Raw genomic sequence first — 288,358 nt, forward strand, 5'->3', positions numbered from 1 at the left:
ATAAAAAGTTTATTACATAAGAGCTGTTTTGTTTACAATATATTATATTGCTTCAAGCTGATGCAGAAAGTTCATACATTTTAGTTCTACTTTGTTTACAATATATTAGGCTGCTTAAATGCCACCACCACAGTGTATTGTTAATACGCAGTACTTTGCAAAACTGTAAGGCCAAAAATAACATTGAATTGAGTTATTCTGTTTTTAAATTAGGCAACTTATCTATTTTATTTATTTTTCTCAGGGAAAAGTCTAAATGCACAATAGCAAAAATGTAAAAGGCACCTTTCCTTTGTCTTAGGCAAATGAAATCTGTAGTCATTGAAATGATTCAGGTTAGCATCTATGAGGTTTTCTGCTTGAATATTGTTACTTAATTTTTGGAAAATATTTGCAGCTATATAATCAAAAAAGGAAGTTTAAAAATAACTGAATTATAGTACAAAACACCATCCAAAGCACTGAAAGAAGAAGCCTATATAGTCATGCTATAGAAGTATTTCTAAAACTTGACAGGAAGAGTAAATATCAGCTCAGTGGTTTATAATGAAGCTAATAAAATTCCAGCTGGTAATCCTAACTGTAATGAACAGCATTTTAACATTCAATCCATGAGAGGTTAATGAAGGCTATGAACTTTGTGTAACATGACCCGTTTCAGATGTTGGAGTTCACCAGATATAATTGGATTCGGGTGGAACATGCCTCTCCTCGGCCTTTTTCGGTGAAGGCGTGTGCTGCCTGTGCTTGCTGCCTGCTGGCCTCAGGGCGCCCAGACTGCTGGCTCCGTACCCTGGAAAATTAGCCAATTCAAGAGAAAAGAAACCATAGAAGCAGGCTCACGATCCACTGCTAATATTTCAAGGCGAAACAGTCCCCCCCCATTTGAACAAAGGATTTTGCTATGCCTTATGCAAGCTCTCATCCCTCTCTGTGCCCCCAGGATGGACGAGGTGCTGCCAGACGGAAAGATGCTCTCGTCTCGCCAGGGAGCCCAGGGGACCATCAGTGTGCCCAGGCTGTCACTCAGCCCTGGGTTCACGTGTGCACAGCCCACACCGGATGGGTGAGAGTCATGCCAATCTACCAGTGATGGTGTCTAAAGAGGGGCATAAGCATCCCTGCAGGGAGAATCTGCGTCAGCTACCTGAGCTTGGCTTTGGCTTATGGCTGAATGCAAAGAGAAAGAACAGCAGCAACAATAAACACCTAGGGGGATAAAAAAGCAGTCTGAAACAGGCTTAGCAATGCTGCTTTGTTGTGGAAACTGAAAACGAACAATAAAAATGGAATTCAAAGTATTATGTTGTAATTATTTATAGTTCCATTTACCCATCTCATTACTTAAACCCCATAGAAATGACTTTGAAAAACCGAGTCTCCCATTCAATTTTTTTAACCACTTCTTTTTATGAAAACAGCTTTACCAAGGAGCCATTCATTTGATGGAGTATGAAGCAAGTCTCACAAATTAACCATAAATCTCCTCTCAAGATCAGGAGATGTCCGGTTTTAGTTGAAAAGAGTGAATTGCAGTGCATGCACTTGTATTTGCAGTTTAAGCCCTACATGGGCACTTAAAATGGGGGTGAATTTAACCCAAATGGGCTATTCTCAGATTCTTTGCTGAACACAAAGAGAGTTTTGCAGTGCTAAACACAGCAGGACTGTACCCAAACTCCAAGTAATGAAAGCTGGAAAACCTTGGAGCTGACAATAACGTGTGACTATTGATTCCTCAAAACAAGGCAGTTAGGAGTTTTGGTTTTGTTGTACAGGTAACTACTTCTTTGGGGATGGTCACCCATAGTACTTTTTTTTTTTTTCACTTGCTATCTGAGTTATTTATAAGAACAGTATGACAGGAAGAAAAAGTTCATATTGAACTTATGAATTGAAGTTCATATTGGTTCATTTTCATGTACCTTTTTTCTAACCATAACTTATATTAATGGTATTTCTCCTTCAGTGAATGGCACGAATATTTAAACACAGGCCCACTAACTAACAGCAGAAAAGTGGACTCCCCAAACCTAATTTTCACAGCAAAATCCATTTTTATTAGATAATACTCATTTTTAATGAAACAACTATATTTATTCTGATATATTTTAATGTGATACAAATCACAGACATCAACAGCATTTAATAAAAACGAACATTCAGTTCATGATGCAATGTAAGGTTTACGTTTCTTATGGCTAATTGCTGGGGTTTATAGCTGCAAAATTTTTCAATTTTTTTATTACTGACACTTAAAACACTAAATGTGAATTGTTAGTGACAAACATTAATACCTCATGGGAGGATGTACAGAATGGGTCTTGAAGATCTGCTGCTATAGCACTGTTGCACATGGAATATAAAATTAAATCTGAAGTTCTTACTGGATATAACCAATTGTATCTCAAATAATTTTATAGTGCTATTTTAAACCCAGTGAAATGATCAATTGCTTCAATAGGTGTCAACTGGACCAATAAGCACAACAGAAATTCATTCTGAGGGCTTTAACTTTGCTTTGGGACAATATATTTTGTAGTCTGTAGAGCACGGTGGGAAAAGGAGGAAAAACTCTGAAGTTGGTAAGCATAGATCTTGCATAACTCTTCAAGTTTTCCCCGAAGTTTCTAAAGGACATTTCATTTTTTATGCTTTAATCAGCTTTAAAATCTGCCAGAGTTTTATTTCTAAAAATGCCTAGCCAACATTTTAAAGCTAGCTGACATTACTGAGGAGTACTGATGAAGTTTAGATCCCTTCCATACTACGGGTGGAAGACAAGCAAGGTCATCTAGAAATCTGGTTGGCACCAGATTCTGGAATTTCTAATACAAGGGTGATCTTGGCAAAACACTTTCAAACAATTCTGAGGTTTTTTTAAGTAGTTAAAATTATGGAGTACTGAGAATCTTCATTTTGTTGTTTAGATTAAAGATTAGAAAAAATGAAGTGTGGTATCATTAATGATGCTGGAAAGGTTCTTGAAGCAGTCATTTCTGTATAGCATCGGATGTGTAAGACCACCGATATGGACTCTCGGGGTTTGTTTCTCACTTACTTTTATTGCAGTGTCTTCCGTGCCAGCCTTCTTTGCACTGGCATTTGTTGGGCTCAGCACAGGTGCCGTACAGGCCACAGCCGGGTTCACACACAGCTGTAAGAAAGCGAGCGCATACACCTGACCTCGTGACATTTCATCCAGAGACAGAGTTGCATATTTGCTTTTCCTACTGTTCCTCATGATGGGTTGGCCCTGGTACAGGCTGGGGCTCTCACAGTAAATCTGTGCCTTTGCACTGAGTGCGTGCAGAGCCCCGAAACATTTCACCCCCCATTCCCTTTCAGGGACTGGCTCAGTCTCTGGCAGAGAGAAGCAGATGGAATAGCAGAGCTGAGCATCCACCAGAACCAGCAGGAGAGGAGGGTAGCCCCCAGCACCCCTCTCACAAAGCGCTCCCGTTGGATTTTAACGTTGCAATGTATTGACTTTTTATTAAGCATTTCCCTATTACTAAACTGCTATTACTAAGCTGACACATTGCTGTTTTATAGAAACTCGGAGCACAGAAGAAACTGTGGGGAGGCTTTTGTAAAAAACATTTCCGGTTTCATAATTCCCTTAAGTCTGGTGTACGCTGTATGTCCAGGAAATAAATTAACCTGAAATACTTTGACAACAAACAATCAGTGCTGACATTGTGTAAAAAGATATTGTACAGCCAGCTTGATGTTGTCAGACACTGGAACGGGCTGCCCAGGGAGGTGGTTGAGTCACCATCCCTGGAGGTATTGAAAAGACGTGTGGATGAGACGCTTAGAGACATGGTTTAGTGGTGGACTGGGCAGTGTTAGGTGGTGATCTTAAAAGTCTTTCCCAACCTAAACGATTCTATGATTCTACAACAAGGACTGATGGAGTGGCTTTGGTACTTACGCTTTGAACACAGGTCTCCCTGGTAGCCTTTGGAGCACTTGCATTTATTCTTACCAGTACATTTGCCTCCATTTCGACAGGGCTGATGGCATTTACCTAGAAATTGAAAACATGAAAACAATGGTCTTAGTCCCCTGCACCTACCGGAGACAAATGTCTGGTAAGCCCGCCTTGTACCCAAAAACTCACTGGATGCTGGTGTAAGAGTGTCCACTAAGGATCCATCAGGAGGACTCTGCTGCAAGTCTGTGCTTCCATTTTATATGCATTCTCCTGCTTCGAAAATACGGCAATAATTTGGCACGGCCAAAGCCTGTCCATGCAGATTTTGCCGAGATTTGTGCCACTTGGACTCCACAGAGTGCCCTGTGCCGCCGGTCAGTATTGCCTGCTGCTCTCCTCGCCCTTCGTGGGGGAGGCACCAGTGTCCAGACTTCGTGTTTGCAGAGAGTGGATCCATACCCAGGGGGCACAAGCAGAAGAAAATCTGGTGGTGTCCCAGAGAGATTTTAAGCACTAGGAAGCTCAGGAACTGACAGGTATGGCTGCTACTTGCAAACAATAAACAGACTGGCCGGGCCTGCCAGCTTGTGGCTGTGGAGCACCACCATGCTGTGGATGGTGCCATGAGGACTGTTCCACACCACAGCCCAGAAACTAAAGGCGCATTAAAAAAGCATGGCCTTCTTTCCTGTTTGCAAAGAACAGAGCATCTTTGGTAACAGTAACTAGAACTGGCAGACATTTTTCAAGGCTTTTGGTCTGGAAATTACTTCCCCTCGCATTCACGCTTCGGCAGAGGAAGAGGCTGGGCCTGACGGCGCTGTTCGGCCCTGACTCGCCCGGGAGGGAGGAGGTCCGTGTTGGTGGAGGAAATCCCCACTAAGTTCCTGCTGGGCCTGACTCACACCAAGGGCCTTCCTCAGACTTAACATCAAGTCTCCCATCACCAGACTGTTAGAATTTGTCTGCATTATCGAACTAATGAAATCTTCACTTGTCTCTAGGAAGGGCGAGCACAGGGCCCAGGAGCTCGGTCACCCGCAGGCCGAGGGAGGCTCACTGCCACGTCCCCGGGCACTCTCGGGCCATCAGGAGCTATACCCTCAACCTCTTGGCGGCCATATCTACCAGTGCAGCTTTTCTCACCGTCGTACATTTTTTCTCTTCATCTTTTCTAATCCCACAACATTTTCTGGATTCTTCAGAAAAAAGACCCTTCCTAGACTTAGCACTAATATTTACCTGAATCCGTGAGCAAACAAAACCTGGAACCTGGGGCAGCAAACTGCTTCCTTCCCTTTCCTTTTTTTTAAAAAAGATGTTAACTGAGACCTGCACAGGATAATTTAAACATCAACACTCATCCTTTCCACTGCTCGCTTGCTGTGCTGAAAACCTCAGCAAATGCACTCATCTCATGATCACAGATTGCACCCTTGGGACCTCAATACCCCAGGTAGCGCTTGCTCAGTTCTCAACCCCATCAGGTTTCTGCGATGTGTGTCAGTATGGTCAATATAAAAGAAACATTTGTTCCTAATGTGCACAATTATTTTAATAGCCCTGAAACAAGCTTCTTAACCAGCCAACGGAACAAACCATGCTAAGGAGAGTTTCTGCAAAAGCACAATTTCCCTGCAGAAGCCTCTGGAGAGGGAACCTGTAGGTATTTTAATTTGCAAGCATTTGGATCCGAAGTAATTAATGAGTGAAAGGAGCAATGCTAAGGAAATTCAGGGATTCTCCTAGTTCTTGAAGTAAATCTGGAGAATATGGGTCAAGGGGTGTGACACCAACTTCCACAGAGTTTTCTTAGGCAAATATTTGGCTCAGCACAGCTCAATTAACTTTGGACTAAGATATTTTCACAGAATGAAGGAAAGACTAATAACTCTCTCTGTTATTGACTGAGAAATGGAAAAAGCAACAAAACAGTTGGTGACAAATAGGGGAGGAATCCAAAACAAAATAAAACTCTCTGGACTCAAACTGAATCACTAATTAGAGACAATACATAACTATAGCTAGAAAAAGCCTGGAAGACTGTGAATGCTTGTTAGTATTGTAGACTGGGTCCAGTACATTTCCCAGGAGTCTTAGAGAGTGATTCAACTATTAGACAAGCACTCAAAATCTTTAAACACTATTAAAAAAAAAAAAGAACTTAGCAGTTTTCAGAAGATGGCTTTCTGCCTGTTGAAAGGTTTTCTCCCCTTGTTATTTCAAAACCCCCATGACTGAATGTAGCTGGCCCTGGATCTAAGAAAAGAGACTGAGTTGTGTTTGTCCTCTGGTGCTTCTAAGCCTTGTCTAGCATTTCTTGTAGTCTTCCACTGGTGCAGTGCCCAGAGGTGGTAGCAGCCATCAATCACAGTCTAACAATTGCCATCCCAGCTTTACAAAAGCCAAGGCAAGTGCGTAGCTTTCCTTGCGCTCATCAACATGATCCCAGTTTAGCTTTTAGCATACTGTGATCCTGAATTTTTTTTTCTTTCTTTTGTACAGAAACTAGTTTACTGCCTGTATTTTAATTAATTTAATCTGAGTCGCACAGGTAAGCCTTTGCAAGAAGCCAAAGTCAGTTGCACCCATCTTAAGCAGCAGTAGACAACAATGATCTTGAGCCCCTTGGACAGATCAATTAAATGGATTACCCTTAATTATACATGCTGTAATACCAGTTCTAAGAGTTCTCCTCAAAAAGCACCACTGACATAAATTACATGCTTCTCAAACCTTGAACCAAACCTTATTCATCATCTGAGAAGTATCAACAAAGTTGACTTCTTGGGTATTGAAGAAAGAAATGGGTTCTGTCAGAGTGTCAAATTTGAACTTGATGTAAGCAAAGGTAAATTCAGTGGAAACCCACACTATCGTTCTGCTGACATCTATTATGAATTTATATCAAAGGGCAATCTTTATTAATTTAATAACAATAAAGCTTTACTGCTTCTGTTTGGCTCCAGTTTTGATTATGTAAAAAGGAGTTGCAAAATACCTTGTAATGTATAGAGATATGGTGAAACATTTATATACGTCTACTGTTTATCTACACATCAGTACTGAGCAAAGTGTAGGTCTTATGGTATCTGTGCTCTTTCTTCACACAGTAATTCATTTATTGTCCTGTATTGGCTGACAGCACATTAGAGCTTATTTCCATGCGTTTCCAAAGTATTTGATGATACAAATTCCGTAACTGTGAGAAGAGCCTGCCTCTACTGATGCATATTAAGAAATCAGCTCTTACATATCCCAAGCCAAACGCTGCTCTCTGCGCTTCTGTGAAGGCACTGGGGAACATCAGTGAGATTATTTACAGGAGGGGAAGCTCCTCACACAGCGTCCTGCTAGAAGCTTTAAGCCCAGAAAGAATGACCCAGGTGTACGTTCTCAAAACTGAAATGCTCATACTCTATTCAAGTGTGGGGAACGATAGAATTAATCCAATTTAACAGAGCTGCGAGAAAACTCTTCTCTTAGTGAGATCAAGTATTTGACAGCTGACTTCCCAGGTCTGTTCCAGCATGGCCATATCTCCACCCCCAGCTTTACACAGCACACTTAGATCAACCATGAGCTAAAGTATTTTGAATTGCTTTGATGCTAAACTTCTGAAAATAGCAAGCCTTTTGATGTTTGTGACATGGATTTTCAAGTTGCCATGTGAATGCAACTTAATACCTTACATAAAAGCTCTCAGTTCTTACGGTTCAGTCCTCCCTTTTCCCCAAACCCTTCCATTCCCAGCTTATAGTAGGCCTTTCAGAGGTGCAGGCTCAAACCTAATCTGCTGTGCCCAAGTGCAAATTGCCATAACCTTTGAAAATAGCTGCTCCACATGGGCTTGGCACAGCAGCACATCTGTCTGGCACAGAGTATTGCTTGCATACTTACGGCTTGAGGGTTATTACCAAGCCCAGTTACTAGTAAAAACAAAACAAAAGTAGGGGATGAGATGGTCTAGCAATGTGTCAAACTTATCAGTAAGAAATGCATTTGGAGTCATGCGGCATCTGACTCTCTGAGGACCCCAACCTGCTGTGTGAGACCCTTGCTGTGAGCCCAGCAAAGGCAGGTAGCACGTCATCATTCAGACACCAACACTAGAAGAAGTTGATGTAAGTGAAAGCAAGCACATGGAGATGCTACTCACTAATTTCACATTGGTCTCCTTCATAGCCTGAAGGACAAATGCATTTTCCCAGATAGAAACACGTTCCTCCATTGAAACAGGTTGTTGTACAGTTTGCTGAAACAAATAAAACAGGAATGAACTAAGTCACTAACATGAACTCAGTCTGACTTGGCCTTAATGTTTTCTGCTGCTTATCGTGAATAAACATTGAGTAGGTTTAAAGAAGTTGCATTAACATCTTTTCATCTGGTTTACACAGGAAGACTGAAATGCATTTTTTCATACATAATGCTTTACACAGGTACACACACAAGTCAATATAGAAAGAGACAAGTGAACAATACAGCAATGAGATCCCTGAGGACAGACTGTCTTACATCTTTATCAATCCTCCCACGTAAAGCTTGTTGAAGGATTAAGTCGCTATTGCTATTGAAACTGTCAGTGTCTGATAAAAGGAGCACAGCTTAGGACTGGAAGTTATTTCTGCAAGAGGATACTTCACTACAGTTCTTAATTAATGCCTTGACTAGAAAGAAACCTGTCTAAGTTTTTGCTGTCTGGTGACATAGATGCAAATGCTGTGTCTCTCACCTGCCAAATTACTTACATTGTGTTAGACATGACTTTTCACCAAACAGCTGGGATTCATATTAATCCTTCAAGACATTGGGAGCATTTCATTACAGTGCGCTTTTGAAACATTTTTTAAATGCGGTAGAAGTCTCATCAAGGACTAAATACAAGTCAGAAGGACTTTGACAACAACAGTTTGTGCAAGCATACCTAAAGGCCTAGAAAGGTTCCCATTATTTTGCTGGAATGACCACTAGGACCTTTTGCTTTTAGTCTCTACTTCATATAGTTCTGCAACAATAAATGCAACGTGATGTTCTGTAATCTTTTCTACCATAAGCAGGTCAGTTATATGTCTGCAGGAAACTACCTGATTTTCTTCTAAGTGGTAGCTTGGACTGTTCCAAATTACTGAACAACTGATTGTTCCTTTTTATCCTTCCTGAGCCACAATGCAGCAACAAAAAATGAATAGCCTGCTTATTTTTTCATGTGTCCAGATGCAGCAAATTAATGTACTAAATGATTAGTAAAACTAATTTTACTCCAGGACACTAGAGTTCAAATAGAAATAATTTTTCTTCCTAGGCCAGAAATATAAGTGAATTTTGTGGTAGGTCCCACAGCTTTCAGTGGATCAACTAAAGTGATCATCTAAATTAACCTTCACAGAGGTGGCATATATGGATGCCTGCACATTCAGCTGCAAAAGCACTTCCAACAACTCCCAGGTGGTGCTAGAGCATCTATTTGAAGAATGACAAAACTTCTAAAACTTACTTACTTCATCACTTGCCTGACTTTCCAAAATCCACTCCTAGAAGGAAACTAACACAGGGATATAAAGACAGGCTGCTGGATATGGAGCCCAGAGGGTTTTAGCCGGCAGTTACCTTTGTCGCAGTTGATGCCATAGAACCCTGGGGGGCAGATGCAGAGGCCGGGTGTAATGCAGAGTCCCCCGTTCATGCAACGAGGAGCACACAGTGCTGAGGAGCAAGAAAAACAGAAAAAACATCGCTGGTGTGATAGCAACTGTCTATTTGAATACACAGCACGTTGTCTCCTTAAGCTACTTTTCCTTCTGCTGAATGTAACGCCACCTTTGTAAAGCATCTTTGTAAGTGGGTTAAATCAATTACATCTCTGGTTTGTATCTGGCAACTTGTATACAGCATTACTAAAAAAGTGAAGATTAAATTATGTTCAAATCTGGTTCTGTAAGCAGAAATTGCCTCTTGTACAGTTTAATTCCAAACTGGGGAGAGCAAAGTGCCCACCTACACCCTCTATAACTGGACTCTGGTCCTGCAGCTGGTGCCTCAGCTCTGCAGACAGGACTGTGTCTTTAGGTGCTGTGCTCAGAGGTGTCAGTGATTCAGTGGGGTTCCCAGGCAGGCTTTACAATGAACCCTTCCTTCTCCCTCTGCATACCCGAGCATTAGCGTGGATACCCAATTTAGGCTAGGGGAGCCTGTCGCATGGCCTGGTTCAGTGGCCAAACTGTCCTGCATGTTCCCCGTGAACCTTCTCCAGAGCCCCTGTGCTCTCCCAAGCCTTCTCTGCAGTTGTAGCCACCCCACAAGGCTCTTCCAAGGAGACATGTCAGGTGACAATGCTTCATTTCATGGTTGCCCGTAACTGGTACATGGAGCGAGACTGGGTTCATACCAGTGAGTTAAACAGCACCCAGGCATGGGGCCAAGTGGGGGCGCAGGATCATCCATCTTGTGAAATTGTTCGTGCCATTCCTGGCACGGCTTTGTCCTTGGCCAACTGGCAAACCCTTGTGGGCATGGCCCTGGGGTGACCAGTGGCCATGGGCTCCTCCCAGCAGGGAGTTTGGAGGGCATTTTTTGGGGGTGTAAGAGAGTTTATTAAACATAAAAATGCAAACTGCACCATCCCAGTTGGCCTCCAGGCCAGAGAACTCATCCTTTGTACTTAATATTTTGGATGTAGCCAGAGCATCTGGGAGCTCAGTGAAGGATGCCATTAGAAAAGGATGCCCACGGGGATGGTTTGCTCCTTCTCAAGTCACCCCAGGGAGGGTCTGCCACTGGGGGAGGTGAAGGAAGAGATAGGAAAGACCTAGTTTCCTCGCCAAGTCACTCACTTTCTTGGTTCCCCCACTCCTGGAAATGTTGTTTGGGGCTATTCATCACTGATAGATAGGAAAAGGAGACTCTTTCCTTCATCTTCCCATCTTCATTGCCAGCCTGCCTCCAAATTAGATGTTATCTCCAAATTAGAGATTATCTCCAAATAAACAAATGCTGAACAACAAAAGTCCTGTGCTTTGTTTCCCAGCTAGTCCTCATTAGCAGAAGAATTTTATTGAATCTTTTTACCAGAAGGATTCCCTGCTATTAAGGATCACTTAACTATTGTGTCAATTTTTGTTAAAAGCAATCTCTTAGAGAGAAAACGTCTTTCTTGTAAGCAATTAATGTTTCCATTAGACCATGGATGATGATAGTAATTCTCTTACATGTATGGAGTCAAAATACATGAAACCTTCAGAATAGGCCATTCTTTTAGGAGAGGCTACAGTGGAGTAGCTACAGTTTTGTTGAGATTATGGTAAAGATGACAGTTGAGAATATTTTTTTAAAATTACCTTTCTCACAGTGAGGCCCATAAAATCCATCTGGACATTCACAGACGTGTCTTTCATTGCAAAACCCTCCATTTCTGCATCCTCCTGGACACTCCGCTTCATAAAATATAACGACAAACTTAATTGGATATTACATACTTCAGCTGTCAGCCAACTTTCAGTAGGATCAATATAGTCCTTTGACACACTAGTAAAAACATTTGCTGGCAGAGAGGTGGATGCTGGCAGAAATAGAAGTTCAGCTAAGACCTCCTCAAGAGAAATTAGTTTCTTTTTTGTTAGTCTACAAATAGAGGTTTCATCACGTGTTCAGACAAACGCACCATGTGCTTGTTGACAGACTATGCATTTCTATTGCTCTGCTGTTCTGTAAGTGCATGAGTAATGTGGATGCTCTGCTCAATACAGCACTTTCTCCTCCATGCAGAAATGAGAAGGCAGTCCAGGACTTGCATTGCTGGTTAGACCTGCCCTCAGTATGCAGGACCAGTTTCAATTTCTGCAGCCTTAAGCAGACTGCGCTGCAACTTGCATTGTATTAATTGCTACATCTGTTACTACTGAGGTGACAAAGTGATGAAATCTGTGTTCAAATGAAAGAGTCAGCTCCAAGGCTAGAGGAAAGAAGACGAGAAAGGAAGATGAAAGCATTCCTGCACAGTGGTCCTCTATCATCATCCAACTCATTCACATCTCAACTATCGATCAAACACTGGTTAAAGCATTGGGCAACACTGCCTGCATTATGCAAGGATGAGAAATACCTCTGGGTACCATCACCATCCTCAAAACACCAGAGTCCATCGAACAAGAGGCAAAACAAATTGAACCCTATGGAATCCCATGAAAACATGACTGCTGGGTAGAAAAACAATTGCTCAAAAATACCTTCCTAGATCTCTCACAGAGAAGAAGGTAGGCAGGAGAGGCTGCTTACTCCCATTAGAAAAAGTGAGCATCACGTGTGATCAGTGGTACCAGCGCTACAAGGCAGCTTTAGCAGAGTGGGCATGACCTGTTCATCTTGATGCCATGCTGCGTGACACTCTGAGTGAGAAGATTCAAAAAACTCTGAGGCAGACCGAGAGCAATCTTATTGCAACTATCTCAACCCAAACTTGAAGGTCATCTACTAGACAGCAATTGGCTGGAATGTTGGCATCATGTCTTTTTTTTTTTCTTTTTCCTTTAATGCAACAGTGCTGTAAACATCGTGACTGACAACACTTGCCAACAGCATCCTTACTTCTCCATTGCCTTGTCACCTGATTTCATCAGGAAGTACTGGCACCTACTATCCATAGGCTATAAAGATGTACCATTGATTCACACTGATTCTCAACTGAATAATACCTGAGTTCAAATTCAAGCAGTTACAGCTTTTAAAGTGCACTTGTTTAAAGTGGCAAGGAATAGCAGGATGTCTATAAATTCAGGAGGACCAGGTTGCCTGAGACATTTTTGCAGCCCACTGAGATTCTTTAAACTGTAAGTCCTATTAATACAGAGGAAAACATAACCCTGGACTTAAAAAAACTTTGAATGATTCTTCCTTCTAATATTTGAATCAGGTGACGTATCTGTCAGACTCATACACAAATAAACCTTTGTTTTTGAAAATTTATCTAGTAGATGATTAGAGCCACAGGAAATGATGGCTGCTATAACTAAAAGCAGCATCCTGCTGCACTCGCGTTATAGCTCTCTATTTAGCGGGATGGCGAAAGGTAACTCTGAGACTAAGCAAAAGGAAAGAAAATCTGATGTACCGGTCAGGTGGCTGGATGATGTATACAACTGCCAAATAAACCAGAAAGAGAGAGGAGGAAAGGTATAATTTCAAAAAGCTCTTCCATCCAAGGCCATTGGTACATAAAGCAAAAAGTGTTGCTTTAAAAGTAAAGCTGTTTGCAGCAGTAGTAATAGTGGAAAGGCTTTTTTGTCTTATTGTGTTCCAACTCCAGACTAGGAGTCTTTCTGGAAATGCTTCTCTCTTTGTACCCAAATGCAGAGCTGCTATTCATTACAGAAAATGCATGCTTAAATACATAACATTTCAAACAGAAAAATAGGAAAACGTAATTTTAGTGTGGCGATCTCTTAGCCACAGCAAAGCCTCTCCTCTCCCAGAAAATTGCTCCCTTGCTCCCCTCACTTCCTCTGGCGCGGGCCCTTCTGGATGGCCAAGAATGACTGGAAACAGCGACCAGGGCCCCAGCCCGAGTAACTGAAGCTCCTCACCACGAACGACATCTTTCAGAGGAAGGAAACTCACCCCTACTCTAACACCAACCAGTAAGGACATTCTCATCCTTCTCAGCATCTGTCCCAAAACACTGCGGTGTCCACCTCACAGGATAGAGGGCAGGAGTGGGGATTACCCCAGTACATGTTGGAAGAGACCAGGCGAGAAAACTCCTCCTCTGCCCACCTCTAGAGTTTGGGAAATCATCCTTGCATCTCTCAGCTGGCTCTGGGAACAAAGGAGGCCATAGGATGCAATACTGCTAAATTGTTTAATATTACATCTCATATCAAAATAGTAACAACAACAACAAATAGCACAGAAGTGATAACTTGGATGAATGCTACTACTAAACTGAGTTTGGAGCCCTCTCTGTTTAAGCCACATTTTTCCACAATGGACCCATAACTCTGCTTTCCCTATTAGATTACCCCAACACTATTTCCAAAGTTTATTAAGTTCAGTATCATTGAACTGTACTGAAAAATAAAAAGCAAATATTTTGTGTTGTATTTACATCAAACACCCAACTTCATACACAAGATCTGATTGATTTTACTTCCATTAAGCCCCCGTTTTCCTTCCTGTTTCTCTGCCCACTTCTCCTCCCCCTCCTCCACTTTCCCTGGGCTAACTGGCAGCAGCAAGACTTCAAAGGAGACAAGCAGCTTTGCTATTTAGGTGTAGTGAGGTTTCAAAGAATAAACAACTCCTGCTCCTGCTGCTCACTCTTTGAAGCCATGCTACAGCTGATTAGCTCAGAGAAAAGAATGCAGAGAAGTGTGGGACTGGGAATGAAAATTTAATAGGAGAAGAATAAAAATCTCACTCTTTGTACATCAGCCCTGTCATGGGTTAATTTGATACAATTGCACATGACATGGGATAACTGCCTTATCTTAGATACTGTTTTTTCAATTTCCACAGCCTCAGTTGAAAGTGATAATTATAGTTGTTTGTAGTGTATCAAATTAATCCAGAGTGTCTTATTACATAGTGTTTATGGTTCATAGATAGGTTGATTAAACAGGTTCACTTCTTTCCAAGTAAACACTGCAATAATTTCATGGTGCCCTTCTCCTACCAGTGCAGCCTGTGTGTTTACTGCTTGGTGACTGCAAGTACTGAGGACCAGCTTCCACCACCTCACCTGTATCCAAAACCAAGAGGTTGCCATCTGAGCTCCAGAGAAGGTAAAGCCAAATTTTGCAGAAATGTTCTGATTAAGGATTTTTGCATTCGGTTTGTATGTGCAAGTCGAGATTTAAGGAACTGTTGAACTAAGGCACCAAACAGTATTTATTGAAGTCAGTGTCCCCACTACAGATCCCAGAAATTCCGTTCTCCAAATTATGCACCACTTCTGGAAATGTTAGACTCGGCTTGTTTTCATAGGACTAGCTCTCCTCCAAGCACCTCAAATCATTTGCTAACAGGTGCTTCTCACATGATACACTTCTATCAACGTCTTTAACGTGACGAGCTGTGAACAGGAGAAGAAATGCCTCCAACCCAGTCTGCTAAGGGAGACAGGGTTGACAGGGTTAGTAAACATGTGGTAAATGAACAGCAAATCCACAGAGCCAGAACAGCCTGGCATTCACCACCATTGCCACACATTGTGTGAGCACTTTATTTCCATCTTCTCTAGACATTCTCCTGAATGAAACATAAGAAAGTTAGGTGACCAGGTCTAACGGTATTTCAGCATGTCCTCTTTAGCATTACCTTGCTGACAGGTTTTAAAGAAGATGGCGTTCTGAGGGGTCTGGAGAATAATATTGCCTTCTGAATTCATTATGATCACATTCACTTCAAATGCAGCAACGCCATCTTGTTTTCCAAGGCAAGGAAATCCAACCTGAACAACTTAAAGGAGAATGATAACAATGAATGATTTATATTTACATGCACATATATCTATATACATCTAAAAGCATACATCAAAATACTAAAAAATATAAATAATATTTACATTTAAGCTTTAGAGTAAAGCCATTGATGAAAACCTGTAACACAGAGATACACAGATCACCTTATTCATAGGCGGCTCAGGACTGGAAGTACAGCAGCACAGGAGATGAAGGGCGACGAAGCTGGTGAGGGGTCTGGAGCACAAGTCTTATGAGGAGTGGCTGAGGGAGCTGGGGTTGTTTAGCCTGGAGAAGAGGAGGCTGAGGGGAGACCTTATCGCTCTCTACAACTACCTGAAGGGAGGTTGCAGAGAGGTGGGTGTTGGTCTCTTTGCCCAAGTGACGAGTGACAGGACAAGAGGAAATGGCCTCAAGTTGCACCAGGGGAGGTTCAGGCTGGATATTAGGAAAAAGTTCTTTACTGAGAGAGTAGTGAAACATTGGAATAGGCTGCCCAGGGAGGTGGTAGAGTCACCCTCCCTGGAGGTATTCAAGGAGCGTGTGGATGTGGCATTGTGGGATGTGGCTTGATGGGCATGGTGCTGTGTGGGGTTGGGTGGGTTGGTTTTTTTTTTGTTGTATTTTTTTTTTTTTTTTAGGTTGGACTTGATGATCTTACAGGTCTTTTCCAACCTTAGTGATTCTGTGATTCTGTGATTCTGTGAGATGAGCCTGTGCTCATTTACTGACATAACCTCAACAGTTTGCAGCACAGACAGGGGTCTTAACACAAACATACTTTTGCTTGCAGGTAAGGCAATTACTCACGTGGAGGTATCTAAGGATACACCAAAACAAGCTGGAAGCCTATATTTAGTTTTCTAAGCCTAGTTGATCACTTCTGAGTCTAAACTTTGCAGGCTTTCACACAACTTCTGCAAAAACATCTCACACATTTTGGAAAAAAAGTTACTTTAGACACATTTTGCTGTTTTGGATATTGCAATTAATACTTAAATAAAATACTGATTTAATCAAAACTTACTCCAAAAAGTGCTGGCAAGATGGTACACTTGATAAATAAGATCATGAGTGCAAATATTTAAAAAGAAGACAGAGACACATCACTCTGACAGAACTTGTTAAGTATAGTGATATTTGGAGATTGCCTTTCCAGGAAAATAATTCAAACACTTTTTGAACTACAAAGAGTTTAAGTAAACAATTAAGGCCAGTAAATCTGGAGCATTTTAATGAGGAAGCAAGCCCGATACATCAGAGCTATGGAATGCTCCTCTGTGATTGTCACAACTGATCTTAAATAATCTTCAGATGAAACGATTTTAACTCTTTTCTTCAAAATTGGCTCTTCCTAGCTGCTTTATAAGTTAGATCCAGCTAATAGAAATTGTTTATTCATTTCTTCTGAAGCTGGCCTGAGATTTCAGAACCAAATACTAAGCTAACAGCCTTACATTTGGTTTGTTTTAAATTGCTTGTTATAAAAAATTTTGCAAGTCATAATTGGGTCATTTTTGTTATTTGTTGCCTTGGTGTAATATAGAATAATTTATTGCTGAAACACATTCTGCTTCTGGTAAGTCCTACAGACTGAAAGGTCTGTTGCCGTTTTCATTATAAAGCAATTTCATTGTTGAAGAGCTTTTACACCGATCTTTTGAAAGACTGTTACAAAAAGCATGTAACCATGTGGTAAGAAGGAAACTCTTACAGTGTATTAAATATAGTTTAAATGCAGTGAACTTCTTAAACTGTAGTAACTTTCTCACAGCACAAAATGCAGGAAATCAGTGCTTGTATTGGGATATGTGTGACTTAGCTGAGCAAATTGTTATGGGGAGGAAGATATGGCAGAAGTTTAATGATGGCACTACAATCATATCTAGACTTCATTGAATTGGTAGCAAACCCCTGATCTTCCCTGAGATTTGGCTGTGGGTTTAAATGCCTAGGGCAAAGACCAGGCATGCATCTCTTAGGGCTAAAGTCCGAGGGGACAGGTCAGAAACCCCTTATTCCAGCACTCCCCACCCTGGAAGCATCTGTATTTTTGGACTTCCCATGTGTCTGAACTCCCAGGCACACGGAAATGCAGTAAAGGACCCTCCTGTGAGCAATAAGCACACAGATTCTGGCTGAGCTCTGTGGTGGTTCAGAGCCAAAATAAAGTCCCTAAACTCTGCCTGAATCCCTGTCTTTTTATGCCCGTTTGAATAATGCTAAGCATGGAGCAACAGCGCTACAGTCAAAACAAAGCACAGAGAAAAAGTCCCTTCCATCCAGAACCACGGCCATGAGCTCCCGTGGGCTAACGAAGTGCTGAGCAGGGCTATGGCAGGGCAAACCTCAGGTCTGGTCCCTGCTTCCCAAATTCAGGATGCAGTTTACATTTGCCCATCACTGGCTAAGAACAAGGAGAGGGAATCACAGCTTAGGACTTCTCTCTGCCAGCCATCTATCTAATTTAATTTTAGCTGGTAATTAGAATGCTCTCCTGGAGGATGCCATCACCAAAAGCCACCTACAGTCTCAGGGGTGGGATTGCTGAAGGGACATCTCTGAATCTGAATTACCAATCCCAGTAAAAGTGAGCGTGCGGGGTCTGAAGAAGAGTGGGAGTCCATGCACAGCCCTGCCTCCCACTGTCCCTGTCAGCATGGCAGAGTGAGCACAGATGCTGCTGCACCCAGAGAAGGCACCGGTTTCTCCCACTGAGCCTGGAGAGAGTTTCAGCACCATTGGTTGCTCAGCATATACATTTTAACGTGTCAACCTCAACAGTGGGCAGGGAGAGGAGGAGTCCTGTGCCTGACCAGCAGGCTGGGGGGGCTGTGTGACCCGCACGAGGCAGTGCTGTGGCAGCAGCCCAGGCACGTCAGCTTGCACCGGTGGCACCAGCATGGCACTGCACTGGCTGGTGCAGACTGGGACAGGAGGGGCCGGCTCACGTCACTTACGGGGCCAGCTCCTTCTCAGTCACAGGCCACTACATTTCTTCTGGGCACAGACCAATAGCTGGTTTGACCTTCCTCAATTCAAGTCGTTAATCACCGCCACTACCAAAAACGCCTGACTTCGTTTTGAACCTGCTGACCTCAGTTTGAACCACTGGATCTTCACAGGCTTTCCCCTATGAAATGAGAAGCCAGCCTCCTCATTGGACAGGTACCCATACTCCACTCAGAGATCTTCTTTTGGACAAGCTGAGTAGTCTTAGCTCTTTAAGCTCTCACTAAAAGGCATCTTCTCCAGCCGTCTCACCATACATTAACATCTTACCATGTGCCTAGGTGCAACAATACCTGTGTTGTGAGCATTGAATTGGGTAGCAATCCTGGGATTTGCAGATGGAATTTTCAAATTAGTCTAAGGAACCTAAGTGATTTAAATCTAATTTAAATTTGAGAAGAATTTGATACTTCATCTCATTACAGCTCTACTGGATTAGATAAAGTTGAGAGAAGGACAACAAGGCTGCATCTGATGAGGAGCAACTGAGTAGGCTGTGACTCTTCAGCCTGGCAAAGAGAAGAATTAGAGGGGACATAACAGACATCTACAAAATCATGACTGGTATGGACAGGACCAACACTATGGATTGACTGCTGTGTCTACCAGTACAAGGACTAGTACCCATCAGACGAAGCTGTTGCAGCCAGACTCAAAACAACAGGAGGGGCACCTTCATGCAATGGGAGGCAGTGAACTCCTTGCCAAAGTCATTTGAGATACCAGAAGATTATATGGACTCAAGCAGAGCCTGTATAAGTACTAGAATGAGAGATTTGTAACCCATGTGGGGTTATAAAAAACACAAATCACTTAAGACTCAGGAAATCATCTGACCTGAAGCTAGTCAGAGCTGAGACGGTAAACAGGAGTATCACTTATGCTTGCCCTCCCCTTGCTCTTCCACAGGTCTTCTTACGGCCACCATTGGCCATAAGACAAAATGCAGGCTAGGCAGGCCTTAAAGCACTAAAGCCATCCTTATTTAGCTTTATTGGTGGTAAGCAAATATCCTCAAAGAAGTTTTAAAAGTCCCCTGATTTTGACAAAACCACTGGGTTCAATTACCTCTGAGTAAGATATCTAACTGTTAATCCTCATTCTTGTTTCCCACTCTCAAGTCTAATACAGCTGTCTTTCCTCTTTTATTCCTCCTTAATTGTCTTTAATGTTATCTTTTGGGCTAAAATGCTTTTTCAAGAAATACTACTCTTGATTTGCTATTAAATACAAGCTTGTGACTGAATTTCTTCTGACATGCATACGTGTAGAAAAAATATTTGGTAATGCAATAGATTCAGCCAAACTAGACTAGATTTGTCAGAACAGTTTTGTGAACATATTAATTCTAGAAATAACTACAGAGTAGCCACCATTCACTATTTTTATAGCATGTATTTATTTAAGGCTATGCAGTTAATTTCAGCCAGCTAGCAGGCAGCGTAAAAAAAACACCATCATGCTAGTGGATCACTGTTAAATAGCATACATGCTTCAAATATTGTATATGTACTGATTATCAATGGCTGTTAAACACTAGACTCACTATAATGCCAAACAGAACTTAAATACAGCTTATATATACTAAATGGAGTGGTGCAATGCACATGCTCCATGTAAGGGAACACCGTGGACATGCCCACATTAGCTCTGGAACTGCAGTACCAGTGCTGCAAACAGGGTAAGTCCTTTTTGGTTTTAATCAGACCTCCTATCATGACGGTTAACAGACCTTCTTCTGGAACTGTGAGATCTCATCTCTGGCCTCCTTTCACTTGTAGATTATATGTTTTCCTAGACACAATCAGAAGAGGCTCACTTTGGTCTAGTCTTTCTAGATAGTTTAAAATTGAAGGAGAAAGTAGCTTATATTAGAGGATGCTGAGTGCAGAGCTTCCCACATATCTCACTTGCTTTATATGGAGGTGGAAATAATCTCAATGTTTAACAAGAACTTTGCCTTTGTGACCTTTTTAGTTACATTTAGAGTAAACGTCTTTACTTGCCAATTTATTGGGCTTGCAATCAATTAAATTGCAGCAATTATGGTGTAAATGTTATAGCACTCTTCATCCAAATCCATTTTCAATACCACTCACTCAATCCAGTGAATGGAGACACCACTCATTAATGTGAAATTCCAGGTCCCACAGTAAAAAGCTGTGCTGCAACATTACTTCAATGCTGTTCTACTACAAGCCGAAAATTGAAGATATCAAACACAAATTTTCAGAATTCATATATTTAAAAAAGATAAAAGAAAAGAAGACCAGCCTAAGATGTAAACCCATGTATCAGTGCTACACTTGGATCTGCATGCAGCCCCACCCTCACATTCCTTTTCTCACTTCTTTCTCATATTTGCCACACGGTTCTTAGGCTGGCTAAGGCTGATCATGAAACCATGATCACTAAGACACTTCTGCCACCCAGATGTACATTTCTGCCTTTCTGCCAGAGACTACCACATATTAGCCCTTGAACAGATCATGTAGACTGTTACTCATCCACTTCAGAGCAAAATGGGTTCGATAACGTTTCATGGAAAGCTGTTTTACCCCACCTGGCTCACTGTGCACCACGGTGCTTCTGGAGCACTCACATTGGTTTGGGCTCAGCCTCTGCTGTGGAGCTGTAAGGTCCACTGAAGGACTGAGAATACACAAGTAAGGGAACAGTGGTGAATGATAATATCCTAAACCAGAACTTGTATCTTTGAGCTGAATGTCCGGTGACAACAGCTGACCCCAACTGAAAGTAAAACGTCCACAAACTGCAACCTCTCAGAAACAGACAAATTTGATAACTATTCCTTACAGTGATCAAAGATTTTGTTTTCCAAAAGTTGCACAACTTAAGTAATAATATTCATGCACATGAATTTTATGCAACAATCTTGCACAAGTTTCAGCTGATTTACCTATGCATAAAAGCTTCATTTGACTTGGCTCAGATAAAATATGCTGCTGTAGTCAAGCAAGGCACTCACAAGCTGTTCGGTGTCAAGCACTGTGGCAAGCATTTCTTCAGCAATAAACTTCAGAACTGCAATTCTTAATACACATTTAGACTTTACTGGCTGTGGAATATTATTTACAGGAACACAATTTATAATATCTACAGCACAAACCTGATGCTTTATGAGGAACTGTTCCAAGCTGAGGGATATTTATAGTTGGATCTGCCATTATGCCTTTATCCAAAGAGCGCAAAGACAGGAACTCGTAGAAGTACTCAGCCTATGACAAAATAAATAAAAAATGGATATATATTATAATTGCATTCAAGGAAGCAAACTACTTAGCATATAAACTACAGCAGAAAATACCACACTTTTCATTATGCCATTCATTGGATTTGTTTCTATTATTTCCTTGAGTGCTTCTTTACCTAAGCATAGTTTTCAGACAATTTCCTCTTATTTCAGAGATTGCAAGTGACCACAGAGTAATCAGGATGCAGCATAACAGCATGAAAACAGCATGCATACAGTGAACGAATGTTATAAAGAGAAGACATTTTTTACAACCCACACCTTTTATTTGGCAGACCACAAAAAATGTATGAACAGTAAGCTAATTCTTAAGGCTGTTTTTTGGGCAGAATCCTTCTGGAACTGACTGGTGAGCCTGGATGACCTGCCTGCACCACAAGCGCAGCCTGAAGGACATACTCACACGCATGATGCAACTGTGGCGTGAGAATATCCGAGCTTGCTCTTGGTTGACCTGCACAGCACGGCACATTGCCTGGGGGAAAAAGTGCTGGGCAATGAATAGCCCTGTTACTGGAGTGCCATGCTAGGACACATATCTTGCTTACAGCTCTGACACTGTTCAACCTCAGTTCATTAGATTGTTCCAAGGTGGAGCTGAGAGCTTTCCTACAGACTTTGCTTTATGTCATTCATTATTAACTGCAACATAAATCATTTCTTTTGGTGATCCCAAAAAGGTGTTGGCATGATTTAAAAACTACTTTCCACTACCTTCATCCTACTCCTGATACGCACCTGCATTGTGGCACAGATTGTAGGCTTTGGTACTTTCTTGCATGGGACCCTGGCCTCTCTGTTGAGTCATCTGTTTGATATTTCTTCGTATTTGATGCAAAGTGACATCATGCGCCTGCAGCGTAGCTGTACACAACATGTACACCTGAGATGTATGCATCTTAGCAAGTCATTGGAGACTTCCACTACTGTCAATGGCACAGCTGCAGGTATACAAAGCAAGTGGAAATGAACCTTTTCCCTAAAGTCTGGCTTCTCATCTACCCTGAAGCATATGAGGGATCACAGGTAATTGTATCTGCTGCTTTCAGAAAAGCACTTGAAACCTTAGCACAGGCACTGGCAAAAATGTGCCTTCATCCAGCAACCCATTGATAGTAGACAGTGTTGTTATGTCTGTTTTTTAGCTAAAATGGTGAAATAAACAGAGATTAAAGCCAACATTTTATGAGAACTTTGGGCTGATAAATGGTAGTTAATTTATGTGTACAACATGGCAGTCAATGCCCTTAGCCAGAAGACTGCCCTTTTTCTCCCCTAATATCCTGGCTCCCTAGTACAAGGAAGACGTTGACTTACTGGAGTGAGACCAGTGAAGGGCCACAAAGATGATCAAGGGACTGGAGCATCTGACATACAGAGAGAGGCTGAGACATCTGGGACCATTCAGCCTGGAGAAGGCTAAGAGTGGATCTAATCAATGTGTATAAATAGCTGATGGGGGGTGTAAAGAAGATGGAGACAGGCGCTGCTCGGCAGTGCCCAGTGACAGGACAGGAGGCAATGGGCACAATAGAGAAAACTCCGTCTGAACCTGAGAAAGCGCCTTTTTACTGTGTGGGTGACTGAGCACTGGCACATGTTGCCCGAAGAGGTTGTGGAGCCTCCATCTGTGAAGATATTCAAAACACAACTCAACACAGTCCTGGGCAAGCGGCTCTAGGTGACCCTGCTTGAGCAGTGGGGTGGACTAGATCATCTCGAGATCAGACTGGCAGGTCTCAGATCAGCCTCAGCCCTTCTGTGATGCTGTGCTCTGCTAACTTGAGCAGAAGCCCTGGCACCATGTGAGAGACCATCTCCCTTTAGCTCCTGGTGACACCAGCAAAGCGCTCGTGAGCTGGGTAGACAGGTCATTATGAAACTCCTGATCAACCCTGGCAGCATATCCACTCGCTCTGTGAGGACAGCAAGGAGATCCCAAACAGCATGGGACTACACTCTGCACGGACAGCCTTCAGAGGGTGTTGTGTAGGCACAGAGACCTCAGAGGAGGACTCGCAAAACAACAGGGCAGGAAGCCGTGAAAGTTTTTAAGGGTGGGTTAAACACATGGAGTATATGTGGGAGGGAGAGGGGACATGGAGAGAAGCAGTAAAACAGGAGATGAAAATTGAAGTCTGGGGTAATGTTCAAAAGGCTGCTTTTAATTAAAGACATTTTTTCCAATACAATATACCATGCCAAAATATGAAAACAAGCCATAAAGTCAGATTGTGAACATTTTTGTTTTCAAATAAAACTTTGGTTCCGAAAAATAATTATATGTCTCCACACATCTATAGAACAGTACAGCGAGTGAGTCAATGCTGTAGTGTCTGTTTCTCATTGGCAAGCTTTCATGTTTGGTTATATCTAAACCAGGTCATAATGGGCTGGGATATTAAAACATTATGTTCTTACTATTCTAGTAAACAACAACTGGTAACTAGACCAAATAGCTCCACTCCCATATTTCCATTCCAGCCACGCTGTTGTAGCAGGTCAGCTCATGAGCCAGAGCCCTGATTTGTAGGAAAGGAACTGGAATCCCATTTTCTAGAGTCGAAACGATGCTTAAGGACAAAGACAAAAAGAAAGTTCGATGTGGGAAAGGGAATGGATTGCTGCATGAGCCACAATAATCACTGCCTTTCAAGGAAGGAATTCCTCCAACCAGAGCAGAGGCATAGCAGTGATTAGTGCCTGAGGCAGGAGTACGTTCTGCTCACACGTTAAAAAGATGGGAAGAGACATTGCACAAGCAACAGGCTGCTCAGGAGGAAAGCCATGCACTGCACTGGGGGGAGATACCTGCTCTCACCATTTCTGTACGAAGGTTTGTACATCTGCTGAGTTGACAAAAACTGAACTTCTTGAAATGTTAGTATCTAAGACGACCTGAAACACCTCAAGTAGATCCAGCTAGCATGACTTCAAGGTTATGAAGCCATGTGCTGCAGAGTATGTTTGCAAATCACATGTGCTGGACTGAGTTGGTTAAATTTTAATATATAAATTATATACAAAAATCACAGTCTAGAGAAGCTGCACAGTAGAGCAGAGTAGTTTAACTCCTCAAACCTGTGAATCTGAAACAAGATTTGGCTACCATAAATCGTATCTATCTGGAAAAAATCTATCTTGACACAATCCCTACACCCAGTCTCCAGTATTGTCCTGCTGTAATTTGAGTTGCTTGCCAATTAACTTACATTAATCATCATGACTGAAAAGCAAACAACACACTCTCAGCAAATGTCTACCATGCTCCAGCCTAGTATGAAATTTAGTCATGATAGTTAATTGAAGAGATAGATCCATGCAATTAAAATACTGTCTAGTGAGTACCATAACTTGTGCTTGTAAGTCGTCATTGTGAGTGACCTGGTAGTGAGAACAAATTTCCTTGGACATTGTTGAGAGATAAAGGGGAAACCCCCATAATTTATAATCCCTTTTCCATTATAAAAACATTCTTGTGACTTTTCTTTTTTTTAAAGCCAGCCTATGAACTGTCTGGTATGTGAGGGGCAAAATTTGGTACTGAAGCTAAATCTTAGAGGAATGGTGTTATCAGAGGTGATGGAGGAAACAGGGTTTGAGATAAATTGTTGATCTTTGGCAGCTGCACACTCTGCATGCATGGAAGGCTTTTTGGTTTTGGCTTGACTTCAGGAAGCACCCAAGGAAGAATATGCTTTACTTTTGTGTAAAGACTTTGTTTGAGACCCTCAGAAACTGAGGCAAGGGCCCCTGCAGACGTTGTGTGAACAGTCTGGGGACTCGATGCCTTCAGGCAGCAGGTAGCCCCACGCAGCTGCCCTTTAACAGTTCCCCATGTGGGCAAAGCCCTCAGCAAAGGGAGGAAATTTCATTTTAGGCAAATAATTCCACGGTCGGGATTAACTTTTATGGACTTTAAATGGCCATTTTCTATAAATCAGAGGAATTTAAAAGGTTATAAAAATAACGAAGCCCTCTAACAAGTATTGTAGCAAACATCTGTCGGCAGTTTGGTTTTAAATTACATACCCTTAAAATTCCTACAGAACTCCTCCACTCCTCAGTATAAGATCTACTGCGATTGAGTTTTCTTATCACTCAGATGCCATGTTGTGCCTACCTTGGCTTTGTTTCGTATTTAATCAAAGCATTCACAAGAATGTGCTTTATGTTTTCTTCATTTTATATGAAAGATGTAGGATTAGAAGTAATGGTAATACCTGAAGCGAAGCAGAGTAGCTTAAACTGTTGTATGTCACAGCTCAATAAGCTAATGAAATCTGCAGCTCTTCTAACAAAGAAAAGAGAATGTGTGTTAGCTTTGCAAGTAGATGTAAGAAATTAACTGTATTTTCTTCTCATTATTTTAAAGAGTTCAGTGCTGAATGTTCTATTCTGTTATCAATTAAATTACAAATATACCCTAATGCCAATTTTCTACATTTAAAGAAAGAAACTCATCAAAAAAGTTCCTTTTTATCCCAGATCCATGGATATTTCTGGCTATGCACACACTAGAAGATTCTAGCATGTATTATCCATAGCAGATGCTCACAGCTGCATATGCCATAAATAAAATCACAAAGTGAGGCAATGTATGTGTTTGTTAGGTGTTTACAGCATGGACCATTGCTTCTCCCAGATATTAACCGCATTAGGTCACAGAAGTTGGTCTGTCTATGTTCCAAGATGAAGCATAAAGCAAAATGAGATTAATTTCAACAAAGAGGGGAGGCCATAGCCATACTGCGTGTACCAGGCTATTGAAGGAGTCTGGCCAGAGTGTGAGTATGTATGTCAGCAGCACATTTTATTACTGTGCTGCAGTCTAGACACTGCTGTAATGAACAACATAATGCTGCCTCCTTAGTTCTGTCACAGAGTGGGTAAACCATTTTTTGCACCTCAGTGTGACACTCAAAGAGACTTGCCATCAGCCTCACAAGGTAGTGTCAAAGTGGGAGGCATGCTTAACAATATGAAGTGATATAGAAACACACTCTGAGAAAACAAGTTTACACAGAAGACAGGATAACCGGCCCGTTTTCTACTACTGGCTGCTAAGGGTATGGGAATAAGCTGAAGCAGCAGGATTAACAAAACCAGAGATGCACAAAAAAGGAAAAAATAGACATATTTTGGCGTTTCTAAAAAAGAAGGACCCAAATTATAATTCAGCGAAATGGGCAATCTCAAAGAAAAATACATTATGTGACAGTGTTAATTACACAATGCTGTGGTGACATGCACACAACTCTGCAGAGCCTGTTTTATGCCTGCTTTCTTCACGTTAAGAAAACTGTGGCAGACTGAAGACAATCCATGTACGAGGAGGAAGACTTTTTTAACAACGGAGTGAATCCCTGCATGCAACTTTCAACAATAACCGCTTGTGGTTTTAATGGTTTTAGAAGAAGAATGGTACAAAAACTCTCTGATTTTGTCAATGGAAGACGACTAACTGGTGCTTAATGTCTCCTACGGCATGCGACTGTGGATGGCAGATGAGATCCTCCAACAGAATGATTTAGAAAGCTGGAAAAGAGAAAAGGAGCCCCAAATTTGGAATGGTGACACTGCAGGCTTCCAAGTATGCTTTACACAGGAGAGATGGACAGAAATTTCTGCAGAATACATTAGCCTTTCCTCCCAGTAATGAGAAAAAAATTTCTGTAAACGTAAGTAATGCGAAGAAATCACTGTCAAGAGGCTTGGTGAGGCCACAAAGTAATAGATTTAGATTGCATTTAGCAACTGAGTTTCTGTCAGTTGTCTGCTCTTTGGGAGACACTGGAAACAGGGTGGCTACTTGGTCATTTTGAGCTGGTATTTCCTCTCACCAGACCTTGAGCTCTGGAAGCGCTCTAGCATTTGAAGAGGTCATTTGAGACCAACCTGAGACTGGAAGCTGAAGGGCTTGGCAGAAAGAGTGGGGTTCGAGAGGGACACCAGTGAAAAAGAAAAAAACAACTACACCAGCAGAGCGTTAACCTTGAAACTCATCCTCACGTGCAGGAAAAGCAGGCTACCTGAAACAGAGGGGCAAATAAATGCCTATTGCACATTCCTGTCCATCATTAGCCTGCTAATGAAAATACGATTTTGGTTTCGATCAGAGTCAATCCCTTGACGCAGTAGGTAACTGCATGGGCATGGTAGGGCTGTTCCACAAGGCTAAAGCCTTGGAAAGCAGCATATGGGCAAACAGATCCACAGCAATTTCCAGGTAATTACAAGTACACTGATACAAAGGCATGTGGCATGCAGGATTTCTTGAAAAACAGTCACAACAAATTTACAGCTCATTGAGGAAAGTCTTGGAGTTTCTCACTCCTTCTCTACCTTGCTTTATTTGGAAACAAAAGAGAAAGAAACAGAGCACAGCTCCCCATATTTAGACATTTTCTTGTTGAACAGATTTTCTGTAACGTATTTTATTACTGCTTCACAAGAGTTACTTTTGAGAAAATTAAGCTAGAAGGAGACAAAATCATTAGGGTTTTGGTAAATATGCACAGTTAGTTACATCGTGAAAACCTCTAGGAAGGAATGATATTTCTCAGCATGAACCAGGCTGGAATGTGTATGTGGTGCACAAGTTTCCTTTAAATTGTTTTCTCCTTTGTCTTACAGATGCAAATTAGATAACTCTGCTTTGGGGAAGGAGAGAGAAGCAAGCAATACACCAAAAAGAGAAATAACATTAAGAGTTCAGATTAAAAAAAGTAAAAGACACACAAGCCTTCATTATCTTCAAATATTTAATGAAACATACTGTTTTGATATCCTGAGAATTGGTAAAACCTATTCTCCTGAAAAGTTATTACTTGTTCTGGCACAGCAAGAGCTAATTCATTCTTTTGTCACTCGGCAAAAGATCAGTGCTCTCTCCAGTGGAGATTTCATGATCAGGGATGTCCAAAATGCCAATTTCCTAAAGCATAAAAAAGGGGGAAATTACCACTGCTCCTTAGAGAAAAAAATGAAAGTACTGTCTCATCAGGTTAGTTCCTACCAAAATAATGCTGTACAGGTCTGCTACTGGCACCTGCAACACATCTATGCAGCTCTATCTACATTGAAAATAAACTGTGAGGTTATTTTCTTCCCCTCACAGCTTGAAAAATAAGTGAAAACCTGGGCTGGCTGGTACTGGAGTGCAACTTTACATAGATTACAGACTGTTTGCAGTTTCAGGCTCTGGATAGATTTATTTATAATTAAAAAATTAGCCTGAAAATTGTTTTCAGAGAATGTCAAATAATTTCAACAAAACCTTTATAATTAGGGAAATGATTGCACGAATAAGTATTTAGACTAATTATGATGGAGATCTGAGCAGACACTACATTTAATTAAACAGAGTATTTTTAAAAGCACAAATGTAAACCTTAGAGACGGTGGCTCATCTGACGTAACGAGAGAAAGTTCACGGCTGAAGAATAAGCTAATCCACCTCCTGCGCGGTGGTAAACAGGGATAATGCACACAGATTCATTTTGGCTGTGCTTCAAACTTCCAACCCTTTTTTCTTAAGCCTCGCAGGACAGCTTTGAAGTTGAGGATAAAGCTCCTCTAGCACACCATTACCAAAGAACAACCTTCTGATTATGATCTCATGAAAGTGTAATCAATAACTTACACAAGTTAAAAGCGTGGCAAACAGCAAAGGTCACGTAATTGGGCCTTTATTGAGTCCATGTGTTTCACTCTTGGCTTTAACTGGCACTCCTGTATAATAAATATCTCTCCCTGAAATGTAAGCAATGAACTTTCTCAAAAGTTATGAAATCTCTGTCAGACTGGAGTCCTTCTAGGATCTCAAAGGGGTATGCTTCCCCTGTAGTATACCCAAGTGACAGAAAGTTTGCAGCACCTCTGAGTGAGAGTTTCTTTATTTACTGCTCAGTAGATAATGGTCTTTAGCCTTGTATTCCAAGCAAACAAATGTTTAAAAGTTATGGTGAAAAAGTTTTGAAAAAAATTCAACTCCTTCCTGACTAGTTGTTAGAAAGACTTCCTTAACACTGCTCTCTTTTAACATCTGCTGCATGGATTTTAAATGCCTTTTTTTGTGAATATCCAGAGTAATTTTGTTCTTCTTTATGGGCTGCCATTGACCAAAGCAAATTATAGATACTACCATGAAAGAAGAACTAAATTCATTATTTAAACAGAATGTTTGATCAGTGTATCTGAAAAGGAACTTGTGTGTTTGCTGTTGTACCTGAAATCACACTGATTTGTCTACCGAGACAAGACCTGAGTATGTGGATATATATTACTGTAATAGTTCCATGTACCACACAGGCCTCCATATAGTTATGTCCTCCATAACTATACTTTGATTTTATCAAGGCAAGATGGACTTATCTTCATAATAAAGCAGGGAAGTATTACCTTATCCCCAGTTTCTGAACAGTTTCTACAAACAACTTTTCTGTCTTTCAGGCTGTTTCCATAGGCAGGGTCTGCACAGCTTCATCCCTGGGTTACAGTACCAGTCACACAGGGTCCAGTCTTTTGAGTTAAGGTCCAGAATGGTCCCATATGTTTTCCAGCATTTAAATGAAGTATATTCTTCAAAGCCAGTTCATCCTTGACTCCCTGTACACTCAGAGGAGAGAGACCAGCACTTGCAGAAGAAAATTCAGCCCCGCCAGAGTCTGATTCGCCTGCTGTCTTCAACTGCCTTTCTCTCTCTCCCTGGGTGTAGATGGAGTCTATTCACGGTGTAGGCATCTTCACCCGGCCTCACTCTGCTGGCTTTCTCTGTGCTGGTTTGCTAGCAAAGTCATACCCCAGAGAGGCAGCGAGTCCTGAATTTCCATGCGGCACATGGGCTGCGCTGCTGAACGCAGACAGTTCTCTGCACTTGGTATCATTTCACTGAGTTTTAGCAACAGTTATTTGGAGAAATCCTCTCATCAAAAATGTCTTCCTTCTGCCCCTCGCCACTGCTCATGTAAAAATCCTCTCCTACTCTTCAAGGCCAGTCCTTTTTGCCTTCTTCTTGTCACAATCTTTCTTTAGAGAGGATTCAGATGATGAACATGGCAGAGTCATGCTGGTTTTCCTTTTTTCTTCTTCTGCTACAGTCCCTTTCTTCAATGGGATTAAAAAAGGTTAAAAGTTTTGTGCAGGTGACCTTGATGAAAGACAAAAGTAGTGTTCTGATACAAGCAGTGCTGGCATGACCAGGGCAATCCTCCATTTTAGGAAGATGAAAGAAGTTAGGAAGAGTTATGACAGTCAGCTTCCAGACAAACCCTTTGCACACACTTGCAGGAATGAGTCCTACTCAGAAAGGTATGAAGTTTATTTTGTGAAAGCTATGTCCTTCCTGTTTTTTTTTCACTCTGGATAACGTCACCTATCATTTGTTGGTATAAATCCTGACTGGGAGGGCCAGCAGCTGGCAGTTCAGCGGAAGAACATTTTGCAGAGACCCTAACCTCATTTGTATTAGAGAAAATGCCAATGGGGCAGTTCAGCTCCAGACATGACTGTGGGGATCTCCACAAGACCAAATGTACCACTGATGAAAAACCAGTGGGAGTCTGATGACAGCAGAAGTCGATACTCCGCTCTGAGATAATTCCCCCCATTTGGGATTACAGACTTTTGCTGAGATCAAGAGCTGTAATTTATTCCTTGATGCACAGCTACGGTGAATCTGGTCTGCTCTTGCAGACCAAGGCCAAATTGTCCTTTTTGTCCCTCAATACGTCCCAGATGTGCTGAAAATCCATAACTTCTGCTGGAGTCAGTAACTTCTGCTTGAGTCAAAGGCTGCTGGAGGTTCTCCAAATCCCCCAAACCAGCCTTTATTGACTAAATGAAGCGAGAAGCTCTGGGCTGAGTGTGGTCCACGGTACTTCCAGAAAGAAAGAAAGACTGGAGTAGAACAACACGGCGCACTGCAAACCACGCTGAGCTGTCAGGTCTGCTCCCTGCATCACTGCAGGGCACAGAGATGCAGCGCTTGGCACAGCAGCCTGTGGATCAAACCCTGCCTGTCATCGGTAGTGGGACTCGCTTTGATACCAGTCAGCTGAGTCAGGGTCAGTTATGTTTGGTCCTGCTTGAATTTCTGCCGGTTAGAAGAGGCTTAGGGCTTGGGAATTGTTTCTCTGTTTTGATTTGATTTGCCACATTTTCTGTAGCTCACAGTAGTGGGGCTGCACCAGGGCAGCTCAAGGCAGCCTAAGACTGGGCTGTGACAGTCCTACCCTCTTCAGACGTGGCTGTGTGATGAGCTAACCAAGACAGCAGATCAAGTTAAAAATTAATCACTTCTTTCTGTAGGGCTAGTTTTCAGCCAGAGCGGCTTCCTGAGCCGCCACACAGCACTGGCACAAGAGAATGGAAATGTGTGACCAGGGATGGGAAAGAAGATGGGATGGTGTCAGCTGCTAGCCTGGCTGAAGCTGTTGTGGCACTGGAAGCGAGGCGAATTGTTCCCATGCCGTTGGCAGACGTCAACTTTTCTCACCACACTCTCAAATTTCATTATCCTGGAGTGAGGAAGAAACTAAGCTGAGACTCATCAGTGAGATGATGGTTCCTCCAATGCACTACTGAATGCAACAGAACCTGCCTCCAAGTAGGGCACATGCATTTCTGATGGCACTGCCAGAGCCGTCATGTGGACACAAGGCTTTTTACCTCTGAGAAAAATGAAAAGTCCAAACACATGATTCCACCCTCATAAATACGATCTTGCAATTGTTCATTAAGGTTACACACCAGCAATAATTCAAGTTGACTCATGTTTTTCATGTTTTTAAGCTTGGGGCAGTTTGTGTTAACAGGTTTCTTTGGAGCAAAACCGGATTACAAACACGTTTCTGAAATGTGACCAGGGAGCTGTACTCTTTAAATGGAATATGACATACCGCTCAGGAAAGTGAGACTCACGCCAAGTGCTACCTTTCTGACTGTGGCATGCCACTTAGGTGTGCTGTATAGCTGAATTGAGGATAGGTTGCATGTCTGTTTTCAAGTGGCTGTCTTGCCACATCTGAGGAAAGTGTTGTACAGAGTGTTACAGAAGAGAGTGGACGAGGATGCTGCACCAGGAAGCTTTTGCGATCATATCAACTGTATGTATAGTAGGTGCTTAGCATTGAGGAAATCCACTGGTCAGGGTTTGACCTGTCTCGGCTAAGGACGATGCTGTTGTGGTGCAAAGGTGAGGCCCATGCTCTGCGGCTTTTGCGCATGAGGTGCTCAGGCAAACCAGGCTGGAACGTGTGCGCTCCTGAACCAAGAGAGCCTGACACTCCTCCCACAGCCTTTGCCGTTACCGCGGTGCACACAGCATATGGGCTCCCTCCTGTGGATCTCCTATGATGTACCCGAGAGGGACCGTGCAAGTACAGCTGGGGAGTGCTGCAGCTGAGGAAGACGCCACACAACCTGCTCTCTTCAGCTCTGCTCAGAAGAGGGACTCCCCACACCCTCCTCAGTGTGCGGGGAAGGAGATCCCGTCTCTGCTCCGCTCAGAGAGAAGAGACACACTGCTGTCTAGACAATGGGATTAAGTTTATGCAACATGTAAACTATTTTCAAATTATTAGATCTCTGAGGAACAAAGTGGGTTTTTTTCCTAAATCTTCCTACTTTTCAATCTTTTTTTTTTTTACGGAAACAGAGGAAATGCTATACAAAACCCACTTGTGTTAATCAAAAAAAGTTTCAAGAAGTCTTATGGTATCCAGCTAAACAGTCAAAAATCAGGAAATACCAGTGAATAATGCTGTATGTACAGACTTCACTCTGTCTCTGTTTTTACAGGACATTAAAACCTCATTAAGTACATGAGCTCCTACTAACTCTCATCTATGAGACATAGTATCACGCAGCTTCGTCTGTAACTGTGACTCTTACACAACCAAAGAACTGGTGCTGAAGTCCTGCAGGTTTCCTCAGAGTGAATGCTGTTACAAACACTGAGTAGCCTTTGAAAATCTGGCCCATTAAGTCAACTGGACACATTAATATGCAGATACACAATAAACTGCACAGATGCAAGCCGTGCAGTACAAGACATGCAGAGGTCTAGGGAAAATATGCTTGCACATGAAGGCCAACTACCTTACAGTAATAGTTTGTTGCTGTAACCTTTCAATTGTATTTAACAAACTGAGATGCATATGAATTAGGGGTGGCAGAAACTGGAATGCCACAACTTGCTGACCACAAGATTCATTAGAAATGTTTTTTTGGGAAATGTGTATGGCAAAAACTCTAAAGCCCAAACCATGCTGGTCATATGCAAATATCCACATAAGTTTTCAAATACAGATTTTTAAAGTAGTAGAAATCTCTTTTCAGAAAAATTATGATCTAGTTGTAGGCTGTTAACATATTCCTGAAGGACAAAAGGTGAAAAACGCACCTCAGTCAGAAGGTCCATTTTCCATGATATACTGAAAGGTATGTTTACTTAATGGTTGAGTTTTCAACATGCAGGTTGTACAAATTTTATTCCAAGGCTTTTTGATTTTTCAAAGAAATGTCTTCAAATATTTTCTATGCATTTTCTATGCATCTTGTGCTTGCCAGAAATGTAACTTAGACTTTACCACAGGAACTAATTCAAGTATACCATTACTAAATCTGGCTTCTCTGGAAGTCTGTAATCACAGATAAAAAGCAAGCTTCACCTAAACATCTCTGCTGCTTGATTATCATCAGAGTAGATGCTTATGCATTTAAAGTAAACTGTCCTGTGAATGTGGCTGGGGTAGCAAAACCAGATTTGTTGTCAAGGCATAATAACAATGTGTGAAAGAGTGTTGCAAACTCTCATAATTGAGTATCAGTTCAAGAAATTCTGCTCAGGTTAGAAGAAAAAGCTCCAGGCCTCCTTTCTATGTCTCACCATGCTTAGGGAAGCCCCTGTGGACTGGCTGCTTCCTCCACCTTCCCCTCTCATGGGTGGAATAATCAGACACAGCCGAGTAGGAGACTGGCACAACTGTCTCCTCAGAGCAGAGAGGGTTAGTTTGGGGATCCTCTTTTGTTTTGATGGGGAGTGGTTATAAAGGAATCAGAGAGGGAAGAATCTCACCACTTTCACAGAAGGGCAATGGCCATCCCTTTCTTTCCATCTCTCACAAAACTTCCTTTCTGCTTCCCACTCTTCATGAGATCTCTGGCCTGGGGAAGGGAAGAAATCCTGAAAAACCTGGGTATGTGCCATCACCTGCTCTAAACCAAGAAGGGGGGAAAGACCTTACTGCAGTTACCTCAATCTTTACAGACAGGGACAAGAAACATATATAAACCTAGAGACAGATGTTTCTGTTGAAGTTGTTGGGGTTGGGGAGAGGTGGAGAAACAGAGATTTCATGAGAACTTGCAGAGGCTGTGAGCTCTATACCTCCAGGTAACCATTCCTCTTGCCAGCAAACTTTCAGATCCCTTATCCTTTTAAATATTTCCCCATTAATTTAATTGAATGAACTTATACTGCTTGATTGTATTTTACAGGATGAGAAAATCTTACTTTTGGATGAATAAAGGTCTTATTTATAAAAGTTAAATACTTAGGAATGTTTTAAATCTTGTAATTCTACTGTTAGGTTTCAGTTAATTGCTGTCTAACCGAATCACAGTAACAGTGGCATCATGGCATCAGCTATATAAATTATGAAGTTTACTTGACTGCAAGTGTTTGGCAGGACAATTAAAAAGGATATTCACACTGACACAATTCAAATGTGAACTCCATTAGTGGGCAGGATAAGGTGCAGACTGTCTCATGAAAGGAAAGCTACTGTTAGGTCAAGTGAGAACGTGAAACCCAAGTGGTTCTTCATGTGATGAAGGCCTCTAATTTCTGTCTGTAAGGGACAGTATAAGCTTCTCCACCCTGTACCTAATACCAACAAGTCACAGCTCTGACTGGAGGGGAGCAACATGTTGTGTCATAAGCTTTCAGCTACACTTCTTTGTCAATACAGAAATCTGATCATGCTTATGCAATCTGAATAGATGTTCCTGTGCAAAACTGGAAGGAAGGAGACAAAAAAAACCCAGCACAAACCAAAAAAATAAACCAACCAAGGTAACAGTCAACACGCCCTGCTAGCAAATTATTTCCCAATTCTTAATATGGCTATGCATTTCATCTGTTGCTTGTGATTACAGACCCAGGTAACTCTATTTTGCTTCTCCTCTCTCTCTGGCAGATGCCGGTGTGCTCTGCTGTGCAACCTGCCTGTTCTCCCTGAAGGTCCCTGTGTGAAATACTGCAGGCACGTAGCTGCTTGCAGCTTTTTGATATATCTGCGGCTTCGCATGGAAAAAATAAATTTGTTTCAATCTGATCACTCAAATGGACTCTCTTTCAACAGTTCAATTTATTCCTCAGAAACTCTGCAAGAAACAGAACTGGCTAGGGCTCAAACTTGGAAAAATGAAAGCAGTGTTTACTGCAGTTTAAAAGGAACAGGCTGAAGTTGGTACTTGTACTCCTTACTGACGGTGTTCAGTGGACTTGATTATTTGCCTATGCAGTTTGGAGTCTCAGATTCCCATTGACTCTATCAATATTCACACATTTGCAAATTGACAGTGCGTAGAAAACACTGCAGGGAGAGCCTGTCTTCTCCTGCTCATGAACAAGTTGTGACCTCTCCATGTCTTCCTTATGTTCTCAGAAAAAATAGGTTCATAATCGCAGTACTGAAAGCTCTGAACTCATTCTCTGATGGTCAGGATGGTCCAAGTGCCTGCCCTCTCCAACCATCATTGCGAGGGCTGGCTCTGCTGCTCTTGCTACTGGTTTCTGTGCTTCAGCGCTCAGAGCTGGTGACAGGTCTTCTCATTAGTGGACTGCTGTTTGGGGAGTTTGTTTTCCCTGGTGATGGGCCAAAACCTGAGGCTGGGAGATTGCCAGGTTTGATGTCAGGCATATTTATTTCCTTTAGGATCGGTTGGGTTTAGCTAGCTGTTTATACAGGCTAAGGGGCAACTTCAGAGGATTTGTGGGACCAGCTCTGAAAGCGGTGTTTCGTCTCTAAGTTATTTATTGAAGTATTTGGCAGTGATGGCAGCAAGTGCTGAAGCAGCTGGAAGGTAATTACCCACTTTTCCTTGTATGGCCAAACAAGCTGGATTCCACCAGTTGGTTGCAAAACAAAGCAAACTTTCATACTAGATGCAAAATATCCAGCAGTTTTCTTGTTGTTTGGCTGAAAAAAAAATCAACCCCAAATCTTTGTAAGCCTTTACTAAGGCATTTCTATTCTACATGTGCCTCTTCTCCAAGTTAGACAGACTTGTCAAGTAACTCCTCCTCAGCATTTTTGCACAACTAAGTGGTCTTCTATGAATGGACTTTGAATCCCCATCCTATGCTGGATTTCAGGTATCATAGCTGGATAAAGTCTTCTCAGTACCTCTGTATAACAGTATCACTGTCTTTCCTTTATTTATATTACTTTTTCTGAGGCAGATTTCAGTTTGCTGCTTCGCTGTGATTGTACAAGCCAGTCTCAGTTTTGTGTTCATGGCTGGCTTGCGGGATGAGAGGAGAGCAGTGGATTTTGTTTACCTCAACTTTAGTAAGGCTTTCATCACTATTTCCCGCAACGTCCCCACAGAAGAAGTTACGAAGTAGAATTTACATAAGTGAGGTGGACTGTTGCGCTGCCAGGCTCAGCGGGTTATGATCAGCAGCACCAAGTCCAGCTGGAGGCCAGTCACTAGTGGTGTACCTCAGGAGTCGATACTGGGTCTCATACCGTTTAACATCTTCATTAACGACCTGGAGGTTGTGACAGAGTGCACCCCCAGCAAGTCTGCAGATGATACAAGAGTGGGAGGAGTGGCTGGTACACCAGAAGGTCGTGCTGCCATCCAGAGGGACCTCAACAGGCTGAAAGAATGGGCTGACAGGAGCCTCATGAAGTTCAACAAGGGGAAACGCTAAGTCCTGCACCTGGGGAGGAACAAGCCCATGCACCAGTACATGCTGGGGGGCAAGCAGCTGCAAAACAACTTGGCAGAAAAGTACCTGGGGGTCCTGGTGGACACCAAGTTGACCACGAGGCAGCAATGTGCCCTTGTGGCAAAGATGACCAACAGCCTCCTGGGCTGCATCAGGCAGAGCACTGCCAGCAGGTCAGGGGAGGTGATCCTTCCCCTCTGCTCAGCACTGGTGAGGCACACCTGGAGTGCTGGGTCCAGTCCTGGGCTCCCCAGTGCAAGAGAGACATGGACATACTGGAAGGGGCATGAAGGGATGGGAACATGCCTCACAGAAGTTCAAGGACACGCCTTTTTCTCTCTATTTATCTCTTTCTTCTATGAAGTAAGTGTAAAGAAAGAGACAAATCTTCTGCAGGTTCTTCTGCAGGCTGACTGATCTCATTAGAGATTGGGAGGACCAGTGACATAGGCAGAGGCCCTGCAGGACCGTCAGCTCACACACATCATCTGCCAGGGTGCCACCCAAGGGGAAAACACATCTGATCTTAGTGCATGCATACTCATTGAGCACGACTTCTGTGAGCTGAGCTAATTGTATAAAGTAAAAGTCTCACAGATAGCCCAGGTGCTTTTTGTACATGGATCTCAACTTTATTTTGCATAAGAACAGCTAGTCTTTCACTACATATATTTTATTACAATCACAGTTTATTACAATTAAGATTTCAAAATGCCAGTCTCCACAAACCAAACAGAAGGGAAAAAATGCACTTAACTTTGCATTCAACAACCTGTCCAAAACCTGATTGATTTTGTGTTTCTTCCGTTTACAATTTTCAAAAAAGCCATTTACATAACAGAAAATACCAATAAAGCTATCTTCTACTGAAACATACACCTGCAGCAACAGACATCAACTACATTTTATACATATAATTCACCGCAAAGAACACTGTGTGTTTTGTTATGGAAAGACTAAGTATTGCAATGCAACTGTCCGTTCTTTGCTGTGCGTTTAGGGTGACTGCACTTCCCACCATGTCTGGGCTCCAGTTTCCAAATAAGAGTTTGGCCACAAATAAACAGTTAAAAAGCAAACAAGCAAACAAAAAAACCCCAGTAAAACAAAAAATCCAACATGGTTGAACAGCAGAATAAAAAGAGACTAATGGAAGTAAAGTAGCATCTTTCAAAAGGTGGTATTTGTACACAACAAGGAAAATAAAAGCAGCACAAACCCTGGCAAGCCAAGCGTAAAGCCACAAGAAGGCAAAACAAAAGTTTTGAGATGCATTTTCTTGAAAGCTTTAAAAATACTAATCAGGAACTCAGCCTTCTGAGCTAATGTATACAATACTTCAAATTCTGTTCAACATGATGCAAGTACCTACTAAATATCACTGTTTTGAAAGCTCTGGGTCACACCATATTCCTTACATATGTGCATGCCCTAGGAAGTGTGTGGTTTCTTACATTTGCCATATATGAACATAATTCACTTGGCTAGAAGCAAGTCATTCATACTCGTAGCTACCCAAAAAAACCTCTTTGGAAAGCGTGATACCAACAGAAGAAGTTAAACACATTAAAAATTCTTCCAGTTAGTTCTTGTTATGGTTAGTTCTTACTTTGCACCCCGTGGCATTACTTGTAATGGCATTAACTTTAGACCACTAAGAACATCCTTGGGAAGCTGTCTGTAAAAAAGAGGTGATGTTGACAGAAAACTTTTTCACTTCCACAAAGAAAAGGAAAGCAACACAGCCCAGATTTTATATTTCAGATAAACTGTTAGTAACATGGGGAGAGAAGTCTGTACATTTTTACAAAACATAGTCTTGAAGCTTGAGGTGTCCTGTTAGTTCCAAAGCTTTTCAACAGTTATATTGTACAATGCAGCTACTACTGTAAAAGCAGTGAAAATATTTTATTACTTAAGCTTTTTTGTTAAAAATGTATTAGAATATTTATAGAAAGGATAAACAACGAAAATGTGGAAGAATAGTTTATTTAACGCAGCTTTACACTGCTGTGTAAAAAAGAATAATTGTGTAGTTTACACATATACCATGTAAATGACTATGGAAACCAGATGTAGCTTACACTACAAGGTGCCTTGTAACTCATCTCTGCTGAGCAATAAATCCCCCCCTTTTCTTCTTGGCAAAACTTTGAGAAACTTTACTGCTGTTTTCTATCAGCAGATACAACAGATGGCTGGCACATGCCTGCTTTACTAAGAAAGTGGGATCTCTACAGCATTACTTTGATCGCTGGTGGCATGTCTACAACACTGAGACGCAAAATACCACAGCTAAGCAGAATCTAAATATTAAAGGTTTGGAGCTGTGCTCTTGATACGAGAGCCCCCTGTCTAAAAATCATGCTCACAGTATGTAAACATCTTCACATTCCACATGGAAATTTTGGTACAGAAGTCAGAAAACAAAGTATTTGCTCTGTTTGGTGATGTGAAACCACAGTGAAGGTACTACTGTAAATCCCAAGGGTGCAAGTTTATGCGATTGCCTTGACCAAACTTCCAGAACAGCCACTTTTATTGGGAAAAAAACCCAAAACTGTGCATATGAGACATTTTTTTAAGCTGAAAAGCATCACTAATCACTGGGCATGAACAACATATTTACAAAAAGTTCAGCAGTTTCTTTGAAGAGAAGTTTCCTTTGAAGTATTACATGTTTTGAAATTCACTGTTTTTTATTTTCTTTCAGTTTATCAGGGAAATAGTGATGTTTGAATGAAGCACCCTATTGCCTTAAAATTGGTAGTCTGTTAGCATTCCTCTGGGCAAGGGAACAAAAATTCTCCTGCCATAGCTGGTATTCCATTTTATCTTCACGGTCAGACTATGTCTCAGCAATACAAGGTAATTCCAGAGAAATCAATTCGGGGTTGATGGTCACAGTGCTGAGATCAGAACTAGCCTCCAGGAGCTGTAATGATATACCGTTCCTAAGCTCCACTTCACAATACAGAAACGATACTAGAAAATGCAGAGACGACATATATCCTCTCTTCTTAAGAGGTGGGCATTTTTTTTGCTTTACTCAAGGTTATCAATAACTCCTTCATCAGGAGTAACCCAGCCTTTCCAGTAGGGACAGGTCCAACTGCCTCTTTTAAGGGCCCCTAGGACTACATGCCGGGATGCCCCCTTATTGCCTGACACTTGTGCTCTTGTGACCAGAAGCACTCCCAGACCAAAGACCTCTCCTCAGCGCTTGATCCCCTTGTACACACATGCACATGCCCTGTCACAGGGCAGAACCACCACTGCCATATCACAAAACGGCACGCATCCTGCAGCACAAGGCTGTAATATACCTGCAATATCCATGCACCGTGAGATATATACATGCATCCTCCAGTCACATGGGCCACATCCCATTCATGGACCAGCACAGGACTGAGTATTCAGATGTCACATCATGGGCATGCATTCAACCGTGCAACAGGAGAGGAGCCGTGGGGCATGCATGACAGTTGGGAGTAGGAAGCAAGCTGCTACAATAATTCATCTCACCCCAAATACTTCTCCCACATCTGCAAGGAAGAAAGCAGCCTGGCAGGTTGTGGCCCAGACTGATTGTTTCTGTGGATCAGACCAGAGACTGCTACATAACAAGAATTCCAACTTGCTTTTTGGTTTCTTTTTTCATCTCCCATCTATTAAATCAACCTGGCTGCTGCTCTGTCACTGAGCACTTGCTTCCTGTGCACTAATCAACTTTTTTTTTTTATATAGTTCTCACCCACCAGTACTCACTCACATGTGAACTTAATTTTATTGCTGTCAGAAGTCCCATTGAAAGTTAAGCATACATATTGGTTTTTGTGGCTTTGGAGCTTAAATACCTGTCATAAGTTCCTAAACGCTGTAGAGACGATGCTGTCACCGCAACCTTTGGTACCTCCCACTGGTGGACATAGTGAAACAGACCGCAGCACTACTTAGCACAACAGGGTCTATTCCTCTCTCATTGGGAAGTCTTCAAGTGCAATCTTCCCCAGAGGACAAGACCCACAAAAGTCATTATTCTTTCTTTTGCAAAAAACGTACACAGTAAGAGCAAGATGCACACCAGTGAGCTCTAGTGGTTACACAGATGCCTACTGTTTGCCACATATTACCACTGATTTTTGCTTTTTTAAAACTTTCAAATCAAGGCGCAACTTTGTAACTACCAATTTACCCAGATTACATTTTTTGTGAAGAGAACATAACATCTGTAATCTTCCATTAAAATTCATAGGTAAAAACATAAAGTGCATAAAACCATAACAATCCCATTCCGCAGTACTCTGGACTTCTCGTAGCCCCCGGCTCGTCCTGACTTCACCAGAAAAAGTAGGTATTCAGCACCTTCAGACCCTTAAATTTTGGGTTTCCCCTAATATTTCCTAATAATTAATTAGAACTAATGGACTAAGGACTAAAAGCAACTAAGGATTTTCTTTAGTTAATGTTTTCTAGCGAAAATGGCTGTTTGTTTACCATGCAAAATCTTTTCCACATAAAACAGATCCAGGGCACAAAGGCCACTGTATTAGAAATGTAACATCTAAATGTAGTGGGTTTTTACCACTTCAGTTTACATAGAACACAGGTATAATCTAGTCCTTAAAATGTTCCTTTCAACAGACATTTTTGAACTAGAATATGGACATACACAGCAGTGCAGGACTGAGAAGTATTGCCACTCCCTGGGTGGGATTATTTACTCACCTACAACTTGGATCATTATTTATCCCAGGAGCAGGTAGATGGGATCTACCCACAGGATATTTATACCCACTTTCCACAGGTGTAAACAGGGATGAAAGGTGCATGTCAGGAGAGACTTAGCCCCACCCTGTTGGAGATCCCAGGTGTGGTGGGTTGACCTTGGCTGTCTGCCCGGCACCCACCCAGCCGCTCTCTCACTCCCCTGTCTTGTTGGTATCAGGGCTAGGAACCAGGTAATGACACAGACAGGATCTCCTGTACCTACTCAGGAGAAGTCTGGTATCTATAGACACAAAAAGGGTCTAGCGACTACTGCTAGAGGCTGTGGCATATACTACCGACAGCCCCCAAAACTTTGGAGCCATAGACAAACATCTTCCAGTCTCAAGTGGGATACAAGGTTAAGAAGTCTATGAGGCACAAGATACAAGGCTCACAGAAGAAATAATTTCAGTTTTACCAAACAGGAGACAACTGTATGCTAGTTAACAGTTGTTTTACAGAAAGCAGTCTAGTACTTCCAGTATCTTGAATGCCTTTCTTCTTTCAGAGAGTACTAGCCTCCATTTCTTTTCCTTCTTCCTTTCCTTTCCTTCTTCCTTTCCTTTCCTTCTTCCTTTCCTTTCCTTCTTCCTTTCCTTTCCTTCTTCCTTTCCTTTCCTTCTTCCTTTCCTTCTTCCTTTCCTTTCCTTCTTCCTTTCCTTCTTCCTTTCCTTTCCTTCTTCCTTTCCTCTCCTTTCCTTTCCTCTCCTTTCCTTTCCTCTCCTCTCCTTTCCCTGACTTAGGAAATTCCCAGAAAAAAGTATTCTGCCAGAATAAAGGTAGCAAGTATTTAGTACTTTCCTGGACGTGTCAATGAAAACTTCTAAGAACATGTATGCTTAAAACCAAAACAGAATACTGAAAAAAACCCTGTTAAAATTTACTCATTTCTTCCCCTCATAAATACTGGAAATTCTGGAGAAACTCTATTCTTTTGCCACAGACAACTTTTATCCTACTTGCCTTTGCAACACTACTGTGGGCAATGATGATGTTGCCCTATGGGCTACAGAAGAAATACTCATGTTTTTTCCTGCCCCTTCTCATCATGTAAAGGGCTGGGTGGCACAGGGACAGTAAGTGCCCTAGTTTCCACAGAGGATGACAAGAACTGTGAGTAACAGGCAGCTGTACTCAAACACCTCTAAGGGATACAAAACGCAACAGGACTGTTTGTGATACCAAAAAGTAGACATTTTCTCTAGGATGCTAAGTACGTCCATTTTTTCCCCAACTCCTAAAACAATAGGGGGTTGAAACTCCTTCCTTAGCTTAGGCTGCTGGCTGAAATCCTGCTCTTCATCTGCAGGCCTGCATAAGTATCTAAATACCCCCAGCCGTAAGACTGGAGTGCCAATGTTTATATTGACTATACACCCAGATGAACTTGTAAGAGGTAGATAGATGGGATTATAAAATCTCCAAATGCAGAGTTTCTCAGTTTTAACACTTGTTTGACCCATAAATATCTGAAAGTTGACACACTGTTCTAGGAACAGAGTAGTGCAATGATGTTACTTAAACCATTTAGGTATTTCACTTACTAATTATGTTTTGTCTAACAGGAATTCAGCAAAGAGGAGGAGGAATAATGGGCTAAACAGCTTCGCTGCTGCTCAGAAGGGATTTCATCCTGCAAATTGCATCAAGAGGAACACTTGTCTACGCTGTCTTTAGGCCTGTGACTCTTCTCACTGCAACCAGTGTTACAATCACCTTTTCCTAATGAGCTACCTGTAGGCAGCAAAGGAGGGAGAGGAGAGCACAAGAAAGGAGGACAAGAGAAAGAGGACAGGGTTCCATCTAACATCTCAATCCTCCTTTCCAAAAAGAGGTAGTTTTTTCATGGACAGCAACTGAAGGTGGCAGAGAAATGGAGCAGGAAATATAGTCCCAAACCACACTAATTATTTCTAGGTATTTAAACGCCAACCCTTGGCGTACAAAGTTGTTTTCTCTGTAAAGCCGGACTGGAATGCCAAAGACCTTGAGCAAGTCACTTAGCCTTTGTGACTAACTTTTGTCTCTCCACATTCCCCTCCCTCTCCAAAAGGGGAGGTGAAACGCTTCCTAAAGTCAAAGGCTTTGTGAGGATAGCAAAAATTACAAGGGCCTCAGACAAGACCTCAAAGACAAACAAGTCCTGTAGTTAGAAAGAGTGTTTTAAAACAACCCAAACCACAACCAAATTTCTGAAGCTGCAATTAGCAGAATTACACAACCAATTTTCACTGAATATTTGAAGGTAAATATTGCTTCATCTCTACCGAGCTCTTTATTGTATAAAACCAATGTTCAGCATTGTAAAAGTGAGTTAATTTCATCCATCGTTTTTACGTTACAATGAGTTTTTTCTGTATCCATGACAATGTATGCTAACATGTTTCAGCTTCATGCAAATTTAACATATGCTGTCAGTGTGTCAAATCATGCATGTTTCTTCATGAAAATGTCATGCATTCTTATCTTTTCAAGAAAAGACTCCAAAGGCATTCAATACACTGCAGATTTACATGGTTTTGCAATTAAACTTGGTAAAATTAGAGAATTATTATCTATGAGAACTACACATTAAGCGTGCACACTTAGTAAATCGAGATCAATGAATAAGCTGTAGTGCAAGTCCATAAGCTAAAGAAAGTTGAAAGAAAATTGCATCCATATAACTGCTGTCAGGTAAAATTTTATTAGAAGTAAAGGCAACGGGTGTCTTCCTCGCGAACTCTGCCTGCCTGCCCTGGCCTCACCGGCCTGCCGGCTTCTCCAGCGCCCGAGACACCCGGCTCTCCCGTGCGCTCCGCAGACCCGCCTTCAAACACGCTTTCCCAGCGATCCGGCCGCGTTTCTCGCTGCGCCCCGAGCCCTCCCCACCGCCCTCTGCCTCCCGCGTTCCCCGCTGCCCGAACCTGCCCGCGCCGCGGGACGCCGCGGGACGCCGCGGTCCAAGGCGCTGCCCGCGCGGGTCCGGCGAGGGGCACGACGGCAGGCGACCCACAGCCGGGGCCGCCCTGGCACGCCTCGGAGAGGGTTTCCTCGCCTGTTCCAAAGCCAAGCCACCTGCCTGGGTTTAACGAGCCGCCCCCGCCCCTCGCCGCGGCCCCCTCTCGGCACCTACCCGTCCCGTTGCCTGCCAGGTGAAGTTCATGGCGTGGATGCCGACGGGGATGGCGGGCATCCTCTGCTGGGCTTTCCTGAAGTCGTGGGTGAACGGGGCCATCTTCCCCTCGGACACGATCAGAATATCCTCCTCGAAGCCTGCGAAAGGCAAAGGCGCGCGATGGGCGGCAGCCCCGCCGAGCCCGGCTCCGCGCAGGGCTCCCGCCCGCCGCTCGGCCGCCCCCGCGGCGGCAGCCGGCTGGGGGAGCGGCCCCGCTTACCGATGAGGACCCGCGCTTGCTGGGCGTCGATCCACATGTAGAGCGTGTCGGGCTGCCGCGGCGCGGCCCGCAGGCTGCAGAGGCTGAGGGCGCCGCAGAGCAGCGCGGCGCACAGCCGCCCCGCCGGGGCCATGCTCCGCGCACCGCCCGCCCGCCCGCCGCGCCCGGGGCTCGCCGCCTGCCGCTCCGGCCGCCGCTCCGGCCGCGCCTGCCCTCTGCCGCTGCGCGCCCACAGGCGCGGGGCGGCCCCGGCGGCGGCGGCGGCGGGAGGGGGGCGCGGGGCGGGGCGGGCACGGGGAGGGCGGCGGGCGCCGTCGCGGCCGCGCACGGCTTCCTGCCGGCGGCAAGGAGCTCGGTGCGTGCGAACGGCTTCAGGCGTGCTCCTTCCCCCGCGGCGGAGGGCGGCTGCGCGGCGGTGCAACGTGTAGCGACGGCGCGGTCAGGCAGTCCGCCCTCCGCTCCCCCGGGCTTCAGGTGGCCGCCCGCTGCTGCACGGGCACAGCCGAGTGCCGGGACGCGGTGCGTGACCGGCGCCTCCTCTGTCACGGGGGACGTGCCACCGCGCCCGGCACATGCTGTGCACGAGGTGCCGCCTGTCCCGCCCTTCTCCCCATGTTCCCCCGCAGGGGCGCCGTCGGCACCCTGGCCATCGAGGTGGCACCACCGCAGGCACAGAAGCATCGCTGACGAAACTCACGCCTGCGTTTAGAAACGACGTTTGTACGTAGCGGTCACCTGCCATGCGCCGTGTTTGGGGGGGGTCGGGAAGCATCACCGAGATGGTGTGCGGGTGCAGCCGGGCAGGGGCTGCCAGTGGGGTCCGGCAAAGCTGGGCAAGGCGCCCACCCGCGCTGGCAGGTCAGGCCGCAGAGCGAGCCATCGGCAGGACGGTGCAGCAGGGATGGCTCTTCCAGCTCTAGGGAACCGCGCGGCGAGTGGGGCAATGTGCTGAGGAGAGAAAAGGCTTTCACCTTGCGTTTGTCTGAAGGTCTCGGGAAGAGTGGAGACTCTGAAAAACACTGAAGTGTTGCCATTTACACAGAAACTGGAACTGGCTCAGCGTAGAGATTTGGTAAAGCTGAAAGAATTTTCTGTTCAAAAAGTTATTCAAACAGAATCATGCCTTTTAAAGGAATAAAAAAATTTTTTGGATTCTTTCATAAGAAAAAAGCAAGCCTTTTTTAAAAAGCTAAAACTAACCAGGATAGATAAAGTTTGAGTAGAACTCCCAAGTTTCTGTCTGTAATATTCTGGAAGGAGCTGGAGGGTATTTTCTGCCCATCAACGCTGCCTTGGATGCTGCCATGCTGGTAGCGTGACTGCAAAAGTTACCTCTGGATTAACTGCCTGAAACGGAATTCTTCAGGTCACGGGAAACAACATGAAGTTGGTCTTGCTTTTCCAGAGAGATCTGTTTGAGTGGAGTTTGCCAAGTCAGCTTACACACGGGGAAAAGGTACCGAGCTCTGTCATTGTTTTTCCTTTTCATGTCAGAGGGCATAGCCGAAGTGGTAATGGTGGGGTTTTTTTAAGCAAAAGGTTTATGGTTCAACACATGAAATAACCTCGCCCTCCTAGTGACACACTGTACTGTGAGTTTTCCCGCGTCTCCTTCTGCGGAAACTCCTGCCGCTGTCGATGGATCACTTCACTAATCCCGTGTGGCTGTTCCTGTCCTGGAGTAGGTACCTCTCCCTCATTTCCGTCGTTCTGTCCGCTCAGCATTTTATTGTCAGATTTCCCAGAACAGCACACGTGTGCCAGAAAGAAACACACATATTTACGTATTGTGTGTATGAGTATATATCTAGGTGTACATTCATAAATCCCGTGTAATTACGAAGCACAACATTAAAACAACGTCTCTACATTTTCCTACTCTACAAGTACGCGTAAGGCACCTGTGCACCTCCCAACACTTTCACACACGTTTCCTCCCGGCTTCACTGCGTTTCACAGGTGAGGAGCTGGGACACGGGGAGAGAGTGACTTGCGCAAGTTTTCCAACCTTAATGATTCTGTGACGTGTACCCGAGGAACACATTTGCGGGCAAATGTAGGCTGGAATACAGTTCTCCTAAATCCTCGGGTGGTTCCCTAGTGACTTGCCCAGCCGGAAAAGCTTAGGCTCCAAAACCTGGAGTCAGCGTGTGTACTCTAAGAGAAATGCCCCATCTCTAGATGCTTATTGGATAAGGGTGAATTATTTACTCCTTTTTATTATTTGTTATTATTTACTCTGTGCAAAACGCGTTTTACCTTACGCACTCGCCTGCGCTTACCCCTAACTGACTCTATATACGGTTAGAAGGATAACACCCGTGGGTGAGGTTGCTCTCGAATTCCGGCTTCCCGCCTGCCGAAAGCGCTTGGCCGGTGTGTCGCCTCCTCCTGCCCGCTGCGGGAACGCTGCCCCCCCCCGCCCCCCCCCGCCCCGCCGCGGGCGGGGACCCCGCGAGGCCCGGTGCGAGGCCGCCCTCTGCCGGCCGCAGCCGTCCCCTGCGAGCCCCGGGGGCGGGAGCTGCGGTGGGGGTCTTATCCCGCAGGCTGGGCTGTCAGGGACCCTTCTGAATAATCTGACAAGCAGGTGGAGAGAATGGCTTTCAACGGATGTTCAGAAAAGCCCCGTGCCAAATGAAGCTGTACCATGTGGAGATTTGAGATCGCTATAAGAGAACAGCTATTAATTGCTTTGGAAATTTACTGCTAATGGATTTGATTTTAGAAAGCAGAAAAATATTCTGGTTTTAAGAATGAAATACGATTAATTTTTCTTAGCTTCAAAGTATACAAGCCATTTTACATTTGGGACTAAAGAGACATGCAGTGGGGAAAAAATAGCCGAACTACAAAGCTTTTAGAAAGAGGTTAAAATGGGACCTTAATATAGGTAAGAATTTTGTATATTCTAACACAATGATTTACATTGTTAGTTATCGCTCAACGGGGCTTTCTTAAGATGTAGCAAAGGAAGGGAATTTAACTGCCAAGTGATAACCCTGGAACATCATTTCTGGTGGTACAATATAAACACTCCTGAGTAAAAAATGCAGTAGCCATCAGCTTACTTTCTGCAGAAGTAAGTAGTAAGTGATTGAGATACTCCTCAGTGGGTATGTGTTTGTATCTACAGACTATCCTAGCCCGTACACACCTCGATACATGTTTGCACTGTGTTGTCTTTTCTCCAGCTACACCTACCAGGGCTTCGGTGAGCCCTGCGTTCATGCTGAGGCTGGCCTGCTGCACTGCAGTGCCTGTTCTCCCCAGTTTCTCTCCACTGTAGTATTGTACCACAATGAGATTCATTGATAATATGGTTTGCAAAGCTTGTGGTCATACTGCCTGCTTGCATTCAACGTGAAGATCTAGGTAAAAGCTTGTTACGTTTCTTCTAGATCCCTTATTTAAATGTCTCTTTCTCCTAATTCACATGACATATTTCCTCACCTAATAGTCACTTTTTAAGTGAGTTGAGAGCACTGGGGAGAGTGGATTGGAATATACTTGGGAAAGCAAACGTGTCATGGTTCTTTGTTTAATGAAAGGGAAAATATACATGAAAACAGAACTACGTTGTGAATGTGGCTTCAAGATCCACTAACTTTCATAGGAATGCATCTGTAGTGGATTTGTGGCCTGCTCTGACATTCATTGCAACTGACAGCATCCCCCCGATGACAGCCTTGGAAGGAATTAATGAATGGATGGTTTGAATGATGATATATCCAGGGAGGGATATGGAAGTCAGTGCCTGATGCCCTTTGATCGTCAGTTATAAGTAATATAAAAAGAGGGAGAAAAAGGCATAAATAACAACAGTAATGGGCATAAATATGGCCTGAGGTGATAATTTTCATCCCAAAGGTTACAGATGCTGCTTCCCCTCAGGTGTACAGAAATAGTAAATATATTTTTTATTTAGTTGTTTCTTTGTGGTGAACATTTGTAGATAATAACTAACACCTGCATAATTTAAATAAGGGAAAAGATGCCAAATTGCAGCAGGATTTTCAGAAGTACTCAGTCTTCACCGGGTTTACTTCACTGAAGTGAATCACAAAATTCCTGCCAGTTTCAGCAGAAACAAAGTTTATTCGGACTTGATGATCTTACAGGTCTTTTCCAACCTTAGTGATTCTGTGATTTTGTGAATTAGATCCCTGTAAATTCTTGCTGGTTAGGCCAAAACAACCGGCATTAAGAGCTGGCAGGAAAAAAAAAATCATAGAACTATTCTTATTAGAAAAGTAAGTTTTGCTGGAATTGGAATATGTTGAAGTTTCTGAAATTTCGAATGGGAAATCAAAGACTCCACCTTCAATTCTTCTGAATATAACATTCCAGTTATTTATTTTAGAACATAGTCTATATTGTAGTATTAAAAACTATCTTAAAGCAACACTCTGAAGGTTGTAAGGTTGCACACTCTAGAGGCAGGAGAGGTCTCCTATTTTATATCATTTATGATACAGTCCATTATCTGTTCCATTTCTTTTCCTACAATAGTCCTGGCTCATCCATTGGAGAGCATGGAATTAATCTGGCTTTGAACCAGGCTGGGTACTGAAGAAGACTTCATCAACTTATTTGTTGCTGAAGTTGAAAAGTGTACAGCAAATGAGACAGGAGTTTGCAGAAGTAAAAATGATCACATCACTAAAGAAGTTAGAGAGAGACGTCCTTGTCCTTGTTTCTGTCACGTTCCTATGCGGCAATAGACAAGTTACTTCATTCTTTTTCCCGGGTGGTCACCAGTTCTTGTTCTTCATTCCTGGGTGCCTGACATCAGATCTTCGGTCTTGTCTACAGAATCCCAGAATCCAGGCAGGTAATCACAGAGGTGGTGCAAAAATGTATAATGCTGTCTTTGAAAAGGATGGTATAGCAGGGAAGATCAGGGCCAGAAGAAGAGTGTGGAGAAAACTGAGTATCAAGTAAGCATTGTTTGTTTTCTGCAATTGTATTATTAGCTACCATCTTATGATGCATGAACACGTGTTAGATGCACGCTCTTCATTCTGGGAGTTTTAAAAGTTTTGAATCATTGAATTTGCAATGTTTTAAATGCTGGGTGGGTTATAACTTGTGTGCCATTTCTCAGCTTTTAAAAAAAGCCAACCTAACCTTTTAAACTGCAGTAGCAAATATGCACTGCTTTAATTTCATTAATTTTAATTGTAATTTTCATTATTTTAATAGACTGTAGTAAATTTAGACTTTAATGATTTAATTTTTAAAAGAAACAGTGTCCACTATTTTCCCAATTAATCCCAAAATTGACCATTGCTATTAGCCTGAAAGCATCAGTTCCCAGCTCTTTCTCCTGATGACATGACTTCTAACTTTGCTTCAAGTTGCAAGTTCCGTTTCTGAAACTGATTTTGTGTTTGACTGAGATGTGAATACTTGTTTCGAAACTGTCAGACCAAAGTAATTTTAAACAAAGAAAAGTAGACCTTTTTTTTGTTTTATTGCATTTTTATAAATAACTTCCATGCAAGTATATTTTCAATTGTTTCAATTTTCTCAAATCTTGATTGTCAATTTTTTCATTGAAAAATAATTATATGATGAAAATTGTATGACTTTAAAACAACTGAAAAACATACTAAACAGTTACATTCATTTAGTATTAACATAATTCATTGTACCTTTCCTATTTATAAGATTGGCAATTGGACTTAAAAATTAAATTAATCTATCCAAGTTGCATTGAAGTATTTAGTTGTGAAATATTATCAGAAATAATTAAAAGGAAAACTTTATATTTAAATACATATATATAAAACTATTTCTATGAGTTTCCTGTTATTCCTTGCATTTATGAAACTTCTGTAGTACTTTCTAGAGAATGAGGAGAACATGACCTCCTCAACAAGGTGTTTTGTCCTGCACTGTTTGAGAGAGGACAGAACATTGCCTAGAAATGGCAGCCTTCGCTTAGGCAGATGGTCCAGGTTCTGGTGGCCCACACCAGTTCTTCTGCAGAAGAAGGAAAAATCCTGTTTAATTGTGTCACTCTGTTTACCAGGGTGGACTTCTGGGGTGATACAAAGGGCAGCTGTTTGCCCTACTTTCATGGGAACAGAGCTCGCCGAGGGGATGCTCCGGCTCAGGACTTGAGCTCGGCACTTCTTGCAGGCAGGAGTAGGTGGAGGGCCAGGACGCCGGCTGGCAGCACGGACCTGGACCATTGCAGAGTCTCAGCTTTGGGAAGCGTGGGAGGCTGCCAGGAGGCTGCCAGGCTGTTTCGGGCACTGGTTTTAGCTGTTCTCAGACACAATGAACTCCGGAGTCTAACTGGCCATTCTGGGGGTGAAGGGGAAATCTGCTCCCAGTTTTGAATTGCCTTATTTTATTTTCCACGAGCATTCCCTTGTTTTGCAGACTTCTGCTTACTTATCCTTCTGCTCTCCGCTACTTAATGCTCTAAATATTATCATGACTCAAGCTGCTTGTCTCTTCCCTACAGTGCACATCCTTGCTTTCTCTTTATATCAGATCTCTTCCATGTTCTTGGCCATTCTTTTTCCCCTTCTCTCGATACCTGCTACCTTTGCAATACTCTTTTTAGAGATACGTTGGCAAGTGCTGTTGGCAGGATTCCAGCTGAGGCCACACCACTGATTTTTCTTGAGAGCATTGTTTTGGTTTTTAGCTTGGTTTCCTATGGAAACAACATCTATGCAACTACAGTGTCTGTGAACTTAGTAGTTGATTTCTACCAATTTTGACAGACAAATATAGGTTTCAAAGCGTATTTAATATCTTACTGCAAGTAGTTAGTAGTAGAGCAGAAAAAAAGAGACATCCTCTAAATGTCCTGTCTATGACAGAAGTGCCATCTCTCCTTATGCGTTATTACATATAAGAGAATGACATGGAAAAGAGACCTTTTCCCCAGATGTCCTCAAATGCAGGGCAAACTTCAGTCGAAGATTACACCTTCTCAGAGAGAAAATCAATCAGTCACAAGATGCAAACTGTAGTAATCCAGGCTATGTTAGATTCAGGACCCTCTGAGGTTGCCAGTATTGTTCATTATCCCATTTCTGCATAAACTAACTCTCTTTTAGCTCTTTTTCAACAATCTCAGTTGCTTATGTCTGTTTGGGACAAATCTTCTTAGATCTTATGAAGCGGTACTGGGATTTACGTTTTCCAATCTAGTGGACATTGTTTTATGCTAAGCAACACTGAATTTAGTGGGGTTTTAGAGAGAAAGCTACAAGATCTTAGCAAAGTAAAAAATAAAAGGGAAGAAGGATAGAAGAGCGGATACAATTAAGTTTCTGCCTTAGAAATGACAGAGAACATAATAACAGCTGACAGAAACTAATCCTTTACAAAATTATTCTTGTATTGTAGCAAAAGAAGCAATCTCTCATGAAAGTTACTTACCTGCAACATCAGCTTCAGAGGGTTTAACATCTACATCTATTGGAGGAGATAATGGGTAGATTGGATAAATATTGCTCGCTGAAAAGGAATTAAATGTATAAGAGCTGTATCATTTGTTGCTGAATGTGGCTGCCCACAAAGCCTTTGATGCATATGTCATACACGGGAGATTAAAAGCTCTAATTCTGTGACTATGGGATCATGCAAGCTTCTTTGATAACTGATCAAGTGGTCTGTGACTTGCCAGGCAAGAAAGCTTTAAGCGCCCACAGAATCAAAGTTAAAACTAAAGGTATCGTTACAATTTCTCAGGGGAATAATCAAAAAGTACATAAAAATCTTTTAGCATCATTCTTGGAAAACTATAGCCAACTCTGAAAAGACCATCAAAGTGACAGTGCCTTAGGAGCAGAAAGATAAAATTTATATTGTCTACCCTGTGGTAGGGAAGAATAGACGTGGGAGGGATTATAGATGCCATAGCATGAAATAATGCCTCGCATATGGTAAAGAATATGTGAATTGTAAAGTGGGAAAAAATCACTTTGGGCCATATGTTCCCCTCTGGCATCAAAGTGCATGGGAGAACAAAATAATCCAAAAATCATGTGATTTTTGAAGCGCAGCCATTCAACTGCGTTCTCCTGCTGCCTTTGAACACTATGCAGAGCTGGATCCAGACATGCTGTATGAGAAGCTACACAATACTTTGAACAGCTCTAAAGAAAGGGGAGCACGGCCCCATTCATCTCCCAGTTCAGACCTTCCCCATGCTGGAACTGGCAAGGAGACAGGCGAGCCAGGGTGGGCAGGGATCCTGATACTCAGTTCAGAGTTCCGGTACAATATGTGTCAGGCCCATGGGATGCCATCCTAGCCTAAATAAAGGCAGTGGTAAAACTGCCGTTGACCTAATGCGGCCAGAATTTCTGTCTCATGATATATCTTTGGTGGCCCCCTCTTACTGGAATGACTGTGTAGCTGCTGCTGCGGCATTGCCTCGGGCCGCCGTGCCGCCACGCCGCACAGCTCTCCCGACAGCATCAGGAGATACAACAGAACATCAAGTGGTTCATGTTCGGAGTGGGACCGCCTGGACCCCGCGTTTCATGTGTGTGGATTTTAGGTGGTGTCAGGAGTATGACACTGTGGGGAGCTGCTCATTTGTCAGCTCTTCCTTTCCTGACACTTTTTTAAAAAAACACAGCCTATTGGCCATGTCTTTACAGAAAAGGGAATACAGTTACTTTTCTCCTTGGAGCAAAATCCCTTGGATTCCTTAGTTTTGTTGCTTTCCTTACCATGCAGCCAGCGATATGGGAGCATACACGTGAGAAACCCGGAAGAAGTGATTTTTAGGAGCCCCACTCAAAATCCACGTGTTAGCAGAAGGTAGGACATGCGGCAGTTCTGCTTACATGGCAAGTAGGCAAAGGTATACCGACATGTCTCAATACAAGGGAAACTGTGTAACATAACATCACTTAGAAATAAGTGAAGTATGTTGAACTGTAGATAAAGCTAGATGGAGGAAAAAAATCACCACTCTGGGGTAATCTGAAACAACAGAGAACTATAACATGAAAATCATAAACTTCTAATTAGGGCCTCTTACATTCTCTAATTGTGGAATATTCCTTCCCCAGCAAATTATTTTCTGCCACAGAAGTTTTGACTTCTCTGTTCCCTGGACCATTCATGTGCCACTTCTTGTTTTCTAACTGATAATGGTTATTACACTTGCTAAGCTTAATTTCTTGCACATGAGGGAATAAAATCTTTGTGGACTTTCCGCTGCCTCGGCATGGGGCAGACTAAGAGGTGGGTTTTGTGAGGGAGTGGGTGCAGAGAATCAAAACATCTGGAATGAGGGCAAAGGCTTTTCAGTCCCTTTGGTAATGAAGGGTAAAGGAGCTGAGGAACTGAATGCCAAGGGTTGTAATCCTCGACCGGCAGGGAAGAAAGCTGAGAGAAGAAATGCAGTAACATATGTAGAAGGACAGGGTGTTGGCAAATTCAAAAAATATGAGAGGATCCAATCAGCAAGAGAATATGACATGCCTGGCATTAAACACAATAATTACAAACCTTTTTAATTGCATTAAATTTCTTCTATATTTACTCAGTGACACATCTGAAAATTATCTAATTAAAATAGGGTACTCTGAGAAAATAAAAGAATTCAGAATCTCCGTAGAAGGCTGTTGCTGCTTTTTTACTGAAAGCAGTAGGCATTCCAGAGGACTTTGGGGTTTGTGTCTATGGCAGGTAGTGACAGCGGGTGCCTGAACAAGATACAAAAGGACTGCCGGAAAGCTGCCCTGCAGAAAAGGACCTGGGGGTGTTGATCAACAGCCGGCTGAAGATGAGCCAGCAGTGTGCCCAGGTGGCCAAGAAGGCCAACGGCATCCTGGCCTGTATCAGAAACAGTGTGGCCAGCAGGAGTAGGGAGGTGATCGTGCCCCTGTACTCGGTGCTGGTGAGGCCGCATCTCAACTACTGTGTTCAGTTTTGGGCCCCTCACTACAAGAAGGACATTGAGGTGCTGGAGCGTGTCCAGAGAAGGGCAACGAAGCTGGTGAGGGGTCTGGAGCACAAGTCTTACGAGGAGCGGTTGAGGGAACTGGGGTTGTTCAGTCTGGAGAAGAGGAGGCTGAGGGGAGACCTCATCACTCTTTTCCATTTCCTCTCGTTCTATCACTGGTCACTTGGGAGAAGAGACCAGCCTCAAGTGCCTCAAGTTGCACCAGGGGAGGTTTAGGCTGGATATTAGGAAAAAATTCTTTACTGAGAGAGCGGTGAAACACTGGAACAGGCTGCCCAGGGAAGCGGTGGAGTCACCATCACTGGAGGTGTTCAAGGAGCGTGTGGACATGGCATTGTGGGACATGGTTTAATGGGCATGGTGGTGTTGGGTTGATGGTTGGACTTGATCTTACAGGTGTTTTCCAAACTTTGTGATTCTGTGATTCTGTGACTACACTGCTTACAAAGCTCAACGCTGGGATTTCTCTTTGACATATTCGTTCCTGGAGATGGAGGTTTGCTCAATAGGCAGGACCCAGAAATACTTTTACACATGTGGCAGATTGTAGAGAATGAACAAGAGCCTTTTTGGTTCCAAACTACAGAGGCAGCACCTGAAGCAGACTGAGAACAGCAACCTCGTAGCATGTTTGTCAATAGATTACTGTTCTCCTTTACACACAGCATGTTCTTGAATTGCATAGTTCATGTAGTACTGAGTACCCCACAGTGAGTACCAAACAGGCGAGGCAGTGTGGGTATGGTAAGACAAATAAATCCAATACAGAAACCCATACAAGGAAGAGATGTGGTGAAGGGAGTGACACAGTATCTGGAATTTGTATGTATACTCAGCAATCCATTCATTACATAAGTTACAGCACTACAGCATTACCAGATGTCAAAAGGAGAAGAAATAATGTGAGATTATGGAAAAGTTGAAAGTAAAACATGAATTCTGAGAGCAACAGATGGATAACGAGAGTGTTAAAATGTATACGTTGTCTACAACATGTATTTAGAGTCTTTTGCCTGGCGTGAGTTCTTCAGAAAATCCTAATGACAACTGCAGATAGATTTAAAAGGGCCCAGACTTCCACAGTTAATGGAATGAATGAGGGAACTTGTACAGCCAACACAGTGTCAATATGAATGATGTCAAATGATATAAAAATGCTGAACTGTGCATAGGAAAATGTTTCCTAGGGGAAGGAGCAAGGAGTAATAGGTCCTAAAGTATGGCTTCAGTAAATGATAATTTAAATAGGAAATGCTCCAGAGAGTCAGTGAAAAAGCCATGGAAAGCAAAGATATGTTAGAAAAGAAAGCTAAAACCAAATCACAAGGCAGTGATATAAAATAAATGTCATAACATAATGCAAAATATATGGAAGCAATTGAAGCAACTACTGTTTTCATGGAACAATTCAGCTTCATACATATATTTATATTCTTTCAGATGACTAAAATAGGTCCGGATGTATCTAAGAATGGGCATGGAGTTGTCCTTGAGCTTAGGGTAAAGGAGCATGGAAAACTTGCTTGGGTAAGAGCAAAAACAAAATTAGGTTTAAGACCTATTGGATATTGTTTTTACTGAGATTGCACAATATTCTCAATGCCAGAGGGTTTAAAACATTTTATAAATGAAGTTGAAACATCATTTCTAAATTATGTATGTTCAGTTGCATATGTAAAATGTAGATTTAAGCATTAATTTGAAGGTACCGTCCTGGTCAATATGAGATACAGCTGGCTAATTGGCTGTTTGTAGATTTTCATATGGTTATAACAAATAGCAGGTGTACACTAGGTTGCAAATGGTGCATGTACAATATTGAAAACTTTCATTCAAGTAATTAATAAGAGCTGTTATAGATCTTAGTTGGAAAAAATTTCCCTCCTATATTTTTCTAGACGGTTTTCCAATTAATTTCATTTAGATTTGTGAATGATTAGCATTTCTAGAAACTGGTCTTATGTACATCTGAACTTGGACACTTGGAAGATAAGGAATACATTACAAAAGGCTCATTTGAAAACTTTGGTTTGCCCCATTTTACTTTTTGAGTAGGTTGTTGACTTTATAATCTTCCTTTTATGATCTAACATGTTCATTCAGTTCTTCTATCTGTGCCTGTTTCAGCACACCTCTAAGGGTCTAATAATACATGCCAACCCTGTTTCTGCTTGTATTATGACAACTTTTAAAATTACTTAGTCACATACTACTTTTTCCTCCAGATTGAGTAGTGAACTGGCATTTCATTTTTTGCCTGACTGACTCTGCAACATAGATAATTTTCTTTTACCACACCTTCTGTTTGTTTATAGCATATAATAGAAGTCATCCAGCATTTAATTCATTAATATGCTTTTGCTATACAATTTGCAGCTTTATCATCTCTAACAAGAAAACCATTCATAGTAACAAAGACATCATTCTCCAAAAAATCCAGTAAGAAGAGGACAAGGGATGGGCTGGGGAGAGCACTGGAATGGAATCCCTACTTCACTCTTCTATAACATTTTCCATCTTCATTCTTAAAGGACTTCTACAAAGATGAATCATTATTTCCATTTGCCTATGGAAGAAACTGAGTCACCTGAAGAGGAAGTGATTTGCCACACAGCAAGTCAGTGGCAGAGCCAAGAGCAAAGAACAAGGCTCTTCATTTCCCGACTGGTGCCTTCATGACATTAACTCAGTTTACAGCTCTGCCACAGTCTTCTTTATGACCTTAGGTGAGTCATTTGGGTCTTTTATTCTGCTAACACTGAAGTGCATGTTTAATTTAAGCTTTTTTTTCAGATCGCAACTGGCTGAAAACCCTCCAGTAGTACATCGACCACATACATGGATGGTTCATTCTTTCTCACAGGTTCTTCGCAGGGGAAAGTTTTTTTGTTCAGCACACTGTTATATTAGGTAATATTTTATTTTTCTTGCTGTGTTTATTTTTTCCCAGAAAGTTTTCACAAGGAGTAATTTTAGCCAGGGGAAAACTGTGTCTGTAGATGTTAGAAAGTGGTAAGTTAGAGGAGCCTCTATTCTGTTGCTCAGAGGGTACATTACCTCTGCGCTATGGGCCCCCAATTCTTCAGCTTTGCAAATACTATTTTCCTTTTCCATAGACATCTGGAGCACAACTGTCTGCACTCCAGATGAAGTCATGGTGTGGATGAGAAGAGAGTTCACTCCTCCACCTACTGCTCCCTATGCAGTGGGGATGAATAGCAGAATAACACCTTTCCCCTGCCCTACCTCATCCCATATGCACATACAGCTCCTCCAAACATTTCCTCTAGGATTCCTCATAAGAGCACCTCTGCACTGTCCTACCAAGCCTCATGTGGTACAAAGCAGTCTTTTCAGTATTTGGCTTTTAATTTGTTGTGTATTTTGCTATTACTATTTTCTGCTGTTCCCTCTGCTTTCTTCTATTCCTTTTACCTTTCTTACTTCTTTTTTATACCCTTTCTCACTTCTTTTTTATACCCTTTCTCCTATTTATACTCTGTCTCCCTGTTTCATTGCTATGTGTTTTTTCCCCTTTTATGCTTCTTTTCCAGAAGAGAAGGGAGGTGTTCACTCTAGCCCAACTCATCATAGAGGCATGGAGAGCTGGTGAGCTGGAGAGCTGGCAGAGCTGGCATGGTGAGCTGGAGAGCTGGCAGAAAGCATTGCTCTTCTTTTCTGGCTATGCAGGGAGAGGACTAGGGTTTTGCTGCTGTGAGGATTTCCCAGAAGTGATACTGGAGCTGGTCCAACAGTTTACAGTAAAAGGACTACAGTTCTAATGCATGTTCAGCAAGGTGAAGGCCATCTTTTTTCAGGTCAGGTACAATAACCAAGAGTAGCTTGTCAGATGTGTCTCTGGTCTGAGAAATTAAACAACACCTTTGGACAGGATGCTACATGGTACACCCTGGACTTGAAGGATCCAGCCTTCATATGAAGTCTGACATAGAAGAGGAGAGGCAGATCTCTGGCCTGTAATGATCATGCAGAGTTAAGAAGAAAAAGCCCCCTACCTGGAGGACATTGTGGGGCCAGGGCATCAGTTTCTTGGCATCCCTCCCTCCGTTCTCCAACCAAGATGCTCAGCAGTGTTGTCAAAGTAGCCTGGCTCTGAAGAACACTTTACTTTGCTTACATTTGGGTCAACCTTAGAGGAGTAGTAGGGGGATAATGTGTATTGGGGTTATAGCCACCTTTTCCCGAGCAGAAGGCAGATGCCTTACACACCTTTCAAAATGGTGCAATCTGGTCCTCTCTGCCATGCACTGCCCATGTTCCCTGCTGAGTGACCAGGCGTGTTGAGTTCAGCACCTTTGAAGGATGAATGTGGCGCACTGTTGGGCTTGCTGCCATGTCATACCCCACAGAACGGCAGCTGAAGCAATGGGGCAGAAGCCATTAGCAGCATAGTTTGGGGAGGACAGCTAAGCAGTGGTGAAGGACAATTTTCAGTGCATCATTCTCACGGAGGGGAACTGAGTGCAATGATAACATCTACATGTGTTAGACAGCCGGAGTGTGTGGTGCATGCTAGAGACTCCCATGATGTGTGACACAGAAGCTGTGGTTCAGGTAGGACCAAGCTGCTTTTAGATAGAGATTTGGATAACTTACCTGTAGGCCAAAAATTGGTGGTTGTTAACACTCTCTAAAGGTACTTGATTTTTACAAGAGAAAACAAGGTTCTAGAAATGCAGCATGTACTTTGAGTAGGAAATGGTGGTCCTTACGGGCGGTGTGACTTTGTTCCCATTGTCTGTGAGTGGTTCTTACGGAAGTCCTTCCCTCCTCTATGGGAGAAATTTTCTATGTGAGTGGGGTTATTGACAGTGGAAACTATACAGCTGAAGGAAATATTTTAAATATGTCAGGTCCACACCACTGAGCATTAGCAACAAAAGGATTGATTCAATACTCCATAAGAAGCTGAGAGCGGGAGAGACTGAGATGCTTGCGGCAGTCTGCGCTGCTGAGATGTACAAGTGCTTTCCGTAGCAACATGGCGTTTTCTAAGGGCTGCTGGCTTCCTGCTTATGTATCTTGCCTCCAGTTCAGATGGGAGGTAATGGAGGCAACTGCGTACGCAAATAGGTAATACCTTCTCTTATGTTTGCACAGTGCCAGGTACCAGAAAGCAATGAAACTGGGTCAGATTTCCAAGTGCTAATCAAGCATAGGTAGTAATACCAATAATTGTTTGGAACACGCTGAATTTAGTGCTTTGCAGCAGCCAAATGACATGGATGGAAAGCAGAATGGTGGGCCTATTCTGAACTTCTTTGATCTGATTACTTTTGTCTGTTGTATGTATTTATACTCTGCTTATTCATTGAATAAACTGAAATTAGAGCTTTGTGGCACAAGAAATGCATTACACAATTAGCCTTAAATGAAAATGTAAAATGTAAACTTCATTTTTTTATTCAATGAATGATGGCTCTTCTTTTAAATGTTATTAGATGAATGAAATAAATGTATGTTTTCAAGACAATAGCCTTGGATCAAAGTCAGGGATGTAATTGTAAGCAGTGAGCTCTTTGTGGCTACATCTACACTGCTCTTCATGTTGCCACCAAACACTATTAAGGTCCCAAGCTAGAGTGCCATGTCTACACCCATATTAAAGGTTGTTTAGGACATCACAAAAAAATCTCATCAGGTATATTCAACATGTCTGCATCCTGCATGGCGCTCACTGGTATTTCCTTAAGTAAGAAAGGTACAGGAAAGCAGGAAATGAGGCCTCTCCATGTTTTCAGGGTTCTGTGGATTTCAGACAGATGGGATCCCTTCCCAGTATTCTCCTGCGATTAAGGATGCATCTCTACTTTTTATCATTTCTCAGACCTTGAAAATATTTGCAAGGGATACCTAATAATAAGAAAGTAGGTACTCAAAAGCCAGAATAGTGTATTGACACGACTTTTGGCCACAACTGTGCTGGTAGGATATTATACATGTGTAGAAGCATCTCCGCCAGTTCTGGGTGGCAAATGTGTGTTTTACCTAGCCAGAGTTTCTGTATGTTGAGAATTCTGAACCAATATGAAAAATACTCTGCCTGACTACCAAGCTCAGCTACACTTCTACCTTTTCAAATTTGTACAAAAAACTCTGGCTGTAATCTACTGCAATGCTTTAAAGAATGAATTACACAACTGATTTGTCACCCACTTAGAACTGTCTATTACAGCATGCAGTAGTCTTCTAGCAACAATTACTCTGAGACATAAGATAACAGGGCAAGAAGGTTTTAGGGACCAACAGCTGAGTGACATTTTGATACTGTCCTACTTATGAGATTTATCCATTCTCTCTGAATAACTTCAGGATGGGCCGCTCAACCATTCATCTGCATTCATGATTTCATACATCTGCCTCTCTGTAACTACAATATTTCTGCTAGCTTCCCAAAAAAAAGAGGCTGGAAGGTAAAAATTGACTACCATAATAAACATCAGCTTTTAGCCTCTATTATTTCTCTGTTTTATTCCTAAAGCCCTTGTCTCTATTATTTTTTTTTTCCTATTAGTTTTTTTTTCTTATTATTTCTTTGTCACACTTTGTCATGAAATCTCTTGTCTTCCAATAGCTGGCATTCTTCTTTAAGCTCAGTTCCTGGGGAGTTGGACAGCTCGGGTTCAGGTTTTAAAATAAATATACATAGCCATTCTGGTTCCTGAGAAAAGAACTGAACACATAAAGCAAATTTTAGTGAAAGGCTCATTCGTAAATAAACTGTCCTTTTTAAATAAATACATTTTTTTAGCCAGTCTTAAGGATTTGGAGTTCTGCTTTGTGGATTTATTTTCAACATACAGAGTCAACAGTAATGCCTCCAACAGTCCCATTAAAATGGCTAGTGCCCAGGAATACAGACATAATGAAGTGAGCCAGGAATTACATGACCTGATCAAGGATGAACACCCAGTTGAGGACACGCTATTCTATGGATCAATATAGGTTATATAAAAGGCAAAGTATTAACTGCAGGAGGGGATTCTGTTGCCTTATGAAGTCTCAGACTTACAAACTAAGATGGTTCACTTTTAGTGACAAGAACTGCACGGTCATAGCAGGCCATCACACACTTTGTGGGAGTGGAACTACTGTGGGACATTTAGGCAAGAACCGTAATCTGGAAATACATGGCCTTTTGTCGCGTTAAAGGGCAAGGCAATTTGGCAGAAAATAAACCCCCTTGCGTTCCAGCTTGTCCTCAGATATCAGAGGGGCTGGGGGCGGCTAGGCTTAGATTCTGAGTGATGCCCAATTTTTCTGTTACAAGTCTGGTCACGTTCAATGTATTGAACTCTCACGATTACGGATACACTCGTAACACCGTCAGGATGTTACAAGCCCGGTCGCGTTCAATGTATTGAACTCTCACGATTACAGATACACTCGTAACACTGTACGCTTTCAGTCTAGTCGCGTTCCATGAACTAGCACGGCCACACTTAAGGGATTTGGTGGCATTCAATGAGAACTCTCACGGCTAGATTACTGAATAGTGCAGTTTATTGAAGCAACAGATACACAAGTTCTTTTGGATTGCCGGTGATAAAATTACTGCTTGCAAAGCATGTGCAAATACCAAGAATATGAGTAATATAGCCTGGCTAAAAATGCGTTAAGTTATAAAGCAACTCTATAGAGATTTCTAAGTTTCCCGAGGAAGCACTCGGTATAACCAAGTGTTTGAATCTTACCCAAAAGCGTCCCTGTGGGGGGGAAGAGAGGCTCAGCCCGTCGACTGATCCCAGGTGTCAGAGGTGGTCTGTGATGGTATCTTCCCTGGCATCCTTCCTCTCTTAAGCCATTTTTATATTATTTGTCCTTACAGGTGGAGCTTGAGTGACTCTAGTCATACATACCTCTATTGTAATTGGTGTAAAAGTTTCTCGTTTACTTTTAAAGGTATAGACTAAGAAAAATTCAGAGCGCAAGCTCAGTGAGGGGTGGTCGCACCTTGGAGGTGGGTAGCTTTGGGACGGAGGTGTGTTTTCTGGTATTATAATGAGATTATAATGAGCAAAGTTCACCCAAAGGATAGCATTTTGTCAAAAAATGACAGACTGTTGGCTCAGGGTGGTAAATATGCAGCTCAGGGTAGTAAATATGCAGCTTGTCAGTTCCATAGTACCTTCCAGTTCCCGTCTTATCACAGAGCCTGGCCGCGATGTCTTCACTCCGCTCCACCCTCCGTGTAGTTTCTCTTAGAGTCAGCGCACCAAGCTCCCCTGGTGTTGCCAACATCTAAGGTTGCCTAGGGAACTTCTGTGGGATGGATTCCTTGCATATTCACCACACTTCACCCTGAAGATTTCTTCAATGCTGTACCTTTAATATAAATTTAATTCCTAAATTACCTCCAGCAATTATTCCACACCTTTTTGCGGGACGTAGGGTTATCTAGCACACTGTGCTCACACTGTTGCAATATTCAAACAGTCCAGCACCAAATGGGAAGTGTGAGCATTACCTACCTTGTGGGTGCCCACATCTTAGCCACAAATAAGCAGCAATGCAAAGGCAAGAGATGGCATAAGCCTTTTGGATATTAATGGGATGCCCTCAGGAAAGAAAAGCGTATCAGCAAAAGATGTATCAGCAAAACACACAGGCTTGCATGCAGAACGGCATGGTCAATACATAAACAAATGGTATGTGTTATTACCACTACACCACTGTTAATTTTAACAAAGATGGATTCGCTCTATTACAAAAACTCGCACGGAATTTGTAAGGGGGAGAAATAAGAACTTAAAAGAGGGACATGCCAAGTGAGTCTGTTCACATAGAACTAGCATAGTGGCAGCAACTGTAATATTTAAAAATTAGTTTTCTCAGTAAAAAGCCCGTTCAGTTTTATAAGCAGAAAGTTATTTCACGTTTATCATGTAGTATTTGAAAAAACTGTATAAAACATGTATAAATATGTTTAAAAATAGATTAATACAGTTTGTTTTCATAGCAAAGAGTTATTTCTTCCTATGCATACTGTCTTAAGAGTAACTGTACTAGTTCCTGCACTTCTGCGATTGTGTGACAATCTCCACTTTTATTAAAAAAGAAAGGAAAAGCACATTCCTACTCTTCACTAACATTCATATTCATTACCATCACATTCCTAAGAGAATGTGATTTGAGCATACTTTAAGGCTCAAAAATCAAAAGGTAAATAGAAAGACATCAGCATTTACAGTATTTCGAGTTTTACAAGAGGATCATATTTCTTTTAGATGTGATTCATGATTTCTAAATGCTTCAGGTATGCAACAGTGAGTTGACCGGGTTGCATTAGTTGCTAGAGGAAGTTGCAGTAAGAGAGGTGCTAACCCTAGAAAGGCAACTGTTATTCATAGATTCTAAGTACTTACAAAAATGCATAAACATCACACAAACTTAGAATCAGGAAAGAAAGGTAAAAGAGGTGTTAAGATACAACTTCAAATCCCAGTCCAACAAGGTCAATAGAAATGTGGTTGCTAACTTCCAGAACACCATTTCACCCAAGGGAAGAACTCACAGTTTCCTGAGAACACCAGTCCTTTAAGGATGAGAGGGAAAATATAAACCAGAATGTCTATTCAAGAACCAACAGCCAATTTTTTCCTGATGAAGAAGTCTCCACAGTCCCTGCAGTCAACATTTACCTTTAAAAAAGTATCTACTTTAAGTATCTACTTAAAAATTTACTCCGTGGAGGTACTGATACTAATGAGGTATTTATATTATTGATACTAATGTATACTATTAAAGAAACGTGGAGATTTTTGGATTGGTAGTGGAAGTATCCTTACTTCAGTATCAACCAGAAGACATATTTTTGAAACATTTCAAAATATTTTGGCACACGGATTTTAAAGCATGACTTGGAATATACAGACTTTTCAGTCACCTGTTCTGCCTATCTACGTGCTATAGTTCTACAGGAGATCATAGAATCATAGAATCATTTAGGTTGGAAAAGACCTTTAAGATCAAGTCCAACTGTTAACCTAATACTGCCAAGTCCACTAAACCATGTCCCTAAGCGCCTCATCTACACATCTTTTCAATACCTCCAGATATGGTGACTCAACCACCTCCCCGGGCAGCCCATTCCAATGTCCGACAACCCTTTCAGTGAAGAAGTTTTTTCTAATATCCAATCTAAACCTCCCCTGGCGCAACTTGAGGCCATTTCCTCTTGTCCTATCACTTGTCATTTGGGAGAAGAGACCAGCACCCACCTCTCTGCAACCTCCTTTCAGGTAATTGTAGAGAGCGATAAGGTCTCCCCTCAGCCTCCTCTTCTCCAGACTGAACAACCCCAGTTCCCTCAGCCGCTCCTCATAAGACTTGTGCTCCAGACCCCTCACCAGCTTTGTTGCCTTTCTCTGGACATGCTCCAGCACCTCAGTGTCCTTCTTGTAGTGAGGGGCCCAAAACTGAACACAGGATTCGAGGGGTGGCCTCACCAGCGCCGAGTACAGGGGCACGATCACCTCCCTACTCCTGCTGGCCACACTGTTTCTGATACAGGCCAGGGTGCCGTTGGCCTTCTTGGCCACCTGGGCACACTGCTGGCTCATCTTCAGCCAGCTGTCAATCAACACCCCCAGGTCCTTTTCTGTGGGGCAGCTTTCCAGCCACTCGTCCCCAAGCCTGTAGCGTTGCATGGGGTTGTTGTGACCCAAGTGCAGGACCCGGCACTTGGCCTTGTTGAACCTCATACAATTGGCCTGGGCCCATCCATCCAGCCTGTCCAGATCCCTCTGCAGAGCCTTCCTACCCTCAAGCGGATCAACACACCAGATGTTTCAATTGTTAACAATTCATAGTGTTTATTGCCCTCCTGCTGCTAAGTAAACAGGTTTATAAACTAACTCATGCTCTTGCTGTAATAAACAGACAGAACATATGAGTTGCATTGGTAACATCACAAGATCTTCACCTCTTGTAGGACAGCATACATTCTTCTGATACAAAGAAGATACCCAAGTGGGAATTAGCCAGAAGTGTGCTTGTCAGAATTGTATCTGGTCTGGGACTGGCTGCTCTTGGTTTGGCCAGTGTCAAAGGTAGCTGGAGGTAAGCACTGAACATGGGGAGGCATATTCAAACACACATCCCAAATAGCTGGTGGAAGATGTGGGTTGCTTCTCACTGAGGAGGAGTAGTGGAATGTCAGAAGCATTTCTCATGGCATTTGGGATATCAATTAGCTACTATAGATTGGGAGATAGTCAGAGCAGGTGCATTTACTTTAGCAGTTTAATGTGCGATGCAGTTCACATTGAGTGTAATCTTCCTTACAGCTGGAGTTCTGTGCATTGCTCCAATGCACAATAGTGCTGTATGTGAAATGGTTCCTCTGCCAGGCAAACAAGGAGGCGGCTGTGCATAGTGGTGCCATGTAGAGCACACCAGTAATACAGACCCTTGCCTAGGGCTTCTCAGCCTCAGAAGAGTTGTGTTACAGGAGGCTCAGATGAACAGGACGGGTTCTATGTTCCCAGGTGTGGCCAGTCAGAAATGGAGGGTGGGGTACAGGAGTTAATCATCACCATTCATCATCATCGTCACCATGAAAGATGGCTTCAAGCCACTCTTGTAGCTCTGTAACTTGGCTTGATCTTCAGCGTGTAGCTGCCTCACAGGTACCTTAGCTCCTGCTCTGCAAATGTTCCTCAATAACAAGATTAGCAACTTCAGTTTTGACATTAGCAGGGCGCATCCACACTATCCTCACTGCAGCAGACTGTGAGAGGGAATGTACAACTGTTCCCGCAGTTGGATCTTGTTTCTGGACCGCTTCTGCACATGGTGTTATAAGGCCAGTCAGAGTTAGGTCGAAGTGGAAACTCAGCCTCCTGCATTTATGATGTGATAAGCAGTAGGTAAGCCCAGGGTTTTGTCACTTGGGGTGGATAGATAAAGACAGAGGTCAGAAGGAGGCTTTGAAGCCTCCACATGAGGTTCTGTGGCCAAAGGGCCAATCCAGAAGGGCCAGCGCACACCCTATGGTCTGAGAAATGCCAGTATGACATCTCTTTATATTGGCACAATCACTTCTACATGTACACGTTTCTGTACCTAGTTAAGACAGATAGTTTCAACTGTAATGTATTTGAAAGACTGTGTTTTCCCAAAGAAAAGGGCAAAATACATCCAGGCAATTGCAAACTTAATGAGGGTGGTGCTCAGCCACTGGCAGTGAGGATGCAGCTTCCCAGAGCCATTACGCTTCATCTGTTTCCTTGCAGCCGTGACGTTCTGATGTTGGACTTTGAAGGAGGGAGGTTCACCCAGCGCATCGGCAGAAGTGGGCACACTGCCTGCCGCCTTGGGGAAGGGCCCACGAAGGGTGCGCGCCTGGGCTCTTTGGATTTCTTCAGCCAGTTAGGCTAAATTTGTAACCTGGAAATGGTGTTAAAAGGCGTTTGACGGTGGGTCTGACACTTCTTACTGCAGTTTATCCCCCAGACATTCAGCTAGCAATCCCGTCCTAACATCTAATCACAGGCGTGCATAAAATGGCGCGTTTCTGGCTAGATCTGCCCTTCCAGCGCCGAAAGCGAGCGCCGACCACCCTGGCCGCCTCCCGCTCTCGCACCTCCGCCTTCGCCGTCCCCAGGCCCGTGGGGGTACGCACGGCGCGATCCCCCGGCCCCGGCGAAAACGCCTCCCACAGGCTCCGCGCGCAGCTGCGAGGTCCCGCCCGTTCGGGGGTGCCCTCCTCGCCTCCAACCGCCGCCTGCCGCGGCGCGGTCCCGCCTCAAAGCCCCCGCCCCAAACCCGGCGGCGGAGAGAGATCCGCTGGGCCGCCCCCGCCGCCGCAGCGCGAGGCCCTGCGCGGGTGGCGGGGCGGGAGCGACGTCTCTCGCAGGGGCGGCTCGAGGCGGCGCGCGCGCCGGCGCCAGCCCCCGGCGCGCCAGCCGTTGCTGAGCGGCGGGGTGGGGGAGGGGCCGCCGGCGCCGCGCGGCCCCGCCCCCCCTTTCCCCGTCTGGCCCCGGCCCCGGCGGGCGGCGCCCGCGGGGTGACAGGCAGGTCTAGGCCACAGCCGAGTGCGCACGCGTCAGTTCCGGCGGGGAGCGCGGCGCGGCGCGTGGGTAGGAAACGCCGCGGCGGCGGGGGAGCGGAAAATGGCGACGGCCGCGCAGCTCACGGACGAGGAGCTCTTCTCGGAGCTGAGGCGCTTCGGCTTCTCCCCGGGGCCGGTCACCGAGAGCACCCGGCCCGTCTACCTGAAGAAGCTGAAGAAGCTGCGCGAGGATGAGCGGGCTGGGGCCCGCAGCGGCGCCAACAAGACCCGGAACAGCAACAACAATAACACGGGGACCGGAGCGGCGCCGGGCGGAGGCGGCGGCGGCGGCGGCCCCGGGCGAGCGGCCCCGGCCCCGGGCGTGGGCGCGCGGCTGGTCGGCGCCGAGCACCCCTACCTCCCCGGGGCTGCCGCCGGGAGCAGCCGGGGCCGCGCAGCACCCCCTGCCGGGGGCGGCAAAGTGCTGCTGGGCTTCAGCTCGGACGAGTCGGATGTGGAAACCAGTCCCCGGAGCCAGGCCGGCGCCGGCAGCAGGAGGGAGCGGGCTTCACCCCTCTTCCGCGGCCTGAGGCCCGCCGCCCCCCACGGCGCCTGCGGCGTGAGTAACAGCTCGCCCCCGGAGGAGGCGGCCAGGCGGAAGCCCAGCGCCTGGTGGGGGGCGGCGGCCCGGAGACCGGCGGCGGCTCAGGGTGCGAGGGAGCCCGGGGACGGCGAGGAGGAAGGAGGGGAGGAGGACGACGAAGAGGAGGAGGAGAGCGAGCAGCAGCGGTGGAAGAACCGGACCGTGAATGGTAACCGGCTCCTCTCCTTCGGCGGCAGCAGCAGGGACAAGTACTCTGACTCGGAGGAGGAGGAGGCGGCGAGGGCCAAGCAGCAGGTACCGAAGGAGGAGTCTGCAGTTCGCCGGCCCAGACGGGGCCTCAGCAAGTCTCCTGCTCCATTCATAACAAGTAAATGCGCTGCAGCCGGCGCTGGCGTGATGGAGACGGGCCAAGAAAGGGCTGGCGGAGGCTGTGGAGCTGGTGTAGTCGTAACGAATGACAGGGCGGCGGAGGCGGCTGCTGCTGGGAGTCTAGACAGGGGCAGAAATCAGGAGGAGGCGGCGGGGGGAGGAGGAGGAGGAGGATGTGAAAATCTGGATTCTCTCCCTCCCAGCCCGAGGTACCGTATTGGCCTACCTAAGAAATCCCCTACAGTATTGTTGCTGCCACCACCGCTCACGGACGTGGAGGGCAGTAAAATCACTGACCCTCCCGGCACCATTAGGAAAGCGACCAATAATCATGTTGTCAGCGGTGCTGCTGGTAGCTATAATGTCGAATCCAGGATCTATTCAGCTACTAATAGCCTTCCCCCGGGTGGAACCACCTCATCCCTTAGACTCAACCACTCCAATCATACGGGTTCAAATCATACCTACCTGAAAAACACCTACAAGAAGAGTCTCTCAGAGCCCGAGGAGGAGCTTCTCCAGCAGTTCAAAAGAGAGGAGGTATCCACCACTGGAGGCTTCAGTGCACATTACCTGTCCATGTTCCTCTTAACTGCTGCATGCTTGTTCTTTCTGATACTGGGATTCACATACCTGAGAATGAGAGGTTCTGGAGTAGCTGAGGATGTGGGAACCAACAGTAAGTATTAGGTGAAGGGTAAGAGGAGTTTCTTTCTGCAACTGGATATACAAGTGTTAACTCACCTTTGTGTTCCCGGACATGCCTTACTGAGCAGTTCTGGTTCCCCCTTGGTGTAATCTTTCTGTAGAGGATGGGGCGCAGAGAAGTTGTCATTCCTTAAGTATATACCTTGCAAGCTGGTATAATAAGCTTGCAAGACATTTAAGGATCAACTCAAATCCTGGCATTCCCTGCTGCAATCTGTTGATACCTTGTTTTCTAGCATATTTTCTTCACAAAGCAATTTTAGGTGTTTTGTTCCATATAGCAGATCTATGATTAATAGAGAACTGACAAGATAAGGCTTTATGCTAATCTCACAGAAGTAATCATGCACATCTAGATACCTGGGACTCCTGCAGGGCTAAGATTTGACTGTAGTTGTTTGTAATAAAGCAGGTTGTTTTCATTTATGTGTACTGAGCCTTGAAAAGGATGCTAGGTTGAGATGATGTTATACACTACAACAAACTTTGCGCAGTGAATGCTGGACCTATTGTGTATTGTTTTCTAATAAGTACTTTTTCCTAAATTTAGTTGAAAGTATGTTTATACATGAAATACTGCTGTGCTTTAGTATGAATTTCAGAGCATTCTTTTTTTAATCCTGAGTTACTTGAGAGCTGCTTTAATATGTTAAAGTAACTTCTTGGAATGGATTTAGAAACTACCATTTTCTATTCACAAAGCATACAAAAATGGAAACGTACCACCTAAGGGTCGTGATTCATGCTCATTCAATTCTTGGCTGCTCTGAAATGGACTGTGGGAATTCTAACATCAGAAAGAAAAATTGTGCCAATCTTGTCTTAATTTCTCATCAGGAGCAATGAAAAATTATGCAAAAAGCTAGTTTTGGGACATGAGAGCATTAGAAGGTCCTTGGGGACTTGCATTTTTCTTGAAATGATTGAGGAAGGCGTGTGGGGTGTATACATGTGCATGTATTTCTTTGTATAGATGGTGGAGGATTTATATACTCGTGTGTGGGCATGTATACAGTGCCTTGTAAGGAGTGATCCCACTGTTAGATTGGGATCTGCTAGATGTTACAAGGCAGAAATAGCAGTGTGGGCTGTGTGTTTTTTTTTCTGCCTTTTGAATGGTATTCATTACATTGTGGTAGCAGAATAGTTCTTAATTCTGTTTTGCGCTCTTGGGGAGGGGAAGTAAATTTAGTGTTTAGAAGGACAGTAGCAGCAAGGACTTAAGCATTTGCAGTGGTTTCATTGCTGTCCATGTGGCTCTTAACTACTGTTCAGTGTTGTTTTTTGGGAAGGCAGTGAACATACGCAGGTGGGCTAAAATTAGATACAGTATAGTGTGACTGTTGGGACTACTCATATTCTGTGGTTAATTTCTGGCCATTAACTGCTAGAGACATACATAAATTTTCTTATGTACTGATAAGCTGTGTAATTCTGCTAACATGTATTAGATTTTTTTTTCCTAGTCTTGAAATCTGATGATTTTTAATACAGGAGAAGGTCTGTCAGCTTACTGAGGTAAACTTTCTGACTGTCAAATTCAGTGGTTGAGTTAAAACTCGCCTGCCATGCTATTGATAAATACTGTGAAAAGAAATCCACTCTGAACTTTTTGTCTTGGAAGAAAACTTCCTTTTGAATGTGTGAACTTTCCTATAGAGCATGTGGGATCACTGTGTTGAGTATATTGCTCTTAAAAAGTGAAACCAGCTGGAACTGATAGACAGGGAAAATTGTTCTCTTCTGCCCTTTTGCTTTGGTTAGGCTGCCCAGCCGAAGGTCTGGTAGCCCAGTGTTGCTTCATAGTTCAATTTAGCCAGTTCTTGGCCTGTTCCTATTTGTTCTCTTTCAGTGGAACTCCTGAAATTGGATTTCCTGAAGAATTGTTCTGGCAGTGGCACTCACATTTCATCTGTCCTCCTCACAGTCCCGGGGTTTGCAATGTAACAAACAGGAACAGGGGGAATAGGGCCTACTGGAAGAAGCGAACAGCAGGTTTTGTGGCTAGCTCCTTTGATAGGAAGAGGAGCTGGCTACTTCTTTTAAGTGATGTAGGAATGAGCAGGGGATTACCTTGCCCGTATGCTCAGCACGTGCTCACTAAATTCTTACTTCTCAAATGGGCATATGCAACAAAAATATGGTAGGTCTGTAGAACAGGCAAGAATAGACATGACAGGCCAATTAAGACTGACTGCTACTGGTAGGGCAAAGAAACCTGTCATCTGTTAGATGCTTCCCTAAGCTTAAACATCATTGGAGTGAGTCCTTTGGCTCTTATGCTTGTGTGGGCGTATTGTCTGTTTTCTTTATAGAAACAGAACTGATTCATACATTTTTATTAAAAAATAATAGTGTATCTCAAGGAACAACCTTTCAGTTAGGTGATTGAATACTGAGGTTTTTTCTGTCTTTTAGATGGCTGTAGGTAAGATTCTGTTTGCTGAGAGTGATTTGATTGTGAAAAACTCAGTTATTTTCAACTTCAAACTATTGTCATGAAAGGTTTTAGGATTCAGTGGAGGTGCACTGTACCCCTCTCCATAATTATCATAGTTACTGTGAGAAAAGAAAAAAGGCAGTTATTTGTATATTTGGGTGGTTTCTTATTTTAACTTTGCAGGGAATGATGCACAATGAGCTTAATGTTGGTTGTCCTAATTGTTCATTACCTAAAATGAAATTCAAAGTGATATTACGTGTGTGACACTGAAAAATATTTAACACCAAGTACACCCAATATCAGCACTTACGCTATTTGTCAGGCTGTAATTGGAGAACAGAGGAGGTGTGTGTAATGGGGGAGGCTTAAAACTAGGTGTTGGGATTGAATTTAGGCCAGGTAAAATAATATAGGTGAGAACTGGTAAGCAGAAAACTTCAGATGAGGATTGTCGCTTACATTATGCTTAATGTTCAAATGATTTCTTATTCAGAGCTCTAAAACAGCTATGAAGTGCTTTAGTTTTTCTGCACATGTGGCATAGAACATTCAAAGAGAAATCGGAATTGGGCTAATTCTTCTGTATCTGACCTTCATGTGGTCACTTGAGGTAAGGTGTTTATGCATTTAACTGCCTAAAATGCCCATAAATATCTATGGGGCTTTACCTAAAGCATCTTAAACCATTGAAATTAAACTATTCTTTAAGCTTACATAAAAGACCAAGTAAGCGAATGCAATATGCGCTTATGCATGTCTCTGCCAGTGTTGTATGTGAAAAGAAAGATCAGTTTGGGCTTGGTGCTGGTAACCTCTTTCATCCGTCTCTTGCTGTAAAGCATGTTTTGCACCAGCCTTTGAAATACCATGGAATTGTATCAGCTTCTTGCCAAGCCAGCCTAGTATTTTGTCAGGAGAATGGTAGAATTTACTTTTGTCTACTTCCTAGGGTTCTTACCCAACTCTTCAGGGTTTTATCTCTTCGAACTTCTTTGGTTTTGTTTTGTGATGTTACTCTGAGCATCTCAAGTGTCTGCTCCTGGGAGTTAGTTCTAAAGTTATTTTTCATGGAAAGCTGATTGGTAACTGTATCAGATCACTAGATGTTGCTTTCAGGTCTGGTTTACTTTCTGAAAGATGAGGGCACTAGTACAGGTGCTGTTTAAGGTTGTAATCTGAAATAGGTTGCATTTAAGTTACTCTCACTGTTTCTGCTCCAGTACCTTGCCTGGGGAGTGGCTGATGTAGCGAAAAACCAACCATAAAAGGTAATCTTGAAACTTGCAGGTAGGTCTTGTTTAGTATCTTATGTTTTTATTAGGAGAGGGTTTTGAAAGCGACATCTCTTGCTAGTGATTTTGGTCTTTCTGTGATACTTGATACAAAACAACTGCTAGGAGGATAATCCTTACTATATTTGCTACACCTTGTGTTTTTGAAATGTTAATTCAGGGAGACTTAGCAGTTGTGTATATTGCAAGTGGAAGCTTATGCAAATCGCAATTCTAAGAGTTTAATTCTATTCCATTGATGTTCCTTTGTTCTCGACTTCTAAATCTCTCAGGCGTTAAAACTTCTGCGGAATTTTATGCAGGGAATTTCATTGTTAAGAAGTTAAACTTGCTGTATGAAAGGCAAGAAGATGACTGTTATGTTCACAGGCCTGCAAATTACTATTAAAGTGCTGTGGTATTTCACAGATAACTGTTACAAATCTACTTGCCTTCTAAGATCACCTTCTCAGAAGAGTCTTATCTTCTTGACAGTGTTGGCTTCAATGGAAGAAAATGATCTTTGGATAAGAAATATTTATAGAAGAGAAGATAGTAAAGGGAGGAAGCAAAATTAAAAGATTCTGAGAGTTCCGGTGTTGTGTGGCTTTGCAAGTGATAGTCTGACTTGTATTTGACAATATAACAATTTCTATTGACATAATAGCATATAGCTCTTTCACTTTCTGTATATTGCTCTAAACTCTAGTTAGCAAGGTGATACAAAAGAAAATCCTGATGTGCATCTTAAACACGTAATTTCTCTGGTAGCTGATCTCACTTCTATGGTTTGGTGAGTTTTGGATTAAGATCAATAGATCAAAAAAAGCCTAGGCTGCCTTCATAAGATAAAGCCAGGCAGAATAGTTAAATTTCCTTAGTATTCTTGACATTTTAAAATTCTAGTCTTCCTTATGGTATAACAGAAATAACTCTTAAAAATGAGGAACAGATTTGGCCAAGACTTGTACCCAGGGAAGTCCAAATACTTGTTACATAGTGCAGAATAGTTCATCTTAGCTGACGACTTCAAATCCTTCCTAAAGGATAATAAACAGTCTATTTACCTTTGCAGCACACCTGTAGTATAAAGTATAAATATGAAAATTGTTCATCAGTATTTGAAACAAATTATGCAACTTCAGAATGTTTTTTGAGGAGATAGCTGTCTTTGATACTTTGTTCAGAATACTTAGAACTAATTTATTTGGCATTCATACCTTAAATGTGCTGCTGTTTGCAGACGCGCACAGAACTTTTTTTATGCCATGGCTTTAGATATTCTTACAATGACATTTTTTCAGTGTTACCATCATAGGCTGTGCTTTTTTGTGAAGTAAGTCATGAGAAATTGGAACTAAAATTACTTGCCTGGGGAGCAGGGATGCAGAAGAACTCTGGCAGAATCTGTTTTCACTAGGTATCAAAAACTAATCAAAAGTTTGCACTCCACAGTGCATGGTATTTTTCTGAAATGAAAATTTGGTTTCTGATGTAAGAAAATTAAGGGTGATCTAGGATCTGAAAGCAGATCTGGTTGCAACTTTTCCATGTTTATAAAGCATTGCAGACTAGAAAGGAGTGGGAAAGCAAGAAGTAAACTTGTGTTTCTTCTGTTAAGAACCTCTGCCAACTCTAATAGTGTTCTTCAAGTGCAATGTAGATTTCTTTCTGCTTAGGACAGATGCATACAGCAATAATGGATGCAATGGAAATATTTTAAGGAAGAGCCTATGATACCCAAGGACTTAAATCTAGCACTCTAGGAGCCCCACTTTGCACTGTTCCATAATCTTTAAGTATCCCAGTATGAGAGGAGAATCAGGCCTGCAGTCTTTCTGTTCCTGGGGACCAATTATGTTTCTAAAAAATCACATATGTTTAACTGCTGTTGACATCTGTGTTTCATCTGGGAGTAGTAGATCCCAAAACTTTGGCTTGATTGCTTACCCAGCTAAGCTGGCAGGAGTGCTAGAGTCGTACTGAACTGATCCTTGTCATGCTTCTAGACTTGTGCTTCAGAAATAGTATGAACATGTGAACAGGCCAGCGCAGCTGTTTGAGAAAGTTGTTTGGTCACAACAAAAAAGCTTAGGCAAGTAAATTAAGCAAGTACATCAGTTTTTGTTCATGAAAGTGCTGTTCCAGTGCTGTGGAGAAGCACAGAGTCCATTGTAATCATGAGGCATATATCCCTCACACCTTTAAAGTTCTTGTGGGTATTTGTATTCCCTGGTAATATTAGTTGTCTGTTGTGGTTTGTGGTAGGTTGAGGGGAGTAACTTGACTGGTTAAGGGATTGTGAAATGAAGGTATATTAAGAAGAAAAAGTGATTTTCAAGGGACTCAGATGTTTGCTAAGAACTTCAGTAGTAGTATCTTTGTTCTTACTCTTCCTTTCTTGGCTGGTAGGTCTAGAGTTGTGGGCAAAGGTGGCAACACCTTTGCTGTGATTATAATAAATGAGGACATGTAACTGCCACTGATCAAAGTAACCTTGATGGCCTCTGTCCACTGAGGAATTCTGATTTAGAAAAACTTGGAAAAGGGGCAAAGTTATTTATGGAAAGAAGTATACTGATGTATGCAAGGGTAGATCGAAGAACCACTGCAGAACTTAAAGCCGATCTCATATAGGTTCCTCCTGTGTAGAAGGTTTGCTTCAGTTTATAACATCTTATGTTGAGTCCTGTTGTAAATATGTAAAAAACCCCATCAGCTCCTTGAATGAAACTGATGACACAAAGGCTTTGCAGTTGATATCAGTGTGCTGTCCCTAGAAAATGGGGGATAGCAAAACAAACTTGATGCTTTGACTCCATGCAGGTATGGCCTTTTTGTACAGCTGACTGCTCAGATGAGAGACTGCTTTGATGTTGTCTCAATATTTCTATGGTTTTTCGATCCAGGCAAATCAAGGTTTTGGGTTCATGCATCTCTAGTCTGGTCTCAGCTGGAGGAGTTGAAGACAAATGTAGGTAATGGAAGACTGAATTGAGTATATTTAGATTACTTGAACATACCATGGCATGAGTAAGAAATCTGTCTTCACCAAGAGGTCCTGTTTGTAATTAGGAAAAACAGTATGTCCCCAAACTCCTGTACTTTGGTTTTGATGGCTCCTTTTCTCCAGTATCCTTATCATTGTTGCTTTTTTCCCTGCTACTGTGCTGTACTTCCCACAATGCTATTTAGTGCCATTTCTCTGTTCTGCTGTGTGTTTACAGTCTGCTGTGGAGGGTGAGAGGGTAAGGAGCAAGTGAGTGTGGATGCGTACTAAATATGAAACAGGCAAACATGCTGTGCCTGTTGGGCCTAGTTTGTTGGAGATGTGCTGTTATGTCTGGTGTTTTGCAGAGATGAATTCTTCTTTTTGCACAGGAAAGGATAAAATTTTCTGCTTACTGAGGGTCATATTGTAACAGGTATCTTGAATAAAGCTGCCTTTTTAGAGTCTTAAATTCCTTTAGCTGCTTTAAATGAACTCTGAGCAACAGACTGAATTGATATAGAAGGCTCTTTAATGTGAGGGGGGAGGAGAGGTAGGGGCTTAAAAAGAGAGGTCTAACATTTAATTAAGTGACACTAAAACTTACTAAGTAGTCTATAAGATCCACTGAATTCTAGCGATGCTGCGCTAGATAAGTAAGAAATAGGTCTGTTCATAAATGAAGCCTTGTAGACCAATTCCTAGGCCAGTTTTTCTCTGTCTTAGAGGAGGCCGTTTACTTAATTAAAAATTGGAAGATGGCTTGTTAGAAGATAATTGTTTTACATACATACTAAGACTTCCTTCATACTGCCTTTATTCACTTAAGTCTTAATACAGGGTTTTATATACAGGTCACATCCCCTTAACCTTTTCTTTATTGAAAAAGTACAAGAAACTTTTATACTTGGACTTGCTGCATCTTGGGTAAATGCAGCATCAGCCTGTCCTTGCTAGGCAGTCGACTGAACAAAAGCTTATCGTGAGAGGACTGCTGGGATGAGTTGGATAAATGTAGTGTTATTCCAGACTAGATTTTAAGGCCACATCTAGATCTTAATTTTCCTTTTCTCCACAGAAAAGAAGTGTTTCTCTGAAGGTCAGTTAAATCTCTGAATTGCTTATTGGAGAAGCCTCAGACTGTCCTTTGACTTCATAACTGCTTATGTTAGCTTTTGGGTATTTTCAACAGGCTGCGTATCAAGGCCACTCACCTTAACCATGTGTCCCCTCAATACTCATCATCTCACTATGTAGTTACACAATAAACATTTCACAGCACACTAATTCAGTAATACTTATCCCTGTGTCCGTTCAGTATCATCAAGCTGCACAACACAAGCCCCTCATGTACAGTATTCCCATATCTTACAGCACAACTTCTTCAAACAAATTTTTATCTAAATGTGTAGATATTGTTGGTCATAGGGAACAGAAGTCTAGCTAGAACTAATCTGAAACCTGTCAATAAATACTGAGCAATGGACCATTTGCTGTGAATGAAGGGTTTCAAATATCAGAAGGTAGATGTGTGAGATTTTTGTTTGTTTTGTTTTTTTTTTTTGCTTGTGTTGCCTGAAATAGCTCTTGGTTGTGGTGTGTGGTGGTTTGTTTTTTTTAATTCCCAGGATATTTTCTGGGAAATGGTAAAACATTCGTCGTGAAATTTCCTGTTCCTCTCTGGCACTTGACCTATATCTGAAAGTTTAATGGGCTGTTTGTTCTTTTTCAGGTGTCATGCATCAGACAACCAAAGAGGGTATTTGTTAATTTTGTTGAGTGACAGACTGTGTGGTGCATGTGTGACAAACCTGTGAGAGGCCTCTTCCAGGCTGTGGAAATCCACAGTCAAACCGAATTACTGGGGAAGGGCCAGTCTGGTAGTCTTGCTTGTGCTGTTTCTCATTCTTGCAAATTTATTGGAATTACTTTGTAAATAAGAGAGAATGATTTATGAAATTCCTTGGTGGGATCTTGAAAAGGAGAGTATGAGGTCAGGTTCATCCTAGTCTGTTTCTGTATTGGTTTGCACCTGATGTATGGTGCAAGGAAGCTTCTGGAGGTGAGAGGTATAGTGTATTTCAAGGAAAAAGCCGAAAAGGCACTCTTTTTTTTTTTTCTTCTTTTTTTGTCAAAGGAACTTTATGCTGTCCTGGGGAGACTTTGCCTAGCTGAGAAAATGAGGTTAGAGATACAGATTTCCTTCTGGAGAAGGAACTAGTTTCACTACTTATTTTTTGGGTTTTGTTGCTCTTATCTGTAAGCATGTGAAGTACTGCTTATGCAAAAGCAGCTTTGGGTAAAGGTGTTCCTAAATTGCTGTGGGAAATGGGGGATCTGAGCTGTATCTAAAGGATATATTCATGTTTGGGTACTTTATATTTTGCATATAGTAGCAAACACATACTCATTTTGATATAAACTCAGAAAAAAATCAGATGTTCTCAGCACTCCATTTTAAAGAGCCATACTGTTGTACTGTCTGTACAGTGTCCTTTGAGCTAGTAGTTTTTCATTTCTCATTGAAACCCTGAAATACCAGCCTTTTAAGTACTCTTGAAGCTCATTCATTCAGAATGGGCAGGTGTATATGCACAGTCTGACTTTGTGATCCTAGGTGTATTACGAGCAGTGTCTGTTAAGTTTGACTTCCATCAGAGGTGGTAGTCCCTGCAGAAATGCTGTAGACATTTTTTTGGCTTGTTTGAGCACGTGTGTGTGTGTGTACTTTGGAATTGGACAATGCAGTGGCTAATGCATTTTTTGATTATAAGTTTAAATACTGTTTTTTCTCTTGACCTTCAGCTAAAGGTGCTGCTTATGAACTAAAAACAAAAATGTGCAGAATGTGTACAAGCGCACATGAAGTGGGGGAAAAAAACAATGGGGTGTCAAATCCAGACTTGTTTTATTCTGCTTCATTCCTTTGGAGGGAGAGCAAACTGTGGAGGGAAATCACATGAAAGTAGCAGCCCTGGGAAGGAGCTGTCCTGGTGATGTGAGGACCAAAGGCTAAACTAAACAGGGTCTGCCTATCCCTTCTGTAAGGGAATGAATTAGCACGTGGTGTTCTTTACCATTCAGGAGATGGGAATGTACTGAGGTTCTTGCACAAACCTTGGCATCAGACTACTAGCTGTACGGCCAGCTATGCTTCCTTAAGTGTGAGATAAATGGTTTGAGGAAGGAGAGTTAAGATCTTGTTTTGTAAACTTTGTTTTATAGTTTAAGCACCTAGCTTTGTACTACTATGTAGTGACTTGCACACTACAGAGATCTCATGTATCTACAAATAGCCAGTGGTGTGGTAAGGTTTTATTGTCCCTAGTGTTTGAGATCTCAGTAAGACTCACTTGTTCTTCATTTCCATCTTCTTTTTTTGCTGTTTCTGTATGGCAGATTAGTTTCTTGCCAAGACAGGTTCTTTCTCCTCTCTAGATCCACCTGGCTCAGGAGAAGTGCACACAGTACTGCTAGAAGATTCATCAGCTTAGTCCACGAACTGATGACTTAACCCTTTAACTAATAGGTGTAATCTGTTTAATTAATAAACAATTACGATAACAATATTGGAAGTCTTAGTTCAAGCAGACTCTTCAGCTGCATATAGGAACCAATGGCAAGGCATATATATAATAATGGTGATGTATGGCTGTGTGGTAGTCCAGTTGTTCCCTTCAGATAATTACTTGAACCAGCCAGTTTATGCTATCAAACAAATGCAGCTGGTATGGTAGACAGCCTGGAAGGTTAACCAACTCTTTAGAGTCTTAGTCCAGCTGAGTAAAAATGGAAGTTACTGAATATTGTCTACTTTTATTCATTTCCAGTCAAGTGGTGTTATGTCTTGAATTACTGCTGAGCTCATCCTGGTTTTGAGCTCTGCAAACTTCTGCTATACATGGTGGGCAGTTTTCCTTTTTCTATTTCGCTAATATGGATACTTCTGGTAAGCTGGCTGCTGCTTCCTTTGTGAAAACTCACCTTTGTCATGACAAGAGACCTGCTATCAGCTACCTCTATGTCCTGTGTAAGTAAGCTCTTTTTTCTCCCTGGGATACGCTAGGGCACCTATTTTTGGAGTTTTACGTCTGTGTTCAGGCTTTGTATAGATCATTGTTCAGCAGTTCTGCTGCTCTTAGTGCAGCAAGCAGTGATAGACCAAGGTGTGCTGAATGGTTGGAAGGACAGAGACACAGGAGAACCCCAGTTTTAAATAGGAAAAATCCCTATGTGAGCTTTATCTTGACTTTGTTAATGTCTTCGCTGTCATGATTGAGGGTCTCTTAAGAGTTCTTCTGTCAGTGCTCTCCATTTGAATATTATCTTTGGATGCTGTAAACTGTTTATACTATTATAATATATTACTAATACTTTGTTTATACTATTATAATATATTACTAATACTTTTAAGTCTGTCTGGAAGAACAGGGTATAACTGAGTATTTTTACATTGGAAGCTCTTCAAGACAGGAATTCTTCCTGCTTGTATGAGATCACAAGGGTGTTTCTATCTGGGCTGGGCCCTTTGGCACAGTGACAGTAGATTTAATATTTAATTGCAGATTCCCACTGATTCATGACACTTGCTTTATGACTTTGCTTTCCATCTTGAACTTTGGAGTTTGAGGAAAGCAGACCATTTCCTAATTTAACATTGAGCTGCTTGTGCTGCCATGTTTTCAAGGTGGAGTTTCCCCTGCTTCTGAATATCTTTGGGTTTTTTCATTTGTGTTCGTTTATTGAAGTCATGGGTGTTTTTTGACCTTATAAAATATAAGGAGCTAAAATATTTGGGAGGGAGCACAGAAGAAGGGAGAAGAGCTATTACAGAAGCGTATTTCAATTCTGTTGTAAGTGAAGGTGTTCTCTACCCATTGTGAAATGCTGGGAGGTATCTGAAGTCTAACATTTCTCCTGGTAATCTTTTTCAACTGCTGATAAAAGTCTTAGTGTGGTTTTTTCTTCTTTTTCCTACATATAAATAATAGCTTATAATGGAGACTGTGTGTATGCGTGTGCAAGGAATGTAATATTACCTAATTTTTACAATGCATGGCGAATCAGTTCTCCTGAGCCATTTTTCCTAACAGAACACAGACAGCTGTTGCTTCATTGAAATATAGTATGTTTTGTAATATAATGTAAAAGAGTGTGTGTGCAAATTCTGTTGCTATAAAACATTTCCTTACACTGGTAGAAGTAAAACTGGAGGCCAGGATACTTTATTGTATCGTTTTAGCTTTCCAGAAATACAGATAATGAAAAAATTATTTTGTAAGTAACCTAGCAGCTTAGTGTGCTCTTGCTTAAGTCTGCTCTTGTACTGAGTATGCTTCATTAAGATTAGTGTAGGCATAGAGGAGAGAGAACTTGAGGTGAGACCAGTTCCTGGGTGGGTGTAGCAGCTGGAGGTATTGTCTGGAGTGTTTGGTGACTGGCACTTACTACTTCTGATTACACCCCCCTCCTCGAGTTAGGGGTGTGAAACACTGCCCGAATCTTTTCTGTCCAAATTTCTCATCTGTCTGTGGAACTGGGGAATTAAAATGCAATATTATTTTCTTGCTAATAGTGGTGTTCTAAGCTTGTTCTGTTTCTTGGTGTGACTGCATTGCTTCTTGTTTGGGCTTATTTACTTGTTCCTTTATCTGTTGCATACAGTTATTTTCACAGGGTCTTCTATTAGAAAAAGTTAACTTCCATGCTTTTTTCATACACACAGGCAGGTTGCACATTCCTCCTTTTGAAACAAGCAGTGTTTGTACTATAGCTCTGTAGTTTTTTTCTTCCCTGAGTCTTGCTATGGTTGATGGTGATATTTAGGAAACAGGACACCGGAAAGAAGGAAAGGCAGTCTCTCTGTTAATATTTGCAGGGGTTGTTCTGAACTATCAGCTCTGTTTGAAATGGGCACTTCAGTACAGTAGATTCTAGCTGGCAGTAGTATTCCTGGAGTGAATGTGGCAATAATATAGTGAAAACTTCCTCTAAAGACAGCTCTGATGTCTCGACAACTGTTTCAGTTCTGGATTTATTTTATAAGGCTTTTTGCTTAAAAAAGGTCACATCCTTAAGAACTGATGTACAGCAAACTACTGTTTCAGTTTCGCAGTACTGGGATACCTACAGGCACTACATAGATTAAAATATTTTACTTTAATCTTTTAAGCATAAAACTTATGATTTCTAGGTTTTTAGACATTTATGCAAGTACTAGAATGAAACTAGTATTTGTATTCTAGTGAAACTGAATAATCTGATGAGAATCTCTCCCACAATGCTAGTGGGACCAAATTGACATGACTCTCTTAAGAGCATCTTTCAATATTCAGGTCTATTCTAACCAGTATTTAAATAAGCCGTAGTAGATTTGAGCATTTTTAGAAAGAGTGATACAGCTAATATATGGAGAGGGTTTTTTAAGAAGCAGGGAAGAACTCCGAAGAGAAATTCTGGTATTTCCCACCCTTTTACCTAAAATAATGAAGACTGCTATTTTCAGGGCTGAGAGTATGTTAGTTTTCATTATTTTAGAGGAGGGTTTTGTAAAAAAAAAAAAGTGATTGTGAAATAGTTTGGTTATATCATCAACCGTTATATCACCTGTTCACAAACAGAACGAATTCAAATGATATTGGGGGAAAAATTATCAATAAAAGCTCTCTACACTGAGGCAGTTGAAAAACTGACTTGATATCAAGGAAAGATTCAGCTGGTTTTAGAATGCTCTAATCCTCGTGGCAGATTGTGCTGCCATTCAAAATTGGCATGGCCAAGGACTGTTCAAAATGTAATGGTGTACTTATTTAGAAATAGAAAAACTTTTTCCAAAGCACACAAAGATGATCTGTAGTGAAGGAACTGCTCAGCTTGATGTATGACTTGGTGTCTTAATATCAAAGCACAGAGATTTAGCCTGCTGATTCAAAGAGGTTTCTACATGAATTAGCACAATCTGGAGATGGAGGTCATGCAAAACTGCTCATTTGCTTTGAGTGTTTAGCAGAGAGGAAGTAAAGGCAGGATTATTTTATTTAAGCTGTTTGAAAGATGGAGCTTTGGAGTAACGTATTTCCTGTAATAACTTGTTTGTTCAGTTCAATTTCTGGCATTTTAAAGTTTTAAGAGCTTTAAGAGACAATGTTTTAAATTGTCCTTGACACATACACAGTATGTCACTGGATGGAAATAGTACTTGACCCCAAACTTACCAAAATAAAGTTATAGACCTGTTAGTTGATGTTGAAAGTACTTAGACTGTAAAATTATTGAGAACTTGTTTCCAAGGTCATGTAGAAAAAGGCTGGGCTTAAGGCCCATTTCGGAGAGCAGTGCTTCCAGTATTGTTCCTTCCTCTGTTAACAACACATTATCCAGCTAATGTGTTTTTTAATGAAGAAAAAATTCTAATGGAAAGCATTAGGTTATCCCCTTACTGAACACACCTTTACAGGACAAATTTTGGAAAAAACACTGCTTCTGATTAGGCTGCTTGTGACATGGTGGGTGGGGAGGAGAAAAGTACTATTCTATTTGCAGGGAGGAACATTTTTGCCTCTGCAGAAGTTGCTAGCTTGGATGCGTGTGTTGCAGTGTGCAGCCTCAGAATCCTTCTGTGGATGGTATTTAGCACTTTCGGTATCATCACATCAAGAAATTAAGTGCTTATAGGTTAATTGGGTTCATTCTTGTTTCTGCAGTTGTGGCTTTACAGCTCTTTAAAGTTGCATTGGAAATTTGCTTTTTTGTTTATAAAACCAAATTATCTGTATGTTCAGAAACAGATTATGACATTACAATGATTCTGTTAAAAATTTTAACTTAATATTCAGTACTGGTTAAGAAGGAAACACAATGGTAGAATTTTCTGTGTTTTAGGAAGAGAATTGAGAACAAAGTATATTTGAGAGGATATATTTGAGAATATCAGTATGGCATTTTATTTTTGCTAGTGTCCAAATCTGGTCCCCAACCTCAGAAAGGACACAGCAGAGCTGCAAAAAGATTCAGAGAGCAGTAATATGATCAAAAGCATAGTATGGCTTTCATGGCAAGGAGGGCTAGGGCTCTTGAGTGTGGAAGAGTGAAGACCGAGGGGGTGAGTAGGGTCTGATGACTCACTGTCTCCTCTAGTACAAGGAGGAGTTTCTCAAGTTAACAAGTGGCAAGTTCAGAGTAAGCAGAGAAACTGGTTTTTCTCACATGCACATTTAAGTTGTGGAACTCTTTGTGACCGTGTGTTGCTGAAGCTAAAAGCTTGCTTGGGGTTAATGTGGGACTAGACGAATGGGTAGGGAAAAATACATTGGAGTTAATAATTTAGGAAAAAAAAAAATAGCCAGCCACTTCTGTCTGTCTTAGGAAGCTTCTGAAGTACAAATTTTTTTATGACTGGGGGAACATTCTGTTGAAGTATCAGCATATACTTTGTATTCTTATGCCCTGATGCTGGTTTTTGCCACTGTGCTGTTGATTTCCCCCCTCCAGTTAGGAACAGGTGTCTCTGAAAAGGGTAAACCTTGCTACTGCTGGAGGCAGGATTCTGGGCTAGTTGAATCCTTGGCTTGTCCCAGTGTGACTGTTCCTTCATACTTCAGTTTTGATGTTATCTGTTAATGTGTATTGAATACTGAAACTCCAAGAATGGTAATGCTGTTCAGGGCAAGGTACCACAGCGTCTAGGAGACAGCTGTAGTGGAAGGGTTAGCTACTTTTTGGCATCCTAATAAGGTGACCAGAAGGTAATGGAATCCCTAATTTTGATACCCTGTTAGTGATACCGTTCTTGCTTATGTCCTAAGCAAAGGTATTTTTATTTGTACGTGTCTTCTTTCTAGGTATGACTGCCTGTGAAGCTATGTCAGTCTTTGGAATTTGTACCATTAAGACTCTATAAAAGCTGACTTGTGTGTTCATGAATGTCTGCAATTAGGCTGCAACTTCATGTCTGTTAAGCCATGCTTTGAAAAAGAGGAAAAAAAATCCCACTTTATGCTCCATGTTTGTCTTACTGAAGAAAATGAAACCCTTGTAAATACTGTGCCTGTCTGCAATTGTTACCAATGTATTAGGGAGGAAAATGGGTGGTGAGTGGTTTTATTGTTGCTTTAAAGATGAAAGCTTCTGTATTCTAGCAAAAATTAACCTCATGTTGACACTGACTGCACTTGTATTCCTAAAATTGAGCATCTCTGTGAGATGGCTTGGTATGTGCATTTGTGTTGACAGCTTGGGCTGGAATGCTTTGGAACTGTGCTGTGACCCTTAGCTTTGTGTTGGTGACTTTTTGTTATTTGAGACTGACCAGTTCTGCCATTCTGAGGAATTTTAGTAGGCTGTAAGTTATCATTTACAGCTTCTCCCAACACTAATATGTATAAATTAGTTACTTCTAAGGGTCATTAGTAGTCTTTTCAGTTAACCAGGACAATATTTGTATGCAGCTTTGATTTCTTTCACAGGCTTTTCAGTAATCTTACTGTCTTGTTCTTGATTAACTAGCATTTAAATAAGATCACTTCTTAAAAATGGAATTTAAATAGCATATCCCTTCCTGTTCTGAAATAAAGTTTCATGTGAAGATCATGTCCCTTAGTGTGCTTACTTTTTGTTTCTTTCCATGTCTGGCCAAAGAATCCTATTATCGTTACACCTTGCCAGGAATAAAGCTCTTCTCCCAATGCACCAAACTTTCAAGCAGAACGTTTAGCTATTACAGTGTTTTGGGTGAGTTGGTATGGTTCCCTTTGTCAAGCTTTTGAGGTTTTTCTTCCATGAAAATACTCTTTTTTTTATCTTGCAGCTAGTATTCATGTGTGGCCAGGTAAAACTGGCATGCTTCTCGCAATTTTGCTGCTGTTTGGGGAGTTCTAATGGATAATGAGATTGCCATGTCCAGGTAGTTTGTTGCATCCCTCCTTTTTTTGAGGGCAGTGGATATGGTTGTTGGTTAGTTCACTAACCTGGAGAGAAGACCCCCTGGGACAACAGTCAGGGGATTCCTGTTTTAGAAAATGATCTCTGTAGTTTTTAGCTTTGTAATATAAATAGATGAGAGTATGTTCTTTGAAGTTCATAAAAGCATGAGTTTGATAAACTGCTTTAAGGTTGGTAATCACTGCTGTATGGTAGAGCTCTTGAACCCTTTTTGCGGAGGGGCCTTGGAAGTATGATATATTCACGTAAGAAACTCTTCTATTAGTAATTAGTTATTAAATGAATGCTTAGTTTGGTAGAACAAGAGTTTGCTACTCTTAAAACTGTACTTATATTTTAAGAATGGTTCAAAAGATTTCTTGACAAATAATGTTGATGTAATATACTGAATATACTGAAGTATCTTAAGCGTATTGGAGTAGATGAAAACTTTACATCTGGCTGGAGCAAGTGGGAGGATTTGGTAAGAGCTTAGATCCTGGGCAAAAGAAGGAAGGGTGGATTCAGAACAGAGGAATTACTGGAGTAGTTAAGGAGTGGCCTTACTAACTCAAGTTAATCAAGGTTGTGTGGTAAATAGATGCAGATTGATTGATAGTTGTTAATTGCATATGCAGCTGATAAATTGCTGCAGTTGCATTTAGCATACTTGCCTCTTAAGGCATCAGGCATCCTAAACTATATTAACATCTTACATTTTATGTTAATATATCTCACTTATTGGTTAACTTGCCAAAAAAACACTAACACTAACTTCAGAGGGATTTCATGGCAGTCATATAGAGTAAGTTAAGATAATGAATTACAAGGATTGTTGAATTTTTGTGACAATTTTGGAGGAGAGTCTTTTTTTTGGTCACTTTAACCACTGTGTCTTTGAAGGAGAGGCAAACATTGACATCTCATGCTTCATAAATTCAGTGTTTTAATTTATCAAAATACAAAATTGCTCACATGTGAGATTGACTTTGCACTGGGATTGTGATGCTGGGAAAGTCTAACACCACCATTGCCTTCACTTAATTGCTGTACTGTCCTAACGTATGTAGAATTGCAGCTGACAGTTTCCAGTTTGCATCTTTGCAGGCATGGAAGTATTGCATTTGTGTTTGTTCCATGGCTTTCATCAGTGCTAAAATGTATGTTTGTCAGGTATACTGAAATCTACACTGTTGTCTCATGCCCCGCCCCCCCTTCCCTGCCTCCTCTGATCTAAAACCATATAATCAAGATTTCATGTATGCTCAATAAGATTGACCTTGTGAAGAGACCATAATTACATAATTACCCTGTCTGGATAACTAACAATCAAACTGGGAGGTTGGCAGTCATCTAGAGCCTTGGCTGTGTTTCTCTAATCCTATTTTAGGCTATTTAGATTAAAAGTTTAATGTACTGGGAATGTTCTGCTGAGTTAATGAATGAAATACATAGAAGCTTTGTAAAGTTGATAGCTTGATAATCTAGTAGGCAATGTCTGAGAATTTGCTCTTACAGAATGAAATCATGAAGTGGTATAAGGCCTTGGTTTACAAGAGTGCTTGAACATCTTCTGCTTCTATCAGTTTTGATTAATCTGATATCTGAATCAAGTATTCAGATGTCTGTGAAAACCAGTCCCTGTGTTTGCCTAGTTTTGTGTATTTTTTTTTCCATTTGCTTTGTCAGAGGAAGCTGAAGAGCTTATTGCTGCTGGGTAAGTAGAATGCTTAATTTTCTTCTGAGCTCAGGTGCATGGACAAACTGTGATTTGCAAAGTTTCAGAGAGTCAAGCTTTCTTCACTCAGAAAGCATTTTCATTGCCCCACTATTTTATACATAATTTCTTGGTTGTAATTGTAGAAATGCGTTCCTTACCATTGCTACATGTAGGAACAATGAATTGGTAATCATTCCCACTTCAAACTTGCCTTTCAAAAATAAGGTGAAGTGGGTCAGCATCTGGCTGTTGCCAACAGTGCTACGGAAGTTTGTGCGGGTAATAAAAATCACATTTTTTTACAAATAATTCATTTTTTTTCTTACTTACCCAGATGCAACTACACTTGGCAAAGGTTAGGGGCCCCCTGGTTTATAAGTTGGTCCTTAGTTTCTTTTGTGTCCTCCATTTCTCCTAAATGAGAAATCTTGCCATGAATTTGATCTAGTATGTCCACCTTTATTTTTTCCATTTATAACTAAATTAACTGATCAGCTTAATAATCATGGTTATGGTTCAGGAGTCAAGATATTGTCAATCAACTGACTGTTGGGGGGGCAACACTTGATATTTTGTGAATATCTTTTCGCATGGGAGTGCCTTCTAAGAAGTCAAATTGGTTAGCACTATCAGAGGCTGTTGCTGAGTTACCTTCAGATGCAAGCAGAAATGCTGTGTAAACAACTGCAGTATCTGGGGGGGGTGGTGGTGGGTGTAGTTACACCATGTGAATGGAATTATGTATTTTGGACACTATTTAAGATTGTACTTGTCTTTTACTATGCCTTGGTATAGAAAGTTGAACTGCAGGATTTCAAAATGCACAAAATTCTTCTCAGACTGAGGTTTCTTTCAGATTCTCTATGCAAGTGCCTCAGACCTAAAAGTAGTAGAAAGTACTGTTTCCTTTTGGAAGAATTCTACTTTTTGTAGAACTATATATGGAGCAGTGTGCCCCTTCAAGTGCCACCTGTTCTCAGTGTGCTTTCAACATACCTAGACCTCCAATTTTGTCAGGTTTCCCAGGATGCTTTTTTTCTTTTGTTTTTGTGCTTGGTGAACTGTGGTCAGTAGAAGCTTCATTTTCTGTTTGAATAGCATGTAGAACTGGTAATTTCTGTATAAGCTCAAACTGGGTGAAACAAGAGTTTGTGGCTTAGAAAGGCAAGACAATATTCTTTAATGGTGATTGCTCCCTGCCTTGGTAACTTTGCAGTTACCAGCTGGTCGGTCTTAAGTGGAAGCATAGCACAAATTACTTGTCTGATTTCAACTTCTCTTCCTTGAAGAACACATTTTTGTAGCCAAGAGGAATATAATAGAGTTACGCTTTCAAGAGCTGTGGAGACTGTTTTATTTAGAAAGGAAGGAATGGTCATTTAGTCATGCTGCACTTTTCACCTGAGCTCTCAGTGTGTCATCTCTTACTTCTGTCAAAACAGAAAATGCTGATGAGTTGTACAGCTTTGTGTTGTATGGATTATTGCTTAGTAAAGTAGTTTTACTTTAAACTAGACCCTGAAAAATGTAAAACCTCCGAATTATTATTTCAATGCAATTGAGTCATTAAAGCAAGAGTTTGGCAAATGATAAGCATGGTTTTGTTTGCATTGAAATAGCTGTGAAATTAGCAGATATAGAAGATGCTGGTTTAACCTAAATGCTAGTATAGTGCAATATCAAATACAGAGTTAAGTCAAAGGTTAATAGCTATCTAATTGGCTTTTGTCATATTATGGACTTGTTTTATCTAAAGATTACAGTGTTGTCATAAAGCTACAGTGTTGGTATACCTTTTTAGTATTTTCAGACTCTAGAATGACTTAATTTTTTTCTTTTTTCTTGACAGTCAAGAATCCCTTCAGTGAAGAACTACAAAAAATAAAAGTAAGTAAAACCACTTAATATCGAGATTTTAGTTTGTCAAATGATTGTATAAAACCAATATAGATCTGTTCAGAAGAATGCCGTTTCAGAATGCTTTGCATGAGATGAACGCACCTGCAAGTCTAATCTTTTAATTTTTTGTTTGTTATCTCAGGCAATATAACTAGGATTACAAGATTTGGCTGTGGCATGCTGGTTGCTTTATATAATAAGAAAATGTTACATAATTTGTATTGTAGAGCTATGAGGGAAAATTGTGTTGTAAGTTTTGAGAATAAATTTATCAGTTTGTCTCTTACTGTTACCATTTGGCTTCTCAACCTTGAAAGGACAGCTGGTAAGAGATGATGATGTGAAACTCCAGGATCTTATTTAGTGCCTTAGAAGAGCAAGGGTTAGCCTCCTTTAGAAAATGGATTGAAAATTTTATATTTTTCATTTTGATTCTGTTCTGTAACTTGTTCCTATATTCGTTCTTTCAACTGGAATATTGGGATAACCATTTTTGAGATGTCACCATTGAAGGTATCTGTATTACTCTTAGTTCTGCAGCATGTGTTTTGGTGGTTCTCTCTTCTGGCCTTCAGTCTTTCTGCCTGGACTGTAAACATAGTGATCTGCTTTTGCTAGGCATATATAAGCAAGTATTGCAATATAATTGTGTGGGTTTTTTTCTGTTTTTTGTCTAGCTTGAGCTCTCCAAAAGTGAAAAATTGCATATTTTAAGTAGGTAGCCGTGTCTAGTTTCTTGGGTAGAAAATGTTTCTGAATCTTTTTGAACAAATTGAATTTTGTGGGGTAAATTCTGAGGATTCTTTCAGAATGACTTTAGTAGTGCAGAGAGAATGCATCTTGTGCACTGGACTTGACAGCTTGAAAACCTGTTCTTTGTATGTTACTTTCTTCTGCGTTTCTTGTGTTCTTGTTCATAATAATCCTGCTCCATGCTTGATTGTTCATTAGCTACGAAAGTTGTATTGTTCAGTTGCTTACTTTATGTGGTCCAACAATTAATTTACTAAAAAAGAATTTGGTCCCAAAAATGTTTCAGGTGTCTGTCTCAGTGTAGCTATTAGTGAAGTCATGGGTGTACCTGCTGGCGAATAAATGGAACTTGGAGTACTGCTGGTGGTGTGTGCATGTGGTAGAGGACTGATTTTCCTCTTCTGCCATGCCTAGTATTTTCCAGCCAGGAAATGGGTTAATAAGGTTGGTTAGTTTCCTGGAAAGTACCAACTATATCAATTTAATCTTAGTGATGGTTTTGTAGGACCAGAATAGGGACAGGTGATGCTGGTAGTTGTTTATATAGTCTGTGGGAGTTAATTTGTCAAATATTTGATCAATGAAAGAAGTATTCTGCTTTTTGATAGCAGTTTTCTTATGGGGGAAAAAAATTGAGCATTCAAATTTTAAAATTATGTCACAGTGCTGTGCATCAGGGAATTAAAATTTATTTAGTTTTTTCAATGTGAGTGTAATCAGCAGGTGCACAAACTGGAAAATTACTTTCTTTGCATATCTTCTGAATAAAGGCTCTAGTCTTATTTCAGCCATTTGACTTTGCCCCAGGAGTCAGAGCCAACTTAAAAAAAAAAAACAACAAAAAACCCCACCCAAAAAACCTCAAGGTTTTAGAATGGCCTTTAGTACTCAGTGTATGTAATTGCATGTTCCTCATCTTCATATTTTGAGTAATTCCTTCTAATATAAAATGTTTCTGGATATATTTCAATGAAATTCCTCAATATCTTGGTAAGTTTAACTCCCCTGTAAATAACAATTATATGACAACTCATAATCATGCTTGTTTGGGGGATTAGGCCTTTTTACACTAGTGGCATATGCAGGAGGTGTCAACAAGACTGTATAGTCCACAGCTTTCTGGGTTTTTGTTTGTTTGTTTTCTGTTTTTTAACTAAGTTACTGTAGTTTGAAGGTAGACACAAATCTTACTTTGCTATGAATTTTATGCGGGAATATGACCAGATGGTAATTTAGTGTGGCTTGTATGAAGTATCACTGCACATTCATTAAGAATAAAACTTTTATTTTTACATAGTAGCAAAAAAAAAAACCCACCCAAAAAACAAACCACCAAACTTCTTTTGTGTCATTGCACTGTTCTCTCAGTAGTATTAAAATAACCTTTTGAGCTGTCAGTTTGAATTGGCAGATCCATCAGAGTCTGGGCTGCAATCTAGTTTAGTTTCAGTCAAGATCTGAAAAATCAATATTGTGAATACTTTGATTCAAAATCTATTGCTTGCATCGTTGTTGATGTGTGAAACACTACAGCTTTCCACCTGTATGTGTAAAACCTTTTTTTTCTCATGGTATATAAATACTTTTGGGGTAAATAGAAGAAAATACAACTCTAATAATATTTGTTTTAACATTAATGTGTTTTTCTAATTCTAGGAAAATGAAATAAGTCTCATGATGAACAGCTTATATGCACTTCATGATAAATTGGCACAAGTAGCAGGTAACACTTTAAAAATATAGTGACTAAGAGTGTTATGGCAACAGCTATGAAGTCGTCTATGCTGAGATAGTGATTTGCAACAACTGGAATATGCTGGGGTCCTGATAGCTTTTTAGAGTTCTGTTTTTGGAAACTAGAAATCCCATTTCTAGTTCGCTTACACTGCCTTTTTCACCAGTGTAGTGCCTTTTGTTGCAGTGTTTTTTAGTTAACAGGATAGGTTGTTGAATATTGTGATCCTGTATGGTTTTTGATCTAATGTCTTAAACCTTTATTAATCTGGTTTCATTAAAAAGTTTAAATATGCTATATGTGGAGAGGAATATGTATTTCTTTTAAAGGTAGTTATTTCACTGTGGTGGAAAAAAGTCTGAAAAACAAATTTTTTCACAACAATCAGAAAATGGTTACTAATACAATGAACAGTAGTGGTTGAACAAGATTGCCTTGTTAGGCAAAATAGTCCAACTTAACCATACTAATTATATAGTAATTAAAAGTGCAGTATATAGTAATGTGTCAGGGATGGTGTTTAGAATTAGTATTAATTATTGAATATTCAACGTAAAAAATACAGTGCGCTTGCCTAGAGTCATAATTAACACAGCTTTAAACTGCATAGGTATTTACACATCACAATCAGGAAATGGTAAATTTAAGACTGTGTTTACAACTTTGGCATCTGGTGAGTTTGAGTTACAGTAGAATCTATTTCATAACTATTAAGCCATTTATTTATCATCCTTGCTTATTTAATCCATAATGTGCTTATTTAATCCATAATGCATTCAGGAGGCAGTGGTTCAGGTTTTTTGGTTTTTAAGTCTTACTGTTCTTTGTGCCAACTGTTTGTTTTGCAACAGCCAAGTTTCACCAAGAAGGCTTTTCCACTATTATAGGTGCTACAGACATTTCTCAAACATTAAAAAATGTGGAAGCAACTCTGACAGATACGAGGCTGACAATTTAATATGTCAGGCCTATATTGGAATTCTGTGAGAAACTTGAGCAGCTCTGTAATACCTTTAAATTGTAAGAGTAATCTTCCTGCAGAAGCTTTTTGTTTCCAGAGCATTCACAGTATCTGCAGTGAATAAAATAGATGTTTGGACAAACCCCACAAATGTTGTCTTGTTTACATTAGTCTTTAACCCAAAATGGTGAAAGAATGGTGTTTAACCTGAGTGCATGCAAAATAATACTGCTTTAGTCTTCATTTTGTTGCTTTCTGACTGTGAATGTGTTACATTGTTGATCTTTCACAGGTCAATTGCATCTTGATACATTTTTGTCTGTTTCAAACTATTTCATACTTAATAGATGGTGGTAGATAATTCTGCGATTATAAATCATTGGGGCCAAAACATTTTTTTTTTTCGTGCGGGGTAGCCAGCCTGTGGTGTGTAGGAATGTCTTACAAGACCCACAGCTGTGTGCAGTAGAGCACTGACTTGTGTGAACTGGAAGTAATGGGTTATGCTACTTCTCTCCCTCTTTTGTAAAGAAAATGTAACAGCTTGCTGTTCTCTCAGCGTGTCATCCGGCCCTCCAGTGGCCATACAGTAACCAATGTACTTACCTGGATAAAAAGGTTTGGCACCTTATTTCTACATCGGTGAAAGAAAGGGAGTTTTCTTCATTAGCTGGGGCTTACTTATGTGCATGTACACTTACAAAAATGTTTACCTGTCTGCCTTAAGAGAGGAATTTGTATGCTCCAAATGACTGCTTTTTTCCCCAGGTCTCAAAGGTGCATTAATCTCCTATTAGTCTATTCCTGGCCAGGAGAATCTTCAGTACTTAATTTCAAAAAATATAGCTATACTTTCTGGTTAGATGATCCCCCAAACTGAAGCTGTATTGCAAGATTACCTGGTTGCTCAGCAGTGCAGCTCTCATACAGTCTGAAGAATGACCTAATTCATCTGTACTTACAGAAGTTATCGTCAATGCCAAGTTTCTTAAGGTATGAGAGGAAGAAGTCTGCCGTCCATTCTTGAATACTATATTGATGTAGACCTAGCAAAATATCTGGAAGCTGTTTAAAAATCATAGAACAGAAAGCTGCTAGAGAGATGCAGGGTTTAAAAGTACACAGTGCACCACTTCAAAAGAGAGAGAAGTAAAGGAATATAGTTTTAGTAAAAGTGGTGCTTTTCAGGTCTCTCTGTCACATATTTGGAAAAGTTTCTCTCATTTCATACTTGGCTATGAATCATTTGTTCATGTTATAACTATTAATATTAAAAAGGCAGGCTGGAAACTTGCAGTAGTCTGTTCTGTTAAGCTTTATTCAACATCTTGACAACCATGAAGACAGTCACTTCAGAATTTGGTTTCTAGCCCTCTTTGTTTTATTAGACTTCTTATATTTTTACTGAGCTAGTTTCTTGCCTTGTCAACTTCAATTGGAGAGCAAGTGATGGGGCTTTTATTTTAGAAGGTAAAACACAAAGTTGTTTGAAGGAAGAAAAAGTCAGGGTAACAGTTTGTTAGTTTTATTTGACTTAATATATTATGTTCCAACTGTAGATGCCTATTCTGTACTGTGATGCTCTGATATGATGTAAAATGATTTAATTATCCTATATAAAAATAGATTGCCTTTAATGCATCACTGTTCTCAGAATTACTAGTCTGCCAAACCTATGGTGAGTAATGCCTACCTCACAAGAAACTAGAGGGAGAAGCAGTATCTATTCGTCCAGTTCTGAGTTGAAGTTTGTGTTCCTGTGTTCTTGTCTAATGGTTCAGCCTTTCTTCAAAGCAGCAACTCTTTATAGACAGAACATGTTTCAGTGCCTAACACTCTCCTAAACCAAAATATGTGCTTTATTTAAATTAGACTTCCTTCAGGGATATGTTAATTACTGACTGTCTTGGTCTTTCATAGAGAGACTTCAGTAGATCACATCCGTTTCAGTCAGGCTTGCAAAATGAATAAATGTAACCACATATCCACAAGAAGCAGCCAGCTACCCATGGGTATGACCCTACTTTCTTGTACATAAAGATTTTTTTATTTAGTTAGAAATTTCTTTTGCTTGGCATTCTCCACAGAGTGATGATCTGTCAGATTTAGACTGTTTCCTTCTGAGCTAATGGACAGCACAGGTCCTTGAGATGCAGGGGTGAATTAGATTTCCATATGTTAAAAAGGCTTACTGATAAATCCATGGCTGGATGAAAATCCTGGCAAAACACTAGATATTACTTAATATTAATTTCAAGTGTCAGCTACTGTATCTGATTGCTGTCACAGGCTCTCTGTTCTGTCACTCTCCTTAATCTTTAGTTCTTGAGGTAATTGATATTGCGCTGTTTCCAACCAGTGATTTAAAGACTATTTAGCAAGTTCTGGTTTTTCAATGATATTAAACTGTTGAATTGGCTTCGGGAGATCAGGCATTCTTACTTGCTCTCACACTTGTTCTGCTCCTGCTTTTCTTCAGCTACCCACTTTAGTGTCCTGCTGCAAGTAACGTGTAAGCATGAGACCTGCTAAACAAATATTTTATACACTATTTGCTTTTTGTATTGGTTGACTGTATCGTATCAAGGTATAAGCTAGAGATCTGTGCTAAATCTCTGTGTTCCTTAAAGTATTAGATTTTTCACTGGGTTTTGGTTCTGGTACTTTAAGAGAATGATTTACGTTGTAAAGCAAATATTTTAAAATTCTGAATATTTCTGTTAACTGTATATGCTTCAGCTCATAAATTAAGCTAAATGCCCAAATGAAAGTCAGTTTCAAATATTCTAGTCTGCATGGAAAAGCACATCTGACTTATTTTCTGTATTGAAAGCAATTGTGAGAACAGACTTAAATGTTTTTTAGAACTGAGGCTTTAGTTGATTTTTGTTAGTATTTCTAGGACTCAACTTCTTATGTAGCTTGCCCGAGTACACTAACATAAGCTAAAAGGTAATTTTGTGATCGTTGCTGAGATGTATTACTTCTCACCTCCCTACAAAGGCAACTAGAATGGTACTCTGATTGCACTTGAAATTGAAGTGCTCTGTGCTGAAGAAAAGTTTGAGCGCAAAGATCCATGCTTTCTCTAAGTTTGCAATAGACATTGTAACGGAGGGGCAGTTTTTACAAAGAGCTCAGACATATCTTTCACAGCAGATCTGTGTAAAATTTTTTTTTGCCTCTGCTTCAGTTTTATTCCTGGATATAGGGCCTCAAATGGAACAGTTGGGAAGTATTTTTGGCTCTGACTGTGGAAAGTGGGTTTCTAAGCCAAGTGGTTAATGATTGCACCGAAGTTATTCAAAGTGAGCCTTCATTTGCAGAACTATTAGCTAAATCGGTGACTGAAATGGCATATAGGAATATCCTGCTGTTTGCAGTAAAACAGAAGGTTGTCTGACTTGTGAAATGCCTAACTTTCTGTAGGCTTTCAAATTCATGAGTTTCTCAGAAGAAAGCTGTTAAATGGTTCTCAGCAGTAGATGGGTTGGAATGAGAAACTGCATCTCCAACAGCTTTTTGTCCAGGACTGAAACGCTGTAACTCTGATTAGCTTATTCACGTAACTCTGATTAGCTTACTCATTTCAAGAGTGGGAGGCAAGATGAAAGTGACTTTTATCCCCCCCAGCATTGCATGAGGGTAATCTGAACTGGTGGGCCATAGACGTTGTCAGAACCTAGGCTTTCGGAAAGGCGTTTTTAACTGTTAAACTGTTTAAACTGTTAAACTTGTTCAGAGAGAATATAGTCTGAAAAAATCAGGACTGCGAGGAAGCTGTCTGCTCGTTTTTTAAAGATGAGACCAGAAGCTGTGAAGTCAGTGTGTTGGCTGCATACTGTATAAATGTAATTCCTGGAAGAAGGCAAAATAGATTAGAATTTAAAACTACTAAAGTAATCCAGTAGTCCCCCACCTAAGGGAGCTTTTGTCCTCTTTTAAGAACTGTGTTTGCGTAAGATTGAAAATCCAAAATGAATCCTGAAACTTGTTTTTAAGAATTCATTTTTCACAATCTGGTCTCCTGCTTGTCTGTTTTGTTTGTTTTCTTTTCTGTGTATTAACCTCATCCTTTCTAGTCTTTCTTATTTCATAAATGGGCTTTCCTGCTTATCTAGATAATTAAAAAACAAAACCCAATGAAACATAAAGCTCCTAAGCAGAAGGGTCTCATCGCCCTGCTCTCACAAGCTGTTTTGTTCAGTCAAATTATGACTGACATGCTTTTTCTGTATTAGAAAGACCCCAGGAAGACTTCAGGTCTTACCAAACAACAAAAAAAGCTTAAATGGATGCATACCTATCAGACTTGCTCATGTCATACAACTTAATACCTGATTGAGATTGTACATATGGCTTCTACAGAGATACATTTTGGTTTTATTGTTTTTATTCCATCAGTTCTAGATTTAAAACAGTATGTTTACACCGGAGACTGTATGAGAGAGAGTTATCCCAAGTCTGCTAATCTTGAAACATGAAATCACTGATTACATACGTAAACTTACAGGTTGTAGAGTTTATGCAGCACAAAAAGAATGTCTGCCTAAATTACATACAAGAATAGCCCATAACTCCAATTCTGGTGCTGACTTCTAAATTCAGAGTGGGTTTTTTGGCAAAGGTGGTGTCAGTTTTCACCAGTGATCTCTGTAGTTTTGCTATTACAGTAGACTCAGGCACTTTGAAAGTCTAAGATGTTGCATGTTAATTATCAAGTGAAACAGCTTTTAAAGTAGTGTCTTTTCTGCTCAGTGCTTGATTGAAAATACACACGTGCACACAGGCCTAGTTCCAGCAGCACTTCAGGGCCAGATAGCATATGAGCACTCTTAAAAACAGTGTTCCTGTTTCTCTATAACCCAACAGTAAGAGAAGAGCCTCTCTGTTATGCTCATGTGCTTGCAAGGCCAAATTCACTTAAATCTGTTAGTGTATCAAACAAAATGTTAGCAATCTGAGAAGGACTTTTGCTTCATAGAAACACTTACTTCTTTGGAACTCCCTACTGTGAATGAGACATGAAGATGCTTCTCCATAACTTGCTAGTGTTTCGTAATTTTTGCTCAGATTGCCTCGAATGTTCTTGTTTGTGTAGGGAATTAATACTTGAAGTGACTCCATTTAAAGGGTATTGCAGTGCGGATATTTTGTATATGCATGAGTATCTTAAACTTTCCTAGCCTTGCTATGGCTTTGGGAATAATACAGCTTGGCATAGATTCAGGAAGGTAAGGCAGGCGTAACCCTGAGCCAGTGAAAGACTGGACTTGTTGTTTCCTATTTTATTGTTTTGGCACAGTAAAATCATGGTTAGAGATGGTAAGATTTTTTTAAGAAAGATAAGGAAAAAAGTGATTTGCCATTCCCTGACAGTTCTTCAGAAATGATGGCCTAGTGATAGATAAAACTGGTGTTAGACCTTTTCCTTTTCTGTGTGACTTTGTGCTGGTATGACTGTCATTACATATTTTTTTGCATGAATCAGGTACCTTCAGTTTAGCAAAGAAAATCAGGAAGATGATGGCATGTGGCTGTGAGGACTGACTGTGCATATAATACCTTATTTCCCGACTACTTCTGCATACTTTCCAGAAGAATTAGGAGGATGCTAAAACCACCAGTTTTGGGCCATACTTTGGGTTTTTGTGCTTGTTCAGGAAGGTGATGAGTTCTTGTGATAACTTGGACCAATCTAAAATGTAGTAACTTCATAGTGCCTGAAATACTATTATGGATATGTTGCAACTGGAACTAGGTCTATATAAAAGATAATACATATTTGAGAGTAAATGGAAATTATTTGAAAGAAGTTGAATCAGGGTACAGCAACTGTTTTATGGTAATGTCCTTTTGACAGTTCTTCATACTACCTTTTGTTCTACTTTCAATGTAAATACCAAAATATACTTTCTGAGCAGTACATCAAGTTGTGTTGATGTGATTTGTACATATTATTAGCTTTGACAATCTTCAGGTGTTTTAACTTTTTTTGAAGGAGAAATTTGTCCAGAGATTTTTCTGAAATTTTTAGTGCAACTTGAGAGAAGTATTGAGCTACTGTTAACTGTGCTTAGGTGATTTTATTTAATACAATGCAGTAATAAGTAGATCAAAATAAACAAAAGTTTAATTTTACCAGGGGAACATGAATGTGGCAGCTCTATTCAAAGAAATCTTACCGTCCAGGAGGCAGCTGCATATTTAAAAGTAAGCAAATGAGGTATTTTTCATTGGTTGTATATAAGATTTGTATAAGTGACAATTTGTAACACCTGTTTTCATATCTAGTGTATTGACTAAAATTTGACTTAGTATTGAATGTTACTTGGAAATGTTTGGAATTGATGTCTTTAACACATGCTTACGATTTTTATTTGGGCATGTAGCGAGGTCTTGGGGGAGAGGGAAGGTGATAAAAACTGGCTTATTTGCCAGAAAGTGTAGACAGTAGTGCTTCAATGGCATGCAGGCATTTTCCCTTTAGTTAAAATGCCAGGGCATAATTTAAATTGATGCAGATAGCTGACAACACAAAAAAGCATAAATTTATGAAATTCAAATCTCTAGAAGCTTCTGCAGAAATAAGTATATGATGTTTTGAGACTTAGTGGAAAAGGATACTGTCTTCCTTTCTTTGGGAGGAGAGGTGGTTGTGTGAATCTGTGCAGCGGGCCTGACAGGCAGCAGCTGTATGAAGACACTATTCATTAATGCTTTAAACAGAAATGGTCAAAAAAGGCCTTTTTGTTAATTTGATAGGTGTGCAGTATTATGAAATCCCACTCTCTGCTGTCATTCCCCTGCCTCACTCCCCAAATAAAAGATGACTCTTGCCTTGTCTTGACAGCTGTAGGGTTTATTTTAGCCCACGTTGGTGTACCTTTCAGTGGAAAACTACTTGAAGCTTTTAAAAGGCTGAGAGTATAAGATTTCTTTTATTGGATGGGGGGGGAGTTAAGCTGATGTGACTTCTAATATACAAATGTATAGAAATTTTACATTTTGGCAAGTGTTTACGTAGTAGACAAAATGGGGCAACATTACGAGCATCCTGAAGAAGCTGCTAACACTGGTTTATGGTTTGGCTGTATCTGTTAAAACCAGTGCATTGTGGGAATATATTGGAAAAAATTAAGTTGATGCTGCATAACTAACTGATGGTCTTACCTATCTGTTGTGCTGAAAGAATGACAGTTGTTATCAAAACAACTGTTTTAGCTCTGATAAGAAGCTGAAATTTCATTTGAAAATTTGTCACTTTGTATGAAGTCTCATTTAACCCTACAGTTCCTCATTTTGGGAGTATAAATATAACTCCTTTGCAGAATTTCAGTAAAAGTTTAAAGTTTAAAATTTCAGTGGTAAAAGTTTAATATTTTAGTCTCAAAGTGAAAACAAAATAGTTACTGGTTTTTTAAGTGCTTATCCTTTAATTCCAGGCCAGTTACATTATGTGAGGTTCAAAGGAAAGATGGAGATAAATCTTTTTGAAGTGTATAATTTCAAATACAATAGTAATTCCCATTTTTGCTTTTCTTTTTCTGCAAAAGAACATGCAAGGTGAACTATGGAGACAGCCTTAGCTCAGATAGCAGTGAATGTTCTCCTATGATAGTTGATACCACCTAATGACAAAAAAGTCAATTTCTATATAGTAATATCAGTTCTTGAACTACAGACACTGGACTGTTTGCGAAGTATCAGTTAAAACTGATTTTCCTCAAGCTTCTTTAAAAAAAAAAAAAATCTGAACTGCTTTTATAGGACCCATTTTCAGCTGGGTTTTACCTGGTTTGAGTTTTTATTCTTGAAGTAGATTTTCAATGAGCACCACCTAGTGGCTGAATAATTTTTTCTTCCCGTAGGTTAGAATTGTTAATAGAACAGTGAATGTGGCTTGACTTTTCAAACAGTCCTTAATTTGAGGAATGCTAGTAAGTCTCATAGCTGCTCATAGCATGTATAGATTCACTTCGTGTAGTGAACACTTAAGCAAAAATCTGAAAAATCAAGAACAAAACCACATAGTTTTGGCTACTAATCTGTGCAGTACCTGAATTTTATTGTGGCATGATAACTTTCTGGTTATTTATGAAATAACTCATTAATATTTGTCTTTTGACAGAATTTAGATCCAGAATATGAAAGTGTACTTAACACAGCGTTACAGTGGATCTTGAATAGCGGGGAAGATGTTGGCATAAAGTAAGTGGTCTTTATTTCTTAACTTAATATATTCTGACAGAACGTATCCTTTTTCATAAATACTGTATATTCTTGAATAGGTGTCTCAGCAATGACCCTAATGAGATGGATGTCACTAATGTGACAGATGTGAAGTATCTGGAATCCACTAGTCCAAAGATGTCTTTCAGGTGTCGTTTTCGCCGTGCGTTTGTTAATGTAACTCACAGATTATCAATATTGCTTTTGGGTAAGTTAACAAAAAATCAAACTTTTTTGTTATAACTTGCGTTTATATAAGTGCACGGGGAAAAGTAAACAGCATGTTTAGACAAAGTTTTTATTCAACCATAAAACTTGAGTTCCTATCCGTATCTTGACTACAATGCAGTTTGCTTTGCACTTCTGTTGCACCACTGTATTTTCAAAGTGGGTGCTATCATCTGCTGCTGTAGTCAGCTGAACATACTCATTCTTTGGGAACCGTCTTTTTCCCTGCCAAAGCAGTACCTTGTGGCTTTCAAAAATTCCAGGTTGAACTCATTTGAAAAAGCAAAATGCTCAGTAAAAAGACATGATAGCCTTAATTTTGAGGATATTTCACTGTTGTTCCAGGAACTTTGGAAACATAACTACAGTTTCAGGAAAAGTTGAATACCCAAGGTGGTTGTCACCAAGAATTCTTACCTCTAAGACTGTGTTGTAAAAATGTATCTAATCCTTCAGTAAGACTAATTCATTTAGTCTTTGACAGTGTTCTAGTTAAGTTTCAAATTCTTTTAAGTTTGTTTAATTCTTAACCATATGGAAAACTACGCAGCATAAAAATATGGTACAGCTGAGTGCAGGCACTTCACTCCTTTCCATGTGACCGGTTAGAAATATTGAAGATGCAGAGTTCATCTCATGCACCTATTGAATATTTAATAAATTATTTATCCTAATATCTTAACAATCTCATGCTCATGAGTGGAAGACTTGAGACGTCCTTCACTAGCCTTTTGACGAACCAAAAGAATCAAAGGCAAACTGTCCCAGATTGTTGTCTTTCTGATATAGTTGATAGGAGGGTTGGATTGGGATGTGGAGATGAAACTCAATATCCAAGTCAACCGCTGGTCTCATCAGTCCTGCTGAGCAAATTGCTCTGTGTTTCTTATCTGTAATTAAGGTTAATATGAAGCACCTTTTCAAAAATAAACCACTGTATAAATGTTAGAAGTGTTGTCACTAACTAACACCCATTTTGACCTAAAGTGATGTCCTTTAGTCTCTTTGATGTATCAGTTAATTCTGCCTTGTGATCAGTGGTAAACAAAACAAACTATGTAACTATAATTTGTGTATGTGTGTTTTTGGTTTTGTTTTGTTTTTTTTCATATTGTTAAGAGATCACTAGTGTAGTGGTGCCCTCAGCCCCAGACAGAAGAAGGAATAAGATATTTATTTTCAGCTTATTCTGATGGCCTTCCTAACTAGATTGTTGTTTTGGGGAATAATCTTTAAAGTAATAGAAAAATAGCATGCAGTACTTTGTTGCAAGAAATACAAATCTGTAGCTGAACTGAAGCAGTCCAAGTTAATTAGTATTGACCAGTATATCTAAAGCGTGTGACTTGTCTATGAATTAGTGAATATTGTGCATTTTTACGTCTTAACATGTTCTGAATTGTCAGTTTGTGACTTTTGATACGACTTTGAATTTTTCCAATACAGCTGTTTCGCTGTTGTTCTTCACAAGTGGGTAAAATTCTAAACCACAGTCATGGGATACTAGGCTATTGTTAAAACAATGAAATGTTTTCCTAAAGGTAACTGCTCTTCAAAATTTAAGAGTTTGTGTTGCTGTGTTAGTAAAATATTGACAGTGAGTACAGTGTATTTCACTAGCTTTGACATTTAAAGTAACTCACAATATTAGCTAGTTCAACCAAATGTGCTGTAAACTTTATTAAATAACCACTGTTTAAAGATTATTGTACATCTGTACATCTTAATGCAGGTATAGCAATGGTTTGGGGAGTCTTGCACTACATGAAATACCGTTGGGCAAAAGAGGAAGAAGAAACGAGGCAGATGTATGATATGGTGGTAAAAATCATAGGTATGGTTTCTTGAGTCACATCTGATGTATCTGTATTGGGTCTGTATAAGCTTTCAAAGTACTGGTGTTACTTCAGTTATGTTTTCTGCCTGTTTAGCTGTCAGTCATCATGCTATTAGAGTTATTGGTCAAATGTGTGGTTCCTATGTTTGTTTCTCTTCAAAAAAAAAAAAAAAAAAATCATCCTTTATACCAAAAGCTTTGATTTAGGTTTAAAGATTGTAATTTATAAATTACATCAACATGGCTATAATAAATTCCCATTGACTTGGTGGTATTCTTACTGTTGAAAACAAATATAAATGCAATGTTTGTTGACTGGAAGTATGGTGACATGTTGCTTTCTGTATCTGGTTTTTCAGCTATCTTTAGCTAAAATAACCACTCCTAAAAAGTGTGTTAGCTCTCAATTCCATCCTTACTGGCTTTTCATAGACAAAGCAGCTTTTTAATTAGTCACTTTGAGCAGAGATTGTTACTAAAATAGAATGCATAATTGAGTTTTGAAATTCTGCCTTTCTACTTGAAGCCACAATGTTTTCAGTAGCTTATGTTTGTAGTTTTTAAGCTTTGTTATGGGCTGCATTTTTGCTTACTTTGTCTTATTACTGTCACCTGAGCTGTTTTCCTGTTTTTACCATTTTCCTACCTTTTTTGTTTGCAAATCAAGTTTTGTTGGGGTGGGAGGAAAGTACTTTATTTTCAAAGGTGGCTGTTTTTGCTAACAGGTAAAAGTACCAATCAAAAGAGTTCTTGCAGTTATTCTTCCTTTATGCCAAAATTATTTGGGGTACTTGGAGGCATGTGTGTGGTTAGTTTCTTGATTTGCCTTCAGCATGGTTAGGAAGAAAAATGCTTCAAAATGCCAAAACCACCTTAATTTTAAATACTGAGATTGGGAGGGGTCTTCAGAGTAGCTGTTCATTGTCAGTATAGATATTTTTCTTAATGTTTGCATGAACTACATAGTTACCAGGCTTTTCTTATGGTGTCCTCAGATGTTCTAAGAAGTCACAGCGAGGCATGTTCTGAAAATAAAGACTTGCAGCCTTACATGCCTATTTTACATGTGCGTGATTCTCTAATACCACCTCAAGACAGGTATGTTCTCACTAGAAGTACTGAATTTCCTTATGTGTAAGCAAGGAAAAAATAGTAAAAATAAATTGAACAATTAACTAAGTTAATTTCAATAGGTTGCATAGTGTAGTATTTTGGAGATTCTTATTGATACAGGTGGGGGGAAAGAAACATTGGATTTCTCTTACATGCTGCATGTCAGCTATGCAGGTTGTTACAATGCAAACTTCTTGCTTCAATTTTTAAGGAGGAAAATGAGGAAAGTCTGGAATAGAGCAGTTGACTTTCTTGCAGCAAATGAATCTAGAGTTCGCACAGAGACACGAAGAATAGGTGGTGCCGAGTTCTTGGTTTGGAAATGGATGCAACCTTCTGCAGCATGTGACAAAATTTTGGTAATACCGTCGAAAGTGTGGCAAGGCCAAGGTATTGAAGTTCAATTACATTTTGCAAATATAATTGTTTTAATTTTCTGCATCTAACTTCTAAGTGGTATTTTGTTGCTTGAACATGAATGACTTGTTTTCTCTCACCCCTTTAAGTATTGTCAGTGCTATTTCTCTGTTATCTTGTTGTTCAACAGACTTACTTTTTCTGTGTAATCAGTGTCTGCCTTGTTTTTAAGCAAAATGAGCTTTTCTGTTACAGCTACTGCAGAAATAGAGCAGAGGGCATGTAGCCAAAATGAGTTACTTGTCCCTTTTCACGAATTTAAAAAAATAATACTCTTTAGTTGGTCAAATTCTGACATGCCTTATACTTAACTGGAAGTAATGTAATTGGTTATATCTGACAGCAGGTAAATAGGAGCTTGTAGACTTGAGTTTTCCTATTGTTGAGTTACCAGTCAGGGATGTAAAGACAGAGTTCAGAGGAAGAGGTGTTTGTTTATTTTGAAAGGGAAACTGCTGGGACAAAAGACTCCTCAATCAGCAGAACATGGATTTTGAGCATCTCCCTAGGAGTGCTTCCTTTCTATCATAAATGTTTTTCTGCACTGTGCATTTGTATTTCAAGCTCTGTGGTGTGTGGCAAAGCATTTGCTTTAATAGAGGAGGCTGTCATACATGGATTTTGCAGTGGTCTGTCACTATTCAGCTTTATCATGGAGCCAAGTGGCAAGAATCCAGTGGGTTTGCAATTGTCTGTCTGCAGTGGTCATCCTTTCCTAGTTATTTTTCTTTCTGCCTTTCTTCATGTTAAGCTTCAGTTTTTGGGGTGGGTTTTTTGTCAGTGAAAAATTGAAGCTATAAGACTGGAATTCTGGGTTGCAGTAAAAAAGAATGTCTGTGAAGGTAAACGTTTAAAGTGAAATCTTAATTGCCAGTTGTTTAAATGTTGTGACTCTTTTGCCTTATGTTCTTCTGTAATGCTGTATTACCTCTCCAGTGGGACTGAAATAAACTCTGTGCAGAACCCTAGTTTATAAACTCATCTGCTTATTTTGATGGTGAGGGAGGAGGGATTGGTTGCTTCTCCAGTTTTTAGTTCAACTTTTTAATTGTGTGTTATCAAGGTTGTATCATGTGTTACTTCTATGGCATTGAACTAGATGCTGAAAAAAGCCTAGTTAAAAAACCAGACAGACTTTCTGCCCTTCCTAGTCTCACTTAAAATAAAAATTCCCCCAGGCAAGCAACTGCACTCTCATCTATGTTCTTCTGGAGTTTGCTAATTTTGGACTTAGTTTAACTAATGCAAGTAGTAATAGGTGTCCTTCTTTTGCTTGTTACTGGTATACGTTTTAATTTGTAAGAACAATGTTTTTATTGTTTCCTATAAAAGAGGGTACAGTTAAAAGTAGCTCCTTCCAATGTGATTATTTCCTTTCCAAAGACAGAAAGAGCTTCTTTGCAGCCTGGAACATTTATGCTGTAGCAAGCTTGATTGCCTGAGTAAAAGTACTGCTAATATTCTGGTTTTGTCCCAGGTCACTTGCATGTTTTCATAAGTTCTATGTATGCTTTCAGCCCTTGGGTCTTAAATTTTGCTTTTCTGTAAGTTCAAAGCAAAACCAAACAATTCTCTCTGTCAACTTGGAAAGCCAAATATTTTGAGACATTTGCAGATACTTGGCATGCTATCTGATGAGAGTCTTAGTAGTCTTGGGGCCCATTTCTTGCTTGTCTATGCAAAATTTTGTGTTGGGATATCATTATATACTTCTAGGTTATGCTACTGGTTTTAGCATTACGTTTCTCATTTAAATCATTCATTGTAAATGAGGGCTGCTTTTTTAAATACTTTGTGACTATTACTGGAGGCTTGAGGTTCTGCAGTCGTCTTGCAGTAGTAGTAACATGGCATTCTGCTGTGACAGCTGTATTACATGATTTCAGTTTCTCAATTTTAGTAAAATATGAATAGTAACTTTATTACGAGAATTGCAGAGCCTTTTCTTTCTAGGACATTGTCGGTTAGGGATGTCTAAGTGCTTTAGGTGCAGGGCAGAAATGGTGGTCTCGTCAACAGCTGTCTCTGTTCTAGCTCTGTAATACTGTCACGATCGATTTTCAAACACTCAAATTGAACATAGCTTCTGCGAGCTATGTATATTATAAGGCTGAATCTTCTACATAATTTATTGTTCAGTACGGGCTGTGAAACATGACACTCCAGTTCTGGAATTTCTCATTTACTACTCATTTGCTCTCAGTTTTTCTTCTCCTGTTTGATTGTAATATAAATCACTCCATAACATTCTGTGCTGTATTAGAAATCTGACTGGATTTTCCTTCATCCGGAAGACTTCAGTGTGTAATAGCTCAGGTGCTGCTTTGCTACATGGAATATACATTCAAGACTCTCAACAGTAGTTTCCAAAACTTCCTAGAAGACAGCTACTGTAGTAGCTACTGTTAGGTACCATCTGAATTTGAGCATCTGATACCTACTTCAGCATATTGTGAATGTGGACAGAATAACTTTCTCTCAGCTGTGGCTTTTAGCTGTATGTTGCCTATAGTATGTACTTAAGACTTTATGCTTTCTATTCAATAGAATATATTAAGATCTATTCTGTTTCGGTTCTTCTAATAGCAGTTTTCTTGTTATGTTTGTAGTTCAGCAAAGATCTTTGAAGAATTGAAATTGCATACTTTGGCTCGAACAGAAGGGCATGGAAATAGGGGTGGCTAAAATGACATAGGTCATTTGGGCTCTGTATATCTTGGCAATCAGCAAGCAAAAGCAATTTTCACATGCAAAGGCTCTTTCTATTTTGCATTCCTTGTTTTTGTATGACCTTTGAAAATATTCCATTACATAAGTCTCATACTTTTTGCACACAGTTTCTTTCCTGATGTTAGGAATTCTGTATGTATGTGTTGCTTTCTTCATTTTTGGAAATATAAATCAACTGGAATTAAGTTCATCCTCCAGTTTTGATGTTTGACTCTAGAAGTTCATAAATCTAAATACTGTTCAAGACTGCTAGGTCCTGAACAAACTCAGTACATTTAAAATCAGAATGTATTACTGGTTTTGAATCTTGTGAATAAATTTCAAGGCCACAATTTTTTTAAGCTTCTGAGGTCTGGTAATGCTCTGTAGTAGAGCACAATACCTAGAGCATGTGCAATTGAAGAAGAAAGCATCTTGACCTGTCAGTGTGTAGTAGGATATTGGTAGATGATAGCATGCATTTTAAATACGGGACCTGTAGTGTGCATGAAGATCTAGGTTCTACTGTCAGGTAGCATCTATAGTTCAAGCATCACTGTGGCATTTCTTCCAGTCCTTCAGGATGCGGCCTGTGTTTTGACAGACAGTTTGGGATTTTTTTTTTACTGGGTCACAATAAAGTCTGGTGTACTTCCTTTGAAATATTTTCTACTGGATACAGTAGCTGTATCTGTCAAAAAGAAAAAGAATGCATAGGTAAGCTCATTCTAGGATGATGGGCAAATGTAAGTGATGTTTTTAAAACAGTTGACAAGAGAATTGTCAATTGAAAAACAATCTTGGTCACGCCAAAGTAATTTAATTAAAGGGGGGAAAAATACATTTCTAGCGTGTTCAGTTTGCTTTTGAAAGAACAGATACTATTGTCCTATCATGCCTTTGATAACTGGAGCTCTAAAGAAAAATAGGTAGGCAGAGCTCTAATGTTATTAAGCTAACAGCAATAGCTGAAGTTCCTTGGCAGCTTTGGAGATGAGATAAAGAGGTTCTCTGAAGTACCACATCTAGGGTGATATTTCATCCTGCAGCATGGAAGATAGCCCGTTACCTTGTGTGAATGACACCCCTCCTCCCCAGCTTGTGTGAATATAATCCTTTCTCCACGTTAAAAAAAGAAAAAAAAAAAAAAAAAAGCTCTGTTCTTAACTATTGAAAGAAAAACGTGGATTTTATGGTTGTTGTAAAATGCTGTATTCATCCCATGCTGGTCTTCTATAGCTGAACTTAACTGTATTAAACCCCAAGTCAACCACACTCTATTAATAACATTTAATAGTGTTTTGATTTCAGTATCTTTCCTATTTACTGAAGAACCTTGTGTTTTGTGAAAGTGTGTAACTTCAACATTTTCAACTACATATTTTATCTTTTTGTTCTTGCCTTTGATAAGAAGGGTTAGTACTTAAATTACTGATCTGTGGCTTAACATGAATAAATCTGTTCTTCAGAAACGTGGTTACATATATTTCATACAAGTCTTCAGCCTTATCAGGTGCATCAAATCCACATCTGAAAGTCTGTTGGGCTGTCTTATAACCCATGGTGGTGATACTGGGGAATCCCTTTAGCAATAATACAGTAGTAATTCAAGAGGGTATAGAAAGCTGTATTACAATTTCTTAAGGTGTTCATTTTGAAGTCTGTGCAAGAGCCACTTGTTCCGTCATAAACATATTCCAGTCACAGTGATAAAGAGGTTGGTGAAAGCACATGCTTTTAGCTGCTGCTGTTCTTTGAATCTGGAATGATACAGTCATATTGAGTTTAAGGTAATAAAACAAAGTACGTTATGATTGAAATACAAAGTGGCTTCCCCTTTTTTGAAGGTGCTCAGTAGTCCCCAAGGGGAATTTATGGAAGTCCTAAAAATTTTCTTGTCAGTGACTTACTGCACAAAGTTGTGCTTCTGCTTCCCTATTTCATCTCTACCTTTTTACCCTCATCTTGTAACTCTTACTGTTGAGACCTATTTCGGAAAAGAAATGACATGTGAGGTGCTTAGTTAATTATGGTAGCTTAGACTGTTGTCCCGCAAGAACATCTGCTTATGCCCTTATTGTGAGGATAATATTTTGAACGTTCCACACCACTGTAAATTTTCAAATAACCAGTACTGTAATCTGAATAGGTTTGTCACTTAAACTTGCTCTTTTGGGGGGCGGGGGGGGAGAATTAATTGTTATAGATGTGTAATGAAGTTCGACAGACATCTGTTAACTACGCTATTTTGAATTTTGCTGTGTAGGTACAGCATTATTTTTAACTTGCCTGTGTCTGCCCTAGCCTCCCCTTTTGGTCCTATTTCTGGTATACATTTTAATCCTTATTACTGTGCTAGCATTAATTTTGTACCTCACCGATTTCTGAGGCAAATTTTTCCTTACGCATAAAATGCTCCATCTAAGTTGCAAAATTTTCTTGTAGTTTACCATGACTTCGAAACGTTTTTGAGAAAAAGCAGAATTCATCTTTATTTTCACATGCTGCACTGCCCTGGTCACACTTGCTCTACTAATATGATGTTACATTAAGTTGGTAACAGATTAGTTTTATGCTGGTGGTGTGCTTTGGCTGAAGTCATCTCTGCAAGTACTTGAGATCTTCCAATCAAAAGGGCATCAAGATTATTCAACATTGAAGCAGGCAAAGCTTGGGTTTTATAGGCATCTACACTAAAGTGTGAATTCCCCATTTAGTTACTTCTGCATAGCTCAGTGGTGTAGCTGCTTCCGTAAAAAACAGTATGGTTTTTTTGGAGTTCATAAACAGCTTGCAGAAACATTGATCCTTTGGGCCTAGGGTCTCTGCAAATAACCTCGCCATTCTTTATCCTTGGATTAAAACCATGTGCTGAATAAACCTAGCTATTAACAATCAGCACATAATTTCCTCAACCCCACGCCTTTTCAGGTCCAGGTCCATGACTAGGCCACCCCAGATCACCTTCTCCAGTATGGTGTGGTGCCCCCAGTGTACAATATGCTGGTGACATTTCACCCCCTCCTTGATCTGCTGGAGCCAACCTACATGAGTAAGGTAAGTCCATTTATTTTTCAATGTTGCTTAGTTCTGTAAAGTTTTTATTGTATACCCTATGTATAATTTTTCATCAAGGGCAAAAAACTTTACAAAACCATGTGCTATTGAAAAAGGACTTGTCCTTAAACTATAGGCAGCTCAGAGATAGATGCAGTGTCACCAGCATATTTAGAAATTTATTCCCAAGAAAAAACAGACAGTTGTTACAGGTGTTGGTGACTTCGACTCTGTGCGTGTATCTGGTAATAAGAACACTTTTAGTTATTTGGGGAACTTACGGTAAGTTCCATATTAGAATTGTAGGCCACGTTTTCTAGTTAGCAATTGTATTTTTTTGCCTCAAATTTACATAAGGAGCAAGTTTGTCTATGCCTTTTTTTTGTAATGATTGGACTTGATGATCTTACAGGTCTTTTCCAACCTTAGTGATTCTGTGATACCTGTAGGCAGTGAATTTTCTCTTGGTTAGTGCTTGTCTTTCACATGCAGTGTCTTCCACATGACTGAATTTCTTCTGTGTGACATGGTTTTTGTTTTGGTGACATACAGAAGAGGAACAGTGTTCATATATTTTTGATATACTTGCAAGATTTTATTTTAAAAGGTTAGCAGTAGGAAGCACAGACCTGTAATGTCATCTGCCCAAAACTGAGATTTCTAACACCTGGAACGTAACATCTTGAACCTGTCAAACTTCTCCAAAGTAGGGACTGCAAAGGAGAAGCATTAGCATCAGTTTGGAACATCATTTTGTCTTGTTAAGATTCTTAATCTTATGTTTAAACTCTTGAATCTAATAATCTCAAGTCTTCAAAGTAAAACTTCCTTCAAGCCTTGGAAGTTGTTTTACCAAGTTATCCCATTCCATTTCTGTTGCTGCTTTGCTGGCGCTTCTCAAGGCATGGAACTACCTTATCTGAATCTGAAGGGCTCCTTTATTCCTTTTCTCGTGGCGCAGTCTTCTGTTGCGACTCCCACAAGTAGAACTTGTGAACTTCAGAGAAGTTAATGTTTGTTTTATAACTTCAGAATGTATTTCATGGGATTGTTCAGCTTTGAAAGAGTTAATCTGTTATTTTTAATTTCCATTTTTCTTCTTACATCTGTTTTAACCTCTGGTGTGTTTCATTTCAGATTTTTGCAAGTTTCTGATCATGTGTGTAGTGCATTTAGAGTTACAAAAGCTCCATCCTTGTAGAGTGCTCCTTGACAGTTGTTACTGCAATACAGATGCAACACAACATCCATCTAAGCGTCTCCTTATTTCTTAGTCAGGTGGGCAGTAAATTGTCCCAGAAGTAGAAGAAATGAAAATTCATCAGGCAGTTAAAACTGAATGGTTAACCTGCAGCTCCAGAAATTTGCTCCAGATGTTAAGAATATCTGTCTTTTCATGGAGATGTAATGCAAACACTTTCTCTTCAACTATATGGTATTTTTTTAAATATCCTGAATTCCTCCGATGTACTGTGGCCTGGATATAAGAGTGCATTATTTTTTTAAATGTAGAAGTTATAAATCTAAAAAATTCAGTTAAGTATGGTACATTTTCTTCAGTGCAGTAGAAGACTGTGGGGAACTTAATTTGCTTGAAGCTTTTTCATGTATGAAGGAAAGTATTCTTTTGAGTAAAATCAGAAAGGTGTTAATGTATAAAGTTGACACTTGTTAACTAGATGGTATTATGTTATGCCTGTAAATAAATACTATTATTTTTTTTGCAGCATTTCATCTGGATAGAAGAAATTCACCACCAAACAGCCTGACACCATGTCTAAAGATTCGTAATATGTTTGATCCAGTTATGTAAGTAAATACAGTTATCTATCTGTATTTCTGTATTCCTTTGGAACGATCTATTTCTTTCCTTTGAGAGGGATTTGGAAGAAGTGAGTAAACATGAATACCTTAAAAGAAACAAATGGGTTGTACAAAAAAAAAAAATCTTCCTCTTAACATCTATGAGAAGACAGAAATAATCTTACTGTCTTCTGTCCTTCATTGTCTTGCTTTGTGTCTTTGGGTCGCTTCTTGAAGAGGAATGTGGCATTTAGTCAAACTACCTGGAGCAATGACTGATCTTTCTCCATTAATTAATTTTATAAATGTTCAATTATATTAGCTGACAGGGGAGATTCATGTGGCCTAACAGCAGACTGTAGGTTTCTGAACTATTTTTAAGTATTCTGGAGGATTTCAACTGTTACAGAGCTTGCCCAGTTTGCATTTAAAAGGCTGAATTTAAATAATTTATTACTTTATGGCAGCGTGACTGCCTAGTTTTGAAGCAAATGGATTTTTGTAGTGGGAAGGTTTTAAACAAATTAGTGCAGAGTACTGGCTTCTAATGCTCAGATACAATTCTAAAGTATGTACCATGTATGAGTAAGTAACAAGCCTTGTTTCACGTGCCAAGAGTTAAGGAAGAATAAAGTTTTTCGTAGTCTTCTAAAGCTTCATCCACTATCCTGTTATATCCTCATCGGCTGTGGACTAGATCATGTTAGGAGTTGGGGACTAACACGTGGGTTATGCCAGCTAATCTCTTCTAATCTTTGTAGCCTGGTTTGTCCAGTGCAAAGAGATACAGGGACTCTAGTAACTCCACATCAGGGAATAAATTACTTCAGAGATTATATAAGGGGAAGAATGAAGATGCTATCCTGTCTTACAGAGTAAAAGTGAGATGCTAATTGGGACTGAAGAATATGAGAAGTTGAGTGGAAAATAAAAGCTATTGATTAGAATAGGGAATAACAGGAAGTAGGAGGGGACATCGGAGTACGGACACAAGTGATTGCAAAGTTTGGGTATATTTCTTCAGCTGTGTTTCTAGCCATACTTAATTGCTTTAGTTCATTGCCTTATTAATTGGAAAGCTGTTAGCTAATTTAGCTGAGGACAGTGTTATCCATAGCATAGAGAAGTACTCTAAAAACTGTTTTTCTCAATGGCTTTAAGACTTAATGACCATTGTGGGCAGAGACCCCAACTGTGGCTTCTTTCATAACTTTCAGGTTGCAGTAGGGTAAGCAAGACTGAGATTTTAGGCATTGTTCTTGAGGCAAATTGATACTCCTGTAGGAGAATGAAATAAAAGATGAGATTTGCTGAGGATTTTGGGTGAGGTCAATGTTCTTATTGTCCTTGCTACAAAGGAGAGACTTCATGAGCTGTATTGGTTAGTCTGGGTAATACTGAAACAAATCAATTTCTGAAGCTTCACTGTAATATTTACTGGTATGCTGTATTGGCTACTTTCTTGTTTCAAAATGTTAGCGGTTCAAAATATCTGCTGTTAATGGAGTAAAGGAGATGTTATTTTTGTCAGAACAATCTCCCTTTAAAGGCTGCATTTTTGCTGTAAACATCTGGGTTTTTTTCAGTACTGACCCAGTCTGTGCCCAGCCAGTGCATTAAAAATGTTCTTGGTTTTTTAGACTAGTTGTTCTCTTTTGACAGTTCTTTTCAGTGTCTGTGTCTAGTCAGCTATTTTGAACAGTGCAACTTCTAATACATTCACTTCTTGTAGACCTTTTCTTTTGGAAGTTGACCTAGCTCCCTTACTGGACTGCTGGATTATAGTCATAGTGGGATACTTCATCCAATTCCGTATTGCATGCCCCAGCCCATTCCTCTTCCATGAGCTGTCTTGCAGAGGACTGCTGCTTAAGGAAGTACTTTTTATCAGACCCTTGGAGTAATCTTAAAAACCCCCAAAACCGAAAACCTTCAGTGCAAGACAAACTATTTTATTCAACTGCTTGTGTCAAAAGAGAAAGGAGGTTTATGTTCTTGTCCCAGATCTGAAAGGGATGAATGCCTTCACTGACCACCTGAAACACATAATGTACCAGTGTATGTGATTAGATTGGCAAATAGTGTTTTGACATTTGCCGTGGGTGCAAGGTATATTTAACAAAATTAGTTTTTTAGCTGCTCTTTAAGTTAAGCTATTGTATACTAACAATAAATGACTAAGTACTTTTCAACAATATGCCAGTAGCTGGTAAAAGCAGCCATCCATAATAGAGATCTTGTCTCTTGAATGACCTGGGGAATATACCAGTTAATTTGTATTTATCATGCTAACAGAGTAAATAATCATCTTTACTGTCAAAAGTCAGAAAACTTACCTGGACGTTGTGAACCCTCAGACCGCAGCAGTAGACTTAAACTTGGGTGAATGTTCTAGGCATTTACTATGCCAGACACAAACCTGGTTTTTAAAATATCAGTCTAAGCATCATTTGGATAAGCCCATTTTAGTGTTTCTGCATCTACCACTAAGTAAAAAGAATGGTTCATAAAGCATGGGTAGCATTCCAGCAAGACTCATATTGACAGCTAATGGAACATACATGTGCAGAATCTGGGAAGGGCAAGTCATTCCTGTTGGAAGCCTATTTTATTATGGGAAATCCAAGTTAGTTGATAACTTGTGCTGATTCATGTCCCAGGTCTGCAAAACACTAGACTGAGAATGCACTACTGCTTGATTTGCAAACAGGAAATGAGCGCTTGGGAGTAATGCGGTGACTTCAGTATTTGGCAAGAATACACAGCAGAAAAGATGATTGCCTACTCTTAACAATATGATCTCTTCCTATGGTAGCTGGCTTTCTGCTGATGACAGCATGCTTCTCAAGAAAACCTGGACATGAGTCCTGGGCTGGGAGGGAATGCACCGAAGTCAAGATCTCATAGAATTATAGAATAGTTTGGGTTGGAGGAGACCTTTAAAGGTCCTGGCTTTTGCAACTTGGAATTACTTTATTTGCCTAACATCCTGAGCACAGCATGTTAAGAAAATAGTTGTTTAGACTGTTAGAGAAGGGGAAGGAGACTTGTATATTCCCTTCATGTTGAGCTATCTAGTAAAAAGAAAACACTTTTTCTTCCAACCTGAGTAGGGTACATTTTCTCTTAACTTTTGCAGGGTTTTAAATTGTAGATGTTTTCCACTGGCAAGTCTTTCTCGCAGTAGGACCTTCATTTGGATCTTCTTTGCACCCTTGTGTCCCTCTCCCACTTCTGTTTGCTTGTTTATATATGATCTGCCTGTGTAAGGGGCATCAACTGGAAAGTCGGATCCTCTAACCAATCAAGGTCAAATGTCAGAAACAAATCTGACATTCCATGTTGCCTAGAGTCTGTCAAGTGTTGTGTTAGTGTCCTGCATGACAGATTTAAGTAACATCCCTGACCAGTTAACTTCCCTATGTACATTCCATCCCCCGCCATGTTTTTTCATGAATAAGGAGGAAGGTAGACGAAATATTTCAAGAATTTTGGCCTTTTGTAGAGAAAACTCTTTACCCAAAGCTCTTGATAGTATTATTGAAAGAGTAAGTTCATTATTTTTTGTGTAAAGACTATTCAGGCAGGCTTAAAGGTTTATTAAGGCTGTTGAAATTGTTTTCTCTCTGCTTAGGTTTATTTTATTAGGACCAGATAGTTCTTGCAGAACCTTCACAAAAATCCATAGACTTGCATCTTCTCTAATGATGTACCTAAAGATCGATTAGTCTTGACAATAAAACTTTTTTTGTGAAAAGCTCCCAAAATTGGAATCTGATTTTAATAACTTCTGTTTCTGGATCTAGATTGGCATATTCTATCAGTACCTTATGGGACAAATGCAATTTGATGCTTTGTTTGGGACAGTGAATAGCTATTTCGGTGATGAACAGTGTACAAACAGCTAAAAAGCTCCTTTGGCCTGCTGAAGCCTGCTGTGTAATGTTACTTCTGTGACTGCTGGTAGAGGGTTGCAGAAAAAGGGGCAGAGGCCTTTACACTGTTGTCTTCCCCAGTTCTTCTTCCACTGCAGTAGGGACAGCCTAGGAGTGGCCGCCTTCTTGGAACAATGACCAGCCCAGGTCAATGACCTAAGCAGGTCTGGGAAGACAAGTTTATGACTGCTTGCAGTTTCAGACAGGAAGGTGATGGCAGGCTGCTGGAAGGGGTGGACACCCCCCCCCCAAATACAGATTATTCCTTTTGATTCTTAGGGTTGAATTTTCTAAAGTGGACCGTAGGACCCAATTTACTGAATATTCAATAGCTAAAGTACTAAATCTGTCCCAAAAGCATTTAACAGAAAAAGATCTCAAGTTACAGAGAGACCCAGCACAGTGAGGAAGTACGGGATTGTTGTGAATGTTTAAAAAATGATGTGCTTAATTAAATCTTTCATTGTTTGCATAGGGAAATAGGTGATCACTGGCATCTAGCAATTCAAGAAGCAATCTTGGAGAAATGCAGTGATAATGATGGAATTGTTCATATTGCTGTTGACAAAAATTCACGTGAGGTGAGTGTCTTTCCAGTAACATCTTAATGCTTTGTTTATCCTTGTCTGTTGGACTTCAAAATACCCAAAAACCTCTCTTTCTTAATGCAGGGTTGTGTATATGTCAAGTGTCTCTCTCCAGAGTATGCTGGAAAGGCTTTCAAGGCATTACATGGCTCTTGGTTTGATGGTAAGGAATGGGGGTTTATAACAAAACATGGGTAGAAATGACAGAAGATGGGTGCAGTTGGAGTTCTTCTAAAGGGTGATATGTTTTATATCTAAAGTATTGAGCTGTAACAAAAACTAGATCTTTTTAGTAGTCATCACCTGGTAAACTAATTTCAGTCTAATGACGTGTTTGTGTGTATTACATCCTCAAGCAAAATGTAATAATACTGAACTAGAAGGTTTCTCTTTTCCTATTTCTTTGCCTCATAGGAAAGCTGGTAACGGTAAAATACCTGCGACTAGATCGGTATCATCATCGTTTTCCCCAGGCTCTTACTTGTAACACTCCGCTGAAGCCAACAAACAAACATATGAACTCTATGTCACATCTACGTCTTCGGACAGGCACAACTAATTCTCAGGGAAGTTCCTGAGAAGACTTTCTGCAACTGCTAGGACTGTTACTTGCAACAGGAATTTTCCTGTTTGGCTGCCGTCTTCCTTTTTTAGTGCTTTTTGTATGTAATACTTTAATGAATTAAATAAAAGTTTGAACGTTCCAGAACTCTTGTTTCCAAAGGGACTTAGCAATGAGGCAGTAATACTGAGCTGACAAAAAAGAAAAAGAAAAAAATTGCTTCAGGAAGTTTTCCGGGGCTTATAGTAAACCAATGCATTTAAGTTTTGCATGAGGAAAACAGAATTCATTATACATTTGCAGATGTGGTGACTGTATTTTTTGCACCAAGAAGTGTTTTTGATAATACAAAAGCATGGACAAAAGAAGACTTCCTCTATTTCCATAGTTTCCTGTGAAATAATCTTGTGGGTATTTTGTAACAACCAACCTACAGTTCCTGATGGTGAATAAGTTAAAAAAAAAAATTCTTTTTCAGTCAATATTAGTTTTTTGTTGCTGTATAAGAATCTTTTTCTGCAGCTAGGGTATGGGGAAAGTTAATCTGGCATTAGTGGTTGCATATAAGTGTGAGGGAAAACGAAATGAATGCGGATGTACTAGGTTTTGTATATAAATGTAAATGCTGGTGGTGGCAAAAATGGTTGTGTTCTGTGAGGATGTCTGCATTGAAGCAGTGAATAAGCTTCCTATTTTATTCAAAACCTAACCTTTTACATGGTTTTGGCTGTACCATGACAAGAGGCCAAATACCTTAAAGTGTTAGATACAGGTTAAATATCTTTTATAGGTTTTATATTAAAATACCTGACTATGATTTTGTGTGAAAGGTCTGATACCAATTGTAATGAATTCAAATTTGTGAGCAATAAAGAAGCAATTGGCAGATACTAGAAAAATATTTTGTGAAAAGCTGTATTTATTATTACAGTTGCCAGGGCTGTGACAAAATACCATTGGGATTAAGTGACTTTCCCAATACATAACTTAATGAACCAGTTACCTGTTAAAATTTTAAAAGGTACATACTTCCTTGCAACAATTTTGGTTGATGCAAACTAAAGTACAGCTGACAGTAAATCTTGTGATTCCAAGCTTGTAAATTTACTAACATTTACCTAGAAGTACAAAATTGTTGCTAAGAAGTTTAGTTGCAAACCTGAGATTATTGGCCTTACTCATCCCCACTCCTACAACAATTTTATCTAATTATCCAGCTGAATATCATGTAGGAGCTGAGACTGGAAGCACACCAGTCCCACAAATTTTACTGAAACTCACTTTACATTGTAGATATGATGGATTTGCAGCATGAACTTGCACAAATAATGCACGTTTTTCTTATGGTTAAGTAAACATGATGCACACTATTCTGCAACAGAAAATCCTATTGTGCCTTACCTTTGTGCTTTTGTGGGCACCATGTTTATTATTGGACAGTTTGTTAACCGAAAAATTTTAAATCCTCAGTTTTATGTCTCAGATGCTAATGAATGAGTGTATATATAATATATAATCAGCCATGGAGAATTCTACTTACCAAGGACAAGTACATATTTTTGATGGGTAAGTAGATTGTGCCAGGTCTGGTAGATTTTGATGAGTTTTACTATATACATATATGTATAATATACATGTATATGTATTATATATATGTATATAAACTAATTTTGTTGTATTTGATGTGCATCATAGTGATTTGTTAACCTGACCTTAGTGACCCCATCTTGTGACCCGTTGCAAGAGTGAATGTAAAAATAGTTGTGGCATTTTAAAAGGTCGCCTGGATGCAAATGCATCTATCTTGCTTCTAAAATATATTTCTTGTAAACACTGTACATTTTATTATTGTATTATGTACTATTATGCAGCTTATTTTACCTTAAACTGTTAAGTTGACCAATGTCCCTTCCTGCAAGACAGATGGGAATGTGTATAATACCTGAACATTTGAGAAAAATCAGCTGTTTGTTGTAATTTGTCACTCTGTCCTGTAAAAACAAACAAAAAACCAAAACAAACTCGGATTAAAGGTTTATTAGGGGTTTTTATATGTGTATCCCCTTGTAGATACTTGGCTGTCTTTGTTCATCTGGGGGGTGAGGGGGAAGATTAATTCATCATAGCCACTTTTAATGTTTGTTAGGATTTGAAGCTGAAGAGGTGCTAGCTTCACTTAAATGTCCGTCACTTGGCATTGGTCTGGATTTTGTACACCGGGAGTAGAGAGGCATTACCTTGACTTCTAAGTCCAGGCGAGGCCATGTTGTCTGACCTGTTACGTGACAGAGGTGAAGAGTCTTAGCTTTGTGTGTTTAGTTTATTTCTTGTACTGAGATAGAAAAAGTCCTCAAAGAGATTTTGATAGACAAAACACAGGCTTTCTTTCTGTCATTACATCTATACTACGCTGTTTTAAAATCGTTTTAGTGACGAGTTGTAGTGGAGGGTTGTGGGGTAGGAGGACCGAAGAAGGCTGCGCAAGTCCATTATTTACATGCATTTGCCCAGCTCACTTTTAGCTCTTCCCTGTGGCAGGGGAGCAGGAGGAGGAAGATTTTCGCCGCGCTTCTGTTCCCTCCTTTTTATCAAGATATGCAAGCTGGGCATTAAGTGCTGTCTTACTTTCGCTGCCTCTGATGAAGTCAGATCAGTCACTCGGCTTCTGGCCGCAAGTGGGAGCCGTGGGCCGGAGGCATCGCACCCCGCTGAGCGGCGGCGGCTGCCGCCCGCCCGACACCCCCCCCCGCTGCCCCGGCGGGCGCCGCGCAGGTAGGTCGGGGCTGCCTGCTGGCGGCAAGGGGGGCCCGGGGCCGTGCGCCCCGCTCCCCCCCGCCCCCTCCGGAACAGCAGGAAGAGTATTTTCAACAAGGCGAAAAGCCGCTCGCTTGGCCTTTCCCAAGCGCACCCTTGAGATTAAAGGACAGCGAGCTCCGGGCGTGCTGCAGCGGCAGGACGAGACGGGGGTCCCGGCCCTCCCTGCCGGCTGCCCGCGCGCAGGCCGCCCCCCTGCAGCGGCGCCGGGGGCGGCCGCCTCCCCGCTCTGCCGTGCCGGGCGGGCGGCGGGTGCCTCCCCGGCTCTATGTTCATATTTGGCGTTGGCCGCCGGTGCCCAGGAATTTCCCGTCATGCTCCCCGGGCGGCGGGCCCGTCACTGCGATCCCGGGGGGGGGGCCGGGGCCGCTCGCTCCCTTGGGCCTCTCCTCATGCGCGCTGCGCCGCCGCCGCCGCCGCTCCTCTCCGCGCTCTGCCTGGCGCTGGCGGCCGCCGCAGGAGCCGCAGGTAGGGGCCGCGCGGCCGCGGCGGGCAGCTGGCCCTCCGCCGGCCCCCTGGGGCCGCGCCGCGGGGAGGGCGGGCCGGGGGCTGCGGCGGGGGGCGAAGGGAGGAGCGGCCCCGGCCAGCGCGGGGGGCCGGGCCGCACCTGCCGGGGCGGGCCAGGAGCGGGTCCCCGCTGAGGGGACACCCCCCCCACACACACCCAGGCCCTGCCGGCAGCGGAGAGCGGGGCGCTGGGGTCGGTGCTCGGGTTGGTCCCCGTTTCGCGGAGCGAGCCCCTGGTAGGGTTTGACCTCCCTTCATCCCGGCCGTGCCGCTGGGGCGTCCCTGCGGCCGCCGCAGCGCCGGAACCCCCGGGCACGGCGCGCAGACCCCAGGCTCCGGGTGTCCTCTGCTGTAGCTGCTGCTTCGGACCCAGAAACGAGGTGAATAGTTTCTGGGATGTACAGCAAAATAGTTGGCTTGCTGAAGCAGCGCTTGACGGAGCGCGTAATTAGTTCTGTTCTGCTGCGGTCACCTGCCCGGTAAATTGTGCTTCGTTGGTCAAAAAAGCGGCTTGAACTTTACGTGTGCTTTCAGAATTTTAAGGGAGCTCAGCGTGCTCGCTCACTGCGTTTGTTTTGTGTTCACGCTACTGAGAAATGTAGTCAATGCAAAGAATAAAGTATAATTTATTTCTTACTGTCCCATTTCCAAGTTAACGTAGCTGTGCTTGGTGCATCTTAATATTCCTGGAAATAGAAATGAGACTCAATTGAGCTTCCTGTAATATTTGACATTTACTATAAATGATGGCTTTTCTGCTTGAGCTGAAATTCCAGTCATCGTCCCCTTAGTGTAAAGACTGTCTGAAGGCACAGTGATCTTAAATAGGGATAACCGTGCATTAAAAACACCAAACTCTAACGATGGATATCTACAGATAAGGCTAGGTGTCTACCGTTATCTAGCGGTGAACGTCAGAGCTCTGTAAGAGTTCTGACCTTAAACACAGCTTTTAGGAAAGTACAGAGCCTTACGTTACATAGGTCATGCTTTTAGTTACTTGTCTTTTAAGCTTCCTGTTGTTACTATTAAAACGGTTCTGAAACTGTACTCTCTTGAAAGATAGATGTCAGAATAAGAAATCTGCAATGGGCAGGTACTTTGCTTTACTGATACGGCTTGTTTATGGCAAGCGGTCCGTAAATGGAAGAGCCAGCTCTACTCCCATTATGGCACAGTGCCATTCATCAGAATCCAGCATTTAATGCTTAGAATTAGTCCTGTTTATATTCTTGCCCTTGCTGAATTGACATAAGTGCTTGCCGTCTTATTTGCTGATGATTCCCAACTTTTTATTGCACTGCTGCATGCCTTTGCGGTTCGTCATGATTCCTTGTCTGCCAAATTTGGTTGGTAACAGTGCCCTTTTAAGTCTGATTCTGGAAGTAGTTTCCATGTGGCTTGTCATCTTAATCAGATGTTTGCTCATAGTCGCTAAAAGACTCGCCTGCCTTGCTGTAGACATGGCTTATTTTAGAACAGTGTTTCTTAATTGTCTTTTGAAATTTATGTAGGGAATTAAATATGGTGAATGGCTTAAGCAGAGTTACTAAATAATCCTAGAATTCTGAGATGAAAGAAGATACTTTTATTTAAAAAAAACTTCTGCATTAATTTCTCAAAACCACTAAAGTTAGTGGAGTTAAGCCACATACAGTTCAGTCCAGAATGTGGTTGGTTGGTCCTTTTCCTGTCTGATGTTCCTTGGACCTTTATAATACGCGTTTGAAAGGAACTTCTAGGAGGAAAAAAGAATTCTGTTTTTCCCCCAAAAGCACAATCTTTAAAAATAGTGCTTTTGCATATAGGGTCACGTATCTATATTCGGTAGCAAAGCCATATAAAGCAGTTGATCCTAGACAAAAATAAAATCTTTTGACTGAATGACCTTGCTTATTTTTCCAAGTAGTGGTGGTTATACGCTCTCACAGGGATTTGGTTAATACAGATTTTTATGTTTGTACGTGCCATAAGAATTCCTTACAGCTATTCGATAAGAGAAATTTGCACAAGAGGAAGATATTTGGTCCTTTGCCCTGATGTTTATGAAGGTATGGGAGGATCTTGTTTACCTACTCGCGTTTCGTCAGCCTTGTAAGATAGTACTGGTTTGTATATTATTGGAGGTCTAGCCTATTTATTACATTAGAAATGCTAGAAAATGAAATTTCCCTTTTAGATGGATTGTTAAAGGTTCCTTTGTTATTTATTATAAAGGACGAGGGAATAGGAGGGAGAAGGGGGAGAGAAGAGATCACTCTATTAAGGATTTAATCTTCTCAGACAGAAGGTTAAGAAGTCTGCCTGTCTGCATCTGACTGGCATCGCTACAAGCCGGCAATGCAGTAAAGCCATCCAATTTTGAGATAGCTCTGTTGAGCTGCATAATTCAAGTGAGTGTGTCCTCATTACAGAGCAACTCTTAAGCTACGTGCAACATTTTATCAGTCATAGGTAGGGAGTGTGACCCTCTTTTCCCCTTTCTATTCTTTTTCATTAAAAGCTGCAGTTTCAGCAGCACCCAGGCTATGAACTTAAGCTGTGGAGGCTTTAGCTGATGGGAAAGTGGGATAAACTATCAGCCTAATTATAGCTTGGTCTAGCCCTGATTTGTTTAAGGGTTCCTTTAGCCAAAAGACCCCCAGAAAGACGGACCCTCAAATTCCTGGTGTGTTTATGATGGTGTGCTTAGGAATCACTGTAGAATAAAGTCGCGTGTGGATTTATCTTTCCCTGAGTAACTCTGAAGTTGGTATGCTTACTTTGGAACGGAGTCCAAGGCTACATGGAAATAGGGTGTTTCTTGCTCTGTAATAATCGTGTCCATACTTGGAGTTATTTAGAGGTTACTTTCTCTACACAAGCCAGAGGTCTTTAAAACGTAACAACAAAAAACCTGCCAGCTTTTGGGGCATTTTTTTTTTAGCGTCTCATAGAGTAAGAAGTGGCTACAGGTTAACTTTCCCTTCCCTCACTCTTGTCGCTTCTGTGGGATTGTATTATTAGCTTTTTGGATACTTCATTTGCCTCAGAAGGATCTTAGGTTCTCAGTAAACTATTAATAGGTACTAGCTAAAAAAAAAGTACAAAACTGAAGATTTAAGTCCTCCTCTGTGGAAGTTTGTGAATGTATGACCAAGTAGCAGTGTTTTAAAAGTAATTTCCAACCAACCACTTAAGGAAGGGAGCATGTATTGCATCATTAACTTCTACTAGGAGATGAAGAATGTAATTCTGGGTTTTAACGGGGATTTTTGTGCCCTTCATCTGTGAAGACGGTGATCCTTATGTTTTGTCTAAAATAGGGTAGAAGAATTCTTTGGGAACCCCATTTATGGTGAGGTAATTGGAAATTATAATTTATCTGTTTAGCTCCAGCCTTCTGGTTCTCATTTAACAGCCTCAATTCCAATAGCATTATCTGAAAACCGCACAATCTAGCAACTGGTACTGGGTATAAAGAAGCTTTTCTCAGTCAGGACTTTAAGACCTGAGGAATTGAACGATCCTAGCCCAAAACAGGCAAGAACAATGCTTAAACTTAAAAGGTGCTAGCACGGTTTTGCTGTCTTCACAGACTTAAGCTATAGTTTAGCATTGTTTTGTAATATGATTAATAGCACAAGTACTTCTTTTTTTAGGCTGAGCAGTGGAAATGATCTTTCCAGTGTTTTGCATTTGAACATGATTCAGCTTTTGAGTGTTTCATACACAGAGTCTAAGAATGGGACTTCTACAGAGCTCCCCAGTTTGCTCTTTCCTTTCAGTAGCATCTGAATATTGGGATTAATGATTTCTTTGAAATGTGGGCAGCAGCTTAGCAAAACGTACATAGTGTGCTAACGCATTGTTTTGTTGGGAAGTGTTACCACATCCAAGAAACCTTAAGCGTAGTGCCATGCATGGTGTTTGAAGTATTTCCCCAGGGGTCTCTTTAACTCTGTGTTCTTCCAAAGAGGGACAACGCCTTTGCGTTTCACCTGATGGAAAACAAATCCCTACTGCCAGGGAATAACAATAGCACTGATGGGAAGTAGCTGCCAAATGCCATCGCTTTCCCTCCGACCACACAATGAAAATGGAAAAAAAAAAATCAACACAGGGAACCTTAGCAGTTTCCTGGGGAAGTGATCTGTGCCAGTCGTCGCCAACAGAAAACAGCCCAGAAAGTGTCAGTCTGGCTGAGGGATTGCCCTGTTCTTGTTCCTCTCTGTTCCCCGATGTGTGGTTCTCGGGGAAATCCGCAGGCGAGGCTGTGCCTCCAGCTGCACGCAGGGAGAGTGTAGGTGATTTTAACCACTTCGAGGACCTGTGTGGTGGGTTGGCTGAGGTGGCAGCCACATGGATGTCCCTTTCAGTTCATGCAGCTGGTGTTTGACGGCATACTGAGTCTGGCCTTGGGTTTCCTGCAGCTGGTTCAAGAGCAAGCGTTGGTTTGATGTGAAGTTACTGTACTTGCTCAAATCAGCTAAGAAAAATGGTTCACTTTGTACAAGTAGGCTTTGCCACCTGGGTCAGATTGTCACCATCCTGCTGCTGGGAGGAAGCTTGATATTAAACATAAAACCAATGCAGATCCCTCCTTATGTGTCCTGATAACAAGTAGTCACGGCTTACACCCAGTTCAAGTTGAATTTGCACTAGTGAGTGATCCAGCAGTGCATTGATTGAGTCTTAATGATGCTGAAACCAAGGCTTGCAGGTCAGATTGGTTAGGCTTCCACCACTTCACGCCAACGGCACTGTCAGTAGCCACAGCATGCGTTTGAGGGAGAGAAGGGATGCATAGGCTGCCAGCTCAGGGAAAGGCAGAAAACTTGAGGTGGATCAGCCAACTGTGTGAAGTTAAAGCCCTGAGCTGCAAATTCAGAAACCCCACAAATAACGTGATTTGGGTTTTTTATAGCTTTATCATCTCTACTTTAGAATGGCTGCAGAAAATCAGCCCTGTTCGTCAAAGCCCTAGTATTTAACTGCTTGCTGTGGGAACTGTACTTTTAGACTATATCCTCATTTTTTCCTATTGTTTTTTCAGGATTAAAATCAGTTTCTTTCGCATATACAGTGGAAAAATACTCTGTGCTGACAGCACACCTTTTAACATCTCTTTTAATAAGAGAAACCAAATTGTCTGTGTACATACTTGTTCTGTGTGCTCTTGCTTTTACTTCCAGCACATGTAAGGGTCAAGATCTCCACTGACTTGTGTAGCAAGTTAGTGGCTCACTTGGGAAGGGACCCACCGGATGCCACTTGTTTTTAATCTTCTACAGAACCTGGCATCCCTCATCCAAAACCACAAGGCAGCTTTGCCTCTGAACGTGAAAGAGGTGCCTGATTGTACCAAACTATTATAGCGGTTGTTGAACCATGCTGGGAAGGATTACAACAGATACTTTGCAAGACCCTGGGACTCTGCCTGTGAAGTACTTTAAAATGTGAAGTACAGTAGCTGTCTGGGGGAAAACAAGCCTTTTTTTGTTGCTCTGTTACATATGAATTGCAGAGTAGTACAATTTTATCTAACGACAGTCAAGTAATAACTATGACAGTAATATATTACACTAATAGCTGAGTGATGTAATGCTATTTAAGACAAGATGCAGGTTTTCAGAGCATTATCCCATCTCCACAGACACTTTTGTAGACTAAATAAACCAAGTTCTTAAAAAATTTTTGTGGAGATATGGTTTTCTGAACCACTCTTTTTTTTTATTTCTCCTCTGGACTTTCCTCTATTGCTTCCGTCCTACGCCCTAAACCAGCAGGCTATTCCAGCTGATACCTCACTGCTGCTGAGGAGAGCAGATTTCTTCCCCATCCCCTGCTATTATGTATTATGCTTCTCTTTTTAATAAACTATAGATTGTCATTTGCCTTTTTTTTTTTAATAGTTTCACACTGTTGGCTCAATTTATTGTCACTGTAACCTTGACATCCTTTTTTGCAGTACTGCTGCTGGTCTGGTATTCTTCCTTTTGGTTTTGTGCATGTGAGGATTTCTTTTAAAGTCCAAATGTGGTTCTTTGTATGTGACTGTATTGAATTTAATCTTACTGCTTTTTGACCATTTCTCCAATTGATTAAGACCATCTCGAGTTCTGCTCAGCTCTTTAGAGTGCTTCATGCTCCTTGCAGGTTGGTGTGTCTGCAGTTTTAGTGTAAGACTCCTTGCTGGGTTTTGACCCTAGTCAGTAGGAGAACTGCTGAACGAGTGTGTTTTTTCAAGCAGCTCTGCACCTGTGCTGTAGGACCTTGATCCAGAAGGAAAGTGCTTTTCCAGTTTGCTCTGTCAAAAAGTATTTTATATTTGAGATCTGTTGGATTTACTGCTTTCCTCTTGCCTGTAGAATAGAAGGAAAGAAGGGAACTATGATGGTTGATGGGGTTAGATTTTGATAAGTCCATCTTGGTGGCTTATTACTTTCTAATTTTCTGTTGCCTATTTATGGATTGTTCAGTAATTTGTTTCAAAAGCTTTCTCGGTGTTGGAGGTAGACTTATGGCCATGTAGTTCACCAATCGCTCTTTTTTCCCTTTTTAAAAATGGGCATTGTCAGCTTACTCCTGAGTTTTTGGAAAGGCAAAAGCCTTTCCAAAATCCCCCAAGGTGCTTGCTCTTTTCTGGATGATTGCCCCAGCTTGTTTCCCAAACACTGTAGGATAACTTTCCTAACCTGTCAGAGGAGGAAGAGCAACCTCAGGCAAAGGTTGCAGACACACAGGATAGCTCCATCATCTGGGAATATAGTGATTCAACATTAGTGCTGGTAATTTCTGACAGTCTTATATCTATCCAGCTAAAGAACCTGAAGTGAGTTCCTCAGAGTGAGAAGGAACGCTTGATAGATTTTCATAAAGCACTCTCTCAAAAAAAATGCAGCTTCAGCAGGTTCATTGACAAGATAGTTCATCACAGATCTAAGTGACTGTCGTGTTCCACTGACAATTTGTCTGCAGAGGAAGGTCTGTGCAACAGATTTCAACAGTTTCAAATTAGTTACTGCAACTACTTCAGATGATTACCTGTGTTGTTTCTTAAAAAAATCCTGCAAGTATACTGCTATGGAAGATCATCTGGGCAGTCAACATATTCCAACCTGATAATCCACTGTGTGTGTTGCTTTCTTTGTATTGGGTTACAATTAGCGAGATTTGCAGATGGGCTTAACTGATCATAGCTTATGGTTTATTAGTTTTCTTATTCATTTTGCCTAGCAACTACATAAAATTTCCAAACATCTAGATAAGTTCTACCTGTGAATATCTATTTAAGTACACATATAAATACAAGAGAATGAGAGTCTTTCTGTACATATATACCAATGCTATAAAAATAACATACCGAACAAACGTATCAGATTTCTAACCAGTAATCATTGTGTCAAAAAACCTTAAGGTGGACATAGAGCTGGTACGTCTTTTGTCATTTTATTTTGATAGGGGGTGGTGAAGGCTTGCACGCTCAGCACTGAGATGTGCTGAAGTGAACCATGGGAGGGGAGTAGTCCTGTGCTGGGGACGGAGGATGCTGTGGGGGCATGGCTGAGTCACTGAGGAACTTCTAATGTGTTTGTGAGAGGGGTGTGAAATGTCAGGAGCAAGAGGGGAAGGAGGCACTCCCAATGTTTTAATGGTAGGATTTCCTTTTTTGGAGCGGGAGTCCAAGTAGGACAGAAACAAACTGCATTTTGGGGCAAGGCTTAATGAAGTTCCTGCCAGCAGGATTCAGCAGGAGGGGCTGCCTGGGGGTGCCGTGCTGCTGCCTCTGCTGAAGGAAGTGGAGCAGATGTCACTTTTAAGAACAGATTATGCAAAGAAAACATCCAAACTGATCTTAGAATAGTGATCCAGATTGGAAGCTGAACCACAAAGTCTTGAGAACAGCAAAAGGCTGAGGGAAGAGGGGAATGAACTTGGCCCCTGCATTGTTCTCCCCGTGACCCTCCAAAGAAGACAAGCTGAACTGAGCGGTGTGCCTACCCCATCAGCCAGCGGCGCTGGCACAGGCAGGCCTGGCCTGTGCGGCTCGGGCTCCACGCAGGACTGCGGGGCTGCTGCCAGCCCTGGCGTCAGCAGGCAGGCGGCATCGCCCCTGCCTGGAGGTGGCTCATGGCTGGGGCCACATGAGCTGACCCTGGAGATAACTCCAGTATTAGGCCTGTCGTATGCTCGCTCTGACTGAGCAGGAGAAAGTATTTCTGGGTTTTTTCCCAAAGGTAAGTACTTTTTGCTGTGCAGAAGGGTTTTGCATGGCTACTGTTGGCTGCAAGTCCAGCTGGTGGGTATAGGATGAGTTATTTTCATCTTTCGAATGCATTTAGGGCTGGGAAATGTGGATTGAAAAAAATGTAAGGTTTAATAAATATTTTCAGTCAATTAAAAAAGGTGGAGAGACACCTTCACATTCTGGACACTTGAGAGAGTATTAAAGAGAAGAGAAAAAATCAAAGCAGGTTTTAAAGTAATGTATTTAGCTAGAATTAATACTTCTTTTGTTCATGAATTGAAAAATAGCTTCAGGATGCCTAGAGGTGCAGATCCTTGTGCCGCACATCCAATGTAAATATATTTATCTATTTAAAAAAAATAAAATGCTATGTTTGTGCATTTTTAAACTGCACTGGAATGCAAATAGGAATTCAGCTCACACAGATTCCAAGTAATTCTTTTCATTGGAAAAAAGTTTGTCTTTGGACATTTTCTCTTGTAAGAAGGAAAAATAGTCCTGAGTAAATGTTTTTATCCCTGTAATTATGTAAATACAGGGACATGTATATATACAACTGATTACTAAATAGTGGCAGAAAATTTTGTGTGAAGTTATATATTTTTTGCTACTCAACATAGTTAATGATAGCCTAACCAAGTGAAGATTTGTTTTAAGAAAATGGTGTTACAGAAATTTAAATAGAAGTATTTGTTAAATTAATCCACCTTGGGCAGTGGTTTAAAATCAAATAATCTTTATATTTGAATCAAATATATTGCTGTTAAGACAGAGATACTTTTCTTTGCTCTCTCACTTTTCAGTCATTGACATTCAGTATTATCTGATGGTACTGTAAGTTTAAAGAAGATTTAAAGTATAAAGATAAATACTCCTTCCTTATTTGCTGTAGTGTCTTCTCACTGCTGTTCATAAAAAGAAAAGTATATCTCTGACTAGGGTAGACTTATGAATTTCTGTTTTACTTGATGGAATTTTGTTTTGGTATAGATTAGATGTTCTTTTAAATTTTTTTTTCAACTGCATAAAGGGTCTTTGGTTTTAGGATGGTTAATGTTACTATTACAGTGTCCGAGCCATTCTTTTATGTTTTTTTGTGTAGTATCAGAACTGCTTGATGCTATAATTTTTTAAAACTATTTTTGGATAAAAGGCTGAGGTTTTCTTGTATATTCATAAGGCTGCTCTACGTAACACCATGACACAATCTGTGTGATCAAAGGTACATTTTTAAAGAGTGCTTTTATTCTGTTGACATGTGCATAGACTTCTGTGTGCTGAGGATGTTATTTGAAGGATGTTGCTTGAAGGATAATTCATGAGACTGTGTAATAACTAATTTTATGAAAGGGAGATGGCTCCTCTCTGTGGTGATGAGGGGTATTGGTTTTTAGAGAAAGCCACATAGAAAATTTCCATGTAAGGGAGACTGCTGGGGAGAGATTGGCAGCTATGATGTCTTTAACTCGAAATGCTTTTCTAGTAGCTGGGACGATAAAAAAAAAGAAACAACCAACCTGAATTGGTCTGAGATGCGGTTATGCTAGCTAACGGAGAGATCATAACTAAATTTTACAAACCCTATGCTTTACTTACAAACTTTTTTACAAATTATGCGACAACACTCAGGTCTGGTTCACAGCCTGACCTAAAAATTATATTTTGTCATGTAGTAAATTATAAAAACACAGGGATATATTTCAGCTTTCAAATGGTTTGTGCTGAAGAATTGAATGCTGAATGAAATGATGCAGGCTGATGTCTGGGTAGGATGTGAGTCTATGTGTGTCTTTTGCACTAGAAGTTTTATTTTTCTAGTGGGGTGTGTGGCGTTTATAGGCACATTATGTAGATAGATATTAGCACCAACCTTTTTTTCAATTGAAAGAGTTTTAAATATCTTAAAAATCTGCTGGCCGTAGACTTACTGATTATTTGTTGGGAAGTTTCTATATACACTGTAATAACCCTGTGGCATCTGATCCTGCATTGAGGATGCTTTAGTTTGCTACTGTGGCAGGGCGCATTGTTTCTTCGTGTTTTTTTATTCCCTGATACAACAGATTTTACTCTGAGAGCTCATTAAATTGGAGACCAAAACCGTGGTTGAAATCACAACTGTTTTTTAGCTCTTCTGTGTTCGGGGACCTTGTCTCCTTCGGTGGACTAATAAGTGTAATTTCTACATTTTCTTACAGTGCCTCACAAAACAGGGTCATCAAATTAAACTCATCTGCGATGTTTCAGAATTCAGCTTCTCTGTGCCGCAGAAGTAGCAGCTTCCTTCACACCTCCTGCACTGCAGCTTGTCTGTGCTGCACGGCACAGGAGTGCACACTCAGCAAACGGCTGCAGGGCTGGTTTTCACTCATCTCATTTTAGGAATGAGTGAGACGGTGCTCTTTTCAAAAGTGTGTACTTTTTTGATGTTTAAGGTTGGAAGTCCTGTTAAGTCAGCTGGAGGCTTTATTTTATGAGATATTCTACCTAGGAGAGATGGCTCGTATCACATATCTATTGTGTATCGTTACCCAGGCAAATAAGCTTTGTAAGCTGAGGAAGAGGTTCGCTGAGTTACGGAGCACTATGTCTGTAACACGGTTTAAAAGAACTCCAATTCCAAATGATGTATTTGTTTAACCTTCAAAATTAGTGTGGTTTTTTTTTTTTTCCTGTGAGAAGTTAAAACTATTATGAAGTTGTTTCGGAAAAGCAGAATAGAAATTCTCGTTGAATGGCTTCTGTTCACCGCTAAAAAAGAAAGTTGTGTTTCACCTCCTGGTAAATGATGCATGGGATTTGTCCTGAATTAGAAATAGAGAGAATAGAAAGCTTGTTAGCTCTGCTGTGTTGGTAAGCTTGACAAGGCAAATATTGGTGGAGAGGGAGAGCATACCTACTCAAATTGACCTGATAGTAAAAATAGGTATCATGTACTCTTGGATAGCTCCATCCACAGCAGTAACCCAGAAGTTTTTAAACTTTTTCTTTCAGCACTGAAAATGAATTCTTTATTGGTGAGCAACGCAAAAAGCTTTCGGGCTTGCCAGTAGGAATTGTTGAATTAAAAGGTTATTTCCAGAACACTTGTATCTCATCATCTGAGCACCAGAAGCAATTAAATCTTTACCACTGCACTGGAGAGGACTGCCTGGAATGGAAAAGATTAGATATTTTTCAAGATGTTGAAAGGATTGTAATTCTCAGAAAAGACCCATTTAAGAATAGTTTATGACTGTTGTAGTTAGAAACTCACTGCCGTAAAAGGAATGGGCTGTATGTTGGCAGGCTACCAAGTCAGGGAAAACGAAAGTGCAGCTCAGCGCTATTTTAGTGCATCAGATCTGGGAGGAGCAGGAATGGATGGGGGGAAAATCCCAGTTGACCTATATTTACTCTCCTTGGGGAAGTATTGTCAGTCATAACTGTTGGGAAACAATCTGCAAATGACAGATGTGTGAGCGCTTGCAAGGCTCAGAGTCTTGCTGCCTTCTGCCCTTAGCCAGGGATCCTCTTTTGTCTCAGGCTTTTGGGACTCCTTACTTGACTAATCTCTTCCTCTCATCGGGGTCTCTCAGCTTTTTCTTGTCTCTTTGCAATTCCACTTTTCTCTTCGCATTTAATCTGTTGCCCACAGGGCTTGCAGTGTCTTGTCTCTACACTAATGAGATCTGCTTTCATTTTACACCCCTCCCTAAAGACCAAGCCAGAGTCCCTTGAGCAAGGACCCTCTTAACTTTTGTATTACTTAAAGGAGAATTAATTATCTCCCTCCTCCCCGTGTACTCAGCGTAGCACAAATGTCCTCTTCATCCCCACTGTATGAGGCCATGTCCTTTGGCTGTTCAGAGGGGACCAGTACCACTGCCCTGCTGTGTGCAAATGTGAAATAGTAAAATAAGAAGAATTTAGCCTCGCAGTTCTCTCCTTCAGGGGAGCAGTTGCAGAACAGGGAGGCATTAATGCGCTTTTCCCCTTCTCGCTTTTCGGGACACTACAACCTTCAAAAACCCCTTTGTTTTGATTATCCTCTCCCATCTCAGGCCTTTTTTATTTGGCCCCTGAACACACCTCTGGGCTTTAGTTACACCAGCACACCAGCCTCTTTGTTGCCAAACTGGTTTTTCGCTAGCTGGAGAGGGGAGCAATGCAGTGGCCAGCTCAGCATACAAGAAGGGGTATTCCTGTAAGGGACTGCGAGCTTCCCATCTTTGGCAGCTGATGCTAGAGAGAATGTTAGCTCAATTTGGTAATTAAATGAAAATTAAACATAGCTCTGTGTTCTCTGCTCAGATGTAGTGTTTTCCTTTTATAAGCATAAATCGCTTTTCTATTCTGGGATAACCATTCTAATATAAATGCAAACTCACAGGCACGTGGAGTCCTACCTCCTAACTTAGCATATTATTTTCTCAGTAACTGAAATCAGTAAAATTATCCTGAATTGTGCACAAAGGTTTCAGAATCTGGTTTATTTTCCAAGATTTTAATGGTTATTTTATTGGAAAGATAATCATTTTAGCTTGCACGATAATCTGAAGTCTATTGTGGGAATCTTATCTCTGTTAGATGGAGGAACAAAGTCTGGATAATAAAGCTCGGACTAAAGGCTGCACTCCTAAAAAGAACTCTCATTCACCTCAGTGGGAAACTTAGAGGCAGCCTAAGGATGGAACATGGAGGGTGGTTAGTCCATAAGGCTTTGCTTGTCACAGTGTATGACAGAGTGGGAGTGGGGGTGAGCAGGTGAGAATGTAAGTTCCCTCTCTAGGGACAGCAGTGCTTCCATGCTGTCTGATCATTCCTCATCTTCTTTTCCTGCTTTTTTCTATTTCTTTGTCTGATACCAACCTTCAGACTTTTCTTCCTCCCCTACTCCAGCTGTTAAAATGATGAATATAGAAGATGCTGCTACTGAAGCTTCCCAGCTAGAATATGAAAAAGATAGATCAGTAGCATTAACAGACTAGGCCGTATTACCCCATTTCACGTGAGAAAGAGGGCTGCCCTGTGGGCACCGTGCGGAAGCCGTGGGACCAGGGAGGGCCTCCTGCGCCCCTCGAGCTTGAGCAGCTGTGGCGCGTGCCGTGCTTGGTGTGCCCACCTCCAGCCCTGCTTGCTCTGCAGGTGCAGGGACAACTGCTATGCTTTCCATTATGAGACATTAAATATACTGCTTGGTTAAGCACTTTTCTGTTTCCCTCACAAAAGATCATTGCTGTAAGTAAGGCCTGTTAAACATCTGTAGCTGGATCTGTCAGTAACCTAAAAGCATGTGTCATCCAAATTGATACTTAGAAATCTCTTCTGTTAACTGTGTGTTCTGTATTGCAGAAAGGTGTATATTTTAGGTTTGAGTTTCTATGCTACATACACTCAGTTGCTATGGGAAGGGTTTAAAAACAAAATCCAGCATAAGAGAATATGTAAAATTCCAGAACGCAAGAAGGTTTTGAACTTCATTTTTTAGGCTCCTTTCTCATAGCAGTACTAACTTCAAGTTTAAAGCTTGATGTTTCCTGGTTTTCCACTCAAATATTATGAGATATGGCAGTAATTACCTCCTTTATCAGGGCACAATGTAAACTTCCTAAAAGTAGACTGGATTGCCATTCAGTTTGCACATTCCAGCATAAACAGCTATGGAGAACATGCTTCCATTAAAGAGAGTGCTAAAAGTGAAGGGGGAATTCAGGTCTAATATTTCTGATTTTGTGGCTGTAATTGAGAAGCTAGTATTATATGAGGGGGGAGAAAGTATATGCAGACAAGCATGCAACTTAAATGCTACAGTACTTTTGTAGACCTGTAAGGCTAACAGTTTCTTTTAGAATGTTTTATGCCTGTTCAATAACCCTTTGAGAAGCTTATATTTATAATGATCTTTATGAAGTTTTGCTGCATGTTGTTGGCTGTTAATGATTAAAGTATTTTACTCTCATCAGACAGTGAGGTTTTGCAAGGTGTTTTAATAGCAAATTGTGAACTTGTGAAGACAACAGTGTTTGCATTATCAATGGATGTACAAGCACATGAAGTTCCAGAGCCTAAAATCTCTCTTTAAAGGTGATTTTCCAAAGGTTTTGTCAATTACCTCGACAATTTTGTGCTGCATGCTTCAAATACAGTACAAGGCATTGAAGCATGCTGTTGTCTGAAAATGTAATTACAAAGCACAAATGCATATTCACAGGATGTGTGGTTTTTTGAGGGCTGAGGGCTGAAGGCTGCCGCCTCATTGTTCTAGCAGGCTGTTGGGAGGCCAGGACAGAGGGAGGGATAGTTAGCCCAGGTAGTGAGGTATATGTATATGTGTGTGAGGAGTATACTTTGTGCACTGCAAAGAGTGCTGGTTTCAGGATCAGAGATCTCCTTGGATTGGAAGGGGGAACTGGAATTCTTCCCTTCTCCTTTCTCCAGTAAATAACCGGCAGTCCTTATCCCCCTGCTGAAAAGTTTTCCTGTGCTCCAGTCTCCTGCCACAGCTGGCAGCTTGGTGATTGTTATTGGATCAGACCCCATTAAACATCTCCTTACAAGCTATTAAACTTTACCCCCTTTACGCCCCCCTACTCCCACCCACCTTAGCACCCACCATGACAAACCTAAGACATTTACCGCAAACAGTAAAGTCCCTAAAAACTACCAAGTGCAATGCAGGGAGCAGGAGAGACCAAGAGCTTATGCATTAGCAGAGAATGTGTTACGGGAAAATCGCTAGGGAATAAATAACTGTTTAGACACAGAAATCCGTGATACACTGAAATACTTGCTCATGTGGTTCTCTCTAGACTGCACTTTTTATTCCTGCAGTGCCCAGTGGTTGCTCTGTTCTGTCTGCTGAGTCTGACTGGAAGCAGCTTTAGGTGAGCAAAAGCCAAATAAAAAAAAATAATCCATATGCTAAGGCTGGAATAAAGGTATCTATTAAATATTTCACTCAGCTTTATCAGTGAAACATTTGGTTATAGTTTGATTTATGTCAAAATAAATAAATAAATGAAACCTTTGCAAAACAACTTTGAACTTATTGCTGGACTGGAGAAACTTAACAAAACAAATAGTAATTAAAATTAAACTGTTAATGTAACACTTGAGTATAGAAGACTCACAGGCCTTTACTGTCTTCTAACTTCTGATTGTTTGGGTTTCTCCAGGATGGCAATATTTTTGCTCCTTTGCTTTTTCCAGTGACACAGAAATTGCTGACATAAGAGCCTGGCTCTCTGGCTAGTGTGTACCTATCTCTAATTGTTTCCTGCCCTCCAAATGGGGCCGGAGACTTGGGGGTGGGGGAGGGAAATTGGAAAAAAAGGAGAACCCTCACACTATTAAGGTCTCATTATTGGGGCAAGAATAATAAAAGATTGTTCCCTTAAGAATTTGTGTTATTTTTTAATTCACTTGTAAAGGGCTAAAACTTCACATTTTTCTTGTGAGAGCTGGGATTCTCATGTAATTTCAGGAATTCTGGACCTGAGTTGTCAGGAAAAACACTGAATGTGGAAAAACTTAAATCAGTAGTGTTATCAGCTCCTTAGACCTTTTTTCCTTTACAGCTTTTAAAAGCAAGATGTGATAATATCAGAATTTAATCTCTCAAGTAGTCCCTCCCCCAAAGAAATTTCTCATAGTTGCAGGGAGGGGTTGAGAAAACATAACCTGAGTACATACAAAGTTCTTAATTACCAAAGGACAAATTTGACAGACCCCCTACATACTTTTTAACAAATCATGTTTATTTTGGGGCCGAACTTGTGATTTCTGAACATTTGCAATTGACAATACAGAAGCTCTTGAAAGCTGGCAGTACTTCATCATGTATTGGTACTAGGATATCAACATCCTAAAAGGAAGGCTTTCCTGGAGTTGCAATGTGTATCACCCTAGCAAAAGGCTCGTGAAGCCCACCTAAGGACAGAGTTACTGCTGTATTTGTATGAGCTATATTTATAAGATTTACAAGCTATCTCTGAGCATAGTGTCTGAAAGCTCCGCACTGTGCTACGTTAAAGGCTGAAGTGCAGTGAAGGGGCTTCAAGAGGTCTGGTGATGCTAGGGGACAACTGTAGAGGAGCCAGCAGTGTCCCGGGTGTTGCAGACGATACAGCAAGCAGCATGTGTTCAAAAAAAACCAAACTCAACCAAAACCACCGAACAACCACCCCCCCAAAAACATAAATCACAACAAAAAGTAGCATATAAAAGCACGATCCCCTTCCCTGGATTGAGAGTTTTGCACTGAGCTCTTCATGAAGCATCTGCCCCACCAGAAAAGTCTGGTGGGAGTGCAACACTTGCCATGGTGAGTAGGTTACCGTCCTTCTCTGTCAGCCTGTTCTCTGTACCTGTGGAATCTGGGTGTGAAGCACCTCCAAAACAAACATGTTAATTGTAATGAGATTGACTTTGCTCTTCTCTTTACTCATTCTTTACAAGCAGTTCTTAACCTTGGTCTGTAAGCTCCTCGTGGCAGGGGTTTTGTTTGCGTACATACAGTACCTAGCACCAGGAGGTCCCCTTCCTACTTGAAACTACTGGGCATTGCTGTAACGTACAGAGTAAATAAAAATAGCGATCAAAACGTCAGCAATAAAAGAATAAAATATGTTAACTACAATAAAGTACTTTCATGAATGCTCAGTTGTATTTTATTGGGCTTTCAGGTCTTATATATCCTCTGAATCTTTATGAATACTTTGGACTAACTAACAACATTTTGGTGAACGCTGAAATCTTTGACATTTTCAAGAGGTCAGGATCTATTTTATAACCCTTGGGGATTTCAGCTAGTTTTAAAACTGTTTACACTTGTTACGGTCCCGAAGGAGGAGAGGAGGGAAGCGGTGCTGGTGTGGGAGGTCAGTCCAGGACCACGGAGGAGCGCGCCTGTCGGGCCGAAGGGCTGCACAACAGGCAGGTGACGTGGGGCGGCCCTCCACCGCTGCGCTGTGCTTGCCAGGTGCCCGCGTCTGGCTGCTCTGGGAGGCTTCATAAACGTGTTTAAGAGATCCCATAGGCAGGGTCAGCAAAGGCCTCACCGCGCAGGGGTCGGTTTGTCTGTGCGCCCTTTGGCATGCCGACTGCCGAAATGGCTGTCGGTACTCCTGGTCTGAAACAACCGCTCCAGAAGGTCGCGCTGCTGAGAGTTCTGGCGGAGCCAAGCGCCCACGAAGCCCCGCGGAAGCCATGGGCGGGCCGTGGCCCAGGTGTAACAGCGGCCGGGGCGCCCTCCCGCCAGCCGCCGCGTAACGGCGGGGCCGCGGCGAGGGCGGAGCGGTGCCGGGCCGAAGCCGCCAGGCGGCGCCGCCGTGCGCGGGCGAGGCGGGGGGGCGGCGCGGGCCACCCGCCGGCGGGGGGCGCCCGGTGCCGCTGCTGGCGGAGCGCGGCTTTGTTCTCCGCCCGGGCGGCGGGGCTGCCGCGCCTCCCGCCCGCAGGCGGCGGGCGGCGGCGGGGCAGTGCGCTGTGCGCTGCCCGCCGCGCGGGGAAGGGCGCCAGCGGGGAAACTGCGCGCTTGTAGCGTGTCTGCGTGCAGACCTCTGGTCTTCCATTGGCCGGTGTCCTGCTCGGGAGGGGGTCTGTTCTTTTTTCAAAGCAGCTCTGCAGTCACTCGTGACAATGACATGTTTATTTCTGTGCAGTGGCGCTCTCGGGCTGTCCGCCGTGCGGCGCCCGCCCTCTCCCCGCTTTGCCGCCGTTCAGCCGCACAGAGGTGTTTGGGTTTCGCAGCGAGTTTAGTTTGGAGAAGTCAGAGTTCAGGCATGTTAATGCAAGCAGGTTTCCGTCAGATACACTCCAGACGGGTTTGGTAGTGCCCGTGGCTGGGTACTACGTGCTTGTTCCTCAGGACGAGACCGTGGGCAGCTTCTCTCCGGTTGGGAAATGGCCGGGACAAACCCCTGCGCTGTGCCATTGCTGGACCCTGCATCCCGCAGCCCTTGTGCCGTGACACTCAGAAAAGAAAAAGGGCACCTGGGAGGAGGCTGGGAGTCGTGCCCTGCTGCTCATGAGCCACCTGGGGCCTCATCCTGCTTCCACCAGGGTCCATGAGAGCTTCCTTATTGACTTCGGTGGGGGCTGGCTCCGGTCCCCGATGCCATATAATCTTCTGAAGCGAGCTGCGGCTATGAATGGCTGGGCTATAAGGCAGCTGCGTTTCCTCTTTCCCATCGTGGGCAAATGAAACAATTAGTATTCATGCATTAAATCCTTCTAAAATAAAATCTTGTGGCTGCCATCTCTCTTGTTTGCTATATTTAAACTGGCCGGAAGATTGTTTAAATATACCTCATGGACAGTTTACAATGCGAATTATTTCCTGCCTTTAAAAAAAAAGAAGTCGTGGTTTTAAGGTATCTGGCAAGTTTATTACAATGAAATGTCACGTTCCTCAAACAAGTCATCAAAAGAACAATTTTTAGCAATGACTGGTTTCCAGTATTCACCATTCAGAAACGCTGCAGAGTCTGATTCAGTTTTAAATAAAACAAAGCTTGCATGTTTGATCTGCCCGGCATTCCTGGGTGTTGAAAGCAGGATTCCTGCTATCTAGCTGAGGTCCTGAGGTTTCTCCCTTAGTAGCTCTGCACTTGTGACCATGTAGGTTGCTACCCCAAGTTGCTTCAAGTTAGGTATCTAAAGCAGCTGTTGTGAACGCCTCCTAGAAAAATTCCCCCTCCCTCTCACTTGGTAGCACAGAAAGTTGCTTCACTGAATCCTATGTAATATGTAATCAAAATGTTAAGGGCGGGGGGGCGGGAGGGAGCAGAAATGGGCTAAATGTACTAAGAAAATTGCATTTAGAATGTGCTCCCATGTGGTGGTCTCATAAAATTGTAAGCATTGTTTTTTCTGTGAATGTATCTTAACATTTTTGATGTTTTAATTTGTTCTCATCTTTTTTTTTCTTTTTTTTTTTCTTTTTCTTCCCTACTCAGCTCTTGCCCCTGTTCTTTGCCTCTGGTTTTGTTGGTGAGGATATCACAGTGATGTCTGCATTCAACCTGCTGCATTTGGTGACAAAGAGCCAGCCAGTGGCCCTTCGAGCCTGTGGGCTTCCCTCAGGTTGAACGGGTGCTGCTTGTTGTGTTATGCATAATGAAGGCCCTTTTAGGAATGGGTGTCTCTGCTGCAGGAAACGGTGTGCTATGGGTTGTTCTGGTTTGTTTAAATTTTCCTTTGAACCAGAAGTTTGTTTGGTGTTTTTTTTGTAAAAGTCACTGGCTTGAGTGAAGGTTTTCATATCCAAGATTTTAGGATGCTTGGAAATTGTGTCTAACTTCCTTGTCCAACATATTATCTCTTAAATTTTACATTGTTTTCCTCATTCTTGGCAAAAACCATGAAATTAATCTGAAGATAATTTATTAAATACCATTTATAATTTTTTAAAAAATGCATAAAAGAATTCAGCATTCAGTTGCTTTTGAATCATAGGACTTAAAAATACTTTCCAAAATCTTTAGCAGTATGCTATAGTTACACTCCATATGTCCCTTTTTACATTTTTATTATGAATCAAATATGTTGCACTGAAAATTACGTACAAAAAGTGTGTAGAATTTAAAACTTAATTCTTTCGTTCCTCTGACAGCACATTCTTTCGTTAGGTGACACTTGTCTAAATAAATAAATGGAAACATGCAATTTAATGCCCATATGTAGCTGCACTTTCCGTGTAAGGTCCAGGTTCTGCTATTAGGTCTGTGAAGGGTGCTATAAGACCCCATCTCCATGAATTGTTTATACCACAAAAACCTTGAACCGAAGTATTTTGTGTTTCACTTAAACAGCAACAGTATTTATAATGTCTGCATAATAATGTCAGTGTACTCTGTTATGTGGGAGAAAACAAAAGCTGCACTGAGCTAATTTTGAACTTTACTAGGAATTTTCTTGACGCCCAAATAAAAAAGATACAATCTTGGCTGATCAGTATTTGAGGCATCAAAAAAGAATGAGCTTGGGTGCTTGTACACTCACAACTGGTTCATAAGGGTGCAAAATGTTACAAGCACTTTTTCCCAGAGCTGGACTTAACAAGCATATGGAGATGATGTTGTAAAGATTTTTTCAGTGATAAGACATCAGTTTTCAAGCTGATGGATTTTTCTAAAGCTGATTACAATTTATTTGAACTAAATCTGAGTCCAATTTTTGCAGCATTTGTGTTCTGTTTCACCCACATGTGCACAAAACTCCCGTTAACCTAGATAGGAGCTGCAAACACATACTGAGGAAGAGAGAGAATAGCCCACATTGTGTCAGCCTGACCTCGGTTTCCTGTTATATTTGCTGCTGAGCCAGATTTACAATCCTAAAAATACAGGGTAAGCAAATTTTCTTAGCCCTCATTATGCACCTTTTGATGCGCACTCATATTGCTGGTGTCTGCCTTAAATGGGGGCACTCGGTCTTCTGACCATTTTGTTCCTGCTCTGAAAAGGAGATCTCAAAGCTGGTCAGCTGTGTTTCTACACAGCCCATGGGAGGTTTTTTTATGGCGTACCTGTTTGCAAAGCGTTATGTTAGCTATCGTGTCAAATCGTTTTTCTGGCATAATCCAGTAGTCACATTTTGGAATAAAAAGCTCATAACACTACTGTTTATTCCTGTCCCTTTGATCCATAACTGTGCAGACATTAATAGATTGAGTTCCACTGACTGGCTGCTTTATAGAGAGAGATATATAGATATATATAGTAAACCCAAATTCATCTGCTAACGGTGAAATAATATACAATCGCATATCTCAAATATTTTAAGAGTAATCTAAATTCCCCAGATGCTTTTAAATTAATGTAAGCTCGCTTTGCCTTTGGTTTGGTTTTTGTGTGTGGTGTATTGAGGGGCTTGCAAGTAAATGGTATATAACATGTATCGAATTAAACATGGGAACGAGATCTAGAGCCAACATCTGCTTAAATGCCACACTGCACTGTGACTTTAACTTTTGAATATACAGAAAATGCCCCAAGTTCTCATGACTGTTTTATAACATTATACTTAAAGGTAGTACGTTTCCCACCCCCCAGTTCTGTGCAAATTGCAGCCCTGCAACCATACCACCATGCTGTGTGCCCACCGAGCCTGGAATGGTGTGAAATTTGGTCTTCTTCTGGTTGAATGGCAAATTCCATATGGAGATTTTTTAACCTTCTGGAACCCCTGCCTGCTCAGCATAAGGGAGCAAAGTGCCGACAGAGCTGTAAATTGGGCTTTCAGACACGGTTTCAAACTTCATGCAGTTAAATATTTGCAGGACAAGGACTTGAATGAAAGTATCATTTCAATTTCTATGCTTGGAATGGTATCTCCTTTCTGTAAGGAACAAAGTAATACAAAGTAAGAAGCAAGTTAAAAAAAAAAATATATATTTTTTTTCATAAAGTTAAATGAATGAGTTAATGCTAAGAAGTATCTTAGAACAGGGATGACCTTCTGTCTCTTCTTTGAAACACATTTGTAAACAAGTGCGAGTTACGCTGGATTATTTGTAAACTGAATTAACAGTTGTGCTAGTGAAGTGTTTTTACTTGCTCTTTTTCTATTTGTATATTAGCTCCTGGAGTGCGGATCTATTCTTCCAAATTGTATTTTAAAAATATTTTTTGTCTGAAGTTAGGACTAAACGTTTCAATGTGTGAAAACCTAGTGCACGGTTTGCCCATAACGTTTTTTATAGCCGACATTGTAAAGTCAGAGTACAAGCGGGCACTCCCAGTAGATGGCACTAAGCATATGCTGTTTTGCACACCTAGCACTATATGAAAAGCTTCCCATTTAGGAGTCATTCATACATAAAGTGCACCCTGAGATCTTATGAACATTTACAAGTATTTTAAGAAAAGTGTGAGCATTGGGAAAAATCACATCAATCTGTGCTTGTAGGCAAACTACCTTCACATTGGTTCAAGGTTTCTTCATTTCCAGTAATGATTACAGCTCCACTGCGTCTGTTGTGTGATGTAGAAACGTTGCTCCTTGAGTCCACTTTATTAGAGGTGAATGGTCTAAATTTCTTTGGAAATGTAGGATGCACTCAGCACCTGCTAGGATTTAGTTCACAGAAATTAAATATTTTAAAAAAAACCCTACCCCAAACCACAACAAAACCTTCCAAAACTTTTAATGTAAAAACTACTTCAGCTGCTTTAGTGCATACCAGCAAGTAACTGATATAATGATTACGCAGATTCCATGTACATATGTTTTCTGTAGCAGACCACCAAGCTATAAAAAAAGATAGCTTATTTTGCTTTGCTGTGTCTTTTAATTATAACGGGTTCTCATTTCTTTAAAAAATCCTTTATTTCTTTAACACTTTGAATGTTGTGCTGCTTATATCACATTTTTTGCATGAGATAATTTGGTTTTTCCTCTCCTGTAGATCAGAGAAAATTATGGTGCTTGTAAAATTAAGTAGAAGTAATGATGAAGAAATTACAGGGGTAGACTTAGTATTTTTTTCCTGTATGAAATAATAAAGTCCTAGATAATATTAAATTATTGTGAAGTGTTTAATTACTAAAATAACTACTAGTAGGAAACCATACTTTTCTAGGATTAGATTAAGCTACAATACATCTGTATGAAAATGGTGCTGGGCATATGGTGTAAGTCTTTATTAAGTAAATGTCTGTAGTATAGTTTCTCATCACTTGTTTTATTAAATCTTTGTTAATTCCAAGTTTCAGTATAATGTCTTCCCATAAAATTTAAATGATTAGTTAGTGAACAGAAAATTACTGGGTCTCAAAACTGGATTTTTAGTAGTAATCTGTTAACATAAAGGATTACTTTTCGGAGCAGATCTGGCAAACAGTTACATACATGAGTTATTCATATGCATTTGTCCCTCTGAACTCTTAAACTGCTCATGTCAGTGAAATTATCTGTGTGCGTAGTGTTTGCCAGATCTGGCTTTAACAACGAAAAGTCTAGAAAAGACCTTAGTCTCATGTGTTCAAAGTATGGTAGTTGCTATCAAGCTTTGTGTATCTTCAGTATGTCTAAACATTTCATATTGTATGTTTCTATGTACAGAGATATAATTTCCATAATGTATAACTTTCCCTTAGCTTTCCATAATGTGTATCACCAAAGATGTACTATTACATATGTCTCTTCACATGGTCTGAAAGAAAATAAAAGTAAGACTGGTATGTTGTATAGCAACACCTGCTAGTATGGCTATGGTTAAATGCCTGTCAATGTTTTCATTATAAATCCCTATTTTCTGGGGTTTATATCTTGAATGTAAAAATTTGCTCCGGGTTTAAATGTGTCATACAAGGTCTCAGCTGGATGTACATGATCCTCAGAACTGGTTGGGGGACAAAAATTAAAACTCATTTCTATGAAGCTAAATCAAAAAAAAACCCACCCCAAATATAAATTTGGAACAAAAATAGATTTTTAAAGTTAAAATATAGTCTTAGAAACTACCTGGTTTACTACCTCCCAGCAGTTATGAGGAATTTCATAAATGCTTGAAAAGAGTCTTGAAAACAAGTGTTAAATGAGCATGATAGTAAATAGCATGTGAAGCTGTTCATGTGTCATGATTATATAAATGTCTGTATGTATGTCTGCGTCCTAGTCATATGATAGTAGAATGCTGCATTATCATAATAGGGCATAACATTATCATATTTTTGAATGGCTTGAAAATGGGTTTTAAAAATCACCTTTGTATAGAAGCTGTCTTAATAGGAGTACATTCAATGATGTGTTTGCTTAAAAAGTTATCCTGTATTGACAAATGTTTATAGTTTTCAGTCTAAAATATCTTATTCAATACAGTTGAGCATGAAATTTATTTGTAGATACCTCATTGGGAGTAATACTGTTATTGTGCCTGATGCTTGCAAAACTTGGGATTATAAAGACGACCAGAAACCCTTTGTTAATGTACCCTTTCTGTTTGCACCCTAGGGTTTGTACCCTATTTTGTCCTCCTTTTTAACTCCTTGTTATGGCAGAGTTTTGCACTCTCCCTCATCTGCTCGATAGACAGAAGGTGCTTGTCTCTGCCTCGTCTGGGTGGAGGCTCTGCAGTGACTCTGTGGCACGGAGTAGCACAGGGATGATGAGAAGTTTCTTGTGCTCCCAGCACCGTGCACAGAGCCAGTTCCTTAACGTACTCCCTGATGGATCTCTTAAGGTCATTTGCTTTCCATTCTTACTCCCATAAAGGACCCACCACAAGCCATTTCTACCTTTCTTGCAGAATGTTTTAATTCTGGGAGCTCATAAATTTACTGCATTCCATTCCTGTGCCCTCTGCAGCTCAGGCTTACTGCGTTTTCTGCTGAAGTTGGGTATGGAAGAGATGAATTTTCAGCACTAACGGTGTTTTAAAGTTTCCCATGAAAAGCTACTTTTTTAGTTATTGGACTGTTTATAACAGGAGGTCTGAGAACTTCTTTAAGGACTGCCTTCACTTTTTTCCCTTCAGTTAAAAGCAACCCCTGGCTTTGTCCTTTCTCTGAGGAGTGCATGGTGAAGGTTGCAGAGAAGAATGTGACGTAAAGGAGACATGACAGCACACAAAAAGGAAGGATATTTTGTGTATCACTAAGCTGAGGGAAGGCAAGCAAGAAAAGGTGCAAGATGGGAATGTGAACCCTGAAGTCAGTAAGAGTATGTTTGGAAGTCATGGAGAAGATGATCCAGGGGGTCACTTAGGGGATGTGTGATCTTGGAATTTGATGGTACATTGAATGGGTCTGCAGTGTGGACTGGGAGTCAGGCACCAGAGGCACGAACATTACCATAACTTAGCTGTTAGGTTAACCACAGGTTGCTACAGCACAGATCATGATTTGGGAGGAAACAAGTAGTAGAAAGAAATTGTGTCTCAGAGATGGCCAGGACGCAGAAAATGCTTGTTCTTAGTTACAAGCTAAACATGTGTCTCATCTCGTGATTTCCTTCAAAAGAAGCTGTGTTGGGAAAGGGCGCCTGGCTGGGGTATGAAGGGGCCCCTTGCTCCAGCTGGAGGAGTGGTTCTCGTGGGACAGTAGCTGCTGGCAGCCCATGGTCGCGACTAGCAGCTTTGTGCACCACAGGTAAGAACTCCCTGCCCAATGCTCTGTCCCAGGTCAAGGAGTCCCAAGGAAAGCAGAGCGGGGAAGGGCTCGACTGAGTCCTCTTAAAGCCCTTTTGTAGGGCTTGACCCCATTTTTCTGACCCATAAAGCATGGCTAAGTTTTACAGAAACATAGGGAAGTCCGGAAGGTGCACTAGGGAAAGAAGTTGGCAGTTACTAACCTTTTTGGCTGTTTCTCTACCTTTAGTCCTGAAGCAGGTTGAGAGAGGAGCGGGCTAGAGTGTTTTCCATAGTGGCCATAGCAGAGCAACAGCTGGAGCACAGCGTGTTCCAGCTGTTCCTGTCCTTATGCTGGGTGCATCCCTCAGTGCTTGGAGATGTGGGATGAAAGGCCATGGAGGAGGCTGTGCCTGCTTACATCTTTGCTAAAAGGGTTCTTGCACAGTTGGAGACAGACTGAGTTTTGCAGGGGATTAGATCTGGGCTGTTGTGGGGAATTGGAGGAGAAGAGAGACCTCCCCCAACCCACTCCTTTCCTCCACCCCCAGCCCAAGTATAGATTGCAGCACCTTGATTCTTGAAACGCAGTGCTCATTTCACAGGCCACACATCACTATTGTGGAGGAAGCAGCAGGAGTATTTAGCAACAGCCTGAATGCCACAATAAGCTACACACCACTGCGGTAACCGCTGGCAAACGCTGGCTTTTTAATTGTTTCCGCTGCAGGGTTAAACCTTTATTAAAGCCGTGTGAATAAACTTATTTTGATGGCTTACTGAAATATTTTAAATGCAAAAGGTAGCATAAAGCACTCTTATTAAATTCAGTTTAATTCTGCTGTTAATAAAATGCCTTTCCATATATTGTGCACCCTTTTATTGATTCTGACAGAAATCTACTGACCAGATACAGAGTGCGCAGTGTCTCTGCCTTTCTTATTTTTAATATAAACAAATCTAGTGCCTGTGAAAGGTGCTAGGATCATATCAGCAAAACAAAAGTCTCTTTATCTGTTAGGGGAGAGAGGAAGAGAAATCCATTGTTACAAATGTTCCCTCCTCCGCTGCTGTACCAATAGATCTTGATCTTGTCTTGCCTGGTTTCCATCCAAGACTAAGGCAAATAGGTCAGCTGCCCCATGCTCTCTGTCTTTGGCCATCTCAGCAGAAAGGCTAACAAAAGCAGCAGTTTATAACGTAATGAGCTTTTGCTCCACTTAATTGAAGGTGCTTCTATTCACCAGCCTCTGCGGAGCAGCCGCATGCTCCCATCACTGTAGTACTGGTAAAGATGACAGCTTGAAAAGCCCCAGAGGAAGCTGCCTTCACCTCCACCGGCCAGCGGAGGGTGGAGTTGGAGTCCTCAGTGGTTGTAATTTGGAAAGGTTGTGAGACCAAGATTGCGGCTGGTAGTGGCATTTATTTTGCTGACGTGAGATAAGGAAGTAAAGTAGACATCCCCAGAGAGGACAAATGGAGCTGCTTTTCTTTCTCCCTTCCCTACTTCGCAAGACACTTCAATCTTTTTGTTAAATGTTTTTTACATTCATGGGGAGGGGAGGCAGCTTCAGATTTCTTTTCCAGGGAATGTCTCTTTGGCTCGCGTGGCTACCTCAGCCTCGTAACCTGCCACAAAGATGCTTGCAGACCTGAGCAAACAACCAGGCAGCTTCCATTCCCATAGATGCTGCCTGTACTGGGACTGCTGGGGTTCCAGTACCACTTTCTTTGGAAAGAATATGAGTGCATAGAGGAGATGCATTAGTTGGGAGTTTGACATGGGTTTTTTTAGTGCTCGAGAGATTTGTTGTCTTACATGGGAGAGCTCTGATGGTGACTCAAAATATATACATTTCTATAAAACAGAGGCCATGCTGATGAGCGGGTGGAAAAAATAAACATGACAGTTCTGTTACTTGATTGCATGGGAAGCTTGTGAATTTGCAAAGAAGGGGATTGCCCTTCCCTTGTGGCCATAAGACCCTCCTGGGTGTTAAGTAAATCTTCTTTTCTTAAAGACAGTTAATTTTTTGGTGGTGTTCTTTTAGTATATAACCTGGCATTTGACCCAAAATTGTAACTGTTGTCCTGATACCCGACTTTCGGATTTTCAACGCACAATATAGTGGAAATGGTCTTCGCCCCATTACTCCTAATGCTTGCATGAAACTGCAAATGGTATTTCAACAGCGGGTGGAAGTTAGATACCTACAGCAAGAAAGAAAAGGAGCCATCCCTCAGAGAAGAAACACAGATCTGTTTTTCAATCTGTAAAAGATTTACAGGGTTTTTTTAATGACAAAGTTTGGATTTTACTTAAACTTGGCCTCCCAGCATTTCAGAGTTCTTTTGCAGTATCTATCCTAGTCAGCAGTATGCTTAGGTAATTTAAAATGGCTCATGATGGGATTATAAAAAGATCTATCACGTCAAATACAGGTTTTGTAAAACAGTGTTTTTCAAATTACAAGCCTATGGAATTGTTTGCATTGATTTGCGTTTTCAAGAGTTGGGGTTTTTTTAACTAGATGAACAGTTCCTGGCTTGTTTGCTGAAAGAGGATGCTGTGGCATTCTCCCAAGGCTGCAGACTAGAGGCTGCCGAGAACAGACTAAACAGAAGTGAAATAGAGAGTTGTGCATTTGCCTTTTTCTAAGGAGAGAGAGAGGCAAAACTGTAAACAAGAGGCATGAACTGTGTCAATGAAATTTGGAACAACACAAATGAGAGATTCCACTTTTAATAGTAATGAGTATTAGCAATAGCATATGTAAGGATAGTTCTTTAAAGAAATGTATGCAAATCTTTTTTAACCTTGCAGGATTCCTCTTAATGTCAGTTTGAGATAATTTACCATCAATGACTAAGGTATGACCCATTCATGAGGGGACAGGCTTTGGGAGGCAGAGAGATGTATGCTTAGAGCCAGATCCTGTAATCTGATTTACATTCGTAGACCCTTATGTAGTTGTTGGAGCTATGCGTATTTTCAAGGGTCTGCCCGCACAGGTCGCATTGCAGGACTGGGGCTGGGGTGGTATATGCATAATAAAATGTGCTGGAAGGCCCCTCAAAAACTGCTTGGGTATATTAAAAAAAGTAGTACTGAAAACTGGAAGCCCGATTTATTACATGGCTGTGCTCTGCTGGAACATTTGATCTTGCTGTATTTAATTCAGGAAGTCTTAATGGTATGTGCTCAGTGCATGACTGTAATGTCCATTAATGCTAGTGGAACATAAGCGTACGTAGAAGGGGGAAAATGTATGCTGTGTCTTCCACGCAGTTGAAATCTTGGGTTAATTTCAGTGATAGGAAGCAACAAAACATAAGAGAAAATCAAGAGAACAGTTCAAAAGACTATTTGAAAAACGAAAGCCGTCAGGCAAAATGCCACCATATTTCAGGGCACGTCAGACACTAATCACCACCCTCTGGCACGCTGGAGCTGGTGAAGGGCTGAGTGGTGAGGAGTAATGGTCTGTTAACTTGTGTCCGTCTGTCTGGACGTATCTGGTTGCTAGTTTTCTTGTGATTGCTTGTATGGAAGGAAACGGCACATGCCTGCGTTATGAACCACAGATTTGAAAAGGTCAATTGAAATTGGAATTTTTATGTGTGGTGAGATGCTTAATGTCTTCATTATCAGGTCAACACCCAGAAAATACTTTCTGTTCACTTCATTTGTATGGAGGAGCACTCTAGAGCTGAACTCTGAAATGCCCATAGTCTGTGGGTGAATAGTAAATGGTAGTGTGCATTGCGTTGCTTTTCAGAAAAGCCATTCCTAAGCACAGGAGCACCATGAAGGCTCCGACAGGTTTCTGTTGGTTTTTGTTTCACCCTCCTCAGTATTTTTTTTATGTTTATGCATTAAGATTTGTGAGCCTGGCCTTTTTTTCACAAAGCCTTCCATCCTGTTCCAGGATCTTAACAGCTTCTAGGACTGATATAACTGTTGGCAAAACGCTGAAAGCAGGTGGCCTCAAGTGGAAATGCTGGTGCCTGTTTGTGGAACAGTTGCCTGCGCGCTGCTCTTCTAATGAGCGCCAACCCCAACGAAGGCATCGAAGTGCGCTGATTAGAGAGATTAAATTTGGCCTCCGATCCAGCAGTGAAATGTAAAGGGAATTTTGTCTGCCCGTGTAGGCTGGCATTCACCTCTCCTAGCAGCGGGAAGTTAGGAACATAGCTGTCCTGGGCTCTTCTAAAAATCATTGCTGAGAGCATCACCTCCAAAGAACAAGTGAGATCCAATCCAGAGTCCTACTATAGATCCAATGAATCCAGACTCTGTTATCCTCACAGTGTATTTAATTTAATCACAGAATCACTAAGGTTGGAAAAGACCTGTAAGATCATCAAGTCCAACCATCAACTAACACCACCATGCCCACTAAACCATGCCCCACAATGCCTCGTTCACACGTTCTTTGAACACCTCCAGTGATGGGGACGCCACCACTTCCCTGGGCAGCTTATTCCAGTGTCTCACCACTCTCTCAGTAAAGAAATTTTTCCTAATATCCAGCCTGAACCTCCCCTGGTGCAACTTGAGGCCATTTCCTCTTGTCCTGTCAAGAGGAAGTCTCATCTTTAATGTAATCACACTGATGTCATGCTACTTGTGAAACTGATGACCTTTTGTCTCTTCTGCCTTGAACTGTATAATTTGCAAATGAACTGTGAGCCTGCCTTTATGCCTGAGTTGCAGAAGTTTGTTGCCTGTGTGGGAACCCTTTCCACAGCCCATAGCTGATCCCTTCTTCGGGGAACCAGACTGAGGAAGGTGGTCAGCCTGCACCTTTATTCTCTGCTTTAATAACAAGTTTGATGACAGCTGCGTTACTAGTAGCTGCTTCTCTCGTGTTGGGCATATATTTGTGTGTCCCCTCCCAAGATGCAGAGAGTTGGCTTGAATGTAGCAGACACCTCATATATGCTGTAAAGGAACAGTTAAAAATGGAACAGTTAAAAAATGGAAGCAGCTGCTCTTGTACTGCAAGTTGAGCACTTCTGTCCCTCTTGCATATTATTTTTTTCCTAACTGAAGGACTGTATTCCTAGAATCTTATCCAGTAATTTTTAGGATTCATTGCGTTTTATCGAGGCTTTTAGGCTAGCCCTGTTTCAGATAAGGTATCCTTACATCCTCTGCAGTCAGGGGTGAGTCTTGCTTTACCTCCCTGGCTCTTTGGCAATATGGAAATAGTGCAATCAATTTACTGAGCTATTTTTTTGTTGCTAGCAGTTAAATAATAAGTGCAATTAATTGAAAAGGGCTGTTCTTGAATGCTGTGGGCTGGACCAAGAGATTTCCTTTATGATTTGTAGTGCAACTATAGCTTTTTGCTGATGTATACTTCATTACGTTACAAACCTGCAGAGTCCTGTGTTGGAGTAGGTTGCAGTAGGTGCAGTTTGGCAAAATTCCCCTGTACACATAAATACTTGTCTGTATTGTAAAACGCACAGTTAATTATTAAAAAAAATGTGGAAAAAAATCTTTTATCCACTCTGATCTGTGTCATGGATCAAGGGGCATATAGAAATTTTCTTGTGCATATAGTGAGCCCATTGATTGAAGAGCACTGAATTTTTAAAATAGATGAAAAATTATTCAAGGAGAGTAAAGAGAGAATACTGACCATTCTTTAAAATATTCACTTATTTCGTCTGACTTTTTAAAAAATGAAGTTATGCTTAGTTTGCTTTTTTGCAACATCTAAAGAGCAAATAGGATTTTTTAAAAAAATAATTGGTAGATATTTTTAAAAGTGAAGAGGTGTTGGTTTGTAAGGTTCTTTGCTGCTCTCTAGACTACTTTTTAATACTGAAATTATAGATGAAAGACCGTCTCTCAAACAGTTTCTTTCTGAGCTGCCTAATGCAACATAACAATAGCTATTTATATAATGCATATGCTTCCTTTCCCTGTTAGCTATACTTTGAAAGACTTATTAGTCCTAGAGCCCTGCACGTTCAGAGAATAAAAACCTCCAACATTTGACATCTTTAAATAAGCAACCAAATGTTATAAAGAACAAACCTCACTTACAGTTAGGAAACAATATTTACATTTAAGGTTGAAAAGCCAGGATGTAGGAAAATTTTGCTAATTTGGAAGGTGACCTTTAAGTGCACCAAAACCAAATAATTTGTAAGCTATGGCACAGGGCACATTCCTGCAAAATTTGTGTGAATACTGCTTTACTGGTTCTTGAAAGACAAACAAAGAGACCTGGAATGAAATCTTTATCCCTCTCCCAAATAAGACTGAAGCTAACAAAGGCATACAGCAGCGCTCTTTCAAAGCTTGCCTTTAAAACGAAGGCTCTGCAGCACAGCTAATGAGATGGCTCAGAGTGGAAAACAATCTGTTTTTAAGAATGTTTAGATCAAAAGTAATTTCTGATCTATGAAATAAAGTCGGTTTTCAATACCTCTATTTCACTAGTAAAGCTTTTTATATTTGCACTATTTACTTCAATCAGATGTTTTCAATTTTACTTTTTTCTTCCTGAAAATACTTCCTAGGGTTAGTCGGTAGTGACCAACAGCATTATTCTTTTTCTCTCTTCCCCGTTCACCCACCCCCACACATTAAAAAAATGAGAAAAGATGAGGGGGAGGAAGAAAGAAACATCTTTTCTTAAATGATTTGCAAGCATCTGTGCTTTAAGCTACTTTTTATGAACACTCCTTAGTAATGACTCAAGGTAAAAAAGCAGAAAAGCATCCAATGTTAGGAAATTGCAATCCAATACCATGTAATTTAAACCTGCCATTGCCTCTCCTGTACTAAATGACATACAGATGGGTAGCTCTGTTCCCTCTACTTTGGGAACACAATTGGTCTTTTTATGAGTGTATATACATTACTAGCAAAAATATTTTTGTCGGGACTGTTTGTTTCTAATTGTACCATATTTTAATTACTGTCATAATTAGAGTGCTTTTTCCCTGCCGTATTTTGTCAGCTAATTTTTGTAAGTGATTATCAAGGTTATTTGAATATTTGGCAATTTCTGTTACTACTTTTCATTCTCAAAAGTAACCTTATTGTTATTTGTTCTTTCCTGATGTGATGAGAATTTTTGCACTCAATGTTTTTTTTACAGTAATTCTTATGTACTCCTTGGATTTTCTGTGTGAACTAAGCAAAGCATAAGAGATTTTCAAAGGAGGGTCATTTCAATAGCAACCCTAATTTCTCAACAAGGTTATTGTTGAATCTTGTATAGGTTTGTGCATAAAGAAATCACTTGCTTCTCAGGGCTCCTATTCTAGTGCTTCAACAGTGAAAAAATACAATGGTTAATGTTACAAAGTAAAAGGATAAGGATGTGACTAGAAGTTAAGTCAACCTTACTGGAATTCTAAAGATTTAGAATTGTTTTTCACCTACTTTAAAGGGTAATGAAATTGCTGGATGTTGTGGCTGAACATCATATGCCCATTACCGTAAGTCTCCAATATAGATGTCTTGTAAAGAACATTTCAGCTGTAGTTGGGTTTTTTCAGATTTTTTTTTAACGGTGGGAAAAATGTTACTTTCTTGTGAATGATTGTGTGCGCAACAGTTTAGTGTATAACACACCGAAGGGCTTTGGCTATAGCGCATTGTCACTGCTCCAGTGGAATCACCTGGCTCTCAAGCAAAATTCTTTTTTAAACTTGGATTTGAAGAAATAATCAGCTGCAGTTCAGCTGAGCCATTCTTCGTGCATTAGGGACCGGTCTGGTCATTGACAAGTGAATGCAAAAGCTATGCTGTGGCCGTCTGCCAAAGCAATTATTCAGGATTTAAGCTAAAAAGGCTCCTTCTCCCATATCCTCTCCCTTTGCAGGGTCATGTAGGGATAAAAAGGACTGTAAGGTGGTCTTTTCCCAGGAGGAGCTGAGGAAGCGGCTGACACCCTTGCAGTACCATGTCACTCAGGAGAAGGGGACCGAAAGGTAAGGCAGGACGACGAAGGGAACGCAATCCTCGAAACACACACATCTTTCTTTTCTCCCCCTCCTCCTACTGGTGCTTCCTCACCTTCCCCACCAAGTTTTTTTGTTTGTTTGGGGTTTTTCCCCCCCAGGATTTCTGCACTTGTTTACTAACCCCTACAAATTAACACCACTGCAAAGACAAGCATCTGCAGCACAGGGGCCGAGGCCAGGAGTCCTGTGTGACTTTTAATGAACACTGCATGTCTTATAAAGTCACCGGGCTCATGTTTAGAGTCTGTTTTCAGTTTACTACAAAATGTGTGGAAGTAATAGTGGTTTAGGCACACTTTTTTTGGAAGACATTGCAGTAAGCAGAACCACGAGGGAAATGGCCCTGTGCCAGGAGGCTGGAGTTTTGAAGGTGGCCATTGTAAGTATAGACGTTTTGGCTGCAGAAGGAAGGTAGCATAATTTAGTTCTTTTCCACCCCACTCCAATTTCTTTTTGAAGCACATGTGGAGAAGGTATTTATTGGCTCATTTGTGGTTGGAATGTCAAAAATTTTCAATAACTGCCCTCACATGGCTTTAGTCGCTGGAAGCCAGCCCCGCGTCCTGGAGAAAAAAAAAAGGACTGGCTTCCAAGACTGTTTTCGGTGAATAAAGTCTCTCTCTCAGCTGATTCCAGCATGACGGTAACTTGCCAAGGCCTAGCCATTTTTTGTTGTCTAATTTATACCACTGAGCTTGGCATAAGGCCCTGGCTTTACCTCTGCTCCAAATGTACTAATGATGTAACTGCTTGTTTTCATTCACGACCTGAAAGGGCTCTCCACCGCACGTGGGGTCCTGGTTGATCGGCAGCACTCCTCCTGACAGCGCGTACCGGTGGCTGACTTCGCCGAGGGGGGACGATCCCCCTCTCCGCCCCGGCCCCCTTCGTCCTCCCGCAGCCCCGCAGGGGCAGGGGGATGTTGGCCTCTGCCGGGAGGCCTGCCTTCCCCCCCGGCCCTCCTCGCTCTTGTGTACGGGACCAACAACGTGATTTAATGCACACAAACAATCGGAGATTAGGTCATTCTTAAAAATCCTGTTTATAAAAAAAAATTGGACCTCATAAAAAGGGTGAAAGGATAATAAAAACAAGCTGCCGAGCACATAGGCTTTTTGTTGGGCTAGCGCAGCTGATTCGTATTAGATGAATGACCTCCTAGCCTTTTAGATTGTTAACTTACAAAAATATTCCCTTAAAGCTGTAATATTGCTTTTCAGCTAAAAATATAAGGCGCACACAGCTTGAAATCGTGGGCCAATTATTTCATTTTCAGCTACAATGCCTCTGTCGCCTTGGCAGCCCATCGCGGCCTGACCCAGCACCACGGCTTCACAGCTCCCGGGCGGCAGGCACCCCGGCGCTTCGCACCCCTGCCCTAGCAGCTGAGCCTACCGCCGACACGTTTCCTAAAAACAGACCTAGGGAAGAGCGTCAGGTTGAGCTACACGTCAGACAATCCGTCTTGACAAAAACTTACATTTCACTTGCCGAATAGGGGAAGGTTCCACTTTTTCCTTTTTTCTCGTTGTTGTTGTTCTCTCCTTTGAACTGTGGGACAATTTGCTTCCTCTTGCATGATACATAACACCTGAGGCACGCTAATGAGGACATTCCCCTTTTCCTGTGCCTGCTTTATTTGCTGCCTTTAATGGAAAACAACTGCCAACTTTTAAATCGTGGGGTTTTTCTGTAACGTTTTTCTAAGGTCTTAGCTAATTTAATAATTTAAAAAAAACCCGAATTCCTTTATTTGTTCTTAAAATGTAGTTTTGTTGTTTTCCCAGTGCCTTTGAGGGGGAGTACACACATCATAAAGCTCAAGGAATATACAAATGTGTTGTTTGTGGGACCCCTTTATTCAAGTGAGTATGCTAAATATAGTTTTGAGATTTCTGTCTCTTAGTTTATGTGCTGTGTTCCCCTGTAATCTAGTGCATATTCCACTACTTACGTAATTGTATAAGATCATTTAAGTCATTCAAATTGACAAGGGATACATGAGAAGTAATGTAAATCATAATGCTATAGTAAAATTAGTCTCATAGTAAAGATCAAAAATTCTGGTAAATAAGATAACATTCTGGTCAAATAGGTAATTGACTGTAAAAAAAGTAGTAATTCTTTTTTTTTTTTCCCCTCTTCTTACACAGCCATGCCGAGTAATTGTAACACAGTCTTTCACTGCACTGACAGACAGGAGTTTTAGCTGTTAGCGTTACTCACAGGTAGCTTTGAGATCTGGATCTCAGGTGGTGATGCTGCATCCATGCTAGGGCATTGTATCCAATAATGAAGAAAAAAGTAGATGCTTTTTTTAGAATTCAAGCAGTTAAGAAAACAAAACCCAGGAAAATTGCATTACTTACTGAATTTTCATGCATCCCAATTAGCACACATGGAGAGCTGGGTTAGGAACTGAGGCAAGGATTAAGAAAGAAATAAAAACTTTCATGTCTTGCATGAAAAATATTGTTTAGCAGTACTGTGGGAATTACGGCTCTAAATTTGGAACTCGAAGCAGTGCTGATTGAATTCTCTTAATCACTGCATTGTTCTGCACACATTCAGTTGTTGTTTATGTGTTTTTTCTTGTTTCTGGCTGCTTGTGTTCATTCTGATGAAGTATTTCATTTTTTTGCTTGTTTTTTTCCCTCAGTTCACACTGACTCAGTCCCTCTCGCTTGAAGAGGTACCTTTACAGCAGCATGGAGCAGGATGGTCAGGATAGCGCTAATAACAGAGAAAATTGGATCAGTAATAGGTTACAAAGGAAAATAAAATTGATGTAGCTCCAGAATCACCAGATGTGGCAGTGATAGTTGTTCTCAAGAGACTGTCTGTAAAGATGAAAGAAGCACTTCATCTCTGTTATGTTTGATTCCTCCTTCCTTATGTTAGGAGGATTACCTGCAGAAACTTCAGTAATAACGTGAATCTTTTGAGTTGGAAAACTGATCGTTACGAACTCAGCCAAGGCAATATTCTCATATCATGTGTTACTGTGGTGCTTGGCTTCGGGGTACAAAGTGGGGATCTAAAATCTCCATTACCTGGTTTTCTACTCTGCCATTTAGACATTCCCCTGCTTCCTATAGCTAAATCTTTATGGGGGAAATCCTGGCTCGGTTGAAGTCAATTCAAATTTGGCAAATGAATACTGTGGAGCCAGGATTTCACCTTCTGCCTTCAAGACTGGCTTCCTTTCTGTCGTCTGCTGGAGAAAGAGTAGGGGTTTTTGTGGGGTGAGATTTGGATAGCAGTAGTTCACATAAATGAATGTGAACTATTTTCCAGTTGCTTTCACAATCCATTTAATATGGGAAAAACCTGCAATATGAGACTTACCTGTGATTATCTCAAGTGCGCAGTATGCTTTGGCGCAGTCTTGACTTTTTTGAGTTCATGAGTTGGATTCTCTATGTGAAATGAGCTATATGGAAATGTCCCTGTTTTCAGATTCTCTTTGAGACTCCCCATGGATTTTATGGGAGGAGAGAGAGGGAAAGAGGGAAGTTGTTTTTTATTTTTAATAAATCCCAGGCCAGTGGGCACCTGAAAAAAGCACCTTGCTGATTGTGTCCCAAGGCTGGACTGGCCTTAGCCCAGTCTCCCCAATGTCTTTGTGTTGCTTTGTGAGCTCTTGTCACCTTTGCTTTACCTCGAATTCAGCCGGTTGTTCTGAAGTGGCTGGCAAGGGTGGGAACAAATGGAGAGGCCGATAGGGGTCCATCTTCTTTTGTTTAATGACCCCAAAATATCAGTATATAATGTCTTCCTCAACTAGGGAAGATACATTCCTGTATCTTGGTGACTGCTTCAGCCCAGACAGCTAAAAAAGCGAGAAGGAAACATAGATATGCATTTTGCATAGAATGCAAAATGTATGCTATTTACTAAATTTTCCCCACAGAGTGTAAATCACCAAAGTATTTTCTGAGGAGTAAGGTGGTAGTACAATACAAAGAAAGTCCATTGCTCCATTTAAAATACAGGTTGCTTTTGTGGTGGGTTTGTTTTTTTTTTAATTTCCAGATAGTCATCTGAAACTTGCATTTCCATTTGTTTCTCATTGGGTGTCCATTAATTTTTTTTCTTTGTGTCGGTGTAATCTGTAAATATATATATTTGGACTATGGACCTGTCAGTTTAACCGGGAAAGAGACTGGAGCTTCAGCAGTAGTATTAACAAACTTTAACTTTTAACATTTCTGATTTACGTTGTTTCATTACCATGTGACACACGAGGTCAGGGAACACATGAATTTTACACTCCAGATGAAAGACCTGGGTTTTGGTACGTATTTAAAACAGAAATCTGCCTCTATCACAGGAAAGATAAAAGAAACAATTAGGAATTTAACATCTCTTCATCTACCTACTTGTACTAGTGTTACAAGAAACCTCCCAAGCTTTATGGAGAACATGCTTTAACTTTTTCCGCAATCAAAGGTGCCTCACACATAAAATCCATAATCATGCCGTTGAATCTAATTATTCCATCTCTGAACTTTCATGCCAGACAGTCTCCTACATCCCAGTACAGCTGCTTAAAGAAAGCAATAAATGAGAGAGACAATAAACTAATCTCAAGGACCTCCTTTTTCTGCAAGCCAGCCCTTATGTGGTTTTGTGTTACACTTACTCCAATCTAGCTGCAGGCTTATGCTAAAAGAAGCAGTCCTGCTCCCCCCACCTTTCTCTAGGGTGTTTTTTCATAGCTTCCCCTTCACTGGACCTCACCTGGTGTGACTGGAGCATGTCTCAGTGCAGCACATTGATCCGATAAAAAACTAATAAGCCAAAGAAAAAGCCATTCTTATCAACTATACCTGCTCGTGTTAATTTTTTGTGAGCCATGTTTATCATGGCTGGACAGCCTCTGTGGCAAGGTTGTGTGTTTCTGTTTCAGTTCACAGAATGCCACCTACGCCACTCAAATCCTCAGTGTTTTCTAAGGGCCAAGTGTATTTGCAAGATTGCACCTACTTCAATTTTTCAAGGCATTTTCTTGTACATTATGCAAAAATACCATTCTGTCCACAGCCATGGCAAGAGGAGGTTAGAATGGACCTGAGTGAAATCCATGACTCGCGCTACTGCCATAGGAGAGAAGCTATTCCATATTTAATAAACCACGGTCATGTCCTTTACCATGTGCAAGACTGTGTGAGAAAGGTGTGATATAGATGGGAACTGGGAAGCCTGGGAGAATTATTTCCTTTTAAAAAAAGAAATATTATTATTGTGTCAGTTTCCAATTTTTAGGGCCAAGGACTGAATTGCCAAGTCTTCATAAATCACCCACTGCTGCCTTTATTGCTTCCTGGAAGGAATTCTTGGTAATGGTGTTGGCTCTTCTGAACATGCGCTAGGAGAAATAGCAACACCCTTATTCATGTCATGTTTTCATTTGATTTTTGTTGAACTGTGTCAGGTCTTCTCAACATCTCTCAGACATCCAAAAGCAAATCATGAGAAAAGCAAAGCATGGCTGGGCAACGTTGCAGTGCCATTAGCATTGTACCACTCTTGTCTTTACAACACAAGGGAGGATTTCAATCACCAGGCTAGATCTATACAAGGAATTTCCTTGCTCCAGTGCTGAGTGCTTAATTAATTGTCTTTAAGCTTTCTTAATAATCTTTATGTCCATTGAGCAGGCCAAATGACAAATCAGCACTGGCTGTCTGGCTAGGAGAGCCCGTCTGAAGTAACTGCTGGAGTATCTCTAATAAGATCTGATAGAACTACTTGAGCAACTTCATCCACCCTGACTGACTCTTAGTTTCCTCACAAAACTTTGTCAAAACCAGCAGCTTCTGTTTAATAACATTTGTTTGGAGTAAGTTGGCTCTCGCCAGTGTAGGAATCAGTCAGCAGGTAGTGTTACCAAACAGTTCTCATCCAAACCCAGATTTTTACTAGATCTTGTGTAGCTCCAAGAAGCTTGAGGATCTTAAAACTTGAAAGAGTTTCTGCAATTTTTTGTGACTGTGCCCTAGAAAAGGATGATGGAGTTAAAAATTAGTAAAGTTGTTATCATTGACCATTGGGTTCTTCTTGTTTCATCATTTTTTGGATGAAACCAGCTATTGTTTTGAGTCTGCTGTGTCACTGCTGGATGACAAATTGTTACACACTCCTAATCATCTCACCCAAAATCAAGATAGCAAAGTGTTTGTCTTCCTCGGAGCCATCTAGAATATAGAGGTTTAATCCACCTCTGAGGATGACCATCATTATGAATGCCGTATTCACTGCAGTCCCTGCCGTAAAGTTGCTTTGTGAATACAGCCCGTGGCATCTTCCACATGTGAACGTATCTGAATGCTGAATCCACATCTAATTCTACCTGAATGCTGAAAATGGGCTAAGTAGTGTACAGCTTATCACAGCTGTAGCATGGGGCCATCACTGGAGCGTGACCTGGTGATCACCGATTTCTGTGGTAGTTTGGAACCGGACTTTTTCCTCCTGGTCCTCAAGAGCCCCTTGGAGCAAGAACGGTACAATTCTGCCCTTGGGTGAAGCTGCTGGGTGGCTCTTGGGGAAAGGCTTTCACTGCATGCTTGGCAAGTGTGGCGTAAGGGAGCTGCAGTCATTATGGCAAATGATTCTGCACTCCTAATCAGCTCGTGAGTATTTTTTAATATCCTCTAACTGGCAGCTTCTTGGCTGGTGCTGAATGTTCATTTCACTGCACTTATACAAGCAATGAAGTCTGGAAAGATTTTTATGTTAAGGATTAGGACAGCAAGAGCAAGTTTGGAAAACAAGAAACAATCTCATTTTTTCCCTTGATCCAGAAGCCACCTGGTCTTGTTTTTTCACTAGATCAGCTCTATTGTACTGAGCTGGTTGCTGCCTACAAATGTAATAAGGCACTGTCTGAATTACTGCAGGCCAAGGTCACTGGGTGCGCAAGGAGCAAGTTGGATGAGACTGCCAGCTACAAGCCAATACAACAGCAAACCTGAGATTTCCTTTTGCTTGTGTTTTCTGGGTAATACCATCTCCAGCAGTGAAAACAAGTACAGAAATATGGGGGATCTCACAGTTTGCTAGGCAGAGAACATTTCAACAAGTATCCTTTCCAAAAGGCAAATATTGATGTAGATTTCCTAGGAGAAATGTGTTAGGATTCAAAAAAGAAGGAAAGGGGGACTTGAAAAGGAACATTTTAAATATTTCAAGGTCTCATTGAGACAAGCCTGTGAAATTGTTTTGATTCACTTATTGCTGAGCACAGCTGAATCCTTGTTGAAGGTACTTAGAAATAAGAGGACATGAAGGCAAAAATTTCCATTATCCTATAGATGTGTATACATAACTTCCACTGATTTTACTAAGAATTTCATTGATATTTTCACTGCAAAATTTCAATAGATTCTTTGTAAACTTTTAAGTCTGATACGTAATTTCCCCTGTTTGAAATTCACGCTGCTTTGTATTGACTGTTCATCAGTCATCCTGCTTGGAAGAACTAATTTTCAGCTAGTCTTAACCTACCTTGTGTTTTACTATGTGTATGTATGTACCTGAAGTAAAAATCAGGTAGGAAAGATTGTTACGGATTATGACTGCAGAAGCTGTAGATTTCTACATTTATCTGTTTATAACTCTCACATTAAAATAAACTCTGGACAGAACTCGCCCAGAGACTACTCATTGACTAAGATGATGTTAAAATGCTCATTTTGAATTTGGCTTTTCATCAACATGCAGAACAGAAATTGTTGTAGCATCCATCAACAGTGAATCCATCTTTTTTCTGTAGTCTAGAAAAGCGAGATTAAAAATATATCTTTAACCGGGCTTCCTAAGGAAGTAAGGCTTACAGCATCGTGCTGTCTGTGTGACAGTCCTTTCCTAATAATAAAACTGTATCATTTAATCTACTTGCCAATTTCAGCCAAATTTGGCAGGGGAGTAGCTATTAAACCTCAAAGATACTAAGTTCTTAAAACTTTCATGAAGTCGGGAGAGAGATCACATTCAAGCTCTCTCTGAGGAGAGACCTGAACAAGAGCTCAACTGTATTATTAGGTTATATCAGATATTATTGTTGTAAATAATATATATATTATTGTATTATAACAGAGAATCTACATGAGGGTGGAAGAGAGAGAGTCATTATGAATGTCCAGCTCTGAGAATTACCTGTGAGTAGTTTTGCCGCCTTGGACACCACGGGATCTGTCCCCTGGCCACAATGCAGCAGCAAGCCTAGCTTTGCTCCTGCTGCTGCCCGAGGAACTACTTGGTTCTTAAATGCTCGGGGACTTTTCAAATTCCCTGATGGTGTGGGTCTCATAAATTCCTAGATAGTTACATCAGGTATTAATTTTTACATTGAAATACTGCTGCGTTTTTCTTTCTGGAAGCTTGCCTTGTTACTTGGAACTTGCGCTCATGAGTAAGATCAGTGACTGCTTCCAAGTAATGGTTTGCGTTTTCAGAAGGACTATGTCCATACTTGTAAATAAAATGGACAAAAGCCTCTTCTCTGGCCCTAAAGGCAAGTGACAAGACATGGCTTGTGTTTGTTAGCCTAAATTCCTCTCCTCTGAAACAGAGTGGCCTGATTCATCCTGCTTGTGGGGAATGGTCCCTGGCCTGAACCTCCCCTGCAGCTTGCCTAGGTCCTGTCTAGGAGAGTGCTAGTTCCCTGAACGTGATATGGGCTGACACAGTGTCTAGGGACATGTTCACAACTGAGCATTTCTGTCCTGGCCTTCTTTATCTTGCTAGCAGTGCTGTAGCCAAGAACACTGATACTCCAACTGTGTATTTTCTGTACTTTTGGGGGCAAATGGGAAAGAGAGAGGAATGATTTTATTCTCCTCAGTCACCTGGGCCAGGATATTGGTGGCTTGGATTGCATCAGGCGCCTGCCAGATCCTTGTCTCTTCAGCAAACTGCCCATGCCAATATGGAATAAAGTTCTTTCTTTGAAAATGAAGATGTACCAAAGCTGCAGCTATCATCTTTACAACGGCAACGGATCTTTATTCAATCAAAGTCCTTTTCAGAGGGGAATAGTATTTTGAATGTCTGCCCCTACCAATGTTGTGTTCAGCATCCTTGAAGCAAAACCTTACAAAGGAAGAACCTGGTATAAACTGCTAATGCAAAGATGTAAGAAAGCCAAGAGGAGTCAATGACTCCTTCAGTGTTAAAATGAAAGGATCAGAACTGCAGAGGTTTCATCAGGTGCTTTCTGAGAGAGCTGTGGGGCTTTCAAAGGCTGTTGTTCCCACTGCTGGGCTTCAAAAAAACCTGAATAAACCTGATAAAGACTTCATCAAGAAGGGTGAAAGAAAAAGGCAGTTGTAATGCAGCAGTAGAGGTTCTGCAGCAAGTCCTCTTTCCCCTCTTCTTGCCAAAAGCCCACTTCACTGGCAAATAGCAGATCTATGTTAGCTTCAGCTGTAGTGTGTCTGGTCATGCTGCAGTACGTGGCACTGAACAATTGCACTCATACTTCGGAAGCAGTAGTTGAAAATTCACACTATAGGAACAGATGGTGATTATCATTACTCTGTTTCTCTCTCTTTCTCAGTACTTGGCAGTCTGAACATCTGGTTTACGGTGCCTTTTAAAAAGAACAGGTCAAAATCCTGTGCCTCTTTGCAGTTCAGATAAAGTGACCGTCATATATTTTATTGTTTGTGTTTGATTTAATTATTTCCAGGATCTTTAAAAGTATTGTGGCACCTTGTCCTTAGCTAAACCTTTCCAGTAGCTCACTGTTTCCTTGCATACTGTGTGTAGGTAGATGAGCTACTTGGCATTTGTATTGCCCTGTGTATTTGAGTCTCATTACAGTTGGAAATGGAAAGCACTTTATAAATATAGTCTTGCTCTCTTTGTGCGTATAGACTCCTTTCCAAAGATATTTATGAATGAATGATTCCCTAACTTTCAGAGTACTCCAGTGGGGCAAAAGTAGAGAAAATATGCACAAAGCTATTCACTGTTTGTTGGTGGTGTTTTTCTCTCTTGGTGTGATAAATGATAAAAGACCGTTTGTAAAGTCAGTGCCTGGCTCTGTAAGGTGCATCTTGTTTGGTAGAACGCTTAGGTTGGATATCAGAGTATGTACATTGATAACAATGTACAGAGAAGTTTTTCCATCTAGTTAATGTAGGCTTAAAAGTATGAAGGAGTCAGAGTGAATATTTTTGTGTGTAGCAGAACATCCCTTTGGGACGTACTTTCAGCATTTAATTTTATCCTATTTATTGACCGGTTTTTAGTTGCATATTTTTAACACCTATGTGCAACTAGTTTCTGATACCTTTGTCTAGCATGCTGTCAAGAAAAAGATGTAAATACTGAAGATCTAGGGGACAAGTGCTGGTTCCATTGAAATTGCTGGAAGCTTTGTCGATCCTTCAAGTAGTCAAGATGACTTTGTGTTCTTGCAGAGTGCTTCTCGCAGAGTGCTTCTCTCACATCTGCTAGTTGTTGCTTATTTGTAATGCCAAAGGTGCTTCATTATTTTCCTCCCTTTTTTCTGTGCCTTTCTAAGATCTCTAACAATTTCTGTAACACTGCGTCCTAAATTTTGCATTGTTTTCTCAATGTGACATGGTGACCGTAACGTAGGTGACCCTCCTCCTCTTGATGGCTTCTAGTGCTACCTCCCATGTTGTGTTTTCTTTCATAGCTATTCTGCTGTTGCCAGACAAAGTTCTATTCATTTATCGCCCTGTATCAGTTTCCTGATTTGTTGTCCAGTAATTAATGACTGTTTGGAGCTTTGGTACTCATTACAGTGACCAGTGACCCTTGTGACCCTCCTCCCCACATACTCTCTGCCATCTTGGCCCCTGGGCCAGTTTGTTGATGCCACAAGTTGCAGTGCATACGTCCATGCCAAGCCATGCAGGCTGAGAACCAGGGTCTTTGTTTGACCAACTAATAGCAAGTATCTAGAATTTAGGCAGCAAGAAGTTGATCGTGCGGATAAACAGATGCTGAGTCTAAGATCTGTACGTTGTCTCTGACTATGTAGGTAATGAGGTGTTGCTGATACAGTTATGAGCAAGAGAGAACAATCTAGACAGATATACTGCAGCTTGAGGAAAATACTGTAAATAAAATACTGAGTAAGTGGCTTTACCTGGAACTTGGTGGAATTCCCCCCAGTTACTGGCATGCACCTTTCGCAGGGCGGGGACTTTATCCTGCTGGGTGCAAATACCAAGTGCGATACGTTGCCTAACGGGAGCATGGGCTGGTGCCCTGGGCAGTTATGGGTGGTGGTATTCGTGAAGGCACACCAGCAACATACTTTCTCTGTTCAGTGCTTTTGGTGGCACTTTGTAAGTACCAATTAGGAAGATAAGCTATGTTTTTTTCCCTTCCATCTTTTCACCACCTGAGAGTTACATTTAAGACATAAAAGATTGTGAGCACTGGGGGGAGGTGGAGAATGAGCAGCGAGGGAGAAGGGAGTTGTTTCCTTTCTGATGGCTTTAATTGTAACTAATAGTGTGAACATGTTCATTTTTTATATCATGATTGGTTTGATATTTGTTTGCTGTAGCATAGATCTTTGGTACGGGATTACAATGCCAATATATAGAGTACATGTAAAATACATCTACATGTACCTGCATGTATAAGCTTATAAAATAAAAGAAGAAAATAAATCTGCAATTAGTTCTTGAGCTTCAGTCTTTTATTTTTGAAAAAAGGACTGTAACTTCCCAAAATACATCCCCTCCCTGATGCAATGTAAAAGGATCCAACATTATACTTCCTCCTTAGAATTTCTGGGGAAATGCATTTTGCTGCTAGCGTAACATCCTTTAACAGGTCTCCTGCTGGTCAAACCTTGTGTCCTGCTGTGACAGCCATGACCATGTGTACAAGTGATTGTTAGTGGGCAATATAAATCTGATTGAACATGCCCGTTAATTGGTTTGAGAGCTTGATATAGACAATGCTGTCTTATAGCAGATTGTGTAGATAGGCCTAGTCATAGGGTTAATTCTGCTTGACAGCACATCAGCAGCATCTTGAGAGTAATTACCCAACTTAAGTTTTCCCACAGTTGAATTGAGATCTTCAAAGGCTTCTACATTTACAAGTATTATTAACCTATATCTGAAACATGATGTTCCCACAAGGGCTAATTTTTTCTTCCTTTTATTAAATATACAGGTTATAGGGTTCATTTGCTAAGTGCTGAGCCCTTAGAAGAAAACACTACTTGTTAGAGAGAGAAAAATCTGCAGTGCACAACCAAAACCAATGGTGCATAATGCACACATCATTGTCTGTTTGCAAAGACTTTAAAATAAGCTGAAATTTAGGTCTGGCTCCCTTCCTCTCTCCTTCTCTCCCACCCCCTGCTTTCCACTTTTAAGAAAATCAAACCACTTATTCCTATGTGCAGAGTGAGTAAATTGAAGACACACACAAACAAAACCCTCCTAGGATGTTATACAATTAAGTACAGATCATTGGATACAATACATATGACATTAATGAAATGGTATCTGCTTCAAAAATAGATTGGAAACATTCATGAATAAATTAAATCCTCTTAATGACTTTTCAAAAATGAAAATGAATGAAAACAATATTTATTTCATAGGAACAACTGTGTTCCAGGATTCACAGCATATAATTTAATCCTGTTTTAAATTTATATTCTATTTTCTGCATTCATTTTGTGATTTGTCTTTTAAAACATCTTTGTAACTCTACATGGTAAAAAACCCAAAATGTTAAAGGTAATAGTTATTATTTGGGTTCAAATGCCCTTGAATGCATTAAGTATTAACATACAGAGGTAGACAGTCTTGCTAAAGACGGAATTTGTTGGGGGATCAGTCTGACAAATGGCTTTTATGGCATAAAGCAGTTCTTGTAACTTACAATCTTTTTATTTTCTTTTGCAGGTCAGAAACAAAGTTTGACTCCAATTCAGGTATGTTTAGATTTACAGTGTTTTGCTGAATGTACACTATTCAGGTTAATCTCAAAAGAGTAGTTTATCAGTTCAAGTTCAGTTTAGTTTTAAACAAACTGGGGTAGGTCAGTCTTAAAAAGGATCTTCATTTCTCACCCTCTGAAAACAGCATTATTACTGTGAAACATTTACTTTCATTCCTTTCGTTAGTTCCTGTCTCTCTACATTTTCCCAAAAGATGATCAGGCAGATGTATCTTGCGACAGGCTTTAATTGATCCAGAAAAATTATAGTACAAATAAATGATAATACAGACTAAAGGAAATGGAGGATTGAAGTGAAGTTTGAGAATGATCACTGCTTTAAAGGAGAGTGTTTTTCTTCCTGGTGGACAAAGACATTTCATGGGAATTTGAAGTCAGTCCAGCCTATCTGTCAGGAAGCAGATGATTTGTCATCAAATTTTCGTGACAGATGTATGTACACAACGCATGCCAGACCAGTCTGTAGAGCTCGCTTTAGGAGGTTTACCAAAAGGCAGTCTCTCTCAAGTTGTCTTTTTAAAGAATTTTAATGTGTTGTAGGGATTGGGAGGGAAGTGAAGGTCAGTCTAACAGGTTAATGTGTATCTAACAAGACAAAAAACACAGGACAGCAAACGGGAACAGTTGGGGAAGAAACAGAGATCCTAATACCAGCCTGTTATTTATTCAGTTAACTATTCCTGGGTGTTCCTTAAAGTTAAACAATAGTAAATTAAGAATGGGCTGTTGCCCTGGAACTAGCTGAAATGTCCATTGCCTGAAAAGATCATTCAAAATACGTTTTTTTGTTAAGATGAAAACAACTACTTTAAACAGAAAACCTAATATTATTGTGGCAATTTTGTATTTAGGCCAATGTTATCTTCTATATGGTTTGCTTACTGCAGTGATTGTAATTGCTGCTAATGATACGACTTTTTCAATATATATTAAGCAGAGTATTTATGAAATAGCATGTTTCCTTTTATCCCAGTTACAGCATGATTTGGGTTTGAAATGTGAGGTATTAAGTTGCTTTTTCTTTCCACATTAGATTTTATCTTTGGAACTGTATAGGAGTGAAATCTACAGCAGGAAGCATTTATATAGCCAATTTCTACATCTTGTATACTTGAGTCATCTTGCTTCTATTATGATTTTAGTCTGTGAGTTTGAGGTTACTTGCTTTAAATATTGCTTGAATGAACTCTGTGCTAAGATTGCTTCTTGGATCTTGACGAAACAGTTTCACATGGCGGGATAGCTTCACACATTGTCTGCCATCAGCCCCTTTCTTTTAATAAAGTTACCAAAACTATGGTGTGGAGCAGAATGTCAAATGTCTCACTTTTCTGTTGAGGGGAAAATGCTCTCTGCAGAACTTTGATTTGCTCAGTGGGGTAAGCTACAAACAGTTTTCTAACTTTTTCTTCTGAAGCAGTTACGTGCACTATTCTGTGTGCCACTGTCCTTGCAGTGAAGGTAGACGTTTGATCTTTCCTAGGGAGGACAGAGTATGGATAAAAAGTTTGGCACCATCACAGCTATGGCGAATTCCTGCTCACTAGATGTCACCAGGCCTCAGTGACTGGACTTTGTAGGTTGAGCGTGAGCTCTTGAATGTTTCCTCTTCATCTGTGAGGGCTCCATAGGCTTGCTTTCCTTCAGCTTGGGTCTGTGTTCTGGGCGCAGGTTGTCTCTTATTTCTCACACAGGAGTGTTGGAAACCCCGGTTGCCCAAAGACTGGAGAACAAGAGTTGCTTTCCCTGCCTTGCTCTTCTGAAGGCACTTCTTAGGTGTTATTCTTACAAGGTCAGAGCTCTGGCCTTCTGAATGTCCGGTGCAGTTTTGTCTCCCCAACAGCACAGAGCGCACAGAGTTTGTAAAAGGATTTGGAGGTAAAGACCGTTCATAGGACACCACACAAAAAATACATAAATGTAAATGAGCAGTAAAAGACCCAAGATCTTCTCTGTCTCCACTTTTTTTACTGCACCTAAATATTCTCTGGATGTGCCCCAGAATTCTTTGCAGCAAGTGATTAACGTTATTTTGCTGAGTGTCAACATCAGCAGGTACCATGAATGTCAACAGGAACTTTTAGCCTTGTGCTATGCTACTTCCCACTTCAAAGTGCTTTGTGTACCATCAGGGATACAGTATGGGAAGGTCTGGGGCTGAGGAATTTCTTAGATTTATTCCTCCTTTTCCTGCAGAGTCTCACTTTCATCTTCTGCTTGTGATCCCTTTCCCCTAAATCCCTGGGGGAGTCTTTGGTTGGAATAGTTTCAGGCTTTCCTGTCATAGGACCCTGGTCACCCCCCAAGGTGTTGAAGGCTCCTCACCTAGTGATCCATTGTGGATCGCCAGCGTGTGTGGCTGGCCAGGCCAGGCTGGGCTCCTGGTCTCATTTTATGCTTTGCCCCAAATGTTGTATGTGGAACTGAGAATTACTGAGGTTTAATGGTTCAGTCTTACCAGTGCTGCCTCTTTCAATGTCTCATCCAAAGATAGATGTTAAAAGATAGTAGAAAAAACAGATTAAGCACACAATAAAAATGGCATTTTAAGAAAAAAGAAATCACAGAAGGTCCATGACCTCAAAATACATTTCACAGCCAGGAGCACCAAGGCTGAACAAAATCTTTGTGAAACATACAGCAGCTTTTCCATTACAGGGATGGTGCTCACTTCTTCCACCCAGAAGCTCTTCTTGATAGTCAGATAGTGAAAGCACATAGAGTTTATCTTTTGTTCCCAATAAGTGAGAGCAGAGAAGTGGAGATACTGAGATCAAGTCAACATGTACCACCCAAATCTGTTCTCTGTTTTTGTTTCTCCACCAAACAGCTTGCCATCCAAAACCAGACAATAAGCCCAGAGCTCCTGCTGCCTCTGAGTGAACAGGAGGGTGTAGGCAGGGAGTGGAAGGATGCATTGGTGATGGCAGAGAGGCATCCTCATAAAAAAAATATTTCTCTGGTGTGAGGGGGTGCAGTGCCCTCTGTGGCACCATGTTCTGCATAACCCGGGCCTTTGAAGTGTGTAAATGTAGCATTGGTTTTAAAAGGGCTGCTGCCATTTGAAACCAATGACTCTATGCAACCTTGAGTTCCTTGGAGACACCTTAAGGTGTTTTCATATCCCTCATTTCATTTTGAATTCCCCAGACTGTGATTCCTGAGTAAACCAATGATCTCGCAAACTGGAACAAACATGCTTTGTTCTCATTTATCTCGTGTTACTCAAAACAGTTCAAGTGTTGAACGTGAGAATGAGGTAATTTTATTATACGAGTATTTTCTTCCAGGGAGCTGTTCTACAACCTGTCGCGTACTCTAAATTAACCCTAATGTTAATTCCAGTTAACTTTCAAGTCTAGATGTGCCCTTGTTAAGCATTTATCAGTGCTTATTGTACTTGTCTTTCCTAGAAATATTTGTGAAGTACTGAAGAATTAAAAGAAGTCTTTCTGAAGCAAGTACAAAGTCTGGAATACAGCTTTAAAAGTGCCCAGTAGGCTCACTGTAAATGTAACCCTGGAAATGTTGTTCAACACTGAAATACTAGGCAAACATTGTCAAAAGAAGATTAATTTGAACTTAAGCATTAACTTAAAAGAAGGCTGTAAAATTCCTATAGTGATGATCGGGATTTATCGTATAAATAGCTATAACATCTGTAGGGGACACACATTCTTCATATCATGACTAACAGTTCCATCTGAGAAACTTCTTTTTCTCCGCTGATTCTTTATAGCTGCCAGAATTTCTGTCTCAGAGACCATGGGGTTAGCTTCATGCTGTTAGAAGATCTTATGAAATGAAACAATTTTACTTTCCTGTCATAATATGATGAATTTCACTGGTACTGAAAATAGATTTTTCCTAAAAAAGTACTTGAAAGCGAAAAAGGTTGTAGGAAAAATACTTTTTTTCCTCAAAATCTGTTAGGGGACAAAGTAAACCACAGCTGGAACAATTTTGTTCTAATTATTAGTACTTTGGTAGTGTCTAAAATGCTTGTTTTGCTATGTGCTTGGTTAGTAAATTTTAGAATTTAAGAATGTAAGAATTCTATTGGAATAATCAGTTAATGAATGATTTTTTTTTAATTTAGAAAAAAATAAGTCTTCATGATGCTGTTCCGTAAGAGGAAGAATTTGTGGGTCTCAAAAGCTGTCGCTGAACACTGTTAATCCCACTTTAGAAATAGAAAAATAAGCATAGAAAATGCAAACTGTCTCAGTATGCCCACTGGTCACCAGGGAATGGTAATGGTGAGTTTCCTATCACCTACTGGGAAGGCTGGAGTTTTCTTGGGGCATCTCCTGTAATAGTTGGTGTATCCTGCATGTCACTGTGGAGGTGAGGCATGTGATATTCAAGTGATAGTGTTGGGAGTGAAATTGTGAAGGGGGAGAAGTTTGAGTTTTGTTCTGTGTTAAAAAGAAAGGACAAATCCCCGGACAATACACCTGGCCTCCAGTGGAGTTTCTTTTAATATATATGTCACTCAGAGGATGGAATATGGAATGGAGGAAGTCAGAGAGCGTAGGGTGCAATAAAGTGACAGTTGTGGAAGCACTGTGCTGTAGAAATACATCCATGCACTGGCAGAAGAGAGGCGTGACCAAGGGCGCACACTGCCTTCAGCTGTGTTCTTCATCATTTGCTGTGCCAGCTTCCCGCTTCTCTCAAAAAGAAAGATGCATCTCCAAAACCCGTTCTTCTGTCTCCCTGCTTCTATACAGATCAAATGAAATGTAGAGATTACCTATGTGATTTTATATCACTGTTTGTGTCAATACTTTGGGAACATTCCAATTAGTATCAGGAATTAAGCTATAATAGCTGCCCATGCAGCTAGAGGCTGTCCTGAGGGACGGCTACACACAAGCTTTTGTTGGATCCCCGCCTCCCTAGCAGTCAAGTACAAAGCAAGTCAAGGAGCCCCCAGCAGTTCCTGGAATTTCCTTTGCCTGCCTTGTCTGGAGTCACACTGTCAGCCAGTGACTCTGCAGGTTGTTTCTCCTCTCTGCACATTGCTTTTCCACCAGACTGAGTGTATCCCCATGTCTTCAGCACTGCACGATGCTGCCACCCCTCTATCCCCATCAAAGTTCCCATCCTCTCCTTTCTCACCTCTAGTATTTACTGGTATCGTTCCCTTAATGTGGCCCCTATGATGTACTAACTTGCTAGGCTACATGATTCAGCGCAGGTGCTAAAGAACAGTTGAAGAAAATTAAAAGGTTGGGGATGGTCAGATGTTTTCCTCTCATAAATTCCTCTTGGCTACACTTCCAGATGTTCAGCAATTGTCTTTCCAAACTCATGCTATCAGCCCTGATTTCCCCTAGCCTGTCATCAGTCCTATTGTATGAAAGTCATCAGTACAACTATTAAGAGCACAAGAAACTCTTCTCCTAAGTAAGAAATAAATGAAAACCAAAAGGCATCTTGAAAGTGAGCATCTCTTACTGACCCTTGCTACTAGGGAAACCCAAAAGAAACTTAACTTGCCTGAAACCTTAGGTCTCTCACGCAGCAGGGTACTAAATAATACCATCCATTGATCGATTGGATCATAGGTCTAAGTACAGATTAACAAATCAATTCCTAAATTTTATTGATGTCAGCTTCTTCATCCAGGCTGTCGTAGAGTGGTTCTTAATTTCTTCTTAGCAAGTCTGAGTAGTTCAAGGAAGCGGGAGGAGAAGAGACATTTGGTGTTCATAATAAAATCATATTGACAAATTCATCAGTCACCCTACAACCAGAGTATTTGATCTAAAAACACAAAAAGATTACTTGCAGAGTCTGTAACAGGGAAAAGTGGCAAAATCAACCGAGATACTAAAGAATAAGGATGCTCCACAGCTTTTTGGGTGAGGCAAATGACGTCTCCAGAGTCTCTTTCAACTGTGAGGAATTATTTCCTTCTCTCTGGCCACCACCAGCACATGGATTCTTGAAAGGGTTCATGAGCTAGCACGGGTAGATGGTGGGAGACAGCAACTACGTAAACAGAACAGCAGTTCGGATTATCTTACTTGTCATTACTTGTCAGTGCTATTTTGTTCTTGGCGTTAACAACTCTACAAGCAGATTGTTAGGGATGCAGTGGCTGGAGAGCATGGTCTGTTATATTTGTTCAGCAGCAAGATGAGCATTTAGATTCAGATGCAAGCTGAACCATCTGTTGAATGTTTTGAGGGCTATACTGCAATGTGACTTGGAGTATAGATGGCTGGGACATCTCACTGGTACATCCCAGTGAACTATGTGCTTGTAACAGCGCTGACCTGCAGTAACTGATCATTGCCCTGCTCTTATATCTCTTGTAAAGGATGGCAAAATTTGGACATTATTTCACATATAGAACAATTTTTTAATTTGTGGAGGGCTGATTAAAAATGTTGTAAGCATGCAGGCAAGCTTGCTCATCTAGGATTTTTAAAGAAGGCAGTCAGCTGCCAGAGGACTCCAAATGTATAACTTTCCAAATTCTAATACTGGCTTTGCAGTTGCAGATGTCTTTTCCTCCCACTTTCTCTGTTCATCTTGTTTGTATTTGAGCTGGGCTATTCCTTGCTATCATTGGCATGATTCTTCTCAGTTGTCAAAGTATTTTAATAGGAACCCTGTTCACTTCCATAAACTAGATCCATGACGCTACCAATGGAGGCCAGCAGCCTTGATCAGGCTCACAACAGCCTTAAATCCTTCTGTGTGAATAATTTATGTAATTTCTATTTTGTGGGGTTTTTTCGATAATACATCCCTCCCTCCAAAAAATCCTGTTTGTGTTCTCATTAATAGGGCAGCTGCTTAAAGACGACTTGCCCTTGTGAGCTAGCCCACATGCTCACTGTGCTGCTCCTGCATGAAGCACTGCCTGTTGGCATGTGGTAAGAACTGTGTGTTAAAGGGCCTTGCTCCTGGAGCCAGGAATATAATATCAACAAAGACAAATACTATTCTTCTAGGTTTTTCTTACATGTACTTTAATAATCATTGCTACTTCTTTCTTGCCTTGCTCTGAGGATCTTGCTGAGAAGGATCTTGCAATGTGTTTACATTGGTCCTGTAATGAAAATACTTAGATTTAGGTTTTCCATTTTATTATCATTAATATAAGCAAATTCATCAGATTTATTTAGGAGAAATTTCTTAGCCTTCTTTCTAAGTACTAAAGACAATTTTTTATATTTTATATTTCCTTGTAAACAGCTAAAAAAGGCTGTCTTTAAGAAACAATTTGGCAAAAGTAGTCTGAGAAGACATGAATAATATGTAAGTCATGGTTTTATTACATGGAGTTGGAAACTGTGGTACTCAGTTAAATTATAAACTGTAAAGTAGATTGGCTGAGGGTTTTTTATTCGTCGTAAGTATAGCTGCTTCAGACAGGTTTGGTCTGTTGGGAAGTTAGTTTTTTGTTAGTCAGCAAATTGCTCTTTCAAGTTAGCAACATTCAGCAGCATAACATCTTTACTGTTCTGGAGGGCTGGGTTTCTTAAATACAAAAATGTTCTGATTCTTGCTTAGACCTGTTAATCATTGTGCAGTTTTTTACTGAGCAAGGCTACCTAATTACTTTTCAAGAGCTACTTTTGCATTGCAGTCTTGTTCAGTGGACAAAGTAGAAGATTTTTGGTGATACTCTTGAATTGTCCTATACTTACAAACTTCATAAAGAGCTTTTCTGTTCCTTTTAAAAGAAAATTCATTCAGTCGAATTAACCCTATTACAGACTAACTATGATAATTAACTTTGCCATAGTCCCATTTAATTAGCCAAAAAAGGAGTATGTGCAAGAGAAGCCACAAGAATGGACAAGCAGGGAGGTTTCTGATCACAGCTGTGGCTCATTGAGATGGTTATATAGCTCAAATGTGACTTACCCACACCATGTACAGCTCAAGTCAGTTGTATTGTTTCATTGCTTTATTAGTACTCTGTTCATTTAAACCATTAAGTGGAGGAAAAAAAATGGCTTGTCTGCTTTGTAATTTGGAAGCTGAACTATAATTCATTTATAAGTGGAGTGTTACAGCATTGTGCATCATGTACATGCTTCTGCAGAGGTTTTGAAGAATGGCAACACAGGATACTGTTTAGCTCACTGCATGGTTCCAGCAAACAAGAATTCTGTAGGATACAAGAATACTTCACGTCTCTACTATCTTCTGGTGCAGAAGCTACCGGCATGCAACTGAATGTGTATAGGTATCTCTACATAATTTGGATGGCTGCTTCATATTTTTAATGTTGTATGGACATCTGCTGATTCTGTACCCTGTTCTAGCATGTCTGACAGCTCTGTGACCTTGGGCAAAGTACTTTTTCCCTATGCCTTCTTCCTACTGCCCATTGTCTGTCTAGTTTGTTTACGTTGCAAGGCTTTTCAGGGAAAGAGCTGTCTCTTGCTATTGAGCATGTCCAAAATCTAGTGCAGTGGAAACACTTTCTCAGTTGAGATCATCACCTCTTAGGTCCACCATAAATCAAACCATGGGTCGCCTTTACCAAGTGTCTCCTTTTAGACTAAGTAAATGAAGTTATGTTAGAGTCTCTGGAAAGCAGTATAAAAGGCAGCATGGTAAATGTATTCAACTGAATTAGAGTTCTTCACTCTGCCTACACAGTCACCCGTACCACAAAATTTGTCTCAAGGGGATCCCGGTTCTGTGCAGAAGCAATACAATTCATGCACATGGTCTTCCCAGGTCCAGAATCCCTCACCTAATTGAACTGCATGATCTCTGCAGCAGAATGCATGACTGTGGCTGTAGGTAAAGTCCTAAATTTTGTTTGTTAAAGTCTAATATGTAATAATAGTGGAGTTTAAATGACATGTAAATATGAGCTGAGGGCTTAGGCATATAGGACAGAAAATACTGATAGAATATAAAACTTTCGAAAGCTCTAAGAATAATATTCCTACCAGTGGTATGGGTCTAAGAAAGCAGGTTTTTACCTGTTTATCATAGGATCATTCACCCATGCATTAATTTCTGAAAAAAAAAAACCCTTGTATTTGCCAATGTGAATGACACTTAACATAGTGGGGCCTGGAGGACATTAAATGTCCTGGTTAATGGCAGTTCGTGAAATCAGTTTGAATTTTGCAAGGTTCTGAGCTGTCTGATCTATTCTGCAAGCCATGAGAGTTGAAGATGCTGCACACTTGACATGGATCAGTTTTATGGTGTTTTCCATTATTGTGGAAATAATACCAATTTTGAAGAGAAAAGGAAGTGAAAGCAGAAAGACAGTGCCCTGTGAATACTGAAGAGACCCTAATGAGATGGTTGTTAATATATGCTTTATTTGGTACAATCTGATGCATTCTCAAGACAAATTGGTTTTCCCTCCTTAAAAAGTAGTCTCTTTTTAAGCTGTATCTCCCTCCCAATATGCCTGAATTTACTCTGAATCAGTAAATTCCTTGCTTATTCTAGAAGTCCGTGTTGAGTCTCCACTACAGGTCTCCACTCCAGCCTTCAGCAAAGTTTGAAAAAAAGATCTGAAGTACTTCCATTCCCTTCTCATTCATTCCCAGTCACCTGGGAATTCCCCTTGCTCTCTTTTCTGATGGCGAACAAAAATTTTCATCTTTTGTTTGCCTGGAGGCCAAGCAGCTGAGGCAGTTGGGCTGGGGTCCTTCCTTGATTTAGGCAGTGACTGAGGCTGTGCTGGTAAATCAAATGCCGACTCAGTAGTTTCTAGACCCTTCTTTGGGTGTACCAGTGCATCGATCATACTATGAGAAGGCGTCCCTTGTTCCTGATAGCACTTTTTGTTCCACCTCTTTGAAAACAGACCAGGTCAAAGGAGGAGACAGCAGAGTGCAAGGTGGCAAGATTAGTGGCCTCTGTGAGATACTAAAATCCAGTTCCTACTTGGCTTCTCATGGAGGAGGGAAGTCCTTCTGATCATGGGACGCCCTACTGAATCAGAGGAAGATGGTGAAAAATGTGGCTCCTCAGCTGTGGAGTGTTCCGACTTTTTCATCCACAGAGTCTAGCAGCTGCTTCATGTTGGCTTTCCAGTTTCATAGTAAAACCAAATTAAACCAAACTTAACCCAAATCCCTCTTTTTGGCTGAGGGAGAAGAATTGCTTAGGATGCTTTCCTTCAGCTGCCCTGGCTCCCCCTTCCCCCTCTGGGAGGAATCCACAGCTTCAATAAGGACAGCAACAACTTAAGCCAGCAATAGCGTCATTTCAGTTGTGACCATCTGGAGGTGCTTGTCACTGCTGTGACCTGTATTGAGCCCAGAGGAGATCCAGGGCTGTGTAAAACCATTGGGACAAGCACCACACTACCGGCCTCATCAGCCTCTGGGATAGATGAGAGGGCAAGACCATAGCATTCAGGGGGTGCCCCCCCTCAGCCCCCATACACTATGTGTCAGATGGCTCCTTTGATTTCAATAGCTTATCTGTGGGACAGTCCACAGCCAAACAGCGGGCAAAGAGGACTACTGAGGTGGGTTGTGCCTCTGTGCCTTGATGAATTTAACAGGACAGGATGGTTATGGTCAATGTGTCCACTCTTTTTCTCATTATTTTCTTATTTTCTCACTACCATAAAGTGTATTTTCCTGTTTTGGTTTTAGGCAATGTCTCATTAAGCACAGTACGTTTGTGGCCAAGTGCAAGTTGTCCAAAATTGCACATCTTCTGTTCTGATTAGCATGACTTACGGGGTCATGAATTTGAACAAGAAAGAGGTGAAAGCTGTTTTTTGTTTCCTCCCTCTGGATTTGTCAAAGAGAAAAAAATCCTTAACATCGTTTCGATACAAGATGATGAGAATGATATCATACAGTATTAGCTGAAACTGGAAGAAATCTGTTATTTGAAAAAAAATAACTGTTTCATGTCATTAGACTGTACAAACTAGCCAAGTGATAATTATTAATGACAGAATATTCAATAAAGATTAAAATATTTAATGTTTTTCTTTCATTGATATAGTGCTGTAAATTTATGACCAGTAAGAAACCATTCGAAAGATCTGTCAGCTTTTACTATTTCACATTTTAGTCTCTTATCAAAACTGATTTCAGGTTTTGTAGTACTAAAAGTAAAGGGAAAAGTGCAAGCTGCTTTTAATCAAACTGGAATGTTCAGTGATCACCATCAAAATCTTTACAGTGTTGATCTGAGTATGAAGCAAAGAACATTAATTTGTCTTGTTGACTTAATTTAGTGGCAAGCACGGCCTTCAAGATGTAATGGTAGACAAGTTTGTGTCATACCACTGCAACTGCCACTGTACATGTGAACACCCATCTGCTTAGGATTAAGTTCTAAGTCAAAACACCAATGAGGTCTAATGCTGCCAGTTTAAGTCAGACACAATTTGCACTGAGTTTTATGCGGCTAAGGACAGTACGATCAGGTCTTAAGCCAGACAACAGTGAATTAAGTTACAAGGACTGAAAGTATTTCTGCAAGGAGAGAATTGCATCCCTATGTGATCTGATCAGGAGTCTTAGCAACCTTGTTTTCCATTGGGCGCTGAATTACCATTCTTTATTGTTTGTTATACCATTGTCAGGCCTGCCTATTGTTCTTTACAGAGTAAGTGATCCCAGTCTTTTCATCAGCCATGGCCCAGGTTTCTGAACAATCTTAGATCTTTATGCCCTTCTCCAAAGACCATGCCTACCAAGATCACAAAATCCATATTCTCAGTGTTTGGTTGCTCTGAATAAACCCTGGAGCATCTAATTTAGCGCTAGTCTTCGCTCTTCTTTACTAGCTGTAGCAACGGAGGTGCTTTGATTATTTGCATAATATCCTTTTCAGGTTATTTCTGTGTCTAGCTTTCACACAATCCCTGTGTGTCCGTGGAGAAACAGTAGCATTTCATTTGGAGGGATATTTTATACAAGCTATTACCATATCAGGGGGAGTGGGACCATCTTACCTCACTGTAACTGTCTACCTTAACATTGTGTCCTGAGCTTCATCCAGAGTCAGTTGGAAGAGATAAACATCCTCAAAGGGGTTCATCCCTTCTGCTGGAGAAGTCTGTCTGGGGATGCACTGAATCACCTTTTTGAGTGCCCATCAACTTTAGAGTTAGGCATGTAACTTTGATGGTTAAAGTTAGGAGAGATTAACTCCGTCTGGAATGGATGTGCAGAGAGCTGGGGATCAGTGGGTGTGATCCCCAAATCACTTCCCACAGCTGCCGCTGTGGAGATGTAGTGGAAAAAATTCATAAATTTAAGAGGAGAGCTACCCAATTACTCTCAAGTTCTTCTGCTGTGTGTCAGTAAATCACCTGTACACAGAGCTTGGGTGCAGGGTATTTATGGGAAGGACGAGTTTACCTGTGATTATTTTAGTTCTGTTTCTCCTTGTACGCCTTTTCATTTCCCTTTTCTTTTCTTACCTTTCTTTAAAAAAACCAGATCTGCTTATGTGTCTCCAGTTATCATTACCCCAGAGAACTGCAGCAATTTTCATCTCTTTCTCTTGAATTATGGGTAAGAATTATCTGATGTGAAAAAGCTGACAAAATGTGTTTTGTAAATAGATCATTCACCACTGTTCATCCATTCATGGGCAGGAAGAGAAATACGTAACTGAAAGAGAGATGGCCTAAGGGTAACGAGAGTGAATCGAAAATGTTGTAAATGTATTAAATTTAGCTTCAGTCAGGGCCCAAATATTAAGCTGGTCTTTGGCATGTTTCAGAAAGCACGTGAAATTTTCCAAAAGCTTAGTAGGCAGAGATTTTGCTGATTTTATGTCACTATTCTTGAGCTTTTAGAAAGTCAAAGTCTTTTAGTCTGTGTTAATCATTCTAACCAAGTGAAGGACACCTGACACAATAAATGCAGATGCAAAAGCTGAAAGGTGTATTTTTAAAACACTAAAATTTAGAAACAGAAGTGTTCTGTTTCTGCCTCTTACTTTTCAAGGAGGTGGTCATGAGAACAGAATTCCCCTGTTTATATTCTCATTTAAAAAGCACTTACCCATAAAATTTCTGGTGTTTGAAAGTGCTCATATACTCACTTCCATTCTATTTTTCCCCCTTGAGTCAGTGGGAATTTTTTGCCCTGCCACACACTCTGTATTTAAGGGATTTAAATGGAGACCCAGGGATATGGATTCGCAGAGGTGTGGGATTTGGAATGTCAATTGTCAGCACCAACAGAATATCTGAAAACTGATTAAGACATACTTAGGTTGAAGAGTGGTGGAAAAAATGTGCTGGCAAATAAAAAATGTGCTGCATAAAATACTGTGTGGAGGGCATTAGGGCTCTGGAAACAACTTTAAAAGGCAAGAGGGGAAGATAGAGTATTTCACTGAAATTTCACCCCTCCCTGCTTTCAAGGATAGGAAGAAATCCCTCATTGAAAGAGTACTGTCAGAGCTGGACTTTAGGTCATGAGTTAGCATTAGTGTTCGACTGTGGCAAACTGAAGTTACATTGGCCATCGCTTACCTAGTTAGCTGGCTTTGCTGGAGAAGAGAGTTATAGGAACTCTCTTTTTAAATTGTTCTATTTTCTTTACTATCTGCATGTCTGAGACTCTTTCCTCGCCCCATGATGGCATATCTCAGGCATACCTGGATCTGTGTCATTGTGGCAGTATGATTAAACAGGGCGGCATTTTACTGTTGAAGAACAGCATGATGTTGAAACCTATGCTGGCAGCTGCTTTTACTCCTTTGGTTCCAGGCATCACAGTATAGACTGTATAAAACAGTAAGTCCCACTCCTAAAAAAACAGAGAAATGTACATAGCAGAACTGTAATCTTAACTCCCTTGCTCTAGTCTCTGTAAAAGTAATTTGTTTAATGATACATTAACATAAGTTTTCATGTTCCCCTTTGCTTTCTCACACAAGGAAGGTCTGTGCCCAAAGGACCTACTCCTGGCCAGGATGTGTAACAGACCAGGGAGAGTCCCTGGTGGGACATGCCTCCTCCGGGGCTCCTGTTTCCGTGGAGGAGGGAGTGAGTACCTGACCACCTCCCCACCTCCTGTGAAGACTATGCACAAGTCCAAGTTTGAGACCCATGCTGTCACTCACTGCATGCTAGTATGGCACCCAGAATGGCAAGGCAACTTGGCTGTATATGGGTGGGATGAGGACACAGACCTTCATCTAAATGCCCTTGGTCTTAAGGTGATCTGATTTTCCTTCATCAGATCAAGAAAGGGGTGGACCATACACAGACTCTATCCATCCCTCCCCCCTCTGCCCTCCTTCCCACAGCGAAGGGGGTTACTGGGAAACTTCAGAAATGGAAACTCATGAGATTTCCACTGGCACTTTGCCTCGGAGAATGTTTTTACTTATCCACAAATGATTGAGCTTTAATGAATTTCTCATAATCTGTACAAGCAGTAACAGTGTATTTCTTTCGTTCCTCTGCCAATAGTTCTTGCATATTTTTTTAAATTTTCATAAACTGTATTGGTCAGTGCCAGGCTTAAACCTTGCACAGATGGAGGTGGGCAGTAACATTAAAACGCCTAAGTAATCAAATGTGTTACAGCCTGCAGTTCTGCTTTAGCATTTTAATAGGACTGTGTTACTTCATATTTAAAAACATAAAGGTGGTCTGCTAAAGAAGCTGAAAGAATAAGGCAGGGTGTTCTTCAAATTCATAAAGATTAATAGACAAAGGGCATTCAGTGTCATCTTCAGTGCAATGTAACGAATAAGATTATCTAAGCTATGCAAAAATTCTACCTTTAATTCAGGCTGTATTTACAGAAACGTCGCACCCATATCTCAATAGTTCAATGTTATGGCTTATTGTGCAGGTCTGTTTTAAAACTAATGAATGATAGGGAATTAGAGAGTTACAACAGTGATAGCAGGTGTTTTAAAAAGCATTCAAAGCAAGAGTGAAGAATGCTACACTCTCAGGAAACCAACTGATACTTACTGAAGCCCATGCAAACATTTAAATGATCTAATAAAGATCAGTGAGGAAAAAAATAAGAAAAATAGTCTCACAGGATGGGCATAGGAAAGTAGATTGTTAAACGCAGGGATAGCAGAAAGATACGCTAGCACCAAGCTGCAAATAAAATTATTGTTTGCCCTGCTCACCCAGTTTACATATTTGGATGGATGTATAGTCTTTGCTATACATTCTTACTGTAGAAAGAGGTAAAATGTTCAAATAGATGTGGCTAAAGTTAGTCCCAGAGGCTGGGGTAGCCACAGCTAGAACTGTGAGAACAATAGGATTTTTTATTTGGGGATCAAACCTGTATATGGAAACAAGGTTGGGGACTTGTGCGTCCAGGAAAGTTTGCTTTAAGTTGGCAAGCAGAAATAAAAGAGTTTGGTTTTTTTCAATGCGTTGAACTGGGGCAGGGTGTATGTCCCTCAGATTTTTTAACATAAATTGATATTGGAAAGGAAACATTTCAAACAAAGACATGAACTCTATGCTTTCAAAATGAAGAGTGGAAAACAGTTGAGCTATTTGAATTTTGTACAAATTCTCCAATTTTTCCAGTCAAGATTTTTTACAAAATTTGAGAAATTTTCAGACTTTTCGAGACCCCTAGAGCCTGTGGTTTAAGGTATTTTTATTATTTAGAAAGACACTAAAAGCAAATTCCAAAACCTGCCATAAACTCAAAACTCAGGCCCCATTTAATTGGATACTTAATTACTGGCACCCACAGGTTGGTTTCCTAGACTGCACAATCAGCCAGCTGTGACGGCCTTTCTTTTCAGTGCCGTCCTGGTACAATGCAACTGAACCCCTCTGTGACCCCTGGGAATGCCAACAATAGAGATGATCAGTCATTGCACACACAGGTCTCCAAAGGGTGATCACTTTGTTTCAGGTCTTTCTATAAAACAATTCATAGTTTTGCAAGTATTTTAGACTTAACATTTCTTAGGGTGTAGATTAAAAAATGTGTTACTTGGAGTAACAGTGTGAAGCAAATATTAGACCTAGTGATAGCAGTGCTGGACACTGTACTATAGAGGTTGAACACTGAAAGTTTTGCGACTGAGGCTGCTTTGAATACAACAGGGTAGGAATCCTTCCTCCTGCCCACTCCAGCCCCCACCAAAATACACCAAATCAATGGGGTGGTGCCATGTGCAAATGAAACACCATCATGTATCATGTCAAAATGCACAACCTTTTTAATGTGGTTGAAGGTGAAGCTCTGAAACTGATGTCAGATACAGCCTGTACTGAAAATCTGCAGGTCATTAAGCTGCCTGGGAGGGAGGGAACTTCATTTTTAAGGTCCATGTTGGAATGTGGGTTGGAGGTCCCCAGGTCCTCTAGTTCTTGCTGTAAAGCCAGAAGCTGTGAGGCTTGTTTGGGTTTTCTGTGAGATGCTTTATGGACTGTTGCTTGTGGCATGGGAACCAAGTCATTTTTCAGAAACTGGTTGTGCTGTTGGCTCTGTTCTTTTCCTGTGGAGATCGGGACCGTACTTCACCTCTTTAGTTGTTTTATAGAAAAGAATCCTATTGAGAACACCTGGAGAGATACAATTACAGCATGAACACTTAAAACCATGGGTATGCGTCAGCTGCCTGGGGAGCTGGGAAGAAGTCAGGGAGTGCACAAAGCTTTTTTGGGCTGACTGCAAACCATGCAGGGTACTAGATGCCCTTTCAATGTCAGTGGAGGTTTGAGCTTAGAACAGTCCCTTTTCAGGCAACAAAAAGCAGACCTTCACTGCTAAGCCTAAGAGCACTCTGCAGCCAGAAAGTGTGTTATCTCCATTGCAATCGGATGAATGGGTGAAGGGTAGAGAGGGAAAACCCAGCAACCTCTAGCTGGCATTCCAGTTCTTCCCCATCTCTGCAGCTTCCATTGTCGTGATGCTGCTAAATCCACTTTGCCTGCTCAGAACTTAGATAAACAGACATTGTACTTGAGCGGAGTTATGCAGCGTTTAAAAAAGTCTGAGTTTGTTGAATAGAGTTGGATCAGTACTGGGGTAGCTTGGTGTCAAATGTTAGATTCTGTTATATGCAAGATAGGGTTGGGAACTGCCATACTGTAGCTTTTCTTGAGTGATCAGGTTTTTTAAGTGCTCACAGCATGCTTAGAGAATGAAAAGTACAGTATGTTTCAGTCCCTTTCATGGAAAGTGCATCCTCTGCTACCTGCTCTCTGAGAAGAGATTTAGCCCAGATAATAACCCAGGTAATTTATTTTAAGTTCTAAATTCACATACTTTGCCTTTTGTAATGCTGAGACAGAGGAGATCTTTGGAACAGAGGGATTACAGGCTTATTTGAATTAGAAAGGCACTGACCTCAAGCAGCCTTTTAGTCAAATCCGTTGTTCATGTAGTCAGTTTATAATCATGTTTCTGTGATATTAGTGCAAAGACATAGTGTTAATGCTGATTTCAGAGGTTTACCTTATTCTAACCATAGAGTTTCTGTCCATCAGGGACATCACAGTAAGTCATCAGAGCAGTATTTCTGTCATCCTTACACCCCTGCCCTGTATTCTCACCTCCTGCCTTGTGTTGCTTCCAGCGGTTGTTTAACCTCTCAGATAACTGATTCAGCTTGCTAGCCCAGAAAAAAAGCTGAGTAATTTTCTCCTGGTTTAGTGAATTGAGCTTTCTCCCCACAAATCAATAAGCACCAGAGCTGGTGAATGGTGAGGGAGCAGCAGGACTAATACAACTGAAAGCGGTGGCAAGAGAGGGGCAGGATGGATTACTTCAGCCATCTTATGGCACCTTCTCCTAAGTCTGCCTTGCTAAAGCTTCTCCACTTTGCATACAAAACATGAGAAGTTGATTAGAACACAAACCTCCCATGCATCACCCATGGGACTTCCTGACCAGCAAGTTACTGGCTGTTCTAGGTTGAGTGAGTCTTTGGTGAAGCAGAGGCATCCCTATGTAAACGTTTGCTTCCAGCAAGTAAGCATTTCATGTTTCTTCTGTTTAAATAATTGTTTTTATGGAAGATTTCCTACTGAGCCCTTGTCAAGATTCTGTATTTTGTCTTCTCTGGTAAAAGTCTCTATAAGACTTTCCCTTCAGAATGAACCACAGTCTCGTCTTTGAAACCTAAACAAAATCTCTGCACAGGTCCTTCCAAAATCTAGTCTAATCAAGGCAACTGTCCCTTGACTTCATCCGCCCCGCCCCCCCCAGCACACACTGCCTGAGAGGAAGCTCAAACACCCAGTTCGCTGCCTTTTTGAGTGAAAAAGAAAAGAAAGAAGTATTTCCTGTAGTGTAAGGAAAAAATAATGAAAAGAAGAAAGAAAGAACGTGTAAAGGCTGAAAACGAGAAGTTGGACACACAGGGTGTAAAAAGCATTTAATCAAATTAAAATCTAATTAAAATACCTATCTGCAGCTACTTCTCAACTTAGCTGTTCTTGCTCACTGTCAGTTGGTGTGGACTATGTTTCTGCTGGCTAACTTCTGTTTTGTTGACAATTCTTCCCCCAGTCAGGCCTGACTTACCTCTGTCTCCCCACTTGCTTCATCCCAGGGCTGTCTTGGCAGAAGTTCTGGCAGTAAGCAACCAAATAAGCAATTGTGTGTATGAGGTGTGAATCGACTTTGCTTCAGTAAGTTCAGAATACCTTGAAAACTCATTCGGTGCTATTTATGCAAGGTTTCAGCAGAGTTTAGTTTTGAAGTAAATATTAAAGTGAAATGAGGTACAGCGCTGTCTTTGAATGCAGAGCATTATTTTACACCTCATCAGGTCTATTTTTCCTACTAATACAGCAGTGGCAATTGGACAAGTTAAAAGACTGATGGGATGAACAAAAACGGTGTTCCTTTCCTGAGCATGTCAAATCTGTTCTGTAAATGTGGCATTCAACAAAAAAAAGACCCCAAACCACATGGCAGAAGTCAGGCCTCCCAAGGAAACCTGCACTACAGCAGTTTGCACAAGCTCGTGCATCTCTTTATTTAATGTTTCAGAGCCTCCTTTCCCTTGACATTAGAAGGATCGTTTGTCTGTGTGCAGCTAATTTGCTGGTTTACTTAGAAGATTTCCTCCAGGAAATATGCAAAATAGTATCATTGTGGTTGGAATTTTTTCTGCTTTTGAAAATTTGAAGTTTTTATAAATGTTGAAAACAACTTGATCCTGTAACTTAGCAAGGCCTTTATTAATCTCTCTTAAGTAACAACTCTTACCCTTGTTTTGGGCCCCACTGGTCGCAGAACAAGCTTATGCTGCAACATGGGGGAAGTGTCTTGAGCATGTGTCTGAGATACCCTGTGAGAATAAACTGTGTAGAGGAGGAAACTTGTCCTTACTCACAGCTCCATGCAAGCCTCTGACCCCTTGTTCAGAAGATTTAAGAGTATTACAGTAACTGATAGTATCAAGATTCCCTTTTTTAGGTGTATCATACAAAAAATGGTTCAAGTGATATCTCCCGTCACTACCTGCGTCACATCTCTGGCATCAGCTAAGTGTGAGTAAACCAGGAGAAGAACGGAGCCACAAAATATGAGCTGTTCCACACAAAAATGCGCACGGCTTTCATGGATGCATCAATACTGCTGTAGATTTGGTGACGCTCTATTTTGACCTAATAATGCCATGGCTTTTGAATACCCCTTCTTTTTTTTCCTGTAGAAGAAGCTTTGCAGTGCTACCCCTTCATACCCTGTTTTTCTTTCTTTCAAGAGTAAGATTTAGCTGCTGATACAGGATTCTAAAAGGCTTGGGGGTAACAGAGTGAATTAAACATTCCTCTTCCAGCTGCTGCTGTTCACAACACTTTTGACAGTTAAAATATATCACACATTCTCTTGTCTGTTTAATATAAACAATTAGTATTTTAAGTGGAGTCCAGAATCAACCCCAAATAGGAGGATCCAGACAGGCAGTTCAGATAGGAAACTAAGTAGTGTCCTAAATTTATATAAAATTAATCTGCAGTCAGTTCAGTCTATGCCTAACATACTGTCTACTGCAGCACATTAGACCATGCCGGTGGCTTGTCTTTTTGGCATGAAGGTTTCATTTTTCATCTCAAAATTATTTTAGGACAACTTTTTATCTGAAATCTTTAGTATGAAAAAGGCATCCAAGATGCAATACTATACACACACAAAAAAATCAAAATTAGAATAAAGTATTTTGGTTTTCATTATACAAAAAGATCATTATATGAAACATTTTAATTAACCCAAGACCAGTTTTGGAGGAAAGCTTGTTTAAAGAGAATTTTCCTTTTTCTTTTTTTTCCATTCTGGAATGAAGACATTTGAAATCACAAAACTCATTGAAACAAAAAAAAAAGTCTGGCTTCTCTATACATTTATGTCCTTCAAGCTGAAATAAATGTGAAGTACCAGAAGGCTCAAGATGCAATGCTACATATATGTAAACCCTTCTTTTTTGAGTCTGGACGATGCATGGCTCCATAAGGTAGAGGAGGTAGCATTCTGTATAATATTACCTCACACAGGTCATCTTTAAATTCTCTGTACCTAAAGTCAAGGCCCTTGTGAATATGAGGATCTCTCTGGGAACCTCTCTGAGAACCTCTCTGAGAACCTTTCCATGTCAAAAGCTAAGCATGTGCCCAGATAGGAAGCTGGACCAGGTCTACCAGTATCATTTAGGATAACATAATCTATAACCCTCTAGCTACCAGCATAGGCAAAATATCTATAGGAAACATTTAGCCTCACTTCTGCATGCCAGGGAGAAGACTAAATTTTCAGTTATAAACTTTACATCAAGGACTGTCTTTCCATGTATGCCTTTGCAATGATTAGTGGCTTGATTGTACTGGGGCCTGTAGGATCTACAATAGTGCAAATAATGAATCATAAATAAATGACTTCTCAACTTTGCGAAAGGAAGCCAGACAATTAGTTTCTTTTGAATTGAGACTTCATTTAAAATGAAATAGTCCCCTCAGACCCACACGGCAGCTTCTGCAGCTGTCAACTCTGTTTGCACCTTTAAAGAAAAAAAGGAGCAGGGCACAGGGAGTAAAAATGAAAACAGCTTCAGGTTGTTCAATTTCCTGTTTGTTTAAATTTGTCCTTCCTGACATGCAGATTCATCACACTCCTTTCCTGGTGACTACTTCATTAGATTAGTTTAGTTAGGTATTCAGAGGGATTTTTATCTTCTGACTCATAAAATTCTTGTATTCCCCTAAGAATTTCCTGTGTCTGAGTGGATTTTTATGTCTTTGTAGTTTTAGCTGGACTCCTTGAAGAAGTTGCTTTTTAAATGACTCTGCTTTTGAGGTCTCCAAATAGCAACTGAGGAGCCAGGTCAGAGCTTGATTCCCGCTTTTCAAGAAAACTGATCCATGCCAGCACTTCACCTCTTAAAATTTTAATCAGCCATTTTTCTTAATCTTTTTAAACAATTCCTTTCCCGACAGTATTTCCCCTTGCTGCCCATGCCCTTTCCAGGTGTCCACTTCAGAGTATTTTTGTCCAATTCCAAAAATGCACCCCAGTGGCTCAGAGTGCAGCCTGCAAGCCTGTCCCATCAGGTTTTCATCACTCACTTGCTATAAAGCAGAGAGCTAAGGTTACGAGTATATTGGACCATTTAGCAGTTGATGAGAAATGCTTTTGTATATCCTTTCCCTGCCTTTTTTTAGTCCTTTCTGAGGAGGGTGAGAGCCAGGTTAGGCTGGAGCCCTGGTGTGTGCTTCTTCGAAGGGTTCAGTGAATTGAAGGTGATGCTTTTTGACATATGAGCTTCAGAAATGTATCGAGTGATTGTAGTGCCAACTTGCCTGCTTACACAAGAGCTTCGTCTGCCTTTGCTTCCCTCCGTGCATGAAATGACGGCGCTTAGCTGCCCTTGGTCATCGGAGCTCGGTGGTACCTTTGAACGTCTTTGAACAGGAGGAAGCAGATGGCATAACGGCACTGTGCTTGTTTTCCAAAAGTCTGGGTGAAAAAGCAGAAAAAAACTGGTCACCCCTTCCATTTTTAGCGTCTTCTCTCCCGGATCACGGTGTTTGACTGCGGCGGGAGCTCCCAGACAGGTGCCCCGAAACACAGCCTTAAAATAACCGGCACGCGTGTTTATTTGTGAGGTTGCTTTCCCCGAGTATATTTGCTTATGAAATCAGCAGGTGGAGACAGGAACAAGGCTATGCGCTGCCGCCGCTCTCGCCCGCGCCGCCAGGCCCTCCCGTGCTCCCCCCACCCCGAGGCGGCCGCCGGCGCTGAGGAGCCCCCGGGCGGGCCTGGGGCGGGCGCCTTCCCGCGCCCCCCGTCCGGGCCGCGCTGTCCCCGCGGGCCGGGCCGCGCCCTGCGGCCAGAGCTCCTTCCCCCCCCCGGCCCCCGGCGCCTTTCCTGGCCCTCGGCGCAAACAGCCCTTCCGCAGGCAGCGGGAAAGGGGGAATGGCGGGAATGTTACACATCCTCTTCTCCCTCAAGCGCCATGGCCTGCGGCACTTCCTTTCTCTCCTTCCTCTCTCTCCTCCCCCCAGGGTTTTCGTCTGGGAGATGATACCCATTCGATGTTCAGAGGGTCGGAGCAGCGGGTGTGCCCCACAGCTGGCCTGCGCGATGGGCTTGCTGCGCAAGGGCAGCGGTCCTGCTGCACCCAGGCTGTCCAGGGCATCCTGAGACGGCCTCTGCCCGAGCAGCGGAGTCAGGACGCCCGCTCCACCAGGGCTGTGGGACATCTGAATGTCCCGGAGGAGAAGGCCCAGGGAAACACAAACACGAAGCAGCCCTCAGTGTTAGCGAAGAGCGCATCCGAAGGGTGTCCATAGCTGACAACATAGCTGAATTGCAGCTACGGCTGGCCTAGTGCTGTGGGAGGCACTGTGTAATGGAGACAAAATGCAGAGTTTTCCTTGAAAGACTGAATGCATCTATTAGAGGACTGCATGCCCGCTCCTAGCATCTTGCCTCTTTCCAATTTTCTCCTGCACATTGGCCCATTTCCTTTTGCTGATTCTCTCTAAATCTTCTCTTATTTCTCCTCTTGCTTGCTGCATCAGGTTTCTTTTCCAAGACAATCACTCCTTTTTACGTATTTCTTTACCTAGAGTAGCGTAAAAGAAAACAAGACCCTGAAGTGAGTTGGATGTTTATAAACCAATATTATTTGTCTGCAAAAACATGTAGTGAGTATAATTGACTTCCACTGTGACCATTCGTACTGTGCCTAATTACAAATGCTTAGTTTAGGTTGAAAATGACTTCCATGTCTTGAGCAGTTTGTGTACAGTACATTTGTTTTGTTTAAATTATTTACTCAAGTAAAAAACATAGTAGAAGGCTAATCCAGAAGAAAAAGAAGAAATCAAAGACGTTGTCATGTAAGGAATAGCACAGGCATTGATGCGAATAAGAGACCTGTGCTGAGCCGATCTGCTCAGCAGCCGTGTTAGCGCTTGCTTAGTCTTTGGGTGATTCCAGAGGCAAGCTGGGCTTCCCCCAGCAGACCATTAAAGGAGAACCGCTCCTCATGAGATTGTTTTTAAGCAGTTTGCTGTTTCTTTCCTTGGACTATGTCACTGGCTACATAGTATGGCTGTAAAAAGTTTTCCTTTGAAACCTTTCTTGAAAGAAAATACGGGTTTTAGCAGAAAGGGCATGCTTTGCTTTAGAAACCGTAACAGAAAGCAAAACAGAATGTGAATATTATAATATGAAATATGAACTTTTCCATTTCAATAGTTTCAGTTTTCAGAAGTTTTCAAAGTACAGCTGAAGTTTTCCCCAGAAAACTTAAAGGAAAAGGAGCATGTGGGAGTGTGTGTGCTCATATAGATTGTTTTTGTCAGGGTTTTCTGTGAAGAAAGGTCTTTATTTTCTAGTCAGCATTATTACCTACCTCCTTTTTTTTGGGTAAGAGGTTGTTAAAGAGATTTAAACCTCCCCCCAAACCAACACTAACTCCAAGCAATCTAACCCTGCAAATAATTCCTTTTTTCTTCTTTTAGGATTTTCTGCAGTGCCTATAGCTGTTGCATCCTTTTGTGCTTGACAGTCCGATGTTGTAGAGACAGTCTTAGGCAGAGGGCAATGTAAAGCTACCCTGGTTACCAGGTCCAAGGTGGCAGAAGTACCTCAGAAGTCTTTGCACGAAGCTGCAGTGAGTAGCTTCTGGACTTCCTAGGTGAAGGAGAGCTTCATGGCAAGGTTCCTTGCAGGGCTTGACAAGCCTGTAGCTCATGATGAGATAGATGTTCCTGCACTGGGATGAAAACCCGGCTCTGGAAATGTGTCTATTTTAAGGACTACCTTAGTGGATAAGCTGTAATATTAGGCAAAGGGGAGGGTTTTGCTTTCTGCTGCTTCATGGTGGCATCAGAAGGAGCCATACCCCACCTTCCTGTGGAGCGTTGTCCTGTGGCCAAATGGCCCTTACAGCAGACCTGGTGGTTTGTGGCTCTGTCTTCACCCTGCTGTTCAGGACTCTATTCTGTCAACCAAATCCTTAGAAAAGCTTTCCTTGATGGCCAAGAAAATTATGTCCCTTCTTAGTTATTTGTGACCAAGTTCCCTCACGAAGACATCTCATTCAATATCTAAAGTAAACAGAAGAAAGGGTGCCTTTGTCTTTTTTTGGTTTTAATCAGTGTAATAACTCTTTCCCTTGTTTCAGAACTTTATAACTGCAATGAGAGCCTGTTTGTCCAGCTGTAATGAGGACGGTGCTTGTCTGCTAGAGCACTCAGTGCTGGAGGCACTGTGGAAGGAGGCTCAGTAGAAGGAATATAACTGCAAAAGGAAGACAGTACAGGCTGCTTTTTTTTTTTGAGTTAAAAATAATTCTGTTAGAATTCCACCTCTGTAGTTTCAGTTTTAGTCTGTAACTGAGTTCTGGCTGTTCTTTACAAACTTTATTTCCCAGACATGCATAACAATACTAAAGGAAAATATTTCAACAAACAAATTGTGGATGTTCATTACTTGAAACACTCCATGACAAATTTTTCAAATATGTACTTCATCTGTGACTGCTGTTCATTTCAGTGCCAGATGCTGATTATTACAAGGTTGCATTTGCTGGGTTTTTTTACTTTCTCTGTGAACACACTGTGTTAGGATTCCAGTTTTGTCAAATCATTTCCATCGTAAGGCCTGCCAGCTCTACTGCTATCCTGATTTACTCATCCTATATGAAAGCTTCAGTTATTTCAGTCAATTGCACAGATAACTCATAGGTATACCAGCTGCAAGATATTTTGCAATATATCTACATTTGTTTTACCAATACTGCTTTTAGAAGGAAAACAAAAACATTTATTCGAAGTTGAATGCTTTGGACTGAGGTTACTAGGTCAACAGTAAATTTTAAAACCTATTTGAGACATTTCTTGATGGCATTTTAAAATTATAGCTTAAGGTTACACTGCTTCACATGATTCTGTTTGGTTCCTTTGATGCTGAAGATCTACAGCTGACTTATGTGTAAGATATATTTTTAAAAACATTAGCCATGATTTAAAGTAACAAGAGACACTGTTCAGATGAGGGGAGAAACCCATCCTTTGGGAGGAAGTGAGTTAGGTTCAGTAGTTTTATTGAACCCGAACCAAGAAAGAAACCATTAGTAACTCAATCTTTGTAAGAAGACTTGAGGAAGATCCTAGCTCTTGCCTACCCATTGATTTTAGCAGCAGCCCAGATGTTGGAGATGTCAGGAGTGTTATAGAGGAAGGCTTTAAAACAGCCAGCTTGTATTTAGAAGTATTTTAGAGCATAGTGAAAGGACTAAGGAAGTAGCTAAGGCAATAGCAGTATTGTGATAGAGTTACTAATTGCTAAAGAGAGCAGGCCCCATGCTTTCATTGCTCAAGAGACATCAGAGGCACTCTTGTTCTGAAAAATTCAGATGTCAAATGAAATTGTAGATACGAAGTTTCAGATCTCCCTTAACAATCATTTTTAATAAATATAACCTCCTCCCACTAACAAAGAAATAAATCTGGATTGCATATGCTGTTTCATAGTAACTTGTTTTGATGCTCAGAGTGCTGTAGTGGAAGAAAACAAATATGACCTTTATTTATGGCTTTCACTTTTTTATTTCCCAAGTGAGAAACATAAAGAAAAAAATAGATTATGATTGTCTCATAAAAGCTGCTATTAGAAGTTCAATTGTTTTGTAAAATTCCCTTCCCGCACTGTTCTGTCAGCATGGTATTTGCCTGCTGTGGTAGCCCAGCTTTGCTGTTTAAGAGACAGGTAGCGTGTTAGAGATAAGCCCTCTCTTTACTTTTCCTTCCAAAATTAAGCTTCATTTTGTCTTTGTCTCCCCCCCACCCCACAACATAGCTACCCCTCGGAGGCTCTGCATGTTCTGCTGAAAAACAGTACCATATCATCCTTCTTATATCTGGATAGTGCTAGAAAGGACCGACTGTTTTCTTTCCAGTGGAATACATATCTAATGTAAAGTCTTTTGCTGGTGAACAAGAATGCTTCTGTGCCTGATTCTGTTTCTAGCTACATTTGGGTAAATTAGATGAATCTCCACTGAAAGTAGTGTTGCCTGATGGTAAAACATTTGTAAGTAAGAATATTTATTGTGCATTCATCATCATGGAGATATTATGAAAAATAACCGAGGATGTTAGCCAAAAAAAGCGCTACATCTGCACAGGCATTCTACATAATAGCAATATGTCACTTTGTAGTTCTACATTGAACTTGCACGTGAGAAGTTACAGCTGTGGATGCCTGCGTCTTTCAGATTCTGTTTCAATAAACCTGTGAGAAAGACAAAAGTGAAGGCCCTTCAGCTTTACAGCAGTTTCAAAGCAGAAGCTTTATTACCTTTTTTTTAATCCTATACGCTTTATGTTTTTACACAGATATAGCTTCTCGGTGAAGATAAATGATGAGACTCTACCTTAAAAAGCCTTTGGGTTTTCATTAATCCGCATTAGGTTAAAAGGGAATCAGAATTCTAAAAATACAGCACATCAGAGAAACAAGGTATTTTTCAGGTCAAGGTGCTCTTTTCCATCTGCTGCCATTTGGTAGTTCTAACATCTTCCATCTCCCCCTACTTCTCCATCTGTAAATAACTCACTGAAGTAAATGCTTGGAATAATTACAGCAAAGAATGATAAAATGCAGGTTGAACTTAATCTCTTTGGTATCTAAAATGAAAAACATAACTACAGACATCACAGTTACTGAAAAACTGTGGAGGTCTCCAGTCGGCAGGTGTATGAAATGGGAATAATGTCAGAGCATTAGATGCTTTGGGATTGCAATTGTGCTGTTCAAAAAAATGTCAAAAGGAATATTAGTTCAGGAGAAGGGAAAAAATAGCCTAGCAGGGCTGATTTTCAAAAGCAGCCTGCCGTTTTGCTTCTGCAAATAATTATAGGCTCATATTTTAACGGTTAGATGTCTAAGTGCTTGCATCCATTTATTAGGAAGTTGGAGACCTAACTACAACAAAATGTGTGCAAACTTGCAAAACTGGAAGGAGGTTTGAGATGCTTCTAAAACTGATCAATCAATCAACAGCTGGAATGCTTTCTAAAAGTTTATGGGAACAAAATGTCTTTTTTTGCATGAGGTCAGCATTGCCCCAAGAAAGAGTCCGGGAGTAGCCCACGAGATGAGGTGCTTTAGAACTTCCTGGGTTAATGTGAAAGAAACAATCTACTCCTGCTGGGGTTTCATATCTCTACCAGGAATGCACAAGGGGGGCTGGACTGTAGGCACACTGTTTGCTGTCGCTGTCTTACTCAGGCATTACAACTACTTTGGCATCTCAATTTAAGAAAGAGGCAAACTGTTCAGTTTGTCAGCTGTCTGGGACTGCTGTGTGCTGGCTGCCTGTGTTGTCGTGATACCCACCTTGTGCCAGCTGCCTGTATAGGTGCCCGCCTTAGGCGGCTCGTTGGTAATACGGACTCAGTCAGGTACCTAGAATAGGAGGTCTGAAAATGAAAAAGAAGATGCCTCTTTTGAATGATTTGAAACCCTGTGCACAGGGCTGCAAAAGCAGCATCCAGCACAGGTTACCAGAGCCAACATTTCTTTTCCTCCCTGTTCTTCACTGTTGCTGCCCAGGGCAGTACCAGGCCATCTCTGCTCTGAAGAAGCATTCTTTGACGAAGAGGCATGAACCACTGTCTCCTCTTTTCCAGAATAGGGACCATTAAGAAAAACAAAAGATTTGGTTTTGGTGAGGGGTTGTAGGGTGAATTTTAGAAATGCTGTGCAGCTTTTACAAAGTATTTGGGGGCTGTCCCAGAGTGAGGAAGAATAGGACATGACTCAGTATGTGTGACACCCAGCAGCATAAGATCCTTTCTATTACTCATGCAGGATGGAGCGGAAAAGATCTGTCAGTAATGTTCAGTTTACACATGGTTTTCACTTAAGGACTTGACAGAAGAAAGTTTCATTGCCTCATTTAGTGTATTTTAGATCCAAGAAAGGATACTTGCTATATATCTGAAAAACTGTTGATCTCTGTGGCTGCTTATTAGTATTAGCGCACTAAAAACTGGCCCTTAGAACATAGCCGCCTGACTCCCATGTAAAGGGTCATCAGAGTGAGCACAAACACAACAGACTCTTATTTAAAAGCCCTTTTATATTGCCAGTGTAATGCAAAGTGATTGTGAAAATAAAAATGAGCCCATTTTAAATGTCTATAATATAAAAAATGCTGACCGTTATTGTGTCATAGTCTCCCTCAAACTAAACTTTGCATTCAAGGATAAAGGTATTCACAAATCTTAGCTGCTGTTCACACACACAAAAAAACATGCAAATGTCATTTGAAGTTGTTCACTCAGCTGGGAGACTTCCCCCACCCCCATCTCGTCTCCTGCAATTACCCTTTGCCCCTTTCCTCCATCAGCTATTTCTTCCTAGTTGTTATGTTTTACCATCCTTCAAAAGGCAGCAGCCCCACTCCTGCTGCCCATCAGATGTGGTGAGCTAGACCTGACAGAAAGCCATCACCCAGGGAGGGTTGAGTCTCGGCACCAGCGTTTGCAAAGGGTCTCCTCCAGCGCTCAGTCTCTGCAGTGCTGAGGGTTACTGTTTCTCTTTCTCAGCTCAGCAGAAGCAGAAGAGATCCAAAATGGGCTTCCTCCCCCCCATTCCTGCAGAAGCATGCCCTTTCCAAGTAGCCAGATAGCCTTCAAAGGCAGACTGAAGCTTTAATGCACAGCTAACAGCAGTCTGAACTGTAAGGCAAGTCAGCCATTTTGCAGCCTTACAGCAGGAAGGAGGCAGGCGCTCAGGAGGACACGAGTGGAGGAGCAGCAGCCAGTGAGAGAGCAGGAGAAGTAGCCTGGACCTTGCAGAGTGGAGGCCACTGCTGGGTCATTCACCACTTACGAAGACAGAAAGATCATATGAAGAATCACAGGGGTCTGGCTGGCTTCCTACGTCACTGGGAGTTGCCTGGTGTGCAGGCAAGCAGACTGCTTCTACAGCTTGTCCCTGGCAGCTTTTGAAGTAGAGAAGATGACCAGAGAAAGCTTAGCGAACTATCAAATGGGTTTTTCACTTTAGCTGAGGAGAGAGGAAATGAGACAGTGGAGGGGGATTGATTTTCCTGGTGAGTTTGGCTCATCAACTCAGTGAGCAGTTCACGTGTCTTCCTCTCAAGATCAGCAGAGTGACAGTGTGTCTCACTGTGCCCTTCAGGACCTTTTCTATTAGAATCATAGAATCATTTAGGTTGGAAAAGACCTTTAAGATCATCAAGTCCAACCATTAACCTAACACTGCTAAGTCCACCACTAAACCGTGCCCCTAAGTGTCTCATCCACATGTCTTTTAAACACCTCCAGGGATGGTGACTCAACCACCTCCCTGGGCAGCCCATTCCAATGTCTGACAACCCTTTCAGTGAAGAAATTTTTTCCTAATATCCGATCTAAACCTCCCCTGGCACAACTTGTGGCCATTTTGTCTTGTCCTATCACTTGTCACGTCGGTGAAGAGACCAGCACCCACCTCTCTGCAACCCCCTTTCAGGTAATTGTAGAGAGCGATAAGGTCTCCCCTCAGCCTCCTCTTCTCCAGGCTAAACAACCCCAGTTCCCGCAGCTGCTTCTCATAAGACTTGTGCTCCAGACCCCTCACCAGCTTCGTCGCCCTTCTCCCCTCAATGTCCTTCTTGTAGTGAGAGGCCCCAAACTGAACACAGTATTCGAGGTGCGGCCTCACCAGCGCCAAGTACAGGGGCACGATCACCTCCCTACTCCTGCTGGCCACACTGTTTCTGATACAGGCCAGGATGCCGTTGGCCTTCTTGGCCACCTGGGCACACTGCTGGCTCATCTTCAGCCCTGTTGCAGGGTTTGCTCAGTTTTCAGTCAGCCCTCATGGAGTTACTGGTTCATCACAGCAGTGCTGGTGCCTGGCCTGCTGTGTCACTCAAGAAGAGATGGCATGACTGAGAGTTGAAAGTCCATGGTGTGGAGGCACAGGCTGTTTCCTAGTCCCTGTCTTGGGGACCATATGTGGCAGTGGTGGAGCCTTTGGAACATGTGTCATGTGTAGCATGAACTGACAGCCTAAACTGAAGTCACTCCAGTTGGGTACAAAGGCTACTTTAGGAGCAGGCTTGCCTGTTTATATAGGTTTCAGATGACTTCATTTTTCAAAAGTGCATGGAGTGCATCCAAAGCAAATAATTTTTCTGTGGTGAATGGGAAGACCAAAAGGAAAAGTCTGGAGAAAGGAGGATGGATGGTCTTCCTTTAATGTCAAAGCTGACATAAACACGTCTCCTCCAAACCCTTCTCACAAGATAATTTTCTCAGCAAGACACAGATTGCTTCAATCTCTGTGTAGCAGCCTTTGAAGCTTCCCCCTTATTGCTGTTACAGAGGAGGCAGGGTTGTCTTTGAGAATTTCTGCAGCACTGAAGTGTTCCTCCTCCAGAGGCTGTCACAGGATCAGATAGTTGGTTGCTCCAAACAGCTCTCTCTTTGGAACTTCTCTGCCATCACACAGGGGCAAACTGATATGTCTGGTTTGCAAAATTATTAAATTAAAAAAACTAAAAAGGCTTTATTAAAAATGTTCTGACCAGCTATGTGTAACACCACAATTTTCATTAGACAGAGGCCCAGCTAAGAAGATGACAAATAGTGTTGGAATGGAGCTGCCAATTAGGAGACATCAATTTTTCTGTCAACAGGATAACCCCTTTTGCAAAACTTGTCATATGTTTATTCCTTTTCTGTTTGTGAAGGTATTTGTTTGGCAGGGATATTTTGCATGAGCGGAAGAATTTATAAATTGTTTTTTTACGGTTGTCATTGCTGCACTGTTTCGGGTTCCTGTCCTGTGGGATATTTTCCCTGTTCAGAGTTCTTGCTCCTCAGTCTGTCTGCTTTCTGTAACCCTTCCATTTGCAGTACTTCTGGGGAAAAAAATTACTTACTTCTGCAGTGAGTTCTGGGGTGGAAACACTTGTGATGGTAGTAGGCATCTTGGGAGCATAGGACTTGGGGCCTGCAGTGCCTTCAGGTTGCAGACTGAGGAATGCTAGTATATGGGTGTTCCCAAAAGGAAGAGAAATGCATTTCTGAGCATTTATTTCTTAAAAAAATAATTCTTTTATGCTTGCATCCTAATAAGTGTTCTTCCATATTTAATGGTATATTTAACTGAAGACATAAGTATTTTTTTCCAGTTTACACACTTTCTTTACCCACGTTCAGAAAACTTGGTAACTTCCATGCTTCCTTATACCATATAGGAAAGTTTACTCACTGTGCTTATGGAAAGCTGCATACATCCTTTATTCATCTGCATGCAGTGATTCACAGCTGCTGCTGTGTTTCTTAATAGCTTATTGCAAGTCATTTTATGAAATCATCAGTAGCAAATGCTTAACATATATTAGAAGAAGCAGCAAGGAAGTTCTGTATACATGGGCATACGTGTAATACACAGAGAGGAAGAGCTGCCTGTGCATGTTATGATATTTGGCAAGAGACTGAATGAGAAGGACAGATAGCCGGTGGGATTTCAGATGGGCAGTGGTAGATGTTGACATGACCTTAAAGCCTATCAGATTCTTATGTGGGAACCCAGCTTCAGGAAATGGAGCATATGATTACAGGTTTTTGAGGGGTGGCTGAAAAGTTACAACTGCGTCAGGGGTATCTGCTGGGACACTGAATAGACCTGTATTGTTTTTTACCTGTGTTGTGGAGAGGGGGAGGCTTGGCATGGAATAGTTAAAGAGTGGAAGGTCATTATTTAGATGATAAGTGGCCGTTACTTGTAGATCAGGTATACACCTCCTCATGATCTGGTGTTGGGTCACGCGGCTCAGTGCTCAGCTAGCAGCTGTGTTGAACATACATGTTAATGAGTGCAATTGTTTTGTCCTGGGTGCAGACCCCATGCAGACTATCTACTAGTGTCTAATATAGGCATAGTTATGACTCCACCTGTCCGTGGCTGATCTGAAGCACTCATTACTGTTTTGAAATTAGACACAATAGTAGTCATGTCACTGCCTGTAATGTGTGATGGGTCAGGGTCTGCGCACATCCTTCTGGGTGTGACCATGCTTTGGTGAAGGCAAAGGTTAAGGCAGGTTTTGGGACTCTAAATTGCCACTTACCAACTCTTTTTTAAAGTACCTTTACACTGCAAAAGCAAAAACACTTGTGTTCCACAACGTCTCGCTGTTTGTCTTCAGGGTGGAATTTGTGGTTTTTTAAACTGATGGTGAGCCTGAATCTGGCTTACCTGAGCAACCACCTTCGTGCCTGAGCTAAACTGCAACCCCTGCTTGCGGTGGAGTGCAGGAATCAAAGTGTGATTCTGTCTTTTTACAATGCCATCTGCCACCAAGACATCCTCTTTTCTTAATTATCTTGTTCCTCTTTTCCAGGTTGGCCTTCCTTCTATGATGTGATCAGTCCCGATGCAATTACTTTCAGTGATGATTTCTCCTATGGGATGCATCGGATTGAAATATCCTGCAGTCAGGTTAGTTTGTAGCACACACAGACCATTCTGATGGCAAAGGCTGCAAAAATCTTTACAGCGTGCTGTACTTTCTCTAAGATTTGCAAACCTTTCAATTCCATTAAATAGTAATCATTGTGAGAGAGCACAATGGGTTGTAGGTATAACAGCTGGGTGGAACAAGCTGAAGGCACAAAGGGCTTGTTGGAATGCACATTTTTGTCTTGTGTGAGATTTAACAGAGCAGATATAAATGGTTGGACTCAGTGCTGAGTCTACAAAAATTATCTTCCTGAAGAGGATCCCTTCAAAGGAGCTCCTGAGCCTGAGCCTGGCCAACTGACTGCATGCATGAGCAGTTGAGAGGGAAGTCAAAAGCAGTGGAGCGACTATCTGTGTGCTGATTCCATCACTGTGCATTACTGTGCAGCCGTGCTAACTCATTCCCAACACTCATTCCCAGCGCAGTCCTAATGGCTGCCTCAAACAATCCCATCTGCCATAATAATGAAGTCAGTAGTCATTCAAAACATGCCCAAATTTTCCGTTGTCTGTCTTGTTCTACTTCCTCTCGTCCTTTATGCTGCTCTCCTCTCTGTGAAGGGAATGGCATAATCATATACCTAGCAAAGGGAGAAGCATTGGTGTTTGGCAGACATACCCAGCAGCTTGCTGTCCTCTAGCTCCACATGCTCCAACTCCTCCTGAGAGAAGTAGCAGCTTCATTTGGGCCGTGGGAATTTGCTGTTCTCTTTCCAGACAGTATTGGTGGAGGGATAACTGATTTCATCCCTGACAATATACATCCTTACTAGTCAGTCAGTCCTCATATATAAATGCTCAGAGTGAGTTAAGAAGGTTCCCAAAAGGAGGCAAGCTTGTCTTTATGGAGAATCCATTAATTTCAGTCTGGGTAGAGGGTTTGGCCCAACATGTTAATGGCCAAGTCAGCGTGTGTGCTGGTATGTCATGTGTACTACATAATTCTGTAGTTTTTACATTGATGATCTGCTTTAGAAGATCCATGTAACACTTTTTGGGAACATCCATCTCCCTAAATTCCCTAGCAAGATAGCAATGGGACTGTAGACTGGGAATCTCATGCTTCGCCATTGATTACTGGTATAATCAAAAATGTGACCCACTGTCTTCAGCTCTGCTTAGTAGGCCTGAATAGTGCTAAAATCAGCGTACTGCCAACCTGCTCAGCCTGTATCTGCTGACACCCTTCAAGAGATGGCCAGAGCTCCTGGTTTCACCTGAGAGAATCCCAAGGCAGCCTGTGGTCAGGCCAAGGAATCTGGGAATGTCATTTACCTGTTGCCAAACAAAATAGCGTTAGCAGACCTGAGACCAGCAGTATTAGCAGCAGTCACACGCAGACACCATAAAATTAAAGCAAACCCGAAAACTGAATTTAAAGCATTAAGTAAAAAATATGGCCAAGGTTGCTATATAATCCAATGGCAACTTCCTACCAGCTATTCCAATTTCCTGGGGCAATAACCCCACTGATGATCAAGTCATATAGGAAAATAGCTTGAGCATTGGTGAGCGTCTTTGCAGCCACTGCTCAGCACAGTTAATACCGCTGCATTGTGTATCCGTAACAAAACCATTTCCTCCCCTCCTTGGAGCCCTAGGAATGTGATTCACACATGCAGCTGCAAAAAAATGCAGTTTACTGCAGCCTGGAAAGCAGAGGGATTGATATGGCAGGCCTTGGTAGAACTAGAGGGAAATACCATTTCCCACACCCAAAAACCTTATTAATCTTTTGCAGATGAAAAAGTAGTTGATTTTTCTTTAAAAGTCCTTCCACCTGTCTGAGAGAATAAAAAACCTCTCTTTTAATGTTCTGCATTGTAGAAAGCAAACACTGGGGGAAAATTGCTGTAATATTAATCAAAGACATCCATGAGATTATCCTAGAAATAACTTCTACAGTTTTTTGGAAACACGTCACCCTGGATGTATTTAAAAGGTCAATGATTAAGGACAGGTAGAAGTTAATTACAAATGCATTTGAGGAATACTGTAAAACTGGTTGCATCTCTCCTTTTTTTCTCTTTCCTGCTTGAGAGTCTCTTCCCCTGAGGTGTCCCTAGGTATTATTTGTACCTGTACAAATCAATAAAATCCTGTAGTCACAGAAGTACTGTTTGCACATTGATAGCTCGGACTCGGCTACAGCAGCTGAATGCAAGCTGCTTTCTGTGCCTCCCAGCAGCATATTAGAACCAGGAGGCTTGGGAGATCCAAGCACACTGACAGTTAGCAGTTGACCTCCCCCTTTCCTGCTCCCAAACACATACTTCAAATGCTTTACTCTAACTCTTTAACCATCCCAGTGCATTCTGCCCAATATATTTATTTATGTGCAAGGCCACAACAGATGATTGTTTCTTTTTGGGAGGCTTTACAGACATGTATATATATCCTAGAAAAATGGTCGGCACCTATTATGTGTGGGGAGGACAGTAAAATCAATTCATCCTTTGTACTCTCAGCTGAGGGCCACGTTTCTTGTAGTGTGATACAAAGGATTGAATTACGTTTCTTTTCAGGGCAGATGACTTATAGACTCCTCTACAGAGAGAATCGCCACATAAATTTTTGGTGAGGGGTAATCTCAAAAGGTAACAAATTTTGCAGTAATCCAATCCTGGTGTGATTCTGCCATCACAAGAAGGTGTAATGAGACTACCTTGGAATCTCACACAGCTTCTCAGGTTTTGTGAGGAAAACCTTTTTGATAGATTGTCTTTGTAGTCTGTATGTGAGTATATTACTCCTGCAGACCGTTTCTCTCTATGGTTTCTCTTGTTCTGTTTCTGTCCAGCAGTGAGGGAATGATTTATCTCTGGTTAAATGTTAATCTGGAAAAGATCTGTTTAACACTTCTAGCCAGAAGGTTTTGAAGCATTCTTAGTTGAGATGATTTAATTAGGATGCTGACCATTTAGAAAATACTCTCTCTGGGACAGTTAAGTTTTTTTAGATTTTTTTTTCCCAAGGTATGGAAAAGCTTTATAATCAGGTGAAATGCCTCATTGGTGAGAGACCCCACTCTGAGAAACAGCTCACGTTTTCTGCCCAAACTGCCTAAAAAAGGCCTTCAGTTTAAAGGAATATCAAATAAAATAAGCAGTGGAGAATGGAGGAAAGGGTGGCAAGACAGCAGTCTTTCAGGAGCAAGACTTGAAGCTTTGTCTTCTCTAGTTCCCATGCAACTTTCCTTTGCCTTTTCCTTATTTGCCATGTTTTGTTTTCGTTCCTTACAAAGCCAAGCAGCTGCTGCTTGACCCAAAGTCATCCATGCCTTTTCCCATTGCCTCTGGGAGCTCGTCCTGCTGATATCACAGGCTAGAAGTGCCCTCGTTTGTTATTGGGGACCTTGCTGGACTGCCATGGCTGTTTCAGCGACACTTCTCCAGGAGCCAGGAGCCTGCCCTGGGATGTGGCTGCGCGGGTGGGACCTACGGGCAGGAGCAATGAGGCTTCACATGCCTACCTGCCCTGCTCCCAGAGTGAGTGAGAATTATCGTTTCAGCTCTCATTAAATGAGAAGAGTTTCTGTACCTCCTAGCTGGCGTGAGAGCCTTCCCCAGCCTTTCAGTCTGTTGAGATAGATAGTTTAACCTGAAGCCAAGACCATACCTGCTTCTACAGACACCCTTCCTGCTGCTTTGGTGAATTAAAGGCCATAACATCAGGAGAACATTAGCAACACATTAACTGCAGGGTAGAGATTTGCCATCACTAGCTCATTCACAGTTCAGAATAATCAGTATTGCCTCTATGTATTTGGGATACTATGAATTAATTAAATTTTAAGAATAATTTGCAGTCTTTAATTTTTGCTTTCTGATTGCGAGCCCACGAGCAGCTCTGTGATGTCAGTTACATCATTCCGGCTTTCACTGAGATCAGCTATTGACTTGAAAGGCCAAGGCTCTTTGGTAAAGCAGCATGACTTTCCTATTCAAGATAAATATTTCTCCAGTGCCAGGTTTTATTTATTTATTTCTCATGGCATTTAATTCTCATGGAATTTAAGTGACTAATTACAAGAAGTTCTTATTATCCAGATAACTTGTCAGCCATAATGTGCAGTGATAGTAATCCTTATTTTTGAATAAGGATCAACTGGATCAGTGTCTTCAGAATATCATACTCTTCCGTAAAGCAATGTACTGTTACCTTTCTTACAGACGGGAGCAGTAGTGTTCACCCTGAATACCACTGTGGGTATCTGAGGTTGATTCATACAGAACAAAAGTGTTAACAGATGATCTATAGTTTCATATTCCTTACAAAAAGCAAATTCAGCATCATGCCTATTTATAATTACTCCCAGCTAAAGATTATTAATTCAGAAATATTTTACGTATCTTCACTACAGGTCTTTTTCAGTCCCCTGTTGCTATCTTCTATATACTACAGAAAGCAGTATGAGATGAGTAGTGGATAAGCTCCATTCCCTCCAGGGGCGAGGAGCAGAGGTGCACCCAAAAGGACCCTGATGCTCAGAAGAGTGCCAGGCTGTGGAAAGAAAAAAAATTAGTATGAGGGCATACTCCAAAGAATATCTTCACTGCTTTAGGTCCTTGCCAGGATCACCAAGGGGTTTAGTGTTTTCTTACTGAGGGGCATAGCAGATGGCTGCAGGCTGAAAAGAGCCCAGAACCCAGGCTGCCCCTTTCTTACACAGCTATCCTTACAGCAGTAAGTGAAACGTAGGCAGTGCTGCCCTCACCACTGTGTTTTTAATCGAGCTTCTGCCGTGAGATCATTACAGAGACAGGCAGATTCTCAGAAATAATGGCCCAACCAAACATACCCAGTGGCATGATGGGAAACACCCAGGAAATTTGGGCTTGAAGTCTTAGGCGCCCGTGGTATCTCAGAAGATCATCTTCCTGGATCACTCTTGCAAATAAATGTAGGTTGTAAATCCCACTTGAAAGGGCAATGTAGGCACCAATGTGCTTCCTTGGAACCGACTGCTAGTCATTGCTTAATACCACGGTGACGCCATCAAGCTGCACAGAGACACAGTGATAGTCTATTGTATTTTGTTTCAGTGTGGTGCTCACCTGGGGCATATTTTTGACGATGGACCTCGCCCAACTGGCAAACGGTACTGCACAAACTCTGCTTCGTTATCTTTCAAGCCAGCAGACAAGAGCAATGCCGGAGAAGGCAGCGGTAACGCCAGTCCTGCCCAAACAGGCAAAGCTGAACTGTAGGATGAAGCAAAGCCTGCAGAAAACTGCGCTGATCCCACACAGCTTACAAGGAATGTTTTCTAAGTTTCTGCTCTCTTATATGCTAAGAATGTTTAAATGTATGAAAGCATTTTGCACCATCCTTCTTCTTCCTCACCTTTTCAGAACCGAGGCCTTGTCTACCGGTGCATTTATTATATAATTGGATTGAAAAATGTGTTGACTGACTCCACAGGTTTTCTCTTCCTTTCTTTTCTTTGAGATTGCTTTGGGAAATCCTTAAATCGAGAGGCTTTGGCATCATTAGTTAGTAGTTTCTTCTTAGTGCTGTGTTACTCTGGGTTTGAACGCTACTCATTTTTGTTTGGGAGATAGGACTTGTGTTTGTCTCCGGTCTATAGGAAACTTCTGGGCATAAGAAAATCCTGAATTCCTAGCACATCTCTGCTTTGTTCTGACTTGCGAGGCATGCAGCCTTTGGTCATATGTATTCAGCCATCTCCCAGCATCAGCCGCACCCTGCAAAAACTTGTAGTTATGGCTGTTCCTTCCCTACTGAGAGAGACTGATGAGATGTAAAGCCCATCCTTTGGCTAATTTACTGCCAAAATTTCAAGGGTGTGGTTGAAGGGATGTAAACATTGTCTCAGCATCTATTTTTCCCCTTTGTTTGGTATTTAAATCAAGGTTTTAACTAGTAAGGCTCACTTTTGCGGGCTACTAATGAGGCTTTGTCTTTTTGTAAGGCCTGTTCAGCAACTGTTAACTCAAATCTGAATTAAAGTTGAAATCTGCAGGGGATAATTATATGGCCAAATGCAGAGATAAACTTGAGAAGTGAAGTAGATGAGGGATGACACTAGGCTCTTTATCTTGTCCATTGCTACAAGGATTCAGAAACACGACAGTTTCTGCTAAAAGGGAGTTTAGGAATTAATGCAGCAGAAAGAGGGAGACCCTCCTGAAGTATCCAATTTTGAAGATTAGCTGGTCTGGATGCATACAGCCTACAAGGCCACAGTCTTTAATTTGTGTAATTGCTGTGTAGGACATGAGTGAGGGGGTTGGTTTAAGAACTTAATTTGAAAAAAGCCTGTCAGAGCTCCAGCAATTTTCATGTAGCAAAATTTGCTGTCCCATAAGATGTTTTTCGCAGCTGCATTTAGATTTTGTTGAATAACAGTTTGTCTAGAATTGTGCATAATACTGTTCTTTAAGCTATACTATACAGTATTTGCTAACACCACTTTGCCTTTAAGCATTGAGAGACTTAATGAATATAGTATTTACTTTTATTAGCAAACTTTGTGACTGACATGTTTGGATCCGATTTTATTTCTAGTAGGAGCAAAGCAACCATTGATTTTTGTGGAAGCAGGATTGAGTTTTTATGTCAGTGATAATAAACATATTATCTAAAGTACAAACATCCTTCCTTTAAAATATAGCTACTGTAAAAGTGTACAGAATGTTCAGAATTGCCTTTTTTAGCAACATAAGAAAGACATGAAAAAGCATGCAATACCGTAAAATCAAATAGATGCAAATAAGGATGATAAATATTTAGAGCTAAAACACTCGGGCTCTGCTCCAGCGAGCACCTACTCACATGAGTATTCCCCCACATGTCATACAAGGAATTGCTCATCGGCTGCAGGAAAGGTTGTGCAGACTGACCTTTGGCGTTTCAAGGCGGTTAAGTTTCTCCTGGTCCCTTTCTTCTAGAAAGACCGCTTTCATCCCTTGCTTTTATTTAAAGAAAAGTAGGTTTTCTCTACCACATTTTCTGACATAAACATAAAAAAGGCAGCATCTATAAAAACGTGGTACATAAATGTGGTTTAATTCCAAATTGCTGTTGGATTTAAGTTTTATCAAATTTCAGTATATTCCTGCCTTATGTTACAGAAACGTATTACTTAAACTTCACTACACAGTAATGTATGCTGTCCTACAGGAGATTTATTTTTGCAGGATATGGAATGCAATGAAATGAGTCAATATGGGGAGGTGTATGTGATCTCTGGGAGTTAGACCATTTAACATAGGAAATGCATTATTCTCTTTTGTGCACAAACTATACCACAGCACAGTGCAAGGTAAGACAGATTTCCTTTTATTTCTCTTAGAAGATGCTAGTAAGGGCTAGTATTGAACCATACAAATTTGTTTCAGTGTGGTTATGATCATGACAGAGGAAACTTGGGAGCTGAGCACAATGTGTAGAATAATAGGAGAATATTTCTGTATGTTTAAATTTTGCACTGTCTAGATGCTTATAAAAACTGAACGCAAACTCTGTAGAAATAGCAAACTATATTTTATAATATCTCTGTTGTTACTCAGATGTTTAAATAGCATACCTTAAAACATCATGTAAGTCACACATGTTATTTATATATACTATATATATATAAAATTGCACATGTTTTTTATATATATATACATACACACACATATATTATCCAAGTATAATTTTAGCCTTCTGTACCTTTTTAATAACGAAAACCTTTCCTTAAGAGGGTTCAATACTTTTAAGAAATTGAATATGCATTTTTCAAATTAAATTTGTTTTCATATATTTGTTGTACACAAATATAAAATAAATTTCTTTATAAATAATTCTGTTCTCCTTCCTTATTTATCTGGTGTTATGTCAGGTTTTTGCGCCCCTAGCTGCAGCATGTCCTAGGGAACTGCTTTTACTTTGCTTTCCCTTAACTTACTGTGAATATTATATAGCCAGTACTTCATCTCCAGCAGGTTTCTGGCAGGTGTCCTTGCACTTACCTGCTTTCGAGAGAATATCGCAAGCACCCAGGCCCAACAGAAAAGGGAAATGTTTAGAAAGATGTTTAGAAATGTTTAGAGCCTTGAGAGAAGGGCTCAACTTTTACTTAGCAGAAGTTTTGGCCGCTTCCAAAAGATGCGATGTGCTATGTGGTGAATCGCAGGTGTGCCGTAGGAGCCCCGTGGTGCCCAGGTTCAGTCTGCAGTGGAGGAATTTGGCTGGAAAGTTGATTTTTGTAGAGGTTTCATCTCCAAGGATGCAGGTTTGGAATGCCCTGGGGGCAGCAGGTTAATGCTGCTCAGTAGGTCAGCTCTGCAGTGAGTTTTAAAAGACAGGTGCGAGGGAGGGAACGAAGTTGCAGGCTGTTTTCAAACCAGCTTCCATGTTTGTGTTCGTGGGAACCAGAGAGTTACATCAGAATTAATTCACTTGCTAATTGTTATCAAACATTGCAGAGTGTACTAGGACAGATGACACACTGAAGACTTGTTTTACAAGTTTAGTATAATCCCTGTTAGTCCAAAAATTAACCCTTTGTAGCCCTCTGCCTCCCACCTGTCCACTGTAGTTCCCTCTCAGAACTGCAATAGTTTGATATTTCTGAAATGGGGGACTAACTGGTACCCACTAAAATGAGATGCAGCTGGATGCCTTGCAGTGACTTTGCCCTGCACTCCCAGCATAACCTGGCCAGTTCATCAGCACCCAGAGGTGTTGTGCTGAGGCAGATCTTCAGAGGTGTGCGGTCCTCTTGCTGCTGCTGACCTGGCAGCAGACATGAGGGATGGCTCTGTGCTCCAGTCTAGCTCCAGGCAGGCTGTGTTTTGCAGTGCATAGCAGGAAGTTGTGCCTAAGACACCTGTACACCCCACAACTTCAAAACCAGGGAAATTTCTAGTAAGAGACGCTCTCCCTGCTGCTCCTGCTGTTCCACAGGGCGCCCTGTTCGCAGGGTGGGAGAAGCAGTGGCAGCAGGATCAGCGACATGAGGCCAGTTAACAAAATGCTTTGTGATTCTCTTATCATTGTACCTATATGGCTTCCATATATTATAGGCAACTTAACCATAAGCCTTTTTCACAAGCTATATCAACTCTCATACACTAAAAAAAATACAGTGTGTATATGTGAACTGATTAAAACTGGGGCCTTACCACAGTGGGTATAGCATGTATTCCCCATATGGCCAGGGGTAGGCTGACATCTGGGTTTGTGCAGTGAAGGCATCGCTCCAAGAAAGGGGAGGGAGCTTGTTGTGAAGTAATGCATCAGCCTCTTATTTGTACTCACAGGTAAGTGGTGTCTGAAGGCTCTGTCGTCCCTCAGGATAACAGGCAAGATAAAAGTGGAGCACACAGCCTGCCTCCAGTGGCCCAACACAAGACTGTGACAGTAATGACCCACGGGATAGGACCTGCTCAATGTCCTAGTGTGAGGCATGAGACCTTATTGCCCTTTTCAACAGCTGACGAAAGTGGAGCTTTCTGTGGCACTAGCTAATTGTATTTCCTCTTCTCTCATACCCTAAAAATGGCTCAGTTAAGTAAAATAACATCATAAGTCAGTGTTTCTGTTGGGGTGCAACTGAAGAACACATTGTCACAAACATGATGCCAAGTGTGGATGCGGATGTTGGTACTCTATTGATTGTACTGAAAGGTCTCAGTATTAATTCACTTAGCCTTGTTTTGCAGTCCGTTTACCCAAATGAATTTGGTAAGCCATGAGGTTAGGCCTTCTCTAACAGAGTATGTGATGTATATTAATTTTTCTTACTGTTCAGTATGTTACAAAATGTCTGTGGTTAATGTCCGTGCGTGGCCAGCAGTCCTCTGCTCCTTCACCCGTGGTCTGGGAGGGGATGTGAAATACATGATAAAGGCTACTTTACTGGTCCTAACTCAGAGTTCCAAAATTGTGCCCTCTCTCTTCCCATCCTTGACGGAATTTAAGGATGAAAACAAAACAGATGTTCACACTTTCAGAATTAAAAATCAGTGTGCTCTATACCCACTTGTTTACAGAACAAATGGCAGAGTATTCAGTGGCCCTAGAAGCAAATTCATCAGCTTCCAAATTCAGCAGAATAAGACAAAATGTTGCTTAGCTCATTGGAAAACTGAACTAATAGTTCTTGGTTTATTGACTATTAAAAGAGGCCACCTACAGGTCCCACAATAAACCTGCAAAAATGTTTAATCCTGCATATTAGAAGAGCTGCATTCCATTCTGGCTTGCTCCCGCTTTGTTATAAAGAGAAGTGATACACCACAGTGCCTGACTATGCTTGTCAGATCAAAGCCATCACAGCAGTCAGCAACTGTATTATTTTTACAGTCACTTTAAAAAAAAAGAAAAAAAGAGAGATAATGCTTCCAAATGCACCCCAATCAACGAAATCACTGAAATTGCCAAACTCCAAGCATTGTAGGTTTGTGACGTTCTGAAATCCTTACCCAGGCCACCAGTGTAATATTAAACGCACTAAGGAAAAAGGTCTCAGTTATGTTCACATGTTTTTGGGATCAGGACCCATTTGAGCAGCTCAAATTAAGCAGGAATAGTACAATCAGAAACCTTCCCCAGAGACCTCCTAGGACTTGTAGCCAGCCTTCTCAGACCTTTCGCGTAGCCAACATAGGCCAGCAGAAAAAGAGAAGCGGTTCCAGAAAAGAAAAGAGAAAAGGCTTCCAGTTTCAAACTCCTGTTTTATTCACCTCCTGTTAGACAGCTTGCGAACACTGAAGACTTTTCACTCTGCAGATATCTTAGCCAGGGCATTCTCATTTGGTGCTCTTTATAGTTTCAGTATAGATGATACCTGCGGTCTAACTTCTTTTAGCCAGGAAATTTTACTGCCCTAATGCAAAAGGTCTGTTTCCATCCCCTCCATTTTCAGTTGCTGCAAGGATTTTGTTCTCTTCTCTTTTTCAATAGCTGGCACTCCAGACAATGGTTTGGTTTTTTTTTTTTCTTTTCCCTGTAGCCTAAAAACTCTCTGAACTGCAGTTTTCACCTTGTTCAGACCCTGTACTTCTCACTTCTTGTCTGCTCAGGTGGAAGGAGTATCCGTTCCCCAAAATACAAGCAATCACCTACTGGCAATATGAGAACCATGACAAATCGTGTGTGCCCACTTGCTGGGAAAAGTAGCAGTCCTTTGGAAAAGCAAATAAAATATGTCTTTATCGTCCTATTAAAGCAGGCAAGTTGATTTTGTGTGTGCGCTAGTTAATTTTCATGTTTTTCCAGGCCGCCCTAAAGCCCTTCTTCTTGCAGTCTGGGTATTGTCTCCTCCAGTTTACAGCTTTATTATTGTATGTTTCGTACAAACACGAACATCTGGAGAACATCCTCAGGTATAAAGGCTGGGCAGTGCAGAAAATATCTGGCGTGATCTGAAACAGGTTTTTCTTCCATGAAAATACACCCCTGGGACTGGGAAACTTAGAAGGTCTGTAATGGCACAGAGATCCTTTCACCTCCAGAACACCACTTCACATGTGGCCTGGGTCTGTAACAGCCAGTATCCCTGGTGATTTCTTAGCTGTTCACTGCTTTTTTGTGAAATCAGTTGGTGCTGGTACCAGCTCGCAGAAATCGCTATGGCAGTATCTCTGAGAGCCTTGGTGATGCTACAACTAGCTGGTGAGGAGATTGAATTCCTCGCTGTAAGAGCAGCTGGTTTCTATCCAGAGAGCAGTCAGGAGATGGAAGGGTAGGTGGAAGGTGGGGAAGGGGAAAGAGGAATTTGCATTTTGCCCCTTGCTGGTTGCCCCTCCTGTTCACCTTAAATTACATGGATTTCCACCATGGCACTGTAAGATCACATTTAACTCAGGACAATTAAAATAACACAAGCTTGTGAAACCCTGGAAAAATAGGTCCTAATTCTTAACTTCATACTAGTATCTGTCTAACACCACTGAATTCAGTGAAACAAAGCTCCTATAAATCTGAGGGGATGGAAAGGACTAACGTCTACTGAAAAAGATTCCTCAACATACTTGAGATAAAAGATTTTCAAGACTCGTTGAAATCTTTGTAGGAATAGGATGCCTTTGGAAAATCCTACTCCTCTAAAAAACTAGTACAGAGAATAGGAATCCTAAAACCTGTGGACCAAATTCTCAAAAGAAAGGTCCGTACCAGCTAAAGCACAGCACTGCTGACCCCTCAGTGAGACAATCCCCCAGCTACTTCTCTGCATGCATCGTTACTGTTCTGTTTTCACACCTTCCTTTATGTGCTGCGGAAGATACTTGCAATCACAGTGTTTTCATACAATTTGCTGCTTCAGCCCTGTTGTACAGGATTTTGAGAAAGATGATCATTTTATCTTGTTCCTAGTTTGAACAATTTCTAGGAAAAAAAATATGAATAGTTTTTTTTTCCAAAGCTGAGAAAATTCTAAGCAATCTCTAGAATTTGTTGTCTCCATGTTGTCAACTTCAGCTTTGTGAGCTACCACCAGTCCCAGCAGTCACCAGTGACCATGAATTGAGTATTCTCTGTTGATAAATTACAATTTTATCTTTGTTTGGCTAGGGCTTTTAGTAGCCTGCCAACTCAAAACCATTGCCTAATATATCATTAGAGGGCAAATATACTCCTGTGTATGTCTGTGGCGTGTAAGCAGCTCCTACCAAAGCCTGGGCATTCCAGCATCCTGCTGAGGAAGGAAAGCAGCGCCCCAAATCATTTAGACTGCAGATTTTTCTTTTCAAATAAAATATTTTTTGTTTTTCAAGGTCAGACACTTGGGGCTGTTCAGGTCACAAGACGCCAGAGGCTGTTTACTTTGGAAAACAAGGACAGCCGTGGTGGGAGGTGCTTTTAGCAACACCCAAATCTAGTGTTTTAAACCAAACAGCAGTCTGGCCAAAGGGCAGCTTCACTCATCCTTACTGACACCATGACATAGAGGGAGTACGTCCAAGAGCTGACTGACGTACATGCAACAGGAATAATATTTGGTATTCTCACTTACGAACTCAAATACCTCAAAGCATGTGGGAGATCCTCAGATGAGAGGAATAAATATTTTGCATTGACTGCAGTCAATGTTTACAGTGGAAAGTGATTTCTTGAAAGGCTGAGACAGTGCCCAGTAACGGGTTGCATCTAAAAGCGTTTTGGTCATAGTGGAGCAGCGCTTTTCCTACACCCAGATGCCAAATGGGATGGTAGGTTTTCCTCTTCCCTTTGGGTATTTTATTTTATTTTTCAGCTGGGTCAACTATTCAGGCTATGGAGATTTCTCCAGGTCGTTAGTGGAAAAAACAGAAGAAATGAATCTTTGAGAATTTGATACAGAGTGACAAGAAAAAAAACGGTGTGAAAAGTTCCTACTATTAGTACAAATGGAGGCACTTTTACATACAGTTTTGCTTCCCTTCTGAATTGCATCGCAGGGCTGAGGCTGATCAAGCAGGATGCACAACTTTACTTCTCCTTGCTAACTGGTCAAGCCCTCTCTTTCTAACAGTCCAGGACTTGTCATATCTGAGGACAGCTCGGCTGAAAAGACATGGTCTGCTAGACCTTATTGAATCCGCTCTGGAGAAACCATGTGTCTCCAGCCATTTCCATCCCTAGCTGGGTGGCCATGCATGAGTTTATAACACTGTTTAAAAATGTATGTGACTTTCTGTATGTGGATTTTTTTTCATCCTAGTTTTTTCACCACAAACCAAAATTGCCAGAGATAACTACTTTCCCTCTGTGAAGACATTTGTTTCCTGTTGACATTTAATTAGTAGATACATTCTGTGGGTCAAGTTAGAGAGCAAAAATGAAAGTCAATTTTAGATGATTCAGCCCGTTTTTAACCAGCAAAATGGTGTTTAGAAATGTTAAACTGCAATAAAAATCCACATCTATGTGGACTCACCTAGAGTTTCACAACAGCAGTGAGGATAGGGCACAGAGCTTCCTATTTCAAATGTCCTCAAAACATCCCTTCAAAGAATCTCTATTAGGTGTTAGAAGTATAGAGCCTGTGGCGTCCAGTTACACAGTTTTGACCATTTAAGAGAAGTGAATAAAATAGGGTCGGTTTCAGAAGCGTGCTGTGAATGGATTACTGTTATAGCCCTGAAAATACACATTTCTTCTAACAGTATAAAAGTGAGGGGAGCGTTTATGCCACCAGTGTAGGAAACACACATCTCTCTTCTCCAATGACTAAACTAGACTAATGAGAGCTATCAAACTTGCTGATGACTGAGAGAAGGCCTTTCAGTGCCTTGCACTGGTAAAACATTAAGTGTTTTCTATTGTGTTACTTCCGATTGACACCAATGTGAGTGAGAAGCAAATAGAATGCAGCAGCAATGTAACGCAATAGTCCAGGTGCTCTTAATGGCAGCAGGTGAATACGGAGAAGCAAGTCCAGCAATCCCAGCAGAGAACCACATAAATTACCAAACACACGCTCTGTTATCTTGAGCCTTACCTAGTGGATACATTTCCAAATTAACTACATTTTAAACCACTGATGTTCCAGAAAAAGGAATATGAGCTCTGCTGCTTTCTGTAAGGGAGGAAAAAAGGGCAAAACGGCAAAGCTGAGCCACTGGTCCAGGGAACCATCCTCGAGCCGTGCCGTGAGGACAGACAGGAAAACTGTTCTTACAGGCAGATCCCAAAGGTGAGTCGCTGACTTCTGCTTTCCAAATGCATACGCTGTCCTGAGCGATGCATAATCTCAATGTGTTTTCCATTATGCAAAGAAAAATCTGAACTCTGTTCCACTCAATCAAACAGCTTGTCCTTATCAGGATCTGTGGGCCGGGCAGTCAGCTGTAGGAGGCCTGTAAAAGAGCAAGCCTGGGATTGTTTACAAGATGATACTTAGATGATATTTAGATGCCTTCGAATCAGCTGAGGCAACCACTGCTTTTAAAAGCCAGACGTTAGCTAAAAATATTTATATTTTGAGAGTAACAGGATAACTTGGGACAAAATGCTCACCTCCAGCTCACAAAGCGTTTTCATGCCTGAGATTGTATTACAGTTTAGAAAATTCACAGCAAAGTCTCCAGGTTTGTTTGAAGACATGCATGAAGAATTATATGGTGAAACGTTTCATTCTGGCTGTGAAAAAAGTTAATTCAAAACAACTAAAACGTCAGCCATAAAGATGTACAACATTTTTCAGGAAGCCTTGTCCACCCTGAACAAATGTTTTCATAAAAAACAGCCTGCCTGTAATAATCACTGTTATTGAAAAGACATCCCAAGGTTGCTGTATGGAAATATGTTAAATACGTTCTGAAATTCAATCTAATATAATTTCAACATTAGAGCTCATTCATAATCCTGTATTAAAAGCCTATGCAATTTTCATGAAATATGTCTGTCTGTGTAATCATGAATGCTGAATATTGTCATGGCTTTCCAGGAATTTTCAACCTCAATGCGGAGGAAAGAAAACTCTTCCAACTGGACTTTTATACCACTGAGAAGAAATAACAATAACAGCTCTAAACTTAAAATAAACATTTCTGGAAAAATACTATCTTTTAAAAGAGGCTGTAGTCTGACTTTCAAGCTACTAGTAATATGAAGCAGAGGCTTTGAATGTGCCTATGGTTACAACCCCTTGCTCTGCATCGTACTGAGGACAAACAGCTCCAGTAGGAAGGAATCTGTTTACTCACGCCTAGATTTAGAAAGTGATCCCTTCAGATGGGCTTGGCTTAAACCCCAGAAGTATTTATGTTTTGAACGCCCAGTTTACAACTGGATGTAGCTGTTACTCTGGTTATCAAGTCAATTCTTGCCAATTCTTTCTAATTGCACAGCGCCACGAGTGCACACAGCATCGCGGGGTGGAAGGGTAAAGAGAAAATTTTCAGCATCACCACACATCTGATATGCTTATGTGAGTACACTAGCTGCTCGTCATTAATTTCTTTGTGTTTACAATTTTATAAAGGAATCAAAACCTATAAAGCAGTACTTGCACACACAGAAGTGTGAGGACTGGGAAAATTCTGCTTCTCTCTCTAATGTTCCTATTCACTGATGGCTCTTTGATATTTTTCCTTTTTATGAGCAACCTTTTTTTATTAGTGGAATATTGCTGGTTCCATGGCATGACTTTAGAATGATAGGAAAAATTATACAACTGGGATCTCAATTATTCAGCACAGCCATTTTAATCCTTCGTGTTATTTGATCCAGTACAAGGTAATATACGTCTTATTTCCAATTAGAATACAATTCTCACTATATTCATCATCTATCGATGTCTGCTTTTCCATTTGCCAGAGACATGAAAGTTTGTGATTCAAAGGGTGCCATTCAGACAACCCTACTTGTGGACAATTACATAGTGTCAGCAGGGCTGTGTGTAGGTTTGATGCCTGTAGCCCAGGGCAGCTGTGAGCTGCTGTGCACTTTCTTTCCTCAGTGCCTCCGCAGCCCTGGGCCCTTTGTGTGAGCAATACTGCACAGCACATTTGTTTGAGACTGTTCAGCTGCATGTGGCAAAAAGATCACTTCTCACAGCCTGAGCAAACGCCCTCTCAGTGCTGTGTGCTCTGTGACCCTATGCTTTGCTCTCTTTGCTGTCCTGGCAGCAAGGTGCATGATGCACCAGAGACGGAGAGCAGAGGAGAGGAAAAGAGAGGAGAGGAGAAAGGGAATGGGAATGGGAGTGGTGGTGGGTGAAACAAGAGTGTGGGTCTGGCCCATCACTGGCTGCCTGTTGCTGCGTGATGCTGGTCCTGCACCTCTCCTTCTGCCCCCGTCCCCCCACTGCTGCCACTCCCTTGTGACGATAGTTTTATACCAGCATTGGGCTGGTTTAGCTTTCTGAAGCCACGGAAGACTAACTCAGCCAAAGAAGCAGCAGGTAATTTGGACTACTGAGGTGAACGGACTTACAGTGGGGTGAGACGAGCACCTGATCTGGTAGCCAGGTGCAGAGGGAATGAGGAGCAGGGACTGGGAGGACCGGAGAAGAAGGCAGTGGGGACAACGTGTTACCCCTAATGGGAGAGACAAGTTGCTATGCTGTAGCATGTAACTTCACCACTCTGCCGCTCTTTCCCCATCTATATAAATAGCTAACAACCCCTTCTAATGCTTGCAAAATATCTTGAAAGATATCTTGAAAGATATCTTGAAAACCTCCAGTGAATGAAAAGCTAATGTTGACTGCAAAGCTGAGTGTCCCTTCCATGAGTTGGAGCAAGACACATGCACTCAAGACTTCTCTGAGCTCTATAGTATCAGGTTAACATGATGTGGAAACTCCAATATTCTTTTGGCTTCAGTCATTCATATCCAGATGGTGCCACCTCGAGGGGGCCATGTTACAAAAGGACTCCCAAAAGCCATAGCTGGGCAACGATTTGCACTATAAACTCCCTATGGTCCAGCCCACCCCTTGCATAGCACATAGTTACTTAGGAACCTGGGTGGGTGTCAGCATCCACCTTGTGAGCATTTACCTCCATCCTGTGCTCACAGGAAAGACAAAGTTTGCTATCCACATGAGAAAAACTCTTCAGAAATTTGTCCCTCTGAGTTAATAGATGTGTACCCAGCTTTAGTTGGACAAGAAGCATGGAAAGGGCCTTTGCCCCACGAAACTGTGACAGCCACCTTGACGCACTTAAGAGTTTTCAGGCAGGCTGTCTATCTCTCAAATTTTAGGGTCCCTTTGAAAGTAGGCTTATCCTTGGTCTTTCAGTAGCATCAGTATGCTATAGAAAAAGACAAGAGAAGACAAAGACCAAAGTTCAGCAGCAGAGTACTCATAGCCACGTCCTGGGTTGGGAGAGGAGAGGCTCCATGCACAGCGCGCCTGTGAACGTAGAGGTGAGGGCTGGAAGGCAAATGACTTTAGATGGTGGCAGGACTCCTGTGATGCTTCCCTGGAATTAGAGGCTGGCCCACTCCCATGTCTTTGGTTTTCTAATGTGCTGGACTCCAAGCACGGTTCACGCAGATCTGATCTGAGAGCCAAGCTGTAGTATTAAAATGGACTGGGATTTTCCAGGTCAGTGGGTTAACGTGAGTTAAGGAACCTTCCCAAAAAGCTACTCCAAAGCCCCTTAGACCTTGTGCAATGGTGGCAAACTGTGCCCTTGGGGTGGACCAGGTATAAACTGAGAAATCATGCACATGCCCACTTCTCTGTGTACAGCGGGCTTCATTCTCACACTTCCAAAAGAACAGGCTGCTTCCTGCGTAAGCAGCTTGTCAAAGTGAGATTTTTAACTGTTTCCATCTCAAACGTGGCTTCTTTTTCTGTGTCCAAAGTGTCCTGGCAGATGACCAGGTTACTGTAAGATGATGTTGAGAAAATGGATTGGGAACAGCAGTTCACTGTTTCTTATGGCACAAGAACTAGAAGGGACCCAGGCAGGAGGCTTAGTGGAAGCAAGGGGCAGAACCTTTCTGTACATCATGAAGTTACTCTGTGGGACTCAGTGCTGCAGGATGTTATGGGATGCACAAGCACACATGATTGAAAGGGATTAGGCAAAATTATGGAAATACAGGTACATACTATCTAAAACCAGTGATACAAGGACAAACATGAGCTCATTTATTGCTGGAAGCTGGGAGTCTACAGTGGTAGTAGAATGATAACGTTCTTACAAATGTTCTTTAAGAGGCCACCACTAGCACTGATGGGAGAAGGAGGCTAAGTGAGGTGGCCCTGAGCTGCTCTTCAAATGTGAGCACGTGCAGCTTACCCAGACATCCCATGTGTGGGTACATATGTGTACACGTGCAAGCTCACCCTCACTTGCCCTGCAGTAACTCTGCCCATCCTAGACCCTCCATCTCGTGTGTTTGCAAAAAGCCAGGGTGAGAACATGGTTGCCTTGTCCTTTGCACTGTCTTTCACCCCAGGCGAGGATTGTAGTTCTGCAAAATGCTGAGCACTGTTGGCTCAGCACAAGCACTGGTGAGCTCTGTGCAAGCCTTGCTGTGAACTGTTTTTATCAATGAATATTTTTATTCCAGGTGGCAGATCTTTGAACTAATCCAAACGTGCGATGCTTTGCAAAGGTGTGGAAGGGCATGAGCCCACAGCTCTGAATTTTTGTAATGATTTTCCAGGTCCCTCTTTAAAAACTGTCCCTTTGCTCATCTCAATAGATAGTGAGCTCTGAGTCATGCTAAGACTAGAAAAAATTTAATATCCTTAGAGACACCTTCTTTGCAGGGACTTTTACAAGTAGATCAAAAAGCAGATCTGTATATTTTCACATAAATATTTGAAAAGCATAGTGGTGAAAATACTCTTTTTTTACTCTAGTGGTAGGGAAAAGGGCTTTAATAGCTGTAACATTACATAGTGTTGGCAGCCTGCATGTGGTGATTATGGGATAGAGAAACTCCAGACTCTGGCACCATGAAGCTTTTCTGGGTGCAGCTCCACATTTACACAGAGAACACCTGAGATTTAACTTATGGTTATACTGACCAGGAACAAGAAATTTCCCTACGACAATGTAGCCAGGCTACGTGCAGTCTCTTTAAAGCAGGAAGCAGCCACATAATTTCAAAGGTAAATGAACACAGCACTTAAAATTACAAATCCTCCAAAAGCCTCTGCCCGGCATAAGACAAAGGCAGCAAGTTGCCATGTGCTGCTGTTTCTGTGGGGACGACGAGTGATCACTGCTCCTCAAGAGATCCTTTGGAAAGGCTGCGCAGGAACAGACGTCCCAAGAAGGGGTGCTAACAAGCACTGTATTTTTAAAGGTGTTCAGCATTTCACTTTTTGCAGAGAGTTGGGAGACTGCCTTAAGGATAAGCATTTTTTAGTGAGGACCAAAGGATCCCTGGGTTAGGCAGGGAATAGGGATAAGCAGCGGTGGGGAGAGGGCAGTGATCTCCTACTGCGTTTGATATACTTGACTTGTGGGTCAAGACCTGGTGCCAGGCTCTCACACCTCTATGAGATACAGTGCACTGAGAAGCAGAAGGACTTCAAAACATATTTAAAATTATTTCATCTCCAAACATTAGCAAATGTGGATGCTCTTGGGCATTGAGCTGAATCTGTAAGAATGGGTGGGGAACACAGGGAGAAAGGAAAAAAATTAAAAGCCATGGGAACTCATACCATTTATGTAGGAGGAAACTAAGACACAAAAGCACTTACAAACCATCTGAGGTCAGTCAGACAGTAATGCTGAGAGCAGGGAATCTTTAACTCACCATCCTTGCTATATTCCCCAGTCATGCATGACCATGCAGGGGAGAGCCACGCAGGGGAGACTCTCTGCTCCTGGCTCTGGATGCTGGCCTTGCTCATCCTCTACTCAAGGCTGAGCAAGCAGGTGCAGCCTGAGCTTAGCATAAAGGCGAGGAGGAAGGTTGGGGGGGGGGGGGGGTGTGGATGTGTGTCACTGGTGACAGTGCTGGTGGGCAGTGGGGTGGCTTTGTGTTTTTAAGGCAAGTTCATCTATGGCAGGTAGCAGAAGTTACCAGAGGGTAACTATTCCAGAGGGGACCATCAAACTGCTGCCATCATGGGCTGTGACTGTAAGATTTTCACTTCTCACCCAGCAGTCCCAAGTAGGCATCCAAGGGGTTGAAAAAGAGCAATACCTTGAGTGCCCCACACGGGCCAAGCCTCCTGGTTCGTGGCTTTTCCCCACCCGGTGGGCATCCCTCTGCCTGTCCACTGTGTTTGTGCTCAGACATTGGCAGGGTGTGTTGGCTGGTCTAGGGTCACCAAGCTGCAAAGAAACACGCTCTGTTGGGTCTGGAGCTATGTGCTCGCTTTCATCACATGGATATGCGTCAATGTGTCACTTTAAAGTAGTTCAAGTAAGAGAGATGGGGAACCAGATGAGGAGGAGGTAGGCAGGAAACATGTCATAAATCCACAGTGAGAGGGACTCTGAAGTAAGAGAATTAAAGACTCTGGAAAACACATAAAAATCTGCCATAGAAAGGGCACCGTCAATGCATCCTGTCAGTGCAGTTTGCTTTTTATTTCCTAGTGTGCAATATGACATAAAAAGTGTTCACCTTTACTAGATGATCCATGAAAGCCCGTATTTCACATGAGACTTATTTTTTGTATGGATAGACTTGGCATTCCCAGACACTGGTGGATATCAGTCGCCATCCTATAAAACGAGGCCACCAGCACCTGTGGTCTCCCAGGGACTATCTCTTCCAAGTGCTGTTCTCACACAAGGGCCACTTCATTGTTTCTAATTTTTGTTTAAGTAGACCTGAACTGAGGAATGTAGAGTTAAATAAAACATAACGGAGAAAGATCAGACTGAAATAATTTCCCCCCCAAAAAAAATCCCACTCGTGCAATCATCAGATATGTGAGGCTTTGCACTTTCTCATGTTGCTATTGTAAAAAGAGAGAGAAAATTTGAATCCATTCAGGTATTATAGAGTCTCAAATACTACAAAGAGTTACTGTAGACATATGTCCCACTGTAGAGATCTGAAATTCCCTCAACACCCAGAATATTAAGCAATCTGGGGCTTGTACTTTTAGATCAAGATTTGAGAGAAGGAAACCTCCTGGCTTGCCTAAAAATGGCTGGTGAAAGGAAAAAATGCCAACGCGGCAACCACCAGCCTCTCTGGCAGATAACTGTATTCTTCTTCAGCCATCCCCGCTGCCTTTATCGGACTTAACATGTTCAACATGGGGAAAAGGCCTCCAGGCTCTGTCTGAAAGACTCAGTGATGCTAGTGAACAACGAGGAAGAGGATTTACACTGTGTAACCAACTTTAAGCATGATGAAAAATAATTTCTCTACAGAAGTGTATGATCTGGGACATCCCAGCCTGAGAGGGGGACCTCCTCCTGACTGCCAGAGTGCCCCTCACTGCTCCTCCTCATCTTACTCCTTGGCCACACTGCATAGTAGCAAGGACACATACCAGTAATTTTGGTGGCAGTTGATTGCACTAGGGTTGAATCTGCATGACTTTAATCCACTGCATCTGCAAGTTGTTCTCACAGACCTAAGTGCTATGCCATGGGGACGTAAAGAAGGAAGAGCCCACCGCACTTGGGCTTCCCTGTGGGGACCTACCAACCAGACAAGCACACGGCTCCCTTCTCTCAGCCACCCATCTTACCTTACTCTTCTAGCTATTGCTGCTGAGACTGCATTTTCATTTCTTTGGTTGCATTGCTAGTCTATGCGTAATGTATTAGTGGTGTGAAGTGGAGAGGAAGGAAATAGAGGGGAAGCACAAGGAGCAAAGTAAACATCTTCAGGGAGGTAGAGACCGCACAGAGAAACGCTCACTCACCCTTTTGAACCAGGAATTTAACATCCTCCTGCTTTGCATGACAGTCCTATGTGCAGCACTGCCCTTTTGGGCTTTGCCAGGAGCCACGGAGGTTGCAGAGCCCTGTGAGTCAGGCTCCCAGGCACCCGTCCTTCATCGCACCCAGTTGCGTGGGACCCACTTTCAGCTCTGAGGCGTTTGAAAAGTACAGATGCATTTCTCTCCAGATGAGCGGGCCGCTACATATTGACACTTTGGCTGTCATTTCCCCAGTGATGGGATGTTAGGAGGAGCTGTTTTCTGCATGCAATGGCTCGAATCCTGCCAGGAGTCAAAGTAGATGCGACAGCTTCGGTTTACGGTCTTCTGGGCACCAAGGTGATGTCCATCCTGCGAAATCCTAAAGTGCTGGGAGAGCAGGCAGGGTGTAACAGCCCCTGTTGTTATATGCCAGACCAGCAGAGTCAGTGTCTGTGTGTGCAGAAGGATGCACAGGGTCTCTGACTGCTGTCTCAGTGAAGGGCAGGATCCCAGCTGAAGTTTTGTTTGGGACAGCCGGCAACCCCACAAAGCCCCAGCCTAGCTGAGACGGGGCGAGCACCTCCAGGGGACGCATGGCACAACCACACTGCAGCCCTCATGCTCCTGCTCCAGCATCTTGCCTGGGGAGGGCTGCTTGTGCAGCGAGCCTGCGGTCCTCTGCTACTGCTGGGAGAGCCACTGAGGTCGCAGCTGGAGATGATGTGGTTGCAGGTGGGAAATATTAAGAGGGCAGAGGTACTTAGTGCATGCCTTTGAGGTCCTCCCAGCTTCCTCTCATCCCATCCACCCACTCCAGGCAAAGGAGTCTTTCAGGACCATTGCAGAAACGCAGCCGTAGCAGGGAAATGGAACTGAACAGTAAAAAACCCAGAAGGCTCCTCATGGCCAACCAGAAACACAGCCCGACTGCCTTCTAGGTTGGATGGGACTCTGGGTCTCCAAATGCGAGAGAGCTGTGAGGAGCCCGAGGTGGCTTGGGGCTGAAGTGCCTGGAGGCGAAAGCCGGCTCTGCTCCTCCTGCGACTGGACCCGGATCTGCCGTACGAACCGTGGGCCTGGGGCTGCACGGCTGCTGCGTGACAACTGATGGAGAAGAAAGAAGCAATGTTGTTGCTGAATGTAATGACGTTATTCATTTGCCTGTTAATCAGGAAAGTGTGTAGCTTCAGTGACCATCAGCAGAACAACCAGGTACAGTGTGGTTCACTGTTATGGGGCTACGTGTCCATGACCTTACCCAGGCTCATTCTGCCTTTCCTTCTCCTTGGTGTAGTTTCCTTTGCTCCACACATGAGCTGCGCTTGCAGGGAAATGCTGTAGCCTGCAAGGGTACAGAACGATGCCAGCCACTCTTGGTGGGGGCTCAAAGTTGCTTCCTCCTTTGCCAAAACTAGAACTGTCTTAAAGGTGCTGTGCCGAATCACAGAATCACAGAATCAGAATCACTAAGGTTGGAAAAGAAACGTAAGATCATCAAGTCCAACCATTACAAAAAAGAAAAAAAACAACAAACACACCACAACACCACACAAACAAAAAAACCACACCACACACCACCATGCCCATCAAGCCACGTCCCACCATGCCCATCAAGCCACGTCCCACAATGCCACGTCCACATGCTCCTTGAATACCTCCAGGGAGGGTGACTCCACCACCTCCCTGGGCAGTCTATTCCAGTGTGTTACCACTCTCTCAGTAAAGAAATTTTTCCTAATATCGAGTCTGAACCTCCCCTGGCGCAACTTGAGGCCATTTCCTCTTGTCCTGACACTCATCACTTGGGAGAAGAGACCAACACCCACCTCTCTACAACCCCCTTGCAGGTAGTTGTAGAGAGCGATAAGGTCTCCCCTCAGCCTCCTCTTCTCCAGACTGAACAACCCCAGCTCCCTCAGCCGCTCCTCAGAAGACTTGTGTTCCAGACCCCTCACCAGCTTCGTCGCCCTTCTCTGGACACGCTCCAGCACCTCAATGTCCTTCTTGTAGTGAGGGGCCCAAAACTGAACACAGTATTTGAGGTGCGGCCTCACCAGCGCCGAGTACAGAGGCATGATCACCTCCCTGCTCCTGCTGGCCACACTATTTCTGATACAGGCCAGGATGCCGTTGGCCTTCTTGGCCACCTGGGCACACTGCTGGCTCATCTTCAGCCGGCTGTCAATCAACACCCCCAGGTCCGTTTCTGCGGGGCAGCTTTCCAGCCACTCTTCCCCAAGCCTGTACCGTTGCATGGGGTTGTTGTGTCCCATGTGCAGGACGTGACACTTGGCCTTGTTGAACCTCATCCAATTGGCCTGGGCCCATCGATCCAGCCTGTCCAGATCCCTCTGCAGAGCCTTCCGACCCTCCAGCAGATCAACACTCCCTCCCAACTTGGTGTTACTGCAAACTTGCTGAGAATGACACCTGGCAGGAATGCTGCAATGTTGAGAAGAACCCATTTTTGCTGCATCCCAGCTGGAGGCTGGACATGCAGCAACAACACTTCTAAGAACCATCTTTGCCTTGAGCTGGAGGCATAAGCCATCATTTGCTTATTTTCTGGTTCCTTTAACCTCTAATTTTGCAATGGTTACAGAAGTGCATCTGGACAAGCTGTGCTCCCTCTATGGGAAAGAAACAGGAGATCTCGCATGCAGCCGGCCTCTTTCCAGTGTCTTAAAAGCTGCTTAGCCAAAACTTTGCCCTGCTTTTGTTTCTTCAGCTTTGGTGACCTGATTGTCAAAGTAGCAGTAGGTTGCTGCTGCGGGAGTAGGTTGTGCTTGGGAGAGGAGTGCCCACCAAGTCTAGAGTGTGGAGGCCATGGGGGCTGTGATGAGCACGAGCAGCACCACGGGTGACTTGGCCTGGGCCAGCCCCTGCCTGGGGCAGCCTGGTCCTGCCGGCTGTGGTCCGGGAGGGCAGAAATCACCCCCTGGCCCTTGGGGTGCGAGCAGGCTGTGGGACTGCGGATGGGGAGGCCCAAGGCAGATAGCCTGGGTGGAAAGCACAGCCTCTGCGGATGCACATGGCTGAAAGATGAAGGTTTCTGCCTGGTGAAACAGCCCCGGAAATCATGTGTGGAAAGAGAGGGTGGTCTGGTGCAGGGACCACAGTGCAGAGCCTCTGGGGACACCGTGGCAGCACCCACCCCGGGGCCCCCCAGCTCCGTGGGCAGCCGTGGCAAGTCCCCCGTGCTGCTGCTGGCCAGGGGGATTGGTGGACACAAACCACATAGGAAAGAAAGTTTTTTTTGGAAACAAGTGCAGAAACACGTGCCTCCACCACTGGCCTCGCCTCCTAATGCAGCTACCCCAAGGCACAATGCGGTTTTTTGGTTGTAATGAGCACCACACAGAATATGTGGATGTCCTTACATATGTGTGCCTGGTCCATGGCTCCAGTGCAAGAGGGGCTGTGGGCAGAAAAGGAGGGGTTAAGCTGTGTAGTTCCAACCATGCTGCGTCCCCAGGGGGCAGGAGCAGTGGGGGGGGGCTGTTCCCATGTGGGGCTGGAGCAGCTGTGGCCCAGGGTCCCTCCGAGGGTGCCACAGGGCTGGGGGCTGTTTGCTGACTCCAGCCCCCAGCCCCTTGGCATGCAGCCCAGTCACAAGAAATATAAACCAAAGAAGCATAAACAGATGATCACATGAAAAATATATCATGATTAGCCAGATAGATCCCAAATGTTTGTTCTGTAAACTGCAGCAGGCAGCCCAAGTGTTTGCTGCAGCTGTAGTTTCTCATCGTATTTGTGTAAGTGTGCCATTAAGCTTAGACATGGGGAAAATAATCTTTCCTTGATTCTCACTTAAGAAGCTGCTTTAAAGAGATATTATATCAATGTTTGATTTGACCCTTTTGCGACTGGTATTATACCGTAAACTGATTCTCACTTAATAGAAAATCTTTGTGCATTTTTTTCTCCTGGGTTACTTCCTTTTCCCTCTGAAGCCAGTAAAGTGGTTTGTTTTGTGAATGAAAGCTGGATGCCTTTAGCAAGATGGCATTAACACTGACCTCTGCTCATGCATTGAATTCCTGCCCAGCAGGAGGCAAGGTTGGAGGAAAGGGTTAGTTCATTGATGGTCAGAACCTGCTGAGCGCAGGGCTGTTAACCTGCCTGGAAAGCGAACTGCTCAGAGGGCTTTTCCCTTTCTTGGATTAGCCTGGTGAAGCCATCCTTCTCTCCCTTTAGTTTTAACCATCTGCTGGAAAGATGGCTCTGATTCATCTCAGCTTGGTAGAGGTTTTTTTTTTAAATATATAAAATGGCAATAAATTGGGGAGGAGGGATACACTTTAGTTTTCCTATTGCTACTGCCTGTATCAGAGAAGACTATCTGAATTTCACAGCATGAAACATTTAGCAAGGACAACGCAAAAAATCAAAACCAAACTCCTCCAGACGCTTCCCAAGAAATGCAGGATGTTTTATGCTTTTAGCATACTAAAATGCATTCTGGAAGAGGGATAATCTGGAAAAGAAAAATTTTGTGAAGCTGATTGCCAACAGCATCTTTCAACAGCTAGTGCACAAGAGCTGTTCTGAGGCAGATGGGTCTATAATTTATGACGCTACTGGACTCTGAAAAGGTATTGTGTAAAAATAGCAACTTTTCATTTGATAGTTTTATCTGCTGAATATGGTGATAAAACCTGTGGTCTGATTTTTTAGAGCTGGAGAGGCCGCAGAGTGCAAGTCAAAACCCAGAAGGTTCACACAGCACAACTGGAAAACATGTTGTAGGTTTCTCTCATTTTTATCTTCTTAGTCCTCCAGAGTCAAGGCAGCCTTTGGAAAATCAGCTGCGCCTGCGCTCATTTTTACACCGTCAAGAAAGTCATTATCTAATCTTCCTTTTCCTCCTCATTTTTCCCCTGCCACTTTGGCTACCAAGTTGCTTCAGCTGCAGGTGGAGGCGCGACTGTTCTGAAAGCAGAGCAAGGTGTCCATACTTGAAGTTGAACTGTAGCCATAGCAATTAGAAACACAGCATCTTATTTTAGCTCTCACATCAGTGTCAATCAAGAAGAAATCCGCTGAAGCACCAAGAAGAAATCCATTAAAGTCAGTGGAATTGCACCAGCACAAGATTGGTTTCACTGAGATTAGGCTCTAACTCTGGTGTCTGTTTTATTTGTAAATTGAGCAGGTAGAAGCCGCTGGGAGATCATTGAATCGGAACTCAGCAATTTTCATTTCCACTTGTTTTTTTGAGTAAAACCATACTTTGTTATCCTTGCCAGAGTCTACAAGGACTAGTTTGAACTACTCTCACCAGCTAAGACAACACTTCTTCTCTATAAGGTGAGCACGTTGAATGAAGCTTATCGATGTGGTTGTTTCTTTTTCTTTTAATTCACCTCCTGACCTTTTAAAATTACTTTACTCAACAAAGGACAATAGGGCCAATCCAACTCCCATTAAAGTCAGCAGGAGTCTTTTCATTGACTTCAGCTGAAGTTGGGCTGGGCCCAATAAGACTAACTTTAAGAGCAAAAAATAGCAACTCATATAGAGCTTTATCTTGCCTCCTGTGGCTTGATAACTGACCTCCCATCATGTTCACTGGGAGAGGATTGGGCCCATAAAGCCAAGTAAAACTGTTACAGGCCTAATCCCATACCCAACGTTTATAAAGTATTTGCATTTCCTCTTTTTAATCACACAGGAATATTTGAGAAGTATTCATGACTTAATGAATGGAGAAGTGCTTCCAGCTGACAGATTCATCTTTGGGTTGCCTTGTGCCTCAGAGTTTTCCCTATTTAAAATAGGAAGATGACAGGGGTAAGGGGCTCAAAGATGACATCATGCACCTTCTTCACTCTTCGGCTTTCCTGCTCCATCTTCCCACAAAAGCACCATCCTGCTCTTTTGCCCGTACCTTGCCAGGTCACCCCAGCTCCCATCCTCTGCACCATTTGCTCTCTCAGAAGGAAGTGCCACTGGTCTCCTCTATCTGCTTGTCCTAAAGCAAGCAGAGCGGCACCTGGAGGGGTTCAGCTGGGGCAGGGTGGTGATGTGGTTTCCTGTTGGTCTGATGGGAGGAGGTAAACTGGATTTTGTTCTTTGTTAACACCTTCGGCCTGAGACACTAAACATTTGTTTTCTAAATAATGCTTAAAATATACCCTAACACAAGGGATGTTCCACCAACTACACAAACTCTCAGTCTGTTTTATGATGTGGATTTTCCAGTGGCTCTGGACGTGACACAAAGCTGATGTTTTTATCGGTTTTTCATTATGCTCTTTTCCCTTTCTTTCTAATTACCTTACAACAAATCTACGTGGAAGACTCCATCTCTAGCACACTGAATTGTTTCACCACCAAGAGAAGAAAGGTCGTTTGGCAGCTCTTTGAATTGCTGTAGTACCACCTACCGTAGGTGCTTGTATGTTTTATTCCGGAGACCCTAGATCACAAATTTTCTTTAGGTTAAAAATAAATCCACTCACTGGCATCTGCAGAGAACATTTTCCAATGTCAGAAAACTACCCGCTGTCAGAATAATTTGTAGCAGCCACCCAGGGAAAGGTGGGCTTGAGGCCGCAGCCACGCTGCGAGACAGGATGCAGCGCCACTGCAAAGCAGCAGATGCTGTTCTTCCCTCACCCCTGTGTCATGAACCCTTCTCCTTTTTCAGCAGAATCTAAATTTACCCAGTCCTTTAAATATAGATATATAGTATATTAGAAAGAGCTCTCAGATATCCTCAGCTTCTCCCTATGCGAGGTGGAAGAGCCCCCCTGACTCCTGACACCATCAGCCATGGTATTCTCTGCGCTCTCCTAAATGCACTGCAGCATCAACATCAATCACTTCAAAGAACTCTTTCATGTACCACATATTTTTTTTATCCAGAAGGCCCAAGCAAAAGGCAGATCTGGCTGAAACTGGCTTTATTTGGCTCGCCACTTGTGTGGCCCCTTGGAAAGGTATCAGAAGAGCGAACAAACTTTGGGTGTGCTTTCAGTGAGCAGGTGTAAGATATAAAGCTTTTTCTGTCACCTGTTGTTAGCAGTGCAAGGTAATTAATGGCTTTGTGTTGCTCTCGGGTGTGTAGGTCCTACTGAGTGAAGGATTCCTCCCCCACCTGCACTACAGAGAAGTTCTGTTCCCTGGGTGAGATGATAATACGTGGAGATGGGCAGTTTCCATTCTTCTCTGCTGAGGCTCCTGCTCGTGTCTCCGGAGAGAGCCTGCTGACTGTACCGGAGCAGGGCACGCCACGGCAGGACCAGAAGCATGGCCGGCTTCACAGCCACCCATCCTGGCCACTGCAGAAACATGGGCTGCCCCTCACAGCACCCACCTCTGCAAGCAGTTGGGACCATGCCCAACTTCATCATATGGGGGATGCTCTGGGGAGCTGCCTGTGGAGGGGTCAGCTCTCCTGGGAGCAACGTTTCAATGAGGACAACCCGACGCCATTTCAGGAGCTTGCGTGCAGGGAAGCCTGGGGAGATGTGTGTACCTGTCCCACCAGCTCACCCTTCCCAGCCATGCAGATGCTCATGGAGAGGGATGCTGCTCTCCGACCCTTCTGACACCCAGTGCAACATCCGGAGGAGCCAGCCCAGCAGTGCCCCTTTTTGGGAAAACTTTGATTCTGCATGTTCCAGATGGAGCAGGCTCACAGGAACCTGCCTACACTGCACAGCAAAATCCTCTGTTTGTGCTGTCAGATCCTTACTGTTGCCACATGTTCAACATTGTAGGTCTTTTCTGCCCAGTTCTTACTAACTTCAGGCAACAAGCACCTACTTCAGGACCTTAATCACTGTAAGCTCCTTCTGTCATCTAGTTCACTGACTGAAGGAGCCCTTGCTCTCCGCTAAGCACAGAGGGAGCCCGCCAGAAATAGGCATCTGATTTGGGCAGTTAGGTGCCTAAAGTCAGTTGGGATAAACCCAGTCTACATCCCCAAAAATCACTAATCAAGCCTTTACCCAACTTCTTAGTCTCCTGCAAACAGGAGATCTGATTAAAGATAATAGCTCACTTTTTTGGGAATCTTCTGATAAAGTCATGAGAACCGATGACATTGCTTAGCATTTAAGTGGCACCTAAAGCAACATTTGTTTTTAATGATTTATGTAGATGCAAATATTCTGGCAAATTCTTGGCTCTTGGATCTCTGCAGGGAGATACAAGCCAGACAGTGCACTCTACTGTCAACCACAGAAGAGAAGAGAAGAGAAGGCACATACCAGATTTACTGCATATACCTTCCTTGGCCAAACAAGGCAGGCAGCCAACAGCCTATTCCATGCAGCAACCATGGCTTCATCCTGCTTTTGCAGCCAAATGAGAATGGTGAGGCATATGGCAAGAGGTTATATTTTGCACTCTTGATTCTTATTACAAGGTTCAAATTTTTTTGTTTACATGCTCAAAGAACAGAGGCCAAGTCTCTTCATGCTTGTAATTACTTGGGTACAACTAGCAAGAAAGTTTGTTTTTCTCATCTAGAAAGCATTTGTCTGTAGCCAGTCACTTAGTCTTTCGGGATAGTTTTTTCCATTTCTCTCTTCTTTGAATCTTAAGCGGCAAGTAGAAACTGATTCCCTAGAGGATATAACACTTTCTGCTGCCACAGACTGTCGTGTACTTACCAAAAACATTGATTTCCTTTGGACCCAAAGATACTGCCATTTTTCTGATTGATTGAATGTGACTGCATATTTCCAAAATACACAAAGGTGGGACAACCACAAATGTATAATTAATGAATTGTTCTGGCCACATATACTAGAGAATTTACCTGAGCCTTGGCTGGAAAACATATCTATTCTGGTCTGGGCCAAGTGCATGCCAACATGTAGTATATTTTCATTAAGTTACATTATATGAATGTTTTTAAGAATCACTTGTGTTCTTCCAGTCTGCCTGCCAGAAGTGTTGCCCAAATCCATTCCCTATTTAATCGTGAAGGAATGCTGTTCAAAAGATTTGGGGTCAGAAGTGCTCAATAAATCAATCCAGATACACTCCTAATGAGTCGTGAATTAAACAGCATTTGTTTTAAGATCAGAGGTCCTCTTGGGAGATTATTTTTTATTGCAAGCAGAATTGCTTACTTGCAGGTATCAAGAAGCTGTGAGTTAAGGCCTGCTAGGAAGGTCCACAAAAGAATCTGGATCTTCTTTACTGAAAGCATGTAATTATGTCCAGACAACAATTATAAATTGATGAGACTCATGTCCTCCACTGGAATACCCGGTTTCCTGAATTAAGGAGAAAGAAAAAATTTGTAGCTTCAGCTGGCATGAAGTTATTCTGCATTTATATCTCCAGATTCTTATCTTGCAGACCACGACACAGGGATTCAGAACAAGGGGTGTGGACAATATAGCTGAGGTGGAAAGGAGATGTTTGGCGTCCGTGCTGGCCAGCGGGAATGGCAGCTCACTGTGATTGCTCTGAGCAGGGTGCTGAATCCTGGTGGATGAGGCTGTCCTCTGCAGGGCTGGGCTTCTTCCTCCCCTGGGGAAGGAAGGCAGGAGAAGCCAGGGCTTTTTGCCACCTTGAAGGACAATGTGCAAAATTTCAGGCAAAATGTTTGAAATGGAAAGGATTTTGCTTGCTAGTAACATCTTGTTTATTTCAGCCTTCTATGTTTTTGAAAATTGGTGTTTTTTCAGAGCATTAGAAGTTAATAATTCCAGCTTTCTGGTCACTCTCCAACTTCCCATCAGCCACCCTTCTCTGAGCAGGCCAGCAGGCTCACTTGTGCACGGAGGTAGCGAGTGGATATAAAATGTCCCCATGCAGCCCAAGTAGCATCGTGTGGCTGCTTTACACAGGAGCAAGTGAGAGTCCCTGAACAAGCAGACGAGGATCAGGTCCCACACCAATAGCTAGGGAGCCACACTCCATGCTAGGAGAAATTAAGAAGCCCATGCATACAAAAGGACCTGACCATACATTGTCCTTCGATATTATCAGGAAAAGTGTAGCCCATTCCCTCTAGTGTCCAGAGAAACATAGTTAGAGCCTTTGTGTTTGCACATTATTATGTTTTTGTCACACGTTGCTCATTACAATTTCATTTAATTCTAGTTTAAACAAGTAGGCTGACATTCTCTTTCCTGTCATGGTTCCACATTTGGACAGAAATACCCCACAATATAGTAGTGTAGCACACGATCGTGGGGGGATACACACGAATGAGATGACTTCCAGGTGAAGGATGTGGGTGCAGAAATTAGGAATATCCTCATAAGGAACAAGGGCTTTGAAACTACAGTTTCTACAAAATATTTAGCAATCCATGCTATGGGACTGAATTACTAAATTAAAAAAAAAAATTTAAAAAAAAGTGACTTAAGGCTAGTGTGGGTCAAAACTTGGCATTTTCTTTCTCTGGGAAATCCTGACATTTCCAGACAGTTTTTGTTCTGGACTGGAACAAAGCCTAGAAAAGTTTTACCTTTCCTGTGGAAATGAAATTCTGGAAATACTTTGTTCTGGGAAGCTCAAAACATTGTTTTTCACTTTTTCTGAAACCAAATGCAGCAGACATAAGCTCACCATGAAGGGGTTGTCTTCTCAGAAGACTGCCAAGTGCAGTGGTGTCAGAAGTGACTCTGCAGCATCCCCTGGACTGCCCCTCTGATGCGTGGTGCATAGCAACCCCTCAGTCCCATTCTTTCTTGAGCCACCATGCCTGCCATGTGCCCTGCTGTGCAACAGAGCCTGGGAGCTGTGGCTTTTGACCCAGAGCTGTGCTGCCCGTCAGGTGCTCCCAGGGGACACCAAGCCTACAAGACTGCCGAGAAAGCTTCAGTCTGGGGATGGCAAAAGTTTCCAGAATCAAAAATATTTTCATGAAACATATTTGTTTTGACATATCACCATTAATCAATTACCAGTTTCTGACTAGTTAGGAACCGTGTTGGTTTGGTGGGCAGTGAATCACGTTATGGGTCTTGGACACTTGTCGTGGTTCTCATACCAGTCACCAGTGGAAGAAGGGAGATATATCAAAGAGACTAACCTGTGCAGGAAGTAAGAATAAGCTTCAAAATCTCTGAGGTGATCCTATGGATATATACGAGCCCAGGGAATGTCACTGAAGGAAGTATGAGTGTGCAGCTCATATGGGACAGGAGAAGGGCTGAAGATCTAAAACATAGTCTGGGGCAGCCACATTAGCATTTAGGTTATTTATGTTGGTTAGGCATCTACAACTTTTATTGTTCTAGATCTCACCTTGTTTTGAAAGTGGGCTTTGGACTCATAAGTTATCTGGGCACTTTTAATAATTTTATCTCAAATTAATAACTCTCCAGGAGTAACTTTGGTATTTGCACATTTCCTGTTTTACAGTGGATATTATTTATCCCCACATATGCCAGTTCACAAGGACAGACCATTCAGAAAAAGATGTGGCTTATTACATAGCATTGATGGATGGTTTCTTTATAGAAACCACTTGCATCTGAGAGAGTAACTGTTGTGTGTTAAATATGTTCCCTGTATTGTGCATAGAGTTCATACCTGTCATTGAAGTAAAAATCCAAAGAGAGAGGGAAAGAGCAAGCAAGCTCATGAAATTACATGAGATATCCACATAAATACCAAAGAATACACCATGATTTTTGTTATTACAATGAGCAGCTATGGAAGTCATGATGATGTGGTGCTTGAGAAACTTGGCAAATGGATTGGTGTGCCTGGGACTTTTTGTTCCTGCCTCATGTGCCTGGGACTTTTTGTTCCTGTACTGAAGAAGAAGGGTAAAAATTTTGCGTATGGAGGAGTTAGTTACTCATAAAGCATTAATAGCTGGAGAGGTGCCAAATCATTATTGTTTTTTCTGGAAAGGGTATTAGGTATTATTCAACAAGATAAGATTTTCTTTCCATGTGTCCATACCAGCTGAATATTGGAAGATGAAACACATACCTAGGGGATTACAGGCCCAGAAAACACCTTTTCCAGGAAAACGAGCTGAGTGAATCACTTCAGACAAAAATGTGTTGAAATGTTAAACAAGTGCTCTCTTGATTTAATGTTCTTGTTAATTACAAAAAAAGCTCTTGAAAATGGAGACAAGTTAAGACTGATATTCTTTTATAGAACTAGTATTTTTAAGCGAAACAATGAAACTGGGCACATGACCTCAAACTCTTCTGAAAAAGGCGTAGAAAACATATTAGGAAAAAATTGGTCCTGTGTTATTTTCCAGTGACTGAACAGTCAGAATTGTCATAGCCTTGTGGTGTCTGCTACAGGCCAGCTAACAAAGACACAGCTTAGTAGACCTCCGGCTAGCATAGTTGTTTCCAAATCTGGGACCAGCCAGGGTTTTTCTGGACAGGACTTGAACCTCGGAGATGGCACAGCTTGGCCATACCTTTCAAAATGAGACTCATCCCAATGTGGAGATGCCCCAGAGACCCTTCACAGCATGGGAGCCTTTAGTTTACAAGGCAAGTGAGCTTAGATGATGACACAGGCTCTGTGAAGTGTCCCTCATTTAGACTTTTTAAATTATTATTAGGGTCCTTCACATGATGATTCTGTTTCCTGAATTCAGTGCACCGACAAAGTGGAGGGGAGTGGGAGGATTCTCTGTTTCCTTCCCTTCTCCCATGGGCTCCCTGCACGCATATATGTGTGTGTGTGTGTGTAATCACATGTATAGGCACAAACTGAGGGCTGGGAACCTTAAAAGGGCAAAAGCTCATGCTGGTGGCTGTTGACAGGACAGGGAGAAGAATAGCTGAGCCGGGAGAGCTCCAGACAGACCCCCGCCAGCAGCGGAGGAGTGTGAGAAGCCAACTGCACCAGCTGGTATTTCTTTGCCAATTACAGCCAAATTTGGGAATTTGTTTTGTAAAAAATCTTCGCATTTATAAGTTGAGAGAAATGGAGCACTTGTGTCCCAGAAGCCTCAGGGGCCAGCAGAGGTAGGAAGAAAAGCAAGTTTTAGGCTCAGTGAGCGTGAGGAAAGGGGGAGAATTTCTGGGAAGGAATATCTGACCACCCAGCTATGTCTCTAAGAGACACTGTCATGTTTCTGCTCCTTATTTAAAAGAACTGGAGTATTTTGCAGCTTTTTTGGACAGTGAGGGGGTGGTGGAGAAGTGGTGGAGAAGAAGACTGATGGCAGCAAGTGTCTGGCAAGATACTGTTAGGCTGAATCTAATAAAAGTAACAGCATAGATATCTCGGGCCTTTCTGCCAAGTCATAAGGGTGTGATTACTTTGCTTGGAATATGCTGTAATATTCCCTGAATTGACACATATTTCAGGTGCAGGAGTGGAGCTTTCTCCATAGTTTTCTCTGAGTCTGGGCAGATTCTCCAGATTTTCCAAGCTGATGCTTTATTGTGTTTCCCTTTCCTGTTTCAGCTCTTCTTGTAATGCTTTTATTTAAGCCCTAGTAAACTTTTCTAAGTAGAGAGGTTAGTCCTTCCTGCTCCTTGACATGGGGCATTTAGTTTCCCGGGTCTCTAGACAGCAAGTTTAAGTTGGTGACACCTAATTTTGCCAACAGAAAATCAAACCCAGCCTATAAGACTGCCAGTAAATAATTGCCAAAGGATTGCATGAATATTCAAGCATATATGGGCGTCTTTAACATGTAGTCCTTTAATCCAGGGAAATAAGCCAACAGTACCACAAGTACACTACATAAATGAGTATGTTTTGGTCTACATATACTTATAGGGTATGTACAGGCATGTATTTAGAGAGAGAGAGAGAAAGGGAGAGGGCAAGAGTAAACTCATCTGTGGAAAGCCAAATAAGGCAAGATAAGAAATGCAAAAGCCCCATTACACAGGCTCGTGCTGGTTGGTGGCACAGCAATTACGTCCCAGCTGAGGCTGACGGGGGCTCGCAGGCAGCTTCAGCAGCTGGACCGGCCTGTTGACTTCCCGTTAAAAGTCACCTCCCCAAAAAGGCACAGGCATGTAACGAAATCATTGCTACCAGCAGAAAACAGCCTTTCCTTGGCCAAGGTGCAGGACACTGATGTGGCAAGGCACCTTCCCAAGTAGCTGCAGATGGTGGCCTGCCCTTTCCAGCCCTCCTTCCCTGGCTTCTCCTCCCTTGGGGAATGCCTCTGCTGCCACTCGGCTGCAGGCAAACTCAGGCAGCACAGACCTCAGCTGCTCAGTTGGCCCCACATGGCTCTGATTTCCAATTCTACACAAGCAACAGCCACGAGACCTGGAAGCCAATTAGAAAGTCTGTAAAATGCCGCCGGTTACAAGGCAGTTTTCTGCTGAGTGCACGGCCTGGTACTGATCACTATGGGCTCTAAGCCCAGGCTTTTCTTCTTTTTCTTCAATTACAGGGCCTTCAAAGCGTCTTGTGTTTTCATTTGTGATTGTCATCACACTTCAATGCAGTATGTGCCATGGCACGTGCGCGAGCACAGCTGGGTTTCTATACAAAACCAAAGATATTTGCTTTACAGGCCTGTACATACAGTCCCCACAATCTGCCAACAGCCAAAAGTGTTGGGCTACCATTTCTAGTGATGGATCAAAGAGTATATTTAAATGCTTCTAATTCAAGATTCAAGTAACTACAGACAGTCACAGGCAATGGGGGTGGCAGGGGAGTTGGTGGGAGGAAAAGGAGGTATTAAAAGAGTGTGTTTGCCGGGTGTACACGTGCAAATTTGGCTGGCTGTGCAAGCCTGCCAGGTGGGACACATACTTTTTGGGTACTGCGCCCAGAAGGGTGTTCCCACTGCCCAGGCTATCCCCTTCTTCCCCCTACGTGCCCTGGGGCTGAGCCACAGACCTGGGCAGGATGCCCCATGCTGTGTGCAGGAGAGCCCATGCCACCTGTCTGGGGAGCAGTGGAGCTCCCAGGAAAGGGCAATTGAGCACACCTTCTCCAAAGTCCACTCACGGCACTCAGATGCATGCAGGCAGAGTGGGCAACCCCTGGACCTGCTGCACTTCCTCCTGCCCTGACACAAGCGAGGGCAGTTTCGCCCGTGTGATGAAGACCTGGCTTCCCATTCCTGCCCTGCCTGGGGACTGGCTTGGGCCTAGGCAATGAAAAAGGAGCGTATTTCTGGTCGTCTGGTGGGAATCACCTCTCCTTGCTCCGTACTTCCTCTCCAGGCAATGAGAAAGGTTTGGCAGAAGCCAGGAAGACCCAAGGCATGTAAGCAAGTAGCCACCTAAGTGAGAGAGGCTGGAAGCTTCTGTCTACTCATCTTGCAGTGTTTCCTCTTTATGGCTTTGTGGCAGGAGAGGGAAAAATCTGTTTCCCATGTGGTAAACAACAACAGAAAAAGCACCTGAAAATGATGGCTGGAGCAGATCAAAAAAGCATTACATGGAACAGCCTGGAAACGGCTCCATCTCCTCCCTTGGCCGAGTGAGGATTTCACACGAGGAGGTAATGATGCTGAAAATTACCTCTTTGTTGCATTCTTTTAATGTCATCCTTTCACTTCTATAAAACAAAGCATGTGTAATGACTGTCACCTTGACTGACTTGTTTTATTTCTTATAATACAACAAATGGTGTATAAATATGAGTGCATACTATAGCAAAATCTACAGTATGTGTTTACTGGTATTTAATGGTATAATTTTATCTAAACATAAAAAAATTAATCAAACTCCTCAAATTTTAGTGTATCAGAATGGGACGTTTCAGGGGTCCTGACCCAGTGCTGGTTCCTGAGCTATGGAGATGTTTTGGTGCAGGTGCTGAGCTGGCACCTTCATGGCACAAAACTGCTGCAGGTTGGGAGCCTCCACCAAAGTTGGAGCAGGTCATACAGTGAGGGGACACCCACAGCAGTGGCAGCATAGGAGCTCTCTGAGCCATGGCTGGGGTTATCCTTGGTGGTTGCTATCAGCCCGTAATGGGTGTGGCTGCTCCCCAGCAGAGCTACACAGAGCAGCTCATCTCTGGTGTTCTTGAAAAGATTTAATACTCTATCCCCGGTTTAGCTGAGCACACAGCGCCTGCCTTAACGCTGATTTTTCTTGGTTTTTGCTATGACTGTGATGGTCTTTAAAAAATCTTTTTCTTTTTCAATGAATGTGTACAGTAGCAATTTATCAAATCAGAAAGGATTTACTTTCTTCTTTCTTTAATGTTTTTTAAAAACAAAATGTACCTCTTTTCTTTTCCAGGGTTAACGTAAGAGACGTGATCTTGTAATAACCCTGTTTCCTGGTAACGATGCAGAACAATGGATAGTGGTATGGAATAATTCTTTCCATACAGGAGTTATAGGCTGATTTCATTGCCGATAGAAAATACAGGACTGTAGCAATTATCATAGCTTTAACCACTTCTCCATGGTTTGTGGATTTTCCTCTGATCTAGGATACTGTATGTGTAGCTGGGAAGTTGCAGCTAGCTACAGTACCTGTCAGTTTGAATTCCAGCAAACAAGTTGTACCAGATTTATGGTGTCCTGGTAAATGAGTCCCTTTACAGAATATCTGTGCTCATAAAATAGGGTATAATATCAGTCACAAGTCCAAATTCATCCTCTTTGTCCAGAGAATAGGACTTATCCAGAAACTAGAAAGAGAGTGGGAAGGTGGTCAGTCACCTAAATATTTATTGGAGCTTTCTCTCTTTAGCACACCACCAAGTTTATGGGATATCTTTTCATGTGCTGTTCATCCTGACTCACTAATGACTTGGATCAAAATACATCAAATAATTGACACCGAAGAGCTGGTGGCTGTCTGCAGGTATCAGTGAGCGGCTGGCTGGTTTGAAAGCAGTGTAATGGTGATACACCCTCCTTTCTCTGTGCCGTTGGTACACCTGGAGTCCCCAGCCAAGCCTGAGGACTTGCACTGCCTGCACAGGCAGAGGCGATCCTGCCCTACAGCGCTGCAACGCGGGGGTGGGCTGGTGGAAAAGCAGGAGAATATCTTCTAGCTGGAATGGGATGAACCAAATTCCTCCGGATGGTTGGCTGCTTAACTGCACTGAAGCCAGCATCAGTTAAAATACAACCAAAACATCTCTAGCAATCTGGGCTTGAGGATTTGGGCCCCTTCAGAAGTAGCTTTGTTCCTCTGCCTGGAGATGTCCAGGCTGTGTAGACAGCCTCCCTTCCCTGCAGCAGATGCACATTTTGTATCAGAAAAGCAAAACAGTTCATAAAAATGGCAACGTGTAGTGTCCCGCTGCACCCATGGGCTCAAAGGGCCATTGGCGAAGGTGATGCTGCCCCAGGCTGGACCCAGGGGTTCTGCTTCTGCTTTTCACAGAATCACAGAATCACAGAATCACAGAATCACAGAATCAGTACGGTTGGAAAAGACCTGTAAGATCATCGAGTCCAACCTGTTTCACCACCCACTGGTGATGGGCAGCTGCTCAACAATCACATCTATTTTCCTGGTTTGTTTTGTTGTGAGTGGTAAAGCAACAGCAAAATCAGCTGTGGTTAGATCAAATGTTATCTTAGTGGCAGGGAGAGAGAAAGCTGGTCATGCTTCATTAGCAAAGGTTGATGGATTAGAAGAAATTCATTAGTTTTCTCTGTCCCACCCCACTGTCTCCCAGCACGCCAAAGAGAAGACTTGCAGGAGACAAAAGTCCTTCATTTCACTGTCAGGTTTTTCTCTTGGTGTTGAAGAAAGGCCTGATATCACAGCAGGAAGAAGGCTGGGGACAGATGTGCAAGAGGTGAGTGTGAGCTTGTGAGATGTGTGTGTGAGATGCGAGCATGCAAGATGAGTGTGAGAGGGTGCAAGGTGTGTCCGCACAAGCATGTGAGATGCATTTGTCTGCAAGACACACATGAGCATGAGTGCACTGCAGCGGCAGGGGCAGCTGTGGGACAGGCAGCCGCAGCCAGGGCCTGGGTACAGGGCTGGGCTCAGGGGCGCGGGGAGGCCAAGCTGCCCCTTGGTGCAGGAAAAGCACCTTCCCAAGGCAGCGCTGCCGCTCGCGCCCTCTCTTCTGCCTCCCGCATCTCCTCAAGGCTGATTTTCATCTTGCGTTGTGCAGCTGGACTCCCGGGAGTCACCTGTTTAAAGATGCACAATGGTGAATCAGCTGTAAATTAAGCACCCTGTTGGGATATGATCATAGGGACTAAATAAATGACTTCTCAGTTGGTCATCTGAAAGTAAATTAGTTGGTTAACTTAGGATATTTTAAACCAAATCCTTATTGGTTAATGATCAGATTTGGTTTGCTCCAGTCATCACCAATTGCTGAAATAGAAAAAACCTTTAAAGATATGAGTCATGAGAAGAGCTGGGATATATCACTAACACATAGTTGACAATATTTCCTGCATCGGTTCACAAACCGCCAGGACGTCCCTGGTGAACTATGCACAGTCCATCGTGCTCTCAGGGGGAATATGTGTGCTGTCAGTCATTGGCAGCATAGCGCGGAAACCAACAATGAAATAAAAGCCTCGGCGCACCCAACGGAGGTTGCGGGATGCTAGAAAACTCCATGAGCAGCTGAAATGCTGCTGCCAAGCAGATGATCCAGAAATTTAATAAGGCACTGGGACGCAGAAGACTGTCTCGTTTGTGTGAAATCCTGTGCTGGTCCCTGGAAAGATCCTCTGCCTCCTGCAGAAAGGGCACGTTTGGTAAGAGAAGAAACTGTGGGCTCATGTCAGCATTTGAGATTTATAAACAGAGATTGGGAGAGAAAAATTCAGACACCATTTAAATGCATTGAACTAGAACAGATTTCTGGAGAAGGCGAGAGAAAGAATAAGGGGAAAGGTTGAATTCTTTAATAGAGCTACAATAGCTTTTTAGTGAACAGCTCATCTCCACTTTTTTTAAAAGCAACGCTTGCAAAGGTAAGTTTGTTTTCCTACAGTGACACACAGTGAACATACAATATTCCAAAGGTTACCTACTGACTGATAAAAAGCAGAAGTTATGTGCCATTGGAAATCACATATTTTACTTTTTTTTTTTAGGTTCTTTTAGCAGAACAAAAATCATGATGAGGAAAGTTTGACTCGATTTATGGCAGACCACTTACTAGTCCAATAACATTAACCTCTACATACCCCTGGTGCTTTGCAAGAGTTTTTGTCCCTTGGTCTCCAGAATTAATCGTGGTTGGACTCTTTTTCCCAGCCACCTTCCAGGATGCCCTTGGATCTCGTGGCAATGAACAGCTGTGCCGCACCTCAGGAACTAACCCCTCTGAGGAGACTAACTAGAAAGTAGATCCTTTTTTGTTATATTCTTTGTGTTTAGAAAAGCAGGATTGCATTTCCTGTGTAACACAAAGACATACTGGGGAAAAGTTCCACCTTTTTTCTCCTAGCAGATACAATAAATGAAATGAGGTAATAAGATCTCAAAATATTCGTAAAAGTTATCCCATGTGGTTCCTTCAAGTTCCTTCAGTACTGCACATTAATACCAACACAGACCACAGGTTTTGTTTTCTTATTGGGAATATATTGTGTAGTTCCTCTCCAAGACTCTCGTCCTTCTCTTCAGTAAGGCACCTCTGTATGTCTTTGCTGATGGAGAACTTAAAACATTTGATTCTCCACTCAAGCCTTTAAAATCCAGAGAGTGAACATGGCCACATCAGCACCAACTGTGCCCCACATGATATCCCACAATTGTCTGACATCATTGCAAAAAAACCCCTATTCACAGGAATGTTCATCAGAAAGTGAACAGGAAGGTTCACTCAGCTCCACCTTTTAAATGAAGACTGACAGCAGATATGAAAATGGCTTTTGTTTTCAATTTCATTCCATATGGTTATAGAGTGGCTGCAGGATCAAGCTATTTGTATCCAAAAGGGAACATTCTTTCTGTGGATATGAAACATCCAAGTATTTGCAAAACTTAAATTTTAAGAGAAGTGAATAATTCTGTTTTTACTACCTTTTCGGCTGCCCTGGAAATGTAGACCATCCTGCGCTAATGAGTTCCATTTCAGGAGTCTTTTTTGTTTTGAAAAGCAGATGCAGAAGTTCAACCTATAGCCTTTCCAGATGAGAGGAGGAAGCATTGTTTTATGTGCACAAGTCTAACATTCTGTCAATAATTTGCGTATGGATACTTTGCATGTATAATTACATGCCTGTGTCATCATTGGTGTATTTTGATGTTGGATATTCAATACTTAGTTACCACCCAAGTGCATTTACCTTCGCACTGTATCATTATTTGCAAGCTCATCCTAATTGGAATCCTATAAATATGATTGTTAAAAAATGTATTTTATTGAATGAACTGCTGTACTCTAGAGGAAAATGCAGTTGGCTCTGGGATGAGACACTCGCTTCTGTAGAGATAATGAAAAAAATCTTATCTAAATTCAACTGGATTAAAATAAAGATATGTCAGTAAATTGAATGCAACATCCAAGACTGGATCTCTGACAAGAAAATGTATGCCATTTTATCAAGTTTGCTATGTAATGGACAGGAAAAGCTATTCACAATTTAGCATGAAGGGGGACGAGCCCTTTACCTCAGAGTCACCCTGTGCCCAGACCATGCTCCCAGCCTCCAGATTCTTCCACCGCTTCTTCTCCTCCCCCTTCCCTGCTCACCTTTCCCTCTTCCCTCACTGTCTCTCCACCTGGGGGCCAGAGGGAGCTTCGAAACTCTCCTGTCTCCCCTGAAAGTTGGTCTTGAGGCTCTTTGTGATGGGGGCAGGAGAGGGAGAAACGTAGGTGGTGAAGGGTGGAAGGAAGCCATCAACCATGACCATGATGCTGAGCGCCTTGGGCATCCAGGGGGGTGCAGAAGAAGTGCACCCAGGGCTCCAAGATGCCGTGAAGCTGCTTCCTGTCCTTGGGGACACACAGAGAAGCTGTGTGGGTCTGCTCAGGATGAGACATGAAGAGGCAAAAGCTGGGAGGTTCCTGGGTTATCCCATGCATTGGTGCTTCTCTCCCTGCATGCAGAGGCAAGAAAGCAGCGAGGAGCATGTAAGGTGATGACCATCAATGTGATGAAAGGAGGGATGTTGGGAGGCATGCTACCATGGCAGGACCCGGGATAAGCAGCCAGACCTGGAGTTCATATCAGATGGCGACTTTCATGGCAGAAATGTTGGGTGTTAAGAGCTGGCTGGAGCTGGACATCGCACTGGTGGAGCCGGCGGTGAGTGGTGCAGAAGGGAAACTGAGGCAGCGCCAGAGGTCGGCGCCAACTCCAGAAGGACCTTTCTGTTCTCACCTCAGTCAGAACTAACTACACCATATGACAATGTGGAAGAATAATATCTGTTCATCTATCACACAACCAGGATCCAGCGCAGCCAGACTTCTGGGTGGCTGCAAGCAGCAGGCCAGCAAGGCGGCAGCCCTGTGGAAGAGGCAGATATCCCTGTCTCTGCAGTTTCTGAGCCCACACCCACGCCAGCCTCGTTCCCCCGGCTAAGTGTGGACCTCCGAGGAGTTTTGTGCGGCTTTCCCTGGAGAAGGTCTGTCGGCCGGTCCCAGTGCTTTGCTGGAGCAGATAAGGGTGTCTGGAAAGACCGTCGTTATCTCTCGTGTTGTCTGGAGTCCAGGGCTCCCTTCCTGTCTGCCCTCCAAACCGTGCTCGGCACTGTCTGCTCACAGCCACGGCCGCCACCAGCGGGTCAGGAGCTCATCTCCCGCCTTGCAAATCCCTCGCTCAAAACTACTGTCACGTTTGCTTTCTTCACTTTTTTCTCTTCTTTTAAAAAGCGAGGTGACATAAATTCACTCTCGTAATACGCATCAAGTAAAGACCATCTGCATTACAACGCGCTCCCGTTACATGAGAGGTGGAAATAGCTTTGACATGAGGTAAAATGATACCCATGGGAGAGGGAGATCGGCGTCCCCCTCCCAGCCCCTTGCTCTTCCCACAAAAGCACTGGCAGGCTCCAGAGCCGAGGGCTGGCCCATGTGGACCCTGCATGCTTGTGCTTAGAGGACATGTTTATTGGGGAGCAGGCACACATACGCCGTGTCCAAAAATGGCTTCAATCGGTGTGGTGCGTACAACCCTGAGCAAAGAGCCTGGCAGCCGGGGCCCTGCCTGCCTCTGGCCCTCCCTCACCGTGAAAGTGGCACAGGGCTTTTCTCCTCTCCCTTTGCTGACACCTTGAGAAACTATGCCTTGGAGGTATCTTGCAAGGGCTGATACTAGCTCCACCTGAGGAAAGTATTTTCAGCACTGTTTCCCAAATATTTGGTTTCCCGGCCTTTTCGCATTGCCTGAGGCAGGCTGCAAGGCTGTCCCAGCTCTGGGAGCCATGCAGGTGGCCAGAGCTCCTCTTCCCCCGCCGGCCGGAGCGCAGCTCCCTTGACCAACTGCAGCCATGACATCTACACCAGAAGCCTACAGCAAACAGCCTGAGCACAGAACCTCGGGGGATTTGTTTTGTATGACTTTAACAAGTAGGTGCCTGGCCAGCTCCAAATTGGCCAAGCTCCCTATACAAACACTGCAGAGAAAAAAAAAATATACCTTGAGAGGTGCCCAGCAAACCTTAGACTCCTTTTGCTGCCTCTCACCCAGGACCTCAACAAGCTCCAGGGCATGATGAAATCCTGACCATAACTGAAATCAGTAGATTAGCCATGGGCTTCAGCGAGAGCAGGATGCCACCAAAGCAGTGGATGTGGCTTCTCATGGTGCACATTGCTCATGGTGTACGGGAGATGAGCAGCAAAGAATATGCAGATTTGAGTCGTGCATGCTGCTAAAATACTCACCACCAAATAGAAGTGTCTGCTCAGAGAGTATTGTTGTCTGCAGAGTTTGTTAATGCTCGCAGCCACTGTCAGCACCCCTTCCTTTCCATTATTACTTGCTGTGTTACTTTGTTCATGTAATGCTGCTCCATACAGAAATCTCCCTAATCCGTTTCAGGCGGGCAATAGGTACCGACACCCTCTCCCATCGCTCCATTGTGCTAGTTCCTGAGGATTACAAATGAGGGCCATCTGTAGTCCCTACTATTTGTGGAGATGAAAAGGAGCTTAACTTAATGTACTTTGGCACAGTAATAGGGAAACATCAATCACAGGGTGACATGTTAGTTCATATGCACCAATAGGCTCATGTTTGTAGCTGGACACATTAAGTGGATCTGTTTCTTTAAAGACGAGTCCATCACTTACACACAGGCATTCAAGCTCTAGCATACAGGACACTTTTAAGAGATACTTGATAAAGAGTTTGAAAATGTGAGTAGTGACATGAAGCTAAACTCTGGCTCATTTTCTTCAGATTCCCTATTAATATGAGCCTCATAAAGTTGAAATTGGGGTCACTTGGACAGTTATTTTAGCTAAAACAGATGGAGTTGTGGTGGCTGCTCCTAAAGAAGCAACTTTTACCATCAGTTAACACACACTGTCTCCAGGATAAATATATTCTCTTGTACTACATCATTTGGGACTGTGTGGTAATTGCTGGACCAATGCTGATTTTTTAATGGCAACCATGCTAATATTTTCCATTAAAAAACTATTCTAAGATAGTTCACAGCAGTGGAAAAAAAACCCCTGTTTTCCTCACAAATGCCAGAATCAAACAGTTTCTTAATTTATTACAAAAGCATCAAAATTGAGCATCCTCTGAGTTACTATTTTCCCCATGTAACAAAATATTCTGCGTGAAGAGGGATTATTAGACCCCCTGAACTTCCCTTGTAAGTAGAGCACAGCTGTGCGAACAATTCACAATGAATAATTTATTGGATGAAGTTCAGCACTTTTTTGACTTGTGAACTCTACAGGAGCAATTCAGAACTTCCTTGTTATTGATTGTTATGAAAATTTTTTCACCAATTTATTCACTAATTCCACCTTCAAATGGTTCATGAAAAATCCATTCCCATTACTTAAATTCAAAATTCATTTTGCGTTAGGTCAGCAGCGCAATTCAGGTGAAGTGACTTCTCTCCTTTGAACTGACGACACATAAAATTGTAGATTAATTCCCATTTTCTGCTATTAGATATACAATTTCTAAGAAGCAAAATACAGTTTTGTTGAAAATTATGTACTAGACATATGCAGGAGCTAATTAGCCAAGGAGCAAAGTTGCTACTTGTTATCACTACTTTCAGTCACATTTATTAGCCTATAGAGCAACCAGGAGTGTGCCCCTCCTCCAGCAGATGCAAAGAGGAGGCAGGGAGAAGTCCATTTCCCAAAGAGCTTATGGCTGCAACCAGGACCACAGGTGAGGAGGTGAGGAGGGAATGATAGCAGGAAACATCATATTAGGCTATTAAGGTTCCGAAAGGTGGTAATGTAAGAGGGGATAACTTATAAAGAGAGAAAAACAAAGAGAAGAAAAGGTGCATCAGAGGCAGAGGCACAGGGTAAGAGGACCAGATGTAGAGTGAAGCTAAGGTAAAGAGGTCATGATGAAAAGGGAAGGATGATTTCTCTTCCCACCTAAGCATCAGCCATTACTTGCCAAAATCAAGCATGCAATGGGAACTGCCTCTTTAAAAGTTGTTTTTGTCTGGGGATCATGAAAGGGAAAACACAACAGCTCCCAGCCTGCCAGGAACAGCCTGGACAGGTGATGCGGGAAGTGCCCCACAGTTTTGCTAATCCATCTCAGGCATGATTCAAAAAGCCCCAGCCTTCATTACTCCTGCAGTTCCTTGAGCAAGACATGCTATTTGTACTGAATAGTGCCAAGTTCTGCAATGAGAAAAAGATGTAGATTAGCCCAGAGAATTCAAGCTCACTTTGGTTTAAAGCAGAAATGAAAGGAGCCACATTTGTGATTGAAACCCAGTCAGCTCTTGATCACCTGGGAGCAACGCATCCAGGTTGCGGATTAGCTGTGCCCTGATAAAAATATTCCCAGCCATCTTCCACCCCACCCCTTGATGTTCATTCTTCATCGTAGCTTCATTTTTCAAAGCTAAATATACTAAATATGTTCTTACAATCCAATTCATGTATGTTCTGTATTAGTCTACTGAGAATAACACTGAGAGTTGACTGGAGATGGAAAAAATACAGATTACTTCAGTGGACAGGACCGGTGACTTTTTTCTCAGTGCATATGGAGGTAAAGGCTAGGTATAAACCACAACTGATTTCTTTTACCTGGCTGAAAAGCAGTGCGAGCACTTATTAGCCTTCCACATGACCAAATGTCAGCTAAGAAATCACTTTTCATTGAGGCAGGCTCACAACGCTGTGACTTCTGAGCCCACCATAGGAGGAGGATGGGATGCACTTACAGTTCATTTCTCTGTGGTTTTCTTCCAAAAGTCCTTTTGCAATGGGCATGTAGTACAAAGCAGGCAACCACTAATCTACATCTGGTAGACCCCAGGGAGGTGGTGTTGGTGCTCTTTGAAGCTACCAAAGGCAAATAACCACAGGGGGGAACCTCGCCAGCTGGGTGAGAGACAATGATAGCAGTCATCACGTCAGCAGGATGCTGAGTCAGGACAAGGGACACTCAGGTGGAACCCTGGTAAGGGCTAAGGGTGGGTGGCGTGGGGTGACCTACCGAGGGCCAGCCTAGCAGTCAGAATCAGAAAGCTAGCCAAAAAAAGCAGGCTGTGAAAAGGAATTGGAAAAGGAGGCACATCTTTAACTGAAGGCCTGTTTTCAAGGCAAACCCAAACTGTTTTAAATCAGTGGAACCACAGTATTTAACAGAGAGTGAATGTGTATCTTAATAAGATGCTGCCAGATATGTAGCAAGGATACATTTTCCAGGTGCAGTAATATGAGGTCAATCAGAAATCTATCAAAAAATGCCAAACCTGATAAAAGGAAGAAGCTGCTGTAGGTCTTGGTAACACAGGCAAATGATAAAATCATAGCAGTAGAATGTGTCTTTTAACAGCCCATCAAAACACCAGCATCCCTGGCTTTTTAAAAGCAATGTTTTATTGTTTCTGGAGATCTGGAAGCCCTCTCTGAGTTGGGCTGAGATTTAATAATGGAGCTGCGTGCTTGGGCTGCCATGGGGCTGAAATGTCAGAGATTAAGTGGGTCTGCTCCTTCTGCTCCTCTGTTGGGTCCCCTACGCTGCACTGGGTGTCCTTGGAGCACAGTGCGGCCACTGCAGTGAAAAGCTGCTGGTTATAAAAGGAGAAAGTTATCTGACTGCTGCATGAAACCAGGACTATGCACAATATACTTTCCAACTAGTTTATAAAAATAAAAAAAAAGTGCCCCTCTTCTGTCCCATCACCAGTCTTGCAGGGCTGTCCTTCATTATCATTGCAGGAATTAATAATAAGATTAATAAGATTTGGCCTCCTGAGAAATGCTATGAAACTCACTTTCTGCTGCCCCGTCCCTCCTGCTCATCCTCGTGCGCTCAGGTCTCCAGCCAGGTCTGGGAAGGGATGATGCTGTGACCCACAGGCTGCCAGTTGCGGTTCCCACTCCCCTGCTTTCCCTTTTCTCTTGACTGTGAGAGCAAGTGTTCAGTGTTGGGCTAACACCCTCACCCTTTTGTCATGCCAGGCCCTGTACTGGCCCCAGAAGCTACATTATAAGGTGGGAGTGTCTGCTGCCTTTTTCAATTCATTAATTCCAATTGGTTCTGCAATGAAGAAACCCAGAAAATGGAATAAGATTTACAGAAGCTGGGATATCTGCTGTATTTTGTTCCAGAACAGGTCTAAGCAACACAGCTGAATGATCATCCTTATGCTCCTAACATGTCTCAAATATTAGTCCTAATCCATTCCACTGAGTTTTGAAGTGATACGATTTACCTGACATGAGCCACAAGCTAAGGTCAGTTACCTGCGGTTCAGCTGATGTATCTAAGTCACATCCCTCCTGATGTATCCAAACTCTTAGTTACAGACTCTTTCAGCCCAGAGGAACAGATTCAGTGCCTGATCCATCCACATTTTTTCTAGGCAATCTGTCATGAGTGAGAGAATTCTTTGAGAAGGAGAGAGCAGAAATGAGAAAGGAAGGAGAATGGTAAAAAGAGAAAGATGGCATAAGAAGGAAAGGAGACCTTTCAGGAAACAAGAAGATATATTTAAGTCAAAGGAAAATTTTGGCACAAGGACAAATGGACATTAATGGGTCATGAAAAATGAAGTCTGGAAATAGGAAGAAGGAAAATCAGAATAGCAGAGAGATGTGGTTCTGAATAGCCTTTTGTAGGAATAACAGGAGCAAATAACCTATCCTTTTTTTAAGAGGGAGTTGGTTTTTTTAAGAGGGAGAGGGCTTTTAAGAGGGAGTTTATGAAAGGGATTACTTAGTGCGATTGCCTATGATACTGGGAGACTAGACTAGTGATCCAGGAGTCCCTTTTCAGGAGTCTGATGCTTTATGAATGGTACTTAATGGCAAGAAAGAAGTAAGAGGAGAAAAAGTCAGAAGTAGGTAGTGGATATTGTTCTCTTGAACAGAAAGAAACAACATTTGGGCCTATTGAGGTCTATCGTGTTTAAAACAGAGTGACTAAAACTGTTAATGACTGATTTCTGTTCTCTTTTCAAATTCATATTTCTTCACCTGTGAAAGGTGTGGCCACCGGAATCTCTTTTCCTTTTGGGCAGTAAATGATGTGTTCCCAGAAAAAGCCTGTCTTAACAATCTGGTTTAGAAATGAGAGGGATCCGGCAGTCGTCTTCACTCTGGATAGAATCCTACCAATACAGGGACTTCTTATTGCTAATCCTAGATCAATATGGTACCATTTGCAGAGACAGTAATCTAAAGAATGCATAGAGAATACAATCCAAATTTGTTTCAAAATGTGAAGTATCATGGGACGTGCTTATTACCATGACTTTAAGCAAATTTTGTCCTTCACAAGAAGCAAAACCTCTTTTTCTTTGGTGTTCTTTTAGTTCCCTTTTCCTACCAATGATGGCAGTGTAAACTCTTTTTTTTTTCTTCTCAGATACAATTACATGTGTTGGGCATTTCGCTGCTTCACGAGACTAGGCGCAATGGCCAGGCCCAAGGCCATCCTGCGCGGTCATGCTTTTGTCCCCTTCCCCAGGGCAGCTTTCCCACTGCTTTGGGGCCACCTCTGTCCCTGGAGGACAGTAGGAATGAAGCTTGCCTCTGAAGAAAGGGGCAATTTGTGGAGAGATTACGGTGAAACCCACCCACAAAAAAGGCCAAACCCAGACCTGAGAATGGCAGGGTATGGTAAGCACCCTGTGCCAGGCTCCCTGGGCCCCCAATTCACTGCCTTAGGTGAGGCCAGGGCAGAGGAGATCCCGATGGGGGGGGGGGGCATGCTGCCTCCCACCTTGCTGCAGCCTGTCTGCCCCACATGGCTGGTCCCGAGTGCAGTCAGAGGTCACTGGCTACGGCCAGCAAATGTCCACCAAGAGCAAAAGACGGGCTCTGGCACTGTGTGGCAAATAAATGACATTGACACAGATGCAGTCGCTCTCAAAGGTGTGGGGAGAGGCTTGTGCCATCATGAAGCCATATCACACCCCACATCGTATGTGTGTGCAGAGGCACGCGCAGGCTGGCAGTGCTGATGCCAGCAGAGGGGCTAATCTCCCACGTCCCTCCTCCCCAATTCACTGACGCCTGAAGTGAAAGCCTAGCTTGGGGGCAGCCTGCAAAGCCTCATAAGTACATAAACACACCAAAGACTTTAACACAAAGCACATCACATCCCAACAGATGTTCCCCAGCAAGGTCCGTGGGGAAGTGCTGTAGGCTGGTACGGGTCCCGGTGTTGCTTGCCTGCAGGAGGAATTGAACATGAGTTTAATCCATGCAAATCTCAGACTTCATCAGAAATGCTTGTTATTGTTTGGTTCCCAGCTTTCAAAATATACAATCCAATTACACAAACCTGTCATCTGTAACGTTGTGTCTCTCCATTCTCGCCCTTGTCTTCTTAGTATGCATCCCCGCTCTTGACTGCAAAAGCTGTGCTTAAAAATCCGAGGGAATAAGTGTCTCTAGGTGGGAGGCTGCTGAAATTACTTGAAATCTATTTCTCGTCTTTTTTTCTTAAGGGAGAAAAGAAGACGGCTCCCCCAGACACTGGGAAAAATCAGACTTGTCAGTTTGACTTCACTGAAGGGGAAAGACTCCGAAACTCCTTAAAGGAATCAAATCGGGAACACTTGGAAAAGCAGAGCTTGATTAAAGACAGCTAACATCAATTCAGGGAAAGGAGATCATGCCTAACTAATTTGTTGGAATTCTTTGAGGAAATTAGTGCCCTGGTAAGGAAGGGGAAAGGATATTATAGACTCCTTTTTTCAGAAAGCATTTGACAACATTCTCCACTGTTGGTTAAAATGTCTAAGGTCTGAAGTCATGGAATAGAAGGACAATGAGCATATTGGACTGAAAACTGGCAAAAGAGGAGGAAAGAAAGGGTAACTATGAATGGGAGCCTTTCATTTTAAAGAGGGGGATGTAAAAAGGATCAGGGAAGAAACCACATTTTGAGTTTGAAAACAAGATTTCCCAAGGTTACTGAAGACACTCCTGAACCTTGGGAAATACAATTAATAACGAGAAGCCGTGCAGACAGATGGAGAAAGGAATGGTTTGTGTTACCACGGTGTCTTGGAGAGCAGATAGAAAGGGGAAGACTTTCTTTACTGCTCTGCTAAAACATATCTGTCACAGTTTGAGTGATAATATGTGTTAAACTCCACAGACACAGGAAAAGACACAGAATTTCACACTGCAGAAACTAAAGGTGGCCCACCTTTCCCTTCTTCACGTTAACGATTGCTCCCATGCACTTAAGCCTTCTTTTTTTAAGAATTATCTTATCACATGCAATTGCACACAAGTGTTATTACTTAGGGTCTTCTCGTAAGGCAATGATTTCACTTCGGATTAGTATTATCTTATTAAATAGCATAGGAAAAACAGTTCTGCTTCGAGTCTTCGGTTTGGGAAAAAAACCCAAACCTGCTGCTGCTTCACACTAAGAGCTTGTCTATAATTGTGTACACTGAAGCATGTGTTGAAACACATTTTAACCAGTAGACATGATAACCTTGTCTCATATGGTGTAAGCTAAATCATAAAAAGCTGCTGTCATTCCTGAATTAGCGTACCTGTCTATACTGACCTTGAGGTACTGGACTAGGGAGCAGGCTTCAGCCTGGTGTGTTTATGTAGCCACCCCTGGGCCATCAGCATCCACCAGCTGTGGGCATCCACGCTGGTCGGGCTCAGGCTGCCTACACACCCCATTTGCCCTTGAAGCCAGCGATGTCTCAGGGAGAGTCCTGCACCCTTGACGCTGCTGCAAGAGACTACCAGAAAGGGGTAGCCCTGCTTGGTGCACTTCAGCCCTGGCCCACAGCTAGCATCCCTGCCCTTGGCTCTATAGACGGTGAACCACAGGCACTAGGGCTTGCAGAACAGCCTCCTTCACCAGGATTTTACTCTAAATTGGGCACACAGTCCCTGCTGCAGGTACGGTCTTCTCCAGGGGAGAGGGAAGAGGGAAGGCAGCAGCACAAGGACTCCAATGTCTTAAGCCACTGTACAGTTCACCAGGGGATGCCTGCCAGGTTCCTTAAACTCTCTATTCCCACCTTTCCAGGGTGGCTCACCCCCTCTGATGCTCTGCCTGAAGAAAAAGCAAGCTGATGCTTGTGTTTAGCTTTCAGGTATGGTCCCTTGAACATATTTTCCATGGACCATTTGAAAGCCATTCTTTCGCGTAACATCACCTTTGCTGCTAGGATATTATGGGCAGGAGCACTTCACTCTCCTGATTACACCGTGCTTGGAAAGGAAGCAATAACTTAAGTGGTGTGATTACAAGACTGCTTCTGATGGGCTTTAATGTACACGGGAGAAGGTACCTTCTTCTATCAGTGAGAGGGGTAAGCTAGGAAGCTTTGTCATGCACGGAGAGTTTATTTCAGTAATAGAGCCTTATAAGCCTCCATTTTTCTACACAAGTTGATAGTGTGTGCCCTTGGAACCAGCATGTCTTTCTGTGTTTCCTCTCTTTTCACTTTGAAGTACAAAAGGCACTAGTGAATTTTGCTTTTTTTTTTGGTTGGTTTTTACATACCTAACTGACCAGAAGGAAACAGGATACGCAGCAGTGGCATTACACGAGGAAAATGCATTATTTCATCAGCATGTCTTATTGCTTGTCTTCTTGGGTAGGTCTTCTTCTTTCTCTTGTCTGCTGCCATTTCTTGACTGTGTCTGTCTGGGGATATTTATATACCTCTAGGATGGAATTTGCCACTGAAAGAAGTATTTCCCTGCTCTTCCCCTCCCTCCCTGGCTCCATTTCTCACTTGTTTGAAGCATCGAACACCCTTAACTCCCAGTTCTCACTCCAGTGGCTGGTGGTGACTTCTAGTACATTTGTATTTTTTGCATTTATTCATTTTCAGAAATATTCCTTCTCTTCTTCCCCCTGATTTGAAGCATTAACTTCCACAAGCTTCAAGCTGGCCCTTCTGTCCTGCACACTGAAACAGTTTTCTTTGTCACTCACAGCAGAAATAGCAGAAGTCAGAGACATGACCCTTTTGGACTCCAAAATACAGCTTTTTTTGCAATATGGTGGATCTCTCAATGTTAGTCCCTTTATAAGCCAAAAAAGTACGTAATGTAGGAAATAAATTACTACTTACAATTCAGTAATATCTGCAAGTTGAAATAGAAGATACTTATTTTATTTTAACTCAGCACCTTTTGCTGCTAGGACAAAGGCTGGACTAGAGAAATTCTGAACATTAAGCCCGTAACTTTTGGATCACCATCTTGCCTCAGCCTTTTCTCTCTATATTCATTTTCTTCCGATGCTTTTTTGGCAGCCTTTGCAGTATTTTCCCCTCAGATGATACTGCAACTCCAAGCATCTTGGGGGGGGGGGGGGTGTGAAACCTTTTCAAAGACAATTCTAATCTACTCTACGCAGATCTCCCTAAACTATTCCTTATTAATTTCTGCTTTGTCAAAAGGTCTCTTCTCCACATCCTTGGGCTGATTATTAATAGACATGATAACAAATTTATAATCCCACTCTCATTATTTTTTCTTTTCAGGCAAGGGAAGGGGAGAGGGTTGTGTATTTTTGAACGTTAACTGTTGTCCCTCCTCTTATCAGGTTAATTGGGCTGTGGTAATGTCTGACTGGATATCCTGCCCAGAGGTGATTTAAAAATGGCAAATGTTATGATTTTTTTTACTTAATGCTGGAATGTCAGCCTTCTTGTATGAATTATGGCAGTTGCTCTTGTCTCAGTGACATAGGTATTTCTTTAACATTTATTCTTGGATAAATACCTACACAGCTATCAAGAACAAGGACTATGTGATTTCATAACAACAAAGAAAATAATCTTCTACCAGCCTTATCGCTCTGGCCCTGTTAAAGCCCATTGGTAGCTGGCCAGGTTTAAAGATGTCACCATCATGCTTGCTACTTCCACTTAGCTGTGCAGAGCTCTGCCTGGCATCTTTTCAAAACAAATCTTGGAAAGCACACAGAGAAATGCTTTCTTTCTGGAGCCCTCTAGGTCCTTCAAACTACACAGTGGCTGCCAATTGCAACTAACAGGGCTCTTGCTCTTTTTTTTTCCCTTTTTTTCCCCCTCATTTTTAGTACCGGTTGTCCTAACCCAGAAGGGCCACCCTCTGCCCATCCCAGCCCCAGCTGTGGGATGCAGCATGGGAAAGAGGCAGGTCTGGGACAGGGGCTGGCGCAGGGTGGCAGCAAACACGATTCCCAAGACTTGGGGCGCTCTGTGAGGGTTAGTGTCTACGGTGTTGAAAACCCATAAAACTCAAAGTACTTGAGCTGAGCAAACTGATAAGCAACGAACACAGCAAGACAAAATAAAAAAGAAGGCGTCATGATTAAAGAGGTGGAAAGGCTGCTTTTGTAATGAGGGTGTCACAAGGAAGGAAAGAGGTTTCCATCTGGGAGAGGTTATTTCTTGCCTCTCTGGAGGGCAGGTAGTAAAAGGACGGTCTCTTCTTTCAGGGCAGCAGCCTTGGAAGGGGTCCTGTACGGTGAGGACTGATGGGCAGTGGGTAAGAGCAGGCATCTTCACGGACATTTAGGGGTGGCTGTTGGTCGAGCTCAGTGACACTTCAGCCCTGTTGACACGCACATACGGAAGGATCCAGCGCTCACCGGGTCTGGCAGCAGATGGACAGCTGACATTTAAACACTAATTGTGGTGGGACTCTGAGCCACAGACTTAGCTTCGCCTGTCAGAGGCCATTGCTAAATGATTTCGCAGCTTTTAATTTCATAGCACCAAGAAGCATTTTGTACATTACTTAGTTAAATATCTTTCATGACACTTGAGGTTGGTTTGTTTGTTTGTTGCTGTCAGGTCACCTCTTCTTTGGCAAAGAAGGTCCATACTTCTTGTTTCAGGTTTGGATATTTTCTCTATTTTGCGTTAGAGGAAGTCAACCAGGAGACAAATGTTGCAATGACTTAAAGAAGATCACGCACGTAGACTTTTCTGGGAACGGAGAGGGAGACTGCTTTGTATTAGGTCAAGCAGGACAGTTCTCGGCACTACCAGGGCACCTCATGCTATCTCAGCTCTTGTGGATGTGGCCCATTTACTGTTTAGCTTGTCCTCAATAAACGTCTGTTAATACTGTCCAAATAAATTCAGGGAGCTTTGGATGCAACGTAATATTAGAAAGACATAGAGCATTCCCTTTTTCATTGGGGAATCTGAGAGCTCTTTGTTATGAGTTCGGAGAATTAAAGCTTCACAGTATTTCTGAATTATACCTGAAGGAATTATTTCCCATAAGCTGAAGGAGCAGAAAGATGGATGTCCCTTCCTCATGCTAGAGTTGGGATAATGGATCCAGTGACTCGGCAGCTGGGGCTGCCACAAGAGTCTCCTTGTTCTCCTGTCCACCGGCTCTCGGGTGGCGACCAGCCCTGAGTAGCAGCCACCCTCTGATGCGCCCTGAGAGATGCAAAGCATACTCGAGAGCATCAGCTGAACCCTGGAAAAGGGATCTGGAGAGAAATAGGGGAGACTAACAAAATGGTAGGAGCTGCTGTGTTTTGTGAGTTGTTTTAAATAAAGAATCCATTTTAATCCTACTGGCCTCTTGCCTGCTTGCTTCATTCAAAATAAAACACACTCTCCAGAAAATGGTTTTACATAGCCCAGCCAAGTTTCTGGCAGAGCACAGACCCCAGACATCCATAATTCATGAGCAAGGAAGGGTGTGGATATTTTGTGGGAACCGGACCCTCCGTGAACAAGATCATTTTCATTTGCTGATTATGTTGTGTAAACAATACGCTTTCAGGATTCAGAGGAACAGAACTGTGCATCTAGCAAAGTCAAACTGTTGATTCGTATGGTGGAAGGAAACTAAATTAACCTGAAGCCTTTGAGTTAACAATAAAAATTAAAAGGAGGAGTATGTTGTCCTTCAAAGTTTACTTTACCAAGTTTTAACCTCTGCTATGTATCTTTTACCTGTTGAACAACCCAAATGCTGTTCAGCTTGCGTAATACTTGCACTTTTCATTATTGTGGCTTAGATTTGCAATGCCGTGGCAAGGTTTGAGTGTTTGAAGCCGTTCAGAATGTTTACATTTGAGAAATGACAGTAAGTAAAATTGAAATGTCTCACCAATTTATGCTTGACAAAATGGTATAGTGAAAAGGACATGGTGGATAGCCGTTGTTTTTCCCCATTCTCATGGTTTTTGATCCCAGATGCTAAAACCTTACCCCTACGATACATAAAGGATACATAAAATCCCTACCATCCATAGAATATGATAGATATTTTATAGCTGCTGCTTCTCAACACTGCTGCTTCTCAACACTATAACTAATTGCCAAGTATAGTTACCAAGTGTGCTGCTTTTATACCTTCAAAGCTCTAGGTGATGGATCCACAAAAGCACTTGAATATGAAGTTTTTACTCTAACTGCGCTAGGATTTAAATCTCAAACCATCATTCCCAAAGCTTATTTCTCAGCTCCCACCTAAACCTAAAGATGTCAGGGTCTGTGACCACTGAAACTCTGTCTTTCATGTCCCTCCTGCCATTCTCAGCAGATGCCTCTGACGCGCGTAACCAAAGGAGGGGATGTCTTCCTGCAACCTTTTTCCCAAGACGTGGGAGGCTGTATCCTGGCTGCAACGACCTGTCCTCGCAGAGGTGACCCCACAGGTTCAGCCCCAGGTTACACAACCTGAAGGACTGATCACCTTGGCAATACCTGTACCATGCAGATGACTCAGTGAATTTAGGTGACTGTCACTCCTTGAATCAAAAAAGCACATAGCTGAGAAGCAGTAATTGCCTATGATGTTTCAGAGGCAGAATATTTGCACATCGTGTTTTCTTAATATCCATATCATGACCTATAGAGAAATATATGAGCAGCTTCATTTTATGCTTCAGAGTATCATCTGTGCTTCTCCAAATAAAGACCGGCTTTTCTACAGAGGCAATTGTATTAGGCATTTGGGAGGACCCTTAGATCACTCTAGCTGTGTACCATGTGCATGGATTTACACTAAGAAATGCCAATGCCTCATCTGAAAATGCCTTATTGAATGTGAATGCAAACCCCACTGGCTGGCTCATGTCCACAGGCAGTATTTGGCTATAAACAAATCATCTACTTCTCGTACAAGAAACCCTGACAGACTGTTGGGATTGCCTATGGAAAGACCGTTGGAGCAGCGCTTAAATCCCAGCGTGTGGTTTCATGGTCATTTTGCGCCAGCCTAAGCTGCTGAGCTGCCCAGCCGGCAATGGCAGGTGCTGGCAGAGGGGTGGTGCCGGGAGTGGGGACCTGGGGTGCAACTCCCTCTCTGACAGCAATGTGGCCTCACGCTGATTTAAGCAGACTGTGAACTTCCATCCTTAGGACTCAACACTTTACTTTCCAGAAACTGTATCCAGACAGAGAAATTGGCCACTCCACATTATGGAAATGTATGAAACAGAGCAACAGATGATTCATTCCTGGGCCTCAATGACCAAAGCCAAAAATGTTTTGGGTGCCACCAGGTTTATTGTGAATAACCACGGTGCATAGCTTACTGGGATGGAAAGACATCACGACAGGCTGTAAATTTTGTTGGACCCCTACATGTGTAGCTTCCCTGGCAGCCATCTGTCCTTGGGGATACCGGGAAGATTTCAGCAACACTCACTGATTGCTATCCTAAGGATCCTAAGGACACTGGGAGGAGATGACATCTCCTGAGCCATGGGAGATGGCATCTCCTGAGCTGCAGAGGAGGCTAGCATCAAAGTGGGTTCTCATTCTCCAGTCGCTCCCTTGGCCAGCGCAGGGCCTGTGGCAAGACGCACTCATGGCCACAGAGGCCCTGCATCCTACAGCAAGAGATTTATTCTTTTCCCATGGTGTTGGAGGCTTCCTTTCCTCTTTGGTGGTAGGACACAGGGTGAGCAGTAAAAGCTACGTGAACAAAGAGAACTAGAATGCTCAGAAAAAGACATTTACAATGGAACCCTCCCAGGGTCAGCGTTTTTAGAGATAGATTTACAGAAAAAGAACTAAAGAAGGACAAACACAGCCATGTATGAAAGGCAGATTATTTATACAACAGGCATTAGGAGCTCTGTGGCTGGGACTTAAGGAGATTACAACCACGTGAGAACACTAACCTACTCCTGTAAGAGCCAACAGCCATTTATTCAAACAGAATAAGAAAATTAGCTGCAGTTCTCTCGAGTCTGAAGCCATTGTATTCACCAGCAAACTCCTGAGTGAGGGAAGTAAATTGAAACAGAAAAGAGAGCAAGGAAAAAAAAAAACCCTATACCTTACACAGACACACACATCGAGCAGGGGTAGAAGTGGTGATTTAAATCATGCTTGATGCCTGCAGTGCCTTATTACATGCCGGCTAATGGGGAAACGAGGAGAGAGAGAGAAATAAGGTGCCCAATTCATTGGCCCAGCTGCAGAGAAAGGACTCCCCCCACCTGAGGGAACAGGAAATTCATTTTTAAGGCTTCATTGGGGATCATTCAGCTGGTTTTAACCCCACTCCTTTGGGTATTTAAACTGCTCCTAGGCTGGACATTAAACCTTATATGGAAAAGACAAATCTCAAGTTTTCAGGCAGTAGACAAGAAGCGTCTGAATTTTCACAAGATAGGGATATAGGTTGTACCTGGAAATATGTGCATGCTGGCACCAACACTAAATATGCCTGCACAAATGGGGGAATTGTATGGAGTGACCTATTTTGCATTCAGAAGTGTGAAATTTCCGGCTTACCTCAATGAGAGTATGTTCTGTAAGTGTGTTGCAGAGGTTTGGGACCCAGAGCTGTGCACAGCATGGTGTATGGGGTCATAAGTAGAAAGCTGGTTCTCAAACCTTGCGGCTTGGCCTGACCTAGAGCTGACTTGGCTCTCATGAAACTCAGGATGTTGTGAGCACCCCGGCACGTGGTTCCCCCACCAGCACCTGATAATTTGTGCTCTGTCCAGGGGGAGATGTCGAGACAGGGGGTTGAGGATCGTCCAGAAGTACATATAGGAGGGAGCCGAGATTCCTGGATCTGACCGCTTGCTTCAAAAATTTGCTTCAGTCTCAGCTTCTCCAGTGCTCACTTTTATAGCCCAAATCCCCTAAGTCCCTGCTCCATATTTACTCCTTCCTTGGGAAAACCACGATCAAATTAGTGGAAGTTTTGACTGAGGAGAAGCAAATTTATACACTGGGCCTTGGCCACCTGAGGATATATATGTGCTGGAGTGAGGTAGGGGCGGAGATGGGAGGGGAAAAAGACAACAAAAGGATCATTCATGGTTGCTCCTAGCCCTGGTCCTACACTCGTGGTGGTACAAGGACCAGTGCAGCCAGCAGCTTCTGCGTGACTGTAAGCACAGTCCCGCGGACTGCCCTGAGGCCAGCAGCCTAGGTGGTTTGGCCAAGAGGATGGACACACACTTGGTGCCAAGGTCTATGTGTCCAGCACCAATCCCCTCCGTCACCACACAAAGGGGGCGGCTCTGGAGGCAGCCACCTTCCCAAAGCCGCTTCCCGATCTTCCCCTGCCTCGCGGCACCACATACATGTCCCAGCCTTCAAAAAACCAGGCTGATACAGGGTGGCCCATGTCACCCCACGGCTGCCGGGGACAAATGGTCCAGCGTCGAGCCCCGCAGGTTGGATAGTCTTGGCTGTGCCCGCCAGCCATCTCTCATGCCCAAGCTGGCTCTAGCAGCACCAGCCGCTCGGGGGTAATCCCAGCTTAAAAACCCCACAGCAAGCCCTGTGGCACAGTGGGTCTGTCCTCTGCCACTGGAAATTGGAAGAAGAAGCAAAGAAACTCTCCTGTGTCTAAGTACAAGCCACATTTCCTCAGGTTAGGCATGGTCAGTGAAGCAAAGAGGAGCCATTTAAAAGCTGAAATGCTGCATGCAACTGAAATCTGTGTTTTTTCAGACTGGGAGCCAAGGGTTTTTAAGTGTGTAAAAAGTGATGATGCAAAGCAAGTTCATACGCGCTGCACAGCCATCTACACATGTGACATTTCTAAAGGGGTTCGCACATCTGCTGGAAAATGTTTGGGGATCAGCAGATTGCAATGAGCTAAATGAACACTCAGCCTTCGTTAGCATGAGGCTGGGCTGCTCGGGGCCGGGTATAAGAAGTTCTTTGTGCATTGAGGCATGCTTGGGCCAGTTGACAGATCCCAACATTTGCAGTATCGTGGCAACCAGTGTATCACTTGCATCAACCTGTACGGCACTCTGCTGGGTCCCAATACACAAACCTCACACAAATATTTCAACATGTTTGGAGCCAAACTCTAGTCAATACATGAAGTCATTTCACCACAGCTTTTAGCCAATAGGAAAAAATTCCCTCCTAACTTATTTTCAGAGGTTAAAAATAGCGTTTGGGGGGGGGGGGGTGTTAGTAAAAACAGAAATGAGAAAGACAGAAGTGAGGGTATATGGCGTTAGCATTTCTGAGCCAGCTGGAGCGTGTCCCCAGCCGGAAGGGGGGGCTGACTTTCCTTTTATTTGGACAAGCACCCTTTGTTTGGTGGGACCAGATCAGGGACAGAGAGCAGAGGGCTTGTCCTGCCAGCCCCCCAGCTGCACCCCTTTTCTCTCCGTGGGCACAAAGCACAAGTTCACGTCCCACTTTGCAGGGATGGCCCACTGTGGATACGTACCCACAGAGTCCTTAAAGAGAAGCTAAAGCAAGAAAAGAACTACAGGTGGTGGGGGTGGTAGCACAGTGTCAACAGGGTGTCCCCATGCACAGGCGTGCAGTCACTTGTGCTCCTTGGGGCAGGAGAAGCAGATGCCTCTGCCTTGTCCTTACCTGCTTGTGGGGTTCCCTGGCACCCCAGCCCTGCCCGCTGCACCTGGGGGTGGCTGGGACAGGCCCATGGCTCCACTAGCAGCAAGCATCTTCATGTGGGAATAGCACAGAGGCCTCCAGGTAATAAATTTCCTGAAGGAAGATTACACTTTTTGGCAGCCCACTTTTTGATGTTGCACCTCCCCTGTGGCACTCTGCTTTCACTTATGGCGTGCAGCGTGTGATGTGGATTTTCATACAACATTGGTGTGCTCGGTCTTGGAGTTGCGCAGTGCCAGATGCTGCCCATGGGCCCTCACATCTGGTGGAGGTATAGCAGCGAGGTCTGCAGGGGCTACTCTCCTGCAGTTGCGCTCAAGCTCTCGTGGGGTGTGAAACTGCTCTTAAGGACAAGATTGTCTTATGAGCCACCTCTTGATCCCATCTGTAATCCCCCAGCCCTCAGTATAGTGACTGCTCTGTTCGCTCGTGGCTAAAATAATACTGGTGTAATATTGCTGTGCTTATTGCTGCTTTTAATGTGATGGTTGTGCATGTGATTGCATCCCAAAACATTTCTCTGATCTCAGGGGTCTGCAAATGTTTAAGTTAACAATGAAAAGAAAATATTCTCCTTATCAAAATTTTGCCTTTCTCATGAACTGTGCTGGTGTGTTAGAGGGAGACGTGGAAATCCTTTTTTTCTCTGGTTTCTGTCTGGTCTTCGCCCCACTCCTGCCAGGCTCCCTTTCCCCTTCTCTCTCCCATCCCGGCTGCCTGTCCTTGCTTCAGCCTCTCGCCACTACTCCAGCCTCATGCTTCCTTCTCAGGGAAGGAGGGAGGCATTAGGAAAAAGATGTCCTGGCTCCTGCACCGAGCTGTTACTTGGTCAGCCTCCACCGTACCACAACTGTGCTGGTCCTTCCACCCATGTACCACAGGTTTTCTCCAAAACTGTGGGCAGTAGGACTGCCAAACTTTGGCTACAGGTTAGGGGGTGGAGGGAAGGAGCAGCATCCTGATGCTGTCCTCCCCTATCACCACCCAGGACAGTGGTGCCGACTCTACAGCAAATATCTTTACTCCTGGGAAGGTAAGAGAAAGCTAATGCTAAACTGTAGCTTTTTCTTTGTCTTTCAAAGTCCACATTCTGAATGCCAAACCATTGTGCTCTACAGAAAAATTAGAAGAAAGAACCTGTGCCCCCGCCCAGAAGACGACCTATTAGATGTGCTTAGATTTCCAGGCTCCAGCCCATGAGCAGTACGTAAGTTATCAGAGTGTAACCACAGTGTATTTCAGAAGAGGCAGTATTATGCTGCTGTACAAACAGTAAGTGCATTCATTCATCCCATCATATAATAGGCAGAACTAACAGATTGCTGTTGGCTTTCATCAACAGTGGGTAAAGGTGGTGTTGAGATGCAGGTCTGTAATCATTGACACGAACTACAGCACTAGTGGGAAAGCAAATTACTTATACTGAGTGTGATTCATGAAAAGGGGCTGCTGCATGAAGGGTGGAACAATTTGCGTCTCCCCTAAAGGGCTATGAGGTGTATGAATTTTAATTTTGCAGATTAAACCCAGGGGAAAGTCATGGGGTTCTTTCTAGACTAAAGTCAGGAGCACATGGGGACAATTCACTGCACAGCATAGGCTGGTTTTCCATGGGAGCTGATGTGACACAGTTTTTCACTTCAGGTCCTGCAAGAAGAGTTTTCACTGATCTCACTCGCCCGGCTGGCCCATTGCTCCTGGGTTAAGGAAATCAAGAAGTAAAAGTGAATGTTGCAAGGGCTGTCCTGTGCACCTCATCTTTGATAACCATGCTTCCTCTTCTTCGCATTGGAAACGAGAGGAACGTTGTCTTTGATCATGTTCTGTCCTAACCTACTGTGCCCTGGTTTGAGTGCTGCTTCTCTGTACTGGCCCAGCACAAATGGGGAAGCCGCTTGTAGCAATAAAGTGGAGAGGAGGTAAAAATGGCGGTGATCTGTCTATGCCTGACTTTATTCAGTGAAAAAAACCTCCAAGCTTGCCAAAACTTTCTCATCTACCATAGCAGCAATAAACCTGGCCTTCCAGGGCTCTTCACCATCCTACATATGCCCCCATCTTCTCCTCCACTTGCCACAGTAGAAAGGGACCTGCCCTGGTCAGACCTGCTCCTCAGGATGTCAAAACGTAATTGTATTTGCGGTCCTGAGAAGTTTCTTCCTGTGGTCTGTCAACTCTGGGATCCTTGGGAAAGAAAGATCAATTTAAAATTTTAAATTATGTACTAACTCAAACCTTTCCTAGGTCTTTTGTCCCAATAATATTTGAATAGAAAACTTCTACTAGCTACATCTCTTTAGCTCCACTCACACAAATGCACACTCTACCAAAAAGGCAAAAATAGACATTAAATTCCCCAACTGCTACCATAATTTTCCTTGTACCCAAGAGGCATAGTAAGCAGGTGAGATCTGTATGCACTTTAAAGATCAAGAGGTGGGCAAACATTTGGAAAGTGTCTACACAAGGTAAAAGTTGAACTCCAGTTTTCGGAAGTGAAACTGGACTCAGAGACTTGACTATCCTGGAGACTAAGACTTAGGGTTCAGTTGTTCTTACGCATACCTCATATACCTTGTACCTCAACGATGGCATGTTGAGCCAGACCCTCTCCGCAGCAACCAGAGCAGCGCTTGTGTGTTTCATCCCCTGGCCCTGCTGGGCAGGTTGCAACCTCCTGCAGAGCAGCTCTAAGATATAGCTCAGGAGAGAAGACTCTGGAGAGCTTTTCCTTCTCCTTTCTCAGCTCCTTTATGATTCTGGCGAACCGCCAGAATGCGGCAAAGTTCCTCTTTTAACTAGAGAACAGTATGTTGACACAGACTACCTCTGTGCAAACTGAGGTGCTGGATTTTGTCTTCCTCCTCTAGCTCCTGGCCATGCACTAACGTACTAGCTTCCTTCCACCTTTCTCCCCAGTGGATATTTTATGTGAGATTTACGGTCTCTTTTTAGTGATGCTCCGAGGCTCCCTTTTCCTGAGGAATTTCTGAGGAAATTTGAGGCAAAATTGGTGAATTCCCTTAACGCATTCTTCTCTTCCACATGGAAATTCTTGATGTCTCAGGCAGGTCAAGTTTTCTGAGGTTTGCTTGCTTCTAGTGATCTATTTCTGGCTTTGTCAGAGAGCCCGAAGCTTCCTTCCCTCCCTTACAATGGCAAACATGGGTAGCTAATCTTTGGGGAAATACCTATCATACTTTTTTGGTTCCTTGTGCTGTTAAGTTGGTTTAGTCTCTCGGGTGGTCAATACCAAAACCTTAGTCTTGTTGTTGAGTCCATCCAGATTGCAAGCATAGTGCTGTTACTCCTTTGCTGTCCCAATGTCTTTCAAATCTTCCCCAAATATCTCCTTTCTGCTGTAGTCTGTCAGCAGTAGAGGAAATCTCTAACTGCTTCTGCTCATCCAAAGGTCTTGGAAGTCCATGAAAAGGCTGCTGTTGATTCTTTAGGGGGCTGAAGCTTGGTCTTGAATGCCTGCATATGCATGTCTCTGGTTGTCGTGGTTTAGTCCCAGCCGGACTAATCACCACACAGCTGCTCACTCACTCCCCTTCCTCAGCTGGACAGGGGAGAGAAAATATGAGGAAAAGGCTCGTAGGTCGAGACAAGGACATAGGGAGATCACTCACCAATTACCATCATGGGCAAAATAGACTTGACTTGGGGAAATTAGTTTAATTTATTACCAATCAAAATCAGAGTAGGATAATGAGAAGTAAAACCAAATCTTAAAAAAACAACACCTTCCCCCCCACCCCTCCCTTCTTCCCGGGCTCAACTTCACTCCCGAACCTCTTCCCCCCCCCGAGTGGCGCAGGGGGACGGGGAATGGGGGTTGAGGTCAGTTCATCACACGTTGTTTCTGCCGCTCCTTCCTCCTCACACTCTTCCCCTGCTCCAGCGTGGGGTCCCTCCCACAGGAGACAGTTCTCCACGAACTTCTCCAGCGTGGGTTCTTCCCACGGGCTGCAGTTCTTCATGAACTGCTCCAGCATGGGTCCATTCCACGGGGTGCAGTCCTTCAGGAACAGACTGCTCCAATGTGGGTCCCCCGCGGGATCGCAAGTCCTGCCAGCAAACCTGCTCCAGTGTGGGCTCCTCTCTCCACGGCTCCACAGGTCCTGCCAGGAGCCTGCTCTAGCATGGGCTTCCCACAGGATCACAGCCTCCTTCAGGCATCCACCTGCTCCAGCGTGGGGTCCTCCACGGGCTGCAGGTGGATATCTGCTCCACTGTGGACCTCCACGGGCTGCAGGGGACAGCCTGCCTCACCATGGTCTTCACCACGGGCTGCAGGGGAATCTCTGCTCCGGTGGCTGGAGCACCTCCTCCCCTCCTTCTTCACTGACCTTGGTGTCTGCAGAGTTGTTTCTCTCACATATTCTCACTCCTCTCTTCTCCGGCTGCCACTTCCACATTATCACAGAGGCGCTACCACTGTTGCTGATTAGCTCGGCCTTAGCCAGTGGCAGATCTGTCTTGAAGTTGGCTGGCATTGGCTCTATCAGACATAGGAGAAGCTTCTAGCAGCTTCTCACAGAAGCCACCCCTGTAGCCCCCCCTGCTACCAAAGCGCTGCCACGCAAACCCAATACACTGGTTTACTGCAGAGAAAACCAGCTGACGGTAAAATTATGAAGGGTATGGAAACAACTCTTCAGTATCGCAGAACAGTGAAGCTTCAGCACAGAGCCTTTTCCTCAGGAAGGCAAAATACTTCACAGCAAAAAGCATGTGGGTGCATTGCTATGTCCTTTTTGGGAAGTTCAGTCATGACTACAGCCCATTTGCAAACAGAACTCTTAGGGGCAGGCAGGAAAAACAGAGCCAGAGCCTCATTTGCTGGAAAGTGGCATTGCTCCACAGATGCCACCAAAGCTCTGGTGGTTTACACCACCTGAGAAAGACCACGTAGGTCCTGGAGAAACTACATACATGCCTTCTAAAGGGGGAGGACCGTGTCTTCTTGGGGTTTGGTTCATATCTGGAATTTCCCTAAATTCCACTCACATGAAACAAATAACTCAGAGCTCATTATTTCTTTAATCTGACACTAAAGTCCCTGTTTATTTAAAGCTCTGCAGAGATAATTGGAACTAATCATCACACGTAAAACAAATAAAGGCATTCCTCTCTTAATAGTAGGAGCAGATCTAAGCCAGTTGTTCTCCAACTGAACTCAGCTGGACTAAGATGAGTTTTCTGTACTTGTAGTGATTGCTGTTCTGTCACTAAAGGGATAATGGGAGGAGATACTCTGTCTTACAAGGCAATAATTGGGTTTGCAAGGGAATAAACCATGAGGAGGAGGTCTGAGTTATTTCTCTCAGTGAGGGGAGTGGATTATTCCTGATGAAGATGAGACATTCTTTCTGTTCTACAAGAAGGGAAACAAAAACATTTATATTATCAATAAAAACTAGTCACTCCTTCCAATCATGTCCTACCCTCAGATGCATGTCTCTTGGTTTAACCTGTACATGTTTCCATTCTTTAACAAAAATGAGGAATCTCTCCAGCAGCAATCCCAAGTTCCATCCCCTCCACATGGCTGATTTAGCCAAAAGTTGCATGGAATAAACATGATCTTTCCTTTCTTTTCCCTTTTTGCTCTTAGCTGTCTAAAGCCAAGCTGAGCTGTCAGCTTCAGTGCTGAGTGACCAGAGCACCCATGACAGCCAGGAGAGCATGGAGCTGTTCAGGGCTCCAGCTGACACTCAAAACTGGTGAAAAGCATTACAGCTATTGAGGGAGGCAAGGAGAAGGTTAGATCAAATGGAGCCAACATTTGTATAAATAAACATGGAAAAACCAAAAACCTGACTGATTTGTTGCTTCAGACATACACAGAGGAAAAACTCTGTTCACTGAAGTAAACCTAGAGAGGGACATTCAAATGCCTGTAGGGAATGCTGTCCTCTTCACAAATACTGTCTTTGCTCATGATGCTGCAGTATCATCATGGCAGTGGTAGCATTTCAGGTGTAGCACTAGAAAAATGGAATATGTATTTCTTAATAGGTGGAAAGGTTTCCTGGCTCAGATCTGGATCAAAGGCAGAAAGGGCTTCGGTGTATAATCTTAGTCTTTGTGTTGATAACCTTGGGACCCTGACTCCCCAATGCTTTGTATATGCATCATGAGCAGGGCATGGGGAATATTGCTATTGTCACTCGATGGAGCTAAATGTACTGATTAAAAGACATAAAAGACTTAAAGTATCTCAAGAGATTAAATACCTCAGAAGCAAAGACAGGGATATAGGGAATATAGAAAAATGCAGAATAAAAAGCTGGTGCAAATCTTTATGAGGAAAGGCAAACTTTCAGTTGAAGAATTTATTTTGGTAGAATCAAATAATCATACCATTACCTGCAACATCTGAAAATGTCTGCAAGTACAGGAGACATGCTGCCAGTGTGGTTCAGGTAATGAATGGGCAACAGGGACAGTGGAGAAATCATTTTCTGTCTCTGCTGGATCTGTGGAAGATGATCTGTATCACACTTCAGTACATATATTACCACAGCTCTCTTCTTTTATGTAGATTGTAGTTGATGCCATGCACTTATTTTTCACAGACCGAGTCACATATTTGTCAAAGAGCCATGAAGGGAATATACTGTAAATCAGCATCTTAATTAGCTCAAGGTCTGCAATAGAAAAGGAGGAAACCTATGCACACATGACATTGGTACCTCTTTTACCAGTTTCATGGAGATCCCCTCCAGAGCCAACAACTGAAAGGAGAAGACACCGATGGGGCACTTTATTCATCGTGCCTGATAATTATCAAATGGTAGGGAGGCTTTCCTTCATCCTCAGCACAAGATTGCTCTGGGAAGCTGATTTCTTTAGCTTAGGTGGGCACCGTGTGAAAGAATCAAATTCTCCTCCTGGTTAGTTACTGGAAAGCAGTATTATTGGAAACTGCTTATTGGAAACCTGTTGCAGTGAAATGCATAAAATATTATTTGTAAAGATATGTTATATGACTGTGAGCATGTTTTTATGTTTGTGACATAAACTGAGCATTAACTTCATTTCAGCATAGCCTCGGTCATTCCTGCTTTGTTACTCCCTTTCTAGTACATTCACATACAGGAAAGGGAAGATAAATTGGAGGTAAGATGAAAGGCAGACAAAATGGTTATTATAAATACATTCTATATCTGAGACAACTCAGCTACAGAAATTACTGTAATGCCAGTAAACATGATTTTACAGCTATAAAGAACCGCTGTGCTTTTTTGCAAAAGAACCTGCACGCATCTTCCAAAATTACAAAGCAGCACCCCTAAATTTCAGAGGTTGTAATGTAATGTATTTATTTATTCTTTAAATCTTTAAAACAAAAAGTGGCAAAAGACACCTACCCACACACTCTAGGCCTAGTATTCAGTTGAACAAATGTTGACTTTTATACGTTACCCATCCACAACTGAGCTTGTCAACTGGATCCCCTTTATGGTCAACAAAGTGAAAGAGACACTTCCACAGTATAATTTATCTCATTCTAAAGCACATACGTAACATAGGTCAAATAACTCATACTCTACCCATTTCTTTCCACTGACTGTAAAGTGGATCTGAAGCTATGTCTACATCAGACATCACGGGAGCAGTAGGAGCAGCTCTGTAGTGCAAAGCAGCTGGTGCAAAGGACCTGACATCTACATTTGGGGCTTTTATTTTGAACTGGCTCTAGTCTGTTCCTGTAGACTGAATGCCCATTAGCAGTTGGAGCACATTTGATGCTCCTCTGGAAATCATCTCCTGGCTTAGCTTTCATCCAAAAGGAATCCAGTGTGCACACTCCAAGAGGACTCCACAAGGCAAAGTGTGAAAAATGGTGGCAGTGAGGAGATTCACTTTAGAAGTACTATCCAGATCCAGCTTGAAACACTGATGTAGCTGCACCCTCAAGTACTTACTAGTTAGTCCATCAGTCAGCAAAGCAGACATTTACAATTAGGTGACATGAGTTTCATCCTACTTGTCTCTAACATGTTGTAAAATATCTCAATAGCCTCTTCATAGAAAACAATGATCAACCAGCAAACCATTCTCCCTGTATAAATTTCATCTCCAGGACCAAGAACCTCTTCTGTAGGTTTTCTGAAAAGCAGAACCTGACAATATCCTCTGAAAGGCAGTGCCCCTGCAATATTTTGTTTTGGAGGAAGAGAGTCCTGAAGCAGCTCTCCTTGGCTTCATATAGATCAACATGCAATCAGCCTGAACAACCTGATCCCAGATATGCTAAATGGAGTAGTAGCAATGTGTGCCTTCGTAAAGACCAGTAAATACATCTCACATATCTAGTAGATTACCTAAAGCTCAGATTTTCATAGGCAATGTGCACTTCTGAACATACACGGGATTTACTTATCTGGTGGCCTCAAAAGACCTGAAAGCAAAAAAAAGTTTCCCAACTAGGCATGGACGTTCTGAGATATCAGCAAGGCTAATGCTACATACAGAGGGAAGAGACTCCATTTACAGTTCAGTTCCTATGTAAAATTTTGGATATATGGTTCCTTTTATGTCTAGCCCTTGCATCCATTCTCCATATATTTACATCTCTAATTTAACACTATTGCAGAACTGCCTATGGCATACGTGTGGAACAGCACAATGCACAGATGGCTGTGCTTTGTTCCCTTTAATGGGACACAAGCAGCAAGTAAGCTATATAGGATGTTCATGTCATTATATACTGTCTATGCTATGTATGTATGTATGGAGTATGCCATCACCTCACCACCCAGCAAGAGCCTGGCACACAATCGCTGCCTGATTCTTACTGCATCTTTATAGGAAGCCTTTCTATAAAGGCCTTTTCCTACTATGCTTTGCTCATGCTGTTGCAAAGCTGACCCTTAAAATTTGACACAAATGTGCAGCTGTGGTCCTAAAGTGACCATTTTGGTTTTGGCTGCTGCCAATTCTCCCTCTTTTCCAACCAGCTGGTAAGTACACTTAATATGTCCTGTGTTTCCCCTAGCTCTTTCCCCTTGTTATTTCTTAGGAGCCAGCACTTTTGTACAGAGGCAACGTGTCTGTATCCTTTGCATAGAGTACCAGTGGGTCACCACCCAAGGAATGACAGCTATCTTCTCCATGAAAGAGGTCTGTGGAGATTGCACTGAGACAGCTTGTGCTTCCAAGGTGCTCTCAGCTGCCTGATCCACCACAGCTGCGCTGGCATAAGGGAATGTATTTAAAGAATACAGTCAGTTCTCCTTTGCTTTCTGGCCAACTGGAAGTGGGTGGATATACCTCTAACTTGGAAATATCTTCAACATCTCCCCAAATATTTTGCTGGAAGCTGTTCATTGGGGAGCCCTGAGACAGCTGCAGATGCACAGTGTGCAGGAGCACAGTGCAGGCAATGCTCCTGCCTGCTGAGGTGACTCCCAGGCACTCCCATCTCTCTTCCTTTAAGCGCCAGTACTGAGGGTAGCCTGGTTTTCAGGAATGCACGAGGGTTTTAAGGAGCGCAGCCTCCCAGAGCACAAAAGCTCCCTGTTGCTTCAACAGGAGGAGGACTTGTGAGGAAATGGGACATGGGGGGACCTCAGCAACTTTTTTTTCCTTCAGGGCCTCTGCTTGCAGGTTTTTTCCAGTGTCGGGGTACTCCCTGTCTCTCTGGAGAAATGCTGAGCACCTGCTATTTCCATTAATTTCAGAGGGAGTTGCAGGTATTCAACACCTCTCAGCAGTGACTCATGGACATCCATGGGTGCTGCAGGCACTTAGCACCTCACAGCTGGTGCATAGGGGATCAGGCCCTGGGAGAGGCTCTGGGAAAGTCCATGAAAAGCTGTAGGACACATGTACTTCTGTGAAAGAAACTGAAATTGGGCTTTTCCAAAAAATACATGTGCAACTGAGGCTCCAGGGATGCTGAAGTATTAAGGAGCTTGTAGTACTTTCTTGAAATTCACACCATTCTGTTGACGTAAAAAAGGTCTCCTGTGTAGGAATTTTAAGAGACCTGACTGTGCTCTTCAAAAGGAGAAAACACACAATACCATAAGTAAACATATAAATCAGTTAGAGAACCCAGAGATTAAGCATTAGGTTCATAAAGCTTTATGTCCTATATATGGAAAGTGCCAAAAGTTGCTCTTAATGACTTTGGAAAAGGTATGTGCTTTTTCTGTAGTCCTAGCTCTCTTTCCCCTTGTTAGCAAATGGTTTCGTTCTACTCTTGAAAACCCCTCACGCCAAAAGAAGGGGGAAAAAAAGGTGAGTGGAATTTAACCAAAAAAATAATAGAAGTCATTCGTGGTTCAAATGCTCAGCCTAAGCTATATTTATTCAGTTGACATTTTTTCCAAAAAGACCAATGTGTAAATTAATGTGCACATGGGCAGGTCTGAATTATACCCTGGCCATTTGTAGTATGCAAGGTTTTATGTGACTTTTTACTCTCTTGTTCAATAAAACAATAAGTAGTTATGCAGCAGCCAGAGGAGCCAGTGATTCATTTACTTCCACGGGATGCCAAGAACCTTCTTAAGGAAATACACTCACCAATACGTAATGAAAACCTTTTGTACTTTCTGTGGTGCTTCAAGGATTAATAGAATTTCCAAAGACAAGAGATGAATAAGATGCAGTAGCAAGCACCGCAGTGGCCAGGTTTGGCCCAGAGGTGACCACTTGCAACTCAGCCTTCTCTGAAGCTTCACAGCAAGCGTGCTTTGCTCACACTGTGGTAAATACAATCAAATGCCGCTTGCCACCAGATGATTCATCCTGCACAGGCGGTTCGGTTCTGCTCCTTCGGCTCATTTTATTAACATTGTAGGAACTGTAAAGTAAAAGCCTGCAAATCAACTCTGATATGTTTAATAAAGTGTGCTCTGCATGCTTGTCTTCCTTTCTGACAGACACAGTTTCCCGTTGGGTGGTTTTAGTGAGTGGAGAACAGGCAGTTGTATTCTGGGCTGAAATCAAGTGCACCTCTAGGCCACTAAATATTAAGTTTTTCTGGATCTGCAAAGAAAACAAGGAATTACCTTCAGGAAAACAAGCAGACTGGTGAGAATTGCTCAAGAGGAAGTGCTAGAGAGCTGTGCCGCTGGATAAATCCATGCTGAATTCACTTGCAGGATAGCGCACCCATCTCAACAGCAGTATGTGAGAAACAGAAATATTACAAAGAAATGCAACATAAGCAGCCACGGAACAGCAAACATACCAAGAAAGACAAAACTGAGAGTCTTCAACTAGAAAAAGATGCAGCTGAAGGGAGATATGACAGGCCAAAAAAAACCAATGGGGGGATGGGAAATTACTATTTGCTTCTCCCTGCAAACAAAAACCAAGAGGCCTTAAATTAACTGGCTGGACAGAACAAGATTTGAACCAAATAAATCTCTTCACACCATTGTGCAGTTTGCTGCCACAAGGATGTTGTGGCAACTGAACATACACATAGGTTAAAAACAGGATTAGACCAAATCCATGGAAGTCTATTGATGGCTACTCCACAATGACTGTCCAGATGGACATTCAAGGTCAGGTTGGACAGGGCTCTGAGCAGCCTTATCTAGTTGAAGATGTCCCTGCTCACTGCAGGGTGGGTGGACTAGATGACCTTTAAAGGTCCCTTCCAGCCCAAACTATTCTATGATTCTATGAAACCTGCAGATAAAGATGTCCCTCAGCCACCGCCTGGAACTGCAGAGGTTTCATTTCTTGTGATGCCATGAAGTACTCTTTGCTGGCCATTGCCATGTAAGATGTTTAGCAGTGTGATGACTGCAGCAGTTCTCCTACTCTTAAGCAAAAAATGCAAGGCAGGGGTGGAAGAATTGTCATGGCTGAATATTCTGACTTTAGGTTATAGCAGCAGTGTAATAACTGATACCAGTTAGACACTGAAATCTTCATAATTCACAGAATCACAGAATCACAGAATCACTAAGGTTGGAAAAGACCTGTAAGATCATCAAGTCCAACCATCAACCCAACACCACCATGCCCACTAAACCATGTCCCACAATGCCTCGTCCACACGTTCCTTGAACACCTCCAGTGATGGGGACTCCACCACTTCCCTGGGCAGCTTATTCCAGTGTCTCACCACTCCCTCAGTAAAGAAATTTTTCCTAATATTCAGTCCCCTGGCGCAACTTGAGGCCATTTCCTCTTGTCCTGTCGCTAGTCACATGGGAGAAGAGACCAACACCCACCTCTCTGCAACCCCCTTGCAGGTAATTGTAGAGAGCGATGAGGTCTCCCCTCAGCCTCCTCCAGACTGAACAACCCCAGTTCCCTCAGCCGCTCCTCACAAGACTTGTGCTCCAGACCCCTCACCAGCTTCGTCGCCCTTCTCTGGACACGCTCCAGCACCTCAATGTCCTTCTTGTAGTGAGGAACCCAAAACTGAACACAGGATTCGAGGCGCGGCCTCACCAGCGCCGATTACAGGGGCACGATCACTGCCCTACTCCTGCTGGCCACACTATTTCTGATACAGGCCAGGATGCCGTTGGCCTTCTTGGCCACCTGGGCACTCTGCTGGCTCATCTTCAGCCGGATGTTGACCACCATCCCCAGGTCCTTTTCTGCGGGGGAGTTTTCCAGCCACTCGTCCCCAAGCCTGTAGCGTTGCCTGGGGTTGTTGTGACCCAAGTGCAGGACCCGGCACTTGGCCTTGTTGAACCTCATACAATCGGCCTCAGCCCATCGATCCAGCCTGTCCAGATCCCTCTGCAGAGCCTTCCTACCCTCCAGCAGATCAACACTCCCTCCCAACTTGGTGTCATCTGCAAACTTGCTGAGGGAGCACTCAATCCCCTCATCCAGATCATCGATGAATATATTAAACAAGACCGGTACCAAAACTGAGCCCGGGGGGACTCCACTTGTGACCGGCCGCCAGCTGGATTTCACCCCATTCACCATGACTCTCTGGGCTCGGCCATCCAGCCAGTTTTTTACCCAGCGAAGAGTGCACCTGTCTAAGCCACGATTCGCCAGCTTCTCCAGGAGAATACTGTGGGAGACAGTGTCGAAGGCTTTACTAAAGTCCAGATAGACAACATCGACAGCCTTTCTCTCATCCACTAGCTGGGTCACCTGGTCATAGAAGGAGATCAGGTTGGTCAAGCAGGACCTGCCCTTCATGAACCCGTGCTGGATGGGCCTGATCCCTTGGTTGTTCTGCACGTGCCCTCTGAGCACCCTCAAGATGAACCTCTCCATAATCTTCCCCGGAACCGAGGTCAGGCTGACAGGCCTGTAGTTGCATGGATCCTCCTTCTGGCCCTTCTTGTAGATGGGCGTCACGTTGGCAAGCCTCCAGTCGTCCGGGACCTCCCCTGTTAACCAGGACTGTTAATAAATGATGGAGAGTGGCTTGGCAAGCTCCTCCGCCAGCTCCCTCAGCACCCTTGGGTGGATGCCATCAGGCCCCATAGACTTGTGAGTGTCCAGGTGGCATAGCAGGTCGTTAACTATCACGGGGAGTTTATTTTGCTCTCCATCCTTGTCTTCCAGCTCAGGGAGCTGAATACCCTGAGGATACCTGGTGTGGCTATTAAAGACTGAGGCAAAGAAGGCATTAAGTACCTCAGCCTTTTCCTCATCCTTGGTGACGAATTCAATAAAGAATTGATTTCAAATCATGGAAGACCCTAATTATTCTTCCTCATAGATACCAAAACAGGGTCTAGTAAATAGTGCGGACTTTTGGACACTGCCGAAGTATTTTCTCTGATTAATCACAGCTCTTAGCTGCAGTTGAGGACACTGAGGGGAGGGTGTACAGAAGAAACTTGCTGGCATTAGCATTATACCAAACCAAATCTGAAATGTGTTTATTTAGGGACACTGAAGGGAAGATGAGAATGGATCCGTGTAAAGATACAACCTGCTCACCCTGAAGAGCAAGAAAAATTAACAGATTTCTACCCAAGGTAATCAGGAGTCAAAAGGGTGTCTACGCACTTACTCTCCTGTGTGCATATGTGAGCAACACTCATTTGTACCTGATGTAGCTTGTCTGAGACCACAAAGGTACCTGGGTACGAGAGCCAGAGCTGAGGGATTCCTGGCCTCTAGTTCTGCATGCAGGACAGGACGGCATTCCAATCTCCTGTTTGCTTTCTTTCCTTTAGAAGTGCTCATTCCTAGTGGAATGAACGAAGACTTAGGAATTCTTTAATAGTTTTGGACTCCACATCTTTCCAAATGGACTTAGAAGAATAAAGCAGCTTTCGGGTGACAAATCAAAGATTAACTTAGGTAACAAACCAAAACCATCATACATGCAAACAGTAACTTATCACACATTGAAGTCTAGATGTCGGAAAGTAACCATCGCAATCCAAGTGTGCTGTAACTCCCTTGGAGAGCTGAGTAATAAATCTGTATCTTTTGCAAGAGATGAAGCATTATCGTGCCCCAGAGATTGACTGGCTCTGCTCTCATGAAAGTCAAACAGGGAGCCAGTGACCCTGGAAAAAGTCTCGTACTGGTCATTAACAAACAGCCAGTAACATACCTGTAAGACTTGTTTAATGCTTACTGATAAATGCTAGTATATATGGCTAGCAAATTCTCTGAAAGGAATCCAGACCTTGAATGGACTGTTTCCTGTAGAGACAGTCTGACTGGGATTTTCATTCATAGACCTTTGAGGTTATTCCAATACGTCTGACAGTGCTATACACACCAGAGCTTCATTCTTCCCTCTCCTACACTGTGTATATCAGAAGTAACTTCCAGACACAAAGAATTCTCACCAAGGAAGTGTTGATATGTTGGTATGAAAAAACGTTTTTTGTCAAAATTAAGTCTTTTTTTGCTCAGAGATTTCACCTGTTTCACATAATTTTTAATGGAAAATGCATTTGTTTAAAAATGTTTCTGCTTTTTCAATATTTTGAAATTAGAATTTTGTCTATAAGCTGAAAAAATAAAAATCTGTTTGAGAAACTGAGCAATGTTCAGAATTCTTTCTCAAATTTTTGGCAAGGAGCCTTGAAATCAACAAAAATACTAAATTATTTTCTTGTTGTTTCAACTGACTTTTCAAATTCTCTCATCAAGTCTGTAAGCTTGCTGAAGTCAAAAAAAGTTTTAACGGTATTATACAAATAGCATTGCAGTTTACTCACATATTTTTGGATTTGCACATGACTCATCTCTCACTTCACAACATCATAGAAGTCCCCATTGTCCCCATTAGTGATTTAGCAGTCTCACAGAGGATGGGAGAGGCAAGTGGGCTCACAGCATTAGAGGCTGCTGGCCTGCAAGGCAAGCAGTGTTTGGCCTTTTTTTTGTGATGGGGGACAGACCAAAACTGACAGTTTTACCTTTGAAATGATTGCAAGATGCACTTGATGTTGGCATTGGTGTTGGAGTGTAGTCCTTAGGGGATTTCAGCATAACTTAGATTCTCTACGTGGCAACTGGTGTCCTGTGGATTTAATGCAAGCTTGGTACCCATGTTATTTGAGAGCATTTATGGGGTTGCCCTGTGGTGCAGAGCCACTGATTCTGAGATCTTCCCTGAAATGCCACTTCATTCATGACAAGGCAAATATTCTTCCTTGTTCTTAATACTGTGGTCAAGGTCTTTCAGTATGGCCTTATAGCATAACAGATCCATCTTACTTTAGTAACTTTAATACTAGTGCAAGTCAAAGAACTGAATAATTCAGACTGGAAGGGACCTCAGCATGTTACCTAGTCCAACCTCCTGCTCAAACCTAGGTGAACACTGAATTAGGATCTGGTTGCTCAGGGATTTGTCCTGTTAGGTCTTGAAAACCTCCAACTACAGAGATTTCACAGCTTCTCTGGACAACCTCTTTCAGTGCTTGACTCTACTGACAAATGGATGTAACTTATTCATCTAGCCAGGAAAGTGGCTCATCAGTAACCATGATCCATGCATAACGGAAACTTGAGTCATGAACTCTATAGCACACCCTGTTGCCTCTCAGTTTCTGGGAAGCCATTGGCATTTAAGGGGGATGTGGAGCATTTGGATTACAGCCTGGAGAGGAAATGGCTGAAGAGCATCTTGGAATTTGATAATTTGTTAGACTTCACAGGTATCTGGAGGGGAGAAGCAGGGGTCATGACTGAAGCTGGGACATAAAAGTGGCTGTAGCATTACGTGGTGCATCACCATCTACAGCAACCTTCTATAAAGTGCTATGAATACTTTGTTAATGCTCATTTTGGAAAAGGTCAATTGGCTTTTAGCAAGTTTTCTCTTTTCTTTTGACTAGGAGCTTGGGGTTTCCATGGGCTGTTGCTATGTGTTTGGGTTCGGGTCAGCTTCTGGTGGGGCCAACTCTGACATTCTCATATGCTGAGAACAATCATTTATAATTCTCTCCTCTCCATCACAGTTACTTGAGGCAAGTGCAAAGGTACAGTCAGTATTAATACATTATTTACTGAAGGTAAAACACCAGCTATTTTAAAACACATGGACATTTCATCTAGTCCTCAAGAAATCACCTATTCTTGTGGAGTACTTGCCAGCTGCATCCCATCTTAAAGGTCCTTTTTTGGAGAAAGGTAGTGATTCTTCCACCTCAAGGGATGTTGGTTCAGATGCTGTTCTGTCATTTGGTCTTTCTTTGGGGTCAATATGATACATGAGAAGCTGTAAATTGTTTCCTGCTTATGTAAGATCAAAATCTCCAAGCTACTTTGCTTGTGTTGGACCCCTTGGCAGCTAGTGATATATCTGATCATGGACGGTTGCTTCAGCAGCCACGGATATTACTGTTTTAATTGAAGCTGCTCTCCAGTGGTTACTGTCCTTTCACAGTACTGGAATACACTCTTGGTGATGGCTGCTTGGACTCATCACTGAGGACTCTGAAATATGGGTCAGTTTTGCTGTCTGTGTTCTTTAAAGTATAGCCAGCTGGGGAGATCATTATAAAATATAAGGTAGAGTATATTGACAATACTTGTCTTGTATTTCAAGTGGACACTGCAAGCTCAGTCTAGGCTATGGAGGAATGTCTGAATGTTATTGCTTTTTGGCTGCATTAGGGGTGTCTTGTCCTCAGCTTTGGAAAGACAGAAATATTATTGCTGGATATACTGTCTTCTTGGCTAGAAGAGACTTATCTGGAGACTGTGAATCAGGTTAATAATACTGGCATCATTTTTAACATCTCCTTGCACTTGGAAAGCCTTGAAATGGCTATTGAGTTAAAACGTGATTTCCAGCTATGCACTTTGCATAAATGATTCCCCCATTTATCTCGTGACAGCCTGGAGAAGCATGACCCCAGAAGCTGGCCTATAACTTATTTACAGTGCTCGTGGTCTTCCTGTCCTGTGACAATTTTCAGTCTCATAGTGTCTTTTTTATATTCGGTACCTTTTAAGACACAGTAAAGCCTAATGCTGTGTAAATCTCCATCCTAAAAGTAGCCTGGTTATATTCAGGCTTGTGAATCAATTTGTCCACCATTTAGTAGGTTTTGCAGTCACTAGCCCTTTGGCATATCAGTAACCTTTCAAGAGCCCAACAGTGTGTGATTTCCTCTTTCTGAAATCTAGCTCGGTTTTCTCTCCCTCACATCAAGAAAGTCTTAAAATGTGGGGTTTTTTTCTTTCTCAGTGATGAAACAGTTATGACCACTGTTGCTGTTTAATAATTTATTTCTATTGGTTTTATTTATACATCTGCTTTGGCATTTTTTTGAGATTGCAGTGTCCTCTAATTACGACAAAATTGGTGTGGGAACCGTTACTGAGTGCCCTCCTGGGTTTTGGAGGGGATAAGTTTGCAGCACTTTTTAATACTGTTACTTCAATGCTGTATTTGTTTAACATTCACTCCTAAGTATTAAGTCTGGCTTTGTCTTGCACCTATTCTGGGTGGGGGGAGCTCCATATAGCTCAGTGATTTCTCAGGGTATACTTATTCTTGCCTGACTGAACATGTCTTTAAAGACCTTTTCATACAGTTGCACTCGTGAGTTTTAGTATAATGGTATTATTGCACCTTCTTTTCTCCCTTTCATGGAACTTTTTTTCTAGAGTGTGTTTTTTTTAAATCATTCACGAACACCTGCGTCACCTCCTGACAAAAGGCATATGCCCATTGTCACCTCTTCTCCAGCCTGAGCAAAGTCTACCTGCCTTTTCCCTGTAGGTCATGGCCCCTGACCTTTTTATCAATTGTGTTGCTGGATTTTAGTCTGCCCTGGTTTATCACTAGCTCTTCTGAACCAAGGGGCCCAGAACAAAACAAACTACATGAGTTATGCTCTTGGAGTCAGTGGGACTGCTGGTGTGACTAAGTGCTCACCAACATGAGCCAGGGTCTCATGCCTGAGTCCTGAGCTGTGAAAAGGGGAATGCTTTATGTCACTGATTTACTCAGGTTGCCTCAGAATGTGTCCAAAAATAGCAATTTGCTTTTTTGCACAAAGCATCCTGACATGCAGTCATGATTCATTTATATACTGTCACTGCCTGGTCTCTTCATTACTGCCTTCTAGCTGGGGTTCTCTCATCAGGTATGGTGTTTCTGCTGGTATTATTTCCCCCTAGCCTCCTGTCAACCGGAGTCGTGACTACAAATAAGTGATATTCCCCATACTGGCAATCCTGAAAGAAAACTCGGCTTTTGTTTTTCCTCAGAACCCTCCTCTGCATGCAGAGGTCAGCTTTATGTGCTCAGACACATTTTATGGGGAAGGCAGTAGAGCACAGCATGGAGCAGAGGCAGCGGTGGAATTGCTCCCAGGTACCTGGGAAGTTGCACATCAACCTTTCTGCTGAGAATTACCCCCTTCATCACCAGTGTTTCACTCGGGGTCTGCCATGATAACACACAGGCTTACTACCTGCAAAAGTCCCCGATGACATTGGGCCAAACCAGCCTCCCAGGAAAGAGCAGTGGTAGTTTTGTCGGTGACTTCAATGCAAATGGAGCAGGCCTTTCTCTACACAAACGGTTTCTTCTCCAAGCACCATATTGTCCCTAAACTATTTTGCTCTGAATATAATAAAAGGCTCCCCGTTGCTACGAGTAGCACCACCATGAATGGAAAGTGCTGTTAGTCTTGTTTATTTTGGCTACATCAGTTGTGCTCTGTTGTATTACTACTCTCCACGATTTGTGTATGTATTATTCCTTGACTCATTACGTGTAAGCACCAGGGGAGATGCAGAGGCCAAATGTGATCCACAGATGTCCACGATTCCCCCAGTGGCTCCCCTCTGCTTCGCTGACAACCCGCAGAGCCGGCTGAGGAAAGCCACCCCGGTCCCTTGGGCTGCCACCATCCCTCCACACTGGCCATGGGGCGGTTGCACGCCATTCAGTTGTATGTAGATCAGAAGTGACCATCAGACGTCTGGCAGGTGGCCAACACTGTGCTCGGTTGAGCAATATTTGGGAGCTCTTGTATGTTGTTTATTGCAATTACCACTGGGCAAGCCCTGCAGAGTTTGGTTTGTTTGAGCTACTATAATCAAAGCTGCAGGGTTCAGTTTTCAGAGGTTAGCGCTTGAGCAACCTCTATATATTTACTTGGAGGTTCAAGATCTATTAAAAGGAACCATTCTGCTCTTTTGTCTCCTGTAAGCTGTATCACATTTGGCAGGAATGAAAGTACAATGGTTTCTTTGTATGTAATATATTGCCTAAAAAAAGGTATGTGATTGGAATGAGAGAGGTGCTGGCTGCAGTTACTGCCTGACTGGAGAGGGATGTATTTTCTCTGATGCAGAACAATTGTGCAAGCTGAAGAAATGGTACAAATCAATTGACTTATTGCACATGAAAGTAAAGTTTGTACTCACAACTCTTTACTCACATGGCAGATAACATCCTGCTAAAAAGAAAGTGCTTTACAAATCCAGTGCACATGCCATTATTTATTGTGGCTTTCTTTTTACCTTTATTTTTTTCCTCCCACATTTCTTATTTTATTCTGGATAGTGAAAATCAAAATCAGCCTCACTTTTTACAAATAGCCTTGTGAAAGGTCCTAGTGCCTTGAGCTCACAAGACCATACCCATTTGTTTCCAAATATTTTTTTCAATTCACCTGTAAAACCAAGAAACAGTTGATTTTAAAAGTTTAAAACATCATTTCTCATGAAATGCACATTCAGCAGCATCTTCCAATAATCTTGACTAAGAAGATCTGACTGAGAGCCATACAGATGACAAAATCTTTTTCTTTTCTTTAGTTTCATGTTGCATTTCCACACGCAATTGTAGGACACAGGATACTGGGACCGGGATAACAGATTTAGTCTCTTCCTCAATATTTAGGGATTCTATTTATAAAGGAGAGATGGAGTATGGGACAGAACTAGATTATCTCACGTTGTCAAAACCGGACCAATTGCTCATGTTAAAAAACTGCCATTTGAAAGACTACTATTTTTGTATTAATAAAAAACATGAGTTATAAATATAAAAAAAAATTCCTAGCACATGATTGATTGTGTCATTTCTTGAAAACAATTCTCCTACAGCAGTTGTAAGTTGTGGGTCACCAGTTTTGTCCTGGTAGACTTATAAAATCATGCAACAGTTGAGCCATGACTGTCCTATTCCAAACTGAAACCACCTTTTCCTTTCATGTGGAGCACTAGAATTGTCCTTTTCAGCACGGGTCCCACCAAAATAATTCTTATCAACTGCACCAATTCAGAAAAAAGATGGTATGCATTTTGGCTAAACATAGAACTTATCTATATAAACCAAAGTTAAAATCAGTGTGGAAAAATATTAAAATTGCATTAATTAGAGGTGGAATCTGTTGTAAATAATGATGTTGATGCAGGGATTTAATGTAATCTATGAATTAAGTTTTAACTTCTTATTTCATCCAGCTTCAGTCTCTCTGGAACTTAGTGTCCTAAGGACACAAACTCTGAACTGTATCTGTAATATCTCCATTTATCTTTTGGGAATTTTCTAGCCATTTTGCAAGAAGGGAAGCAAAAAAAAAAACCAATTAATTTTGATTGAAATAAGAAACATACCTCATTGAACACTTATTTCTTTTACAGTTTGAGTTATTTTGAGAACCACAACATTTTAAATAATGACATAAACTTTATGACCACATCTTGGTTGAATATTGATTACAATTCATTATTTCTGAGTTGATGAGTCCATAAAGTTTCTTTTCTCAATGTGGGTGTTTGGGTTCCTCTTTCACTCTTGATATCCTCCTGGAAACTTTATTCACCTTTAAAATTCAACCAGTCATTTCACCACCAACTTTCACATGGATTTGTTCCTAGAATAACTTGTGTCTGATCTGGTGCATGGACTGAAGTAAAAAGTTATTTTCCAGGCTACAGAACTTCTGTGACTGTAATATATGATACATACAATTTCTACTCATTTATTTAAGAATTTCTAAATTCTAACAGTGTCGGTTCCTTTGCATTTTCCCCATCTGAGCTGCTATATCAACCCTTGTTGAGCTCTAGTTTCACAACGTCGCATTGCATACTTTACGGCTGGCAAGGTCACAGCTTGTCCATGATAACATGTATTTATGAGTTGTGGTTCTTCTTACTTCAGATTGCCAAAAAAACCCAGCATAGCATGATGCATAATAGTAGTCAATATTCAGATTTGGAGATGACACTAATTGCAGATATAATTATCTCTGTCTGTCTACAGGCTGTCTTGCAGCAAACCTTCACAAGCATTTGTGTCACCTACATACTGAAGATATAAATATAATTGCCTTTCATTAGATAAGTCAGATTTTTATTTACCACAGCAGCATGCCACTTCCCTAGAAACATTTGTGTCACCTACATACTGAAGATATAAATATAATTGCCTTTCATTAGATAAGTCAGATTTTTATTTACCACAGCAGCATGCCACTTCCCTAGAAACTTCCTAGAAATGCACTTTACTACCTAAGCATCTCAACAGAATCTGTGAATTTGATTTGATTCTTTCTCAACTATTTAAAAGTCCTGGGATCATATTCTGACTTCAGAAAAAGCAGTGGAAAAAAGCTGCGGTCATATTCTTCATAGTTTCATCTTGCTTTGAATAATGGCTTTCTAGGACAAGTTCTTGCTGGCAAGATAATACATTGTACTTAGCATTTTTATTAGAATCTTCCTGTTTTCTCCGTTCTTCTGAGAGTTCTGAAAACGAAGTATGTCACCACCATTCCTTGTGGTCTTTTGAAAAGTATCAACCGCTCCGTGATGACATGGGGAAACATGGTGCTGTTCAGATTTGTCTCAAGTCTTTTTCCAATTAGTGAATCCAGACTGTGTGAAAGCTTCCTCTGCGCGCTTCGTCAAAAGTAGTTTGCAAAACGGTAGCAACAAAGTACATTACCCCCATTAGCATTGGAAAAATAGGTCCACTGAAAATCATGAAACTGGGATAAGCATAAAGGCAGGCTTGTTTTTCCGAAGTTATGCACAGGGAGAGCCCTAAGTCACAGTCGATGAGGTGCTTAATAGTGTCAGGCAATTAACATTTGGTTCTTGCTGCAGACAACACTGGAGACATGTCAATCCTACAACCAGCTAAATTTGATCCACTTGTTGTTGAAGGTCTAGTCTCCTCCTTTTTAATCAGCCATGGTTCAAGTGATTCCATTTTTGCACTTTTAAAATCTATACTTTGGGATTTTTCATTTCAGTCAGTCACCGATCGCTTATTGAGAATGGCATGGGATTAAAGAATTAGACCTACACAATACCGAAACATGTAGCTGGCCCCTGGCTTTTGTGTAGCCCCTTGTTCTGTCTAAAAGGGTCTACAATGTGGCAGATGGGAGAAAGGAAACAGCCTTCACCTGATCTGTTCATTGCCCAGAAAACAATGGCTTTTATGCTTTGCTTATATAACCCCTGCTTTCCTGCCTCAGCCAGGGATCCTGACAAGGACAACAAGACAAATAAGATGCCAGTTGGTGGCCCCTTGACCCCCAGGGCTAATTGCACTGGGGTCAGAGACTCCATGATGTCTGGCCTCTCCCCGCCTTTTGTGCAAGGAGCTCATGGAAAACCCAGAGGACAGGGAGAGGAGGTCTGGAAACCATCCCAACGCATGGGCAGCTGGGCTCTGCACCCATCCCAGGTACTCGGTGAGACCAGGTTGCTCCTCTGCCACATGCAGGAACTTGTCGACAACACATGGAGCAGCCTGAGCTCCTCCAAATGGCAGCCCTGCCTGCCCTGGCAGCAACGCTGGGACCATGCTAGGGAGGAGCCAGGGCCCTCTAGTCCTCCCAACATTAGCCACACGATGTGCCCAGGAGGAAGTGGAGGTTTGCAGACCTGGAGCTGATGAGACCAGGTTTGTCCTTTGCTTGTCCATCTCTGCCCTCCCTCCCTCCCTCCCCACCAGAGCCCAGAGCTTCTGTCCACAGGCACCATACTCATACCCACAGAGAGAAGGGACGAGGAGTCCTCCAGCAAGGAGGCGAGCAGGCAAGAAAAGTGGCCAGTAGCTTTGGGACAAGCGGTGGGAAGCAGCCAGCTGGGCTGCTGGAGGAGCAGCAGGAGCTTAGCCTCAAGCCAGCACAGAGTTTGCTTTCCCACTAAAGGAGTTCCTGCTTGCAGAGGCGTTTCTTTCCCAAGGAATAAAGGAGTCAGTACTCATCACACGAAGAGATGCTGAATGAACTTCGTCTAACTAGGTAATGACCAGACAGCCAGAACCATTGGAAGGGGATGTTAATCTAATGCTGAAGAGGGCAAACAGTGAACTATCAGGGAACTGTTCCTAATGTAACACTGCGTGTAAAAAATATTCACATTGTTAAATATAGATACATACATGGACATATACATATAAATAAATGTGTGCATGTTGGTTAATTCCAATCTCCTCAAAATCAACAAACTAAAAAAGCTTAGTAAACCTTTCCTTGTTAGGAACTGTAATGACAGAAACAGAAAATTCACAAAATAGACTGAGTAAAATACGGTGCCGTCTTCATTCTACACTGAAAAATATTCCAGTTACAGTCTTTGATGAACACAATAACTGAATAAGACCTTGCCTACATGCACTTGATTGCTAGAGACCAGCTTGCTTGTAGACCACGAGTTGCAGAAGGCAGCAGTACATGGTCTATGAAACAACTGACAGAAACCCCAGAGAAATTTGTGTTCCCTTTCACCGCTAAGGGAATGAATGAGATGCAGAAAAGAAGCAGTAAAACACAGTCATTCAAGACGTAGTCCGGTCAGTCACTATCAGTAGGTGAAAATCTATGGAGGATACAAGATGATACGTGGACCTGTTTTTGAAAGGTGAGCTGAGGGATGCGTGTCTGGTCACATAGCGATGAATCCCAGAGGCAGTGAGTGTGGGCTAGTGTGACAGCTCACCCAGCCCCCCCCAGCCCTTGCTTACCTCTTGGAGGCCCTCCTGGAGGAGGATGGATTATGGGTGGGAGTGAATAGTGGTATGATCTGGCTGTGCTGGTGGGTTGGATCTGGCCTCTGGGTCCCCAGTTGGTCACCTCTGGGGCACAGGATCCTTTGAGGTCCATGCAAGCCCTATAATTCTCTGAATTTTCAGTAAAGCGCCCAACATGACACAAGTTAGATCTAGCAGAATGCCACTGGGAGAGACTGCTGTACACAGGTGCAAGGGTGTGAAGAGGACACAAACCTTGCTACCATCATCTAGCATTGCTCAAAGGAAGTGGAGACAAGAAGAGGATATAAATACCTGTCTTGGTACATTAATGCTTACACCATAGGTACCCATGGTACCAGCATCTCAGCAACACTGCAAAGGTAGGTGATTTTCTCAAGCACACTAGGGAACCCAGGACTTCTGTGATTTCATTTTCACTTCTAATAATGGCAGTAATCACAAAATCTTATCTGCTAGAGTACTTCCTAGAGTAAAAAAGATCTTAACCCAGAATTGTTTCCTAACAATTACTAGATGCTCGATGTTAACAATTACTGGATGCTTTGATCAGACAATGTAAGAGTGAAACCTACTGCATAAGTAAATAATAACAGATGTCTTACCTGGACGTAACACTAAAGGCTACAAATAAAAATAGAGGCTTCCACAGAGATTTAAACAAGGAAATGAAACTAACACAGACTCTTAGTAAAGGGGGGTTTTGCCTTTTTTTTTTAAATATTGTTAAAGAAAAGGCTGTTGTCACATCAGGAGCAAGTGGCCGGACTAAGGTCACTTAGTTTACTCTGTAGGGGATTTCTATGATGTTATAAAGCGCCTGCTTATCATATCACCTTGTGCAAGATTAGGCATCAGATTGAAACATGGTGTTGTAAGTTACCTGGCTGTAAACTGCTGTAAGTGGATATCTGTTGAGGGCAAAGGGGCAAGATTGTTGCAGGAAAAAATGTTAACAAGAGGTTGTGAGGCGTACATGGCAGGTATCTTTACATTCTTCACTCTGCTGCTGGACTTCCCTTCTGAAAACCTGCTCTGTGGTCCCTGTAGCATGTAAATGACACCACTGTATGCTCCTGCACGCTTTCCTTCCTTGCCAGCGTGGTAACTCCTATCATCCATGTGTAACTAAGTCACGCTGCCCTTGGCCCTGGCTACCTGGGAAGCCTGGCTGGTTATTTCATAGCCACCTAGGATGTGTGAAATTAAAAAATGTGCTTGAAGAAGTTGGACAACATCCCCTCTGTCCCCAGCTGCACACTGCAGGGAATCCAAAGTGCTTTTGGTGGCCAA

At 42.2% G+C, this 288,358-nt stretch overlaps 3 protein-coding genes across 4 annotated transcripts; 2 read left to right on the forward strand and 1 right to left on the reverse strand.

Moving 5' to 3' along the window:
• Positions 1–671: 671 nt before the first annotated feature.
• On the reverse strand, positions 672–45,926 carry WIF1 (WNT inhibitory factor 1). The gene is made up of 10 exons (XM_059817172.1): positions 45,794–45,926; positions 45,532–45,671; positions 21,536–21,644; positions 15,251–15,391; positions 11,278–11,373; positions 9,551–9,646; positions 8,100–8,195; positions 3,938–4,033; positions 3,062–3,157; positions 672–793 (listed from the first exon to the last, which is right to left on the reverse strand). Exons 1-10 carry the CDS (start codon positions 45,924–45,926, stop codon positions 672–674), a joined length of 1,125 nt encoding a protein of 374 aa, XP_059673155.1.
• A 22,952-nt stretch (positions 45,927–68,878) lies between these two features.
• LEMD3 (LEM domain containing 3) lies at positions 68,879–120,201 on the forward strand. 2 transcript variants are annotated; one of them, XM_059816255.1, is made up of 14 exons: positions 68,879–70,396; positions 74,334–74,348; positions 90,634–90,666; positions 93,088–93,154; positions 100,273–100,340; positions 102,259–102,338; positions 102,419–102,567; positions 104,320–104,421; positions 105,420–105,522; positions 105,749–105,927; positions 113,448–113,529; positions 117,934–118,039; positions 118,130–118,208; positions 118,460–120,201. In XM_059816255.1, exons 1-14 carry the CDS (start codon positions 68,879–68,881, stop codon positions 118,621–118,623), a joined length of 2,745 nt encoding a protein of 914 aa, XP_059672238.1. In that variant the 3' UTR covers positions 118,624–120,201. The 2 variants fall into 2 exon arrangements, with proteins under 2 accessions (XP_059672238.1, XP_009811367.2); XM_009813065.2 differs by lacking the exon at positions 74,334–74,348 and having other exon boundaries at positions 68,879–70,409; positions 90,629–90,666.
• Positions 120,202–121,689: 1,488 nt separating this feature from the next.
• Positions 121,690–208,856, forward strand: MSRB3 (methionine sulfoxide reductase B3). Its single transcript, XM_059816548.1, is given in 8 exon segments — positions 121,690–121,771; positions 121,774–121,889; positions 141,096–141,222; positions 155,062–155,170; positions 156,991–157,068; positions 168,124–168,152; positions 201,002–201,099; positions 206,166–208,856. Coding segments are annotated over 8 exon segments (804 nt in total). The 3' UTR covers positions 206,331–208,856.
• The last annotated feature ends 79,502 nt before the right edge of the window (positions 208,857–288,358 follow it).

Source organism: Gavia stellata, chromosome 4 (genome assembly GCF_030936135.1).
Source record: "Gavia stellata isolate bGavSte3 chromosome 4, bGavSte3.hap2, whole genome shotgun sequence".
Lineage (NCBI taxonomy): Eukaryota > Metazoa > Chordata > Aves > Gaviiformes > Gaviidae > Gavia > Gavia stellata.

Bases quoted from the DNA above. Each gene is read 5' to 3' on its own strand.
- WIF1 (XM_059817172.1), bottom strand. From the start codon at position 45,926: ATGGCCCCGGCGGGGCGGCTGTGCGCCGCGCTGCTCTGCGGCGCCCTC. The intron at 11,374-15,250 runs GTAATGCTAAAG...TATTTTATGAAG, and splicing joins CTTTAAAACCTGTCAGCAAG to CGGAGTGTCCAGGAGGATGC. The intron at 3,158-3,937 runs GTAAGTACCAAA...GCTTTCTTACAG, and splicing joins GGGAGACCTGTGTTCAAAGC to CTGTGTGTGAACCCGGCTGT.
- LEMD3 (XM_009813065.2), top strand. From the start codon at position 68,879: ATGGCGACGGCCGCGCAGCTCACGGACGAGGAGCTCTTCTCGGAGCTG. The intron at 105,523-105,748 runs GTATGTTCTCAC...TCAATTTTTAAG, and splicing joins CTAATACCACCTCAAGACAG to GAGGAAAATGAGGAAAGTCT. The intron at 118,209-118,459 runs GTAAGGAATGGG...TTTGCCTCATAG, and splicing joins ACATGGCTCTTGGTTTGATG to GAAAGCTGGTAACGGTAAAA.